General features: G+C 43.5%; 4 protein-coding genes across 10 annotated transcripts; 3 read left to right on the top strand and 1 right to left on the bottom strand.

The window, feature by feature from the left end:
• Positions 1-28,049: 28,049 nt before the first annotated feature.
• TSN (translin) lies at positions 28,050-35,740 on the bottom strand. Its single transcript, XM_082285370.1, has 6 exons — positions 35,659-35,740; positions 35,492-35,585; positions 31,648-31,744; positions 30,701-30,816; positions 29,974-30,053; positions 28,050-29,632 (listed from the first exon to the last, which is right to left on the bottom strand). Exons 1-6 carry the CDS (start codon positions 35,722-35,724, stop codon positions 29,396-29,398), a joined length of 690 nt encoding a protein of 229 aa, XP_082141496.1. The 5' UTR covers positions 35,725-35,740; the 3' UTR covers positions 28,050-29,395.
• Positions 35,741-36,092: 352 nt separating this feature from the next.
• On the top strand, positions 36,093-40,716 carry NIFK (nucleolar protein interacting with the FHA domain of MKI67). Its single transcript, XM_082285098.1, has 6 exons — positions 36,093-36,242; positions 36,314-36,439; positions 37,170-37,278; positions 37,967-38,178; positions 38,863-38,943; positions 40,143-40,716. The coding sequence occupies exons 1-6, from the start codon at positions 36,099-36,101 to the stop codon at positions 40,323-40,325; spliced, it is 855 nt and encodes a 284-aa protein (XP_082141224.1). The 5' UTR covers positions 36,093-36,098; the 3' UTR covers positions 40,326-40,716.
• Positions 40,717-51,565: 10,849 nt separating this feature from the next.
• On the top strand, positions 51,566-224,816 carry CLASP1 (cytoplasmic linker associated protein 1). 7 transcript variants are annotated; one of them, XM_082285311.1, is made up of 38 exons: positions 51,566-51,673; positions 63,880-64,354; positions 98,286-98,364; positions 98,604-98,707; positions 99,180-99,271; positions 99,358-99,433; positions 102,080-102,177; positions 103,433-103,500; positions 133,795-133,947; positions 134,904-134,974; positions 135,641-135,733; positions 137,094-137,239; positions 137,997-138,132; positions 138,842-138,912; positions 139,876-139,935; positions 140,637-140,714; positions 142,560-142,727; positions 143,532-143,581; positions 144,751-144,921; positions 153,763-153,870; positions 157,074-157,241; positions 169,951-170,054; positions 172,534-172,557; positions 173,470-173,714; positions 177,294-177,357; positions 178,933-179,096; positions 180,002-180,080; positions 180,358-180,501; positions 188,035-188,130; positions 192,555-192,698; positions 193,956-194,062; positions 202,712-202,862; positions 203,529-203,775; positions 204,539-204,732; positions 206,374-206,502; positions 216,436-216,642; positions 218,811-218,927; positions 220,699-224,816. In XM_082285311.1, exons 2-38 carry the CDS (start codon positions 64,160-64,162, stop codon positions 220,783-220,785), a joined length of 4,488 nt encoding a protein of 1,495 aa, XP_082141437.1. In that variant the 5' UTR covers positions 51,566-51,673; positions 63,880-64,159; the 3' UTR covers positions 220,786-224,816. The 7 variants fall into 7 exon arrangements, with proteins under 7 accessions (XP_082141437.1, XP_082141436.1, XP_082141435.1 ...); XM_082285310.1 differs by having other exon boundaries at positions 134,901-134,974; positions 204,542-204,732; XM_082285309.1 differs by having other exon boundaries at positions 134,901-134,974.
• A 22,006-nt stretch (positions 224,817-246,822) lies between these two features.
• On the top strand, positions 246,823-278,675 carry TFCP2L1 (transcription factor CP2 like 1; the record flags this gene model as incomplete). Its single annotated transcript, XM_082284619.1, has 15 exons — positions 246,823-246,884; positions 251,071-251,222; positions 264,367-264,443; positions 266,012-266,117; positions 266,367-266,473; positions 267,067-267,219; positions 268,095-268,205; positions 269,917-270,008; positions 271,344-271,392; positions 271,489-271,582; positions 272,425-272,515; positions 273,174-273,274; positions 274,246-274,388; positions 276,798-276,849; positions 277,276-278,675. 15 exons carry the CDS (start codon positions 246,823-246,825, stop codon positions 277,311-277,313), a joined length of 1,428 nt encoding a protein of 475 aa, XP_082140745.1. The 3' UTR covers positions 277,314-278,675.
• Positions 278,676-286,556: the final 7,881 nt, after the last annotated feature.

Here is a 286,556-nt window from a genome sequence, read left to right as displayed (position 1 = left end):
GAGGCAGAGCACTGGGCTGGCAGTACTGGGCTGCCTCACAAAGGCATGCGAGTCATTGACTGAGCATAGCAGGGCTGGGCTGGGGCACACCTCTGGCAGCTGGGAGCCAGAGGAGAACAGTCTGGAGCTGGCACTGGGAAGTCACAACTGATGCTGGACCCTTTGCTGGGACTGAGCTTCAAGTCACAACCCTAACCTTTTCTTCTCCCAGCCTCCCAAGAAATAACAAATTCACTTGTAGCCATATTGCAACCATTTTCTGCAGTTAGTGCTGGTGTTATACCTATGAAGAGTGGGAATTTGAAGGAGAAGTGGAGGTGCCAGATTGTAAAGTGAGCTGACATATGGCTTTATAACTCCCAGATATCTCACAGGGGGATGGGTAGGTTTTCCTGGCTCAGGTTTGCCTCTGAGAACTGCCTGTGTCTTTGCCAGGTATGGAGCAAGGTCAGAGCCTGTGCTCAGACCATGTCTACTCCTTGTAAGGCCAATAGTGAGTGCTGTGTGTGTATGCCAGGATCAAGGTGGGTGATGGTCAAGATCTGCTCTGCATGACCCAAAGGCCTGGGAATGCTTGGTTCATGGTGTCTGCACAGGTCAGGGGAAACCACCTGGGTCCTGAACATCAGCTAACTCAAGCCTGAGCATTGTCTCTGCTTGGTTATAACCCTGTGGACTCCTTCTCCAGCCATAGGAGGGGAGCAGAGTGGCTCACAGTGTTACAGACAAGGGCAGCATCTGTCAGTCAGATGTACCCTGCAGGTTCATGGGTGCTGTGAGTGATCTGTCCCACGAGAGGACTTTATTGCAAATGAGACTTGCTTCCTCCTGAGAGGGAGTCATCCAAAGGAGCTTTGTGGTCAACCAGGGTGTTGAATCACTGAAAGCTTGGCAGATGGTGGGTGTTGCCATCTCTTGGGATGCTTCACAGCTGATGATGACAAGCAGCTCCAGCTGGGACACTTGATGGGGGTGTCACACTGGTGACAGGAGCATTTGTTACAGAATCAATCTACTCAGCCTTCCTTTGCTGCAATATGAATGTTAATCCTCTCAAGCTCCAATCCCTCTGCTGCATCATCAGCAGGACCGTTGGAGCAATATCGTCCAAGAGATTGAGTGGTGCATTGGTGAGACAAAAGGGTGTACCCTTTCCCAAAGCAAGGAATCAAAAGGGAACACAGGACACCTTGCAAGAATGATACCTGAAATCAGTGTGCTGGAATGCCTGTCCTTGGAGGTAGGCTGGAAGCATCGTGTCATCACAGCCTTTTTGAAGGAGGAGCACAAGGAGAAGGAAGCTGCTGAGACTAAGAGAGCAGCCAGAAAAATTCGTCAAAGGCACTGCTGCCAAGTGCACAGGTGTGTGGAGCAGTAGGGCTTCTCAGGTGAAACCTTTTATGTCAATAAAAATAGTTCCCAAACAGCTTAAAAATCCCACAGAACAGAAGCCAAGAATACTTAAGTGAGTCGATAAAATGTTGAGAGTGGCTTTTTCACTGCCTTGAGACTATTTCAGAGCCAATCTGACCCAAATAGAAGCTCACATGAAGTTATGGTGATTCCTACACTCTCCCTGTTGGAACTGAGCTGATCCATACCAGGATGTTCATATGGTGATCAACAGATACTGTGGACAGATTGTTCTGTGATACATCTGGCTGGCACATGTGTACCCTGTGGGCTGCTCTGACCAGCCAGCCCTGACCGTGGCCAAGACCAGTTTTTCTGGACAAGTTGTTAACAACAAGTTGTTGTGTGGAGTGCAGTGAGATGGAGGAAGACTTGGAGAAGCAAGAAAAAAATCCCAAAAAGGATTAGGAAAAGAGATGTGAAAGGAGGAGAATGGCTAGACAATATCACATGGCAAAGCAAGCAGCTCATAACACAGCAGAATTTAATGCCATTGCCTGTGCTCTCAGCAACCTCTTGATCCTGGGCTGCACTGGGTCTTCAGGGGTTTCCCAAGCCAAGCTGTCTCTGAGACTTTGTGGTTCCTGCTTATGTTTAAGGTGAGAACACAGGGACTATAAATACAGTGAGCAGACTATGAAGGTTATTGTTTTCCCTTTATTACCTGGCCTTGAAATCAATCTGGCAGTCGTTCCTCTTGTTAGCAATCCTGATTTATGCCATGCAGTGGACAATGAAAGCAGTGATAATACTGTAAACTCAGGGAAAGTTATGGTTAGCTGTTTACCCTAGGAAGGAGAAGAAACCCAGGAAATTGTACTAGTTTAGGCAACTACTGTGGCTGTACTTCTCCTGCTGCAATGAACAGACACTATATAAGCCGTGTTCCTGTTTCAGCTGCTACAACAGACAAAAAACCCCCCAAGAAATTTAACTACAATCACCTTATCTTCATCAACCAGTTTCTGCAGCACAGCTCTGGTTAAGAGGACAGGTAAGAAAGCAAATACAGCCAAGGCACCTTTCTTTTTCTTGTTAATCTTTAATATGAAAAAAATAAAACATCTGGCATTCTTTCTCTTGATACTGTTGGTGTTCTGCTAAGCAGCTGAAGTGATGTGCATGACATGGCAGTAGGCAGATCATGCTGTGACCATGAGGTTAGCTGTATCAGATAGCACAAAACCCACAGCAGTATCATAGCTTGCTAAAATCCTTTGTATAGCTCTTTGAAATGTGCTGTTCGCATCCCTCTATCTGGCTGGATCTCTGAAATAAAAGGGAGATTGTAGTCCAGAATAAACCACCCTCTGTTCAGTGCTGCAATTTGCAAAACCTAATTCAGAACAAATAGAATAAAACACGAAGGTTAGTGTAATCTCTTATTTCAAGATGGAGTAAGGATCTGCAGTTCTTCCCCTCCCTTGGAAGTAGGAGTTTGGTGTGATGGCCATGACTCGGAAGCTCATTTGCTTCTGACTGAGATATTGTAAATGTGAAAAGTGGAAAATGTACCAGTCTCACTTGATGTCTCTGATCAAGCAGGAGAGGCCAGAAAATAGCAAGCTGCTCTCTGCCATTTCATGGAACAGAGGTCCATGTTTGGTAAGTCTATAGAGCAAATCTTGCTGCAGTGAACTCTGCAAAGCAGCACCAGCAAACCTACTCAGCCCTGCCAGATTTGGTGGCCTCTTTTCCTGAGGCCTTGTGATGCTCTGTGATCCCTTGTCCTGATATTCCTGGAGTCCTTGAACAAGGTCTTCTCCACAGTGCTTTTCATCACCAATGAGCTACTTATCCTATGCCTGCCTGCTTCATCCTCCTGACACTTCGTCTGGTGCTTTGCTGGGAAGGTCAGCCAGGCAGAACGGTTCTGATGTGTTTGGGAAGAAATAATTTATCCTTCAAACTTTAATCCTTGAGAAATAAGTTCTTGGGGGGGATTTTACAGGAAAATTAAGGTTAGTGGCAAGTCTCCAAGCAGGCACTTATCAGAGTAGTGAAGAAGTTGATTAAACACAATCACGGGGTAGGAAATAAGCTGAGCACACATTGCCCTTAGTCTTATGCTCACTTAAGGCATGAGGCTCATAACCACTAGAAGCTTTTCAGTCCCTGAGCAAGGGAACAGGGAAATGTTTCACGGACAGTGTAATTGAGGAGCAATGATGTGCTGCAGCAGCAGCCAACACTGATCTCTGCTTTGCTATTTGGCCAGGAATAAGTCAGAATTGGCCTGGAGGATTGCTGGTCTAGAATAAAGCCTGAGCTTTGGGTAATATGGACAGGACTGCCTGGAAATACCCAGGTGCGTAAACAAAGGACCGTGGCATCAATCCACAGTGCTCACATATACTGGGGAGTGATAAAGACCTGGCAGCTCAGTTCTTGGTCTAACTGGAGGAGAGCAGAGGATACATTAGGGCTGCTAACCCTTTAGGAGAGGGTTAATTAGGACCCAGAGTTGGGTGACCATGTAAGAAATCCGCATTTCCTTCCTTCCATTGCCTCACACTTCTGTGACCATTGCAATTCAATACCTGGAATCACCTGCTGTAGCTATAGCATGTACTTACAGCTCTGAGGTGGTGGGAGGACAAACTTTCATGTTGCTGTGGTTCCCAGTGTTTCTTTGTTGGTGATCATATAAGACTGCAGCTAAATACTCTGTATGTACTGTGGGCCTGCAAGTACATGCTCAAAGGTCATCTCTAGCATATCAACCAAAAGCATATTAACTTGTTTTGGGTTTTTTTCTGTCTCCATCTTGTGCTCTCCTCCAGCAGACTGCCTACAACAGGCTTGTGGCCGTGTTACTTGGGAGCTGAGTGTGCAGGCACATGTTTTGTATCATGGGTGTCAGTGGCCTGACAAATGCAGGCATCTGAGCTGAAGCAACGATGCTGTTGCTGTGTGCCATGGAGCACAAGAACAGGGGAAGGAGGGAGAAACACTCAGTGTTTCCTGGTTACAGGCCAGGTACAAATTACCTGGTGTTTTAGAGAGACTGCTGCTTTTCTCCTGCTCCAAGCATCCCTGAGCAATGGGGAATGGAGGCTGTGCCTCAGCCAGTCCCCTGTCCAGGTCATGACTCAGGCAGCAGCTGCCCAGGGTGCTCAGGGAAATTAGGTTTAGCTGCCTGACATGCTGTGCACAGCCCTCAGGGCAGTGACATGGGGGAACAGGCAAGATCACAAGAGTTCAGTAGGAAAGAGATGGTCCTTCCGAGAGTGAAGTGACAGGGAAGAAAGGTGCTGCTGCCTGAGCTGGCTGTTACAGGATCTCCACAGCTGCCCTGCAGGCATTTGGGGGAACAGAACTCACTGATTTCTGAGGCTCCCTCTCACTCCAGCCAGGGCACCAGACCCCCTTGCACACCCACCTGTGAGCTACATCTATGTGCACCTTTGCTCTGAGCTCTTCTGGAAGTATCAAAGGGACTTCCTGTGTCTGAAGTGTTCTCTTAAATCGAAAAAATCACTTTACAGAGAAAGAAAATTCACCCCTGATGGGTGACAAATATTAAAATAAACTATTTGGAAGCAAAATTCCCATCTTCCTGTACTTAATCCAGTAAATTTTGGTGCTTGCCTATGTTTCCGTAAACTCTGCTCAACCTCCTCTGTAAAGTCTCTGTCTCCTGCTGTCTCACAGCCAGCTGTGGCTGTTCTCTGTCTTCTCTGGTTCCTCCACTCTGCAAACCTGCCTCTGGCTCCTGCTCTCTGTCCCTCACTCTGCCTGCCCTACTGAAGTGACTTTTGCCATCCCACAGACATTTTCTGGAAAATCCTGCCCTGACAAAGCAGCAGCAGGTCCCTGCTGCCTGGCAGTGCTTGAGAGCACTGGCACCTTCCACAGCTGCTGGAGGAATGGGCCTGTGCTGTTCTGCAGGGCAGAGGGGTACCCTCACCTGCTGGAGGGTTTGAGGCATTCCCCTGAGAAATGGAGGGATGCAACCTCTCCTCCATGGCTTGTGCTGTGCACTTGAGCAGGCAGGGGCAGAGTGGCCCCCAACCACCCACGCCTGGCATCACTGTAGCTGACCTGCAGCCCATAGAGGGGTCAGCTCTACAAGCCCTGGCAGTGGACTTCCAGCTGAAGAGAATCATGAGGACAAAAGTCAATTGTCTTCTCAGTGCTGCCCATCTCTTGATGAATGGAGCAGCCACAGACAGATCCCATCCTGTTGTTTCTGTGCCTGCTTCCTTACTCTTCTCCTGACTGCTTCTACCCCTGCCTGTGCTCTTTCTTCTCTGGCCCCCTTGCTACACATGCACACATGCAGAGCCTGCCGAGCCAGTGTCCAGCCCAGGATCCTGCCTCACATGGGCCTTGCTTTCTCTTCAGGCCTTACTCTGTGTAAGTCCCTGCCTGGGACAGGGGCAGCTTTATTCTCTGCTCTCACTGCAGCAAGGGCTGTTTTCTCTTTCTTCTTGTTCTGCAAGCAGAGTGCCAAATGTACATGGTGGCTTTTAGTCCTGTGGCTGCGACTGATCACAGACCAACCTGACAGGACATGGCATCTTTTATTAACAGCACTTTCTCACAGGAGCCTCTCGGCACTACCAGGAGCCCTGCTCTCTGCTCAGTGACTGGCTCTCACATCATATAATTCTCTCTTTCTTGACAGATTATGTTATAACCTATGATCACAGAAAGTCCTGATCCTCACGTTTCTCTGCTGTCACCTGTGGGCTCCTCCAGAGCCATGAAGAAGGGGGAACTCCAGCCCCATCATGAGAAGACTGGGTGAGAAGTGTCTGTGACATCTTGGGGAACAGCCACACTTTGAGAGCTAGTTTTAATTTTTATTTTTAGCAGTTAAGAAGGATGGAAATTATGTTCTTCATTCAGTGGTGAACCACAGGAGCAGTTCTGCCTTCCCTCTCTGGGATTAGATTAGACATAATTTCATTAATGTGGGGAAAGTACGCTAATTTGAGCCACTAAGCAAGGGATGAGTCAAGCTCCCAGTGTGTTAGCAGGATTGGCTTCCAGGCAATATAGTAATTCAGACTTCCTCTCAGATAGAAAATGTCTGTTGGTGCATCACATGGTTAGGTGCCTGTGGTGTCTTAGCCTTCGGGGACTAACAAACCTCTTCAATTCCCCTCCTGGTCAAAGTGGCTGTGCTCCTTGAATAGTTGGCCATGTGTGGGGAATCCAGCTGCCCTACAGAACAAACAGGCTGGGCTGTAACTGGTTCTGTCTTGCTTTACCAAGACCTCTTCCTGTGTGTTAAACCTGGTTGGTTCTTGCCTGGCTTATTATTAAAGACTCATGCCGCACCATCCCAGCTCTATCTTGCCCTTGTGAATCTCAGGCTAATTCCATATCCCCTGCCCAATCTTACTCTCCTTTACTTACGGTACTCACTCATTCCCTTTGCCTCTGATTGCCAAGGAAGGGAGTGGACTGGGCTGTAGCAGACACTGATGTCTTGTGTGACTGCTGGCAAGTCCATGAGGCCTAAATCCTTACAAAAAATCTAGAGTCTCTCAATTCAGTGTAAGGAGGCTCCATCCACTTCCAGCAAGGATGTAGCCACTTAGCCTTCATCCTGCTGGTCCAAACTGGAGTTTGGGGATTTAACTCTCTACTCTGAACATGTGATTTAGTCACTTAGATTCCCTGGGCCTTACAGTGCAGAACACAGCTCACAGGAGGATCCTTGAAAAGCACACCTTTCTCTTTTGGGGCCTCTGCTGAGCTGTCATGGGGGAAATGATCATTTGAGCCCATGGCTAAGGAGTCAGGAGGATGCATTTGTGAAAGTCTGTAAAGTACCTTTATCTCTGCACTGGAAAGGCCTTGGCAATGCTTGGCTACCATATGCAGTCAATAAACCATATGTATCTTCCTTGTGAAGGGTGAATCAGAGCAATAAGGGGCTGCAGTGTGACTGTCAGGCACAAAACCACCACCTGCCAGCCTTCTTCTTCCTCCTTGCTACTTGAATCTTCCAGGAGATCACACTGTTACATCATCCTTTCCCACCCCCAGCATCCCCCTTAACCCACACACTCTTTTCTGCACTCCATTTGAGGGAAAGAACCTTGCTATCTTTTGTAAACCTGCCATCTCCTTAGTGCTGCTGTGTGAATAAGCTGAACCTGCAGCAAGCACTTCTGAGCATTTGTCTCTAGAGCAGAGCAATGTTACTGTGAGGGAATTGCTGAGGGTAGGTGGGATAAACTTCTCCAAATTCAGATGGGTAGTGTAAGGCCACTGTTGGCTTGGCTAGAGAAGAAAAAGCTTCCCTGCCCCAAGCCCCACGGCTCATCGCCCCATTACGCTGCTCTGCTCCTACACAAGCTGTTGCTGTTGGATTCTGCATACCCTGGAAGCAGACCTGCTTTTGCATCCTGCGAGTCAGCACCAGGCTGCTTCAGTAACTCATCTTTCCTTCCATTCACAGGTCTACTACGCATGGCGACTCCACCCATGTGAGAGCTCTCTTATCTGAGTGCCCAGCAGCACACTTTGCTGTCTGTGGTCTGTGGACATTGACTGGCATCTAAGCGACACCCCAGCTCCCTCCTCTCCCCCTAGACGCCACTGTCCTAGAGCCTCCATGTGCATTTGCTATGACATACATCAGTGTTGATGAGAGACAGGAACACTGCCGGGTGATCTCGAGCTGCCAAAATAATCAGCTCTGTGCACAACATGCCTTAAAGGATTTTTCGGTTAGCAGAATGCATCCACTAAAGAACCTAGACACTCATGTTTTTTCTGGGGACTTCCACACTCTTGCCTGCCACACGGGCAAGGCACCTTTGGCCAATCCTGTGGAAAACCGGATGTATCGGAGTGTGGAGAACCTTCACTGGGCAACAGTTGCTGACTGTGGGGTGTATTCTCACTGCCGGAGCCTGGATAACGAGATCATCTTCCGCTATAGAGGCACCAGTCAGTGGACAGAAGGCTGTGTGGACGTGGCCCCAGTACAGAGCGCATCAGATTCACTGAGGAACCTCTCTCTCCGTGCTAAACAGACATCTCGATCTGCACAGAATGTGCTCCTCCCTCCCTTTGCCAAAGTGCCTCAGTGGCTCTTCCCTTCTGCAGAGGAAAGAGCCCTACACGGGGATGCCAAAAAAGAGCTGAAGGAGAAGCTGAGGCTGCACAGCAGCAAGGCGGCAGAACCCTGTAAGCCAGTGCGCCCACAGGTGGCCCTGCCTGAGCTGATGGCCCAGGAGTTCTTGGAATGCCAGGTGTGCCGGCAGTGCAAGAACAGCTGTGCTGTGAACTGCTGCACGGTTCTGGTGGAACACAGTGCTCTCAGGCACAGCCACACAGCAGGGCAGGGACTGTGCTTTGCACACAGGATCATCAGTCCAGAAGACATCAAGCAGGAGGCTCAGAGGAGGCTTCAGCTCCGAAGGCAGAATAGCTCCCCTAGTTTGCCCCTTCAGCATGCTGGGGAAAGCCATGAGATGAGCAAATCCAGAACACCAGAGACCCTAGAACAGTACAGTGGGGAAACAGATGGCAAAGTCACTTTGGGACAGAGCAAGAAAGGCCGCTGCAAAGGGAGGCTCTACATACCCACCTTTGAGGAGTTCAAGCAAATGAGAAGTAAGGAGGGAAATTCATCTGACAGCAGCAGTGGGCCAGCAGATTGCTTGAAAAAGGGTCTGCCTGCAAACCAGACACTGGAGGAGGAAAACAGTAAGAATGTCTGTCCAGAAGCTTTAGGGACCAAAGCTGTGAATGAAGCTGCTGTCACAGCAGAGGAGGATGATGATGTATTCCATGAAAACCACACCTCTGCTGGCTTTTCCCAAAACCCAGCCACATGGGATGGTTTCAAGATGAGCAGTCCTGAGGTGAAGGACAGAACCTTCCAGACTTCCATCCCAGATTCATCACCAGTCCCTATTTGTTCCAGCCCTGTTCCACGATCACCTCTACAGTCAGGAGCAATACACAGTGCTGGGCAGGAGATCTTCAGTGATGAGCAGCAGAAAGGAGAGACAAGAGAATTAAATGATGTCCTCCACCTTGCAGGGCAGTCGCTGGCTTCTGAAGCCCAGTCCTCTTGCTGTTCATCGCTGCTGTTAGAAGCCACAGACTTATCCAGCTATGGAGCTAAGCTACAAAAAATGAAGGATGAATTCATAGGTTCAGCCTTGGAACTTATTAAGAAAAGGTAACATGCTCCGTGGGGTCACCTGAAAGCAGTTCCCTTGTTAATGATCTAGTCTTTCTCCTGATATGTACATTTAATTCCTGTAGCATAAATGCGCTGTTGGCAGAGCCTTTCATCTTGGAGTCTCTGATAGCCACATGGACGTGTCTTTAAGCTGTTTGGCTTAAACTCCACCTTGCGTGGGATTAAACATCAAAAAGCATTTTCATCTAGACTTCGCTTTTTTGTGCACCTTAATCCTGTAAAGACAACAGCCATTAGTAGTTCTGACACCCAGTTTCCCACCCATTTTATTTCTGTATTAAATTACCAAAATGTCTTTTTTTTTTTAGCATCTGTTAAAAGTAGAAGACAGCCAAAGGATACAAAGTACTAATATGATTCCTTTGAAGAAAGATGTAGAGTCTGTCCCACCACTGCAGGACATGAATTTAGACAGCGTGACATGCAGCAGCAAGTACTTTCACTTGCTGCCTGTATGTAGTGAACAGGCACACAAGGGCAAGATGGCTGCTACGAGTCTTTAACCCCTTCTTGGTAACCTGCACAGGCAGTGAGTCAAAGTACTTGTAAATACTGACTTTCTGCCATCTCTGTGTAAGCAGCCAGAGAAAATACTTGTGTAAAGCCTTCTTCCATCTTCTCCATCCAGGGTTTTTTCCCTTCTCTGGGTAAGATGCACAGCTACTGCTTTCTCTATCCTGGTTTTGGACACTGCAGTCCTGTTACCTCCCTCCTGCCAAAGAAATGGGGATCCCTTTCTATGCAGGGTGGCTCAGTAGGAATCAGCAAAGTTTTAGAAGCTAAGAATTTGGAGCGGTTATCACTGTCTTATCGTGAGATAAGGCTGATGGGAAAAGGAGGAATAAGTGTTGGTGGAGTGGTTTGTTTCCATGCACTTGGCTTTCATGGTTGGGTTTGCCAAGAACTGCATTAGACTTAGTTCTAGCTGCTTCTGCAACCCACAGATGGGTGTGTGAAATGCCAGGGCATCAACCTTGTATGCTGTCTTGTTATTTCTGGAATGCATGGGCTGAGAATGGACTCGGGTTTTAGAGGAGGTGCTAGTGACTTCTGCATAGGAATGAGAGTCGTCTGAAAGAACTTCTGTGGAGTTGTAGCCAGAGTGACAGCAGAAATACTTCTGCAACTTTATAATCCAAAGGGAAGTAGGTGGTGTCAGAGCCCTCAGTGCTTCCCTCGGCTGTCCAGCCCAGCCTTTGTGCTTTTCTTCTACAGTATGAAAACCCAGGGAAGAGGTAGAGAAGGAAGTTATGGTATGCATCCATTTTAATGGATTAGGTTATTTTTGTCATCAACGTGAAATGAAATAAACAGAACGGCACAAGCAGTAAGGGTGTAAGAACAGCTGTCTCTGTGCAGATCAATGAATCCACCGGAGCCTGAGCTGCGTGCACAGCAAAGTACAGAAAATGGGGAGTGTGTTTGAACTTCCTTCCCCCTACTCTCCCGGCCTCCAAACACTTCCTGCCCAGGGCCTTTATGGTTTCAGTGTGGTTTCTGCACTTTTAATATCCACAGTGGTTTTTGTTTCTGTGAATGTGTTCAGTCTCCCTAGTTAGATTTGTTAAAATCTATGAAGCAATTTTATTAACATCAAAATGGCAGCTGATCTAAAAATGTGGATGACAATGGTTTCAGTATTAGAGAGGTGTTTTTATATGTGAAGGAACCACCCTGGCCTTGTTATTTTCCAGATTAATAACAAGTAATGGCAATTGTTATTGCCAAAGCACTGGTCATTGGGAAACTCCAGTTTCCTTTCTTTTAGAAATTTCTCATTTTTCCATCATTTTCACCTGAGACTGTAATGTCCCTGAATATTCACAACTCCAGCTGATTTTCACTGCAGAGGTGGGAGATTTTTGTCTGCATTTTGGGTGCTAAATTATGATCGCTGGCATCCAGGCCACATTTTTTCTAAGTCTTGAGTGAAGTGAGCTGAAAGCTGGGGATTTGGTCCCATTTCCACAGATACTGAGCTCAGCAAGCCTTTGATAGAGATGTTGTGATGGAGCATCACAGAATAAAATAGCTAAAACTGTCTTCTCTTTCTAGTGCTTCTGTGTGTCACTTTTACAAAGAAGTTTTGTCTGTAAGTTAACAGTCTCCCTAGTAATTCATAGTTAATTACTTAAGATTCATTCAATTGACTTAATATTTTGTCAGTGAAGATTTGATTTTCAGTCTCATTATTATGGTGGCTTTAGCCCCCTCATGGGTCACTGGATACCCTTAACTTAGGTGGTAGTCCTGGCTGACAAGGGATGTTGACATCTCGTGGAAATCCTGTGAGCTTTTCAGTATAGAGTCCACTTTCTGAAATTGCTTTAGTGGCGAATCGTTCAGGATAAGGACATGCAAGGACCATGGCTTTGTGTCTCTGAAATGGGAGACATGGTGACAACAGAAACCTGCACAATTTAGCCAAGAGCATGACTAAGAAGGCTTCCTGAAAAGAGTGATGGGCTGTATTTGGGGTGACACCAGGATAGTGGCTACAATACCAACTTCACCTAGCAGAGGACTCCCAAGTCAGGAAGGCAGGTGACAGCAGGGAAGACGTGCACAAAAATGTTTCCATTAGTCAGAAAGACTCAGGAACATATGGAAAGGGCTGAGAACTGCTGGCCTGGACAATGATAAAACCATGAAGAAGCTCAGAGAGACCGTGAAGGAAAGCAGGTGCATTTCCAGTTGTACACCATCCCCAGACCCTCCACTTCCATGCAATTCAGAGATGATGACGAGAGGTTTAAAAACACGTTCAAAGACAACCTGTCCTCCCTGTGCTGGCCCAAGTGCGTCACCTTTCTTGGGGAGAACAGAAAAAACTGACACCAACCCCAGGCACAAACTCCTGTCCCAATAAGTGATTTGATCCAACAGATGGAAACTTGCCAGAGTCCCCCCTTCTACAGTTCTGTGTGAGGACAGAGGGGACTTGACTTGCTTGAGCAGGCAGTGGTGTGAACCTGTTGGCAGCACAGACCTCTGCCAGGAGGAGAGGACTAGAGAAAGAAGCAATATCCTGTTTTCTTGGCAATGTCCCCTCTTCCTCCTAAGCCAAAGGTTAAAGGACCAGCCCTAGGATGTGGTTCTACAAAACTGCTTGTATCCTCCCTGTTTTGCCTACATCCTTCTGATCACACTAGTGCATGGAGCAGCACTTGCCCCAAGACCACACAGCCAGTACATCAAGCAGGAGGGATCATAACAGGAAGTAGAACAGTCAAACCAGGGATGAAGAAATCTCCTCTCATACAATGTGGGCTCTGCATCATTGCCTTTCTTACCTCCAACTGACCAGCCATGGGGTGGGTTGAATTTCTCAATATTCAGTCGTGTTTTCTTAGCTCAGCTCTCTGGGTAGTATTGGCTCTTATTCCCACTGCAGATCACATCTGGAGATTTTTTTTAAATATCCCTTTTGGGCTATGGAAACCACAATAAGTGGTGGCATCTGGTCTGTAGACCCTATCAGCAGAGAGCTGCTGTCAACTTCATTTAGAGGAGCAGTAATACTCTGGAGTGATTCCCATATTTAAGTGGATGATCTTGAAGCACTGTGAAAATGACAAATGAAAGCTCAGCATCTCTCTTGAGAATATGTTCTGTATGGTGGGAGGTGGTGTGATCAAGAAGATAATATTCCAATTGTGAGCTCTGCTACTAACTTTGGACACATCCCATTGCCTCTCTGTGCCCCAGCATGGTCCCTTTTCCGTGTTACTCAACCAGGAACAGTTTGAGCAGGAGCAGCTTTTGGAAAGGGTGGTTTTCAGCAGTGTCACATCATCTTCAAGAGTTTTCTTGCTCATTAACCTGTGCCTTCCCTCCCATGGGTTTGCCCAGCTGAACTGTTCATACTTTACCCAACTCAATGAAATATAGATGAAATTATCTGTCTGAGAATACATGAGGGAGGGTTTTTAAACCCATATAATTTCAAGACTGATTTTAGATCATGGCCACACAGACAGTTACAGAAACATAAGGAGTGGTACCCCAAGCATGGCTGGGGACAGGAGGGAGGAAGGAGACAGGAACCTCTCAAGCCAGGCCAGGCCAGGCCAGTACCATGGTGGGACCGCAGCCTTGCTGTGTGCCTGTGCTGCTCTTACTGCTACCTTGTAAAGTGCTACAGACTGCTCTGTGACAGCAGTGGTGTTGGTATCCCCTTTCTATAGGCTGGGGAGCAGAGAACTGGAGGGGGACAACAAAAAGCAAATGCCAGGAGCCTGCTGTTGGCACTGTTGCCATTGCTGCACAGCCACAAGTAAACTCCTTTTAACTGGTTGTGTCAGCAGGGGCCTGGAAACATAAATGGAAGAAGATGAAAAAGCATCATCTGGAGAGATGCAAACCAACTTTTTTGGCCTGACAACAGAGCCAGTTTGTGTTCTGGGAGATTTGTTCCCTCTTCAGCAATTTCAGTATTGGCTGATGGTTTGTTATTGGAGCCAACTGTCATTCACTGCAAGGAGAATGCCCATCTGTCTCATGTGTTTGCTTGTAGTTGACACTGTTGGAATTGCACATTAGCAGTATGACCTATCAGCTTAAGTTCACAAGTGAAGCCTTTAAGAAGCAGGTTTTTCTCATAGGAGATTTTTGTTAAGCATAAAATACATGCATAACCTGAAATATGTTCCAGACACTGGCTTCCTGTATATACAAGCATCCATATCCAGTCCTCACAACCTTTCTTTTCAAAGGAATCCAAGTCCATAAAAACTAAGTAAACCCAAAATAAAAAAAAAATATTCTTCCCAACAGGCTTCATTATGCATGGCAATAAGATGTCTTAGAGAGCCTGTTAAAAAAATGTATCACAAATAGTATCACAAACGACAGCCTGTCAACTACTCTGTCAAGTCAGTGGTTTTGCACCAGACTGTGTCTGTCTGGAGAGTGGTGTTGTCTACAGAGGGGGGGACGTGGGGTTGGACAGGCTGCCTGTATCAGCCAGGCCAGGCCCTTGTTAGCACTAGACAGCCATGAATGAGGGCATCCCAGAACTGCCAAGTGAGAGCAATAGACACTGCCAATCTTTTCAGGTCTCTTAAGTGCACCCAAAGGCCTGATCCTGAGTTCACTGAAAGTAGTTAGTATCTTTCCAGTGATTTTAATGGGCTTGGGATCATATGAGATGAAAAACAGAGGGAATGCTCCTTTAATCCTCTAATCCCTTCAAAGTATTATGGTTTATAGCAGGTGATTTTCTTCCAGATGAGCAATATGGTTTCTGTGTTGGCAGCATCTCCTTAAATAGCAGCAAATATGGATGTGGCCTACTTAGAAAGGAGTGTTTCTGGTCCCTATGGAGAACCTCATGTTTTATGGACACAAAAATGCCCTGTGAACAGCCGAGACTTGATAACCCAGAATGATGCTGGCACAAGTACAGTTACCCAATTTGTGCTGTCTTAACTGAGCTGTGCTTAGAGCCCCTGAAACACAGGCACAGCCATCCATGCTGACCAGTCACAATCCCTGCCTGCACTTTCCCTGAACTGTTGCAGGTTGTTGTTTGAACCTGGGCTTGCTGCTCAGTCTCATCTGTGTCAGGAACGGCAGGAGAACTGCATCCGTGATGTTCAATGGAGTCTGCTTCTTCCCTTGCAGCTGCAATGCTGAGACTGCTGCCAAATCCCCCTCCAAGGGGCAGTGTGATCTGAGGGAAGCTGATCTCCCACCTCTGGAGGACAGCCAGCAGCCCACAGCGATGTCCATGGCAACAGAGACCTGGGAGGACAAGCCAAGCAATGAGACATCCAGTGACACTCCACCTGCAGGGAATGTAAGAGAGAGGAATTCCCCTCTCACACATGGGTTTAGGATTTTTTCTTTGTTAGAAGCTCTGAAGGATCCCTTCATTGTAGGAACCGGGCAGGCTGGGAGACAACAATCTGATACCAACTCCCATGAGTGATTAAACTTAGAAGCATTAGAAGGTTTTTTTTATTACACTTAATGAAACAGGAGTGAGATTTTTGCCCCTGCCTATGTACCACTGCATTTCATGCAGGGAGTTCAGCAATAAACCCTTCATGGCTTCCAGTGTGTCTGGGGGTTCAGACAGATTCCCTCCTAGTGCTCCCTTGGGCAAGCTGCTGGTGCAGGTGGGGCACGGAGGCTGGAGTTCCTGACCCTGCAGTGCTGAAACCTTCACAGAGCAGCTGCAAGTGAGCTCAGGTTGCTGAGCACAGACCCATAGCCAGAGCTGTGCTTTTGACTTGTTCATGGTTATTTGACAACCACCTCGGAGCCACTGTACTCAGAGCTACAAAACAGCAAAGGGAGAGGGGTTCTTGCTTGTTAGGGCTGAACAAGACAGAGGGACTTGGGGGAACAGATTTTTTAATGCTCATGTAGCAGAGCTACATTTACAATCCCACTGCTGAGGAGTTTCCTTTTCTCTCCTTTGGCAGCTGAAGTCCAGTGTCTGCAAAAACAGGTGCTGCTTTCACCACAGCCTTGCTCCAAACCCTTTCTTGCCTTTCTTGCAGACCCCCAGTCCTGGCTGTCGCCGATCCAGCTCCGACATCGTCCATGAGAGCACGGATGGTGCCAAGGCCCAGCGGGAGTGCCGGCTGCGGCCGCACTTCAGTGACCCGATGCCGACAGACTCGGTGAAGAGGAAGCAGCTGGAGCTGAAGATCGCGGCTGCAGCGCGGCAGCACGCGCAGAAGCGCCGGCAGGAGCGAGACTACGGTACACACACTGCACGCTCGGGGGCTCGTGGGCCACATGCTGAGCCCTGCTGTGCTGCTGTAAATGTGGAGTAACTCTACAAACTGGGGGGGGGGGAAGCATCCTGAGTTGTACCCAGGTGTGCAGGAAATCAGGATCTACTCTGCTCTGTCCCTTTCTGGTAGATGGCAGGGGAAGGGGCAGCCCAAATGAGTTCACAGGTATGGGCAGTGCAGAGATGACAGATCCCAGACTTCACCTGGGAGCCATTTACTTCTGACTCTCACCAGTCTCAGCAGCAAAACAGGGTGGGGAGACAGCTCACAGCCCTGCTTCACCAGATCCAGCCTGTCGCCCCAGGGTTCCTGCCATTCATGGCTGTGCCAGCACAAGTTCCTCAGGTGAGCTCTGTGCAGCTGGCAGTGCCTGTAACCATTTGTGTCTGTTCTCAGGTCCAGTGGTAGCAAAAGCCAACCTTGGCCATGGTGGCAGCTTTGATGAGACCCGACGCACTCCACGGGGCTCCCTCCGCTCCAGACATCACTGGAGCAATGTCAGCAGTCTGAGCACGGACAGTGGGATCGTTGGTGTGAACGATGCCCGGGATGACCTGGATCCCACTGAGACCACCCGGACCAAGTCAGCAGATGTGGAGAGGGCAGATAGTGGCATTGGCCAGATGCCAGCCAGGAAGTGGAGGAACAGGGCATCTGAAACGCTGAGCTCCCTGCAGGCCTGGGAAGCGCACCGTCCCTGCACCGACTGTGGAGAAAGGGACCTCTCAGTGGAGACAGATGTTCAGAACTGCAACCAGAGGCGGGCTGACCTCTGCGAGAAGTGCCACAAGCGCAGGACGGAGCGCAAGGAGTCTGTGCTGGAGTTTGTCAACACAGAGGCCAGCTATGGAGAGGACCTGCGCATCATCAAAGAGGAGTTCTACCTCCCAATGCAGGCGGCTGGGCTGCTGAGCCAGGAGCAGCTCCAGGGCATCTTCAGCAACATCCAGGAGCTCATTGACCTCAATGAGAACTTTCTGGAGATACTTCAAGAAGAGATTGATCAGGCCTTTGACCAGGTATGATGCTGCATCTGCCCTCTAAAGGGGCCGGACCAGGCAGAGTGGAATAGGTTTTGTATTAGTGGGGCAGCATAGGTGGAGGAGAGGAACAGGAGGTAGGACTCCTGGGTTATGGTCTGCTATCAGCTATCTAGTCCCTTGCTCCCTCAGCTATTCTGATTTCAGTAGCCCTGTGCCAGGTCACAGCTGCTGGACTCACTGTGCTGTGATGATGCCACTGCCATCAGCAGTCTTGCTCATTTATCCCATTATCGGGTCTTAATGGCCCCATTATCAAAGTTAATTTTAGGCCAGTTAGCCTGGATGCTGGTAAGAATGTGACCATGGGGACACAGAGCTCAGCTTGCTCTGTCTCTCAGGCTGTGCTCTTGCAGCCCTGAGCTGACTGGCTTCGTGCTGGCTTGGCTGTGTTTGCCTTGGCTTGCAGTTTACTGCAGCTTGGCTCTAGGCTGGCAGTGGGGTCAGGCAGTGCAGGCTGCTCCCTGCTCTGTAGCTCTGTGTATGGCTGCTTCTGCTGATGCACCCTGCCTTGCACAAGGAGCTTTCCTGCCCCACCAGCATGGTGGTTAGAGGGCAGAGAAATAGAAATAAGGCTGTGGGGCCACAAAGCACCCTCTTGACTAGAAGGCTCACTCTGGCCTTTGAGCCCTTGCTCTGATGAGCTGGCTGAGCCCACAAGAGGAGAGAAGACAGCTCTCTGTGTGTGGAAGAGCAAGTAGTTAGACCAGCTTTCCTTCCCCTCTCCAGGCACTGATTCCCCCTAGAACTGCAGGAACTGCCTTTTGACTGGGAAGGGTGAGCCCAGCTCCACCTTAGGTCTGGTGCTCAGCAGATCCTGCGGCAGGTTCATGCTGATAGGACTGAAGGTGGGCCCCGTGGCTATGCCTCTCCTGAGCTAACTGAGCAGGGCTCTATTGCATACTTGCAGGGGGACGATGACCTGATGACCGTGTGCATCGGAGAAATATTCCTGGAATTCGTAAACATGCTGCCAGCCTTCCAGACCTACTGTCTTCAGCAGTCCTCTTCTGTGAATATGCTCAATGCACTGGAGAAGGAGAAGGAGTTGCTCAGGTGAGAAGGGGGATGAGCATATTCATCCAGGCTCTGGGGACAGAAAGGCAGCAGGCTGAGGGTGAAGCCTTTGCCAGCCCATCCAGGTCAAAGTTTGATGCTAATGTTCTTTAGTTATCACTGCTCCCTCTTGGGGTGAGGACAGTAATTTATTCTCAAAAAAATACTCAGTCCTTGGTATCTCCACTAAGGCAACCAGTTGGTCCCCAGCTGTACTTTGTGTTTTGTGGTAGCAGTGTCTGCCCACTGCCCACTGCACTGAACTGTCACCAAATAATACTCAGCTGAGAACAGCTCTCAGTCCCTGTTCTGGAGCCCAGGCTGAATTTCCACTGCAGAAAGCCACTTTGTGGCACACATGACTTGAATTTGGTTCCCATTCCTAGCCTTGGTCTAATGGGCAATGTCAGGCGAGTCATTTCTCTTTCCACTGCTCAGCCAAATTCTTATTTAATATGCTTTGTAATCTAATGATGAAAGACATTACAAATTAATGCAATCTGATATAAACTGATGTATCTGCCTCATGTTTACATCAGTGGGTACCAGAGAAAGATCACACCCTTGCTATTTTATTATTTAATAGAAGACTGTTAGGATATTATGTGCAAGTGTCCCAGGCACCTCATCAGGATTCTGCAGCTGAGCACAGCTGCAGAAATGGTTGTTAGTCTTTGAGAAGACAGAATTCACAAGGTTGCTGAAAATGAGAGGGCTGCAGTGCCCAGCAGCTGTCAGCATCACACTGTTCATTGGCATTTGAGATTGCAGGATTCATCCTGTCTTCTTAAATCCCTGCAGAATATTCCTCGATGTCTCCCAGAATGACAACACAGCACTGCGGCGGATGAACTTGAGGTCCTTCCTGATGGCCCCTCTGCAAAGGGTCACCAAGTACCCGCTGCTGCTCAGCAGAATCATCAAGGCCACCACCGAGTACCACCCAGACCACAGCAGCCTGCGGGAGGCCAAGAGCCGCATCGAGTCCCACCTGGAGCACATCAACATGAAAACCAAGCAGGAGGGGAACACGTGGACCCTCCGATCCTTTCGCCAGGACAGCAAGAAGAAGAGGGAAGTCATCAACATCGAGATGAGAGAAACTGCCCTCAAAACTGTCGGCTGGCTGCGGGAAGAAACGCGATTTGTGATGGAGGGGTCTCTGCAGCTGGCCCAGCCCCCCGACGGCCAGTGGGTGAAGAAAGGCAGCAAGACCCTGAAGTTCCAGAACATGCAGGTCCTCCTCCTGGTGAATATGAAGCGTGTGTCTGAGTCCAGCCTGGAATCAGCCGAGCCAGGGCCTGTGAAGGATGCAGTGCTGGTACTCATCAGGGACAAAAATAACGGGAAGTTCCATTTGCTCAGGGAGCCCTTGAGACTGAGTAATTGCATCGTCTCCACTGATCCCGACTGCGACGACACCTTTGAACTCATTGAGATCAGGCGGGAGGCGTTTGTGTTCCGGGACAGCGACCGGGCACGGACTCACCACTGGTTCAGGCAGATCAGGCGCTACTCCAGGGAGCTGGGCTCCTGGAAGAAGCGGCGGAACGCGCTGCCCAACATCATGATCAGCACTCCTCACACCAGGCCCTGAGCCTGCAGGGGCTTTGCCACATGCAAAGACCATCAAGAGCCCCAGTGGCCTCAACTTGCTCCATGGACAACACGGGGAGGAGCCTGGTCCCCAAAGACTCTTAATAGCACTGGAAGCAAACACCACAGGTGCTGGTCTCCAGCCTCTGGACTCACAATAATTTGTGGCTCATGTACATACAGAGATGGGTTCTCCTCGAGGAGATCTCTGAAGGATAATAGTTTAACTTGTTAATATTGCACTGCAGGAGAATGATGTATGATGCTTGCCATTGCATGGATCGTGTTGAAAGCCAGTCTTGACAATAAGAGAGGTTTCCACTATTGACTGTATTTCATCAGCATTAGGTAAAGTCAGGGTACTCAGCAAAATTAGGTGCAGTATTATGCAACAGAGGGTGAAACCTGGAAAAAATTGTTTTCCACCACTACTCCTAAGGACTGTGTTTCATTATTCACCTCTGTATATTCAGTCAAAATGCTTGTTTAAAAAGAAAGGCCTTTCATCTTTAATCCAAATCAAGTAGGTATCAATTTGCTCAAATTCAGCTGCATGCACACAGCAAAAAAAAAAAAAAAAAAGAAAAAGAAAAAAAAGAGCAAACATGAGTAAAAGGAGTTCTTGCTCTCTGACATATATGCCCCACATATGTGTAGAACCTGTGGAAGAGCAGCACACCCCCCAGTGAGAGTCTGTTATTTAACTGACTTAGGGACTGGAACATAATGCTGCATCTGAAATATCTCAGAAGTATATGTAAATACAGTGCTGCTACCACTGATAGTGAATTTAAGAGTTTGCAATTATTTAAATGATGTAATCTAGTGTATTTCAAAATGTAATTGAAAGGAACAATTTACATTGTACTGTAGAGTAACATAAAAAGTTTTAATAATTATGTTTCAATTACTTTAGGTGGGTATTTTTAAAAATATTTGTATTCTAGAGTCTTTTTTTCACTTAGTATGGGTTGCATTCAGATGAGCAATGTGCCTACGGCTGCTCTGTGATCCCCTGAACAGAATTCAGGGCTACTCCAGATGAGACTGGGAGAATGGTACAAACCTGCTACTCAGATTCTCACTAGACAACAACAGAGGGGCACAAACCCTTTTGCTCTGGAGCCAAAACTGAGGCCACAGAGAACTCTCCCATAAGGTCCAGCCTCTCTCAGTTCCTCAGCAGGGAAATGACTCGAAGCTGAACAATGGTAAAAAGGCAAACAGGGTTTAACCTTTTCAGCCTGACATTACCACTGACCACTGCTTTGCAAAATGTCACGCTGTGACTTACACAGCAAAGGCCAGATTTCAGCCTGGAGGCTAAATTAAAGGAGCCTAAATTTTGGTCCACAGATCTGAAAGGACAGCCTATAAATGTTCTTTCAGGCCCACAGGGTAAAGACAAAGCCAATCCATATTATTCACTACCAACAAAATATTTTTGTTACGGGCTTTTATTTCACAGGAGGATTCACACAAGTACATTTGTGTATTTCTCCAGAGATCAACCAGCATCAAAGGACACCAATGAAGGCAGACAGAAGCCATCTTTACAAAGGTAGTTCTAGTCTTGTAAAGGCACCACTGACCCAGCACCTGAGCAAGCCTCAAACTGTGCCCAGTGCTTTGTCCTCTGGCCACAGCTGCCAGGGCTTGTTGCACTGCTCTGGGCACTGCGGCAGACACCAGTGACACGTGCCTACTGGCTGTATTTTCTCTTGTTCTGCACCACCCAGCATTTTAGTGCTTCATCTTGTCCTTGAGGAAATGGGAAGATTTGCATCAACTGAAGGGTACCCAAGACATGAGCGTGGCCGCACACAGCTGAGCTCTGTAGCGAACAATAGCTGTCTAAATGATTGTCAGGGCAGCAGCCTGGCTCCCTCAGGTGAGCTGGAATTCCCTCAAGTGCTTTCTTATCACTAGACAATAAACTGTTTGTTCCCCCAAAATATGCATTGAGCAGCCAGTGAAGAGCACGAGACATTGCTTTTAGTTTGTCATTTGTTTTTCACAGAGACAGATGCCTGAGCAGAGCAGCTGCTGGAGGAAGATTTCTCTTATGCTGTCGTGACAGATCTCATCTAAGAGCTTTCAAGCCCCATTCACCTCACATGCAAAAAGCAACAGCTTGTAGCACCTTTGTCTTCTCTCCCAAGACGACAATGGCACAGCCACCTTCTCTTCATTTCTCTGAGGCACCTCTGACAAGGGAAGGTGTAGGTACCCTAACAGCCTAATTTATCCAAACAGCAAGTGGCTTTCACAGCCACACAAAGCTGCTGCTTGCTGGAAAGTTTTCAATTACTTTCCAGCACAGTGATTTTCTCCACATCAATTCATGCTCAAAACCACCAGTGGACCGTTTGTACAGTCATATCTTTAAATCAAGATACCTTCAGCCAGCCTGGCTGTTCAAAAAGGTTAGAGAACAATAAGCGTACGTAAAAGGTCTGATATTTAGCATCAATCTTATGTTTGGCTGATTGTTCACTTTGTCAGATGCAGGATTTTCTAGGTATCACAGGAAGCACCTGCCTGCCAGGCTCCTGTAATCATGGCCTATTTCCTCTGAACCAGACAAACTCTCCCCAGAAGAAGGTCCATGAATAATCACCAGGTACTGAGTTATGAGCAGGCCATCTACTTGGTGCTGCAGCCCTGTTTTAAAAATCCTGTGTCCAGGGAACAGTAAGTACAAGCTTACTGTTGATCTGGGACAGCTATGGGAAGCAACAGTGGGATTGCTGAACCTGTCAGACTGGACAGAGGTTGTGCTTCCAACACACGCTGCTTTCATGTACCCGGTGTGTGCAGCTGCTCACCTGCCTGTAAATTACGGGTGTTGAAAGGGGACACAAGCAGGGAACAATCCCTGTGGCCGTGTGAGTGCCTGTGGTGTGGGGTGAGGCAGCACAGGAAAGGAGTGTCAGCACACTGACAAGGCAGTAGATTTCCATAATCCTCAGGCACTTTTCTGAACTAGATGATCCATCTCCTGGGAAGTTCCAGGTCTTTCAGTATCACGTGTACACATCTTACTTGGCAGCCATGGAGATTAGTTGTGCTGTATTTTTCCATTTCTGATTAACAAACTGACAAAATGCTATTATAACCCAGGGTACTTGGGAACAGGGTTGTCTGCAAGCCAAGAAAGCAATTATTTGTTCCAAGCTGGCCATCCTAGGTCTCTGTAATATTTTTATGCCTCTCATTGTCATGACTGACAATACTAAGATTACTTTTCAAGACTCCTGCCCACTGAACTTTCCCAGCTAGTACAAGCAGGCCTTTCTGGAAGTACCCCTTGTCAGGGGAAAAAAGAGAAATTTGGTTACTCCCTTGATTTATCAGAACTCATAAATGACCTTTAAAAATAATTTAGTATAAGCCTTACTGGTCATTTACCAGGAAAACAACAAAAGACAGTCTTTATTTTTAGAGTCCGTGTAGTTTTAAGCTCTAAAGGCAGACACACAAGACAACAAAACACTGGATTAGGAGCCCCCTATGAGCTTAGCCAAGGAAAGACAGAATAGCTCCTTTATGAGTCACAAGGCTGGGTGGGAAAGCCTGAAAAAAACACTTGGAGATGAAGAGCAAAAACTTCAGAGGGCAGACACTTCTGCTTTAATGAATAGAGATCCTCTGCTTTATGGTGTCCTTGTACTTTCCTGGCTGTCCTTAACAGAAGTGCAGATGGGGAAGGGGCACTCGGTGTGAGTCTCCACTATTTGATCAAGAACACATCAGAAAGGGAGAACCAGCTTTGGTCTGGCAGCAGGTGGTTGTCATTGGAGACTGAGAGATTGACCTCAGCATACCCCAAGTCCTGAAGAAAGCTCTGAGATCATCTCAGATCTCCTCACTTTGCTGCATGTGAATTTATAATGCAGCAGAAGTCCCAGAATTTTTTTTTCCCCCAGCAGGAGATTTTGGTGAATCTTGCACTGTCTTGCTTGTCCCTGACATGTTCAAAGGTAAAATAGTTTAAATCTTCTAGCACCATGCCAAAGATCCCTTCAGAGCTCATAGAAGAGGCAGTTGTAATGACTCTCATTTTGTGATGTCAGCTGTGTCTCCTCTTACATGTGTGCTGGGGAACTGGGTAAGATTTAGCTGGAGCTAGGCTGACATTCTCTGACTTGAAAAACCTGGAACCAAAACCAATGGAGGAAACTGTCCTCCCAGAAATCAGATAAATATTCAAAGTTCTCTGTCACTGTTGAGTGACCTGTCACTACAGTGGAGTATGAAGGAGCAAAATGTCTTACTGATCAGGCAGATGGAGGAACTGCCTTATTTCTCACATGCTGCTGCAAAGGACAAATCTGACCAGACATAGGTACAAGCAATGAAGAAATAAGGAAGTTTTTACAGTAACACTGTACAGTCGAAAAACTCCAGGCAAGCCCTAAGAGCACTCATTAGAAAAGAATATACCTCCCTTGGGAAGCTGAAGGTGATTCCCTAAGGGAAACCTTTCTACAACATGGTGGAAAATTTGAGTGATAGGAACAGAGTTCCTGTTCTTCAGCAGAGATGGAAGAACACTTTGGGGCAATCAGAACATAGGCAGAGCATCCATCCAGCACTGGTCTCTGCCCAGGCTTGACTGGGAGCAGTTACACAGCTGGAAAAGAGTTGGAAAGCTGGCATTAGGCTCTAGATCCATTAGAAAGGATTAACATAATAATAATAATTTGCAAATTTCCAGCTCAAATCCTGCCCCAGTGTGATCTCCATCAGTGCAGGCTTTGCATCCCTGAGAAATTATCTCAGCTGCAATTGAGAAGACCCAGTCTGCAAACAGCCCTCTCAGGGAAGGTCCTCTGCATGGAATCAGGCAAAGGATTTGTTGGCAGTGGAGGCCCAGGTGGTTTGAACTATTCCCTCCTAGGGCAGGAACTTCCCTTGCAGTGCCAGAGTCACATCCCTGGGAGGACCTCCATCAAGCATCTCTCTGGGTGCTGTGGGCAGGGCAGATGGGAGCAGCATGCCTGGAGATCACAATAAGGTCACAGAACAGATCTCATGACTGGTGCTGGGAGTAACCAAACCATGCAAAGAGCACAAGGCCTTTATAGCCCTGACTGTTTCACAAGGGCTGAAATCTCTTTTTCTTCCCTTAAGGCTTTCTGCGGTCCCTGCTGAAGTCTCCAACAGGCTGTGGTGATTGTCAGACTTGACAGCAGCCTGTGAGAGCTGCACAGGGCCCTGGAAGCAGCCAGCTGGCTCTCCCTGTGGGGCTGGGAGCCAGCAGACTTCCAGGAGAGCAGAGCACCTTGCAGAGCTCAGGCTCTTACATTTTCCCCAGGTTAGATGTTTGTATACCCAGAGTGGGAATGTGCAGGTGGACAAGAACTCAGACAAGGAGTGTATTCCTCCTTTCAAGAAAGGGCTGGTTCTCCTAGGGCAGGGCAAGCCCCCAGTGCTGACCAACCAATGCAAACCAGAAGTGCCAGTTTGAAGGGACAATAAACAGGCAGTGAAGCCTGCAAGGAGATACCTGTTTTACCTAATTCATGCCTGACCCACAACATGCAGACAGGAGATACAAACCAGACAGGACTCTTCCTTTTGAAATCAAAACACTCATTTCACAGCACTCCATGAATTCAGCAGGGAGGAGGCTCTGAACAACCCCTACACACTCTTTAGCAGAGCTGCACCACAGCATCCAGTAACAGTACTTGAACAAGAGAAGATGGACTGTGGATGGGTGATGGGTCAGCATCCACAGACAGACCTCCAGAGTTATCTGCATTCACTTTCTGCTCCCCTTAATTGCCTTGATGTGTAATGACCTTGCAGGCTGAAAAATCTGGGTGAGGCTCTGTAGCTCACTCACTTTGCAGTGAGATGAAGTCAAATTATTTACCCAGAGAGAAAATCCTTGGCAATCCTGTCAAAACAGGAAGCAGTTAAATTACTGCAAGAAAAATCAAACCATTTACCACGTAGTGTTACAGCTCAGAGAATACTGAAAGCTGGTGCCGCAGGGAGAGGAAGAAGCCTCCCTCCACACACTGGCACAGCATGGAGCGGGGACTGTGTGATGCACCAGGTCAGGAGCAAACACTGCTGAAAAATAAAGATTGTTTCTAACAAGTGCCACTTTAAAGAGGTGGCTGGACTGGCTCCAGTTAATCAATTCCAGCAGGCAGAGCCCAGTTCAAGAGCCAGCCCCAGGGTCTATTGTGCATCCTGCTCACCCCAGCTTCCCAAACTGTTTCAGGTCAGCACTTTCATTGATCTGCTGGGCTTGAACAGGCAGGGCTATAAATAAAGAGCCATTAATCAACTATTTAAGTACCCTTTTTACTGAAATAAAGAAAACCCACAAAAATGACCTCAAGATGGGAAAAATCCAAATAAACAAGTTAGTGAATACAAAGATGATCCAAGAGAGCGCTCCCGGGAACACACTTGAGGAGGCTGAAGTGGCTCAGGGAACAGCCGTGCTGGGTGTTGAGTCAGACTCTCCAGTGCTCCTGCGCTGACTCATTCCCCTCCCAGCTGCCAGCACACGCTGCTCAGTCCATTCGGCACCAACAGGAGTCACTTGTTCAGAGTTCAAGTGCATCTGATTCACCACGAGCCATCCAGCTTCTGCAGTCCATTGCCATTCCCTGCTCCTATTTCCCCTGGGAAAGGGAAACGTCAGAGACAGCCCCTTCCCTACTCAAGTCCTTCTGAGTTTTCCCTTCTTACCTCTGCTCCCAGCTCTGGGACAGGAACACAACTTACCGTTTAGGATCAGAGTAATGTGCAGAGGAAGCTACAAAAGCATCCCCATCTTCCCCTGCTGCTGCCTAGGGAGAAAGTTAGTGGTTTTCTTTTCCCTTCTCCAGACCCAGGCTGAGAATGAGCTGTGTAGCCTGGCTCTTGTAAAAAATGCTTTTCCAGAGGATGATGCTAGGCTCTCCCAAGAACTAGAACAGGAAAGAATTAGGTGTTTGTTACACACCCTCTAAGAACACAACACTGTCTCTTTCTTGGGCACTTACTTTTCACAGAGCCTTAGACAGAAGGATCCCACACCTTGCACCTCTGTCAGCCCTAAGTAAGAGCCTTGCTCTTGCAGTTGTCCCTCCCATGGTACCTGCCCCTGTGGCACAGCACTGCTCCATCTGGGATCTAGTGAAAAGCTGTGTTAGGCATACAGGATCCCGTGTCAGGAAGCAGACTTGCTGCATGACCAAGTGCAACTGGGGCACCTGGGACACAAGTCAGTGCAAAGCCTTAACCAGCAGCTGTGCTGCCACATGGCCTCACATCCCAGTCCCACATGCCAGGAGTCCTCTAACCTAAGACACACCACACTGATGCTCAGGAAACCCTTTTCTATTCCCCTTTTTTATTCCCCTTCTCTATTCTGCTCCCACGAATTTCCTGTGTGGCATTGAACTGCAAGCTGTGTCTGCACAGCCTTAGGGTGTTGGTTTATCCCTCATCTCTGCTTTTGGCAGTAAAACTGGCTTAAGCTCCTTCCTTCCTCCCATGTCCACAGTGCTGAGAAATGAGCAAACACTGGCACAGGGCAAGAACAAAGAAATACTTTAAAAGCTGTTACATTGCCATGGGGCTCAGGAAGTTACACCCTCATTTTCTTCAGCTGTGAAAGGGGAATATTACAATCTCCTCATGTTAAGTGACATAAGATACGAAGGATGAGGACAAACAGGAAAGATTATGAGATGCTCTGAAGATAATCTTGCCACCTCTTGGATTGGTAAGGATACACTCCATAGCTCTCCTATTTTACTTGGTGAAATTGCTCAAAATTAAAAAAAAATTTTTAAAAAGCCTATGAAATGTGTTGCAGCTTGACTTTGCACTTGGCAGTGTTAGGAGTGCGCCAGTGAACAGCTACAGCCAAGGGGAGGAACTCCATTATTGCCCAAAGACAGCTGAAGGATGAACTGCAATGCTGGTATTTCAGAACAGGCTCCCAGCAAGGGAAGCAAACAACAGCAGATGATCAGACAACAGGCAGAGGTACCAAGCGGCCAAAATCAAAGAACAGCTTTTATTGGCCATAATAACCAAGAAACCATTTTCTTCCAATAAACAAAACAACCCCCTAATTCAAACAGTGGTAAATCTTCACTAAGAAACTGAAACACCAACAAACCCCACATAAACTTAACTGTTCCTGTTCATCCTCTGAAGTATTCCTCCTCCTCTTAAAGAAGTTAGCTGTTCTCCTTAACCCTCCTGCACCACCAGAAGTAGGAGGATGGCAAAACTCAGTCATTTAGGACAAGAGAACAAGCACATGGGGAGGCATGAGTCTGTCCACTTGAACACATTAAAGAGGCTGTTGGTGTTTGCAAACATCTTACATACAATTACTGGAAGTAATAAGTTCTGTGTTTCTTGAGATACAAGCATTTTACTACACAAACTATAGTTTTATGTTTGGTTTTTTTTTAATCCTAGGATAACAGGTACAGTTGTGGCCGGTACAGCTTGTTACAACTCAGACACCACTGCAGTTTATCAGTTTACACTTCTCTTTTCAGAAAACTTGGAAGCTAAAAAAACATAAAAATTGGTTACACTGAGTTCTCAAGGCGAATCATCATTTAAAACTCTGCATTTACTCATGCCAGTAAAACAAATGCCAGTAAAACAAACACCAGAGAAAGCAGGTGTCTAAAAAAACCCTGCTCTCCCTGGTAACTGAAATCTTTGTGGAAAGAAAATAAAAAAAAGAGAGAGGGGATGGGAGATATGGCAGGGTACAAGACACCAGTTCCAATGGAGGAATTCTCAGGAGTATTTTCACTAATTTCTCAAATAAAGGAGATACATTAACAGAAACCATTAAAAAAGAGATCTGGTTCATAAACAGTTATGCAAATTTTTTCAACTTACGTAAGTGAAAATTTAAGAAACAAAAAGGCAAAAAAAAATCAGTGTCTTAAAAAAATCTGATATTTACACACTGTTTCTTAAAAGATTCCACGTGTCTGCACTGAGCTGTGTGCTGTGCACACATCTCTGAGGGCGTGTGAGCAGAGACAGCCACAGCACTTCCCAGCCAGAGCAGGCAAGAACACTACAGAACTAATGGGAATCTCAGCTCATGGGAGTTACTAACTACTATTGTTGCTGTGCAGAGAACGGCACCGTGTGTTTGACAGAGGAATTCCACTGGAAACAGAGTCTCCTGTCCTAACCTAGACATGATTTTACAAAACATCTAATGCCTGTACTACACCTTTTGTAAGAAAATAGAGGGCAGCTTTGAGCTGCAGTTCTTCTAAACTACTGTAGGAAGGCTTCTCTAGGTACTTCCTAAATTGGCAACCATCTGAGGTAATCGATGATGCTGTTCAAACAAGCATCCTTCACTTCTCTCCGCCTCCACCAACTGTTGCCTCCTTATTGAGTCCTCTGATCGACAAGTCATAAACCACTTCCTCAATTTTCTTGACATCGTATTTGAGGCCATCGTAGCGTTTCCTCAGGGAGTCATTCTTCAGGTTGAGGAGGCGGAAGCCAGAATCCAGCTCGTTGATAAAGGCTGAGATGCGGAGAGGGCGGGAATAGTCCCCAGCTGTGACACTGTTCACTGCCAGCCTGGCCTGCGAGAGGAAACACCGGAGAACATCAGCACAGCACCCCCCCACGTCACATCACTGTCCCCATCAGTTACTGTACCAAATGAACCCCTTGTGTTCCAGGCAGATTATCTGTACTTAGATCTACCTCTTTGCTGACCATAGTTCTGCATTTTCAATCAAATGACTAGTGTAAATCTTAAAAGTATCGCTGAGGAACATGCAGAGAAGCATCTTGCTACAAGTCCAGATCAAAGTGTTGTGTATCATAACTTCCACGAACAACCCAGGAAAGCTAAAAAAAACATTACTTTTGTTTGTAAGGTCAGTTTCAAACCAAATACGTGCACAAGTATCTTTCTTACCAGCTCACTGGCCAGAGTTAATATGCCAGAAAGATAATCTTCAATGTCCAGGTGAAAGCCCCGTTCTCGATCAGCTTCAACTGAGACAAAAACAGAGCACTGATGAGGTGGTGCTGAGCACGAGCAAACCCAGCCACCTTAAATTGCATTTGTTTACTGGAGCTAATTTGAAATATCAAATTTATGAAATATTATTACAAAATAAAAGTCAGCCTTTTCCTGTATGTGATGTAATTACAGCCTCTCCTCAGTTCTCGATTCAGCATCTTGTACATCCTCAACTGTACCTCCAACAGGGTAACTCGATTTACATCTATATACAAGATGTATTTTCCTTACTTTTTTTCAAATCTTTTGCTCTGTGAAGATACAATTCTTTTATGACAAAGAACTTAATCTGTTTTATGCACTTTTTAAATACCAAAAGCAGGAATTCAGAGAAACAAGCTCTCATCTTTGTGTTATTCTTTTGGTGCATTTACACACTTTGAATGAATGACCTTCACTGATGAAGAACTTATTAACAAATAAATACTTTGTTAACGTTAGGTTTGCCAATTTCCGTCTTCTGAGAATTCATTGTTTATATAATGAAATCAAATACCAGATAAACTCTGGAACTGATTTCCCGGGAAGAAATGAAGTTCTGCCATTTCCTTGTACCTCTGAAAACTACAATGTCTAAAAGGTCACAAGCTTTTTCTCTTCAGTTACAACATTAACTTACTCCCAAGTATTTCTGCAACAGCTTCTCGGGTCACCAATGTCTCTGACTCCAGGTAGACTACGAATGCTGCCAGGAACACCAGCCGCTGCAGCACAAACCTCCAGTGCTCATGAAACCTGCAGAAGAAACACCAGATCAGGGTATAAATAATTAATGTTTATTAATGGAACGTTAGACAACAAGTACATGTTATGTGTGTGTTTTCTGCCTTTCTGCAGTGCATTTTGCAGTATTTTTGGTTTATCAAAATGACACCAGCCAAAAGGCTTTTGTACTTTTGTACAAAAGGCCTTGGTACTCCAGAACTCCACACCCAGGTTACCATGCCGGATGCTGACATCTGCTCGCCCCTCTCACACGCCTCCTCAGCTCCCACAGTTTTCCAGGTTGTGTTGCCCACAGACAGCCAGGGCTTTCCCTCCCACCCTCCCTCGGCAGATCTGAGCTGACAAGATTCTTATTCTTTGAAATGTTCTTGCCAGGCACTGTCCCCTTCTGGCAGCAGCAGAACACAAAGGTGACAACTTCATTTAGTGTCTGCAGAACCAAAGAGCCATTTCATGACAGATTCAGAGCTCTGCTTGCAGAAACGCCCCAAACCGAACAACTTAACTGAAATTAATGGAGCAGCAAATGCCCTGCTCCCAGATACAAGGGCAGCTCCAGCAGAACACCAACTTCTTAAGTTTCCCTTTTTATTTTTAAAGAAAGTTTCTAGAAAAATAGTTCAATATTGAGTATTTTTAGTGAAAAGGTATAGCGTTTGAGCAAAAGCATTTTTTATCTATCCTGATAAAAACCTTACACTTGTCTACCACAATGTACTTTTCAAAGAGAAAGGAGCATTCAGCCCATAAACCTTTACATTGTTATTCCAAAGCAATGATGACAAATGCCCAAGCAATTCCCATATATATCTGTGTCTGGCTGTGTGTGATCCTGCACACCTGTAATACTGATCAGCAGGAAACTTGGTCTTCAAAGACTCCATCTGTGTCCTCACTGTACCAAAGTGCTCACGAGCCTTCTGACACTTCTTTGGGACTGAAAAAGAAACAGCACAGCATTCAGGGAATGAATACATTCAGGAAATGTAAATTTGACAGGCAACAGCAGTTTGTAAAGAGTTTTCCAGTGCAGACAACACTATTTATGCTTCTTTCTTGTCCAAGATAGGTTACTGACACTTGGAATCAATCTGAGAAGTATTCCTGGTCATGGTCACACCATGAGCCACAGAGGTAAAGCAGAAAGACTCCAGAATTCCAGGCTGTCTGACCTGCTCTGGGCATTTGTTTTGAACTTGAGCCAAGATGTCCCAGCAACGGCCAGATCCCAAGCAATGGAACAGCGCTGCACACAGCAGCTGGCCCCAAAGGAAACGCACACACCCCCCAAGCACTGCTGCCAGACAACTCTCACAGTCAAAGGAAAAGCAACTTTTCTTTCTCCACATTAAAATCTTATCCTGTTTTTTTCTAATGCATCTGAGTTTGGTTACATGAGGTGCAACATCCCTTCAGGAAACTGCATTTCCTGCTTTTTACGATGTATTTGAAGAGCCTGGGTTTCAGCCTGTCCAGAGTTACAGCTCTGCAGAGGAACGATCTCTTGTTCCTGTAGTAGCCACTGCCACCTCCCGTTTGCCGACAGAGTTACAGCCCCGCTGCACCTGCAGTGCCAGCGACAGACCAAAGGGCTCAAACCACAGCTTCACTGCAGCCCTTTCACAGATCCTGGTCATGAGCTAAAAAAGGCCAAAGATCAACCTGATAGGCCCTCCTGCATCTTCATGTACAGAAGCCAGGATTATTCACAGAACCTAGATCTAAAAGCTGTGATGGTTTTTACCAAATAAGACACTTAAGTGTGATTATAAAACTTCTTTCACTTAACAAAACATAATTTCTGTTTAAAAAAACAAAGGGAGGGAGAATGAATGCAAAAAAATAAAGAGCTTCAGGAGGCAGAATGTGGATGTGCTCCATGAGGCGGCCAGGATGAAAGAGCTGTGTGAGGCTCACTGAGAGCTACAGGGTTGCCTCAGTCATGTGAGCCATCACATGGCTGTGGGGACAGAGTAAGGAACACGTTCACATTTGGCTTCTGCCAAGGGAACCTGTGACAAAAATAAACAATCCTTACTGTAAAGGCTCAGAAAATGCCCAGTGACACACACGACCCCCAAATTCAAACTGTCCTCACACGTCCTCAGGTATCGCCTCTGATGTTCTGCTGTTGTGAGAGCAAAGACACTGAGTTGGCTCTCAGGCTCCGGAGGCCCTGCCTGTCACCCTGACTGGTATCAACAGCAGGATGCAGCACACGCTGCCCTGCCCAGCCTTCTCAGCAGTTCTCCAACTCCATTTGGGACAAGGAGCCAAGGAAGCCTGTGCAAGATGACATTTTCAAAGCCACTGCCTGGTATGAAAAGCTGTCCTCCATCAAACTTCCAAGTATCCCGTGGTTCTGCTAACAGAGCTCAGCCCACACCCCTTACCCTTCTCTCTGGTAGGACATATTCGTCAGCCCAGAGCAAACCCTCTCCCTGTTCCCACTGGCTCTCTGTTGTCTCCTTGAGTTTTCATCACTCCCTCTATTGAGGATGCAGGAATAAACAAAGGATCAACCAGGAGGCTGCAGGAAGAAGTAAATCATCTCCCACTTACAGTGGCACAAGGAGTGAGGAACGACTGGGAAAACAGCTCTAGCTGCAATTCAGGGCAACACAGCTACAGCTGTTACTCTGTCACCTGTGAACTTCAAGTAATTAACAGTATTCTTAGCTTTTAATTATTAGTTTATATGGTTTATTCTCATTTGAGATTTTTCTAGTTCAATATAGTTTATTAATAGTGTTAATAATTTTCCTTACATCTTGAAATAAGTAGGTATAAGGCCAAAGAAATCTTTATGTCATAAAGTACAGCCAGAACTCTGTTGCAATAAGAAAAATCTTCTTTCATAGTTCCAGGAATCATTGTTTATCCCCTTTTACTCTACTAAGGAAGAATCATTCTAGTTTCTTAGTAAAAATGCTGTACAGCATCAAACAATGAGATGCTGTAGGAAGCCAAAGATACATTTAAGGTACTACAGTGCAGAACTAAAACCATTATCAATCAAAGTGTAGTCTGAATATGTGACAACTGACAGGTGCTATTTATCCCCCAACAATGCTTCTGTTTATTTGCACTACATTATTATGCTTTAAACCTTTATTAATCTAAACATTTCTTAACTTTCTTTACTATGCTTGTAAATATAACTTAATGACAAATTCACAGGTCTGTTATCACAAGTTAACTCCTGACCTATTAAGCATGAACTCATTATTTTTGCAAGAATTATAAGATGAGGCTTTGGGGGTTTTGCTTGGGGATTTTTTTTGGTTGGTTGGTTTGTTTTGCATTTTTAGCTGGTTTTGTTCTTTGTTTTTTTCCTTTAACTATTCCAAATCTCTTCTCAGATTCCTCAAGTTACAGCACCAGCTCTCTCCAGGAATTAAAAATCAAGTGAAAATACACCAAGTTGAACATGGGCCTCTACTATCAAATGCTTGAAAACGACTCTGAAGTTGTTACCCACACAATGACCAGGGATTTTCCCAGGTTAGAAAACTGAATGTCTGCTTGTGTAAATAACCCCTCAGCAGCTCTCATTTCCAGCACTGCCAGGTTTCCCAAGCAGATGGAACTTGCACTTGCCTGCACTGTTGCTCATGGCTAAACACAGACCCTCTCCGAGGCCAGAGGAGCCCCAGGCCTCCAGCTCCAGCCCCACTGTGCCGGGGAACCTCTTCAGGCTGAAAACAACCAGTCAGCTCTACACGTGAGCAGAACAGCATCTGGGGAGGCTTGTTCTGTTCCCCTTCACAGGGTGGCGTGCATAAATTCCTTTCAAGAGTTTCCAGCAAAGTCAGAATGGTTGCTTCTTCTCACAAGATATTGACTGGAAAAAACCCAGCTCTTAAATGACATATTTAAGTTTATTCCAGTAGTTTTATCAGTAGGCTGAGAAATGAGGGAGCAGAAAGAGCACATCTGACACCTGGGCCTGCAGAGCTGCTCTCCTGGTCTGGAGGAAACGGGCTGGCCCAGAAACATTCTGTCCAGCATTCAAAAGCCTGGAACCAGGCTGGTGACAACCCAAACCTCCAAAGATGTAGAACAATTCCTGCTGTCACTCAGACATCAAGGGCAGGTCCTGCTTTTTTGGCCTTTGCAAATTCCTTTCACATTTTGCTGCATTAAGCAGATTTTATACATGCACACAGAATCTGTTTGGCAAAAACCAGATTAATGTGTGTTCCCCCCCATCCCAGTCCATCCTGAATACCCCCGAGTGCTCAGGACCACAGCTTTTTGGGGTGTGGGGTGAAGAGATGGAACAGGGACATTGATACAAAGGCCCGACAAGTAAAGATAAAACAGTCTATGTGCAAGCCACTTACAGGGAAACCTAAGAGCCAACTCAGCAGCCCAGGACGTGAACACCTGGAAAAGAACACACTGCTCTGCACCGAGACAGAAAAGCACCAGGCTAGGGAGGGGAGAAAGGGATAGAACGGTGTTCCCTAAGACTGAACAACAGCTTTACTACTTGTGTGGCTTGAAACCTCCCAGCTGCGCCCTCCTCTTCCCAGCAGCCTCTGGGAAGCCCACGCTGGACTCCTCGGGAGAGCCTGGAAGCTGGAAAAGAGTTCCCAGTACAGGGGACCTCCGTGCTCCGAGGGGCACTCCCGCCCCCCGGCTGTTCCCCGCTGCCCGGGGGCGGCGGCGCGGGACTCACTGTGCTGGAAGCCGGGCCCCTGGTGCACGCCCTGCAGCAGCGTCAGGATCTCCCGCGCCGTCTGCTCCAGCGCCTGCACCACCTTCCGGATCTCCTGCGGGCACAGCGCGCCGTCAGCCGAGGCACAGCCCCGTCCCCTCCCGCGCCCGTCCCGCCCGCCCTGGCACCTCTCGGATATCCTGGTCCTGGCCGAGCGCTCCCTGCAGCGCCGCGAACATCTCGCTCACCGACATGATGCCGCCGCTTCCCGCCCACCGGGCCTTCGGTGCCGCTGGCGCGCGGCTGCCCCACGCACCGCCTGACCGCGCCGCGCCGGGCTGCCCCGAGCACCGCCTGAGCGGCCGGAGCAGCCAGGAATGGGCGAAGGGGCGGCTCCGGAGGGTGCCCAGAGAGGGCTGATGGCCCCGGGGGGGCAGTTGGTCGCCCCCAGGGCGGGAGTTTGTCGCCCCGGCGGCGTCTGTGTTTCAGGCCGCCCTCCCGTGCGAGGAGGCCGGCCCTCGTGGGGCTGCGCGAGGGCCCCTCCGCCCCGTTGCTGGGAGACGGCGTCTGGCCGCGCGGCGCCGGCGCGAGGGCAGTGACGCACTTCCGGCGGCCGCGCGGAGGCAGCATGGCGGCAGAGGCGGCCATGGCGGCGGAGGCGCCTGCGTCCGCCACGGCCGTGAGGGCGGCGCCGCTCCTGGCGCTGGAGCCGCGGCTGCAGCGCCAGTTCCAGCAGAAGGTGCAGCGGACCCGCACCAAGCGAGCGACCAAGGTGAGCGGGGCGGCGCGGCGGCGGTGCGGTGAGTCCCGGCCCGGGCTGACGCGGTCGCTCTGTGCCTGCAGGAGGAGCTGACGCCGGGCGTGGTGTTTGTGGGGCATCTCCCGCGGGGCCTCTGCGAGCCGCAACTCCGCGAGTACTTCGGGCAGTTCGGGACGGTGACGCGGCTGCGGCTCTCCAGGAGTAAGAAGGTGAGGAGCGGCCCCGCGGCTGCCCCGGGGCTGCGGCCCGTGCAGTGCCGGAATGCGGCGGAGCGCTCGCAGCCGGCTGCCTGAGGCTGGGCCGGGCAGTCTCCGTGACCTCTGGGGCTTCCCCCTTGCCGAGCATGGGCCCTGGGAACGCGCAGAGGCCACAGCGCCCCGAGGCCCTCGGGAGCCCCACGTGGGACGCGGCGGAGCCGTGCCCGGTCGGACCGGCAGGGCCGGGGGCTGTCTCCGACTTGGAAGCGGCTGGGCCGCGGCTCTTGTGGTCCTTTCTTCCGAAAAGAAATTCACTCCAGTGAATTTACAGTGCCTGAGTGCACCAGTTCAACGTACAACGTGAAGCGAGTGCCTCTGTTCTAACTTACTTGTTGTTTTGTATTCGATAAATCTAATTTCTTCTCACTTCTGGGTTTGCTGTCACATTATAAGACTGCTGTATAAGCATGGAACAGCCAAACAGCAGCCAAGCAGGGCAGCTTTGTTTTTTTAACAAGTATAGATACTGGTGAGCAGTTTGTTTTGTGTGCAAATACGTATTTTACGAATAATGTCATACCAATTTAGGACTAAATCTGATGCTTTTCGCAATTTCAGTGAGCTTCTGAAACTATGTGTGGTTAGCTGAGAATGGGCTATGACTTTGGAAGAATAAGATAATTTTAATAGAGCTCTCCAGGTAGCAAAGCATTGTTTCAGGTTTTTGTCTCGTCACTCACAGACTGGAGCCAGCAAAGGCTATGCATTTATGGAGTTTGAGTCTGATGATGTGGCCAAGATTGTTGCAGACACAATGAACAACTACCTGTTTTCTGAGAGACTGCTGAAGTGTAAGTATAAGCTGAATTTTAAGTCCTCAAGCATGCAAAGGAAACTTGTAGTTATTTCAGTTGTCTTTTTCAACTGTGCATAGAATCTTAGGGTTTTTTAATGAAGTTTTGTCCCAAAAATCTCTTCTGCGGGGCTGAGCTTTTCATCACGTGTAAAGAGCATGCTCAGCAGCCTTTTGGTCACGACTGCTGTTTTTTTCTCAGGGCTGATACTGCTCTTAGTGTGATTGTGTAGCATGAAATCTCAGGGTATGGTTGGGTTTGGTGTAGAGGCAAACCCAGAGTTCCTTTCATGTGGAAACTCCTTGGCATTTGTACCTGCTGCAGCTGTTGTCTGTGAGGTTTCACATGAGGGGCTTTTTTGATTAAAAGATTGATTAAATCACTGAGTTTCTCAGACATGGTGACAGTAAAACTTGCTTTGTAAGGGGTTATGAATTACGTGTTGTTGTAAAACAATTTTCTCTGCTCTTTCTGGGTGAAAGTGTTTCATCCATCCATCCATCCATCCATCCATCCATCCATCCATCCATCCATCCATCTCTCTTACTAGCTGAGGATGCAGTGCCCAGTTCAGTGTTCCTAAATCGCTGCACCAGCACGGTGTTGTAGCCATGAATGGTGTTGCGTGAGCGCCCTTGGCGGGAAGGGGAGCTCTGTTGTAATCCCATGTCTGTCTTTGGTACAGGTCAGTTCATACCTCCCGAAAAGGTCCATGAAAACCTCTTCAAGGACTGTGACAAGATCTTCCGGAAGCCTTCTCAGCCGGCTGTCCGGCGCTACAACAGGATCCGCTCCCTCGTGGAGAAAGCCAGGATGACCAAGCGCCTGCTGCGGAAGGAGAGGCTTCTACGGAAGAAGCTGGCTGAAAAGGGCCTCGAGTATGACTTCCCAGGATTTGTAAGTTTGGTGTTGTTTCGATGAGTGTGTTAAGCAAGGTGTGTTTCTAGGGTAGTGCTGAATACATGGAAGTCATGTGTTTTGTGTGGAACTGGCAAAAGCACTGCAGCCCCAGGGAGGCTCATGTGTGTTAGGAACTCCATAGAAGCTCCAGGAATTCAGTGGGCTGCTGTGGCTGGGCTGCACTCCATGTGCCTGTAGAGAAGTAAATAAGTAACAACAGAGGAGAGATGTTCCTCTTCTTCTGTTGGTGCAAGCAGTTGGATATTCTGTGGTTTAATACTGGAGTGCAGATCACCAAAGAACAGAGGGGCTTTGCCCGAGCCCTGTGGGAGGCTTTGGCAGGGTAGCGGGTCTGAAAGCAGGTCCCAAGACCAGAACTTCCATCCACAGCCCCTGCATGTTCCTCCTCTGCAGAGTGCTTGGGTCATGTACTTGAGTTGTAAGCAGTTAATGCTGTTTAATGTGGAGTGTTTTTAAAATGCACAGTAGCACCTTTTCTTGTGTTGCTTTGGGTGTTTTTGTTCGAACCAGACCACCTCTGTGTCAGTCAGTTTATTACTTTAAACCTATTTGCTGTAGCAAAGACTTCGTAGCTCTGAAACAAAGGAACCTGTGAGCTGTTAAGTGTTCGCATCTTCACATAAGCATGTAGTGATCCACCTGATCTGTCTTGCTTCCTAGGCTGCACAGGCACTTTCCAAAAAGAGAAAAAAAGTTAAAACAGCCAAGAAAGCAAAACTGAATGTTTCTTTGAGCAGCCAGGTAAGATGGACCAGTCCTGGTGGTGTCCAGTACCACCACTCACACTGGGGCGGATGTTTAAAGTCTTCAGCTGGCACCTTCATACTGATTCCAACACACCAAAACCTTGACATTGTTTGCTTGAGAGATGTTTGTGCTAGAAGTAGCTCCTTTGAGATGTATTAACACTCTTGAACCGGAGAGGGTGATTGAATCCTTGCGCTTCTTTCTCCCGTGGGAGCATTCAGCAGCAAAGGCTTCTGCTCAGCACACTGTAACCAGTGCCAGTCCCTCGGTGTGTCAGCCTCTACTCCCTTGAGGCTGGGGGAATGCAGGGTTCTGGGGACAGGCACCTGTACACCCCCTGCACCTGTGCTTTGAACTGACATGATGTGATCTCCTTGACGGAATCCTTCTGTTGGACCACGTTACAGTGCCAGCCTGTTTAGATCAAAAGGAAGTTGAATTGTTAATATAGTCTAGTGCTGTCTGTCCCCATTTTCATACTCTACTGTCCCTCCTACCCCATGCTCTCCATGCATGGTATTTGGTGTTTTGGAAACAAATGCCAGGGAAAAGTAGCAGTAGAATGAAAGGGAAGTTCAGATCATCAGGACTGAGATTTGGGATACTGACTGTCTAAAAACGCTGTAAGGCTTTAACCTTTCTGTTCTGTTTCATCACTGTTGTGAGTTTGGGGGGGCGGGGGTGTTTGGGGATTTTTATTATTACTGGATTTGCTTGTGATAATTGGGACGTGGCTGGTTGTGAGGAAGACAGGATAACTAACACATTCTGTTATCTGAGTTCTGAGGACTTACTGAGGTAATGAAGCTGGGATGTTTCAGCTCTGCTGTGAACTTGAATGTGGCATTTCTGAATGCCAGGCTCAAGTATACTTTCCCCCCATCCCTTGCCCTGATTCTCTTCCACTTGACTTTCTTGATGCTTTGAGTCAGGAAATAGAAAGTTTAGAAAGCAAATGTGCATTACAACATGTTAGAAAATGTGAATTAATTTCCATTTGCCGTTCACATACACTTCTTTGAAGGTGACATTTCTGTCCACAGAAATAATGTCTACAAAAGTAGCTAGTTATAAAACTAAAAGAATTTCCTGAAGGAGAGCTGGGCTGAGTTGTCTTGTGGTAATACAGGGCCAGTGACAACTTTCTCTGGCAGATGGCTTTGCAGTGAACCCTGTTTTTCTGATCTCTTCAGGATCCTACTCCAGTCTGTACTCCAGCAGTGCTTGAGCGCCGGAAAGCTGCTCAGGTGGATGATGACACGGAGGATGATGAAGTAACTCTCAGGCTTCCCTCTGCCAGTGTTAAGAATGCTGTGCAGAGACCAAAGAAGCAGCCAAGGCAAAGACCAAGCCTGAAGAAACAGAAACAGACTTAAAATTTTTGCGGCTGTAGCCACGTTTTTCTCAACTTAAAAATTATTGAGGTGGAGCTTCTACAGGGTCTGCTGCCCTGGTTTGGTTCATCCTGCCTAGACTGGTTCAGTTTTTCTTAGGCAAGGACTCTGTTCACAAATCCTCTCTCTCTGGTTTAGCCATGAAGGGACCTATGGTCTTCTCTGACTATGAAGATTTTCTTGACTTTGTGCTCACAAGTGCCCATGCTGTGACACAGCTACAGATGTGCCAAAACCTTCAGTTAATTTTGTAACTCGTGTCTAGCGCTCATTTTTTGAAAAGAAAATGTGAGGGTGTCCATTCAGAGCTTGCTAATGCAAGCAACTGTATCTTAAATTTATAATTAATGACAAGTTATTAAAAAATTTACCATTTTCCAACTTTCTTGGCTCTTGGTAATGGTTGTTCTGTTTAACTGAATGTCTGTGTTTTGTGTGAGTTCTCATATATTCACAGCAATTGAGGCTCTCGAGAAGATGCACCAATAATCAGAGCAGTTTGGGTTCTTCTGCTGGCAGTTCTGTTGTCCTTTGTCACTGCATTTTAGTTTCACTGCCTGCATGAAACAAGGTTATCTTCTGCTCCAGGGAGTGATAAGCACATTGAAATATTGTAATAACCAGGAGTGCAAAGGCAGGTTTTTGTCAGTAGTAGTATGAGTTCAGAGAACTGAGCGTAGCTTTTTGTGATGCATTAAGATTCATTCTTGTTCCAACTGGCTTGTCATTGCAGATGGCAGATATCCAGTCCTGTTTGAACAGGCAGTTTGACTGTGCAGTTAGAATTTGGATTTTAATGCAAGTCTGAGATCTGTAGAAATCCCAGTTTGGGTTCTGTGCACATACTTAGCCTTCATCTTTTGTTGTCTGAGATTAAACACTAATGCTGTTGGCTGCTGGTCAGGCTTGGCAGAAGATTTCAGAGGAAAGCCCAGGTGACAATAACCAGCTAGGTAGGTGGCTGGCACTAACTCCTTGGCTATTTTAAGACTTGAAGTCCTGGCAGAGAAAAATTAATCTAAACCATTGTCCTTGCTGATTCTGATCTGTCTGGCCTGATCACTGGAATAATCGTGGGGTCATAATGACATTGTCTTGGTGACTCATTAGATCATTCTCCTTTGTTGAGGAAGCCACTTGGATGAGTGCATCTCTATGCCAAATGCTTGTCACCTTGGGCAGGCCAGGGAAATCTCTTCACCAGCCTTGCCTTTTAATGGAAGTGTTGCTGTGTACATCTGCAGGCTTCCTTCCTTGTGCGTTGTTTCATGAGAAGCAGTGCTTCTCATGAAAGGCAGTGCTTGCACCCCAAACCCGTGGGAAATACATGCTCAGCCAAGGTTTGAGATATGCATGATCACAATGGTTGGCAGAAATTGCTTATCTGTTTGTATCTGATGTGTAGCTCTGGAAAAACTTCTTCCTTGATGTCATACAGCAGAGAGCAGCAGAAAAGAAGCAAAATGCATCTGCCCAGAATAGGCAGTTTTCTTTTGGAGTCCGTGTTCCTGACTTTGTGTTGGGCACATAAAGATGGCTGTTGGGTCAGGATGAACCAGAAATGTGGCTGCATTTCTCCTGGTGGAAGCTGCATCTCCTGACACACGACTCAGCTGTGTGGACATGCCGCAGCACAAGGGTTCCTGGGCTTGTAAGGCAACCCGTCCTCTCCAGGCAGAGTGGAGCGAACGGCTGCACTGGTGTGACTCATGAGTCTCTAACACAGCTTGAGAACACACGAGAAACCTGATACTGATCTTAACCAAAAATGCCCATTTCTGTGCCACAAGTGCTCCTTCCTAGGCTGCCAAATTAAAGCTGCTCTTAAGGAAACTTAGTTTATCTAGAGTAACTTCTCTGGTGCAGTTCCACATTCCCCAAAGCCTGAGCATCTCCATTCCTGTGCTTTCCATTGCAATGCCTTGGCCTGCATTTTGAACCTGTAGTTGCTTTCTTCCCACTCTGCTTCTGTTGCTGTGCTCCTCTCTGTGCCCAGTGTTCTGCCCCTGCCTGTGTCCACTCACTGCTTTCTTCCATGTTTGACTCAGTGGCTTCTCATGCTGCTTGCAGTGCCAGGGCCGTCCTGTCTGGCTGCATGAGCTCCTGTGTGTCCTGCGTGAGGGACTTTGGCTTCTGCAGGTCTCTTGGAAAGGTTTGTGCCTTTAAGCTGAAACCCTGGCTGCTGCCTGCTTTCCAGAGTCACATAGCAGTGCGAGCCTTGATGGGAAGACATTCAAGAAAACTGTGCTTAACAATAAGGTTGCTTCCTGCTGTAATTTTTCTTTCCTTTCCTTTTGTTTGTTCATCTTCCTTCAATTGAGATCAGCTTAGATGGCAATTCTGAAAAGCAAGGAAGCAAAAGTCTGTTGTTGGAGGAAAGCACAGCAATACCTAGGCTACAGCAAGGAACTCTCGGCAGAAGGGCAGCTTTTCTTGGTGATAGTTTCTGTTTTTAGGCTGCCTGTGTTATTAATATACTGCTGTCCAGGGAGATGTACGTAAGCAGAAATTCAGACACCTGATATTTGCCAAACATAGTTTCCATAGCAAGTGGACAGATGTGCTGTGTCATGAGTTATGCCTCAGTCCCTGCACTGATTTTTCTCATCTCTCCAGTCATTTGTTTGTACATCTTGGACAAACACAAACCTCCTGGCCGTTGATTTTAGGGCAGGCTCTGAGTTGTTTTTACTGGGATGCTAGGAGTGTTGAGGCTGTGGTTTCAAGGCATGACTTGCAAGTGCTCTGCCTTTCAGTTATGAATGACTTTGTGGAGCTGTTTTGCTGAACACTCATGTATGTGCTACTGCTTTCAAGCTTGAGAAACTTAGGTGCTAGCCAAGCCTGTTAATTTGCACTCATTTATTACAATTTCTCTGTTTTGCAGGAGGGAGCAGGGTTTAAGAGCGTTCACCATTTCCTGGCACATGAAGTACTGGAAGTAAAAGAAGAATGGGGGGGTAGGGAGGGTGGGGGAGAAAAGCAGAATTGGCTGCAAGATAGAGGGGAAAAAGGAATGATGAAACCAATGCTCACCTCTCAAGAAAAAGATACTGGTGAACATGGCAGGGTTAGACTGCTCAAAATTAAATATGCAGTTTTATGTTTTCCTACTTGTTTTGCCTGTTAGATGTGCTGTGGGATGCCCAGGCTGCACAGAGCATGAGGAGTGTGTTGCCATCACAGTCCAAGTGCTGCTGCTTGCTCATGAGCCAAGTGAAGGAGGAGAGCAGGCTGGGCAAGTGACACTTGCTCTTGCCAGTACCAAGCCTGTTTGTTTGCATATCTTTTTGGAAATGGCTGCAGCCCTGGGGGACAAGGTTAAAACCTGTCTGCAAATGGCTCATGGTGCAAGGCAGGACTTGGGCATGGCTCTGAGGGGTGACATGCTCTCCTCTCGAAGTAATGCACCAGCGAGGCAGAGGGGAGCTCCAGCAAATTCCCCCTCTCGCAGCTTTCCCTTCAGAGTGCTGGCGTGTTTGGCTTTCACTTTGCTGTGTGATGCAGCTGGCTGGGGTGGGCTGTGCTTTGTGAGGTGCTGAGCACATCCCTGCCCTGGGCAGGGTGCTGCAGGTGAAAGCTGGGCAAGCAGATAACAGGAGTACAGTGAATGCGATCTCCATTATGTGTTTTCCAGGAATATCCACAAATCCTCTTGGACCAGACTCCTTCATTGTCCAAGGTGTTCAAACACATCCTCTTTTCCTGAGTTTTCAATCTAAACTCCAAATTCTTGAAATGTCTAACTCTAGGCACCAATAATGTGCACTTCTTAACCAGAGATATGCTTGGGACCACCCCAGGGTGCTGCTGGAACAGTGGGGAGGCCATTCTGTGTGTCAGGCTGCTGGTGGCACTGCTAATGCAGGCACATCCCTTCCTGCCCAAGGGCAGCAGCTGTCAGAGCAAGCTGAGGAAATGGTTAACTGTATGAGTGAGAATTCCTAAAGTGAAACACTTTATTCCATGCAGGGTGCAGCAAGGCCTCTCATCACTTCTGCCACCCAGCATTAATTAAGCATATGGCAGGAACAGAGATCCTGGCTGTCCTGGGAGGCCTGGAGTAGTTGCACAGCTGTGTGTTTGCGGGCAGTAACCATGTGGCTCTCCTGTGCTGGGAAAGGAAAAGCTACAGAGAAGCTCCTCCACAAGTTTTGGCTCCAATCAGGGAAGAAGATGCTGGTTTATAATTGTCTTCACACATGTTGTTGAAGAGAGGCAGAACTGTGAGGGCTTTGACACAGCGAGGTAAGTGTCTGCAGTGAGCCACAGGCACTGGGGTCGCTTCCTTTCCCTGTCTGCCCGTTTGATCCATCATGTGGAGTCTGGGGCTTGGCCTGGATTTGAAACTTGTTGTTCTAAAGAACAGGAAGGAAAGAAACTACTAAATCCCATTTTTATGATAGTGACTTTGGAAAGCCCTGTTCTTTTCTGTGTGTTTTTCCAGTGCTGACTGAGAGGAGCCATGGTGAGCAGGTGCAGACCTGGAAACTGGGCTGCTTGCTCTGCAGTGAGGCATTGCTGCCAGTTTCCTACAAGGGCTTGCACAAACTCCCAGTTTGCTTGTGTACTGGTTTTTTTAAAACAAGCAGGGAAGTGGAGTTACTGCTGTCAGGGTGGCTTCACGAGGCTGAGAGCATTGCAGCATTTTGAGGGTGAAGGCAGGACTTGCCTCTCTGCTGTGCTTGCTCAGTTACTGTTTCTCACACAAGGCAGCTGTGCAGTGGGGAGTGAGCAGGGTCTGTGCCAGCTGTGCAGCAGCAGCAAAGCTGCTTTATCACCTGCAGTATTTTTATTTCTGTTGATGTGAGAGCTGGAAGGGCTTTGGTGTGGTTTTCAGGTGCTGAGCTGCATTTTCAGGTCTGCCTGTTAGAAGAGGGCTGTGTTCATCTGCCCAGAAGTGATGGCAGAGGAAATGTAAGACAAATCTATAAAGTTTTCCTTCAGCTGTCCCACACAAAGACTGATGTTTGTAGTTTATTAACTGGACAATGCTTAAGGTGTGTTCTGTTGAACTATATCCTTAAAAACAAATTCCAGGTTTGGAGCTGCTGGAGCTTTGTGACTGGTCTGGCAGGAGCTATGCAAGTGCAAGGGACTAATTTCAGAGGCAGTATGGATTCCTTCAAGGCAAACCTGTCTGTTGGTGTAATGTCAGTGCAGCCACATCAGATGAATCACAGCCTAAGTTTTTATCCTGAGAACTCCTACCTCAGCTTTTCTCCCCCATCAGCTCATAATTTTACAAGATGAAATCCTGCCGTGTTAATATGTAGTACAGAATCAACCAGTTGGTTGTTAAGACTCATTTGGAGTTGGTGATTTGGACAGTTGGGTTTGGGTGGGCTGTTTGCTGTGTTGCCATTAAATGTCAGCCCTCTCATTGCACTCTGTAAGAGCTTCCTTTAATTTCAGTAGAAATCTGCATTTGGGGTGAAGGGTGACCTAATCTTTAAAAGGATCTTAATCCATTTAGCCTCTCTTGCAAAGCTCAGCATTTTTTCCTTGTCAGGAGCAGACTGCATTCCTAACCTTGATGTGTCACTTTCCAGTTGGCTTAATATTTGGGAGAGGATAAAAAGGAAATGTTTTCAAAGATTGAAAGAACCCGTGCTGGTAAGGTATGCACACGTGTGATGTGCAAGTATAAAAAAAGAAAGGAGATATGAACATAATTGTGTTTGGATGGTGGAAAAAAGATAAAATAGTATCATGGATGACTATAGAGAACAAGCACAGGAAGAGGTAAATCCATTTGAAACGGTGTAAATGGGAAACTAGGAGGGAAGCGGAAATGGGGATGAACTGTTGCTTAATGTAAATTTAAGTGCAAGACAAAAATAGGACTCTTGTAAGTTTGAGGTGTAAATGTGTCTTTCCAGAGGCCTGACAGCAGCCAGGAAAAATACAGTCTCTGATGCAAATGTAAGACCTGGTGCCCATGCCTTGGTAAGACCAGAGGTGATCTTCCAAGGCTAAATCTAGCACAGCTCAGAAAGCATGGAAAACTGTTGCTAGTAGCCTGTATTTGGTTTTGGGGGGTTTCAGCTTAGGCTCTGGTCACAAAGCAAAGAATGCCAAAATTAACACTAATTGGTACCTTCCCTGATATTTGGTCAGGGAGAATGAACCATTGCCTGCCTCCCTGGAGGCAGTCACTCCGTGTCAGGGGAAGAAGCCTGTGGGGATGTTGCGTGGCTCACAGGACCTTCCTGCCGACGGGAAAGCTCGAATCCAACCCAATTCACACTGCCTGAGGACTATCTGCTTTGTACAGGATGTTTCTCCTTGGGTGGCCAAATGTCTGCAAGGAGTGAACACATGCAGACGTGCCCGTGTGCACACGATGAGCCTTGAAGCCATTTGCTCATTTCCCTTTAATCAAAACCTTCTGCTCCTGTGTTTTCTTTTCTGTTTGGTGACTGAAGCGAAGCTTCATGTGCCTTCACGTGGGAGTTAAGTGGGTCAGTGGGATGCTTTGTTCGTGGCAGCTCTCACGTGGAAAAAGTCCGATGCAAAACGCTGAGGCTTGGCAGGAAAGTGCCAATTAAAGATAGCGGTGCGGGAGCACATTGTGTGAGCTGAAAGTGCTCAAATCTGGGGCTGTGACAACTGTCATGTGCAAAGGAAAGAAAGAGGAATTATTAAATTTCACGTTGATCTGAAGTACTTGTGCTTTCCCTGTTTCAAGTGTTTGTTCTCACACAGTATGGACAAGGAGTTTATTCCCTGTTTCCCAGGTAAGTGAGGGGTAGAAGAGGTGAGTCACATAGGGGGGCCTGTGCCAGAGTGGGATCAGCAGCACTCAGAAGTTGGGTACTTGGACTTCACCTCATGTTGGCCCATGGTATTTGTGCCAGCAGCAGTCCAGCCTTCTCCTCAGCACAGCACAAGGCTGTGCAGGTGATGTGGCAGGAGATGTGCCAGGAGATGGCAAAGGGAGAGATGCACTGCTGCATCAAGTCAAGTGAAGCTGTTCTCCCCCTTAGTCATGCAAGTATTCAAGCTGGGACAGCACATAAAGAAACTGTGGCTTTCTAAGTCTGCATAGCAGAGTACTCAACTCTAGGGGAGCAACCCAGGGACAGACAAGCTTTGACACTGCTGTCCTCTCTTGTTATGGGCAGCTGCCATCATCATACTGTCATTCATAAATAAAAACATTTCTCCTTGAAGCACCAGGCTCTCAGATTCCTGAGCAGATGTTGTGCAAAAGGGCTCTGAAGGAAAGGGGAAGAGCAGGTCATTCAGGTATAGTCAGTGTTTCTGCTGAAATAGAGCCATTCCATCCATCTGCTTCCCACTAGTTTTATTGATGTGTTTTTATTTGAAAGAGCAGTGTCGGTAACTGAAAGCTAGACTATCCCTACATTTCTTTATTTTAAAAAGCTTCCTGACTTTGCTTTGCCCTTACTTAGATGTCCATAGTTAAAGTTCATCTCTTTTTTCACCTTGCAGATGGGCTGTGCATTGTTGTGCACGTGTATAAGCACACAGCTCCTTGTGTCCAAGCAGAGCTTTCTCAACAAGCAGGGAACAGTGTGCTTTGCAGGTGGACTGATAGAGAGATACGTGCAGCTTCACTGGGAACAGTATCCTCTCAGGAGACTTTTCCGCTGCACTGGTCTCTTTGTTTTGGAGACAGGTAAGTAAATGGAGATCTTTCAGAAATCAGAGCATAGTAAAAAGTTCCTTTTTTTCGGTATGTTATGGATAAGGGTACTGCCAAATGCCTGCTGTTGAGCCACTGGTAGTGAAGGCCTGGTCAAGCAGTCTCTTATGATGGTAGCAGCTCCTCCAGTGGTTACTTCAATTTCCTTCATTTAGAGAGTCCTCCCTGCACTCCAGGATGAATCCCCAAGGACTGCTTAGCAATAGCACAGTTGTTACCTGACAATAACTTTGGAGAAGCTGAGTTATCCCTGCAGACTGGATTCCATCCAGAAGCTTAGATCTGGTTGCCCTTGGGGTATCCTGCTGTGCCTTCACGGTGGGTCTCCATTGGGAGCTGTCGCAGGCGATGGATGTGCAGGTCTGTCACAGGTGTGCCAGAGCTAATGCAGAGTGATGGCCCTGGGAAAGCTGAAAGGCTGCGCCGAGGAATCGAGAGCAGGATTAAAGAATCCTGAGATTAATGTCAAGAAACCTAAAGGGCAAGAATCAGAACAATGCTTTCACCTCCTACTTTTAAAATATTGGAAGAAAACCTGCAGGTTACAATGTATTTTGTACTTATTTTCCTGATGAAAACGAGGCTTATGTGACCAGTCTATCTGTCCGCTTCTATTCAGCTGCTAGGCTAACTCCCTCCTTTTTCCTTCTCGGTGTTTAGGGGGGAGGAAACAATCTCAAGTTTCATGAGCAATGGAAGAGAGAAATAATCATTGCCAGCCTCAGGGGAAGGCAGGAGGGAGCTCGGGCGTGGTGTGATCCCTTGTGATGGAAGGCTGCCCTTCCATCTGCACGCGGATACAGCCCTGGACTAACCCGCCCGTGTCCCCTTGGAGGGGAGTGGCACAGGACACACAAAGGAAGGTAGGGCTGCTGAGAGAGCAGGGCGGATTAGAGGGACAAAGAACAGAGACCTGTGAGAAGCCAGGCATCATTAGTGCTGCTGCTCATGGAGCAATTTGGTTGTCTTAAATATAGGCATAAACTGTTCTAAAAGTCTCTGGAGGGAGCAAGGAAACAGTCATGTAGTAACAGGCAAAAAAATCCAAACATTAGAGCTGATTAGGTGACAAATTTATTTCTGTGTAGAGACTTTACCTGCTTTAAAGAAAAATGTGAAGAAAACACATAGAGAAAGACCATGTCCACAATCTGTCAGTTGCACAATGATGAAACTTCTAAGTTTCCTGCAGTTGTTGTCTCCCGAAGTCTTGTAACCAAAGGGAGAATAAAAGCCACATTTTCTGTGCAAGTTTCATCTAGGAGGGGAAAAAAATACTTTAACCTATGCCAGCTTCATTTCTCAGCATTCCTTTACAAAGCTTTAGGCTGCCAAACAGTGACTGTAGAATCACCAGAAGTAAGAATCTGTGAAAAAAGGACAAACATGCAATCATAACAGAAGGCAGTTTGGGGAGATTTCCAAAGCAAATGCCTCTTTATTGTAATACTGAAGAGAATAAAGTCACAGCTAAAGTGCGATACACAATAAATAATAAATGTGTGATGCAAAGTTATTGATTTCTTACTGAACTAAACTAAATATTGCTTATCATAATTCACCTAACTTAGAACTATTCAGGTTTTATCTCATTTTCTTGTTCAAAATGAAATGTGAAGGTATTTGGGAACAGAGAGGGAACTGTCTAGACTCTGAGAGAACTCTGCCTGTAGTTCTAGCAGATCCAGATGAAGTGGAATGATTGGTCCTTTATTAATGTACCCATGATCTCTGTCCTCAGAGATCATGTTGCCCTCCAGTTGGGAGAGTGCAAAACAGGAGAAGGGCAAACCACTGGAGGAGTCCTGTTTGCAGAACTGCCCAACCAGGGAGGGAAAACACTCGGCACATGGGTTGTGCTTCCTCTGGGAGCAGATAGAGAGTGAAATGGGGACTGGGTAGCCACAATAGTTGAAGCAGAGCTGTTGTGTCTCTACTGTGGGTAGTAGTGCTTAGCCAGTTAGGGCTCTCAGGAGATTAGCTACTGCCTGGGGGTAAGAACCATGGTAATTTCTAAAGCTGGTTTGTAATCACCTGCTTTCAGTTTACTGAGAGCTGGCATCCTTTTAAGCACTAATATCCCCAGCTTTCTCTTGACATCTGTGCAGCCTGTTCCAGACTTTACACTCAGCCTGTGCCGATGGCTTTACCCAAAGCAGCAGTTAGGTATTGCTGTGGAACCTGATGGCAAGAAAGAACAAACTGGCAAATCTAGGATTATTTGGAGGGGGCTTGCCAAGAGTCATTGCTGTGCCAGAGGCACGAGCCAAGGAGAAGGGCATTATTATTTCACGAAGTTATTAATGAAAGTCAATCACTTGTTCCGCATACAGCTCTCCCATGTTTTGATGGCTCAGACTCTGTGCTCGTTGGGAGCTGCAGTGTTATGGAGGTCAGCTGCCTTCTGCAGCACAGAGGACGAGGACAGTGGTAGTTTGAGGGGATATGGAGATTCATTCCCCAACCAACAGGAGAAAAGCAGTCATGAGCCCAGGCAACAAGATGGTCAAATACATCTTGGTAAAGAGCTTCTGCACAGGGCATTTGTTTCCCAATATCACCTCAGTTTTATAGTGGAAGCGCTGGAAATCTTTCCATGAAGGAGAAATAATTAGTTACTTTTAAATGCAGCTTTTTAACTAAGGCTGTACAAAACAGAGAGACATGGAGCACGTCCAGTGGAGGGCAACAAAGATGATTAAGAGATTGGAGCATCTCTGATATGAGAAAAAGCTGAGAGAATTGGGGCTCTTCAGCCTTGAAAAGAGACGACAGAGTGGACCTCATCCATGTGTATAAGTATCTAAAGGGGGATGCCAAGAGGATGGATCCAGGCTCTGCTCAGTGGTGCCCAGCAACAGAAGAAGCAACGGGCAGAAACTGATGCACAGGCATTTCCACCTGAACAGGAGGAAGAACTTCTTTACTGTGCAGTGACCGCGCACTGGAACAGCTTGTCCAGAGACAGGGTGGAGTTCCCCCCACTCCAGAGCTGTGTGGGCACAGTGCTGTGCCATGTGCTCTCGGATGGCCCTGCTGGAGCAGGGAGGTTGCACCAGGTGACCCGCTGTGGTCCCTTCCAGCCTGACGCACTCTGTGGTTCTGTGGAACAGTTTCCCTCCCCGGGGGCTCCCTAAAGGAGGGCAGTGCGCGGCCACGGCCTCACGGCAGCACCGAGCCCTCGCGCTCTCCGCGCGCAGTGCGGGGAATTCCTCTCAAAGCGTTTCGGCCTGGCCGAAGCAGCAGCCGGGGGCGCCGCAGTGCCTGGAGGCCGGTCAGCGGGGACGGGGCCGTGGCATTCCCGGGAACACGCGTGGCATTCCCAGGAACGCGCGTGTCCGCGCTCCCCGGCCCGGCTCCCGGCGGGCGGAGTCGCCATGGCGACCGGGCGCGCGGTAACGGTCCCCGCGCATGCGCACGGCGCGCGCTGACCTCACCGCGGTACCAGCGGCCGCAGGGCGGCGCCGCGCCGGCGCGCGGGGCGGGGCGGGGCGGGGCGGGCGCGGGCGGCGCGTGCGCTCTGGGTCCCCCATTCTTCCCGTGGTCAGCGGGGCGCGCGCGCGGCCATGGAGCGGAGCGGGCGCCGCCGCCGCCGGCACTGAGGGAAGGAGACGCGAGAGGGAGAAGGGAGCGCATCCGCCCGGCCCCCGCCCCGCAGGTACCGCCCGCGCCCGCACCGCGCGGGGGCCGCGGGGAGAAGCGCGGCCGGGGGGGCTTTGTGTGCGCTGCCGCCGCCGCCGGGTGACCGCGGGGAGCGCGGTTCGGGGCGGGGCCGACCCGCCCGCGGCACCGGCCGGGAGGAGCGCGGTGCCGGCTCTTCCAGCGGCGCGGTTCGGGAAGGGCAGGGGAGGGCGGTCCGGCGGGACCCGGGGTGCGGGGGCTGCCGGGGCCTGGCGCGGGGCCGCCCCTCGGCCCCCCGCCCTGGGGCCGCCGAGCACCGGCCGTGCGGGAGCGGCGGTGCCGGGGCCGTGTCAGAGCGGGGGGTCCCGGTGAGGGTTCCCGCTGGAACGAACAGCTCCGTGAAGGGAGGGAGGTGCGGCCGTGCTGCGCTCAGCGAGCAGCGCGGGGCTTCGCTAACGCTTGAGGCTGCTGTGCTCCCGAAAGCATCGTGTGGTTTGGGTGGGTTCAGCCCTTGCGCTTGGCCCCTTTGTGCATGTGCCGAGCTCTGCTTCGTTTATATCTGGCTGCATTTTTAATGGAAGTTGGGTCGGAACTATGACTTTGTCCGGAGAGGTGGATTGGTCATTAGACAAATCGTGCAGAAATGCTTCAGAGGTACTGGATCTGAGTACATAAAATGTAGTTGTGTGTGTTACAGGCCTGTGTGGGATCTGCTTAAGATATTTTTAATGCTATATGTCTAAAGATACTGGTGAGGAAGGGGAAGGCTGCCTCCTTCCCCAACACCCTGCACAGCCGCTTGACAAGGTTGTGGGAAACTGAGGTAGGATAACAGGCTCAGGGTTGTCTGGGAAGCCTGTGGTGGAGTAGCACAGAGGCTCCCCAGGTGTGTGGGTTGTTCTGACCAATAGATCTCTCTGCCCCATGTGGACTTATTTCATAAGTCAGTGTTTAGTAAAGGAGACTAGGGTTAAGTAAAGTAGCATGTGCCAAGTCAGTGTTAATAGAGCAGGGATGTGGTTTCCAGCCCAGCACTTGTGCCAGCATCAGAGACAAATAAGTCTTAGTCCAGTCTGCTGCTGAGCAGTGCAGCCTATTTCTCTGCATCTTTTGGGTAGTTGCATCTCTGTTCTGTACTCCTCTTGATGCTGCCTGGGCACTGTTGAAGACAAAGTATTGTTGCTTGATACCTGGAGACACAGATCCACCATTTAGAGCTTAGGTTAGTTCTTGGAAAGGTTTTGGAAGTGCAGGTATTTGCTTCCATGTGGGATTCTGAATTGGATTTAAGAGGTTTGCAGCTGGAGAGGGGATACATTTGAGAACTTGCAATCGGAGTGAGCTTTCCCTTGAGAAAAGGGCTACACCCAAGTGCAGGATGGAACTGCAGTACTGTCATATTCAGGGTCTTCCTTGTCGTGGCAACACAGCTTGATGTGTGGAATAAGCCTTTGTGCTGTAGTCCTGGGCTTGGCAAAGTTGAGCCTTTGCTTGTTTTCTCTGTTGAACTCTGTCAGTGGGACTGAAGCCTGGAAGTTACGAGAGGGACAGAGGAATGGCATGTCACCATGGGCAATTCTCTGTGTATTTCATAGTCTCCCTTGCTTAAGTTTGTTTTTAAATTGTTGCCAACATAAATAGATTTTTTTCATACTGATGCCTGCAACATTCCTGTGAAGTCCTTAGAATTTGTCAAGCAGCTTCAGAAGTTTCTGTTTCGAGAAGAAAAATGCCATGGAGTTATACACTTCGGCCTTGCTGCACTTAGCTGATAACAAGCGGTGTTAAAAGTGATAGAGCAGCAAGTTTTGGAAGTGGAAATGTTTCTCTGGTTCACATGATATTCCCCAGAAGTACAGCTGGAGAGAGTGCCTGTGATTGAATGAGTTGGTCCTCCATGCATCTTTGAAGTTCTATAGGAATCTTAAATCTATGCTGCAACTTAGGTATTAAGAAAACCATATATTTAAACAGCAAAAGTCAAACTGAAATGATTTATCTGTTTCTCCCATGTTAATCCTTCTCTATCCATCAGGCAATTTGGTCAGAGCTGTTGGATGTTAGAGGATGAGAGTTGACAGCAAGTCTGGCCACTTCTGTAGTGATTTACAACATCACAGAGGAGGATGAGGGCGAGATGTCCTCTACAGAGGAGCCCTCAACTACCTTTGTGTCAGGGGCAGGTCAGAAGAAGTTTCAAGAGGCTGGACACAAAATGCTCAGATGGATAAAGTAGTGACCATCCCTGCATGTACCTTACCATTTCAACATCCGTGTGGATTTTTGTGAGAGTAAAGCTTGTGGACTGCCATTACAGGTCCCTTCTGGCCTCAGATGACTTTGGATCAGGCTCATGTGTCACCCTGAGCATCTCATTATCTCAGGCCTTGCCTAGACTAGGGCTGGAAATCTTGCTGGCGTGCCTGGATGGGGCTTACTGCTGTTCATGCCTCCTTGGCTGGCAGTTGTAATTGAAGCTTCTCCTGGATTCTGACAGCGCCTGCTCACCTTGGAGCAGTGATCGCTAGTGCAGTGGAGAAAATGCTGGCAAGTATGGAAAGGTCTGTCACCCGAGTTAATAAAATAGACTGTCCTTGTCTATTAATTTCTTCAGACTGTGACTTAAGTAAATTCTAATCAGTCTGACTGTGAGGGAAGGGGTTTGTTTCTTTCCTTGATGGAGGTTGATGTGACAGTGATGTGCAGCTTTAGCTTTACCTTTACCTTGCTGTTTGATGGTGTCCACTTCATGTTGGACTTTGCTCAGTTGCTCCATTTCCATCCCACTGTACAGTGTTGAAGTTTGCATTATGTGTTTCTTCAGAGCTCGTTCAGTGGTTTGGATCTTGTCCATTGGACCAACCTGTTACCAGTTCTCAAAGCTGTGTGAAAGCCTGACGTGAGCTGGTTATGAGCTTTGCACAGTGGGATACTGAGGAGCTGAGCACATGCGTGTTCCTTGGCATTCTGCACTGCACTGGTGTCTGGCTCTGTCATACATGGGAGAGTTCACTTTCTCCTCTATTTGGCAGCATTAGCACTCTTACACCTGAAAAAAACCACAAGACAAAACCTAAATGAACTAGGTGGAGTTGTAACTGCTCAAGTTATAGAAGGGCAACAAATGGGTTTTGTCCAAGAGGCTGCAGGTGCTCCCCAAGAGATTTGATCTCAATTCATGGTTAGTGTTTGAGTTCATCTCACTTCCTGTTCTGGCCTTTAATCAAATCTCTGCATGTTTGGCTCTACAAGGAGGGAGATGTCTATTCTGCATCCAGAAACAAGCATGCCAAGTAGGAGCCACAAAATTAATAATTAGACAAGCGTCATCATCGTTAGTTTATTGTGAGTGGGAAGATTTAAAAATCTCTAATTTGTTTCCACTGACAGCAAGATAACAGACTAAACAGCCTGACCAGGCCAGTCCCTGATGCAGTGTTTCAGTATTTCAGGATTAATCTGTGGCCCTTTCTTTACATTTTGCTTGTAGATGTTTTAGATTCCAAGATATTTCAGAGAGCCAGATTTAACCAACAGTAATTTGCTGAGGCAGAGATCTGATCAAAATAAAGTCAAATTTTTGACAGGTGTTTCAAAGTGCTGCTGAGCAGAAGGAAGGAATTGCAGGTGTGTCTCTGCCTGTTACATGCAGGTGGTTTTGTAGGGCAGAAGTTCTCTTAATTCTTACTAAGGTTCAGCCCAATTCATGGTAGTGTCAAATAAAACCTCTTTCTGCTCCTCCCTGTCCTGTGCTTCCTCCACCCACTGTTTTATGTACCTTGAAGTGTCATGGTGGCTTTCTGCACTCCCCTGCAGCCTGTGTTGAGGGATTTCTTTGGCCATCCACTTTGATGCAGTTGCAAGTGCCAGGCTGAGTAGAATCTGCTTAAGCCTTAATGTAAAGGGTAACCCTCCTTCCCCTCTCTGGAGCTGAACTGATTATAGGTGCTGGCTTCTACTCCCCTGTCAGCAGCTGAAATCCTGCTGCTGCTGAGTTCTCTCCTTGGCCAAGAATTTCCATGGCAGCCCTGGAGAACAGAGGTAGGCAAAGACCCCTGTTTTGCCATGCAGAAAAGTTGTGCTTAGAGTCACAGAAGAGAGATGGGCGTTAGCTGGGGAGCCTGAAGACAGACCAAGAAAATAACCTTTTTCTAAAACTGTTGACGTGCAAACTGCTGCTGTTGCATTCCACAGCCAGTGTCCCTTGAGGGCTTGCACCCAAGGTTTGATCTTGTGTATTATTTTTGCGTTCCAACCTGTCATTTTACTATTAGCACTTGTCTCTCAAGTACTTCCTTCCAGGGTAGTTCTGGCTTGGACTTCTACACAAAAACTTACTACTGTGTCACTAGCCAGTTAATTATCAGTAAGAATAGCAAGGTCCTGGAGGACTGGAGTAAGAAATTTACGTCAGACACACTGCTCTCTTTAAAATTCAGTTATTCATATCTTATACCAACGTGTGATGGTGTCAGTTTTTTCTTTTCCCGAGGTGTTCTCTCACCCTCAGTTACCACTGCCACTGGAGACTTGTTTTGCAGTGACTCTGGGGAAGGCGCTGAATTCCTACCTTATACCTGCCTGTAAAATAGGAAGGTGGTATCATACTACTTTTTTCTTCAAGTGATGTACACAAAGGAGATGCTTTCCATCTTCAGGACTGCCTGAATTAGTAGTCTTAGCCCAAGGGACTTCATCAGTCACAATGCAGAGAGAGATTATACGATTCAGATGTTCTGTGAAGCCACTTGTCCTGCCAGCAAACTGCAAGTGATGATGGGTCACTGCTCTTATTCTCAGTGGTGTTCTACTTCAAACCTTGCTAAGCATTTTACCCACAAAAGTCTATTCTTTTTCTTTTCTTCCCTTGTTGTTTTCCAGATGATCCAGTATTGCTGCTGGATTGTGGAGGAGAGGGTTAGGATGTGACTGAAAGATTTTGGCCTGCACTCCTAGTTGCTGTAGAAAGTGGTCTGATGCCACTTCCATTCTTCTGGATGCCCCCACAGCCCCTTGGGGGGAACCTTGCGCACCAAGCTGGAAGGTTGTAGTGGTTTGGTCCAAAATACTCATTACTGTTTAATGACTCTTTAGGCATGTAAGAGTTGAAGAATGGGTGTGTCATGGATCTTAGGCAGCTGCTTTGTCAGCTTGTATGCTGTTCAGCTCCACCATGGGGCTCTTCTGGGGTGACGGGGGGGTGGTCGCTCCTTGTCCTTCAAAGCCCCTCGAAATGTCTTCAAAAGTCCTGCCCTTGGTCTCTGGCTCTTTGAAGAATGTGAAGACAAAGAAGATGACCAGGAAAACAAGGAAGATGAAGAAGACGTAGGAGCCACATAGTTTCTCTGCATAGGGGAAGAGCATTCCCACCAAGAAATTGGAGGTCCAGTTGGAACAACCGGCCACTGCCATGGCTGCAGGTCGTGGGCCCTGGCAGAAGAGTTCTGCCACAATGAACCAGGGGATAGGGCCAGGGCCAATCTCAAAAAGAGCCACAAAGCCAAAAGTGGCAGCAATGCTGATGTACCTGATCCAGTCCACGACGTCCTTTAGAGCTAAAGCTATAGTCATAACAGCAGCACGCACAGCCATGCCAGCCAGACCAGCTAAATGGAGGGTCCAGCACCCTGCACAATCCACCAGGAACAGTGACACCACAATATAGAGCCAGTGCTGTATAGTTTGTGTGCCAGGGTCCCACAGTGTCAGAGCTGCAGTCTGCAGGCTCTGAGATAAAGTTAGATCTCTAGAATGAGGGACAGGGAGGATATTTTTATATACATAAACCGAAAACTTGGGTACTATTTACAGAATTAAGTGTCATGATGATAGTCATGTGTCTCCGCTGCCACTGGTCCCATAGGCCCTTAATAAGTTGCTTGTAGTACATTACCTTGGAACCATGAACTGAGATGTCTACAAGAGGGAGTCTGCACAGAGCAGCTCCTGACATTGTAGGATTTTGAGCTGCATCTTGGCACTTGAACTGTTAAAAAGAAAGGAGACCTTGAAAGCTCATTCTAGACTCGTCCTTGGTCTCAGACAAAGTTAAAACCAAACTAATTTCAGAGAGGGGTTGTATTAGGGAAACAAAAGATGTTAAAGCTCATCTCATTTTCTACTGTACTCTGGAAGGGTTACTCCCCATTCTGCAAAGTGGTTTCGTTAGTGTAGGGTATTGGAGTCACATTGAGTGACCTGCGAGTTGTCTTGATTTGCTTCAGCTTCATTACTGAAGAGATTTTTTTTGAAGATTGTTGCATTGCTTAAATTGGTAGGTCTATGTGAGGTGTTCAGCTACCCAGGCAGCAGTATAAACCTTTAGTAGAGGCATAAGAATTTCTATTATCTGAAGCTTATCTCTCGTCTTACCCAGGCTAGGTCATGCAACTTTCACAGGCAGCATCTGGCCTAGAAGGACTGTGTATGGGGGAGAAGGCCACAGTTAGCTTAAGCCCTGGAAATCTTTCAGCTGTCTTCATTCTAGACATCTGCCTAGTTTTCCTGATGGCAGTGGAGTTGTGCCCTGCTGGAAGTTGCTTACTGTCTGTGCTTGTGAATATGAACCCCTTAAGAGACTCTAGGCAAGTTTGAAGACCAGCCAGTATTTAGCAGAGTCCTAGCAAGCCTTAAGACCTGGCTCTTCTGAGGATGAACTGCTCGCAGCAGTAGAGTTTTACAAACACTGCTTTAGTATGGCCAGTGCTGTGGGAGGAGAAAGAAACCCTCATTTGAAGACCTTCCCGAAAAGAAGCTGCATCCACCTAGGCAGTGCTTTGCTTATCAGCAAGGTTGGACTGAGAAGTGGTGGCACGGGCACTGTCTGAGGACAGTTAAAGTTACTGGATGGGCGTGGAAGAAGTGCATCAAGTGCCTCCAGAGGCACTTGGTACAGGGAGATAAGCACCGGGCTGTCCCTCCAGCTAATTAGACAAGCATGAGTTGTCAGTCTGGAAATCTAAGATACCATCTTTGGATTAGGGGGAGGCTTAAGTACAGGGCAACACTAATTACTGATTTAAAACAATCACAGTGATTGTGTAATATTCCCCTGGCACTAGAGAAGCATTATTGCCTACTTATGGATACAGGTGAACAGTGGGGAGAGCCCATCTGTCAGTTGCTGGGTGTTTCCTACAAACTCCCTTTGGCTCCAGAAAAATGTTGCTTTCCTCTTCAAGTAGGACACTTGATGTTATACTTGCCACCTCCTTCTCTCAGAGTTTGAAGAGTATGAACACTTTGAGCTGCTTTGTTCACGGCTGCTTGCACACCCGAGGGAAGAGTAGGTTTGATTGAGTGCATGGTGACTGTAATGCTTTGTAGAGGCCTGACCTCTGGGGAGGGTATAGCTGTACTGGTAGAAGCAAAAATAGAGAAGTGGACAGAGGGCTGAGAACTTCCACCCACCCTTCCTGCAGAGCTGCAGTTTGGTACTGCCTTGCTGATGAGATCTCCACTTAGTCTTTGCAGCATATGGGTTCCAGGTGCTGTTCTCTGAACCCCTTGCCCAAGGGGCTTGGCTGGCAAAGCAAGTTATGTTGTTTACACTGCCCACCTTGCAGAAGTGGTGAACTACTGCAGGTTGGATGCCTGGTTGCTTTTATACTTGAAAAAATTGCTCCATTTGGCTAGGGTGGAGATCTCCTGAAGGATCAGAGTTCTTTGTTGTGGAAAGTCAAGGTCTGTCGAATATACCTTGAACTAATTTTAAACTGAAGTGACTACGCAGTTAGGTCCTACGCAGTGAAGAAGGAGACTTGTTGGTACAGTTGTGTTGCTGTGTTGTTTCCACAGCTGTTGGGCTACAGCTAACCACATACACAAAAAAAAAAAGGCACCAAAGGAGCGTGGTCATATTTACAGGTTGGTTATAAATTAAGCTTACTGGCTGGAAGCTGAGAGATACCTTCAGGAAGATGACTGGAAAGAGCTGGTTATTGAATGGTGCTGGCTCTTGCCTCCAGTGATTGTGAGTGGCAGCAAGAGGCTTGTCTCTGCATGCTTGTGTCTGGAGCGGTTGTGTTTTGAGCAGTTGTCTGGGGAAGTTATGGACTGCATTGACTTTTTGGCAAATGAAGATGACAGTGAAACATGACAAAGATGATAATCTGATGTCTAGAGCAGAAGAGAGTGGAACATCATTTTTAAGGTCAAATAGCAATATTGGAAGAACTGCCAAGGATAGGCAGGACCCTAAGAGAGTAGTAGTGCATTTTTGATGTGCTTCAAGTTTCCTTCCTTGAAAGAAGGAAGGAAATCTTGAAGAAGATTCAAAATTTCCTGTGATGTTATCCTAAGATAAAGTCTTACTTGAGAATTGCAAATCATGCACTTTCACTTAGTCTGAGGTCAGTGGTGTTTTCCTAAGTGCTGGAAAAAAATCATTGACTTAGGTACCTGGTTTAATATTGCCACAGCATCTTAGGTAACAAGTCTTTCCTTGTTACTGTTTGGATTAATTTATTCTATGTGTTGAGCCAGTTGCTTTACTGTGAATTCTATCGGTTTTTATGCTGTTATGATGGTAGTATCTAAGCTGAGTAACTTTGGGCTGTTTGGTCTTTGTCAGGTTTCCCCTTTAAATTCATAATTTTGAACTCCAAGGTGGCATTAAACATAAACCTCTTTATAGTGGCTTTCTGCTGGATCGCTGTTGATGGAAAATTTGGGTGTTACAAAGCACATTGTTTTGATGGCTCATTAGTGAAACAGAACTTCTTTTCAGTGACAGAATTGGGGTAGTTTTTTCTCTTGGATTATTTTGTCTACATGTTGAGCCTAGCCTGTCTCTTCAAGGGCAGACTGTAAGGCTTGGAGGAGGATTGGAGAAAACCCTTGCTCTGGAACTTACACTGGCAACCCATCTCAAAACTTGGAGGAGCTCCAAACACAGGACCTGTGCCACTGAGTTATTAATTTTGAGTTCTGCATGGCTGTTCTTCTGTGGGAAGAGGTTGTACTCAACATCCCAGTCCAACCAAAGCTCTTTATATCTTGTAACATTGGCTACCTGGAAAGTCCAGGAACAGAAGTAGACCACTGGGGCTGCGATTGTGGCTTAGTGTTTTTCAAAGATTGTTATGTGGGGAGCATCTGCCCAGATGATTGCAGACTTGATGGGATGCAGCAGCCGTATGCTTCATTGTCTGAGAAGTTAATTTTTTTGTCAGCTTGGGTCTTGTCTTGTTTTTCTCAGGTGTTATTTTTTCCACTTCCTCCTGTGGGGAAGAGTGGAGTCAACAAACTTCCTAACATTGTAGAAAACTTTATTTTTGAGATGTGCTACTTAAACACCTGTTAGCTGGTAGTTGCAAGCTACATTGAGCTTTTCCTCTTGGCTTCCTATTACTGTTTTCCTCAGGACTGAAAGATGTTTCTGGCTCTTCTTCCCTCTATGCATTTGATAGCGGTGCCATAATGTATAGTGGATTTTCTTTAGACTCCTCAAGGTTGTGGACAAATTTGTTCTTCTGTAGTGCACTGTGATTTTTATCCTATGCCTTCCTTCATGTGTTTAAAAAGCGAGGAGTGTGGAGAGAAATTTGTTTACAATAGTTTGCGTTAAAGATTGCTTCTGTGCTTGTAGGCAGAGACTTCTTCAATGAAAACCACATAGAAGACAGACCTGAAACTTTGAATGCTCCTTTCTCATGGCAGTGTGGCCAGCTAATGGTTTCTGGACTTGTTGGGACTTGCCTCTGTGTGATGTTAATAAAAAATGGCTATTTGGTGGTAACTAGCACTCCTTCACACCCTTCTGTAATCTGAATTTTCAAGTTTAAGCAAGTTCTACATTTCCATTTTAAAAGCAGTTAAGACTTTTTTCACCATATTCTATCCAGTTTAACAGAAGAGTCCCTTTCTGAACATGTGTGCAGCTTCTGGAGTCCAGAAACAAACCCCTCAGCTAACTTGAAGGGTTTCAGCTAGAATGTGGTAGCAGTTTAATACCAGTTCCCTGTCCCTTCTCCAGTAGCTCCATGCTAGCGAGGTGTCCAGTGAAATGCTTCCCTACTATGTGAAAATCTTTCCACTGAATATTTAGACACTGCTGTGTGTAAGACTGTCTCCCATAACTGGAGTGTCTGCAGCAAAGAGCAAGACCAGCCTGTGCTGGAGGGCAGGGCAGGGGCCAGTATTCAAAGCTGCAGACAGGGAGACCTGGATGAAAACATCTGCTGTGCTTGTACAATTGTGGAAGTGGCTCTGGTTTTGTGCCTGTACTGCCATGGGAGTGAGTGCCATGTCATGAACATTTTGGTTGAGGATGGGAAAGCTCAGAGTGCTTCTTTCAGGTTTGGTGCTAAACTGACCCAAGTGAGAAAGTGTAGCATCAGTAGAAACTGCAATAAAAAGGGCAATGCTTCCTTCTAGTTTGGAGTTTTCATTTAGAAAGAAAAAAGGTGTTAAGAGTAGTGATTGGAGGAAGTGTTGACAATTTTAGAATTTAAAATCAAATCCCTCTTGAGGTGACTTGAAACAAAATGGTGGGAGTTTTGAGTGTCCTTGAGATGGTTCAGGTTGGGGTAGGGGTCACAAGCAGTAATCTGTCACAGCACTAACTTAAAGCTTGAGGTGCTGTGTGTGCAGTTGCAGCCAAAGCTTCCTTGCTGCTCTGGAGGTGAGTTTTTGCTGGCAAGGAGGGAGCTTAGTGTACAGACAAGAGCAATCCCTTCTGGCTGAGGGTAGGATTTTCCCAGCAGTTGGTTGAGGTGAGTCCATGGGTGTACAGAACCAGTTTTGATCCCAATCAGCCAGCGGGAATTTGAACTGGTTGCCTTGAATGGAGTGACCTGCACTCTGGTGACTCCTGCGCAACCAGTGTGGGAAGCTGGAACACGTGTGGCAATGCTTGTAGGGTTAGGGAAATGCTTGGAGGTTAAGCCCTCAGAGTTGGATCTAGATGTTGTGCTTGGTGGTGGTAAGATGTGGCCAAAGAGGATGGGGGTGACATAATGAACTGAACAGTCTGCTGTGCAAAGGGTGCTTTTGTTTCCAGGCTGGGGTTCTTACGTGCATCTCGTCTGCGTCAGGTCTACTTTGTTTTATTAAGACTTTTGTGAAGGCTTTATTTGCTCAAACAGAAGGTATTTAGATTTGCTGCCCCAGTGCTTCCAATTAGTGAACTTGTGCCTCCAGCTTCCTTCCAGTTGTTTATTGAACCAGGTGTCTGCTGCACAGTCTCTTCCCTTACTCTGAGCTTGACCTGCTTTCCTCATGTTGGCAGAAGAAGTAGGGCAGATTTCTAGCTTTGAGTATTATTAGCCAGGAAACAAAAAGATGCCCTGGGTTTTTATCACCTCCTTCCTAAAAGAGCTAACCTGTGTTGAGGGAGTGCTTCAGGAAGCACTATGGTGATGCCAGGAGCCCTGGTCTGTGGGCAGGTGGAGGACAAACCCCTAGTCTGTTCCCTGGCCATCTTGTGGGATTCATTTGGCTGCAGATGGAGGGACAAAAAAAGTCCCTGATGAAGTCCATGGACAAGAGAGTTTATAGGGTTCAGTTTAACCAGAGCCCAAACACACGGTAATTTCTTTTTTTTTTTTTTTTTTTTTTTTTTTTTTTTGCATAAGCCAGAAGCTTCTGAGGTGATACTGTGCCTCTGAGTGGCAGCAAAGTCTGGCCTGACCTTTCTTGTTGTGGCCTTGGTTGTCAGAACTGTGTTTAGAGTGTGCCAGTGAATGCTCTTTTCTGGACATGTGTAGTTGGGATGTAACAGAATTCAGCCTGGAAACAGCTTGAGCACCTAGTTTTTGAAAGCTGATCATTTTACATTCCTGGAGCCCTGTGTTAGTGCTTTATCTTGCTGACCAGCTGATGACATTGATTGCTGAAGGCCAACAGTCAAAACAGCATCCAGACCTCTTCCTGCTTTCACTTAAAGTAGATAGGTTTTCCTGGTGACCTGTTTAAGGATTTTGTCCCCACCTTTTTGGGTGGATGGTGGCAGTTGCAATAATACTGATTATTAATCAGTAGTTACTTTAAGCTACAATTTTATTGTCTGTCACTAAAACTTCCAGGGACCTGATGGGTAACTGCTATTGTAAAGAATAACCAAAGGTTTTTGTCCTGACCTACCTTGTTTGATTCCTTAAAATAGACCAATGCTGCTTGTATCTGACTTACCACAGCTTCACAGCTGTATATGAATAACCTATTTTGTGACATGCTTTCAGTCTTTTTTTTCCCTCCAGTCTTAATTTAACCTATAATACTGTTCTTTTTCATTTCTTTCAGAATGGACTGCTGAATTGGGATTTATTGCAGACTCAACTGTACAGTGCTGCTCGTTGCTTCATCTATTACCAGTTATTTAAATTGGACTTTTAATATCCTGCCAGCTGCTGTGCACACACACATGCTGCATTGTTGCCATTCTCAGAATTGCATCTTTGAAACCCAGGCCCTCAGTAACCTTCATCGAAGAAAGAGGCGACCTCCTGCGTACATTTGTAGAGGGAGATTTTGGCCCTGCTGCCCTCTGGCTTTCTGGCTGGTGCTGTATTTCTGAGACACCATGGAGCCTAGTATGGAGTACTGCCTAGCGCAGGTGCTGCAGAAGGATGTTGGAAAGAGACTTCAGGTTGGCCAGGAATTGATAGATTATTTCTCAGATAAACAGAAGTCAGCTGATCTTGAACATGATCAGACTATGCTGGATAAAATGGTTGATGGACTGGCCACTTCTTGGGTAAATTCCAGCAATTATAAGGTAAGACTTTGTCATGTGGAATGTGATTACTGTCAGATGTTTCGATGTCAAGTGCTACTTGATCTAAATGAAAGCTGTATAGTAGACATTCTATTATACTGTTCTGTAAGCTGGTAATTACACTGAATCAGTGATTGTTATTCCAAATCTTGGCAGCTGATAGCTGCTATGATATTGAGGACTCAAGGCAGTAAGAATTCAGTAAATGGTGTTTTAAGCACTAGAGGATTTACATTTGGTGTTCATAGTTTGTGGTATCTTGGTTTCTTTGTGTACCTTGTTAGCTGGTGGCACTCTTTAATCATGCCAGTAGTTAGCAATGTTGTTGATTTCCTGCCATACTAAAAGATTTATAAAACTGAAAAAAGCATATATAAACTGCACTTGTTTTCACTGTCATTAAACCTTGCTAGACTTCTTTTCCTATTTTCTGTGGGCAACACAGTAGATCAATTGTACTTGGCTCAAGAAAGGTAATGTCTGTATGAGTCTTCTGTTGAGTTTGATAGTGTTGAGATGAGCTGGTAGGACACGGAACTCCACTGCCTTGTTATCCCTGTCATGTTACTTCATCTCCCCACAGGTTTAGAGAGAAAGTCCTACCACAGCCATGTACTGTGGGAGTGGGGAGGGATTCTCAGCTGTGACTTGAAAAACTCCTGTCCTGGTCTGTTCATGAGGCTCTCTGTAATAGAGTACTGAAGCTATTATATGGGATGTAGCAGTGTTCCTTTTTGATGAGTCCAGAAGAATCTCAGAGTGAAAGTTCCTACAGAGCTGAGCCTGAAGATATTTCACTGAGGGTTGTACTGGAGTTCACACCTGTAGAAGTGAAGGAGAGACTGGCTGTGTAGGTTGTAAGTGCTCTGGAGCTCAACATACTCAAATTAATTAAAATTATTTTTGACAGAAGTTATGATTGGGAAGTGGTTGTGAGATTGCAGTGTTCTGCACAACTGCATTTCTTTCTCTTTGTTTTTGTCAACAAGCAGCTGCTGCAGAAGCTGTTTGGCATGTAGGGGAAAAAAGCCCCAAACACTAAAAACACGATCACCAAACCACCAAAGCTGATATGGTCTCAATAGAGGATCCGTTCTGGTGGAGCACAGGAAGAAATTCTTAGTTTGCTGTTGTGAACAAGCAGTATACATATAATTTTCTGAGAGTATTGCATATTCTTATTGCCCCTTTTTTGCTAGTTGGTTTTCTCTTACAAACTTCCATGATTCTGGGTGGAAGAGTAACCCAAGCACAGTGAAATTGAAATTGTTACCAAATGTGCTATTTGCATGGATTTCATGAAGTGATGTGAATCACAGAGCTGTGCAGTGCTTTGCAATCCCTGTATCCCACTTAGTTTGCAGAATTTCTATTCAGATAACTTGCTTGTCTTCCCAATCTTTAGTCTGTTGAACTACACACTTATGATGATCTCTGTGGTATTCATTTTCCAGTAACAAACTGGTGGCACTTCTGTACTGCAGGGACTCTGTTCCAGAACTCATGCTGCTGAGCTGGCTGTTCATTAATGTGTGTGTTCTATAGATAGCATTTGCTGTAATTAATAAGTTCTAGTAAGCATAACAGAGACATGTCTCAGATGTCTGGAGGGTGTTTTCTCAGTGAATGAGTATAATAGGAGATGTGAAGCTTTTGAGTGGGGCAAGCTGACTGTTTGGAGGTCAGTGATGTGGTGAAGTCTACTTCAAGATCCAGCCAAGGCTTAGTGCACCCTCTTATGCCAATCTCTTCCTTTTGTTTTAATGCCTGCATCATCATTGCCTTTTTTCCTGACTGCTTGTGGGGTGGGGTTTGGAAGCTCTGCTTTTTCTGGTGTCACGGAGCACAGGGGAGCTGGTATCATTTGATCCAGTTCATGGATTAGTGTGTCAACTTTAGGAGTGAAAGGCCAAGCATCACTGCTCTAGGATAGCCATCTGGAGAGCTAAACTGCAATGGTCTGGTCACAATGGAAGAAGCTGAAATATTTGTAGTCTGTTCTCACCTCAGTCTCTTAATTTGAAAAAGTATCAGCTTAAAACAAAGATTGAGATCTGCATGATTTGAATTTGAATTTGATTTGATTTGAATTTGAATCTGATTTGAATTTTCCTAATACGTGAGTGATAAAGTGTGTGTTCTCAGAATAAGACTGAGTGTGGATAACAGATCCATTATCTTGGGACAGCATGCAGTTGATTCATGGCTCCTGCCTGTCTAGGACTCCTTTATCTGAACCCTTGTGCTTATATGTCATCACTGAGGAAACATCAGCAAACCAGAGAAGTGACATCTCTAAGGCAAACTAGTTCAGTTTGGATTAAAAGGAGCTTGAACTGATGATGAAATTGCACCTTTACAGGAAGGGCTCGAGCAGTGTCCCTCATTGGCATACAAGTTTGATATGTGTATGTCATGGCAGTCACTGACCTTTGTAGGCTTTGCTGTTTTTCTGTACATTGTTTTTGTTTTTTCATGACACTATTTTATGCAGCCCTTGACCTCAACACAATGACTGTAGACAATGGAGTTGTCTTTTTCAAGAGATTCAGGAAGAAATAGAATGAAGGAGGGCAGGGATGCTTTTCTTTGCTTGGTGCTGTCCAAGTCTGTTAAAAACATCATGTGTAAAACATAGTGGGGCTTAACATGCTTCTGATAGCGCTCAGTACTCTGAAACTCCTCTAACAAATGGTCTTGTGACCTGATCACTGGTTCCTCCTTTATACCAGGCAGCTGCCTTATGTGCAGAAGGCACTTGGATAGTTCAGGATAGTTCAGCTTTTCAAGTCAAGGAAACATAAAGGTGATTATATGAAACAAGGCACTGAGGTCCAGTGCAAAGCCATTTGCATGTTTGTGCTTGCCAGCAGTGTGCTTGAACTGCACCTAACAGCCATTGCAGGCTTGAGTTTTCCCAGCAGTACTTACTGGTGGGTAGAAGACAGACGAATGGGGCAGAGTAAAAAGATTAATTCCTTTGAGAGCTCTTACTCCTCTTTGGAGCGCAGTTGCTTAGAGCAGACAGCCTGTGTGTGGGCACTAGGAGTTGTGGATTACACCAGTGAGGTTGGGCTGGGGAAAGTATAGCAGGATGCTGCAGACCAAAGAGGAATTCTGCCTCTGGTCTGTTTCTTCATTTTGTGCTTTGTTTGCTTTGTCGGTGGTGTTTCAGGATGGTGGTTCTGCTTGACTTATTTCCTTCCCTGATAAGGATACAAGAGAATTATTTTGGTGGGCTTTGAATCTGTGAACAATAACTAAGGCCTGCACAGAGCTGTCTGTCTTGAGACATGAGGCAAAACAGCACAGCAGTGTCAGAGGCTTCAGCGTGCCCTCTCAGGTTCACAATCCTATGGCAAGGGGAGAGAGCTGGAATCGTCGGTAATCCCTTGGTGAGCCATCTCGCTTTGAGCTGCTTCTGCAGTATTTAGTAATGCTGATGTTAAGTGTGCAGCATCTCCTGGCTCATCTGTGGCTGATGAGCCTTTCTCAGTACCCAAACCATGGTGTTTCATATTAAGGTGTAATGTAAAGTAATACGTACAGGATCTTAAAGTAGTTTTCAACCAGCCTGATACTCCGAGAGGTGAACTGAGAGTGTTCAGCAGTGACCTTCTCTCGCCTGCTTCTCCTCAACAGTATTGGGAAATGAGGTTTCTTGCACGTTTCTTTTCCCTGGGATGTGTTGCCTGTGCTGTTTGAGTTGAGGTTTCCAGTGGAAACAGCCCTTGTTACTGCAGGGTTTTTTTTAGACAAACATCCAAGATTGAACTCGGAGATTGATGGTGACAGAGCCTTCAAGCAGGTCAGGGTCCAACATACTGAAGACAGATTCTATTCAGTGTTTTCACATGTTGCGGAGTGGTAGGAGAGGCCAGTTTGAAGTGAAACTGGATGGAGGTTTGCGGTAAGGAATTGGATGAAGCTTTGTATTTTTTTTCATGTACTTTGGCAAGTAGTGAATTTTGGTTCTGCCCTGCTCTCACTGGACAGGGTTTGCTTTCCAAGGAGAGTATCTCACCTCGCATAGGATGGTCCTTTTGTCCCAGTGCTGCTGTGTCTGTGCAAGGCTCTGTGCCCAGCAGCCTGCAGGACTGGGTTTTGCCTCCGAGAGGCAAGTTAGGAACTGACATGGTTAACAGACCCCCAGGTCTGAGGGCACATCCACAGCCTCCTGCTGTGCTGGTAGACTCAGTCTGTCAGGGCAGGGCTGTGTCCTGAGCTTTGTTTTTGTTCATGTATGCGGCACTTCAGATTTGATTTGTTTAGCTCCCAGCTCATTTTGTTACTGAGAGAGACATCATGGTCTTTAAAGTAAAATGTGAGATGTTAATGAGAATTTTTTTGATATGGTGAAATATTGCATGGATATTTTATTTCCCCTGACAAAATTCCTAATAGCATTTGAGAAAGCAACCTTCCATTCTGATCTGTTTCTGAATATCAAGCATTACAAGAGCACGTTTCACTGAGCTAAAGAGAAATAAAACTTGCATACATAAATTAGCTGGCTTTCTTAAACTGTGTATTGAATAATTTTTTTTTGCTTGCTAATTGAGGGGTAGAACAGATGGTGCAGGCTTAGTTTAAAGCGACGTCCATTAGAGTTACTTAAGCTGATGAATGGTTGTTCACTATAAGCATACATTTGTTCTCTATACCATGTTTATTTTGGTTGAAATTCGGTAGAAGAAATCCAGATTTAAGAAATAATTATCATGCATGGTTATGGGCTGATATGATAATTTGGTGAGTGTGTTTTGTTGAGTGTTTAATGCACGGAGGAAAAGGGCTTTACCATCTGGGGAAGAAAAAGAGACTTGTAAAGGGTTTCCAAGCAGCTGCTGTTAGCTGCTGAGTTTTGAGCTGCTGGGGGTGCATGGAGATCAGTAATGTATACATTCATCTAGCACTTTCATCCCTTAAAACCTTTTTACCATGAAGCTGAAATTGCTAATAAAAATGAATTAAATTAGTTTAGAGGCACAAAAGATATGAGAAAGGGATTGTGAAGGAAAAGTGATCTTGAGATCTGGACTTGAGAGTAGAGCCTATTCCTTGCATATGCCCATATTGCAAAAGGTATCTTGGCAGAAACTGCTTTTGATGACTTTCCCTGTGGGGAGAAGAGTTACCTTAGGAAGGGCTAAGGACTCATTTGGTTTGAACTGCATTTGTGGAGTGTGCCCAGTCCTTATTTTTAGGCTTCTATGCTGGCATGCTCCTAATAGGTAGGTTTTCCTGCCTTAAACTTGTGGAAGAGCGGTGTTTTGGCTTCAGGATATCCAGTTTCCTGTAGGCATTGATGTTAATTCCCAGTCCAGCTGATGAGTTGTTTTCCCTCTGGCTCTAATAGCTGGACCTGCCTTCCCAACACTTTAACTGCTCCGTGTGGTAATTCGATTGGATTATGGTGCAGCTCTTACCTCTGGTACCAACAGTGTGGGCACTGCCACAGAGGGTGCAGTGGAAAATAGAAGGTTGTAGCGGCTGGAGTAGATCAAATTCAGTACTAGCTTCAGACTTTTGTATTCAGGGAAGGGGAAGAACTATGTGCTCTAGCAAGTCAGCATTTAGAATTTCCCTGTGGATTTTTCTTCATACTTAAAAGGCAATAATGACTGGTGTAGCAGGATGGATTGTCCTTTTCTGTCTGCAGTGGGAAGAACTGGAGTGGAGCAGTAATGCTTTCTTGTTTTATGCATAAATGTGGATGTGCTACTGATGGCATAAAACAAAAGGTTTGTGAGCCTGAGCGTACCAAATAACTGCGTCTTTCAGTTGTTGACCAAGGTATTACCAAATAAAATATAAATAATGAGAACCTACAGGATCTCAAGGGAGTGTGAAGAGTGAAAACACAGTGTTGAAATAATGAGGACAGAAGTTTGTTTCCATAGTGGCACACTTATGCCTAACCTCTTTTCCACTGGCTTTAGAGCTCAATATCCAGAACTCATTCATGAAATGGAGGGGAAAATAGCCCCATCCCTGAGAAGAAATGTAGCTTTTGCAAACCAAAGTGTATTTTCTTTGGGTCAGCTGTTTCAGAAGTAGTTGAAGCCTGGAACAGAGTCCTCAGGCGTCCCAGAAGTGTCTGCAACACAGCAACGTTACAAACCCTAATGAGATGCTTTAGACCAACCAAGAGTTTCATATACAGTAAAACCCCTCCAACCGTTTCACTTCTCTTGTTTCCACCAAAGCAACCTAATTGCAACACTTACATGGTGTTTAATTAAAGACATCTTGATATCCTGTCTTTTGGTAGCTCATAGTGGATGGTGAGAAATAAATGGAAAAGCGGGATACAAAGTAAAAGTCTCCCGTACCTATCACTCTGGGCTTGTAGGGTTTTGAGTCCCTCATTTTGTTTGCTGACCAAATTAAGTTCCCATAGGATATGAGTGCTGGGACTAACAAATGTTGTCTGTGACTGGTTTTTTTTCTTCTTTGTTTAGTGTATCAGTGTGGGGGTTTTTTTGTTTGTTTGTTTTGCATTTTTGTGTGTGTAGTTTTGGTTTTTTTGGTGTATGTTCTTTTAGGGGGTGGGGTTTTTTTGTTGTTTTTTTGTTTGTTTTGTTTTTGTTTGTTTGGGTGTTTTTATTTTATTTTTGTTTTGTTAGGTATGTTTTCTCTTGGGTGTTTGGTAGAGTGACTCCCTGAGCATTGGCAAGGGCAACAGGCTCTAGTTTGGGACTGGGAGTCTGGGTCAACACACAACAGACTGAAGCATTGTGGTTACTAAATTGAGAGGATAAAGCTATTCCTTTAATGCTGGTGTAGTGTTTCATTTGCAGCACTTCAGTGCTTGTCACCAGGGTTTATTAGAGATCTAGCACAGTTAGCCAGCGCTCAGAAAACCTTGGTGTGTATTGCTTCACTGCAGGCTAAGGGTCACAGCTGATGCATTTGTGGAAAAGGCAGATTATTGGGGATTTATTTTCATGGGATAAGGGTGTACTAATGCTATTGTAGAGTGCCTTATTGGGCCCTTCTGTGGCATGTGTTGTACAGTTCTAGTTGCCTGTCTGTAAGGAAGGAATTCAAGCTGGAACAGGTGCAGGGAAGGGCTAGTGGGGTGTGCAGGGTATTGGAGAGCCTGCCTAACCAGAGGAGACTAGAGGTTTGGCTTGTTTAGTTTACAGTATGAAGACTGACAGGGAGTATGACTGCTGTCTATAAATACATCAGAGGGGTGACCATCAGGGAGGGGAAAGAACTCTTAGATTTAAAGGGCAGGGTTAGCACAAGAACGAATGGGTATAAACTGGCTGTGAGTAAATTTAGGCTGCATGTCAGATGAAAGTTGCCTGCAGAAAGATCATTGTAAAATTTGTGGAGCTAAATAGATAAGGACAAGACATTTGGTTTTAGGATAGATCTTGGGATGATTTTGAATAGTTTATGTGCAGTGTAGAGTAACAGGATTATGCACAGTGATAAGGAAGTTTCATTTCAGTCATTTGTGTGAGAACACGTATGATACTGTACCTGAAACTGCTTGAAGACTTTAAGTAAAATATTTTAGAGTGTACTGGTTTTGGTCCTCAGAAATCCCAGAGTGACTTACAGAGACTGTTCATGTTGTGCCTGTTACCTATGGAGTAAAATTAGCGGTCATTTATATGCATGTGTGACCCACCTCCCTTCTTGTTTAGTAGGTAGCAGGGTGAGTAGGAGTGAATCCTCACTTTCCCTGACGTGACCTGAATGGAAGGTTAGTGTCAGTGCTGGATTTACTGGCACGTTGATTTCTTTGCTAGGCTCTAACTTGTTCAGTGGGGTTTTGTTGTTCTCTTGATGCTGAAAGAAATATTCATCAACCCCCAGGGTCCTCCCACCAGCACCAACCTGTTAGCTTTTCCATTAAAAAGTATGCACATTCTTCCATGTCTTCTTTGTGGGATATTCCTTGAAGTTGTCTTAAAAGCTGTTCTTGTCTCACCCTTTGAACTTCCACATGAAAAAATTGTCTACTGAAAAGTCCCACTGTCAGTGGGCTTTAGTTGCCTCTGACTTGGTCTAGTTTTAATTGAGTCATTTTGTAAGCAGGGAAGATGTATGAAGCCTCATTTCCTTTGACTTTTTCTATGTAGATTTGCTGGTATCTCTTGCATTGGTTTTCCTCATGCTGAAGTCTGTGTTTTAGTGGAATCTCTTTTGGTTACTGTATTTGTAAGAGCATATCATCTTTGGTATCTCTGTTTTCCCTACCATGTTAGGTTGAAGTTTGGTAAACTTGGCTAAAACTTTGAGAAGCTGGGGAGAAAAAAAGAGTATACGAATGTTAGATCAGCAATTTAATGATCTCTCCTTTAAAAATAGGACAGAAAAATACCCAATAATACTCTTTTTTTTTTAACATTCCAGTGTGTTCTTAGCATTAAGTGCACCTATGTGATTTTTTGGAGGACCAGCTCATGGGACCAGGTAGTCTGCTGCAGGGTTACCTTTGTGTTTCAGATATGCATTTCTGGCTCTGGCAGCCCTTCTTTTTCAGCAGGTGCCTTTTGGAACTGAAAGGTAATGTTACCTATATGGCAGTTAGATCAGCTCTTAGGATCACAGGGTAATTCAGGTTGTAAGGGTCTTTGGACTCACCATCTAGTTCCATCCACCATATCAGTGTATACTGTCAAGGCCCTAAAACTTGTTTCTTACTTGTTTTTTAGAAGAATTTATCAGTAGGTAAGTGTCCCAGTGTCAGAGGTGCTTACATGAATTGACTCCTGTGTAAATGTTTTTGGGATGCCAGTGATGCCAGCAGTTTTGTGTGCTGAGTCACCCAGGGTACCAGTAACAGTTTAACTGAGACTGAGCACAGTCAGATTTGCCCTCCTGCTTGCCTTGCTCAGAGCTGATGGTTGGAACTGTGCTTTGTGTGAGTCTGTATGAAGCTGCCTTGTGTAATTGTATCCTGTGTGTCGTCTGGTCTGTGGCCATATCATTAAATGCAGGAGGGAACAAAGTGGAGACATGTAGTCTCTGAATTTCTCCAAATGAATGTTGCCTTCCACAAATCATTCATTACTTTCTTTCTAGATGAGATCTCTTTTTTTTTTTTAACTAGGCAAAACCTACTGAGTTCCTCATTTGTGCTAAACATGGAACTTTAAAACAAAGCAATATTTGACTATTCAAGAATCGGAGCAAAGACTCCCAGTTATCACACAGTGGAGAGCCTGGTAATTTTTTATGGCGTAGCTGGGATTTTAGCCAGAGGAGAAAATGTGTAGGGCTGAATCTGCATTAAGTGTGAGAAGAAAAAGCATTAGTAGCCACAAAAATTTTCTATCCCCAAAAGTAACTCCTGGAGAGAAGTTTGTGGAAATGATGAAAAATTGCACAGTAGAGCCCCATTCTGATCTAGAACCATAGCATGGCTCTAAGGGACCTTAAACATCATCTGGTTCCAGCCCCCCTGCCACTGGATGGGACACCTTCTGCTAGACCAGGGTGCTCAAAGCCTCATCCAGCCCGTCCGTGCCCTTTGTGTGGCAGCTCTGCTCCTACAGGCAGGATGTGTGCACACAAGCACAAAGGCTGGCAAGATTTCTTTGGGGTGTGGAAGCATTGTGAGGTGAACTGTGGTGGTACCGCTTTGCCAATGTTAAGAGTGTTTGTGCCAGTCGGCTGATAGTTGAGAACCTGGTAGCAGCAAATGGGAAACCTAAAGTTGCTTTGATTCAGCATGTTACGAAATTATATTATCTGAGTAATATCTGCATTTACTGTGAAATGTGTATTAGGAATCAGCTCTTTGTGCTAATTTTCTTTGTCTGTTAGAACTGTATTCCATTAAAAGACAGCGAGTTTGCCTTGTATTGCCATGACTTTCCATTTGACTAATATCAAGTGACATAGTTGTGTTTGGTCTAATTGGAAATCCTGCTGCAAATGGAGGCATCAGCGCTTGTGCAGTGACATGGAACAAACGTCTGCTTTTAACAGTTTGGGAGGACCTCGTGTCTCCCTGTTGGGAGCTTAGATAAAGGGTCGCCGCTCGTTCAGTGCGGTGCAGAGCTGGGCATTAGACTTTTACTGACGTATGCCCATCACCAAAGTTGTCTGATGGAGCCAAACCTGTTAATACTCCAATTTCTGTAATAGCTCTGTAAAGATAGACAGCTCTAGCTTTCACATTGGAATAAAAACTGTACCTGAGTTTTGGAAGGAATTCTGTTTGCTCATAGCTGATGGAGTCCATCCTGATGCACCAAACTGTTTAACCCAATACTCCCTAATAAACTATGTATTTTTGTGTGCTCTCATCTGTTTGGAGTGCTGTGGACAGAATGATCCTTGTGCAGATACTGCAGTACACTCCTAGTTTGGTAAATTAACTCCTTGGAGAAGGCAGTAGTGTACTTTGATTAACTCTGAGATGCTCGGAGGGGCACTGCAGTGTTGTATCCTGAGGCATGAAGGGTGCCATTGCTGTGCTGCTGTTGTGTGCAGGGCTGAACTGCTTGACCTCCAAAAGGAATTTCTCACGCAATGATTGGATGTGGTATGGAAAGCTGAAACTGTACACAGGTTTTAGGAGGTACATGCTCTTGCAGATTGGAATACTTTGTCTGTCTGGCTAGAGCTTTTCTTCCAGGTCTGTATGGGTAGCTTTCCTGGTTTTCCTGTCTGCCTCTTCTACCTTCTTTCCCTTAGGTCTTTGGAAAGTTGTTACCTGCATAATTTTGCTGGAATGTGAATAAGTTATGTGAGTACGTCTGCTTGTGAAAGACTACTAGCTTCAATCCCCATCAAGACCTGAACTTTCTTGTTGCCTTCAAAGAGCTCTGCTTCTTTCTTCATGTTGGTCAGGTCTCATTCTCTCCTTGCAGTTTCATCTGTTTCCTTCTGGAATTTCCTGTTCTGTAAGCCTGCTAAAAGTTAATGAGAACGTTTCCTAAGAGCAGGAGGGCAAGTGTGGAGAAAAGTGCTGTGGTTCTTGTTTGAAAAGTTGCACCTAGAGGTGATGTGTGATGGGAATTGGTATTACAGATGGGTGGGAAGGCAGGATCTTGGACCAAATGACAGTGCTTTGAAGGTGAAGATATGAAACATCAATTTGCAGAACAGCTAGAGAGGGATGGTGGTGTGAAAAGAAGGATCATCCATGAAAAAAGGTATCACTGTAAGATAATTCCCTTACAGCAGTAGTGATATAAATGGGGCATATATTTGGGAAAGGGAGGGAAAGGATGTGTAACAGCAGAAAGGTGAGCTGCTGAGAACCATGTGAGAACTTCAAGCTGTTTTATGCAGATGGGATAGGCTGGATTTTAGGTCTGCATGTAATACTGCAAGTTTAAACACTTAATAAATTTAAGAAGTACGTTTCAGATTTCTATCAGGGAGACATCTTAGTTGAGTACTAGGTACTAACATGGTCTTTTCTCAGCTGTTGATCCTTCATTGTGCTATCACTGAGGTATCTGGGGCTGATGCTAATTGATGGCTCTCTGATTGGCATTTCTGAGTTTTCTGATGACCATTTTCAGGAGGAAGTAGTGCATGAGAATTATAGCAGAGTGTGCTGAAGCTGGACAAACACTTAAGAACAAGGTGGTAGCTCTGTTACAAAACTAAGTCATGTGAGAGCTGGTGTGAGGGTGGCTTGCTGGCTCTTTGGTCTGTGGAAAGCAGGTTTCTTGTGATGTAGTAGTGAAGCTGTGTAGGTCACATTGGTCCCATGGGCTCCCCAGTTCTTTCAGCTAACGTAAAGGAGGGAAATAAGGTGAAGGGAAAGTTGATCTAGACAGGAGAGCCAGGATAAATTGCTGGAATATGTACTTTATACTCTTTGTGGGTACTCCAGACTTTCATGTGGTGTTTTCTGTGTTTTAACTAGAATCCAAATTTATCACAGTTGTTTTGCAGGAGTGTGTTTTATGATGATTCCAAGATGATAGGTCAAACATCAATATAAGCATATTGGACTAGGCACAAAGGGTGGCTTTGGTGGTTCTGCTGTTTTCAGGTTCCCAGTCAAAGGGGCTCATTTGGTGTAGCTACAGCCCTCAAACACTGCTGAGCAAAGGCTGTGCTTTGGATGGGTGAGACATGGAGTGAGAAAGCATGGGGAGCTGTGCGAGTGTCCATGTCTCAAAGAACCAGTTGTGCAGACAGGTTAATGCTGGCAGTTCAAAAGGCCTGGATAAAGCCCTCTGGGAAATCTGAGCAGAGGGCTCCTGCATGAGCCAGGAGCTTGGAGAAGAAAGGAGCTGCTAATCGGGGAAAAGATGGAGCTGTGGGGAAGGATGAGGTTGGGATAGACTCTGCTTTCCCTGTGGGAAGATAACCAGTGGTGACTCTCGGGTGGTAGTCTGAGAGGAAGAGAGCAGGAGACATTCTGGTGTGTCTTTTTACATTGGGGTAAGGAAAGCACAGGCAAAGAGAAGAGGCCAAGGGCAGGACTTTTAGATGGTGTTCATCAGGGTGGGAGTTGAGCCAGGAAAAACTTCTGGGACGTCAAGTAGATGCCCTGAGCCTGTTTATCTTCCTTCTGTTTACTTCATGGCTGTCACCATTGAAGTCTGCCATCTTCAGACTCGGAGGATGGAAATGAAATGTGTTACTGGGGAGTTGTGTTCCAGGGATCAGAGGGGCACTTGTGATAAATGAGAGCAGCAGTTCTGGTAAGTGAATGTGTGTATGAAATGGCTCTACAGCCAAACTTGGCTGAGGAACAACTGAAACAAAAATGCTCTAAAAGCTGCATTTTTTAATCAGGAAAGGTGTGGTAATGTTGGGACAATGGGAAGTCTGGAACTTAATTAAGAGCCAGATCCTGCTGCCACTGAAGTTGGAGAAACTCAAATTGACCCCAACTGCTGCAATGTGCCATGTGTAGACTCTCTGGAGATGGGACATAATTTTGGATGAGCACCACAGCTAATGTGGGGAAGAAGGGGTCTGTTTATTTTTAGTTTTAGCTCTTCAAATGCTGTTGATAACATGCCTGTGTTACTTGTGTGTATGTTAATAAGGATTAATTTACATTTGGATTTTGTTTCTTATGGAGATTTTTTTTCTGGGAGACATTCCTTTGAGGCATACCTTCAATAATGGGTAATTGGGGGATAACTAATCTTGTTTAGTCTTTTGTTATGGAAGTCAGAGTTAGTGATTGAAATGTATGATTTGCCACTCCTGCTATTTGAAGCTTTTGAATCTGTATTTCCATGTGATAGTTTCAGTGATTTCTAAGTAAAAACACATTGGTAATTCTTTTTATAGTCAATTATATGTGAATTTATATCAGAAATTTTGGCTTCTGTGCTAGTTACTTTGGTATTGTGTGACTGTGGCATCTTCTAAACCTGCTGTTTTGTATAAAGCTTTTACACTATAGAAGATGGGGGAAAAAATCTTGGGCTATTAGTGTTTTTTTGTACTGCCCTAGGAATGGATATGGGAACAACTCCAGCCCTCTCTGCTTCTTTGCACTCTGGCTGGGGTGCACCACTGTTGAACCTGTGAGCTCTCAGCCATTTGGAACTTGGGTTATTGTTTAGGGAGCTATAAAAGATAACTCGAAGAAAGTGAGGCTGTTGTCTGTGGGCTTGCATTTGGACTGTAGAGATCCACATCCTTATTAGAAAGTATGTAGATCACTGTATGTTTCAGAAGGCTGAAAACTATTGCTTGTGAATTGGGGGTGGGGAATCCTTTTTTGGCAGATGACAAAAATGCTTATGTTTTTCTGCATTTTACAGTGGTGTATGCAAGGTCTGTATCTATAACAAAAAAAAAATTGTTGGTCAGAATTCTTAGTTCTGATTTTCTTCCTTTATTTGATTTAAAGATCTTAAATCAGGTTAAACCCTAACGCTGTTCCAGAAGAAATACTTTATTCATAGAAAATAATTGGTTTCAGTGCAGAGGGAACTGCTTGGGATTTCACAAACTGTATTACATAGGATATCAGATTAACTGATCTAATGAGGCCCTCTGCCTCTAAAAATCTGTTAGTGGTGCAAATAATGTAGGATAAAGAGATCATAGTTTCTGCTGCCTGTATTCTTTAAAATTATGTAGCTTGATGATAGACAGATATTGCTGTTTTCAATAATTTTTTTGTTCTCTTGTCCTTGCTGTTTCCTTGCACTTCCTAGATCAGTGGTGTGAGGAGGATGGTTCCCTCTGCTTCCAGACAATGCTTGTTTTGACATCCTAAAATCCGCTCTTGGTTATTTTGGGGGAAATGTGCAATCTCCTTTGACTTGAATAGAATCATTCTAGGTATAAGCGTCTGAGGAGAGCAGCTGATTAACCAACATTACAAGCTGGATTGTGATTTGGAATTAAGGTTTCAGTCACGAGAGCTGTCATTGTCCAGAACATTGGTTGCTTGGGTTCCTGCTGTGTAATCAGTTGGGGGTTGTGTCTTTGTATGGAAAGGGTTACTGTTCTGTAGCAAATACAAGAGCTGAGAGTGAGGTATTTGGAAAAGCTGATCAGCAGATACTTGGTTGTCCCAGGACCTGTGGTGGTGTCCACATTCTTGCAAGAACTTGAGGGTGCATCCTGCTCCTCTGAGGCTTGGCAGGGAGGAAGATAAGGATTGAACCCACATAGGGCTGAAAGAGGTTCTTTGCCACAAGCATTCTCTTTCTCACTGACAGGTTCAGTGTTTGTGGATGACATGCTTAACCTGCATATGGATATTGTTTTCATCTTTGTGCCTGTTTTGAATCTCTGCTGTTCAGTGCTCATTTTTGGAACAGTTGCATACCTGTGAGATGAATCTTCTTTTTTCCTTTTATCTGGCATGAAAAGATTAAAAGGAAACTTGAAAAGAAGCATGTGTGCTTTTATTTGACTTGCACAGCTAATTTTCTCCTTAATGCAGTGAGCTTCAACTTGCTGCTGAAAGCAAGTTTGTGCACATGCACCAGGAGTCTGCAAGGGGAGAATCACAGGGAGATAAATGTGCAGTTCCTGGGGAGCTGTAGATCCCCTGTTTCCTTATGCTCTTTTGTTAGTGATGAGCTGTAGGTGGTCTGTCTGCACTGTGGACAGTTGAGCCTCATGTCAGTCTTTGTCGTTTTCAAGGCTTGGTGGGTCTCAGGCTGTGGTGGTGGCCCATGCCTTGCATAGTGCCATCTTTCAGCAGGGGCTGTGTTTGTCCAGAGTATTTGGTTTGGAGCATGGACTCCTTCAATAGAGATAATGCTATTTGGTGGCTGATGTCTAAAGCTTTCACTAAACTAATCTGTATAAAACTTCCTGAAAGTCCTACTTATTAGGAGGAACCTCCCTGCTTCTCCCCTGATCTTGCAAGATCTGATTTAGAAATATTTAGTGCATGTTTTTGCTACATATACTGTAAGTAGTTGGTTTGGAGGTTCACTGCTCTTCTGATTGGCAGAGTTAATGATATACATATCCTGAAAGTCTTTGATGCTGGATCAAAAGAAAATAAAATGATTTTGGAAGAATGAGATTAATATAAATTTTTAAATTCTGTAGTGCATTTCATCTGAAAGTATCTGGAATTACTTTTCAGACCAACAAAATGGCTAAACCCATCATCGAAGCCTGCTGCTCCTACCTGCCTGAACAATAGACATGGCATAAATGTGTTGCTTTCTGTCAAGAGAATTTGACTGGTTTAAATATTTGTGCTATGTTCTTTAGTCACCAGCCGTTCAGGCAGAGATTGTATTTAGTTCCTAGTTCACACATAAAGTAGCAAGGCAATACTACAGGGAAAATTTGGCAATGGTCTTGCAGTGTACTCTGCCTCCATTCTGCCCTCTGAATGGGAATGAAACTGCTCTGAAGATTTAAGTGTATTTACTGCAACATTGGGTTCATGTGGAGCTGTTCCCCCTCCCCTGACTGCTGCACCAGTAGGTGTGTTAGGTAGCTTGGCTCTGGGGGCACGTTGGTGCTCTGCCCACCACAGCTCTGGCAGTCTAAAGGCTTTTGCTTACCAGACTGTTCTGGAGCTTCCTTGGCCTGCGCTGGTGTGACTGAGCACAGAGCCTGGTGTGCAGCACTGTCACTGGGAGAGATACAGAACCAGTGTTAGGAATAGGTTTGTACCAGCCATGGTGGGAGGGAAACCTCCTCTGTCTGCAGGACTGAAATAGGCTGGCAGGCAAGGTGACTCCATAGGGAAGAGGAAATCCTTGGATATTTTTCACACTCTTCATTTTCTGCCTTATGTTTCTATGGAGCTGTAAGTCACTCCCCAAAGTATGAAGGCTGCTCCACAAATTCCTGGTGAGAAGGATTCCTCACTGTGTGGAAGAGAGGCTGGGTGAGTTGCTTGCCAGCCTTGGCCCCTTCCATGTAAAAACACAATTAAACTACTGCAGGTGGGTTTTGTGTGTGTGTGAGAAGATCACAATTACGAGTTAATCTGTCTGTGTTGCTGAATTGTGAGCAGATAAGTGGGAACTGGGTTTCTGCTGGTGTAAAGGTTTGCTGGGAAAGCAGGTGCCTTTGCAGGGATTAGCTCCAGGGGAAAAGGTGTTTTCTCTCTTGCTGGATATGCAGGTGTTCTAGCTAATGCCACATGCAGATGCTTCTTGTTCCAGATTAATGATGCCTTGTTCCCTCAGGTCTCAAGGAGGCTGTTTAAAGGAGGGAGAAGTGTATTGACAGGATTCAGTTGCTGAGTCTGGTCTGTTTGGTCAGTTCCTTAAACCATCAGAGTGAATTCACTTGGGAGCCATGGGAAGGGCTTAGTTGCTGCTGAGCTGGCAGCCCTGGCTGCAGGTAATTGCAATTGTGCCTTCAGTAATTTGGGCTCTTGGGAAATGACTGGAGGGCAGAATCTTGCCATTCTCCCCAACCATATTGTATAGTCCAGGTTTGAAAGAAGAAAACTTCTCTTGCAGATCCTTGTCAACCAACCAGTACCGCTCCCAATCTGACCAGTGAAGGAGCTGTGTGGGTTTTGTTTGGTGTCAGTAAGAGGAGAGTGATAGTGGAGAGTGGTTAATAGTGAAGAGCCTGCTACTGACTCAGCTTGCAGCAAACCCTTCTCCCTCCACTGGGTGCTGAGGCTGTAAAAGAGAGGTGGTAGTGATAAAATCCAGGTTTGCACACCACAGGTCTGCACCACAACCAAGCTCTTCTGTGCAGGGAGTCAGAATAGTAGTCCGGTGTATTTGCAGGTGGCTCATGGGATGAGGCTTTAGATACCCTGCAGACAGCAGCAGAGGTTTTGGGCTTGTTTCTGTCCTGCTTGTGGTGTTTGCGGCCAGCAAGGAGATGCAGCCCCTGCCTGTAGGAGGTCATGCTCTGCTTAAAGGCTGCAAGAGAAGACACAGTTGCAGCAGCGGTGCAGAATGCCTCACTTGGAAGTTGGTTGCCCATTTTGTTCAGCTGTGTTCAGGAGAAAGCTCTGGAGAAAATATGTTGAAGAGTTTCAGAGGTTGCATATGAATTTTTAGGAGACCCTAACCACAAGCTAGGCCATATTTTTCCCTGTGGTTTTAGGATTGATAAGCATTGTGATAATGCGATACGAGTTCTACACATTACTGTGTAAGACTAGCCTGTAGTAACTAATGTATTTTGGTGGTCTCTGCCTTTATGATATTCAGGCTACCCATAGAAGAAAAAAAAATCTCCTGAGATAGGGTTTTAAAATAAAGTTTCTATTTCCAGGTAGTCTGGGCTGTTTAATATCCTCTCTTGTATGAAGAGCAGTGAGTCTGTTTCCAAAGCCTGGGAGCACAAGTTGTGAACCTCACATCTGGGGTCAGTGGAGGGGCGGGGCTTGTGCTTCATACCGGAACTGGGCTGTTCTGGACTTGGATTCAGTATACAGTGTCCAAGTTTATAAAGTCTTCCCTTCTTCTTGAGTCTCTTACCTGTTACTTTGGGAAAATGTTTGTGCTTATTAAATTGAGGATACTGGCCCGTTGTAGTGATTTGAAAATGGGGGTGATGTCAAGACCTCTGAAGTTGGGGGAGCATTTCTAACTTAAGATCAGCTTGTTTCTTGTCCCTTCCAGAGCCAACAGCTAAGGAAGATGTGGTGGTTTTTAACTACCTGGTGGTAAGACACTTTCTGTATGGTCTGGGAAATGGTGCAAATTTCTTTTTTAACACAGTTTCATGCAATTTAGTTTGAACTTCTCCCTAATGAGTAAAACATTGCAAGCCTGAAGTAAATTTTCTATTGCTTTGAGTAGCCTAGAGACTTTTTTACAAGGTTTAGCTCACTTAATGTGGCATAAATGGGTTCGATTTAATTGGGAAAGGGCTGGTCTGTGTGTTATTCTGGCTTTGGTAGCAGGTCTTGCAAAGCAGCACAACTGAGTCATACTGATATGGAACCCAAGACAGAGCATGCTGAATATGCTAAGGTTGTTTCTTTTTCATGCAGAGTCCTGTGTGTTTTGTGGAGTTAGGTGTATGGGTGGTTAGAAAGTTGTTCTGAAGAGCCAAAAGTTTGTTAAGACCTATTGATTGCTGTTGAATAATGAATGTCACAAATATGAGGAGTTTTACTGGGTCTTGGAGCAGCTCAGCATGATAGGATCCAAATGTCTCCTTGCATCTTACTTGCAGTGAGGAGAAAGCTCTTTCATGTTCCCTGAGTGAGCACTTCTCTAATACGTTATTCCAGGAAATCTCATGATGTACATGCTCCGTATTTCTCAAAGCTTGGCTCAAAGTAAGTTTTGTCAAGAAGAAAATTGTATTTCTCTGTGTGTGTTTAAGTTGGGGTCATTGGTGTAGAATTTGCTAAGGATCCTCCAGGGGAAGAAAGGATGGATATGGTCTGAGTTTCAGACATAGGAGAGGGAGTCTAAGGTTCACGGTAATGGTTATACACTTCATGGTTGTACATTAATCTTGATTTAAGCCAATATTGGAGAGTTTATTTACCAGGGTGTCAACCTTACCTTGGGGAGTAACTTGGATTAGGCAGCGTAGTGTATTTCTACAGAGGATTGCTAATAAGAGTCTATCACTCTGCCTTTCATTGTTCATAAAGGATGTGCACTAACTAATAACTTATAATGCTGATAATGTGTTTCTAATGGCAAGGAGGAAATTTGGAGGCTTTGTAGGTATTGTAATATAAGGGACTTCAGGAAATAGTCAAATCCAGTTTATTGTTCGCAGAAGACAAATGAATGTACCCGGATGTCTTCTGTCAGATATTTATCCAACCTATGCTTAAAATACATCCTTTGACAATTTCACACTCTCCCAAATTAGTCTGCTCCAGTGCCCCTCTGCTCTGAATATTTAATTTTCTTTCTAGCTAATCTAAGAGGATTTCTCTTTATCCTTCTCCTGGAGGATATGGGAAAAGATGATCACCACCTTTGTTCAAGTCCATGCTAGCAAAATCTCTTCAATGTGGTTTTCACTACAACTGTTAACATGTGCCAAATGGGGCTGGTAGTTTGTGCCTTGTTCTGCAGTGTGTTGGCAGAGCTTTATCTGTGCTGCTGGATCTGGTGGGATTCTGGGAGGGAGGGCACACCACTCTTTTCATCCCAGAAAGGTGCTAAGTAATTGAAGGGTAGAGAAGAACAAAACTTCTCTGCCTATAGGTAGGTGTGTGTGCTCAGAGGCCTTGCTTATGCCTTCTTTTCATTGAGGGGTCATGTGCCCTTGGAGGTGTAACATCGTCATTATTTAATGACAGTCTAAGGGAATCTTTAGCCATTTTACAGTAGCTGCTCTGGTTTCCAGTTCCAGTTCTATAGCAGTGTCATTAACAAAGAGCTGGGGGGAGATGTGGGATGAAGCTTTAAAGGCATTGTCGTGGGCAGAGATAGTTTTTTGTAATCTCTAGAAAGGCACAGCATGTGGCAGGGAAAAGAGCACGCTGGCAGATGGGGTGAGTACAGCTACAGTCATACCAAGGAAACACTGTTGTGAGGCTTTCATGCTGTGGCAGACAAGTGGGTCACAATGTTGATATGTCACTCTGGGAACTTCTGCTGTGATCAAGAATGTGATTATATGAATTAAGGGCATTTTTGGGAAGGGGACCTGTAGAAGAGGTAGTATTGCTGTGTGCATGGAGAATTTTGCCCTTGGAGACAGAGGGTTCAAGCCAGTCTCCTGTGGATGAACTTGCATGTACAGCCTGAAAAGCAACAGTGGAGAAGAGAAACAGTCTTGGAGGCTGCAGCAGAAACGTCCTGTACAAGTCAGCTGGGCTGTAGTTTCCCTTGGTGATCACCATGCTTACAGAGTATCCTACAGTCATCTGATGTACATGGCAGAAGTGATGAGTGGTGTTAATGGTGCTTTGGTTTGTGACTGTGTCTAATGCTCATAGTCTTTCCTGTCCATTCCTTGGTGGAGCTCCGTTTTTTGGTATTCTGGTTAGCTTTGCAGCCTCAGGAAAAGTGTGCCTTTCACGTGCACTGTGGCTGCACTGCAGTGTGCTGCTGTAGTGAGGGCTTGCAAGAAGCAAGCAATGGCTTTTGGGCTTGCCTCGGAAGAAGTTCTTGAGCTGGTGAGCAGAAAGCTGTTTGACTTGTGCTGCTCTTTTCTAACTTGATGAGGAGAGAGGGCTGTGTCTGTCAGCTCCCTGCTGAGCATGGCTGGTGTTGGGATTGCTCTTTGCTCAGTGTGGCTGTGAGGCAGCTGTGGCCCGATCCACATCTCTTGTGTGGGGGAAGAGGTCCTGACCAAAGGCTTTGGAGGGCAGACTTGGGAGACTGATCCTACCTAGATGTAACTCCTCTGTTTTGTGGTGCTCAGAGTCAACTGGGAGCGCACCGGTTCCTTCCTGTAAAGTCAGAGAATTTCTTCAAGTTCTTGCAGAGACAGTGTAGGCTGGAAGGGTGCTGTTTGCATGCATGCTGCTTTATACAGGTGAAAGGAACAATAAAACCAGTGCTGGTGTTGATTACTGTTATATGCCTTCTCAAGCCCTCCTAAGGAGGGATTTGGGGTTGCTTTCCATTGCTGTTTTTCCTGGGACCTTGTATTTCTTGCTGGGGAGAAGTGATAAAAGGGAGGTGTTAATGATGCTGTATCTTGACTCCTAGTCCTAATTATCTAGTGATCAAAAAGAATTTTATGGAAAAATTCTGTAACTGCATTAACCTGTCCTGCAAAATAAAGTTTTCACTATCTTGTATTATTTAATGAGTCACTTAAACCGTCAAAGCCCATGTAAGGCCAGCACATAATTGGGCAACTCTTTAAAGAGCATGGGATCTCCCTGGTAGACTGAAGTAGCTTAGTGGCTAAAAATCTGGAATTGTTTTTTCCCTATCTGATAGAATTTAGGTGACTTTTTAAGGTCTGAATTAAATCATCAAAAGGAGAGAAACATGCAGTGACTGCTGATTTCTCTGTCCTGTTTCTGGAGAGAATGTGAATGCAGACAGCTGGCTCAAGGTTCTGGTTTTGTGCTAGTCTCATGGGTCAGAATCTGGCCTGTAGCAGCTAATCCAAATTCCTTACCTTTGGCTGATGAAAATGTCAAGATATAGCAGAAACCACTGCAGGGCCTGCATATCTCTTGAAGTTCTTTTTTTAAAAGAAAGAGTTAATGAAGACTCTGTGCTTTGTTTCCTTGTTGCTTTGTGGTTGTGGCATCTTCTTTGATGTATGAATTTGGAGACAAGGAACAGAATGTATATGTGCACACTCAAATTCCCAGTCCTTTGAAAGATGGAGGTGAAATCTCTTTAAATGGTGATGTGTATGTATGAGTATGTCTATGTGAATATTTTTTTTTTCCTCCATGTATAAATTTTAGACTGAACTACATTTGTTACTGGACTGCATGCTGGCACAGTCCCAACACTGCAGGCAGATGTATACAGAGAAGCCAAGTAATACTTCTTTCCAACATACAGTCCTGCTAGACCTCAGTGTGACAAGTTTATGATAGTAATAATGCTCTGTAGTTCCAGATGAGGATATGAAAACCCATGAAAAACACCACCTTGTATTTCCTGTCTTGCTATGGTGCAGGAAAGTGCTATTAACCTACAGGAGGAAAAGGATGAAGGGCAAGAAGAGGCATAACTGTAGCTGCATCTGCTTCTGAATCAGTTTGTGGTGTTGATTTTGTGGAAGATTTAGCAACTTACTTGCTTGACTTCTCTTACAATGTCTGTTCTTAAGAAAAAGCAGCCACTTGATCTCTAACCTGTACTACAAGCAGTGTTATCTGGAAAGCATATTATGTTTCTTTGTGTTATCCTTGGGCACTGTCATATTTTAAATCCTCTAAATGATATTTTCTAGCCTGACATAGTTACTATCTGTGAAACTCAATCTCCAATTCAGCTGAAATAGCCTCTGTGCTGTAGACTTCAAGAGACTTGCCAGCAGCAATCCCTCCTCCTTCCTGAATCACATTGCCACTGACAGACTGATAGAGAAATAGTAATTGAAGCCTATCGCTGTGTGACTTTGAAGTTTTTACTTTTATCAGATGATGTCAAGTTAAAACCTCCTAGATAAATGAACCAAAAGCCCAATACCATTTCTTAGCTGAAAAGAATGTATCAATTCCTGCTATGACTGGCAGTATTTCACCTCTATGTGTGTGCGTATCTTGCTCCCTTCTTTGTGTTGCATATCCTTTATTAACTTCATGAAAAATTGTTGAAGCCCAGGATTGTCATGGGTCAGATCTTGTAGCTGGAGTCTTTGGGGGCTACAAATTGTTGCCTGACTTATATTACTGTACCTAGAGAAGGATTAAAAAAGTAAAATAAATTTTTCTGTTTCACAGTCTGTCAGCAGGTTCTTACAGGTGGTGACACACAAGCTCATTAAACCTGGTTTTGAATTGACAGAGCCGCTTCTAACTAGAATATATAAAACTATTGCAGTTTTTAATGACAAGGTGAAGTCAGTTACAGCTGAAGACCTTTATGTTAAGAATCAAATAAAACAAAACACTTTCTCTAGAAATGTGGCCTGATTGATCTAATTTGAGCAGTGGGGGAGGCATGGTGTTGAACTAATTGGCCTTTGGAGACAACTTCCCACCTGCATTTATTGGTGAGCCCCATTCTTATGCTAAAAGTAAAGTCACTGTTTCATTTAACTCAGTTTGGAGTGTGCCGTAAAGCTGGCTGGGATGGGAGGAAGCAGTCTGGCATCCTTTTCATGCCAGCTTAACAATGGCACACTACCACATCCAGCATTCTGTCTGTCTTCTTTCAGAATTCACAAGACATCTGGTTTTAGAGTTCTGAGAGTGACCAGTCTTTACCATCTGTGTGAAAGTTGTTGCTTTATTTAAAGCAAGAAAATAATACTAATGGGACACTTCAGTTTGGAATAAGTGTCTCAAAGGAAATAATCCACTTCTGAAGTTACAGGAGCAGGGAGGCTTCCATAACTTCCAACCTGTATGAATAAAAAGATACGGGATGGTGTAGAATGAAGAGCTTTCAAAGGTATGGAGGGCACGCTTTTAGAGGTATAGTTCCCTCTGGGTGATGTGTATTTCAGTTAGGGCTGGCATCTAATTTGTGCTTTAGAAATCTCCACCAAGCCTCCCTTAAAATCCCTTGGAGACAAAAATAAGTAAATCCATCTTTGAATGTATGTGTGATGACCACAGGGAACAGCTGAGTCTCAAGTAGTCTGTTCTGTAGCAAATTACAAATATTTCTATGTTTCTTTCATAAAAGCTGTTGATTTTAATTAGAAGGAAACATCTGGAAAATTGTTGTTCCTTTTCTTCTCTGAGGTGAAATGTGACTCAAATTCTGCAGGTTGCAGTTACTCTTCTTCAAAATTGCTTTTCAGTGTTGCTTCAAGGTTTTGCAGTGTTGGGGCACAAAACCTCCTCCCTCCCCCTGAAACGTGACACAATGCCTTTTACTGAGTTATATTAAATTAAGTTTCTGTATTTTATAAAGATATGCTGTGCTATTAACTGCTTGCATGAATATACAGCATATCCTGTTCAGCAGAAAGCAAGAAGGTTGATCTTGTTAGCAAGTGTCCAGTGAGAACAAACTTGGGAGAAAAAATAACAGAACTACAAAACAAGGCATCAATCTTCTAAAATAATGAAAAGGTTATTTAAACATTTGATTCAGTTCAGGTGTTGTTGAAAATGACGGTAAGAGTTGTGAAGGAGAGCAAAATGCAGTGAAAGCATTGTGAAAGGTGAGTAGAGCCTGTCCAGGAGGTACCCGCTTGGTCTGGCTGAGCTCCCCTGGGGTGTCAGCTCTTTGTTTACCTGTGCCGAACCCTGAGTGGCTTCTTTTGTTACACTTACAGCTTCTGTTCCTCTGATCTGTTTCAGTTCTAAAGAGTTCCATTTAAGATAATTAATCCAAGAACTAATGATTTAGTTGAACATTTAATAAATACCTTTCTTGTATTAATCCACAAGAATTTGTGGCAACCTCTTAATGTGAGGGATGCTTGTTTGTGTAGCTGTGGCACTAGAGCATTGATAGGAGCTATTTGCCTGACTTGTTTAAATGTGTTTCTAGAGCTGGATATAGAAGCCAAAATGTATGTGGTTTGTCCCTATAATTTTCCAATTGGTTTTCCACTTGTGCTGTCAGCTGCTCAGATGGCTTGTTCTTTTCCCTTAGGAAAATGCTGGCTCCTTCAGGCAGTGCAGGATTTAGAATTCCCTTCCCTTCAACTGTTTGTAGTTGGGTTTGTTGGGTTGGTTTGGCTTCCCCCCCCCCCCCCCCATTTTTTTTTTCTGTTTTTGATTTTCGGGGGAATGGAGGATTTGGTTGGTTGTTTCTTTGGGGTTTGTTTTTGTCTGTAAAATGCCTGCAGTTGAATAGGTCTGGAGACTGGATTGCTTCAGCCACAGGAACAGACATGTAACAGGCACTGCTTGATCTGTCTTACCAGTGTCAGCCCATCCATGTGTCCCAAGCTGAACCTTGAACCAGGATTGCCAGGCTGTTCACCTCGCTCTGCTGTGGCTTCCCAGGTGCCATTTGCAGGAGTTTTTCATAGGTGAGAGTTTCCAATGTGACTACAGTAGCCAATAAAATCTCTCCAGGCAGATTTGGTTGAAAAATTGTCCCATGGTGACAAGTGTCACCTCTTTCAGATCTGGAATGTCAGGGGAGTTGGTTAATGAGGCGTGTTTTTTGTATGGAATTGGGTTTTCCAGACAGTTTGTTAGAAAAGTCACAAGTACACAGCTGAGCTGCAGTGGGACTGCACAGCGCTTGGTGCACGTGGTGTTTGCTCCAGAGCTGTTCTGCAGACATTGCCAAGGCAGGAAAACTACCCTTGGTGTGTGCAGGTGTCCTGGATGCTGGATGCTTGTGGATGGGTAGCCTGCCTGAGATTGCAAAGCCTTTTTGGGTTCCTGACCACATGCCAGGCACCCATGTGGCCCAAGGGTGTACCCTGATTTTAGATGCATTGTGCTTCACTATGCTGTCATATAATTGAGTATCTGCTGGACACAACTAAAAAGGCGTCTGTTTTCAGTCTGAGGGAAGAAAACAGATGTTCTATTCTCTTGTGAGAGCTCACAGTGATGCATCAGCTGTTGCTCCAGATCTCAATGATGACAGCCAAAAAGGCAAAGGGAAAGACACACAGGTCAAAAGGAGTTGAGGAGAGCAGCATTAAATAATTTTTATTTCCTGTGTGTTAAGTGACATGTGGGGTTTGGTTCTGAAACATGTGGAAAGCATTACTCTCTAAGCTAGAATTAGCTTTTAAATGGGCAGGGACAGAATCTTTTTTCATTGGTTTCCTAGACCAGATAGATCAAAGTCTTGGAAGAGATCTAATTGCCAAAAGTTAAAAAATATTAAAAATGATGCCTGAATTGATCAAGAACTGTGGTAAGAGCTGGATGTAAGACATAGTTGCAAGAGGCATGCACAGGCTACAGAGTGGTTGGAGCTGCTGAGCCCAAAGCTGTGTAAGGAGGTCTGCAGGGTGGGTGCTAGGCCTGGGCCAGTGGTGTCACTTCAGTCAAATGTGCCTGTCACTTGCAGGATCAGACAGTGGCTCAAGCAGAGAGTGCACGCTGACAGCTGCCCAGCTTGCAGGTGAGCACTGGTACAGATCTGGTGATGTGAGGTCTGGTTCCACCTGTACAGGAAGGCTCAGGTGAGCAGGTCCGCACTGGGACTGTCTCCTGTGTTCTCGTGGTGCTGTTCTTTCTGGAGTCCTGGTTTTAGCTGGAGTATAGCACTGATGGCAAGCCTCTGGAAATTTTCCCTTTAAGTTGTTTGACATGAATTGAAAACCAGCAATTAACAGTACCTTGGAGAGGGAGTAAGAGGGAATGGCAAAAGAAGGAACTGGTGTAGTCAACAGCTTAAGTCAGTAGCTCTCAGTCTTCACTGACCTTATTGAACAGTAAGCTGTGGAAGCATCACACATGCTGTATGGACTGTGCTGGATCTTGTGGCTGCTGTCAGTGCTGGGTTAGATCTAGCTCACCTGCACCCCTCACTGGTGTAGGAGAGACTGGAAAGTGTTTTAACCCATGTCTTTAAGGGTCATCCTCTGGGCTTTTTCCTATATAGGTCAGAAAGAGTATGGGTAGGATTCTGGCTGAGGTGGTGCCTTCCTTTGTGGAGGCAGCATTCCTTCTTCCCACCTCTTGCCCCTTTTTCTACCTGGCACCCATCTCTTCACTTTCCTGGGCTATTGTGTCTTTCTGTGGCTGACAAAGGCATCTCGAACCCTTCTTCTTAGTGGAGTTCTTCATTGTTGTACCATTAGGCTGTTGCTGATTGTGTCTGGAGACACTTCAAAGGCATAGGACTGCGTGGTACATGCTGAGCAGGCAGTCTGTGCAGGGTGGGAGGTGATGTGAAAGCTTTAGGTCTTAGGGTGTCACCAGAGTTTTACAAAGACTGTGGCTACTGAAAATGCTATTGCATTCTTAATTGCATGTGTTCCTTTCTTCCCAAACAAGGCAAGAACAAAGCTTCATTAACTACAACCTAGCAAGAGCTGTCAGCATCTAGCAAGTATCCTACTCAAGTTGGCTGCTGCCTATTCCTCACCACAGTGGCTGCTCTGCCTCCCTGATTGATCCCCAGCTATTTTCATGTTGCCAGCAGCTGGTGGGACTTGGCTGTGTCTGCACCTCTTTGGTGCCTTCCTCATGAGGCTGTCCATGTGTCCTGTCATCGTTGCATTCCAGTACTGCTGTTCCTCATAAAAGCTGGTGTTGAATGGTGTAATCTGGAAGTGCAGATGTTCAGAAGCTTGGGAACTAGTGATCAAGGAGAGTATCTGGATATTTGAACATCCTCACAGTTCATACTAGACTTTGTGAGCCCTAAGAGAGCAGAAGATTGTTGGTGATTATCTGCTAGGTTGTGTGCTTGCCTTGTTTTTTTTCCAGATGCTGTCTAAACCCTCAGAAACACTCCTGTTCCAATTTTAAAATATGCTGAGCCTTTCTATTCCTGTAGTGTTAGAGATGGAGTTGGGGTCAGCGCTTCTGTGCTAGGAGCTTTTGAGGTGCTCCAGCTAATATGGTTCTGCCTCCAGGCAGATTCCCAGTGTGATTTCTCACTTGCTCTGTGCACTGTAGCAGCCTTTTGCTGCTAATGGAGGGGAAGGCAAGGTTATTAGCTAAAGCAGCCTGGTCTGTTAATAAGGCACATCACCGTGCTGGCAGTTGACTAGTTGCCATAATAAAGGCTTTCCATTTTCCTATGAAAAATGAAACAGAGCAATGCAATGGCCTTTTTCTTTTCCTTGTCATATTTTTTTTGCTTTTCTTTAATAGCACTCATTGTATGAGGCTTCATTATGCCTTGAGCTCTGAGATGCAACTAGTCATTAAAGCTACAAGGATGTAGTGGTCCTGATCCCGGGGCAAGTGCTCACAGAGCTATATTCATTTTTCCTTCCTGGCTAAGGACCTGGCTGTAAGTGTAAGTGCTCAGCTGGGGGCAATGGAAATGTACAGAATAGTGGCAATGTTTGTGACTAAGACATTTAACTGCTTTGTGGTGAGGAACCAGAGGCAATAGCAGTTGGTAGTGCAGGTGTTTTGTTTTGATGTTGTTTCATGTGAAGACACTAAGCATAGAGTGCTGCCATGCAGGTATCCATAGCTGTAAGGTGCTGCCTAAGCAGGACCACCTTTCTGAAATAATGCTGCTGCTGCTGTTTTTCCAGCAGTGTTTGGGGTAATTGAGATGTGAAAGTGTGAAGTAAGTTGTAACTCTGCTTTCAACTGCCAAGTCTCCTGTTGTATTACCATGAGTGCTCCTTCCCTGGAGACTGGGCAGACTGTAGTTTGTGTCAGTGGTGATTTACCTGCTGTGCTGTCTGGAGCTTTGACCTTGCTCATGGCAGAAAAGCCTCCTGTACTCCACAGCAGTGACTCTGCAACTTGTGCTTCCCTCCATGTCCTTTGGAGAGAGCCCAGTGGCTGTTGCTCTTCTCATCATATACAACCACTCAAGGACCAGTTCAGAATCTCTGCAAAACAGGGTGAACTACTATTCTTTGGAACTCTCCCCTTCAATTTCCCTGAGCAGAGGCAGAGTAGGGAGCAGTGTGGCTGAGGGCTGACTTGGTCCAGCTCTTTCACCTGGGACATACTTGTCAGCTCTTCTGCAAGCAGATGACCGCATTTTAGGGTGATTGTGTTCTTTTAAGCATCATCCTGTTAGTCTTTGTGGAATTTTTGTAGTGATAACTTTTTGCTCTGTGGTGCATTTCCTTAAATTGCTTTGAATTTCTCATGGGTTCTACCAAATCTCTAGCTTTTAGTTTAAGAGACAACGGAGGGGCTTTTGTTGGTGTTTTTCTGGATCCAGAAGATAGTTATTGGAATGTTTTGCTTTTGCACAGGAAAGGTGCCCTTGTGTCCTTACAGTAGCAGTAAAAATACAGCCCTGTAGTGATCATTTCTGACAACCTTTTCTTAATACCTTCCAACATTTAAATGACCTTAGTTTTCCTGGAATTTATTTCATTGTAGAACTATGCATTTTTTACTGAGTTGCTCATCTGTTACCAGGCTTGTAAATGAAGAAGACCTTTCAATAACCAGGTTTTTGCTTATTTTACAAGTGCTAGTGGTTTCATCAGGTGTTTTGGTTCACCTAATTCCATCAGGGAATTTGAGGATTTTAAAGGTGGTGCTTGTGACAGAATGGGAGGCATCTCATCAATCTAGAGAAAGAACCCAAGAATATATATTTAAAGTTTTCCCCCATTCAGCTCTTTCACCACAGCTTGTAGTCATGCCAGTAAAACCAGTTGTGCTACTGTTGCTGCCTTTTTGTTTGCTGGTGTTGGTTTTGCAAATTGTGTTGTATAAAAAAAACTTACCATCTGTGTAAGGATTGTTGGGCTGGGGAAATGGACTCATGCTTCCAGTGCAGATGTGATCCTGCCTTGGAACATGGAATGTTAACTCTTGGAATGGCAGAAGGAGATTGTCTCTTCCAGGGTGGGTGTGGTTATAGTAGTGTACAGGGGGGATACAGCAGTCAGCATTTCAGAAGCTGACTCCATGTTTCTCTCTCTGCCAGGACTTTGGTTACTGCTTGCTGACCCAAAATACTTGACTTCAAAACTAAATTTGCCAGTATCATCTAACTTCAGCTTGGTCTTGAGTGCCCAGTTCAGTTGTGGTGGATGTTTCATGTCACAAGGAATTAGAACTGATCCCTCTTTGACTGATCAGCACTGATCAGACCAGCAGTGATGTGAGCCATCAGTGCTTGCCTCGAGCTTCTCAGTGTGTAATCTGAAGTGTTCTCCTTTTTTCAAAGGTATATTAAATTTACTCAAAGTATGCAAGCACTTCTCCATGTTTTTGCTTATGAATCCAAAAGATTAAGCAAGTGTTCAAAAAAAACCTGGTTGAATACTCCTACAATTATTTTTATTCATGTTGAAGTCTTGTCTTCCATTTCCCATCCCTTCTCCAAGAAAAACCTCTCAGACAGACTTCAAAGTGAAATAGCTAAGCTGTGTCACCAGTGGTAGTGAGCATGTTGAAACAGCATGAAGCAAGCTGGTGTCACAGCTGGTGTAGAAGCGCTCTCCAGCATTCCCGTTTAGGTCCCAAGCTGCCAGGTGTGGAAGGTTCAGCAGGCCAGCAGAGTGCAGTGACTCTGTGGGGATGTACTGCTCACTGCTGTTTCCCTGCAAGATGGGGGATGAGGGTTCATGCAGCAGCCACCGCATCCCTGCTGTGTCATGGTGTGGTGAGTGCAGGGAAGGGCTCGTCTCTCCCCCACCCTGTTTGTCCAGGCTGTCAGGGTAGCCTGAGGCTGTGATTCACTTGTGGTCACTTTGTGCTGAATCAGCTGCTGCTGGATTGTGCAGCTTCTTTACCCTTTTTATGGGAGTGTGTTTAGGTGTGTCTTGTTTTAAAATGGATGGACTTATTTGTCTGCCATGCTTGGTGACCAAATACTGCCGGAGCAGATGATGGTGGGCTGTCTGCTCTATGATATGGGAAGCTGCCTGCAGGTCTTTCAACTCCACCCAGATATTAAAGGACAGATGCTTTGAGTTGTTTTTGTTGACCTCTGAAAAAAGTACTGTCTGTATTGGGAAAGGCTGTGTTGCATCCTGGGAACTAACAAGAGGCTTCTTTACTGGGCGTGATGACCTGGTAGTTGGAGAGAGGCAGGAGAAGGGTTTGCTGACAGCCCTTGTCACCTACAGAAAGTACTCTGAGACAAGACAAAGCAGCAGCAGATGCCAAATGAGCTGAATAGTGGGTGGCCCAACTTGCTTTATTGACTGTCTTGGGGAGCCTCAGGAGTCAAATGAGCAAAGAGGCAGAGCCTCAGGCTGAGGGCTGTCATTCTCTTTCTCATTCTGAGATCCCTCTTTTGGGGGCCTGTGTAAATAGGAGGCTAAAAGATCTGTGGTGATGTAAGGCCTGGAATAGCTCTGTAGTTATCAGCACTGCAGCATTATCTGGAATTTTGGATGGAGAGCTGCCCTTCCTGTGCCTTGGTGTGGAGCTGTGCCCACCAGCTGGCTTCCCTGGGGGGAGAGGCCTGCTTCAGGATCACAGCAGAGGGGTGGGCTGCTGACAGGGCCCATCACTGCTCCCTGTGTGGCAGTCTCCCTGTTCCTGAGGTTCCTCGCGGACCTTGGTGTGTGTTAATTCAGGCAGAGCTTCAGTAACTGTTTCAGCAGTGAACGGGTGGGCTCTTCAGTACAGGCAGTCCAATGCAGCCAGGGCTGGAATTCAATTAATTCTTTGTTTGCCAGCCATGCCCTCGTTTATCTGTTATCTGTCTGTAGCGGATCTGTTGACTCTGTCAATCCATACATGATTTCTGCTTTCTACCTCTGACCTTCTGAGGCACGTGTCACATTGGGGTTATAAATGAATCCAGCATAGTTGGGAATAAATGAATGAATCCAGCATAGTTGCTCACCCCAGCTGCTGTTCCCTCAATAGCTGTCCAAGCACCACTGTAATCATTGTGCTAATTAACTCTCCATTTTTATAAGGACAACAGCAAAAAGTCGTGCAAGGCTTAGCTCATCCTCCTGGCTTTAATCCTAAGAGTGAACTGCAGGGTATGTTTGCATTGTGCATGTGTTTCCTTTCATGTTTGAGCGATGAGTTCCCCTCACTCTTCCTGGCTTGCGGGCAGTTTGAAGAAGAGATGGATTCCTTCCTCTCCCGGGATCGAATTTATCCCCGGGGCACATCTCTGTAATTGCAGGCAGCACACTTATCTCTGTGCAGGATGCTGCCGTGATGGGACTCTGATCAGACAGCTGTGAATGGTGACTGGCACTCAGAGTCCCATTGACTTTCCCTAAAAGCATCTCCCAACTGATGAGGATCTGGCACCCACCCTCTTGCTGGGGCTCTGCTGCCGGACCCCAGCCGGGAGGCTCCCAGTGAGCTGGCAGACACAGGCAGCGATAGGGCTTAGGGCAGCTGGCTGAGCATTTGTCAATGGTAGATTAAATCCAGTGTGCAAGATGAATGTGAAAATGAAACACGGCTTAATAAAAGCACGAGGAAAATTCTCCTTTGGTGTATGAATAAATGACGTTGAATAAAAAATTGACAGTGTTGAAGGGTCTGTTACTGTGAGGGGAGAAGAATGCAGGAGCTCTTTGGAGCACGTGAAGTTGTATGTTGGGAGAAGTTAGGATCCAGGGGCATTTATTTAGGAAGGTTTTTTTCACAGGAGACTTGACGTGGAGTAGCAGGCCGTTTTCCCTGTACACCACGTGTAGTTCCCTGGGTGCTATGGAGCCGAATTTGGAGTGAATCTATGTGACAAGCTGAAGGTTGTTGGACTGACCGCTAGTCCGCGAGTAACGTGAGAGGTTAAGCCGAGGGCGGCACAGCGGGTGCCCCGGACGGGCTGTGTTGGATCCAGCGTTCGTTGAAGGAGGGGGAAGTGGGAACGGGAGCTGTGTCGGCCGGCGGTGCCGGGAGGCCGGGGGAGCGGTGCCGAGAGATAGCAGCACCGCACGGGTCCCGGAAAGAGCCGTCAGAGTGCCCGGTTGGGCTCAGGGCGAGCGTTGTTGAAGACGCGCCGCGCACACGCCGCGGTGCGAGGTTCCAAAAATTGCGCCGCGCACAGAGCGGGCGCTGCTGTGTTGTTCAAGGCGTCAGCAGGGCTGCTCTCGCCACACGCTCATTGAGCAGCCGCGCAACCCCCAGATAAGGACGGTTAGCGGCCACTGGGGCGCGCCGCCCGTAGGGGAACGCGAACCGCGCCCGAGGTCCCGGCGAGGGGCGGCGCGCCCCCGGCCCGCCCGCGGCCCGACGCCCGGCTCGGGGGCGCGCACCGCGCTGGGCCCGGCGCGTCCGGGCGGCTCCGGCCCCGCTTTGAGCCCTTTTGGCGGCGGCGGCGGCGCTACCCAGAGTGCTCCGCGCCAACCGGCGCTGATTTGCATAGGGGGCCGGGCCGCCGCGTGGCGGCCGCCGCGACGGAGCGCGCCCTCTGCCGAGCGGCCGCGGCACTGCGGGGCACGGCCCCGGCGGCGCTCCGGGCAGCGCGCAGATAACGCGCGTGTGCGGTGTCTGCACACAGCTCTGTGTGTGCAACGAATATAGAGAGATATATATACACGTGTGTGCGTACACACTTGCGTGTACGTACAGGGAGTATAAATACATGTATGTATGACAGTATTATAGAATATCCTGGGTTGGAAGTGACTCAGAAGGACCATCAACTGCAATTCCTGGCTCTTGCACAGAGCAGCCCCAACAATCCCATATGTTCCTGAGAGCCTTGTCCAAACACTCCTTGAGCTCTGGCAGGCTTGGGGCCAGGACCACTGCTGTGGTTGTACGTGTATGTACAGGGAATATATGTCTCTATGTGTGTATATATGTACACTCGTGTGGATGTACAGGGAGTATTGATATATCTCTATGTACGCTTGTGTGGATGTACAGGGAGTATTGATATATCTCTATGTACGCTTGTGTGGATGTACAGGGAGTATTGATATATCTCTATGTACGCTTGTGTGGATGTACAAGGAACTGGTCTGTGTTGGAACAGCCCCAGTAGCACTGCCTCAGAAGCCTGGCTGTCCCTAATGCTTCTGAGTGTGATTAACCTTGGTGCTTATCCAAAAACTTAGGGAGAAATGTCTCATACCAGCACGATCATGGTCTGTAGAGTCTTGCCAAGTGTTTCATATACAGGTTACACAGTACATTCAGTATGTGATGTATCTTTTTCCAGTAAATAAGCATAGTTAATCAGAGTGGGTTTTCTGATCTGCAGCCTGTCATGAAGCTTCTCTCAAACCAGGTGTCTTTGAATTCCAGTTATGGCATAAAAGTGCTTGGTTTAATTTCTGCCAGTAAATAATTAAGCAATGCTTAGTGCATACCATTTTCTAATTGTAAGTGTAATAATTGCAATTAATTAGAATTGCTAGTTGCAGCAAACACTGAAATGGTTTATGCACATCGTTTGTGTACCTTGCACATCTATGCATATGAATGTAGCACTGAGCAGCAATTACAGTTGCAGTGCACTCTAATTCATTGTCTGTCTTGTGCTTGCAGGTGGTTCTCCTGGGCATTGACATCATCTCTGCACTGGTGTCCCGCTTGCAAGATCGCTTCAAGGCCCAGATTGGCACAGGTGAGGGGTCTCTGTGTGAATGTCACCGTCACTCTGCCAGCACCTGCACTGGCTGCTGGACACAAAGCTGTCTTCTCCCCAGGAGACCACTTGGGAGGCTCTTGGTGGTTTTCAGGCTCTGCTGAAGGGCAGCAGGGCCGGTGCCTCCATTGGCAGGGGGGAAGGGGGAGAGCAGAGGGGCTCTGCCACTGTTACAGTTTTTTCTGAGGGATTTGAATGTTCCTGTTTTCTTTCCTTAGTGCTGCCAAGTTTGCTTGATAGGCTGGGAGATTCTAAGGACTCAGTGAGGGAGCAGGATCAGACCTTGCTGCTGAAAATCATGGAACAAGCTGCTAACCCTCAGGTATGTTCAACAGCCCTCCACAGCGTGAATGACTGGCTGTGTAAAAAAAGGAAACCTTTTTCTGTCAGGTTTTGTCTGCCATTTTTCTGTCTGAAATGGCTTCATCTCCCTACACCTTGTTATAAGATATTTGCTTCACTTGGCAAGGCTGTTGCCTGACAGGATAACATGGGAGTATGTCAGTGAATTTCCCAAGGATGGGATGGGTACATGTCAGAGTTATTGTCCCAGGTCTTTGGAAGGTACTTGCTTTCTGTAAGTATGAGTATTGTTTTAGGCAATGGGGAATTACTGTGAAGTCAGCACAAAACAAAGAATTTGATCTAGAAGTATCTTGCTACTTCTTGTCCTGTTCTGCTTGGATGGGTGTAAAGCTTATATTTGAGCTCAGGGGTGGTGTTGTGTATGTCTGCTGGAAGACAAAATCTGCTTCTTACCCCATCTCCTTTTTTCTGTTTTCTGTCTTCCACAGTATGTGTGGGACAGGATGCTAGGAGGATTCAAACACAAGAATTTTCGGACAAGAGAAGGGATTTGCCTCTGCCTTATTGCAACACTCAATGCGTAAGTCAAAACTTTCTGCGAACCTGTGTTGTGTACGTGAGCCTGGTCTGTGATTCATAATGGTGCTTTTTGTTCTTTATTCCCAGATCTGGAGCTCAGAGTTTAACACTGAGTAAGATAGTGCCACATATATGTAACTTACTTGGAGATCCAAACAGCCAGGTGAGCTTTTGCTGTGAGTCATGTCTAAAGGTGGTGCTGGTTGCCTTGTTGGTGAATGAGGTAATTGTGCTGCTGGTCGTGAGCTCTGAACAATGCTGTGCACGCAGAACCCTTGGTTGGTTTTGGAGAGGTATAATTTGAAGTATGTCCAAACCAGCATATCAGTTACTCCAAGGGTTCAGCAGAACAACATGAATCTTCAGGTGAGATGAACAGAAGAGGGAAACCATCGAGGGAAGGGATCTCCTGTGCCTTGGAGCCTGAATACAGGGAGGCTGCAGGGATCTCTCTGGGCTCAGTGCAGCACCCCTCACCTTCAGAGGAAAACCAGTCTGGGCAGGGAGGGAAAATGGAACCAGTCAGACAGCCAGGCCATGTGCACTGCCAGAAGATGTACAAGGAGGTTTTGAATAGGGGGTGAAGACAATCTGTACCAGGACCTTCAATCAGTGATTCAATGCAAATGAAAATACAAGTGGAATAAAAGGTGTTGCTCCTAAGTGCTTTTTGTCCTGTTTGAATTTAGATGCAAGTATGTGGGGTTAGCGAGAAGAGGGAGGTGGGAAATAGGGTTCAAACTCATGTGTAATGTGTGGTAGCAGTTTTTGAATAATGCTGTGACACGTATGTGATCCAAGTCTGGAGAGGGTATTCAGCTGGAAGGAGGTGTGGGGCGTCCAGCTGGAGAATGGGTTTACGTTGGCTCTGGGGAGTTGGCCATATTTCCATGGCTGTCAGGGTCTCCCCTTGCTAAGAGGACTGAGAGTGAAGCAGCCTTCCCTTGCTGCTTCGGCCAGTGCAGGATGGTAAACCCATTACTCCAAGAAGTGTCTCAGGAAGTTTAATGTTTAGGGTCCCCTGTAGTTCTGAGCTGGGACTAAGCAAGCTGTTACTTTCCAAGGAAATCCTGGGTTTACAGCTTGGACTTTGTCTGACAGGTGCCTTGGTCCTGCCATAGGTGAGCTGTTGAATGAATTGGAAAGTCGGGGAGGGCACTGAGACAGTTTCCCTGAGCGCTGCCTCTTCCTTGTGCGTGGCACAGCTCATTCTCCTGTATCCAACTGCAGAGGGAAACAAGGCTGTTCTCTTTCCCTTTCTCCTGGGTCTGCTCCCTCGTCCCCAGAAAGCCTGTACCTGAATTGGTCAGATACAAATCCCTGTGACAGTGGCTCTGGGTAAAACAGTGCCTGCCCCGGGGCAGGAGCTGGTCCTGGGCTCCCGTGGAGCTGCTGCTGTGCTGCTGGTGCCTCCTGAGCACTGGGGAGGCTTGCTGGGCTCGGTCACTGCTGCCCTCTCTTGGAGAGAGAATCGAGGAACAGTTCCAGGTCAAGTCTAGTTTTTTTTCTTTTGTTGTGGATGTAGAAGCTGTGGCATTAGAGCCTTTTCAGAAATAGTGCTTTTGTTGCTTTCAGCTGATGCGATTGAGTAACCTGCTGTGCATCTTGTGTGACAACAGTACTTAAACTCTGGTCATTTTCTCAAAAATAAAATTACTAAAGCTTTGTTACTGCTGTGGTAGACTAAACCAAGTATGATGGTAGGGGCTCCTTGCCTTGCCCAGTATGGGATTTACACAGTCCTGTAGATGTGCCTGTGCTTAACTGTACACACAGAGGCAATCCTTGCTCTGCACAGTCTGGGTTGGCATCCATGTACTCAGAAATTTGGGGCACCAGAGTCCCCATAGACTGCAGTGTTGGTAGCAAATGGGGCTGATGGGCAGGGAGAGGAGAGGCAGGAGCGCCGGGGAAGGGCTGGCGTGAGGGGAGGAGGGTTTGGAGGCTGGCAGTGGCCTGCTGAGTGGGAAGGCTGCGGAGCAGAAGAACAGGGTGACATGGGTGTGAGTCAAGTGTTGGGGTTTTCTTTGGCTAGGAGGCAGGGGATGTGTGCCTGCCCTTTGACTCCCACCTACAGGCAGTTCTAGCTTGTGTCCTCAGGATATTCCATGTCTAGTCCTGGGGGCTGTTTGGGGGTAGCTGCTGGGCCATCTTCTGAGAAGCTGTAGTGCACAGCTCTGTAGGTGTTTCTGTAGGCAGAGCAGATAGTTTGTTTACCTTCCCTGCCTGCTGTTTCTAGTAGAGGAGGGGTTTAAGTACAGAGAGGTGACACTTTAATCAGATTTATGTCTCTTGTGTGGTCCGGAGGGAAGGATGTGCTCAGCAATTTCTCGCAAATCAGTTTGGAAAACATGCAAAATTCATGGTGACTCAGGTGATTGATTACTCCTCCCTTCCTCCGTTTTGCTATCAACACAGAAATATAAGTTTTTAAAGACAGCATTAAAAATCAGTTAATTTTATACTATCCCAGTAATATAAGGTCTCTTTGCATCTCTATCCTTTTTTCATCCAGTAAATGTACCTGTTGTACACAATGGGAGGAGTTTGGCAAAGGCAGCCAAGCTCCTTCTGTATGAAACCTTTTATCTTACACCTTCACTGCCTTTTCAATTCAATTAACCTGCTGATACTGTTAACATGTGAAGGCCAGGGTTGGAAGCTCCTTCATGAAGTGTGTGGTAATGTGTATAGGGGCAACTGTTGTTGCTGAGAAATATGCAAATTTAGTTGTCTAAGGTAGGACTCATTAGGGATTGATTAATTTAAATTGTAAAGATGTTTGATTTCTCTCATCTCTCACATCCAGGTTCGAGATGCAGCAATAAACAGCCTTGTGGAAATTTACAGACATGTTGGTGAACGTGTAAGGGCTGATCTCAGTAAAAAAGGATTACCCCAGTCTCGGTAAGTTGAGAATGTCCTTAGGTCTTCACTATTTTTGGGCTGCTCTTTATTCCCTTCCTTCCTTCAGAAGACTTCAGGAACTGCATGATTGAACCTTTTCCTGGGATTGTTGTTTGATTTTTTATTTTTTAATCAGATAAACACTCAGTTTTACTTAATGCAGATGCTGTATCTTTGCCCAAGTATTCCACAGCATCTTGGAAAACCACTAAAATTACTTCAGATGTTTAGTTAACTGATTTAAGATTAAGTGAATTAATATTTTTCTTGTATGCTCTGCATATATAGAGAGGAGACACTTCAGAGTAGCCTCTGTTTATGCAATTTAGGCTGTCATAAAGAACAAAAACCCACAGAAAAAATAATCAGTTTTAAGATTTTATGTTAAAAAGGCAGGCACCCCCCCAAAAAAAGACCCAAAAAACAAACAAACAAAAAAATCCCACAAAAGCAACAAAAAACCCCCCAAACCTCAAACTAAAAGCAACAAAACCTGTGTCAAAACCAAAGCCATGTCCCTTTGCTTCTGCCATTTTAGGTGTGTTAAGAAAGATGCTCTGCATCTTGCCTCCAGTGTTCAGGGCAGAGCATGGTTAGACCTGAGGATGGAGTAGATGGCAGCTTGTCAGTGCTCAGAGGGAAGAGGTGGTTTTGGAGGTGGGCTGCATGCAGGTGGAGGCAGCACTGTTGCATCCTGTTCTCCAGTGAAAAATAGGAAGGTGTCAGGGCCACAGACAAATGCTGTGTCAGGTTGGTTTTTAGGGCTGTGTTTTGTGGTATTTCTGCAAATAGTTAAGATAGGCAGAGTGGTGATGAACTGGAAATGCATCTACAATTAGCCATATCACATCTTCAGTAGTGTAGTAGTTTCAATTATATCTCAGGTTTTCCTATCAGCTGTTGTGTGTTGATGTTGGGGGTTTTTAATTTTAAAATAACTTCCATGCATTGACACTTTCTGCTGACATTTTTGACAGTGCTCCAAATGACCTGAGCGAAGCCAAATTTGTTCTGTAACATCATGAGATGTTAGAAGATGGCTGCCCAGGGAAGTGGTGGAATCACCATCCCTGGAAGTGTTCAAAAGCTGTGTGGATGTGGCACTTGAGGACATGGTTTCATAGTGAACGTGGTGGTGCTGGGTTAAAGGTTGGACTCAATGGTCTTAGAGGTCTTTTCCAACCATAGTGATTTTAGGATTCTAATATTTCTTAAATTCAGTTGTTCATTGCATATTTCTTTAACTTTCAAACAGGTTGAATGTAATTTTTACAAAATTCGATGAGGTCCAAAAATCTGGAAACATGGTCCAGACATCAGTTGGTGAGTAGAAGTACTTATATTCTCTTTTTGGTGCTTTTTAGCAATTTTCAATTGGTGAGGCATTCAAATGGATATATAGCAAGCGTTCTGTTAGGCAAAACAAGTACGGTGACTGTTCAGAAAGATGCACAGTGCTTTTGCAACAAATAAAATGGGACATTGAATTTATCTCCTGTATTTTTGTAGTATCAGAAGGAGAAGGAAGCATATGTTTTGAGAAGAGAAGGTGGTGCTATAGCCGTCTTCTTTTCCTCTTGAGTTACATTAGGGAAATGCATCTCCTGTTCTCGAGTCCATGTGCATGTAAATTGTTCGTAAGGTAAATAGAATAGTAATTTCAGAGAAGAATTGCCTTTTCAGCTTAATGCCCTAAAAGGCACAGATTGTACACAATAATGCAGCAGTGCTCTGTTTAAGGCTCACATTGTTTGTATTTTGCAGTTCCTAAGTTTGCATATTTTGCATGTTTAGGACTGATAGCTAAAGACCCTTATCAGAGCCTTAATTCTGTCTGTCTTGTCTGAGACTAGTATTTTGCTTACTGTAATAACAAGTGTTTATTCCTGTGTTTACAGATAAGCTTATGGGCTAGAAAGTAATTTTAATAGTTATCACTCCTTGTTTAATAATAGATTTTTGAGACAATTCTTGGTGAGGAAATGCATCTTTCTGCCAACAGTTGAGTAGAGCAGATGAAGAACCTGGGTTCACTACTGTGGGTTCGTATGAAGCTCACACCCTCTGCAAGGCCAGGAGCAGAGGAAGTGACGTTCCCAGTCATTCCCACTATGCTCTTGGAAATCAAGAGAGCGGAGATGTCTTTGCTCTTTTAAATTGGAAAAAAATACCTTTTTCACTTCTGGGCACTATTCTCCTTGCCATAACCATCTTACAACACAGTAAACTTCATCCCTGCAGAAACATTAAAATTAACTGATTTGAAAATCCTGAAGTTATAGTTTTAATTATTCAGAAATGCGATGTATTCTCTTGTATGTTTGGGAATGATGAAGACCTAGTACAGGCTCCTCTGTGGTGGAATGGGTTAAAATTACGCCTTTGCATAATATGGGGGTATTTTGTCTCTACAGGTGGATGAGGCTTACAGGGGTAAAAAAAGTACAGCTGAGAAACAAATGTCCTTGTTCTTTTTTAACAGGTGGGAGGGGAAGTAAATATTTAATCCCTTAGCACACTTGTTTAGGTTCCCAACTTCCAGGTGATTTCTCTGAAACCCTTACTCAAACTGAAAGAGATTTATTGCTGATTCAACTTCTTTGCTTTCCACTTGGCTAGGCTAAGGTGGAATTTTTGTCTTACTAGCAGTGGAATAGAATGGGCTTTCAAAAAAAGATAAAGCAATTTGATGCATCATTGTACTGTGTAGATTGCTGTTATTTGGTGTTTTGAGGAGGCAGACTTGTGATCTGAGATTTATTGCTACATCTAAAGCATCGGTCTGTATCAAATCTACTTTTAGGCTTTATTGAAAATTATTTTTTCTTTTATACCCCTTTGTCACTTTCAATGGAAAATGTATCCTTTTTGTGCATCAAGGTCCTGAGACCCTATGATCCCCGTCTCCTGTCTTTGACTCCATGGACAGGCTTTCAGTACTTCCCAACACAAGTACTCCTGTATTCTTCACTCTGCTTAACCTGATCTTCCGATGTCTCGCTGTTCTCGCTCGTGCTGGGGCAGGATGCAGTCCCTGGAGTCTGTGTGTGTGCTAGGATTTCTGCGTGGTAGAATCTGCTGTACGGACATTGAGACAAAAAAAGTAGCCTGGGGGAAAGGGAGAGCGGAGGAGTGCTAAGGGTCAAAGAGAGCAAAGGGTAGGATTTCTTTTTGTTCTGCCAGAACCTTTTCATCTTCCCTAGAAATGAAAAAGTCTATAGTTGCAGAATTAAATCAGTTCTCATTTGTGAAGATAGTAATGATAACATGACTTACTAGCATCTTTTGTGTGTGTTTGAAGGGAGAGGGTTTGGTTTCCCTTAGCGCCACAGGCTGGTTTGTTGCTTCTTCCTTGCCCTCCAAGGACAGCACAAATACAGTGTTACATGCTCATCCTATCTCGTGTGTCAACAGCTCTGTGCAACTTTCAGTTTATCTTTTTGAGGTTGTGCAAGCCAGCAAAAGGAGGCTTATCTTTACCCATGGTCACAAGTTTATTATGGCCTAAAGACAAGCTAAATTTGTCGGGTTTCTTGTGTCCCTGACACTTTCTGAACAAAGGTGACACTTTCAGCGGTTGTCAGAGTCACCAGGGAGGATGGTGATAGATATTGCACATGCAAAAGATTTGCCTTTCTCAGGAAATAGTGGAAATAGCTCAATCTTGTTAACGCTTTGAATCTGACAGAGTGGTTGGATGGGTGAATATGTGAATGTGCTTCTCTTGTGGGTAACCAAAAGGAGGCTGTTGGCTGAAGGGTCACTCATAACTGAGCACAGACTTAAGCTAATGACAATGAGACTTGAAAGTGGTTGTCAAACCTGTCTTATCACAGAACACAGGAGTACTGGGCAGTTGGGACAGCAGCTGTGGCTTCTGCAATGTTGGAACACAGTAAAATCTGGTCTCTTGGCTCTGAGACTACTCTTTGGGATAACAGTTTCCTCTACCAATTCATTGAGTATTCAAGTAAAAAGAAGGAATTGCAGCAATGCTATTTGTATATCAGGAGTACTTTGGAGATTAGTAAGTTGCTCTAAGATGTTAAAGGTTTCATATCTAGTGGTTCCCAAGACACAGATAAACAGAAATCTTACAGAGACTACTAGAAAAGTTGCTTAAAATAATAAGACATTTTCTTAACCCGAAGAAGAAATCTAATGAATCAACTTTAATCAGACTGCGAATTTCAAGTCTCTGAAAATAATTCATCTTTTGTATTTGCTTATCTTTCTCTACCGTGGTCCATTAGTGTTTGAGTTTATCTTAAATTGTTTGATTTTTTTTTTGGCTAGGCTTTGTTTTTATCATTTAATAACACAAGAATCAAATGCATAATGGGGTGGGGGAGGTTTGCATAGTAATCTGAAGTGTTTCATTAAGTCAGAGGAGGTTTTGGCATGCCCAAGTATGCTGCTTGTTGCTAGGCTACCAGCAGCCCTTATAGCTAGAATATGAAGTTAAAATCCATGCTGGATTTCTCGATGATTCTCAGTGCATCTCTGTTTTGTTATTTGGCATATAATTAGTCAGCTTCTTGAAGCAAAAATTATAGTTTTTCCCCCTTTGGGTTTTCAGCAAGCTAATTATTTTCTGTGTAACTGCTTTTGCTAATTATGCAGATGCCTTATTCCCCTGGGACAAATACATTTTCAGCATGAAAGAGCCAGTAATTGCCAGCTAGTCTGCTGCTGTCTTATATTGGCATTGTGTGATGATCTTTAGTTGGATGTGATACAGAGAGAGGCTATTGGACAGACGCTCCAAGAAATTCATGCTGCATGGGTTTCCTTGGTATTATCTGGAAGCACCTTAACATAAACTGTACAGATTTTCCATGGATTTGAGTTCCAGAAGAGTTTATAATCAAGTTTCAGTACAGATTAAGAATAAAATAAATTATCTACTGAAAAATACAGGCTGATAGGAATCGATGACCCAAACCAACGCTATAAGCGACCAAAATGTTCCAGTGGGTTTTTTTAGCTTTTGATCATTGTGATATCCTAATATGATATTCTTTGATGTAAACCTTCATTTTTTTATGTAAGTCACACAATTTTTGGGAGATGTGTTTATATTTGTGCATGAAGGGATAGTGGTGGTGTTACTATGGACAGGGAGGGCATTGAACTTCGTTGTTGATGCTGAATTTTGACTCAGAAGAAAAAGATTAGGGACAGTGGAGGTGGTAGTGGTCTTGGGCTGGAAGGAAATCAAAGCAGGAGATCTTAAAGCCAGAATTCTGGAGCTGAGATCTCTCCCCCACGGATACTTGCACAGAGTAAGGTGAGGGGAGGATGCAATTTTGGTAGTTGACTGCATGGGTGTGTGCTCTAAGAGTAAGCAAGTTAATTAAAACAGTGCTAAAATAAAAGATGCGATAATTTCAATTACTGAAAATCTATGAAGAAGGAGAATGCTACTTTTCAGTAGATCTACTTCTATATTTGGGAGGGTGTATAAGACAAATATGCTATTTACTAAATAAATTCTGTTTGTGAAGTTGAGAACTTGGATGCTATTGGATGAAAACTGGAGCTATTTTAGATTCCTGTGTTTTGCTGGTAATAAAGCTGAGTCATTGGAAGCTATTTTGATATTTATTATACAGAGGAAAATCACCCACATTTGCCAAGTAATACCATGCATCTGAGGGTGGAATATTGTTTGTTTGTCAACACACATCCAAGCAGCATAATTGCAGACGGGAAGGAGGGACAACTGTCTGGGATAACAGAAATATTTTGAACCAGTAAATGCTGCACTGTGCTTTTTTGCATTTATACCTCCTTGTATAATTTAATTTCCATTATGGCTTGCTCTCTATTAATACAGTTTTCAAGTTGAAATAGGAAGTGAAGTAGAAAATTGATTTCATTGGCTCAGCATTTTTAGGGCATGAAAAAAGCAAGTAAATGCCTCTTCACCTGTGTGGGAGCTGTGAGAGCAGTAATGTCTGAGTGATATTTGAATGAACACCATTAACCGATAGTACATCCTTGTGGAAGGTGGAAATGGACAAGAGGAGCTCTACTCCCTTTCTAACAGCTTTGTAAATAAGCATATTGCTGAAATTCTCAAGTGTAGAAGGGGAGGGGTGTGAGCAAACAGGCACAGGGGGGCACATAGAGCTCAGATGAATGCTGAACAGGCTTTTATTTTGGAGGAGACGTGGCAGTCGCCTGCTAGGTCACACAGCAAAGTGGTGTAGGAGGGTGGCGAGTTTGCTGGTGGTTAAGTTGCTGAGAGACATGTACTGAGAGACATGTACTGTGGGGCTGCTCCCGAGCACAGTGCCCTTCCCCAGCAGCTCCCCAGCACTGCAGAGAATGACTACAGGGAAAGGTAGGTGCTAATGAATGTGCCACAGGGATGGATGTGTTTATTTGTTAGTGTCTGAGTATTGACTGCTCCGTTTCTTTCTAACGGTGTGAAGAGACTGAAGCAATCTTGCAGTAAAAGTGGAACTTCAAAAAAATAGTCTGCAAGCATCTGTAGCCTGGTGTCATCAAGCTCAGTTTAAGATTCTATAAAATATGATAAATGATCTGTTCGATGGGATGAGGGAAGAGGATATGTGCATATATAAGAGACCGGAACAGGCTGAGGGAGGTGAAGGACATGAATTTTCAGAAACCCTTGCTGGTCTGTGTTGTTTTTGAGTGATCATTAAGACTTCCATTTCCTAACTGCTTCCTTTTGCAGCATCACTTGGGAAGATTATTTAAATTGGTTGTGAGTACTTTTGAATTAGCATGAAATCACAGTTCCAAGAATGTGCCAGATAGAGACATCACTTTTTTTTTAACTTGTATTTTTGTGTTGTAACTGCGTTTCTGTAACAGAAAGGATATCTGTGGTAGTCGGTGATGCTGGGGGGGACTAGGTGAAATGGAAAGGCAGAGGAGCTCTGTATCCCTTCACCTGTGAAGAATTAATTTACAGGAGAGAAGCATATATTGTATTTATTTTTGCTACATAAGAAGCCTGTGCTTTTCATCTGAGCTTTCAGAGATGATTTCTGTTACCCATCTTCGCAAAAACTGCATTTACTTTCTTCCCCGTTTTCTCTCGATTCAGTGTACCTGTTGTCTTTCTGAAATCCTTACTATACTGTGGATGTAGTAGACTAATTTTAGGAGGTCTGAGTAGGTCAGTATCTGAACTTTATAGACCTTGATTTTGTATTGGTATTTACTGTCTGAAGGTGTGAGTTAATTGGCAGCTCTTTTTGTAGGAGAACATGGAAGTCTCCTGAGCAAATTGAATGCTGTGTAATGAATACTGCATGCTACAGTGTGTGCCATTTCTATGGACAGATCTTTATTTTAACCTTTTAGAACATTGTTTTCCAAGGGAATTACTGCATGTATTTTCAGAGGAAGCATGTGTGTGGTGTTCCTTGTTCACCATCAGTAAATGCCTCCCAATGCCAGGAAATAAATACAGAAGCCTGTCTGGGCTGGTTCTCCTCCTTCTCATGAACTGCATCACCTGTCAGTGGATAGTGTCACCGTGTACAGCTGAGAGACCTTTGCACTCTGGCTCCTCCTGTCCAGGTCAAAAGAGGACTTGAGAATAATCCATGATTTTTCTAAAGCTGGAATTGTGTTGAATAATTAATGTACTTCATTGCTTATTAAAGAAAACAAGCATGTATTTGTTGTTGTCAATGAAGCATGATGATTTCATCATGCTGGGAACTTCTCAGCTTTAAAAGATCAGCTGGTGGAATGAAGAGCCTGGGGCAGTAGTCCAGCTGGTCTTATCAGCTGAGAAATGTCTGACCTCCAGGCCGCTGTTGGTTGTCTGAACTGTCACAGCAGCAAATGTCAGAAGAAAAGTAAGTGTGTAATTTGTTAGTGTATTGTGAATTCAGGATTGAATCCAAAGTACCTTGACCCAGGATTTCCTTGCAAAGAAGACCAGAGTTACTCTGGTTGTGTTTCATCATCTGCCCTAAGCCTGATGGTTTTATATGAACACACAAACGCTCTTTTGCCCAAGCTTTGGTGTATGTAAGCAGAACCACTTTACTACCAGCACCACTAACAGACGTGTAAAATACAGGCTGAAGGAGTGGGCAGCTAAAGGATGAAATGCTGCTGTTTAGTGTGGGCTTCATGAGTAGAAGATGAACATGCACCATTCCATTACTACTGATGGAAGTTAAATGCATGAATGTCCTGCACTTCTGGAGATGAATTTCTTCGTGCAGGGCCTCTTCTCTTCTTCCCCATTGGTAAAGTATCATGTAGATGTGAGCGACCCCAGTGGTTGCCTCAGAGAACACATGCACCTTAGAACACATTGCAAGGATTAATTTACAGTCCAGTGTTCATAAAGAATTAGAATGAAAAATCCTACACCCTTCCCTCCCATGGAAACTGCAGTAACATCTGGTACAGCTGCGGAGGTGGTCACAGTTCAGGAATGCTTAGTAGTTGCTGTTTTCTCTGCTATGGTCTTTTCCTTCAAATTTTTTCATGTGTTTTTGTGTCAGGCTGGTTTCACCTCTAAAACAAAGCCTTAAATCTGCAGTGGTCATTGTCTTTAAAACCTCTGCACCAGTTTCCTGGTATCTTCTGTGCTGTATTTCCCAGCTGGCTGGCTCTCCTTTGTACATGTTCTGTTAGAAGCAGCTTGGGACTAAAGCTGGAGCAGTATTAACTCCATTTCTACATTGACATTTCTACATGGAAGGACTAACTAAATCTTACGGTTTTGATTGCTTAGCTTTGTCATTTATGGTACCCAGAATCTTCCAGGGGCAAGTTTATTAGTAGGATGGTTCATACACATGCCCATGCACACACATACTGATCACTGTGAATATAGCAGTGATTTTAAGTCAGCCTTTTAACTCTCAGCAATTCTCTGAGAGATGGTACTACAAGTTATTCAAATATCCTAGAGGAAGACTGAGGGCAATCTGGTGTGAGTAGAAACTATTCCATAGTTGTATACTGTGCAGATTCATGAAGTTTATTTGGGTTGTGTTTGTGTTTCACATACACTGATTTCAACACTTGTTGGGGGTGCACAGTAGAGTACTTCAGTGAGCACAAGTGAATGTATCACAAGCTTTCTGCTGCTATGAAAATAATCACAAAATTGTTCTTGACATAGAAGTCCTTGCCTGAGGCTTGCAAATAGTTCAGTTTCCAAGAAAGTGGTAGAGGAGTAGGTGTCTTTCTTTCTCCTTTCTCTATGCTGGCTGGGTGCTGGGTTCTGGAGAGTAGTCTCCTAATAACTACTTTTAAATGAATGAATGCTCTGGGCTGTTATTATATAGAAACACTGTCCCAGTTAGAATTCAATTGCTGTCCTTAATCAGCAGCCTCAGTGGTGCCCAAAGACTGCTTGGGGAAGAGATTAAATTTCTTGCACCTCTTGTGGAGCACTTTGATGAATTCCTGTGGTGCTGCTCTTGTTTACTTGATGAGATTTGTTTTCAGGGTGAGCGTGTAACAAGTGGACTGCGTTTAGCGGCTGTAATTAGCAGCCTCTGAGGACAGCAGTCACTCTGTGGTAATTGGTGAAATACAGGATAGGATTTTATGGGCAATAGAAGTACATGAAATGTGTGTTTCTCCTACCAGCAACAAAGAACATCCCTGTCCTTGTATATTGTAACCACAGTAGCTGCAGCTTCCATAACCGTGAGGTTTTATTAAAGTGTCTAGACTGAAGAGCCCCTGGTTGATTTCTAAAGATCCTGAGACCAAATGCTTGGAGGCTTGAACATCTTCTTGTACCTAGTTACTTTTCATTTTCAGATCATTGACCTTAGGCTGGATGAGATCAGACTGCTGAGTCCATTTCTGAGGAAGACTTATAGAGGAGGAAGACACAGATAGTATATCCAGTTTTAACATGCAGTGATAGAACAAAACCTGCCATTACAGCTATGTGAGTTGGGGGCACGAAGAGGAGCTTTTTCAAAATGCAGGAGTGGACAAGTGTGGGTCTGTTACTCCAGTGGGAAGTACAGTGAAGGCATTGTCTGTACTTGGCCCTGGTCTGGCATTACACTGCCTTCCTCCTCCGTTATGTTTGGCTGAAGTAGTTTGTTTGTAGCTCAGATACAGTGATGTGAAATAGAATAAAACAGAGCTATAATAAGTAAATGCATCCTATTTTTGTAGTATTAAGACAGCAAATGCTGCATAATGGCTGCGTTTCTTCTGCCTGCTGAAGGAATTAATTCTGCCCTGCTGCTCTGTCAAAAGAATCCTTTTGTTGCATTGTGCAAAGCAGTTTGAGTCTCTTTTTTTGTTTATTCCCCTGAAGCCCCAAAGCTGCAGACAGCCCTGAATAATCCTGGCTAGGTTTACACCCCACATGTAGCCTGGAGGGATCTCACTGCAGACAAATCTTCATGAGGAAAGCTGCTAATGGCTGCTGCTTTGCAGTTGGCCTTCAGAGTCAAGCTAGGTGAATTTTATCACAAAGAACGCACTACAGAGGAAGAGAGAAATACCTTTGTTCACTGTAAAGTGTCACCTGCTTTTTTCAAGCATGACAAAACCTATAGCAACCACATTTCCAGAGTTGCTCCCTTTACTGTCACAGACCTAACTTGCCTTCCCTCAGAGCTTGTCAGTGCCCCACAAAATCCTTTAGATGCTTGACATGGATGTTTCTGGTATTAGATGCAGATGCTGATGTCTAAGGAATATGAAGCGTATTTGGGCTTCATTGCAGACGAATGCTTGAATGCAGAGGTAGAAGAGCGAAATTTACACTTACTTTTTTTATGCTCCATTTGATACTAATGAATTCTTTATAATGATTTCAATGGGAAATGAACAGGCCCCTATGAAAATTGCTGGTAGACTATGTTGTAAACAGCCTTGTTATGAGTATTTTAGGCATGACTGCTCCTGGCCTTCCAGAGGGAAGAGGGAGATAGAAGTTTTAGGTATGAAACAGTGTTGGCACTGCTTCTGCTAGTGTTTATGCAGTTGGCAGCATTGGTGCTGCCTTCACCCCCATGTAATGAGACTGTTCCCTTTGGCTGTGGTGTGGGTAGAGGAAAGATGTATACATCTTTAAGAAATGCATGTCTTCCACATACATCTCTCCTGAGTAATGGGACTCCTGTCTAGTGGAGCGCTGGCTCATAATAAGACCTGACATTTCTAATTAGGGCTGCTTTATGAAGAATGGGTACTAACTCTGTTCTCCATCATTTATGGTTCTTCCCCTGAGCTCCCCCAGCTCCTGCTGGGATCAGGGGCAGACCTGGAGGCAGACCTGGGGAGACAGGGCTGGGCATGCCTCTTCCTGCTGCAGCTCTGCCAGTGCACTTCAACTCCGATTTATGCTCCTGCTGTTTGAGCTCTGTGCTGGGCAGGAGCTGAATCTGCAGAGGGTTCTAATCACATGGAGCTTCTGTGATGTGGAGGGACAATCATCCTCCTTTTCATTGGAGAAATAAGATCTGATCCCAAGCTTCCACAGGCAAAATACTTATGCACCAGCATAGTGAAGCTTATTCTCTGCTCCCTCCCCCTTAAGAAGCTCCATACTTGTCGCTAGTGCTTTCCTTAGATGTCTTTTTTTTTTTTTCTTTTTTTTTTTTTCCTTTCCTTTTTTTCTTTGTGATGTATGCACTGGATTTTGTCTCACTGCAGTGGGATTTCTCCAAAGACTCTGTATTGGGTCTTTGTATGCACATTGTGCTCCTTGCTTGCTGCTTCCCTTCATGTTGCTCCCTGAAGCCTATTTATTATCATGGGCTCTAAAGCAGTCTTGTCCCTATTTTTATCCTAACTGTTTCTTGTTTGTAGCAGCATAGTATGAGGAGCTCTCTTCACTCTGCCTGAAAGTGTGGGAGGTGTGGCAGGATACTGGGGCCCTGGGAGCTTTGTGCCAGAGGTGGACTGTGCCAGGTCCTGTGTCTTTTGTATAAACCAGGCCAGGCACTTCATCAACTGCAGCAGGATGTTCCCTTTAGGGCCACCAGTGTGAGCACATGAGGTTTGGTCCTTTCCACAGCTTCTTCCCAGGAAAGCTGGATCACAGAGCCATCTGAAACAGCATGTTTTACATGCCCTAAAAATGGTAAATAGCTCCAGGTAGAGATGAGAATGTACCTGAACTGTGTTTGATGGCACTCTCCACCCTTGGCCAGCAATAGTCTGACCCAGTGTTTGAAAGCAGGTGATCTCTGCTCCCTAATGGCATGGGAAGGGGTTTCTGTGAAACTACACACAGGGCAAATGCCAGTAAAAAGCTGTGATGAGCAGCTCATCTTTTAAATTTTGGGCTTGAATCTTGACTTTCCTGTACCTATAGTGCATAGACCACTAATTCCAGAAAACCTCTGAATTAGAAGTAAGATTTTTTTCATTGAGGGATTTTCAGTTGGTCTTAATGCAGGTTCCAGTAATCCACGAGCTAGAGGGACTGAGAGGACAACCCTATGCTTGGGGGTTTTTCCCATGAGTTGGTATTTTTCTGCACTTTGAAGATAGTAAGTGAAGCACTGGAAGAGGTTGCCTAGAGGATCTTCATCCGTGGAGATTTTTAAAATTAATCTGGATGCGGCCTCGAGCAATACAACTTTGTCAGCCCTGCTTTTGGTAGGAGATTGGGTCACTTGACCTTCAGAGGTCCCTTTTTACCTAAATTATGCCATTATTTCATTTTCCTCCTATAGGAGGCAGTAGTTACGGAAGATCTTCAAATTGGTTCAGTGTTTTTTTTACTGAGTACTTTCTAGCTGTGTGTTTGTCAGTAAGCTGAAGGCAAGGCTTGCCAGTGTCATTAGAGATTGTGTCTGTCATCCAGCACTTCAGTTTATCAAGGGTGGTAACAGGGCTAAAGGCAGAAGAGAATGTGACCTCAGCTAACAGCACAACCTGATGTCAGCATGAAAAGGCTGCAAGCCACAACAGAGGCACTTCTATAAATGGCAGCCTGTATCATTTAATGCACATCCTCTGCTGATTTGGTGTTATGCTAGAATGGGTGATAAAGCTTCACTTTAGTTTTATTGGTCTGTCATCAGTGTGACTGTCAAGTTGCACATGGGCATTTTCAGTGAAGCATTAAGATGCAGATGGATCTTTGATTTTAATATTAAGAATTTAAAGCTTGATATTTAAATGTGGATATATCCTAATTGTTTATCAGAAGAGCAGTTTGCTACAAACTAGTAGTTGAGCTGTAATTTGTTCCATTTAATCTTCATGCTGTTCTTCAAAGTACTATTATTAGGAGTCTTTTGAACCTTTACTTGTAATGATAAACTTTATTTTGCAGATAGAGCTCTGTATTCCTCTTTCCTATGTAGACAACCTAAATACTTCTTGTAACTCAGGATGTTTTAATGCATTTTCTTCATCTCAGTAAAGTTTTTTCTTTCTTTCCTTATGATATTTGGAAAAGGAAGCTAAGTAAGCCTGGTTCAAATGCAATCTAGATGACTAAGAACCAACTCCCACCTCAACAAACCCACCCCTGTTCCAGGCAGGAATTATGTGTCAGTGGGAGGGGGTTTTCAGATGAATTAGAAGGACCCTGTTCCAAATATTTAAAAACTAAACACAAAATTACTATAAAAAAAGAGGAACTGGAAGTTCTCCAGCCCATTTTCTTGGTTCTGCTTTTCAGTGAAGACTTCATCAATTCAGTCTCCAGGTTGTAAAGAGGAGGGAGTGCATAGTGGGGACCCTTGAAGCTTTGCATGGAAAAAGAGGCAAGGCAAAGAGTTTGAATTTATGCTAATTGAAGCATTGACTTCTTATGGAGGTGCTTATGTAAAGGTGTTATTGAAATTCATGCCTCCCAGTTAAAAAAACCTGATCTTACTTGCTTTCAATCTCTGAGCAAAACTAAAAGTGAATCTATAGTTGTCTGCTACGTGCTGTACTTCACGTGTGCCAGTTCCTCTGTTTGCTAATTCTTCTTTAAGTGAAGGCAAGCACAGATGGTTGTTAAAGAGAACCAGATGATTTGCCAGCATGGTGGTGTGTTTGCAGGAGTGGGACTTGGACAGGCCTAAGGCTGATTTGTTATCATTGCTTTGAGTTTGAAATTTTAATTTAGAAAGTTGAAACTCCTAAGTTTTGCCACCATCTTTAGTTTGTGATGTGGTTCATTTATGGGTTTTTTAATTCTAGCAAGATGCTTGTTGACCTTTCAGTCATTTTTGCTAAGCCATGCTTGTTACCTGTTGAGCCTAAACGACAATGGGATATGAATCAGACATGAACAGACAAGTTCTTGTAGGACATGCATTAATTCCGTAAGAGACTTAGGGGTTCCTTTCTCCCTAGTGCCAGGAGGCAAAGTTTTTCTCATCCCTTCTCAGACTGTTCAGACTAAGTCATGCCAGGAGACTTTCACCAGAGGAGCAGCATGAGTGTAATTTCATCTTTTTAGCTCAACTGACATAGTTTAGCTGGACTGAAAGCCCCTTGGGTGCTTGTTAATATGCAGGCTAATGGTTCAAAGCTTGCTTCCCTGGCTGGCTTGTGGCTTCTAAGCATGGATTCAGTGTTTGATAGCATCCAGGGAGCTGATAGGATGTACACTATATCCAATGAATCAGGATGCTGCTGGTCACTGATTGCTGCAGGCTGCCACAGCAGTACAAATAGTAAATAGCTGTTGTATAACTGAGACATTTAATTCCAGTCTGGGCAAAATAATAATTCTTGCTACTTGAAATTAAGGTAAGTGATCTGTAATGGAGGTGAGCAGTTCAGGTGGCTCAAGCTGGTTAACCGTGTGAACTTCAGATGAACCAGGCTGATCCTCTCTCATGTTTTGGGATGCCTCAAATCTTTTTTCTCTCTGAATAAACTGATACCTGGTAAAGCAGTTGGCCACATATGAAGAATAATCATGCCTAGACAGAAATCTCTTACTTCTATAGTACCTGCAAGTTTCCAGGACCTTCAGCACTCCTGCTTGTGAAAAGAATGAAGTGGTCAAGCTGTGACTGGTACTTGCCTTCTCTGGAAATGTTGAAGGTTTATGTACATTTGAGCATAGAATTTGGGTTTGGGGATTTGATAAGACATTATTTTCCCCTACACTTTATTCCTATTTCTTCTGAATTTTGTTTGCATCTGGAGGCAGGGTGCTGTGAGCTGCTCGCTTGCCCCTTGTGTTTGGTTTTCAGTAACAGCTGCTGACAGATGGCAGTGCCCTGTGAGCATTCCCTGTTATTTGTGTTAAACAAGTCAGCAGCAGCCTATATTGCCTGCTAAAAATTACTGAATTGGGTGGAGAAAGATTTATGTGGCTTTTTCTTCTTCAACTTGGTCTGCTTGACATTTTCTCATGTGCTACTCCTGATACACTTCTTTGTTTTCTTTATGTTATAGTCAACTGTTCATGCAAATTTTTTTAACATTCATACTGGTTCTTCAGATAGTCTAAGCAATGCCTGGAAACACCTGCTAATAAAAAAAACTTGCTAATTTGGTGCTCATATCTGCCTCTGCTTTCACACCTCCTCTGTGTGCTATTACCACTTCCATACCTGATAGTGTTTAAGTCAGGGAGTTTGGGAGCATTTTTCAATGTGTCAACAGATAGTAATACTGCCTGTCAAAGCAAGTATCAACACTTAGTCACACAGAGCATAACACATGGTCACTCCTGCTTCTGATTTGTGAAAATGTAAAGCAAATGCATAAGAGGGAGTCTGACTATTGATCTTTAGCAGTATTATAATTTTAAAAGAAATTTATTTGTGCACCAAGATCCTTTTACTTGGTGAATGAATAAATAGAAATAGTGAGTCTTAGCTCTCAAAGAGTTTTTACAACTGGTTTGAGTGTGCGTTGGGACAGGTGTATTTGCAGGCCTGTGAGTCACTGTAAAAGCCCCAGAGTTGAAGGTTGAGAAATGAAACTCTCAGATTAAGCCTGTAACCAGTTGTTATCATTTGAAGATGGGTTTCAGTGTCTCTTCCAGCTCGTGGAAGGAAGGTGTTGGTGTCACCTGGAATCCTGATGTTGCTACATAATTAATAAACACAAACCACCAGATATTAGTTACTTGTATATAATACAAGTGCATAGCTTTGCACATATGAGTGGGAAGCTGTTGTGAAACGAATGATGTAGAGGAACCATTAGATTTTACTCTAACACACATTTCATTTTTAACAGCTTAGTCCTGTTTTTAAAATTCTCTCCATTCATGTGTCTGAAATGAAATGTATTTAAAATAAAACATTTTAATTCTTTGCCGTGTGTTATTTTCTTTAGTTCCTGCTCTGGAATGTAAATTCCGGGTGTGTCTGGATACCTTACAGCCCATGAGAGACAAAGTACCTTTAATAACCTTGAACTTAGCCTTTTTTTGCTACGCAGTACACAGATGTATTACAGAGCGTTGTCATTTGAGTGAGGACTGGCAGGAGGGGGTTCACTGGATGAGCTCGCCCTTACAAAGAAAAATCATCCATTTTGCCTCTTGTGAAAGAGTAATGGGGCTCTTCTGCACCTCCTCTGAGTCATGCCTTTTCTCCTGTACAAGAATGTGAAGTGAGTGGAAGATGACAACAAAATGATCTAAAAATGAAGACTTAGTAAAATGGGGATATAAGAAATCATGCAAATGTGAGGAACCATCATACTCTGATTTCAAAGATCCTTCAAAGAGCTTTCCTTCCCTCAGCTCTTGCCACCTCTATGACCTGATAGCAGCTACTTGTGTTGGGCTCATGATCTTCATAGCAAACTTAGAAAACAGATTTCTTCTTCCCTGTCATCACTTAGAGTAAACCTGGGTTCAGGGAAAGATTTCATCAGCACTACTGCACTGTAAAAGGCCCAGTAAGTACTTGAAGATCATTATCTCAACCTGGGTACCTGTTGCAGAGTTTCCAAAATAGAATGTCTCAGACTTCATCCCTATTTTAATTTGTTGAATTACCTTGAAAGAAGCCTGTTTAGGGTTAAAGCAGTCTATTAATTTCTGGTTTTACTCCCGATTAAGATTTTTGCTCAAATGTTGTGCTACTTGCTTTTGCAGTTGGTTGCCCATGTGCTCTCTTCTATTCCTAACTGGTAGGATATTACAATAATGTGGATCCATTTTATCTTTATTTCTGTCTGTTCTCCCACACCCCCTGAATACAGAGGTCTGTGTCCTGTAAGTCCTAGAGAGCAGGTGGACCTAAAAGTCTTCCTGCATTACGGTACATGCCATAACTGAACAGGAGGAAAGTCCAAGTTGGTCATCCTTGAATCACCCTAGATAGTTATGCTAGGCTTTGAACTTGTGTCTAGCAACTTACAAAATACCACCCAAGAAGCCATTGTTAGTGGGAATATTAGGCATTTAAATTAGCTCTTGGGTTGATACTGTTTTAGTAATATTTTATTTTGACATCAAGCTGTGGGGAGTGACTTTATAGTAATGCGAAATAAGGAATCATGACTTCAGTCACTAGGAAGTATTTAATTGAATTACTGGACTGAAAGGGATGCCTGACTCTTGCTTTTTGAGCGTGATATGAGTTGCTCTGACAAGTAAGAAGATGCATATGCACCAGTTCCTGGGATGGCTCACAAAGCACACAGTGTGTGAACTCCTGTAATATGTGTTTTATGAGGATTCCTGTATTCCCTTCTCTGCTCACTATCCCTCCTTCTCTGTGTGTTGTAGAAATTTAATCTCTACCTCTCCTCTGTACTTTCCAGAGCTATTTCCATCTCCCCAAACTGTAACTCAGGCAATGTGCATCAAGTATCATAATAAGCTCTGGTTACTTAGATTTTGTCTGTGTTGGGTAATGCGTGTTTCAGGGAAGTAGTGAAAATCCTTGTAAGTTTTAAGGTTAATGAGTTTAAGCTTTAGAGTGAATTGTATATCCTAGAACTGAAATAAGAGTAGGAACTGTTCATCTCAACATGTATTTATACTCATCTTTGCAATTTAACTAAGCAGAAACACGGTGTAGTGGAGTCTGTGGTTCTCCTGGTGACTTCTATGTTTATATCATAGGCAGCCTGCTGAAAAGGGGACAGCTTGCTTCTAGGAGCTGAGCCTTTACAAGGACTGCACTTTACAGCTTGCAGTTTAGGAATAAAGTGTAAATGTTATATATGAAGGGACGTGGCTCTCTACAGCATAGACAAATCAGTGCAAGGGGGAGAAGCTGCTATGTAATTTGTCCATTTGAATTATCATTGCAGTCATCTTTCAGGGTCACAGATGTACAAAGTCACTGTGCCAGCCAGACTTGCCTTAGGGAAAAGGAAGATCTCAAGCTCTTAGAAAATGGTTCCTTGTATTAATAAAGTGTTGTCTTCTTTTTACTTTTGACTTGTTGACTTCTTTAAGTCTTGCATGGAGGCAGCAAGTGTGCCTGTCTGAAACCAGAAATCTATATAGATGGAAATCAGTTGGGTTTAGGTATCCTGTGATGATAATTATTTCAGTAACTTTTCCGAATAAGGAGGGACTTATACCAGCAGTGCTCACTACTGTGTCTCAATCTTGTTCCACATCAGCTTCTCTAAGTTGGCAGAATCACCTGTGAGAAGGTGTCAGTGCTAAGGAGAGATGAGTGATTTTGACTTTTTTTTTCCCCAGTAGTTGTGAAAATGGCCGTGCCAGGCTTTTTATGCAATCAGCATTCCCAGCTTTTTGATGGGAACCTCCTTGGTTTTTAAGGTCTCCAATTCCATTTAGGTCAGCATTTGTTTTGTAAAGTCTTTAATGAGTAGATCTAGAGTAAGATGTTTAGCTGGGTTGTGATTAATGTTTGTATTCTTTGTGGTAAATGTGAATGATTCTGCTTGGCTTAATTTTCTTTCTTTAGGGCTAAGTTAAATTATATTACCTTACACTTGGCATAGCTTAATAGCATCTCAAGGGCTGTTACTTTGGCTCAGCTGGTGTCTTATAACTTGTTAAGCAGCAATAATTTGATCATGCGTCTGAGTCCTGAGGCGAAGTTGTCCTTCGTTTTCACTTGACAGACTTTGCCCTTGAACCAGGGGAGACCTTCTGCTTGCTTGTAAATGTTTATTCAGAGCTTCCACCACCTCTTACCAAGTTTTGAACTTGATTAAAACTTAAGAGAATGAGGTCAAAACTAGTCTGCCCTTAGTCCCCGTGTTTAGTTCTTCTTATGGGTAAGTTAGAGTCAAGTGGTACAGGAGATACAGCAGAGAAACTGGTAAAGTTCAGGTCAAATTCATTGAGATTTTACTGGTCTGCCACAACACATCTTTTCAATATGAATTTCCTATTTGATCCTGACATACTGTTATTTGATGCAGAAAGTAGCTTTATGTGGGAAAACTGATTTCTTTCATCGTTCTTTCTTGGATAGAACAGCTGTGGAAGTCTTCTACTGTGCGTACAGTATGTGGGAAGAACACAGGATGGTTACTAAAGAAGTCAACCAACTGTGGTATCAGAATCAATTATTAAGTCCAACTTTCAGCCATGGCACAGATGGTTTTGGATGGCTGGACAACAGGCTTAAGTTTTACCTAGATGCAGGGGACCTGAGGATGGTTGAAAAAGGGTGCTGAGCTATGGGGAGAAAGTGAACAGCAGCACTGACTGAGGCCAGATAAAAATGGGTTGGGCAGGATTATGTTAGACAGATAAGGACATAACTACTTGTTTCTTTAACTACCCTTTTTCTTTAAAAAGAAAAGGAGGAGGATATTAGTGCTTTTTTAAAATAAAGTCTAAATAATAGTAATTATTTTTATCCGTGCTATGACTGCATTATTTATATTGCAAGCACTTTGAGAAAGATGCTTTCTTCTTTGTAGCACATTAGAGTTCCCCTGTTTGCTTGGGGTTTCATGTTGCCTGTGAAATATGAATATCAAATTTTATAGGCTGAAGTAATTAATGACAAAAGGCAGGAACATTTCAGCAATGCCTTGACTCTACCTTTTTATCTGCTTTTCTCCCTCTGAGTATGACTGCTCTATTTGCTGTACCTAATGGTGATTCTTTATGGGGAAGAACGTGGATAAAGGAGCATAGGTCTACCTTTTGTTTTAAAGGTGTTGGGGAGTGGAGGAAACAAGCTTCAGGAAAACAGAAGCTGTGCTCAGTGTTAGTATCTTATAAGCTGTGACATGTTTTTGGCGTTGGTGCATTTTTCCCATGACTTTTTTCCTTGAGCCCATGGTTTTCTTAAATTGAGGCTCTGAAGGAGGGGTGAAGAAGGCCCAAGAAACAGATGTATCTCAGGAATTTGAGTCTTCCACTTGTAAATCAGGCATTCAGACTGTGCTTATATTTGAAGCTCTATTAAATATCAGTCTGGTTTTTTTAGGTTTTGTTAGCCAACCACATGGAAACCGTGTCCTGTACTGAAGTATCTATCAAATAGTCAATTTAGTACATCAAATTGATGTACTAAAACCTCTCCATGCTCATTTGAAAACCATACAGAAGAAAATCTGAGATAATAGCAACTTAAAAAAAAAAAAAAAAAAAAAAAATCCTGCAAAGTTCTGCATGCTCTTGGATTCAGCTCCATCCCAAATGTATAGAGCTGGAAGCAGTATTTAGCCTAATGTGATGGTGAGTAAATAAAGGAAATCTTATACTCTGATACATCATGTGCTCTAATTCTGATTTTTCTGCATGACCTGGAATCATCTTCCTCATGTGTACTTGGCCTTTGTTTCCGTCGCATCAAAAAACTGGAACTAATCCTATCTAGATAATACACAGATCTGTGCAGAGTAGTATTGTAAGTTATTGCCAGTGAACACCCATTCTAAAAATTACTGAAAAAGCATTTTTTCACTAAAAGTAAAACCTGTCCTATATTATCTACTGTTTTCTGGTTTTGCATCTTAAAACCATTTTCTATGCTACCTTTGAAGTCACTGGTCTTGAATGATCATAATAAATACAATAAGATTTTTCTACAATGATCCTGAGAAAAGTGAGATGCTAGCTTTTCATTTACTGTGTTTATTCTCTTTTGAGACACTGGGGATAAAAACCAAATGAGCTTGATTGTCAGGAAACCATTGCTTCCCTCTGCTAGTGTCTGCCAAAAGGAGCGTGGTGTGAGTGGGGAATAGGTATTTCTCACCAGCTCTAAGGGGTTGCTGCTCTAAGATCTGGCTGTGGTCAAATGTCCTCGTGTAGACACTGCAGAAGCTGGCATGGGCTGCAAACATCTGCACTGGTGTACTGGTGCTGAAGCATGGTTTGTAAGATCCTGTGTGCATGCGGCTTATCAACGGCTCTGCTTGCTCTCCGGGAGCTGAATTGAAGTGGTGGCGAGGCTAGAATCTTCCTGAGTCCTACTTTTATTAGTTAGGAGTAGGCAGAAACTCGTGCTTTTTAGTGCATCAGGAGAGTGCTGCAGCAGCCAGACGGTGCTGCTGAATACTCCAGAGAAGCGTCAGCATCAATCTGGTTCCCCATCCCTTTCCTTTGCTAACAACTGCAGTGGATGCTCTGGATATCACAGAGCCAACTCCTTAACTTAGTAGCCATTGTGACAAGAGCCCAGAGGCATGTCAGACCACTGTTTGGTAACTATTTCTGGCTATAGAGCATATCCTGGATCATAAAATTCAACTTTAAATTATTCTTAAATGAACAAAACTTGTCTGTACATTTTTCTTGTATATGTGTCTTCACAGTCTGTAGTAATATGCATCTTTATAAAGATGAAGCATTTATTTATGGTAGAAATTCCTGGTCATCATGCTGGTCATGCCTGCTTTACTAGTTGATAATCTTTCTCAAAAGGCATGTGAGCTGGGGAAGTGTTGCTCCCTAGTTTCCCTTCTGTGGTTTTCCTTTTGTCTCAACCTCCTGCAGTCTTGGACATTCTTATCTCACGATTATTGCCCACTGAGCATCTGACAGTATTTTAAATGGTCATCTGATTAAAGTATATTAATTATGCATCAGGCTGGGCATGCTGGGTTGGAGTTGCTGATGTGTGATGTGTGTAACACCGTACAGTTTTTGCCAATGTAGTACCTGTGTTCTTGCATTAGCCCTTAACCAAGCAGAGAGCCTTGGGACGGAAGGTTCCTCTTCTCTGTGGCTGTACAGGCTGTAGGTTGACAGTCTCATTTTTCCCTTCATTGTTCAGGGATAACTGCACCTATTTTGTTTCTTGGCTCAGAGGTGGCTGCTTGGAGAGTTTAGGATGCCCCACCATCTCATAGGAGGAGCTATAAGAGGTGCTGGGCGACATGTCTCTGTTAATGATTGTAAATAAACCTAAATGAAGGTACTGGAAAGGGTGGGTTCTGCAGCTTCCCCAGGTCCCTCCAGCACATCTTACTGTCTTAACTTCACCGACCCAGCCATCCTCTGAGACTTAACCTGAAAGGAAACAAGGCTGCAGCGTGGCGTTTTTATCTCCTTGTAGATATTTCTAGAAAGCTTTCTGCTGAAGGACTTATGTGCAGTAGCAGGCTTTGCAGGATGTTCTGTGGTGGCTGGAAGTGGGATCTGCAGCATTTCTCCCCCCCCCCAAATGTGCTCTGTGTAACTGGAGGCAATAAGATGCCTTTGCCTTTTTTTGTAACAGCTCTTTGTCCTAAAAATGTCAGGATGCTCTTTCCTTCTGGACGCAGCTCTGCATGCTCCTTGTCAGTATTTACACCTCAGTGTGCTGTGTGTGTAGAGAATGAGCATCCCTTCAAGAAGTGATAAGTGATAACAGTAGAAACTGTAATTTCCTTGTGTTGACAATGATGAGTGTTGGGGCAGTCAGAATCGAGGTGAGCTACACTGGTCATAATTGCCCGATGAGGCAGAAGGATCTGTGCAGGGAATGCCATTTGGGGAGTGCAGGCTGGAGAAGTGCCTCACCCTATGATGTCATGGCAGCAGATGGTGCAAATAGCTGGAAATCTGGACCTGGGCTGTGGGGCTGGAGTCACCTGCCCTGCCTGCACATGGGGCTCCTGCCTTTCGCTGGTGAAAATCACTGTCCATTTGAAGGCTTCACATCGTTGGTATGCCTGATAATTAACTTACATAGGGTATAGGCAGTCCAGGTAAGACAAAATACCACCTCTCGATTCCACAGGTATCTCCTTGATCCTTCGGGTTTTGGCAAATAAGCCCCAGGCCACCGCCAGCAGGTGTCTCCCTGGGAGCTTGGTTTAGTCTTGGTTGCTGTTTTCCTGTAGCAGTGCTGGGCACCAACCCTGGGAAATACAGAGAACTCAATTTCAGGTGTGGCTAAGCTTCAAGCAACCTGTCAATAACAACTAAATTAAAGAGTATTTTTTGCTAATATGTTGTGATGTGATTTCTACTTTTCCCAAGCCATTTGCAAATATCCTTTTTTGAATATGCATAAAGCAGTTTTGAAGATAATACTGGGAAAATAAAAAAACGTTTGTGGCACTGCTTGCATCTTTAGTAGGAGGAAGAGAAAGGGATCTGTACAAAAAACTGGTCAGGAATTAGAGCTTAATCTAGGCCCTGGCAATGCCCTGAAGTCTTCACACCCTTGAGAATGTCCCTCAGCTGTGTTTCAGTTTACTCACACATTAAAATAACAAAAAATACTTCTTGCTCTTGTTGAATGGCTCTGCCTTTTAGTCACATTTACATAATTTTTAGAGCAAATACTGTGCAAAGCTGATCACAGACCTGGTAAAGGAGGCTGTTGCCTCGGGTGCTTGTAGTATGGATGGCCAGCAGCTGGGTGATGCTGATGCCCACTTTGCATGCTACCTGCATCCTGACATTTGCTTGCTGCAAACACAGGGAGTCCAGGCTGTTGCCATAAGTTTTCCAGCAAATGCAGAGATGGAGGTGAGAGCAGGGAGGGGAAAGGTTCATTGATTGCTCTGTAACCTGACACATCCCTGCCATGTGTGCATATAGTAGTGGCACCTGAGGGAGCTCCTGTGCCTCTGCAGAATGGAATTTTCTGTCTTGTGAATGAAGGCAGAAGAATTCACTATATTTTATATAATTATTTGCATAAATAATTAAACTTCAGTAAGGATGAGGCAAAATCTTAACATTGGCACTGCAGTGCAGCACAGAGGACTAATATTGAAGTGGAAAACAGTGTGGTTTATTGGCAGTTCAGGTATGAACAGAATGCTGTGACTACGGGCTAATTCCCGCAGCTCTGTAAAAAGGTGTTTTCTGACTCTGAAAGATCTCCATGAGCCATCCTGCATCAACAGCCTTTCTCCTTGATTGGTATCTCTAGGGCTCAGGGACCCACTTTGTGTCTTTTATCTCTGCAGCTTATGCTAATGAGAGCGCTGTCAGGAGGGATTAATAATGCCTTGCAATTTAAAGGGTATTTTCAAGGGTCCTGAGCAAAACTGGGGTAGCACCCCCAAGGACAGTCAGCAGGGAAAGCCACGGCAGTGAAACACAAAAACAATACCTTGGTGTGGAGTGTGTTACAGGCTCTGAAATAGCTGGGATGTTTGTGAAGGCTGCGGAGATGTATGGACAGCCTGGCAGGGAATGGAGGGTAGGTGTCCCGCAGGGCAAAATGACGAACCTCAGGGCAACCACAGGGGTAAGTGCAGGGCAGGGAAAACCTGGTTTTGCTCTTTAAATTGAAATTTTATGTAAATCTGTGGGCTTTCGGGGTGGGTGTGTTTTTCCAAGGTATGCACTGTGGATTTCCTGATGCTCTTGAGGTCTGGGGGAAGGCAGTGTGGCTGGCTGGAAAAAGCACTGTGGGAATATTGTATTTCCAAGGATTACTTTGAGGAAAGCAAATCCTTATCTCTATCTCTTCTCCACTTTGATTTTGCCCTATGTACATGTCTGCGTCTGTCTCTCAATTATTGAATTTTTTAAAATCAGTATGGGGTAAAGGCTGTGTCTGTGCAGCTCCTAGCACACGGGAACCATGGTAAAGTAATTGGTAAAACTTACAAGTCCTAGCTCTTAATGAATTTCAGTTTTTGTTGCTTTTGTGAATTCTTTTGGCTGTTTGAGTTGGTGCTCTTTCACTCAGTATCGTAGCTATTACATTGTCTCCTCTTGATCTTTAATTTAATAAAGCTTGTAGGAGTGTAACATTTGTACTACCACTTTTCTAAATGTACTTAAAGCTAATGGAAACTTTCATATGGCTGAAAACTAAGTGACAGTTTCCCTAACTCTTACAAACTCCCATTTCCAGGCATGTTAGCTTCATGAACAGGAGTTTCTAAAAACTTAGTGTGCTGTGTTCTTAGCTGTGCTAATGCTCATATGCTATTAGGGAAGGCATGCTATGGCTTGTTGATGTGATGGCATTACTACTGTCAACATTACGGTTTAAAAAGTTGTATTTTGAAGTAAACAGGTTCATTAAATCCTTTTTATTTGTCTCTTGTTTTCAAGTCTTGAAAACTCCTGTTCTCAGTCATCCCCACAGCCATGTGTCATGGCTACATCTTGTAGCCATCTGATTCCAGGATTGAAAATGTTAATGTCCCTCAGAAAAGTAACTAAAATCATCATGAGTTGCATGATTTCAGATCAGTCTTCTGCAGGACGATTTTGTTTGACTTACCAGGCCAGTCCCTGAGAGCAGATTTTGAATGTTGCCAGGGCTATTACTACTTCTTGCAGATTGAAGTTGGAATTTACTTTCCATATGCTTATTGTGTCTGCCTAGTCTGGTGTTGGATGTGGTCAGGTCGAAGTGTACAACAATTTCCTCATACCAGTTTGGTAAAGTTAATTTTATCATACTGGTATGGGTTTAATAAATACAGGATTATTCTTCACTAACAGAAATGTGCTTTTTAATGATTTCTACTGCCTAAAAGTTGTTGTGCTTACAGAGGGATGGCAGGCATGAATACTGTGAAATTGTTGTAGTTGGGTGCTTGGGACTAAGCAGAACAACTGCCTATGTAAATACAAAGTATTTTAAGCAGAAGACAATTCCAAGTGCTACTTCTTCAAGGATTTGTGATAGGAAAGTTGAAGACCTATTACTTCATTAGCTTGTGATTAGACAGAATGAGGCAGCAGCCAAGATGATGAGTGTCTCTTTTCCTGGCTAAGGAGGGAAAACTGAAGCATTTGGGATTAAGGAAAAGCACGAGGTGTTACAAGAATTATTAAAGCAAAAAGCATTTTGCACTTACCTGGCCTGACATTCTTGGCCTGGGTCTCTAAGGACCCCCTTACCTGTGGCTGATGTACATTGACTAGATTTGCATTGTTGAAACCTTATTCAGAAAAACTCCCACCCATAACGATGCAGATTCTAGTTTAAATAGTGTGGTATATAGGGTTAGATAAGAGAAAAAAGCCAAGGTACTGGGTGATATTCATGCCCTTGTTGTTGCTCAGCCCTTGAAGCAGTTCCTGCTGAAGTCAGGTTTTCAGGACTCCACTTCAAAGCCAGTTGTGAAGGATGCTGAGACGGTTCAGTAAATAGTGCCAGAAGGCAGCAGCTGGGATGGGCTGGGACTGGAGCTGGTGACTGGGTTGACCTGGGATAACTGGATATGATGGGAGAGAGGGGGGCAGGTGGCATTGGGTGGGCTGACCAGGGTCACTGAGCCCAAGTGGGCAGCATTTAAAGGCTCAAAACACTGCCTGGTGTGGAGGGTGGGAAGGAGGAGCTGTGTCTGGGGCCAGGGGAGAGCAGCTGGGACATTGGGAGATGGCCAAGCAAGAAACCTTAATGACGTGCTGTGCCCGTGTACTTCTGCTGGTAGCTGCGACTCCTTTGTTTTTAAACATTTAATCCTGCTGAGGAGCATATGCACAGTCCTTTATCTCTAGTGGGTTATAGATTCATTTTCTTGGAGAAACCTCTACAATGCTTATGTGGGAGTTGGACAGGCTTGCAGGTAAGCCGTGCATGGGTTTCATGTGTGCTAATGGGAAGAGGCATTTAACCTCAGCTGAAGCTGTCTCCCTTGGACACCCACAGAGGGTGACAACAGAACTCACAGCTGGAAATGGGGGTGCCAGATGCTGCCCTGGGGGGAGGGCATGAACTGAGATGTTAAAGGGGTGTCTGTCTCAAAAATATGGTCCAGTGCTCATGGACTTGTGCCTGGCAGAAAGGAGTAAAGAGGAACACACCCTGTTTTCTTTGCATTGGTAGTTTTGCTGGTGTGTGTTCTGGGCTTTTAAAGGGCTCTCAGAGCTTCAGGGAGCTGGGCTTTGCCCACCTAGTAGGGGTTGAGCGTGGAATTTGGAAGTGCTGTAACGTATGTCAGCTTTAGCAGCTACCTGCCTGCTCCTGGTGGAGCATGCCATAGGAAGGGTGAGGAGGCAGGTTCCTCTGGTGTCATCCACTTTCATCTGCACCCAAAAGGGGGATTCTTCTGAGATTGATGCAGGTGATATATGCAAGAAGTACCCATCTGCACTGATGCTTGGAAATGGAACAGATGAGGAGTGGGCACAGTGGGCCCAGGACAAGTTTAGGCCTTTGCACAGTCTAATCTGAAGACCATAGCAGGGCATTTTTGTTAGGAACAGATATGATGGAAAGCTCTTTTCCCAGTCTGTCGTCACTGTGGAATAGCTGTCTTCTCTAAAGCTTACAGACAAATAACTAAAAGATTTGGATCTGACATCCTAAAGTTTTTAAAAGCCAGAAAGCATCTTTTTTCATTGGAAAGGACATTTGAGACTCTGTTTTAAAAGGTCCCAGGCTGGTGGTGCAGGCAAGGGAAGTGCTGGCCCTTGTTTACCATGGTTTCTGAATAGCTAGTGCAGCCTCTTCTCCCCACTTTCACCTTGCCCAGACCTGAAGGGGTTACGTTTTAAAATGAATAATGACTGAATTTATTCGTCATGGACAAATGATGACAGCTGTTGAGATGCTCCTGTTAGCGCTTCCCAGGGGATAAAGTCAGGCTGGTTCCTAGTGCAAGCCAGCCGAGCCAGGCAGACTCAGCTCATCTTCATCCTGGATTATTTGTCCTGGGTTCCCCTCACTAATAGGGAATTTCCTCCCTAGAAGTGAACCAAAGTTTCCTGGGCTGAAATGGGTGTTGATAAGAATCATGCAGATCTGCAGCCATAGAGAGAGGACAGAGGCCATGGCTGTTTAAATCCACGTGTGAAGACAGCATGCTTAATGAATCCGAGGGGCAATGATTGATTATGTTCTGGACTGAAAGCCGCGGCGCTCCGTGAAGCACTCTTACATCTGGGCACGCTATGGAAAATATGAAGGAATGTTGAGGAAGCTTATTTGCAGAAGGATATGTACTTGTAAGCAATTTTTTTTTTCTTCTTAAATAATGTAAAGGAATTGAAAAATGTAAAGCAGATTGTCTTCTCTCTTTCTCTGAGACAACAGAGTGGCGAGCAGACAAAGGCCTCTTTTATAAGGGCATGTCTTTGACAGAGAGTACTCTAAGGTCCTTATAAATGAGCACTGGGGGTGTCTTGGGGTGGGAGAACATCAATGGTTGTTTAATGTTAGAACAGGGCACCGATTCCGCTTCAGTGCACCTCAGCTGGTGTCCTGAGAGTTACACCCATGCTGAATTTGGCATTTGCAGATACGCTGAAAAATACGATCCCAGTTCAAATGATTATTATGAGCAGGAATCAATGGGTGGCAAAAAAAAAAAGGGCGGGGGCTTTTAACAATAATGTATAATAGCTTGGTTTTCTGTTCTTTTCTGTACTCCCATGTTCAGGTTCCTTTCTGTTCTTTGTTTCTCTTTCTGTTCTGCACACGTGCTGCTGGCAGACTTGATGTGCAGTTCTGGTGTTGTCATTCTGCACTGCTCAGATGAGAAAATGCTGTTGGGTTATTGAAGGGATATTCTGGTTTGATAAATATATAGTGCTTAGTTTGCAGACTTAATGAACAGGAAGATGTGATTATAATCCAGTCATCCCCAGAACTGTGGGTGGACTGGTTGGATTTTTGGAGTGTTGTATTTTTGCTAATGCTCAGAAAAGCCTGTTTTAGAAAGAAATTATAGTCTGTTTAGTTGCTAAAATGCTACAGGAGTGCAATGCTTTTAATATCTGGATTTTTTTAGTTTCGATTTATTTGTTATATGAAATAGCAAACCACACCCTCTTCTCCTTTCAGAGGGCTGAGGCTTTAAAAATGCATATAGAAGAGGAAGTGAGTTAACTAAGGCTGCATGTAGATAGCCTGAAATGCAGCTGATGGAGGATTTTATTACCTGATGAGAAAGGTTATGAGCTAGTAAAAGTATCTTTTGTTTCAAATATGACTGACTTTCTCCTGGCTGTTAAGACACATATGGCAAATAATAGTTTGCTAAATACTTACATAGGAGCTTTTAAAATAAGTGCAACTGGGACAAGTTTGGCTTAGAAGTTTTTGAATTGAATGGCTGTGGAAGTCTTTCTGAATCACTTAAGCCTCTTCCTAGAGGCTTCAGAGATTACACATTTTAAAGTCTATTTTATCTGCCCTGACCTTGGTGCAACTCACACAAAATAGTGGTTTTTGAAATAATTCGTGTTTGAACTAGACTGTGTCTTTTGGGAAAAAAGAAATTCAATTTTGATTTTTAAGAACTGCCTGTGGTAGAATTCACTGGGTGACACACCTTGTAACTCAACAGTGTCAGCCCTGTGATTATCGCAAAAAATGGGGGGGGGGGGAGCAGGGGGGTAGAGAGGAAAAAAAAAAGGCAACTCAGAATTTAATTTGTTTTTAACCTCCAGCCAGTTGCCTTGCTGTATATTCTTCTGTTAGGTGAGAAACAGTATTAATAAATCATGTTGGAAAACTGCGTTAATAAATCTTCAGTAGCTTTGTTAACACAGGATATAATCAAACAACTTATTAGGAGTCTGGCTAGACTAAACAATCTCTTGCAGAGAAATTTCATTTAATTGAATTAAAAACGTATTTTCTAATCCTTTAATCATTCTCTTGATTGTTCCCTGAGCTCTTTTCAAATTATTTTTGAATTACATATGTCGGAGCAAGACTGGTGTCAATAGGGAGGCAGCACGGTCTCCATGGCTGCCTTCAGGCACTGTGTTAAAGAGACAGCCCACATCCTAATTGTGGCTTATATTCTCTTTAGCTGTGTGACCTGAAATTTATCTAAGTTAAAGTTCTTGTGTTCATTTTTGCCTTGTTCACTTTTGCCTGAGCAACAGCACAAGTACCAGTTATTATTTTACATCTTTCCTTTAGAGCTGCTTTTTTTTTCCTAGCCCTTTCCCATACCCCAAGACATCTTGAACATCAGAATCAAGGGGAAAGATGTCCTTTTCCACCTTTTTAAACTTTTTGATGCTTCTGTGTACCTGCCGTGTCAGTGTTGTGCTGTCATTGGAGTATGGCATCATGTGCAGAGCTGCATACTAAAAATGGGGTGTGTAGGTTTTTAGATGATCTGTGAAAAGTTCTCCTGGGTCCAGCTGCTAATAAGCCAGTGCCACTTAGGGCAGAGAAAAATGAAGGTGGTTGGACTGAGAACAAAACAGGCTTTTCCTTCTGTTCTTTTGCCTCCCCTAGAATATGCCTATACTGTTACAAGTTATTTTTTTACTTTCAGAAAACGCAGTCTGTATTGAATTTCACTCATTAGTGTCTAGCTAGGAGCTTGTATTTGTTAGTAGATGTTCCAGGATGCTTTCCTGAGCAGGGATGGATTAAACCACCTGCTTGACTTTTTGCCAAGTGAAAATTGTGAAGGAAATGTTCCTAATCGGGTGGAGAGTAGGTGTGTACCTGAGGCTGTTGGAGAGGGATGGACATGAAGCAGCTCTCAAATCTTGAATGGAATGTTTGTGTTGAGAGGCCGAGTGATGGGGGCTGAACTGGCTTTCTGGCCTCAATAATTACGTGTTCCATCTATATCAACTGCCCAACTGCTTTGTCACCTTTCAGCCTAAGGCTGTTTTTTGAAGTGAATTAGCTAATCTGTGTAAAACTGCAACATAAGCAGTCCTTTGGAATTGAAGTGACCTTGACTGAGAATAAAAGTGGCAGTAATTCATTTTAAGTTAATTTGTGTTTGCGTTTGGTGGTAGAGGCTAAAGTTGGATGTACACAGAAGGTTCTATAAGGCTTAATGCACCTTATATTTACGTTTTTATGAATTTGAGGAAACTTCTTGTATTTCCTTATAAGGAATCTCTGGTGTTAATTAAAGAGTTTAAGGGGATTTGTAGCTCCAGATGAGTCTGTGATTAATGGTCTGTGATTTATCAACATCATGGGTGTTGCCTTGTGAATTTTTCTGGGTTATCCTGTTTATCCTTGGTCTGGTGCAGGCAGTTGGCCAGATGTGTGACGGGGCAGCCTCTCCTGCCTGGTCCCCTCCACATTTGGATCTTGGATTTGCTTGTGGTCTTACTTTCACTACAGTCCATGTCAAAAGAGCTCTTGGAGACATGAACATGAGAGTCTGTCAACACCCCAAGTGTTATCTGGGGCTTGCATCTTTCTGCTGTAGATTTGAAGTTCGTTTCTTTCATCTGAATGCATTAATTGAAAGAGTTTATAACACAGTGGCTGCAATAGTGAATTCAGGCGTGGGTTCAGTGAGCTGGTGGTGTTCCATGACTAACTGGATTTCCAGCATGAGGACACTGCTGAGATGAGGGCTGGCAGAGCAGGCTGGAAAATGTAGCATGTTTGTCGTAATACGGGCGTGTTCCTTGGGACATCCCTTTGCTTCATTGGACTTACAGCTGAGTGTGGTTTTTGGCAGATAAAATTTTTGATGATGAAGACTCCGTGGATGGGAACAGACCTTCCTCAGCCAGCTCCTCTACATCTTCAAAGGCTCCTGCAAATTCACGCAGAGTTGGGATGGGCACTACCCGCAGACTTGGCTCTGCAGCTCTGGGCTCCAAGTCTTCAAGTAAGCCAATAGCCTGTATGAATTGATGTGTCTGTGAAGTATGTACAGTGTTTATATTGAGCTTGTTGCAAGCACTTCCAGACTGGCCCCCAGAATCCAGTAACAAATTTTTCCCTATGCAATCATTGTGTTTGTGTTGTCTGCATGCCACAACCAAAGTCTGGTAGGATGAATCTCTAAACAATCCCCACATACCTGTAATTTATTTTGCATTTTGTGAGAGGTTGCACCTGTGTGGTTGTGCACTGAGGGCTATGAGTAAATCATGTTGGTGCTCCCGTGTGTAGATTTTTGCCTTTGTAGTTGCAGCTCTATCTGAACTGAAGCTGCTTATAGCTACACGCCAAACTTCAGCCCTTGCAGTCTAAACCTAGCACATTGGCTTTCTTCTGAGACCTTTGGGCATTGCTGGTAATGAAGGTGCAGAAAGAAAACAGAACAGTCATTCTGAATGTGAGCAATAATTCTACATGTAGTTCTAATTCTATATGTGTCCTTGGGAAATGGAGAAAGTTCCCTATATCAGATAGTCTCTAATCTGATTAGTATTCCAGAGACTATTTATCTTCCTTATCATTCGTCTGTTTGTGCACCTGTCAGATCTCCACCTTCATCTATTATAGATGGGATTAAATCCTTTAAAATAAAATCTCCCATATAATTAAAGTAAGTATTTCCTTTCATCTTTCAGACTGTGTCCCCTAACTGTTGAGTGACTACTGCAATGACTTCCCTAATGTGCCCTCTGTGCCTATGAGTTGAAGGAAGCCATGAATGTCTAGCCAGTGCCTAGCATTGAATTTCCCTGCCTCTGCTTTCATTACATCTGCAGCACTCAGAGGCTGCATGGGTAGTGAACTTTCTCCTGATTAAGTGCCTTGATAGCTGGTGGTTTCTTAATTGATTCTGTTGTTGATAACAAGATTGAAATGACTTTTTCATTTGTGTGTCAGCAGCCAAAGAGGGAGCAGGTGCTGTGGATGAAGAAGACTTCATTAAGGCATTTGAAGATGTCCCAACAGTTCAGGTAAGTAGAATTACATGTTAAACCACACTGTACTAAAAATCAGAAGGTGGATACAGGATCTCATGCTAATCACTGGCAAATTGTGCTTCATTGTAATGTTAGCAAATCTTTAAGGGGAAAGCAGGTTAGAAGTTGAAGGGAGGCAAGTTTTAAACGGTGGTGTGTGCCAGTAGTTTGTGTGAAACCCTCTGGGAACTGAAAGCAGTAAAGGTGACTTGTGTCTCAGGGATTGCTGCTGTTTGTGAGTGTGACAACTGGACTATGCATGTTTGCTGATTTAGCTGGATAGCTGAGATGCATCCCATATCCCCTTTCCTTCACTGGAGCTTTATAGCTGGGACAGCTGAACAGCACATGTGTCCACTCATGATCTTCTGTAGGTTTTGACTAATATAGCCAGCAGTAACTGCAGGAATGCTGCTCAAAAACTGTGAAACTATAGAAAAATAATGAAAGATGATCCTTTGATCGTTTTGTGATAATTTTTAAATTTTTGGTTGCAGGCAGTGGGTGTAAATTCTGTGCATTATGCAAAACCAGTTGTGTCCAAGGCTAGCACATGATGTTTAAGCATTGAGGAGCAAAGGACAGAATGTAGTTGGGAAGTGATCTGATTTTATGGAGTAAATCCTGCATTACAGTGCTACTCTGTATTTCAATCTGTAGATTTATTCCAGCCGGGATCTTGAGGAATCCATAAACAAGATCAGAGAGATCCTATCAGATGATAAACATGACTGGGAACAGAGAGTTTCTGCGGTAAGTAATGAATTTAGATAGGATCTCTATTAATATAAGCTTTTTCTACGCTGAGCTTAACCCCACTGAGGGTACTGAGAGAACCTCAGACTAAGGCTGGAATGTAGTTTTAGTGGTGAGCACCTGTTATGTTCCCCCAAACTTGAGGGAAATTTATGAGAGTGAATTTAAGCCACATTTGTGAGGGAAATTACTATTTAATATACAAAAGTCTGTTGAGACAGCATCAGGTTGAACTAGAAGTCATGCAGCAAATCCAGATGCAAAGCTAGAAATTTGCTAGCAGGTGCTAAAATCAAATGTCAAGTCTTATTCAGAATATCTTAAAACTTACCTGAAAAGGCAGAAAATTACTTTGCTTACAGAGAACTTACTTATACTTCTGCAAAAGGAGGTATAAAATAATTCAGCAAGAATTTACACACTTAAGTTTTGAATAAATAAATGACTGTGGGAAGTGTGAAAGTGGAAAATTGGATGTTATATGCATGTCAAGACCGAGTTTTATTTACTGAGGTGAGCTGTGTTTTCCTGATATAAATAGATGCATGGTCTTGTCTACACAGTAGACTTTCATCACTGGTGTTGTAGCTTTGCCATGTCTGTCAAACCCTGTATTACAGATCTGAGTGGCAGACTGGGCTAATTCAGCTTGCTTCTGTTTAATTTTATTTCGGTACTGAGTACCAGGGGGCTGAAATTGAGGCCATGTGCAGATACATTGGTGCATGGGAGGGCCTGTGAAGGTGTCAGAGGATTTTCTGTAGGATGAGATGGTGGTTCCTGTAATATGAATAGGAAATTTCCCATTTTGTTGGGGTCAAGGTTCCACTTCTGTTAGAGCCAGATAACTGTTTTAATGAAGTCAATGGACACATTCTGGATATAAGTCGGTATTACTCAGGCCTGAATGTGAACCATGCCCTTTAAGTCTAGGTATCTTTTAAACACAAGAGTCAGCTGTGAGATTGCCTAAACATTACAAGCTGTAATAAAGATTACTAAATATTTACAAGCTGTTGTAAATAGGGGAACGAAGGGAAATGTTTAAGGTACCTTTTGGTTTAAAAAATAATGTTTGGGTTATTAACGATAGTTTGAGTAGCTGTATGCAACACTTCTGGATTTCTGTAAGTTAGAAAAGGGTGTTTAGCTTATTGTACTCAGTATGCTAACTAACTATGGGTTGAATATAAGATAGGAAATAATAAAATTGTTTGGACATCAAGAATCAAGTTCCTCAATGTGTATTGAGGAATAATTGCACAAGTAACCTGGAACCAGGTATTGGTCCTGAACATAACTGTCCATATATTTACTACTCATTAACAGTCACTGATTTCTTTTATGCTCTTAACAGTTGAAAAAGATCCGCTCCTTACTTTTGGCTGGAGCTGCAGAATATGATAACTTCTTCCAACACTTAAGACTCTTGGATGGAGCATTTAAATTATCTGCTAAAGACCTGCGGTCTCAAGTCGTACGAGAGGCTTGTATCACATTGGGGTAAGTTTATTTTCTACTTGTGCTTGAAATGTGGTACAGAAGAAAAGGAACGGCCACTGGTTAAAACACAATTGGGATGCAGCTTGTGCTGCTAGTGCTATATAGGTAAAGATAGAAGATGATTTTTCTGCATCTCTTTCAAACCCCATCCATGTAGGCCACTAATTGTAATTCTGCCAAGCTGTGTCCTGAGAACTAAACATTGCTGGTGTGGGATACACAGAATGAATGAGCAAGCCATGCCTTCATGCACAAGTAGGGCAACATTGAACAATAAAGCTGAAAATGTTTATGTTTTGTTGTAGTTTGGATTGAGCTAGTTTTTATTTCTGATGATCTATCCTTTGTGAAATACCTCAAGAAAAAGGGTGCTACAGTGTTTGACTTTTTTTTTTTAAGTTTGTGCATATTTAGGCAAAATAGGGAGTTTCAGAGAAGTTGAAATATAAACTAACAAAAAAATACTCTATCAACTTGATCCCATTTGTGTGATAATAAATTTTTAGCTGTGGTAGTTACTTTATTTTATGCTGACCTTACTGTTTCTCAGGGTTTAGATGAGTATAGAACAAAAGTTTGAAATGAAAGGAAAGGAACTGTTTTTTGAAACATGGTGTTATCTGTCCTTTGGAGTTGGAGAGGAGGAGACAGTTGCAAAGATTGAAATGTCAGATGTGCTTATGTCAGATGTTCTGTACAAGTCTGACTTGCTTAATCTTCAGCTCACTTACCGGCATGACTTCATTCTGTTTTTCAGACATCTGTCATCAGTTCTGGGAAACAAGTTTGACCATGGGGCAGAAGCCATCATGCCAACAATTTTTAATCTAATTCCAAATAGTGCCAAAGTCATGGCCACTTCTGGTGTTGTAGCAGTTAGATTAATCATTCGAGTAAGTATACATCAAAAGAGAACAGTGTTATAATTTCCAAATACTGCAGTGTTTCTGATGAAAAATGAGTGCTGCTGCAATGAAAATTAGATTAAGTGCCTAATCTACTTTTCTGATAGTGCTGGGCTTGGCTGTCTCAGATGTTGTGCAGCCTTGTGCAGATGATGCTCGTTAAGTTCTGCCAAAATAGTAGGAGAAATGTTTCTTTTTGCAGGGCAAGATATTTCCATCTGTCTAAGAGCTGAGCAAACGTTTTTCTTTGAAAGGGTTTTAGACCAGCCTTGCAGCACAGACTCATCTTCTTAATTATGCTTTAAAATACCTCACAGACTGTCCATGTTTCCCAAAACTATTAGTTCCTGGTGGTGACATCTGCCTAGTGATTCATTGGGTAAGCTGTAGGTAGCCTGATGTCTCTCAGGGTGTCTCCACTGGCAGTTTAGATCCTCCTGCAGTGACTTCAGCTCCTTGACTCACTAGAAAGTGTCATTATAGAAGAAAATCAAGTATCTGTTAAGTATTTTAGCTGATAAATCGTAAAATACTGTCTATCTGTTAGTGTTCCTTTATCTAGCAGTTCCGTTTTTAAGAATTGAGCAACAGTAAGGATCTGCATACTGAGCTCAGGTGGCTGAAGGAGATGGTCTTTCATTCTATGGAATTGTTGTGTAAAGATTTCTTCCTGTTCTTGTTGTTTGTTTCCTTCCAGCACACGCACATCCCTCGGTTAATACCCATCATAACCAGTAATTGTACCTCCAAGTCTGTTGCAGTTAGAAGGTGAGAATTCAGTTTGTCTTTACTGGTTTTTACTAGTAAATAGGTTCATGTGTGCTTTCTGAAAATGTGAATGTATTTTTTCTTATTCGTGAGAAGGGTTGAAACACACACTTATTATAACATGAATCTCATTCTCCTCCATGATTTGAGTTCAAATTCAAAGTCAGCTATTCTGTATAAACTGCATTAGTGCAAAGAGGAAAAGGCATTTTTCCACAAAGGCTTTTAAATTAATAATCCTCGTCCTTACATATTGTTATAACAACATATTGGCATTTTTGCAGACACGTTCCTATTCCCCACTGCTTCCTGTTATAGTGACTTGTTTTCTTAGAGCCAGTAAATCAGTCTTATGTGAAAGCATCATCTGGAAGGGAAGTTGGACTGCATGGTCTAATGGTCCTGTCTGCACTTAAAATCTAAGTGCTTCAGCCCACTACCTCACTGGGAGACACTTGCCTCCTCCATATACATTAACTGGTTCTCTTTGAGTTAGACAAAAGGAAGGGCTTTGTGGCTGCTGCATTTGGTGACAAACCTTAAACACATTTCAGCACACTTGTGCCTTAAGATTCTTGAAGTGAGGAAGGGAGATTAAAGTTGGAAAGGTAAAGGTCTGTCCCCACATGAAGCTAACTGTGAGGTTTCTGTGTGAAGCCTGGACTAACAGGGACAGAGTATCGGTGTGAATCTTCTGGGCCTATATCTTGTTTGATAAAAAAGGAAGCTTCTGGGATTGTTTCCTATCAATCCATCTCTTCAGGCTTCTGTATAGTGAGCTACCTCCAGTTAATACTTCAGGCTGTTTATTAATGGTGTTGTTAGAGCATTTTTATTGGGGTCAACACTGAATTTTGATGTCCCAAAAAGCTTCCTAACCAAAGATGGCTGTTGTTCACGAGTCAGGTATGGCAAAGCCAGTGTGCCCCTATTAACTTAAACCTAGCATTTCTCTCTTCTCAGGCGCTGCTTTGAGTTTTTAGACTTGCTATTGCAGGAGTGGCAAACACACTCCTTAGAAAGGTAAGTTCTGAATACAGGTGAGTTTGTTCTCTCCTACTTATCTGGGCAGGTTAATTCTGGAGAAAGGATCATTTAGGACACAAGATTATATTATGTAGCTGTAGCAGAGGTATTTTTGCCACCAAAAAAAGCGTGTGTGCACATACGCCATTTGTTCTGTAGTTCTGTCAGAGTTCAGTGGGTGTGTCTCCTATGCTAGCCTTGGAAAACGTGGCTGAGTAAATCCCTGAACTCAATCATTTTTGTTTAACAATTTTTTTTTTCCTTTTGCATCCTGAAGTGAGATGATGAGGTGAAGTCTGCTGTGTCTTATCAGGAGCTTCTGAGGCTTCAACATTACTTCACACTAATGTCCAGTTAAAGTAATTGTGCGAGGAGAGACTGGGACACAATTTCTGTAGCCCTAGACTGCACCATATTATTTAATGCTTAGGAGAGTGTTCTTGAATCCAGGCAGTTTGGATAGCTAAGTACAGACCTATGAAGAATGCTGCTTGCTGTTTCCTAGACAGCAGTGTGGGTGAAATAAAACTGATTTGTAAGAATAAATAAATAAAGGTCATAAAGGATCCTTGATGATAATGAAAGGATGTGGTGAACTGTTTGTTCTCAGACACCAAGGCAAAATCAAATTAGTCATTTGTTTACAAGCATGGCACGTCTTTCTGAACTGCTGGATAATATTTTCTTTCTTTTTTCAGACACATATCAGTGTTAGCTGAAACAATAAAGAAGGGAATTCATGATGCAGACTCTGAAGCCAGGATAGAGGCAAGAAAGTAAGTGGAAGCTGTTGTTGGTGTCTCTTCTTCCTCCCCTTCTTTTTCCCTGTTTTGTGAGTCAGTACTATTGTATGGTGTCATAGGTTGAGACAAAAATCCAGACAAGATACATTCTCCTAACTTCTCCGTTGGTGGAAAAAAGATGGCCCAAGGGCTGACCATTCTCTACAGTTTCCTGAGGAGGGGAAACAGAGAGGGAGGTGCTGATCCTTTCTTTCTGCGATGCAGTGGTAGACATATGGGAATGCTTTAAAACTCTGTCAGGGAAGTTCTGACTGGATGTCAGGAAGCATTTCTCTACCAAGAGGGCGGTCAAACACCAGAACAGGATTCCTGGAAAGGTGGTCAATGCCCTGAACCTGTCAGTGTTTCAGGGGAATTTGAACAATGGCCTTAACAACAGGCTTTGACTTGTGATCAGCTCTGGATTGGTCAGGCAGCTGGACTAGATGTTCCTTGCAGGTCCTATCCAGCTGAAAGAGTCTGTTCTATTGTTATTTGCTACTCTTGAAATAAAAGTCCTTGTGCTAGTACACTGCTAAATGGTATCCTAAATTAAGGCAGTATTTTATGACATTGAAAATTTTTTTGTGTTTATCTATAAGAAATTTTAATATTTGCAGTAGATTTTATTCATTTGAAGGTCTTACGCATTTCCATTAATATGATCATACTTATGGTAGTATGCTGGTATACCAGGATCATGCTCTTCTGAACAGAACACTACAGGAACATTTTTCTGCAGAAAGAGAATGATGTAAAACATGAAAACAATGAACAATAAATTTTATTAATCTAAATGCTGTGTTATAAGCAATGGTGTTTCACAGTAGGACTGCTTAAATCCTTTTGAAAGGCAGCATGTCCATCACTGAAAATTACAGTAGTCACTGAGACTTCACAGTAGGTGACTTGTTAAGCTGAATAGACAGCAAGGAGAATGGCATGGGACTTCAGAGAGCATGCTTAATTCTCTCTTCCCATATTTATTAAATAGCAGTGTGGCTGATTATGAGACAGAAATTTGTTTTCTTCTTGTGAAGTGAGAATGCATGTGGCTTCTCTGAGGACTGGCTGTCACACACAAACAGCTCTTGACTCATTTGAGCTAATGATCTTGCTCTTAAACTGCCCATTAGTTGCCCCCTGAAAAGTACTGAGAGTCTTCATCTCCTTTGTGCTGAGAGTGAATGGTGTTTAGCCATCAGCCAGGAGGTTTGGACCATAGAGGAATTCTTCCCTCATCTTAAAATAGTCTTTTATTTTCAACATGGCACTGATTTAAAGTCCATGTGAGCATCTCTTTCCCTTTCCTTGTTTCTTTCCAAAAAGACAGTCACAAGCCTCAGCTCAGTACAGAGGCTTGTCTCTAACAAGCAGCTCTCCAAGAATGCTGCAAACTTAAGGAAGAAAACAGCAGCTGGTGCTTTCCTGAATCAGGCCCATGCATTCTGCCTTTGGCATGTTTTTGAAGTAGCTACTGCACACCCCATCCCAAACTAGTGTCAGTCTGGTGGGCCTGCAGTCTCCTGTCTACAGTAGACAGCTGGAGGGATGAGGGTTTCTTCCCTAATAAAGCTTTGTTAGCTACTTGTGCTTTTACAATAAATGCACCAAATCGTTCTTTCATTTGGTTTGTCTTTTTGTGCAGCTGTTTGAGCAATACAATGGTTGAAGAAGTGGTTTGTCTTAAATGGTGCAGGGCAGTAGGTGGCTGAAATGACTGGTCTGACAAGCCCACTAATGGTGGGTGATAGTGAGAAGGGCTCTGGCTGTGCCTTTGTGCCACAGCCCCCTAAAACACGACAAGGGCGTGTTCACAGTGCTGTGCCTTGTTTCCAGGTGTTACTGGGGTTTCCACAGTCACTTCAGCCGAGAGGCAGAGCATTTGTACCACACCTTGGAGTCTTCCTACCAGAAGGCCCTGCAGTCACATTTGAAGAACTCTGACAGCATCGTGTCCTTGCCACAGTCAGATCGCTCCTCCTCCAGCTCCCAGGAGAGTCTCAAGTAAGGCTTTCTGTGTCACTACCTCTCCATTTAAACAACTGCTGACAGACAGCCCCATTGAATTGAAGGGAGCCATCACACTGCTTTGTCTCATCTGGTCATTACTTGGACTCTACACTTGGTTACTCCAAAATATATATATGTTTTGTTCTTTTTACCTAGCACTGCATGAAAATAAATGCCAGCAAAACCCTGTACTGGCTTTAAAATACAGTCGTTATCTTGACTCCATAAATAATTTTCTAGGAAGCTATTTGTGCTCAGCAGATACTGTTAGTTATGCTTTTCAGGTGCTTAAAACAGTGCTTAGATTGAAGTTCTGCGTTTAGCATTAATCCTAGAGGTATAAGTCTGTCTCTTTCCAGACAAAAGAAAAAAAAATGACAAAATTAAACTTGAGTTGTGAGTGCAAAGTCAGTATGTAACTCTTCTGCTGAATGTATGTATTTTAGCTACTCTCAGATACACAGTCAACTTAGACTCCAAATGTCTGTGATTTATGTGTAAGACCTATATGAAAAATATCCATAACTTACTGGTATAACTTTTTAAATCCACAAAAAGTGTTCTTAAAAATCTCTTTTTGCACAAATAATGAAAATACTAATTTATTTCTTAATACTTTTATAAATAATTTCATGGTGGTGCTGTATTTATCCTTAAACAACAAGCTTTGGTAGTTTATTCCTGCATATAAATAATTTCCTATTAACTTAATTGTGTACTGAGGGAACAGAATTGTACTGCTCTTGATGACTGTGGAATATAACTTTTGTTCTAATAAATGTTTGTATTGACTTCCAGCCGTCCACTGTCTGCCAAAAGAAGTCCTACTGGAAGTACAACATCTAGAGGTGAGAACAGGAGCTGAAAAATGTGCTCAGGTGTTGCCAAGGAAGTGTGGCATTGTGATATGCAAAAACCAACTTTGATCACAGTTTACTGCTCCCTAAAATGGCAGCTCAGGATGTAGAAATTTTAATTACCTTTGGGTTTTACACCGTATTCTGTGCATCAGCTGCTGATAAAATAATGCTTTTAAAAGAAATTAGTAAATCAGTAATTTCTTACACCTGAAGGGAAGCAAAAAAAGCCTTGAAAATTGTCGCCAAGGTATGTGTAGGTTTGTAATAGTTTGAATAAACTGCTGCTGATGCTAAGACATGCAGCTACATAGTCTAATAGTGCCTTCAGTTTTACAGTTTTTTGTTATTTATACTCCATGGTTTCAGCACTTACTGGAGGTGTCTGCATGCAAGTCCTACAGTGTTAAATTCCATCTCATTGCTAATCTGGTTTTTTTTGTCAGATGGAATATTTAGCTTTTCTGTCCTAAGTAAATGCATAAAATAATCTAAATAATACATTTTAATATAGAATGTAATAGACAAAACTTTATTAGTAGAAGATAAGCTGCCTTTTACACCTGACCAAGGTTGGGTTCTGGCTGGTTTGTCTGTAACTACCACCTGTTGAGACCTTTGATTCAAGGAGATGTTGCTGTGTAACCTACTTGACTGTGCACACAAATGCATGTTTGCTTGCAGCCGAGTAGCCAAGCTTCATGCTTAAGAGGGTGAGCATCAACAAGTGATGGGAACAACGATCCTCATGAGAAGATGAGGTGTTGGGAAGGAAGTTATTAGAACCTGGACTGAAGGACCTGCAGGTCTGTTTTGACCAGCAAATCTCACAAGCCAGTGATGGCTACTGTGGTTGAACTTTCCCATCTAGATTCTGTTAGAAATTTCTTTTTACTGGCCCGACAGCCTTTTTGATCTTATCATTTGGGCTTGTGTCTGATAAAGTTCTTAGAAGTAGCATCAGGGCAACATTGATGAAATATCTTTGCAGGCAGTGTGGGGAAGCCCACATTGCCCTGATAAAGCATTCTTAGTTGAGGTATTTCAGTGCCAGCAGTGAGTGTTAAAAATAGTACTTTAAACTGCTTGTCAGGCTCTTTGAAGCACACAGCTCAAAAAATTAATCTTCTTTATTCTGGATCTCCCACTCCCATCTGCAGCATCTACAGTAAGTACAAAATCTGTGTCAACACCAGGATCTCTGCAGCGATCCCGCAGTGACGTCGATGTGAATGCAGCAGCTAGTGCCAAGTCAAAAGTGACGTCTTCTGGAGCATCCACCCCCTTCAGTTCTGCTGCAGCCTTGCCCCCAGGGTCATACGCATCACTAGGTAAATCTACATGTTCTACTCTTGCAGTTAGAGTTCTTTAGTAGCAGAAAGTGCCTCCCAGTTTTATTGGAATAATAAACTCTGCCTACAAGAATGTACCTCTGAGATAGTTACCAGCTCTCCAGGATCAGTGTGTGATCTCTTGCCCTTTGGGATTAAGGAAAAAAAAATACAACAGAACTGACTTGAAGCAACATTTTTGAATTGTGTAATAATCTGCGTCTCACTCGTCTTTCTGGGGAAGAGCAGAACACACTGTGGTTCTGGGACATTGCTGAGGACAATGCTATTCAATTCCTTTTGACATGTTTCCCTGTCTCTTTTCCTTCTTTTCCTTCCCTCCTTTCCTGAAACGGGTTTTCCATTAAGTGTTTTATGCTTTGAATAGTACATCTTAGTTGAGTTTGCTCCCTTTCTGTTTCACAAAAGAGAAGGATATAGAAGCAAAAAGGAGGTTGGCTTTGCCATGTCACCAGGCAGGATATAAGTATCTGTTCCTTATGCTGACTCTTTGGATTGTAGCCACATGTCACATTATTCCCTCAGAGCATTGTATATCACCTTCAGATGTCTCAGGGTTTCTTAAAACAGACTTTGCATTGCATCTTTCTCTCCTGGAGTTGCCATCAAAGGAGGAGTCACAGAGGAGGAAATGCAAGACAGTGATTGACACCGTATTTGCTGAGCTTCATCTTGGTTGTGAGCAGAGCTGATCATCTGAGCTCATTTCTCATTCTGCTGGTTTCACACTAATCTAATTCCAGACTTGTCATCGATTTACCCTTACAACAGGGAAGAAACTCAAGGGTCTGTGGTCTTGATTTAATCTGTGTATATGGTCTTCACTGAGTCACTTGAGGAGTTTCTTCTTCTTAATGTAGGGCATTTGCTCTTTAATCTGTTAAAATGTAAGTGGTGAATTACGTAGGGATGGTTTTTATGGATTCCTTTTTTGGACAGGTTTCTTTCATATCTGAAATATTTTACCTTGACTTAGATATGTTGGTTGTATTCAGTGCAGAAGTTGAATTCTTATCCTAATTTAAATTGTTCATACTTGGTTCAAGATGTAGGTACATTGCAGTGGAAGTGTAATTATGGAATGTGAAGTTGATAGTGGGCTTACAGATGCAGCCAGTTTTGAGTTGTGCTACACTCTGGCTTCAGTGGCTAAACTGGCTTCAAACAGTCTTATGTCACAAGGAAGAATGAAGAGGGAGGAAGTATCTGCTGAAAACTTACTTGGTCCTTGAAGCTGAGAGACTGGATCCAGTGTCAGTCGTGTTCTTAAGCCAGGCTGTAGGAAAAAAGCAGCAAATTTGTGCTCAGTGATGCAAACATGGCTGCTCCTGAAGGATCCTGCTTCCTTTTTAGCTAGTAGGGACATTTATCACCTGCACGTTCCCATGAGAGAAGTGGTGAGGCAAACAACGAAAATGGAGTTGGGCAAAGGTTGGTTGTTGCAGGAGAGAAATCCTGCAAGTGTTTCTTCTGATACATCAAGGTTTGATTTGCTGCTTGGTCAAACTTCTTTCATTTCTTTAATTGTATTAATTTTTTTTGCATATTTATGTAGCTAATATATAGTGCCCACTTCTGTTGATGTTACTGATTTTTCCCTATTAACCCTTTCCTTATTTTTCTTTAATTTGCCTAAAGATGGTACTACCAGTAAAACCGAGGGTAAGCAGTCTCTCTGTGTAACTGAGGTGTGTCCACAGTCGTACTACCCTACCTGGTCTCTGTTCTCAAAGTGTTACCTGGTTCTCATCCATGTTCACTGGTGACCTGCATGAAGTGTTGCATGGTTGTCCTGCTCATTTTGATGCCATGGGGTATTCTTCACTTTCTCTTTGAGCTCCTCCCTGCTAATAATCATTAGTCTGCTTTTATGACTCTGGTCACTAAGTTGTTATGTGGGTTTTCTTTATTTAAAGCACTGTTCTGGTTGAGGGTGACCCATGTACAGACTAAAAAAAACCCCAACAATAACCAAAAAACTCCCAAACAACGCAAGGCTTGTGATTTCTTTTCTCCTTGATGTGTAAAGGTTTTCTGTGTTTTTCCATCCAAAGCTCAGGCCACAACTGCCAAATGCTTTCGGGAAGAGACTGGGCAGCGTGAGAATTGAATGAGATGATCACATGGCAGAAAAATGAGGACAGTAAACAATGATCTCTAGGGAAGGAATATTTAGTCAACCTCTTTAAACCTGAGCTCTCTCTTTTTGTTGTTAACTGTCTGAGTGAGAAGGCTTACACCAAAGACAGTTGGAGGGAAGACTTTTTTTACTAGAACACTGAGCCTACTAGTTTGGGAAGGATCTCAGTCTGTTTTTCTGGCTCATTGTCAAAACTTGTTCTTTATTTCTTATTTCTTCAGCAAAAAAAAGATCACTGGGAAGTCACTTTTTCTGAGGTAGACAGGAGTTGAAAACAAGAATGTTTTCTACACGGAATGAAGATACCACACTCTCCAGCAAAGCCTTTTTTTTCCCACTGCAAGTCTCTTTTCAAGGGATCTATTACTGTCTTGTGGGACTGTGCTCATATCTTTGATAGCTGCTTGTATTTGGCTGTGGTGGTCTGAGAAGTGCCACTGTGCTGTTGTGACATCTGTGTTATTTTCCTTACTATTAGTGATGCATTGATTTATTATTTAGGGGGAAAGGTCTCTACCATTTTTGGAAATGGTACTTAAGTGTTAAGAGATGAACTGACCTCTGCATCTTGAGAAGGAAGTATTTGTGCTTTGTGATCTGTCAGTGATAAGGAGTATGAAGTTGGCCTGAAACCTGTATTTCTGAATCAGTACTGAGTTAGATGAAAATTCCAAGTTATTGTAATAACAGAGTTTTTGTTTGTTTGTTTTAATGGTTGACCTTTTCTCTTCTTTCTTTCTTTCTTCTTAGTTCTCAAACCTATCTATTTTGGCCTACATTTGAAATGTTGAAGGTTTAGAGTTTTATATGAAATACCATATGCAGCTTTCAATCCTCTCCTTGGCTATAATAATGTTTGGAGAGGCCTGTGACAACAGCTGCCCTGTGGAATACCTCTATTTTTAGTTTACTAAATACTTTATTGTCATGATGCAAAAGGGTGGGTGTTTTATTTGGTTATTGTTTTCGATTCAGTTACATTAGGAGCAGATTGGATTTGGTAAAAATCTGTGATGAGAACCAGCAAGTTGCTTGGGGCAGGGAAGATTAAGATGAACTTTCAGAAAGTGAGTTTGCTATCCCCTAAGTCTTAAATACCAAGTCTTATATCTTCTTTTTGCCATATGATTCTCTCTTTTTTGAGAAGGAAGATCAGGGAGAATTAAAACTACACAGTACACTATAGCCAGAGTACTTCAAGAATGAGTTTAATCACTGTTTGAAACTCTTCATCTTTGTTTTCCTTTGAGATAGGTCAGGGGAAAAAACCCTTTATTCAGGGTTCACTGTGTCCTACACTGAATGATGAAGCTGAGTAAGGTCTTCTGCCAACTCTGTGATCTTGCAGGTTGAGTCAGGAGCTACAGGGAAGACAAAACTTTGTATTCTTGACATCAGTGTAAAAATTAAGAGGGTGGGGGAAGAGAAAAACATCCTCTTGCTCTGGAAACAGAAGGAAACATAACATAGAGCAGAAATGTCATCTACGCTTTTGCCCCTGTGGTTTGTTTTGGTTTTTTGCAGGTCACCAGTAAGTAATTTAAGAGAAAATTCCTGTGTCTTTTTGTGTGGTTCAGCTTGACATTAAATCTGCAGTCTGGTTCCCATCATGGCTTTCTGTATCTACATTGTAAAATTCTGCTCATTCCCCTCAGCTGGGAGCCAGCATTGTGTGGACTTGGCAGTTCCCATCTGCTTTGCCCTTGGTTCTCCTCAGTGGTTTGGTTTGGAGTCAGGCAGCTCAAACAAAGGAGCAAGATGGAGTAGGTGATGCCAGTGGCAAGAATGCCAACTAAGAGTTGAGTATCAGCCCTTTGGTTTTAAGTGTGACATCCCAGTTGGCAAATGCTGTTGAAATGCACTTCCTTATGGAAGGGTAGGTGAGTCTGTATGCCAGTGAGGTTTGTGCAGGTCTTCATGCAGTGCACAGGTGTGCCTTGATTGCTCAGACCCTTCATGTATGGGGATCTCTTGAACTGCATTAAGGGCTTTATGCACAGAAAGCTCAAAAGAGAGAAACCTTTATAGTCTTGATGTTCACAGCTAGTGCTAGGGAGGTGGCACTTGTGCCATGTTTGTTATACCTGATTAAAGGGAAACCTTAGAAAAGTTTCTGATTATTTTATCATGAAATGGCTTTTCAAGGAATATTTAAAAAGGGTGCATAATGCTGACTTTCAGTCAAGAAGAATGGTTCAAAGCATTTCTGCTACCTTTTTTCAAAGCAAGCATAAAGTCAAGCCCTTCAGACAAGCCTTTCTCCAAAGGGGCGAGCACAAATGCTAGTTTGACCTGAAACTGGCAGGTTTAAAACAAAATCAGCAGTTTGCAGTCATTGGCACAATTTTTAATATTCACCAGAAAGGCAATAAAATGGGGTTTGTTACAGTTTTCAGATGACTTAGGCTCAGGTAGACACCTTGAGTGCATTATCAAAGGCTTTGGGAGCAACACAAGTTTAAAGAAATCGCCATTCCTGTTTTCTTCTCTGCCTTAAAGCTCTCCCCTGTCCTTAAGGGCAAGACTTGATTCAAAGTGATGACTGACAGTGGAACCTTACATGGAACTGCTCAGGTAGTAGGTTTCTTACTCTTCTTGGTCCATCCCTTTGCAAGTGCTGAGTTGATTTGGCTGTGTGTGTTTGTGTAGGGCAAAGTGGACTGTTGTTCACTGAGCCCTCTGCCTTGGAGGGAGATCTCGTGTAAAACCCAGAGGCAACCACAGCCTGATGGTTTCCAGTAGGGATCAAGTGCTTCTCATGGAAAATCATGGTGCAGAGTCAGGTCTTTCTAACATTGGAGAAGTGCTAGATATGCATGGAAGCCATTCTGATGGTAGTTATAAAAAGTTTTTTAAAGATTATCTGTAAAGCATGTTTTTAATTGATCACTGTGTGTCTTCCATGTCCATTTGTCAATTAGCAGTGGTACAGCTAGGGCTAGAGGCTCTTTCAGGAATGTTTTTCTCCAAATGGGATGAAAACCCCAGTGCTGGGTAACCTAAATGCATTAACCTGGTTCCTGGAGAGACCATCATCATCCCAGTGCATCTATGTATAACTTTCGTGGTTGTAGGTGTCCCTATTCACAGCATGGAACTGATTAAACTGAGTTGTGGAGCTGTTATATAATGTTTCTAGACTCTTTGAAAACCATTTTCTTCAGTGTAATACACAGAGTGTCATAAAGCCTATGACTGTTCTGAGTGCTGGGGATGGGGATGCTGCAGTATCCACCCAGAGAGCTCAGAACAACCTGCCAGGTGAAGCCTCTTGTAAAGCCAAATGTTACCACAGAATCTTCCTTTGTTTGTTCCTTTTCTAAAAAAAAAAAACCAAAATAACCTTTCTAGGTTTAGGCATTTGTTAGACATTTCAGGGTTGATTCTGAACCATTGTTGTGAAAATGACAATAACTTTAAAAAATACAACTAAAACCTCCTAAAAAATACAGAAGTGGTTTCTTAATACAAAGCATTTATGTGGAGTCTTTGAAAGTCTTTTCTGTACCAACAGCAATGTGTCACATGTCAAATTTAGATCAAGGGCTTTTTTATGGAAATACTTTTATGGTTTTTGGAAACTAGTTGGGGCAGTCTTTATCTGTTCATTTGCTGTGCTGTTGTTGTTAGGATGCAGTAATGCTTTTAGAAGCAGCAGAAAAATAATTGTTATGAAATATGGATTGCTACATCTGTAGTTTGAGCTAGATATGGAGACAAACCCACTTGAAAACAAGGAAGTTTTGGGAGGGGAGGTGTTTGCTTGAATTTAATAACAGCAAAAAAGTCTAAATAACTTCCTTGATATGCTATTTCCAGTTCTGCTTGAAATTAGTTTTTCTGTCTGGGTTAGAGTGATAGAGATAAAGCCACACACATAGTCCTATGTGCAAATAACTCTTGGATGTGAGTGCAGACTCTTGTTTGCAAACAAAATTCCTGGGGGAATGTAGAAGACACGTTTTGGTTGTATGGATTAGCTACTATATATGCATGCTGTACTTGGTATAATATATATTAAAAATCCATTTGCACAATGCAAATCCAGTGCAGTGTTAGTTCAAATGCTCGTCAGCATTTTTAAAAGGATGAGAAAACCAGTGTCAGTTTTGGGACTCTGAACAGCTTCTCCTCTCACATTGTTCTCTCTGACACCCAACAGGCCTAAATCAGTGTGCAGATGTACCAGTCCAAAAGGAAGCAGAATTTTGTTCCTGGTCATTCATTCATTCATTCAGAAACTGCTGAAGTTGGTAGGAATCTGTCCACCAGCCCTCAGGGGTTTCAAAATAGGGCTGAGTTCTCAGTTTCCAATCTTGCTGATAATCACATGTCAATTAAGTTTGACGTGTTAGTTCAGTTTTATTTTTTTAAAGCCTCTAGAATTGGTTTCAGAAGCTAATCTCAGTTTCACTTTATATATTCTTTTAGGCTTTGTATTTCTTAAGGTGGAGGAGTGACACATGCCAGTTTTCCCTTTCTTAGTCACCTACTGATGAAGATGCAAGAAAAAATAAAAAAAGCTTTTTGTAGATGCAGAAAAATCCAGGAAATTTTGAGGATGTTAAGGGGCCTTTGTATAAGAGGAGTAGACATCAGTCCCTTCTCACCCATTTGTGGCCCACGCACATCACTAAATGTGTCTTCCAGTACTGCCTGTTACTGTGTGTAGTGTTGAATTTCAGTTTGATTTCCCCCTAGCACTGCCTGCAATGCCAAGGCCTCCCATTGGCCTTCTGGAAGGATGTAAAGGAATTGCATTACTGGTTTCCAAGACTGGTCAGGTTTAACTTCTTGTCCTACTATGATGCCCTCCTGATAGAAGTGAAGGGAAGCCTTGAGGCTTGTGAGAGGAGAGCGATGTCTGTCTGCCTCCTTCCCCATGCCCGCCTGCCTTGGAGCCAGCCTGTGTCAGGCTTTGGGTCCATTCCTTGTTAGCAAGTGGCAGAGTGGCTCTGCTCATCTGTGTGTAGCTGTGCCAGGCTTGCATGGGGTGGGATCAGGCTGGCAGAGAGCTCTAGAGCTGCCTCTGGTGGTGCATCAGACTGACCCTTTGTAAGGGGCAAGAATGCCCTAGAGGAGAGGAATCTGCAGCCTTGCTCGTGGTAAAGGAGACATCAGCAGCCAGTTTTATGGCTGTTGGACCCACTTGGGTGTGCTCAGAGCTTGTTCAGCTGAGCCAGTGGCTAAAAAGCTTTGTTTGTGTTTTCCCAGTTTTATGTTGATGGTTCCTTCTGTGTCTTGTCTATAAACAATCGTTTGAAGGTACATACCTGTACTTTGCCTACTGAGCTGTTTTAAAACTAGGTGCTGGTGGAGGGTTTGAAGTAGGACTGTCTTGTAGGCTTTTCCCCTTGCAAACAAATTTACCCTTTCTTGTCAAAGTTAGGCATCTCCTTGTCACTGTGTCTAGCAGAAGCTTGCAGAACATGTTATGAATATTTTGAGAGCTCAGAGAAGGAACACAGCTCCCAATCACTCCGTCTGGGCTACTTGCCATTGTCTTGTCCTGCGTGTGTGCCTTCTGTGAAGTGGGTTTTTTTGGGTCAGAAGTGTGTGTCTCCCTGTTCATATTTCTCTGTATGCTTATGGAGGAGACAGAGGGCAGGAGATGAGTATCTGTAACCAGTGGGTGCAGTTGTCTAGACTCTTCTCTTACCTGTGGTGGATTTTTTCCCTTCGTTATTGTGCCTGAAACTTGAAGTCATCCTCTGAATGCAGGATAGCACTGGCATGGGTCCTGAGAAAAAAACTTCAGATTTGGCTAAGAACTGACGTGTTGAAAAGTGTTGGTGGAGGCTTTCTTTGTGTTACTCTTAATTACCATTTCTTTCCCGTTAACTAGAGACAGATAATTGAAGCTTAGCACTGGAAAGAACATTCTGTAGGCAACAGCCCTGCCCCAGGAAGGTGATGAACCGATGACCCCGTAAGCTTTCCTAGCTCAAATTTCTGTGGCTTTTTCATGAGGAAAGGACAGAATAAGGACCAAGAACACTTTGAGACTTTATATACATTCTCTGCTTAAATAAAGAGAAGGCAAACAGAATCTGTTTTCCTCTTCACTGATTGTGTTAAATAGGGCTCTCCATTACAAGTAAAGTTACACTGATCTCTGGATAAATGTGAGGGATCTGTAAACAGCAGGAAAAATTCAATGAGCCTGAAATAAAAGTGTGATCAGACTACGTTGACAGACTGTCCCATGAGTGCATGCCAGCCTGCGCAGGTGGAGCAGGATATAAAGCACCAGACAGCTAGCTGGAAATCCCAGCGATGGAATTTGGGAGGGCATCTGTTACACCTGTCTCTGAAAGGGTGATCACCTTGTCAGAAAGTAATAATTTGATACAGGAAGCTGCATTTAGGAGAGCTGAAATTTTTTGTTGTTGATCCTCTGTAAAGAAGCTACTATAGAACAAGGAGCAAAGGCTATAGAGAGGTAATATTTTTAAATTAAACTGGCTGATAGCATTACAGAAAGCAAAGACGTTTTTGGACTCATGGACCGTGGCTGTTTCTACTCCCTCCCCTGCATCTCAGCCAGCCTCATGAAAGGTGTTGCCTCTCCCAGTAAATTTCTTTTGTACACTGGGTAATTGTGTGTATAGTGTGTTAGATGCTGCTGCTGCCTTTGTAAGAAACTTGTTAACAGTCTTTTTGTCTTTGCATTCCTGCAGGTCGGATTCGTACCAGGAGACAGAGCTCTGGCAGTGCCACAAGTGTCACCTCAACCCCTGCTGATACTCGAGGCCGCAGCCGGGCTAAAGTAGTTTCCCAGTCCCAGCGTAAGAACTGCTTTATTCCTGGGGGAGCAGAACAAAGAGTTATTAATATGTTTCTCTTGAATTACAGTAGCATCAGCAGAGAATTGGGCTCACTTTGGACACGTAATAAAACGGATCCCCACCTAGCCAGTGTGTGCTCCTGCTGAGAAACAGGGCCCCAAATCTGAGTGCTTAGTTGCTGCCTTTTTTTACCAGTCGTGCAGCAGAATTTCATGTCGCTGTGATGTGTAGCTCTAAATAACTGGCACTGGGTCCTGCTGAGACACCCCCTGTGCCTGTAGCTGACTGCTTGCCCTGCCAAGCTTCTCCTGCTTATGTGACTCTATTTCTGTATGTGTGAACACGTGAGCTGTCTAAAATTAATGGGGTTTGGCATAGTTGAAAATAGGACATTACCTATTTTTTTAGATATGGGAAAAAGGTTTCTGTTTTGATTCACATGACACATCTGCGCTCTCTGGCTTCCTGGCAAGGCATGGTTTTCTCCTAGGAGCCATACATATGGTGCTGGTGCATATTTGTCATGTGTATCTGGGGAGAATTTTGTCACTCAGATTTTAAAAAAGAACCAGAGGGAGGGAGAAACTCCCTGTTATGAGGACCTTCAGCCTTGTGAATAGAAGATTGGGTTTGTGGAAGGACCTGTCTGTTCTGAGGACTTGTCTTGCTATGTACCCCTATTTGAGAGCCCTTCTCTGTTCATTCTTTCATTGCTTTGCTCTGTCATGCTGGAGGGATGAAAAAGCAGTTTATAGCCTTGTGTTAGGCTGGGAGAACTGCAGAAAGACATAGTGTATTGAGCATGGGGCCAAATGGAAATCTTTACATTGAGGTCATAAGGATATATTTGGGCTTTGGGATGCTAATGTAAATTGATTTCTTCAGTGTTGAACGTAAAACTGATCCAAGGCCAGAAGTGTCCTTTTTTCCCTAAACTTAGTTTGGGGAAAAATGGTCAGACCAGATGAGACAAGTCTCAGAAGTATTTAAAGAATAGTTAAACATTCTTTAAAGGTTTCAAAGATTATGGATCTAATATTACTATAGAATGCCTTATGAAGATTTAGGATGGTCATATCTGGACCTGCTGCCTTGGTCTAGTTTGCTGAGTTTCCAGCCTAGCCCAACCAGATGTGATCTTTGTTCTTACACCAAATGTCGCATGGAATAATTTATGAAATCAAATATAATGAGTTGGTCACAGAACCAAATTCTCCATGCCCACACAGTGAATAACCATGTTGTAATTTCGTAGACTGGGTTGGGGTGCAATTTAGAGCAGAATTTGGGTCTTGGTGTCTTGGTTGACATTTTGCTGAGAAGCTGGTCAACCTTGGGAAGTTTAGTTGCATCTGCACATTAACTCACTGCATTCTGCAGAGGCTTTAGGAGTGACATGTTTGTAAATAAATCTGTCTGTATTGTGTATAGCACAAACCGCATGCTGAACGCTGTATTGTCTTGCTGTCTTTTAATCCACTTTTTGCCTGTCCCTTGGTCTGCCCTCATAATCAAGGATCCAGATCAGCTAATCCTGCTGGTGGTAAGAAACGTTTTCCCTTTCTTGCTTTTTCACGTTATTTCCTTCACATTTTTTAACTGCTAAGCTTTTAGCTTCCCTCATTCTCTCCTAACTGTAAGACTTAAAAAGCATTTTCTTGAAGTCATAAATAAAAATGTGTATGGCAGGTGATTTTGCTTTCTCCCAGTAGTCAGACATGGTGAGTGTACACTCTGATGTTGAAGCTGGCTCACTGCTGCAGCTCAAACCCCGGGGCTGAATTCTTCTCTCAGTTACTTCAGTATGTCCCTGCTGACATCAGTGAGGTGACTTTTAGATCGTGGTGCTGTGTGGAAGACTGGCACCTGTCACTTTGGGGTGGGGAGAATGGAGCCAGTACCACATACAATATTGGAGTATATTTGATTGGTTCAGAATGGCTCTGGCCAAGAAATTGGAGGGGGCAAGTAGGTTAAAATAATACATGTGCTATGGTATTGTTTATGAGACTAACAGAGTTGCATATCTTCTTAAATTAAGACAGAAGAACAGTCTTGAACTCCTACTAGTTGTAATAGTATCTGGAAATGAAATTTTTGTGAGATGTGTAGATGCATTTCAGAAAGAAATCAGCACAAATATTGGTTCAAAATGTGAGCTTGCCTGAGTATGTTCTTGCAATGTTTTCAAATATACTTTTCTTGGCTGTTTCAGCAAGTAAATTGAATGTCAGAAATTGCAACAGCAGATTTTCAGGGACTGACATACCTGAAGAAAAAAAAAAGTCACCAATCTATTACTCTTACAGTTATTTATGATTGCCTTTAATCTAGCATTACTTAATTTTCAAATGACTTACCAAATGAAGACTCACAGCAATAAAAAAAAGTGTTAGTCATCTCATTGAGTTAGCCAGCAAGAGTGTTTCAGATAGAAATATCTACTGCAGCTGGCATGTAAATATGCAGATAAATCTTGGTTAGTAGACTGTCTTGCAAACAAATGGCTTAGAAGAAATGCGAAGTTGCCATGGACTATTCAAACAGACAAGGAAAAATAAAACAGGCCAACTATTCAACTTGCTAAAAATTTTCATCATCTGAAAAATAGCTTAGGTTTAACCAGCCAGACCTAAGTAAGCCAGCATCTCTACAAATGTGAGAGGCTCATGTGATTTACCCATTATTGTGCTGATCTGTTCAGATGTGGTGGATTTTTTTATTTTCCTTCACTGAATTATTGCAGAAAAGCAATGCCACCACTGCAGTGTATCACAAAGCTGCCTGAGCTGCTTTGCAGCACGTGACCTGTGCCAGAAGCACTGCAGCACAGCTCTGCACACAGCCTGGTCGGTGTTGCTTTGTGAGGAGGTGAGGCAGGCTGGGAATCCCTTGCAGCTGCAGCAAGGCTGCCCCAGCACCTCCACAAGCTCTGCTAAAGCCAGCTGGGGTGTTCATACGCTGCAGTGTCTGCTTTGGGCTTGATCTCCATGGGCAGCACAGGGTTGCTGATGTCAGTGTTCATTGTCCACAGGCTTCCCTCAGTCTTGTTGAAGGCTTGTAGGGAACACTCCCATTAGTTTTCTGAGTGATTTGGATTAAATTCTTACATAGAGCTGATTGTGTTCCAGTTTTGCTGTCAGCGTGTTTAAAATCTTGGGGGGGGGTTAATTTTTTTTTCCTTATTTCTGGTTCTCTTCTAGCTGGTAGCCGGTCTAGTTCTCCGGGTAAGCTCTTAGGAAGCTCCTATGGTGGCCTGAGCAGTGGAACATCCAGAGTCCAGGCAGTGCCATCATCCTCAGAGAAGCGCAGCAAGATTCCTCGGAGCCAGGGATGCAGTCGGGAGACGAGTCCCAACAGAATAGGCCTAGGTAAGGACAGTCACTGCAGTGACAGGCTGGCCAGCCTGCTTGAAGGAGGGGCTTTCCTGCTGATGAGGAAACTGTTCATATTACTGTTATTCTGCCGAGTTTTTCAGCTGACAAGTTAATGTGATTGTGGTTTATAGGAGAGTAATTTTAATTTTCCAGGTTGAGCTCATGGTTTCAAAGTAAGCCTAAAGATGTCATGATGTGTTTTCTGTTTGAAATTCAACATGAGCAATGTTATTAGATCAGGAAGCAGGAACAATTGTTGGGAATAACCATCACAGCAAAAAGACCTCATGTAAGCTTAGTCCTAAAATGAGTTGAGCAGTCTTCACAGTCACTTGGAATTAAGGGCAAAAAGCACCTTCTTGGATTATTTTAGAAAATTTGCATCTTAAATGGTTTGCTTCTCTCATCCTTAATATCCTGGAGCCATGTTCTTAGACCATGTTTTAGAGGTATACATTAACTGTTCTGCTTTTGATACTCTTCTCTCAGTGACTGTTATGTAAATATTCTGTAATAGTTTCTATTTTCAAATTTTTCAGCAGACTTTTTTTTAAAGTCAGGTGAGTAAATATCATATATATAAAATTCTGTGTATCTGAGTTGAAGTGAAAAGGTATTCAATGTGCTGTCTGAACACTTTCATTTTTTAGTAGAAATTATTTTACGGGTTTGAAGCTAATGTAGAAGAACATTTTAAATGATATTAATACTAAATTGTTTTTTATCTCCAAAGGCTTCACTAGTAGATTGAAATTTATTGAAATTATAGCCTTACTGTTGGCAATTAAATTTATACCTATTGCCTTAGCAATAGTTTTATGTTTTACATTTGAGCTGCATTTTTATTTAGAGGAGGTTGTAATAAAGAAGTATTTTATTCATTCTTTCCAGTATACTGAAATGAATTTAAAGCACCTGAGTGTATATGCCATTATGATTCATAAAAAATACTGCATATTCATTGTGACTGCTTTTCCAGATTGTGTTCTTCTCATGTCTGATCTATTTTATGGCCTCTATATGAATACATTGTGCTTTTCTGTTCGTTGCTTTTAAAATGTAAAGCCTCCCAAATACTAGAGAGAATCGTTCTGCTATCACTGTGTAGAAGGGCATTGATTTTTAGGAGGAAGCAAAGAATGGTGGATGGTACCATGAAACATGCTTAAACTGATCATCATGTTGTGTGGTCTGACTTGAAACATTCTTGTGCACCTGAAGGGAAATTGTCTCGTGTGAAATCCTCACTCTTGGGTTGCCTGCTTTCAGGTACATTACAGGAGCCTTGAATTCTTTTGAAAGAGTAATTTGTATCTCATTTCTCTGATGTGCTCCCTGAGAACACAATCAGTGCTTGTTCTTTGAGAGTGGGAGAGAGCTCTGACATGTATCAGATGTGTGGCTTTCACCCATTTCTGCCAGGTTGATGGATTCAGCCGGGGTTGAGCTGTTATGGGAACAGGAGTGTCTGACACTTTCCTGTTCAGCTGCAGAAATTCTGTCTATTTATTGGATCCTGAAAGTTGTCATACTGACCCAGATGGAGATAGCTTTTGAGCTGTCAGCTGTATACCATTATTCCATTGTATTTATTCCTTTATAACATAGTAGCTAACAGTATTTTATGCTTTCTTATTGTGTTGCTTCAGTCTCTGTATTTCTTTGATATTTTGTTTGTTCATTTCATTAAATAGACTCCCACTCACCTTGATTCCAAATACAGAAACCATCCACTGGAGTTTTTCAGGCTCTCCTGGGGCAGTAGCAATAATAGAGTCCCTTGCATGTGGATGCCTGTTAGGATCAGTAGCTTGCTGCTAGCTTTGATTTCCATGATGACATGACTACAGGTATCCATAAAGCAGATTCCTTCTGTGTGCTGGGAACCTTGATAAGTATGTTGTTTTCCCAGAGGCAGCACAACAAAGCACATTCAGCCTGCTGAGGTCTTGTGGGGTCACCTATATGGCTCTGCTTGTGACACTTCAGTATTAAGCTTGCCTCTGCTGTCTGCTCAGTGAGATTGGCTAGTGATGATACCCTGTTGGGAAGGAGGAGTACAGTGCACTTAATTTTGAGCTTTTCTTTGGGCCCTTTGAAGGAGATCATCTGCTCAAACGGGTGATGTCCATTTTCCATGTATTGAAAATTATCAGCCTGAAGTTAATGCTGTTGAATGCTCTGCAGATTGTGTGGCACAGCTGGATCTGAAAGAAGTGACAGATTCAAGGTAGCCATTCTCCAGAAAGTGGTGAAGGCACAGCTGTCAGTTTCATGCAGCAGCACTCTTTCTGGTTGGGATTATGCTGTGCATGTTTATTGGAAATCTGAAGGCAGTTCTTGACTTGCCTTGACTGGGTGTTCCCCACTGCAGAGCTTTCCTTTGGCTGTTTGGCAGAATTTCAAACTCTTTAAAATGCTGGTATTGATGTAAGAAAGTCTCTGCTGATTTTTAGTCTCCACTTAAGAATCATTAGAATTCACACCCTAATGAAATACAAGTTTCTTCCAAGTGGTAGACTGGTAAACAGGGGCACTTTCATGTTCCGCTGGTGATATTTGCATCTGTTGAGTTCCACTGGCGTAAGCTTAATAGTGTGTTTTAATAATGGTGTGAGCCATGTCCAAGTGCTCTGACTTTCCAGATGAAATTGGTAAAACTTAGTTGTACAGTACACATTAGAAAGTTGGAATGTTACTGAAAACAACCCGTCCTTATCCTGTCCTAGACTTTCTCACAGCAGAGCTGGCTGTGGACACACTGTCTACTTTCATGCTGCCTACTCCTCTTAATCCATTTTGCTACTCATTCACTTGACTTCTGTCCAGCTTTTGGGGGTTTAGAATTCTCAAATTGAGACTTGTGTCTGTTCTCTCTGCTTTTGCTCCCTGTGCTGCAGAGACAGGCTGTCACAGTGTGAGACACTTACTTAAATGACAACACTGCTGGCCTTTACTGCTGGCAGTGTCTAAAGGAAATAGTCTGAGTAGCTGATACAAAATCTTCTCTACACAGCACAGTGGTGAAAGTGTGAGGCAGGTGCCTGGGAGTCCACAACAGACTCATCCTTCAGTTCCTTTCAATCAATTTTTTTCTCTTGATTTTCTTTTGTATCCAGTAACATGCAACCCTTTTATTTGACCATTAATACTGAAGTACCCAGTGTTTGGTTTGTGCAGTCAGTATTATGCTTCATGTGTAGCATTGTCCTACTGCTGTGTCCTCATGCAGTTAAAGTGCATTTTCTTCATCCTTCATGCTGCTGCTGTTAGCTGGTATGGAAGGAGAATCTATTGTGTGCATCCATTAATTTTTTTAATCATTCACATCTCTCCCTCTCTAAAGAGCCTTTACTGTTTTTAGTAGGGTTCTATTATAGAAAAGATGGGCAGATCATTTCTGCGTAAGAGAAATGACTGCTTGTGCAAACCTGATGTTAAGGCTGCCATTATTTACATCTAAGCATGAGACCCAAGAATGAGAAGTTTGCTTCTAGACAGTCTGCAATTTCAAGCCAAGTATTTGTGTGAAGAACTTTAGTGTTACTTTTACCTGTAGTTCACCTGTAAGCTTTTTCCCTTGTACATCTGAGATGCGATTATTGTACTCATGGACCCTAATTTCATCCAGTTCTTATAATTTAGTCTGTCTTATTTATTGTAAGACCATCTAACCCCGTACCATGAGACATTATGGTGATCTAATCAGCTTGGTTAATAGCTCATCTTGCATTGTCTGACATCAGAGGTCAACCATCAGAACCATTAATTCTTCTGAGAGATGCGAACTGGGTTTTGCAAAACTGGGAGGGATTTGACAAAGCAAAAATCTGGCAGAAGTCTTTATTTGAATTTTAAAGTCTAAATATGAAGGTTTCTATTTTGTTCTGTACTGTTTTGCTTGAAGGATGCTAATATATCCAGTGTATGTGAGAGCACTGAAGCACTGTAGAGGAATTTAATCTTGAGTCTAGGCTTTTAAGTTCTGTATACAAACCAATAGAGATTTATAAGAATATATATATATATTCTGAAGCATGCAAATTACATTATTTTTATAAATATGAGGATACAGTCAGAGTGTTAGCACGTTCATGTTATGCATATGTACCTCTGCTGTGTTGTCATCAAAGCTGGTAGATTAGGTTTTACTCTGTGCCTGAGAAAATTCCTTAACAGCGATTCCTGAACACTTGAAATATGCTACTGCTTTTTCAAAACAGCAAGGGAAATGCCTCTTGTCATTAAATTCTCCTGACAATTAACTGCTGGTTTTTGCCCTGAGAAAATACTGTATTCTTTACCAGGCATAAAGCTTGCTAAATAGCTTTCTGCAAACATTTTAAAAGCACATAGGGTCTCAAACGTCTGCAAGTGTGTGGGGTTTTGTCAAACTAAAGAATATAGTTTAAAGCTCCCCTGAAGTGTGCATATATCTCAATCAGTATGCATATAAAACCATAAAGATAAGTTTTTAGAAATGTTTGAAGAGCAGGAGTTAGCTTCTGTTAAATACCTGAAGCTACTGTTCTATTAAAATTCAAATCCCTTTTTAACCTGTCTTTCAGGTATTCAGGTTCTTAATGTTTTTCCCAGTATCTTTCATTGGAGAAAGATATCTCTGCAAGTCTATGCATACACCTTCTTTTTTCCGTAGGATATTTGCTCAAAAAACTATGTTGTGAAAGGCAAATCTATGTAAAGATAGATTTTGGTATTATGATTACTTTAAAAAAATTTTCATCTGCTATTTTGTTCCAGAAGGGTGTTTATTTTATAATTAAGGAAGAAATATTCCGGAAGGGTTTCTTTCAACCTCATCTGTTTTGCAACAGTAGAGCTTCCCTAAATGATTGAAGATTCCTGCTCTACTTGAATAACAAAACTTGGATTGCTTACGAAAAAAGCAGACTGTCAGCCAGACATTAATGCTGCTGAAATTTCACATCACAAACACAGCTCAGCATGTAAGGTAGTTGGTTTGTAAAGAGCCTGAGCAAGCTGCTGCAAATTGTAATTACTAATGTAATAATTACCATAACTAACAGAAATGTGACTTGACTTTGAGCTTTCTGTCCTCATTAAACTTGTTCACCTTCTCTGAAACTCTCCATGCTGCATGCTAGCACGGAGCAGTCGTATCCCCCGACCCAGCATGAGTCAGGGGTGCAGTCGTGATACCAGCCGTGAGAGCAGTCGAGATACAAGCCCTGCTCGGGGCTTCCCTCCACTTGGTGAGTACATGTAGGTGTTGGAGCTTTAAGGGTCAATTTTTTTTTCCTTTTTCCCTTGTGATTGCCCTTTCAAGACACTGCTAGGTGGAATGAGCTCTTTTCTGTCCTCTGGATTCCTGACACTCCCCGTTTCCAACCCCATTTTTTTTCCCCCCTCTGTTTTCTTCTGCATGCTTCAATTCTGGTTTTCAGCATTTCACTGTTAGCAGGGAAGTAGCTTAGTTTCAACTTTAGCAATTTTTAGTTTCATTTGAATCAGCTTGTATGGGGCTGCTGTGCTTCGCTTAATAACACTGATGGAAATCTATGGGAGGGCAAGCCTGGATTTTCTAGGTCACAGTGAAGTAGTTTTGTAGCATCATAGCCTGTTGTTGAGTGACTCTCAATTGTTTATGATTCAGTTTTCTTACAGCTAAGTATAGTTACAGTATATAATTTCTATCCTAAATGCTCCAGTGGAGATAGCAGCTCTCTTTTTGTAGAGGTTTTACAGGACAGTCAATCATCAATTAAGTTGCATATGCTGTTTTGTAGGCAACTTTGTCAGGCAGCCTAAAACCATGGAAAGACTGAGATTTTAAAGGAGCATCATTAAAGTGCAGCTTAAGTGTACAGTACAAATAGAAAATCTCATTACACTTACCATATGCAGAAGTTTTTCTGCACAATGCTGAATACAGCAAGATAGTTAATGTTTCTGATCAAATACCATATCATATATTCAACCAAATACATTATTTGTTGTATCAAAACTTGTCATCTCAGACATGAAATACAGTTGATCTCCAGGCCCTTTTCATTTATGTAGTAGTTTAATGAAGAATGCTGTTACAGGATCTCTTTTGCACGTAGTGACAAAATACAGTTATATGATGTAGTGTGTAAATGGAACGTAGCATTAATTAATATTGGAGAAACTTTTGGGTTCAAAGACTACATTATATTGAGCTATAAAATAATCTGTTTACATTAATATCTCAACTTTTGGTGAAAAGTGGAAGGAGTTCACCCTCACATTCATAACTTGGTTCATAGCTCTTTAAGATAAATAGATTAACTTTTTATTGATTAAATGAAGCTGATTTCATACCAGAGCTAGAAAAAGACAGTAGATCCACAACTGTATCTTATTTTTATGGTTAACCTGCCTAGCTTCAATTTTGGATGAAGCTTTTTTCCTCCAGCCAGAGTATATAAGCAGGCTGGATTTCAGTGTTAACTCATCAGTGTTTTATGTCACTGTGCTGTGTTTTGTTTATTTTATTGAAAATACAGTAGTTGAAGTCTTGAGCCCTTATTCTGAAAAGCAAATGCAGTGTATTAGAACCATGGATGCTGTGAGCTTTGTAGACTCCCACCAGTGCTGAGTACAACTCTTACACTGACTGTAAAATCTTAGTTGCAGATGTGTTTTAACAAACTGTGAGGAGAATGTCTTCTCATTTTAGTTCATGATATTTATTTACCTGAAGAGTAATGCATTTCTAGAAATACATTATTATTAGGTCATAAAGGTTATGTGGGGAGGAAATATCAATGTAACAACAGTAACCCAATGTAGTTGTTATCCTATTACCTTTTTCTTGTGTTTTCATTGAAATACTTTAAGCTCAAATACATTCATGAACTTGTTAATTATGTAGTGTGTAATTCATATCAAAGAAATTTATATATGTCAATTTAAGCCAAAACAATGTGGTTCTCTTACAGTATTTTTAGAACCCAGTTAATCTTGCAATAGTGCAAAGGTAATTTAATCCTGCTGTGCATGGGCTGGTTTTGCTTATAAAGATTAATTTGTATATTTGTGAATTGTACTCAGAGTAGCTGTATGTCAATGACAAGGTTCTTGCATTTAAGGGTATTATGGTCAGAGTCAGCACTGACATCCTTACCTTGTAAATGTTGTTTTGCAGCTTGTTTTGGGGCTGCTGTGCAGGTATGCATGTCTGTGTATCAAGAGTCCTGCTTCCTAAGTTAGTAAAAACACTCAAGAGGGAGTCTATACTCAGCCTCTTTGCAGAGATGTGGGGTTTTTTTTATTTTTTAGTTATTCTTTTTTCTCCCTGGGCCTTGGTCTTGCCCAGTGGTGTCCACAGGGGCACAGTCGATGGCTTGGGAGAAAGCAGTTGTGACCCACGAACCTTAATCGTGAGATTCAGTCCATAATCCTGCACTGATCATGCAAATCTTTCATGAGTTTACTTACGATGTCAGTGGGATTGTTCTCTTGAATAAGTGCATGTGTTCTCCATGGTCAAAGATCACATTGCATATTCTGTATAGCTTTTACTGAAGTTCTCCAAGTTAAAAAGACCACAAAATTTTATTTTTCTCACTTTGCTGATTTATAGTTCATTATATTAGTATTTGTGTTTATGAATGCTTTGCCTTAAACAGAAGACTTTCTGCTGCACACTTATGTGCATAATTGACAAAGCCTATTTGTATTGTAAGGTGATTCTGCTTTATTTTTTCAGTTTCTTGACAGTACTAGTTATGATGCTAAAGCAACAAGGCCTTCAGTGAGTCTGTGGTGATGAATTGCTTAAATGAACAGTCGGTTTCTTGGGTCAGTTGCTTTGAGCTGGTGAGCATGTCATTGCTAGACATAGGGAAAACTTCTTTAGAAAAACAAAATTTCTGTAATTTGGAAATGACTGGACCCATTTTTCATTTACTTTTGTAAAGAACTCACTCGTATGCTGAATCCAAGAACTGAAAACCTCTCCAAAGGCATTTTGTGATTGATGTGCTGCTAACAACTGGGAATTGGGAGCTATATTTGGCTTAGGCTCCTCTGCTACTGTGTGTGCTCCGTTGCTTTTAACAATTTGTATACATGTGTCCTTCTAGATAGGTGTGTGATGTGCATATTCTCGTTAGCTGTGCATGTACATACTGAGGTTCAAGAAACATGTATGCAAAATTTGTTAAAAGCAAGAGACCTTTGGAAGTAGCAACACCTGTAATATGTGTGTACGTGTGTTTACTTGGAAAAGAAACCAACCCGAGGACCTCTGCAGTGGTTGGTGACCTCCCTGTATGACTCTTTCTACTTATGTGGTTACGCATTCTCTTTGTTAACATTGGTTTTATTATACATAGGCTAGAATGTTGTGGAAAAATACCTGCAAGCACAATCCGTAACCATTCCTCATGGCTTCACTTTGGGGTTTAGATCAGACACATCTAAACCCTTCTCTGTAGTTACGTGCTCCACGTTCTCGTGACGGCTGCCTGCCAGACCTGCGGGTCTGGAACGTGGCTGATGTGCATCAGGGTGTTTTTGCTGAGCTGCACCCGGTGTGGGACTGCTCCAAATGAGTTTTGTCATGCATCGTGTTTATGCTCACGAGGGGAAGGGGGAAGCTACAGGTGGAGGCGTCGCTGTGGGGCTTGCACTGTACCTGTTAACGCATCCTCATACAACGCCATTCCCTGTCACTATGAAACACCCTTGCCGGTAGCGGTCACACGCATCCCCTTTGGATTGTGGCATTTTCTGTCTCAGGTTCAGTGTGTGTTAATCCTGTGGGTGTTGCCATTCCTTCTACTTGCAGCTTCTCGACGTCATTCCAGGTCCACTAGTGCTCTCTCCACTGCTGATTCTGTTGGGCAGTCAGGTGAACAAGCGCTAACTGCATGAATCCGCTTCTTACACGTAGTCTTGTTTTACACCATCTTAACATTTGCCATCGTGTGCATCAGCCAGCACTCGGCATGTGCTTCTCACCGCTGCGGGGCTTTCTGTTCTGGTTTTGTTCAACGTGGCTTTTTGTTTTGAGTTTCATTTATTGGATGTTTTTAATTTTATGTATTTTAGGAACATTGTGAACAGTGTTTAAACAAAGGGTGATCCAGGGCTTTCTCAATTCTCCTGTAAATTGGATCAGTTGTGCAGCATGGGCTAAATCCTGACTGATGCAGAGTACTTGCAAATTCTGTTTCCTCTTTAGCAATGTAGCACTTTCCAGTGCCTAGGAGTCCCAATGGGTTTCATCCCATTTATTACTAAATATTTTGGACTCCTGTCTCTTTTAATGAAAGTTCTTTGTGGGATCCCCTCTAAAATACACAAGAGCAGCAAAAATTAAGCACCTGATGAGCTTTCAAGATGAACTTTGGAGCATAACACATGCTGATCCATCGTTCATGTTATTCTGAAGGCCTTGTCCAAAGTACATGGAAGTTTCTGAAAAAAAAAAAAAAAAACAACATCCCTTAATTTCACTGGGCTTTGCATGAGGTGACTGAGGGTTACATGTAATGAGAATGCAGATTCCAGTTGCTTCTGTCCCACCACTGTACTGGATTTGCAGTTATAGAGAACCCATAATTCCTTTTGAAATAAGGATGTTTTACTGGGAATCTTAAAAAGAATTGAATGAGGGCTGTTAGCTTTGGGACAACAGAGACTTAATTGTGGGGACAAAGATAATGTAGAAGATGAGGGCTTCAGTGTTTCCTTGGAGGCTAAAATTGTGCAAGGAATTTACTGAAAATTATTTAGTTAACACCCTTCAAATAGGGAGTGAGAAATACTCTGTTTCTCATGAGTCTACTTAAATGGCTACTACTTAGCTAAAACACAAAACATTTCTCGACAGAAATTATGCAAGCTGATTTGACTGGTATTTTTCAAATAACGATTTGAATTTGTATTTAACCAAAATAATTAAAAATACCTAAAATAGCTCAGTTGTAATACAGATTTAAGCTTTGTTTGCTTTTGGCTTCCTGAGATAGTCACTTCATGTGTGGCTCCTGTGGTTTGGTACAAAGCATAATCAAATTTTGTATGGTTACCTGTGTACTACAGAAGGCCAAAATCTTCTGAAAAATGGCAAAATAGGATTAATAATGGTGTTTGCAAATTTTCACCAAGTTTGTAGCAAGTATAATGAATCTAGCCAGGGAGACAAGGGAATGTGGCCAGAGCATAATCCACAGATTTCTTGCCCAGTAAGATTGGGCTTGGCTGTACTGGTTATTCCTGGAGCCAGATGTGTTCCCAGCCCCACATCAGAGGTACATTGAGGTCTCTCCTATGGTCTTATTTCTGCACCTAAGTATGGCAGCAGTGTCTTGGGGAGAAGCCTAGACTAACCTGGGTGTTGTGAATTTAAAAATCACTGGACAAAGTGGTTTAGAAGATTCCTGATAGCCATTGAGATAGAAGCCAGCATGCCACACTGTACTTAATGTGTTGAAAAAGCTCAGTTTTGTTTCTTTATGCTGGGCATTTAAACTGATCTACAATTGAATTACTTTGTCATTTTGTTCTTCATTAAAAAAAAAAACCCAAAACAACTATCTTCCCTTTTTTAATGTTCTAAATTTATTTGAAAACAAATGACAGTGGTATTTTTCATGCTATGTAGTTTCAAAAGTTAAAGCCAAATTCTCATCTCAGTAACACTTGAGTAATGTAATTGAGTTGGATTTAAATATAAAACCAAGACCAGAATTTACCGCGACATTTACAGCCCTTGTACTGTACCAGATCTCATTTACACTTAGGAAAATGCTTGTCTTCTGTACAGCTTTATAGTGTATATATTTCTGTAGTGGTGACTTTAGTTTCAATCAGACCTAATGCATTATCACCTCTGTGCTTCTGTTAAGGGTGCACAGATTTTTCCATTTTAGGAATAAAGCACTATTCCATCTTCATATTTGAAGTGATTCTTCAACCCAAGTGCATTAAAAAAGGGGATAGTAATAACACATACAACTTTTATTTCTTTGTGAAATGTCATGATTTGATTACTTTTTGGCAGTAGTTCTAAGAAGTTTGTTTAATTTTTTTTTCCTTTGTAATGTGTTTTGTAGAAAATGTGCTTTTGTTGTAAATCAGAAATGTCTTGTCTGGGTATGTAACTCTAAGAAACAGTAAATTTTGACAGATATCACTTCTGTTTGAAATAAATATTAGTCTGCAGGGGTTTTTTTCTTTTCAAAATACTTCAGATTTAAAAAATCTTCCCTGTTTCCCCACAGTAGTTTAATCTCGAATAAAGCTTTGTAATTAGGACAGTAGAACTGGCCGACTTCAATCTCTGATTTAAATTATGCATGTCAGTGTGAGCTAATCCCTAAAAGATTTTTCAGTGCAGTAGGTTCATAAAGAAGAAAGCAATGAAATTTTGTGATATGCAGTATTTTCCCCAAAAACACATTAAGCTGCTGAATACCATGTTTGGCCTCAGTTTTGAGCAAATCTGTGATACAGTTCAGCAGTATTTTTCCACTGTTAAATTAAAATTAAAAGACCTGTGTGACTTGACCTCTTTCTCCTGCTGCTTGATGTGGATCAGCTGAAGGTCTCTTAGATGGGTTCATGCAGCTTGATCCATGCTCCACTGAATTTGCTGGCAAAACTCCTGTTGGCATGTGTGGGTACAGGGACAGAGGTGTAACCATATGTTCCAGGAGGGATATTCTAAGTCCTTCATGAGCAAACACAAGCCCACAATGAAAGAAAAACTTGGAATGTCATACCCAATCTTTCTGCTTGTGGACCAGAGCCAGGATCCCAGTATCTGGTGTCTGATCTGCCCCCCTCTGGAGGGAGGGCTGCAAGAACCTGGCCTATGATACTTAAGTTACTGATTCTGTCATATCTCTGCTAGTAGACCTTTCTGCATTTGGCTTTGCTAAAGAAACTAATTTCAGTAACTTTTTTGGTAGACTGGGCAAATGATAAAGTAAACTAATTGATGTTAGGAGTGTAAGTGGCATTTTAGACTCAATGCCATTGCTTTGGATGCTACTGAGAGCTTTGCCATCAAATTCAAAGGGAAAAAATTGATATTGTCTATTCAAAACCAGTTTTGATATAGAGCTCTGGAATTTAAACTGCTTCTCAAGAGCAGTACTAAACAGAAATTGGAGTCACTTCACAAGTGAGTTATAAACTTTATTTTTATACTGTAAAGGTGTAGGAATATATTTCACTGGTTAATCAAGCCTTGAGACATAAAATAGGCTAATCTGGTGCTGCTAGTCTCACATCCCTGCCTGAGAGAAAAGGCTGCAGGACAGATGAGTGCTCGGGTACTTACATGTTCTGACACTGGGCATGGTGCTGTCTCTCTGAAGTTAATGAGAGGCTTTCTCTTGATTTCTCAGACTGCCAGATTGGGATGGGCATGTCTGTCTCTGATATTAAAATAAAATTTTCAGACAACTGAGTAAAAAGAAAATAGATACCCTGATTCCCAGCTTAAAATAAATAAATGCAAAGTTGCCCTAAGGATCCAAAATTGCCTCTTAACGCCCAACAAACAGTAGTTTATTTCTCAGCCTTATGGCAGACTCTCTGGAGCTCTGGGTAAAAGGGTGTTTAATGGAAAAGCACTGTAAGTTCCCAGAGTCCGTGGGGAGAACTGCTCGGGCACCTGATCAGGATTCCTAATGAATGTGAATTCATTTAACAATCCCTTTCACTGTTGTCTTTTGTGCAGACCGGTTTGGACTCGGACAGCCAGGCAGGATGCCTGCTTCCGTGAATGCCATGCGAGTCCTGAGCACCAGCACAGATCTGGAGGCTGCGGTGGCCGATGCACTGGTAAGAGGAAAAATACAAAATGCTTCCAACACCGGAAAGTGGCTTAAAGTTACCTGTACGTATGTTCTCCTCTTTCTAAATAGCTTTGTTCTGATGGTACCGGTGGCTGATGCTGTAGAGTTAGCTTCTGCTGTTTTCACCTTGGGTATACTGGCAGCAGTATGTTTTTCCTGATTCATGTCAGTTCTCTGCAGCTGTTGTCAGACAGACTGCCGTGGCTTGGTGCTACAGCTGCAGGGTGGGTTGAATCAGCTGTTTGCCTTTCACTTGGCTGGCAGAGGATGTGCACAGCACTGTGACGGTGCTCGGCACTCACAGGGTTGGAGATTTCCATCAGTCCTATTACCTGCATGAAGGTTTTGTCAGAAAAACGGTGTTCTGTGTTAGTGTCAATTTCTGATCAGGTTTCAGCAAGAAATGAGAACTTCACAAGTTTCTGCCCTGTGTTATTTGCACCTGGGTAGTTACTCAGAGAGCTCATAACTTGGCTTGCATGGAATCTGTGCAATCTCATGCACTTAAGTTGTAAGTTGAAGTGTATTTGTCTAGTTTGTTGCTAATACTTTCATTCACTGCTTTTCCTAGTAAATTTTATGTCACTTTAAAAAAATGTTATTGTCCTGTATAATCTTATTGTACTATGGTGTCTCTTGGCTAGAACCCAGAAAGTGTCTTCTGCTCTTCAGAACACACATATTAAGCCTTTGTATGTACCTCAAATATTTGGGGGAGAGAGGATGTGTAGAGGCAGGAGAAATTATTTTAGCGTGTTAGCTGGGTACCCATGGGTCTTCTCCAGCTCTAGACCTGAACGAGGGAAGGATTTCCTGATGTATCTTGAGACAGATCTCTCAGAATCTGTCTCAGGTGCATTTTAAGGAGGATGCACTATGTCACCAGTGTTTGTGGTAGATGACCTTTCTCCATTTCATAGCTCACTTTCCCCAAGGATGGCTAATATTTTCCTTTTTATGTCTGATTATCACCCAGCTCATGGCACTTATTGGAGTACTTCTGGAAAAATTGCCCCTTTTACAAAATTTACCTTTCAAAACAAAGAGAGTATTTGTGAACAAAGAAAGGAAGAGCAGTATATAATGGATGCCACTATTGCATTTAGTGGGCTGAATCACTAGTGAGCATTTTTATTACCAAATGTAACAGCTTGTGAGCCAATTTCTGCTCTCAGCACCTCAAATTTGCTACCAGAGCAGTTCAGGACATAATTACAGACAATGGTTTGCCTGTGTAAATGAAATCAGGCTTCATCCCTGCATGTGAGCAGCTGCTAAATGCAGGTTTCTTAAGGGAGGAGAGTGTCACAGTGTTTCAATTGACTGCTGAGCCCTAAGATTTCTTTGGGTGTGACTTAATCTTCAGCTAGATTTACGCAGTGCTCTTTTAAATATTCTGTCTTTGAAGTTAAATAACACTAAATTGAAATGTTAAAATTTTGAAGGATTGAACACTTAAAAGGGAAATACTTAAGCCTAGCTGCAAACTAGCTGGTGCTGCTGACTTGGTTGATCAATCTGACTTTGTACGGCTTCAGGAGATGCAACGCAGTCTTGTTGGTCCCTTCTTTCCCATCACCCCAGTTTTCTCTTTCTTCATTGCCTTCTGACAACAGGCAATTTGCAGGCTGCTTTTGGGAGAGTGTTGTGATGCCAGCTTTTACCCAGTAGCCTTGTTTTCAGAGAGTTGTCTTTTCCATGTAGTAAGAAAAAAGAACTTCTCCAAAGAGGGTTTCAGCCAAATTCTCAATTGAAACAAAACATGGTGGGTCATTCTGTGACCTCTACTCCCTCTGTACAATTCCAGTTGCATCCACTTCTTCTGTTTGAGCTGGACTTGGCCTAAACCCACGGTGTCTATACTGGGAATCAGTGCTCGGATCTGTCAGAAGAGCTCAAAGGGTGATGGAAACTTTGCTGTTAAGTAAGGCCTTTAAGCCAGTGGTGCCAACCAGGGGGTCTTAAAAGAAGCTAATCTTCAAAACAGTGTGGTGTAAGAACTGTGGGTTGAAAGAGAACTTGGCAAGTGAAGTTGATTAAATGTGCTGTACTGTAGATAGCGGCTTCCTCGTATCAGAATTTCTTTGCAATACTCTAAAATGAAACGCTGCTAGTAATATGTGGGGAAAGAAATCATTACCAAAATCTCTGGTACCTTTCATTGCAGATTTCTGAAAAGTAAACAAAGAGGTGCTGAATATAGATCTGTTCCTAAAAAAGTTTTCAACTGATATCCTCACTTCCAAGCTTCCTAAGGGAAATCATGGGCAGTATGAGTAGTGCAGCAGTTAGGAGATAAAGTCAGGCATTATTATACCCACTTTTATTTTGCAAAAACTGTATTTTTTTTTTAATTTGCTAAGACACATTTGCTATACGTTTTTGTTGCAAAAACAAACCCTACATAAGCTTCTGACATAATTCTCTATGCTTTTTCCCACCCTTCAATATTTTCCTGCCTACAGCTGTTAGGAGACTCCAGGAGCAAGGTACTAGTGCTTTCTTGACTTTTTATTTCTACTTTCCAACTCTCCCCACCCTGTTGCTAACGCCCATGATACTGCACGTGAGTTAATTTCTATGCTTCAATCCTCCAGTCCTAGTGGAAGCAAAACTCTGCTGGCTTCACAAGTCCAAGACCTGCAGGACTGGATACTGGAAGGAATTCTATAGAAAACACTTCAGAATATAGATGATCTTTTTTTGATGCATTATCTTGTCAACCCTGTTCGGTTAAGGTTTATTTAAGAGTTTGTTTTGCTGCCATAATTATGCTACTATTCTTTCTGTAAGGATCAAGGCTGTCAAAGATGTACCTAAGGGAATTAGGTCCTCTAATGCCATGCTATGGAAATGACTCCCTTAGTAGCCTCTGGAAAGAATCCTAGCCCAAACTAAAAGTGAAATTGCCATCTCCTATACCCAGTGCATTTCTAGAGTCACTTCAGTACCAATATTAAAGTGACTGGGCATGCCAGCACAGATTCTTTCAGCTATTTCTTCCTTATCTTTGTTTTTTTTTTTTTTAAAGTAGAGGTTGTATCATCATAGAATCTGTAACAATGGAACTGACCATTATTGCCAATAGAACATTTCTTGTATTTAATTTAATTTAATTTAATTAGCAGTAACTTAATTCTCCTGGGCATGAATATCTTGCTTTCATGCTGGGCAAGGCAGGCCCTCTTCCCCTTAGTCACTCAGTCTCATTGAAATCAGTGAGGTCTGTCTTGCTCTACTGTGAGAGGTAAGCAGGCAGTGCATGGTGACATCTTTAAAACACTTCAGTCACTGTAACAGTAGCACTAATCTTCCTTTTAGTGATTGCAAATAGAATGTTTTTCTGTTGGCATCGATGTAACTATATATAACTTGGTAAGTCCGAGTTTCCCCTTTTCCAGAAAAAGCCAGTGAGAAGAAGATACGAGCCCTATGGGATGTACTCGGATGACGATGCCAACAGTGATGCATCCAGCGCTTGCTCGGAGCGCTCCTATGGCTCCAGGAACGGGGGCATTCCACACTACCTGCGGCAGACTGAAGATGTGGCTGAGGTTCTGAACCACTGCGCCAGCTCCAACTGGTCTGAAAGGAAAGAAGGGCTCATAGGTCTTCAGAATTTACTGAAAAGCCAACGGACACTGAGGTGACTTCATAGGTTTCTGGTGTCAGTAATTCATGAGGGGTGGTTACAGCCAGAAGCCAGTATTATTTAACTGCCTTATGGAGACAGGTAGTGTCTTCATGGCTGTGAAGGCTTTGTCTCCACAATGTGGGATTGCAGTTAACTTTTGGAAAGGTTTCTGCTGTGTCGTCAGGGTAATTTGTGGCAGTAATGTAGAAAGGGCTCAGGTAAGCATGCTGTCTTCTCTTAGCCTTCATCCATCTCATGAAGACCTCCAATGGTAGGTGCTTGTTGCAGCACAGTGAGATTTCCCACAGTGGTGCTATTGTAAACATGCTCAAGGGGTGGTGCCATTTTTACATTAGTCTGTTTGAACCTTCAATATTTTTTTCCCATGGCAATTTAGTTGATGAAGCAAACATTGTACTTACTCTAAAATGACTTGGGGTGTGGGTTTCAAAGCTGAGATCAGACGATGCTGGCATTGGCTGTACTTTGATTCTTTATGAAGGCTGTGTTAGGTGCAATTATATATCTTGTTTAGAACTCTTGAAAAATTTTATATCAGAAACCTGTGTCCTATAAATGGTGTAGTGTATAATGTAGAGGGAAGTTTCTTAGGGCAGTGAAACTTTGCATGTGGTAGGAGAGGAAGACCTTTTTCCCTTATAGGGAACCGTAAAACCCCTTCAAACACCTTTGGCACATCACACATTAAAAGAGATCTTAGAATTATCCAGTAGATCCCAGAATTATCCAATAGTCATGTGGAAATTCCCTGTGGCCACAGGTCATGTTAACTAGACAACTGGCTCGGACATTTCACCCTTAGTTTATGGAGAAAAATGTTTGAAACAAGGTGTTTATCTCTTGGCTCCTTTGAAGATAACATTCACAAATAGCTGTGACAATTTTATTTTCCTGTTATGAATAGTATGTATTTAAATTATAGCCAAGTTTGTAAGTGTTTGTTGCATGGTTTAGAGCCTCCCTGCTTGGGTTTGTGCAATTGTTTCCGTTTTAAAAGGGCTTCACACTGGCTGAAAATGTTGGATGGTTCATGCTAACAGTCTGAATGAAAATGTACTGAGAGCAGGCCTGAAACAGTTGCTTTCTTGCCATCATAAAAATATTCTAGCACTTCACATGATGTGATACAGGCCTTAAATGGGAAGTGCTCCAGGTTTTTAAAATGGGTAGTTAGAGTCTCTAGATCAGAGATGCTTTTTGATGTAGTCTATTTCTGAGTCTCTTAAAAGACACTTCCACCATGTGTGCTGTCTTTTTTCTTTCTCTTTAACGAACTGTCTGGAAAAACTGTGGCACCTCATTACTTGTATGAAAAACTTAGGTGAGATTTTGATTTTGCCACAAAAGTGTGTGAGGATTATAAACAAGGTTTGGAGTGCTGCTGGGGATAGTTGCAAGGGAGGAAGTGCTGAGAAGTTTTGGTGATGGGCTGTTTATCCAGGTCAGTAGCTCATAGCAAAAATGCTGGTGGAATTAAACTCTTGATTTCAATCCTGCTGGTTGTAGTGCTTGAACTCTGCTGTCACCAGTCCCTCAAACTAGCAAGTTGTCTTAGCTTTGATCCTGAATAATTCTTAAACCTGTCCCAGAAACTACACCTCTGCACAGTTATTTTTTTAATTTGATACTGGGTTTAGTTCTCTATATTTCATTTTGGTTTTCTTTTGATCTGCTTCCTCCTTGGTTCAGAGTTGATTTGGTGCCTGTTCTGATGATTAGATTTTATCATCCTGTTTGTTCCCACGGCATCTTAAGAACATCATCAAGGTCATCAGTCCAAGGGGCAAGTCTTGTCTTCTAATTAAACCTGATACCTTCTGTTGTGGTATAACACATTAATAAAAGGCAGTGATGTGGCTAGGTTTTCTTTAGTATTCCGAACTGAAAGATGGCTGATCCTGTATTAGCTGGGATTTGCATATCCAGAGATGTGCATGCAAAGTGGAGTGGCACTTACCCATCCTCTTTGTTTCCTACAGCTTCATGTGGCCCTACTTTTTTAAGGGCTCTTCCCATAAGGTCTTCTAAATAAAACAAGGCAAATGAGTCCCTTAAGGAAATGTTCTTCTACTGCCTGTTGCAGTTTAGTACTTGCATTGTTACCTTAGGTCTGAGAGCTTTTAGAAACAGACATGCTTATACTTGCTGACTTTATATAACCTTTGTCCAGAAAGAAAATTCATTAGCGCAATAAATAGGGTTTCATTCAGAGAGCTGCAATCTACATGATATCAGGAGAGTATTGTAGTCATTTTGAGCCTGTGCAGCCTCTCCCTGAATTAAGCTGGCAGTTTTCTGTGATGTTTTTACAAAGACTTTTCCCTTCCTACCAGACTCTTAAACCCATTGGTTTTGTGCCCTTTTAAAATTTAATCAGCCTTTCATGCATAGATTTATTGGGAAAAAAAAAAAAGTCCTGTGTTACTTAGAAGCAATAAAACATAAAATATCTGTAGACTACTGCCATATTCTGGCCTGTTTGAAGATTATCTTTAGAAAGAGAGAAGCTGGTGGATTGTAGAATTAGTGCTGGTCTGGAGATACATTACCTATAGTCAAAATCTTCAGTAACTCTTCTCTGAGCAGTCAGTACTCATTTCACTAGTTGCTCTGGTTTCATTGTAATTGTGAAAAATGCATAGTTGCATCTGTAGTATGCAGGAAATGTAACTTGACTGCCTTGCTCTGTTTTTGTTTGCACCATAAACAAGAAGAGCTTTTGTATTTTTTGCCAGTTTGCCTTGCAGGAAAGCTAAGACTTTTATTTTCAATACATTGCAGATAAGAACTTTGGCACCAAATGGTTCTGCATTTGACTCTAACTCAGTATCTCATGCATCATTCTTTTTTCCCCACTGCCATAAAAAGAGCACTACTGAGCACCTAATAATCTTTTGCTAATAGGAACTTAGATTGTTCCCTGATGTAATTATCTTCTGATTTCAGAGATTGCCATTTGTTAATCTGTCTTCCATTTCTATATATTTGTCTCCTCAATGTGCCTTCTGTCAGACTTTGGAGTCAGTTCTGATCTGTTAATAGTCTGTGATTGTAGACTGATACTACTGAAGCAACTGGGAATTTAAACCAAAATATTTAATTAGTATATAACCAGAAACTTCTGATTTTACTTGAAAATTTGAAATCCTTGACACAAAGGAGACTTGAAAAATCTATTCTTAAACTGAAAAAGATGCATAATTCAGTGATTCAGTGACCTTGACCCAGGCAGAAACTTAGTGCCTCCCAAACATGCACATTTTCAAGTTGTCTTCTGTGGTACAGAATATAGAAGAAAATAAAAGCAGCAGGAAATACAAGTGTCTGGCTTAAGATTTAAAAAAATAAATGTTTATTAGATTCTTAATGTAAAACTGGTGATCCCAGCAGTTAAACTGGAGTGCCAGTAAAGGCTTTGCCTAGATATACAAAGTGTTCAGAAGTGTGACTGAAGTAACATTTAAATAAAGAAGGTTAGCTCTTTCAGCTGTTAATATTTATTAGCTGCTTTTTTTTCTTGCTGCAGTGAAAACTTTGGCATTAATGTCGTGTTTTATTTATGTATTTTAGCCGAGTCGAGTTAAAAAGGCTGTGTGAAATATTTACTCGCATGTTTGCTGACCCTCACAGCAAGGTAAGATCACAAAAGCCTTGGCTCACTCTCCTACATTACCATGTGTACACATTTGACCCTGTTCCAAGATGAGTGGTTTGTATTTCTACCCCTGCCATCTGCCAGGGAAAACTGGCATTTATAAATCTCCCTGGCTTTCATTTGTTCTACAAGGAGGGGATGTGTTTCGGTCTCTCTTATGTTGGTAGGAACTGGTTACTCCATGCTTCCTGAGGAGCAGCCTAATGCCTTTCAGAGGTTACCTCCTGGAGTGAAAAGTTCAGTTTGATTTGCACTTCTCTGGGGTGTATTTTTGGTGATACACAGGGAAGAGTGGTCCATGATGGGTCATGAGCATCCCAGCCACTGGGGTTTGTGTGTTGTATACACCTGGGACCAGATGTCTTGCCAAGATACTATTCTGAATCTCATAATTATGATCTTAAATATAGCTACTTTGCCTTCTTTATAACACTGACCTTTGAAGTTAAAGGCTGTGGCATGAATTTACAGACATTTCTTAAGGAGAAGTGGGCCACAGAATGGGGAGGTAGGGCTCATAGGCATGTTCAGAACTAGTGGCTTTCTATTAACAGCTAAGGGGCAGCAGGGAGAAAGGAATAGGGAATTTCATGCCCTTTTCTGAGTTTTGCTAGTTCAGGAAAACCAGTTTAAAAGATTTGCAGTTGGGTTAAATGCAGGTTGAGAAAGAATAAGTTGTATAAATCTTTGTACTTCAAGACCTCTTGGTAAAACAGTTTTAATAAATGGTTGTCAGGTGGAAATTCCATGGGCAGGCAGAGTAGCCTGTCACAGGTCTTGCTCAAAATGTGCATTTTTGGCCTTAATTATACTGTAGACCAGCTGTCCTGTAGGTCTCACCAAACGTGTAGTACCTACCTGTAAGTTCTTAATGTTTTGGTTCCCCAAGGTATGTGTAGTGGAAAGGATGGAGGTGTAATTATTTGCTTGCAAAATATCTCCAATTTTTTGAGTAAGGTGGGAGTTTATTGCACACTGGGCTCAAATATGTCCTTTGTGGCAGCAGTGATCTGTCATCTGCACTGCTTTTATAGAATTACTGATACAAACTCATTAGCTGTGGTGTTAAACACATGTAGCTTTGTTCATATAAATGTATATAAACATATGTTACTTTCTTGACTGAGGAGACTGAATCTGATCCAAGGTATACAATGTTTTAAGTAACTCTGCTGAGAAGAGATTGTGTTTTAAGAAAATGTAAACTTTCAATGAATGTGTCTTTTATCTGTTGAGAAACTGCATCCTTGATCACTCTGTGTGCTAACGAGTGGTTTGTTTTGTTGCATGGCCTGCTTTGCCGTGGAATTCACAACAGAGAGTAAGTGTTTCCTACCCCCTTCCTTCATTCGTTACATGTGGTATTTTAATACAACACATTTTAGATGTCTTGTGTGATCTTTTTTTCCAGAGCAATGTAGTCACTAAAATCATTCATTCATGAAACTTTTATAACAAAATCATCCTGAAACTCAGACCGTAAACCCCCCTCCCCTTTGAATATTTTTATTTTAAGAACTGTATTTCTTTTTCTGACACTTGTTTTGTTTATAGGTCTTCAGCATGTTTCTGGAAACCCTGGTTGATTTCATCATCATTCATAAAGATGACTTGCAAGATTGGCTTTTTGTTCTCCTGACCCAGTTGCTGAAGAAAATGGGAGCAGATTTGTTGGGGTCTGTGCAGGCAAAAGTTCAAAAAGCTCTGGATGTCACCAGGTAGAGTACTCAGATGGCAAGTGTTGTGGAGATTTTTTCAGGATTACAGGAGGGCATAAACATTTTAGAAATCCAGCAGTGCTGTGTATTTTGAGGGTTCAACCTTGATGAATATAAGAATAAAGGTGAACAAAGTTATGTCACAGTATTTCAAGTATTGAATTAAAACGGCCTGTCTCTTCTAAATAAGTAACTTCAAAAATAAATGTAAAAATGTATAACTGATTAATGTTAGGGTTTTGTGGGGTGTTTGCTCAGAAATCAGGTTTTTTTGATAGACAGGTACCAAAAAAATTGCAGTATTCAGGATATGAAAGGTACTTTACCACAAAGTTCAGCACCTCTTTCATGTTCAAACACAAATAACAGGATCAGGATAAGATCTTGAATGCTACTGCAGTGCTCACACCAGTTCTGCACTCCATGTCCTTTTCAAAGGATATCCTGCATAGGACACTATTACAATAATGTTCAGCTCGTTCTAGAAATAGGTTAATTAAAAAAGAGAAGAAAAAGTAATAATAATCTAGGAGAAAATAGAATAAAGTAGGAAAAAAGAGGAGAGAGTTCAAAACCAGGTATGAACCCTAAGGACAAGATAAACCAAGCTGCTTCTAGAGATAAGGAAACAAAGCAGAGTCTGAAATGTAAAGGAATGGACTGGTGTGCCAAAAGCTGAAGAAGTATACAGAGAGTAAAGTAACAGTGTGTAAAGATACTGATTTAGCAGTTTTCTCCAGTATTGTGTCAGTAATTAGCTAATCCTTAAGTTTAGAGTTCCTCTTATTGATAGTAAAGTTACCAAGGAGAAAAAAGCATGTTGAAATCTGTTTTGTAAGCTTTAAGGTATTGAGTTAATTTAGCTTATGTTGCATTATGTTTTTGCCTTTGTTTTCTTTGGACAGGGATTCTTTTCCATTTGATCAGCAATTTAACATTTTGATGAGGTTTATTGTAGATCAGACCCAGACACCAAACCTGAAGGTCAGTATCAAAAGCCATTTCACTGGAGCATCAACATGCTTGTCTTAGCTTGTCATGTCAGGCATACCATAAGGCACAGAACTCATGAGAAGGTAATTATTTGCAATATGTGCATGATAGAGAAATTATATTGGCAACTTTGAGACATGCATGTCACAGGAATACTTCTCCCCCACCATGTGACAAATTCTTGCCAATCTGTAGTGGTATCTGTTCCTATGGGAAAAATGCATCTTTGCCAGCTCCTGAGCTTCACAAATCCCTTTTCATTTCTCAGGTGAAAGTTGCTATCCTGAAGTATATTGAGTCCTTGGCAAGACAGATGGATCCAACAGACTTTGTGAACTCCAGTGAGACAAGACTTGCTGTATCTAGAATTATAACTTGGACAACAGAACCAAAGAGCTCAGATGTGAGAAAGGTAAGACAGGACAATGAAGTATTTGCAGTAATTATCACTGTTCAGAAAGGAGAAAAGAAGCAACAAATCTGTCATAAAGGTAATGAGAAGTTCAGTGATTAGACTCTAACTTAAAAAAACCCTGATTTTGCATACCTCACTGTCCAAACAAAACTGTCAATTCAGTCCACACACAGTTCTGAAGCGTGTTTTCATAATTTTTTTCCTTTCATAATTTTTGTGTGCCTTTTAACTATTATTACCATACATAAAGAGATCATAGTTTGAAAATGTGCTTTTTCTTGAGCATTCTGGAAATATCTCTAGGTCTGTTTGTTGTTTAGGTGAAGGGTTTGTGCTTTGTAGACTGAAAGCTAGCAAAATTCAGTGTTATAATGTTGTTAAAAGAAAGTAAACAAATCAGTAAGCTGCCAGGGGCTCTCAACCCTTCTCTTTTAAGTGCTGTGTGTTTATCTCTGCCTGGAAAAACTGACACAATTAGGTCAGGCCTGGGTAATAGTTACCTTGTTCTTTATCTTGCTCTAGATGCAAGTTTCAGGCAAGCTAAAATAGGACAGTTAGTGATATTCATCTCTGCCAAGAGACAAGCAAGGCTTAGTTTTATGTAGCTGGCATCTGTAACACAATTTAAAGTTACCTTCTATTTCCAGTAGGAGTTAAAGGCTTTGAGATGTACTTGGATTTAAAAAAAACCCAACCAAATTTTAATAATTCCAGAATGTAAAAATTCTATGAGAACTTAACACTATATGCACATAAAATGTTGACTTAATACTAGAATAACATACCATTTTATAACTTCGGAAATACTAAAATTACTTTTATTTGATTCTGATAAAAAGATTGCTGGGTATCAAATATGCTGCCACACACATGTGCAGCATTACCCAGCAGCTTGAAGGAAGGCTTCAAAGAAGCTGTTTGGGTGTGTGCTGTTTGCTTGCTCGCATACAGATGATTGGTTCTGGGGCAAAAAGGAACATCCTGTTTTCTGAAGACTTTCTACAGGGATTATTGACAGCACTGTAACTGAAACTTGCTTCTGTGAGATAGTCTGCCTCAGGAATAAAGGGGTACTTTAAATTCTGGACTTGGATCTGGAATATGGATTTGCATTTTAATGTTTCTGTGTCCAAAGTCAGAAAGAATTGATCAGGCAAAGCAGCTGCTTCTGTGTTACAGTTCAGGTGGATCTCAAGCAGTTTACTCTGCTGCTGGGCTGTGAGGGGAAGTTCTGATTATTTTAAGTAGAAATATGCATTGAAAAGCAAAATCTCTGCACATTGCTCAGCAGGAGAAACATTCCACCATTAGAGGTCATCATTGCTGCGTGCAAAGGGAGCAGAGCAAAGTATGCTGCAGCTGAAAAATTGGACGTTTGCTGTTCCGTGTGGGCTGTGGGGAGCAGGTGCTCACTGTGGTGTCCGTCCTTCTGTCTGTTCCAATGGCTTGCACTGCTCTGGCAAAAACTTCCAGCAAGCTCTGCCTGGGCAGTACTTGGGCAAGTGCCTTGGGGCTGACAAGAGATTACTGAATCAAAATGTCTTTTTATTAAACCTGCATGTGACTTGGATTTGCCTTCACTGCCTGTAGTTTTCAAATAAATTATTACACAGTTCAGCTAAGTTAGGCTACTAAAAACGAATGCACAGGTGATCTTTATTTCATCATACCGTTGCTGTACTCTGATTTTATTAAGAACATAGTACAAACCAGAGGCTTTAGAAGAAACAGTGCAGCAAAGGATTTATAAGCAATCATTGGCTATTATCTCTGTCAGGACTGTAGTTAACAGACTAATAAATTCATTATGCAATAGTGAATTGGATTATCAAGAGCCAATCCAGGCAGGTGAAATGTTCTGAAGAACACAATTGAGTATTGCTGTGCTTTTTTTGAGAATATAACTTGGGAAAAAAAAAAGCAGTACCTTTTGAATATCAAGATGATTCATTTAAGCATCAGAAGATTCCACCCTTGTGGAATGTACTATGGCGGCCTTCAAGATCTGAGGTTTTCTAAATGCAAAGCAGACCATGCTTTGTAAACACTGTGACAACCTGAAAATGGAGATGGCAGTGGAGATTACTGGGAAGGAGAAGAATTCAGTTTTGTCTTCAGGTGATTGAAGTACCACAAGAGGCCTGTAAAAAGTGTAAAAATAGGTAGTTTTTCAGTAGAATCTGGGCTTAAGACTACCACTGTAATCAGCTCGCTCCTGCAAGCTGTCAAGAGTGCACATCATTCTTGGTACTGAGGGCTCCTGGGTGGTGTAGTCCAGTCCACAGGTATGACTGTGGCTGACTTGGTGGAACAGTGATGCTGCTGATCAGCTACTCGTGGAGGCGGGGACTCTTTCCCTCAAGAAATGTAGTCCCACAGCCAATATCCTCCTCACCCAAGTCTGAGTTACTGAATTCCACCACAATGCAGGTAGCATCTGTGTGTGGTGGCCATGCTGTTCTGTCTGGGGTTTGAGCAGAGGCAGATAAAGCAAAGTTCCTCACACTGGTGATCTCTCTCAGCAGTGGGGAAGGCATGTGGCTGTTGTGTGCACGTGGTAATTAGTCATGCAGATCTGATCCTGTGATAGCAATCAAGGTGTCTGTTCAAGAAATTGATTATATTTTCAGTCTATACTGAGGTTATCCTTTTGTTAGTGATCATCTGTTCATTACTGCTATTTACTGTGTGATGGTTGTAGAGGTCCCAGCCACATAGTGTTAAGGCACTGTGGAAAAATAGAACAAAAAATGTCATTTAGCCCAAAAACCTTTTCAAACCGAATGCTACAGCTTTATTAATTACTTTATGTTTTCTTGTGACAACACTTAAGTACACTTAATGGGCACACTTAACCAATCTGACATGACTTGGAACTACAGCTCAAGTTTTGTAGCCAGTGAAATCAGAAAAAGTCAAAGGAAATGCTGTTTTGCATAGAACAATTTATGGTCCTGTATGGAATGACACCTGTAGTTAAACATAAGCTCTGTTATCACAAGGAAAATGTGATGTACTATGAAAAACATGCAGTTGATACTAAAGAGTGTGTCATTGACAAAATGTCGTGATTCCCTCTCAGGGCAGAAACCATTTAAACTGCTGATAGTAGCCATGAGCTGTGTACAGTTAAACTTATTGTCAAGCTTTAGGTTTAAAATAAGGTGATCTGCAGTGTGTTATGGGTAAATATTTGTCTTGTTTTAAAGACTGTTAGTACTTGTGGGTGTTTACCCTGCATTCGGCTTAAGGTTTACTTCCTGCAAGCAGTGCTGGAAGAAAGGGGAGGGCATTTGCCCTCCATGCTGAACAAAAGCCACAGGGTAGGAGCAGCTCCTGCAGTGCTGCCTGGAGACCTGGATGGGATGTGTTTCCAGTGTGAGGAGAGCACCTGTTGGTGATGCTTGCACATGCAGCCAGCTCATGGCTTTTTCCCCAAGCAGAGCTTATCAGTGGGCAGGGCACAGATCAGGCTTTCAGATAACTGAGCTGTGATTTCAACTGCAGTAGTATCTAGCCTTGTATGAGGTACTTGACTTTCCTCTGCACTGATTTATTCCCCTCTGTAGCAGGGTGTTAATTCTGACTTTCCTCTGGAAATTGTTTGATTTGATGAAATAATTATACAAAAGCCAGTTAATTGCCACAGAGAAAAGTAACACAATAGCAATGCTAATACTGTGATGACTGGTCTGTGAGGACATTATAAGTCAGTAACTTCACCATTTTATTAGTAATACTGCCAGCAAAGTTGTTGTGTAATCTTTACGTAGGTAAAATGCTTATTGAATTTGGATGACAGGTATGGGCTCTGTGTGGGAAAATACTTTGATCTTGGAAAAGAGCCATCAGTTTGAGAATGGAAATTAGAGTAAGGCTTCTCATTTGACTCTGGCCAAAGCCTACAGAAGCCTCCTGTCCAAGGCTTGTCTGAATGGAAACTTTTATTTAACATAAGTGCCCAGAATTTGTGGGTATGGAATCAGCTGTGAGGGCACACAGGATCTTAATGTTTAGGAGGACCTTGTACTGAGGCTGAAGGGGAATGAGGCCGCCTGAGGTGAAGGCCAGTGACAATTCTTACCATCTTGTCAATCAGCCTAGGTCTGGTCTTAATGATAAATAACAAGATCTGTATTGCCTGATTGGTATTTGAAGTACTAATCTTGGAGCAGAAGAACTTTTTTCCTTTTTTTCAAGTATCCTGACTGGCTTCTCTATTGATGAGACATTCCTACAGTGGTTTTATTTTACAAGCCTGAAGGCATTTTTACATGTTATGGGCAGCCTTATGTCACATGTACATCATGTTCTACCTTCCACTTATGTAACTGGGAAAACTTTTTCTTTCAACTGCCCCACTTGTCACTGCAAGCTGCCCTTGAATACAGACGGTTGGATGGGTTTTGGTGAGAAACTAGGATCACTGCAATGAATCAAAAAGCCCAGGAGGGTGCTTGTGTTGCTCTAATTTTCATGAAGATGAAGCCCCCCTGGGAGTACCTTGGGGAAGGCCCTCCTTGGATTGGTACCACTGGTTTTCAGGTGATGTGTAGGGATAGCCAAAGAAAATGACTTTGGGATCTTTTTTTTTTTTCACGAAAACTGATTGAGAAACAGTTTCTGAGTTATGCAGAAGGTAAAGATTTCAGAGAGAAAGCTGCAGGCCAGCAGACTCTTCATAAGCTGAAGCAGGCAATGAAAACGTAATTAATTCTTTAACTAGTAATCCTCAAGGTAATTTCTTGAGAAATATTGATATGTCACTTTGATAAGGAAATCCTGTCTATCAGTAAAGCCTAGATAGAGCAACTTTGGATAAAATATTGCTGTGATATCTGTAGGAGGAGGACTAGTGAGAGGAAAGCAAACACTTTTAAGGAAAGGAAATTAAGCTCCTTTGCATGGTGATGCCATGTAACCTCTAAAATCTCTTCAAAGTTTTAATTTTCCATCTAGCATCAGGCTGATTTCTGCAACTCTAGGACAGATGTGTCACTGTAAGAGCACTCCCAAAGCCTCTTAGTGAGCTGAAATGGCATTTTGCTGATCTTTGCTGGTGTTGAGCAATAAACGCTGTTGGTCATGGCCTGTTGCAGTAGCAGTGGCAAAGAGAACATTTGCAGAAATGCTTTTGAATGGCAAATTGTTTTAGCCAAAAAATATTCCTAAAGAAGTCAAACTCAGTCTAAATGCCCAGAGGAACTTCTGTCTGGCACTTAAAACATAGTATTAGGAAAAATAGTGTAATACATCAAAAATGGCACCTGGTGGACTGTAGTACTTACTTGGTTTAAAGCTATTACAACAAAAAGGATCTCTGTGTCCTAGCTGTGTTTCCAAAATAGTATCCCTCATTTTCTGTTTGTTTTGAATTTGATGCTACAGAGCTATGAGAGCCCAAATGTTTTTAGTGTACTCAGTGTAAGAAAATGGCTTTCACACAATGTTAGTGGCCAGAAAATCATGGTGTGCTTGCTGGAAGCATGGTGCTGGGGTAGATTTCCTTAAAACAAGTCCCTCCACTTTATACAGCCCTCTAGTATGCTTTGAGCTGAAAGCAGTTTGAATATAAGCACATACTCTGTTTGCTAGAGGAGCTAGTGCATGGTAATATGAGGGAAGAAATAGCTTCACAGGGTGTGTGTACTCACACGTATATTATATGTCTGTGCGCAATATGTTTGTGTGTACGTGCCATTGTATAAACACACACACACACCCCCCTACACAGGTATAGGTGATATATCTGCTTTGAAAATCAGGTCTAGAGGTGATGTTTATGTGATGCATTGCAGAGCTGTTTGGAGTGTGACAGATAATCCTGCCATACTTCCTCTAGCATTTTGAAACTCCACGCAGATTAAAGTTCGTGTTTTCATTACAAACCGTATGACTTCAGTAGCTCTTCTTTCTTAGTTTATATGTGGGAACTTTTGCCTGAGAATTCAGACTTCTGTCATGCCAGGTGTACAAGAAAAATTTCTCAGTTGTTAATGAAGTGTAACCTTTGTTTCTAGTCCTGAAACCTGCTTTTGCAACAACTGTAACTTCATAATGAGCAAAGTTACTCATGGCAGCCTTCATCAGCTTCATTTCTGGGGTAATGTCTGGTTTTCAAGAAATAATGTACATTTTGCCATGGTCTTTTCTGTGCCTAGGTCATGAATCAGCAGCACACATGAATCGTAATCTGCTATAGAAAAGTAATCCAAACGTGGTGATTTGGTGCTGCATCTTTTTTGCTGTCACTTTTCTGAGATGCCTTTGACACTTATAATGCAACCATCTCTGACTTGCAAAAGGCTTTCATGATGTATTAAGTGTGTACTGTGTAAAACACAATATTAACATGGATTTAATCTGTTTCTGTATTTAAATCTGTTAAACAAATTCTTTCTTTTCAGGATGTGGATGTGAACAGCATATTCTAATACAAGTGTTTTGGGAAAACTGTGTGTTTTAAAACTAGTACTCAAGCTAACGTGCTTGGATTATGTATAAACTGCTAAAGCCATTGTGCTTCATATTGCCATCTGTGTCTGTATTGTGGATGTCCTTGCTCATCTGATTCTAGGCCTGAAAAAGGAACAAGCAGGAGGTTTGGTTCACTAGATAGTTTGTTAGTTCAGTGGCAGCTAATACTTAATTGTCTGCTGGAAAGTACACTGAAGTAACACTTGTTTAGAGCTTCCAGACTCAGTAGATGTGAATAACTCACTTAACATCAGCTACTCACTGGAGAATTGAAGCCGTGTGCCAGTGTGTGCTAATGCAAGCTGCCTAATGTGCAAGTGCCGCCTCTTGATCTCAGTGGATCTCTATTTGATCTGCAGTTTAGTATCATTCAAAGTGACATAGGAGAGAGCTTCTCTGCCCCATTGTGTCCTAAGTTATTAAAAACCACATTTGCCTTAGACTGGATGGTGAAGTGTGTGTTGCATTCAGAATATGATTGTGTTTGTCAAAAGTGAGTAGATGTTACTGAGGTTCTTCCCCAGACTGATCACGTGATAAAAGGCATTTATAGGCAGTGTTGGTCCATCAGACTGATGTCCAGACTGGGGACAGGAGTTTGCAAGTTCTTAACTGTAACTTACTCTGAACTTAGAGATATCTGTGAGGGCAGGTGCCAGGAGATGCACCTATTCCTCCATTCCTGGCTGGCCAGATGCAAGTGCCACCTCAGTTCAGCAAGGCCTAGGCTCTGCACCTCAGCAGATGTTTTCAAGTGATTGTGGAGGCCACCAGGAGGTTGCCACAGCAATGCCTTGTAGAAGAACTAAGGGATGATCTGTGAGCCTGAGAGCTGTGGCTGAATTTAATATTTAATTTTAATTTAATTTCCGCTGCCCTCTGCTGAAAGAAGTGCTCTTCTGATGACATCAAATAATGCTTTTTGTTACTTGAAGTGAAGCAAGAAATTGATCAGAATTCTTCTGCAAAAAGATAGCATCTGTACTGTTTAGATGATTGAGTTGAAATCTGTTTTCTTTGAATAATATCAACTTTCCTGTTTGTCAAACCCAGACGATGCATAGTTGGGTGGGTGAGGATTTGCCAGCTAGGACAACTACAGCCTCCTCAGGGCCTGGTGAAGGAAACTTGGAAGAGAAATGTAAACAGGTAGACTGAAAGCCTTGTGCACTAATCACACTAATTGTGTTTGCAGTCTCAACTCAACTGTCTAGCTGTGCAAAGAGACCTGGACTGGGAGCCTGAAAAAAGTGTGTCTGTCTGAAGTGATTTTTGGCTTTGATGTGTTTTTCTGTTAACTGTCTTGTTGTAGTTCCTCATAAAGGATCAGGGTACAAAGTCCCCTCCATTTATGGGGTTGCCTGTGTTGGCAGCCCATCACCAATAAATGTTTGAGTAAATTGGGAACTGCCTTCATGTAGGCAGGCAACTAGCTGCTTATTCTGCTTGGTCCACTGGACCAGCAGTAGCAGCAGCAATCATAAGGCACTTTTATTAACCTTAGGTCACTGACCACATTTCCTTTCTAAAATCAATGGATTTTTCCACTTAGCCTTGATCTTTTTGCTTAATAAGCCCAAACAATTTCAAAGAGACTTTCTTGTAATTCAGCCAAGTTGAAAAGGTTACAGCTTTTGATAAATCTGACTATCATCCACCATCTAGGTAAAAACAAAAAACAGATATTGCTAAAGCATTTGTGTCCCTTTAGCAGCTGACACTGTTGGACAGCAGGAATTGCAGTGACCTAAGTGTGCAGCTTTGGGAGCTGCCACTGGCTGGTGGAACCTGATCCCTCACTGCATTGTGATAAGGAAAATAATGAAGTTACATAAGCAATCCTTTGCAAATGATTCAAGAATCTGACACTGAGCCAGACCCCCTCTCTAGCACAGTCAGGCTCTGAAGTGACTGGAGTTTCCCCAGCTCAAGCCAGCAGAGAATGGCTTCATTAAGGTTAGATAATCTGTAGGGTCTACGTTATATGTCACTGAAGGAGATGGATTAGTGTTCTGTACTAATGGTACAGGGACACAAAGGCAAGGGAAAATTCAGATATTACTTTCTTCAGACTATATATCATCAAGCATGAGTGTTGCATGGAGAATGTTTGTGCATTGTGTACAAAAATAAGTTTTTTTTATTGCTTGTTAAATTTATTTACTCTGACAGTAATCTAGTGAAACAAGATTTTCAGAAGATGTCGAGAAATTCAGAGATTATGAAAATGTCTCTGATTTGTCACAAGCTGAAAATCCACAGATTCAAAATTCTTTTTAACATTATCTGTAGAAGATGTCCTTCGATTAGGTAAAAATATGCTAGGTAAGTGAAACTCAGAGGGTTATCAAGTGTGTCCAGATCTAACTATTAAGACAGATGTGGAAATGCTGCTCCTGATGCTCTTCATTACTGAAACAAAATTACTGGTACTAGAAATGGGAAGTATTGCAGGAGTGAGACTTGGAGCATGTTACAAATGTGATTTCAAGCTAGCATGGATCTTCCAACTTTTGAAGCCAGTAAGTAACAGTGTTCATCTTATGGTAGTAGGGACCAAGACCTTTGTGTGTTAAATACTGGGTAGGAAATTATGGGTGCACTTCCAAATAATGGCTTTTGCCTGAAATAAACTTGGAAGTGAAGTTGGATGGCTGAGGATGATTTAGAAAGAGCACAGACAGGGTTTTACCCATGTAACTCCAGTGTTGCCTTTGAGACTTTTACTGGAGCACCATTCTCAGGATGTAGTAGTCCTTGACTTTATTTCAAAAGGCATAAACTATAGGTCTGTTTTCTTTGAGGCCACAAAAGATTGTGAGCACTGGGAGCTACTGTTCAGCACTTCATTCAAAGCCCAATGACTATTTACAGGCGATAGTGAAGCTGCTGAAGAGCACTGGGTACACAGAATACTGGCAGCCACTCCTAAAGACAAGCTGTATTTTGTGCAAAGAGGGAGGGCAGACCTAGTTCTGTTTTTATTAAAGTCAAAGTGCAAAAGTGGAACAAAACTGTAGTGACCTCTGAGACCTGAAACTTCTCTCAGCTACTCCTGAAGGACAGTGTCTGTGGTATTAGTGTTTGTGGTAGAGCTTTGATGAAGGTTTTGCTCAGATTTGTGAGATGCATCTGGAACATCTCTGTCATACAAGAAAGGTCCCTCCAGAATGTCCCATTGTAAAGTGTGTGTGTGCTCTTGCACCTTGTTGCCCTACTTACTTAGGAGGTCTCCAAGGATGGACTTGCTTTCTAAGCCATCAGTGGGAGATTTGTGGGACAAAGGTATCTGAAGTCCTTTCACACCTTGGGCAGCTCCTAATTTAGCAGTTGATAACTCCAGATATTCTAATCTCTAAGCAATCTCTCAATCTGGGAACCTTGTTGATCAATTTTCATGGGGTTTGGTTTGGGGTTTTTTTTGCGGTTTTGGGGTTTTTGGGTTCCTTTGTTTGTTTTTAATCTCGATGAATGTGAGATCTGCTTGTTCTGACATGGAGGATCTGCATGTCCACTCCTAACCATCGAGGATGCGCATGCTGTTCACCAGCGGGAATGTACTCTGGCATGACTTGTCACTTTGCATTCACTGAAACTTGCTGTTCCTTGTTCTGAGATCTCTTGTGTGCAGTAATATTTTTATTACAGAAAATACTGTGCTGGTGAAAACTTAAAAGTTCTTGGATCAAAATGGACAGAAATACACTTCCTTGTTGGATACCAGGCAGGCTTCATGGCAGAGTTGCCCAAAACTTCAGGTCAGAGGAGAGTAGACTATGGAATTGAGAAAGCTACAGGGAAAATTATCTCCCCACTTCTTTCATCCTTAGATCTTTATAATAGAGTGAATAATGACATACTGTGTTTCTGTTCAAGTCAGTGAGAGTTTTGGCAGGAGAGGCAGCATGATCCATCTGGAATGAAGTCTGAAGACCTTGTTTGCTGCAGTCCTTGGAAGCTCATTGAGTGCTGTGGGCCTTGGTTCCTTTGTTGGCCAAATGAAAAGGATGACACTGACCAAACTTTCATAGATGGAAAATGTTTTTCTATACAAAGCTGTGCTAGTTGCTGCTGATGGCAGAAGAAAACAGTATAGCTTGAATTGCAGTTTGCACACTGAAACAATGAGGTACTGTGATTCCCCTCCATTATGAAAGGTTCTTGTGTACTCAAGTTCATCATCTGTGAAGAATTCCACTCCACAGGGAATTGCAGATACACTTAATTATGGCACAGTATGTTTGTGAACACATTATTTACTAAAAAATCCTTCTTTAAATTGATGAGAACAATGAATGTACATTTATCCCCACAGCAGGGAATTACATTTACACCCTTTTCAAAGTTGTTTTTCATTTTTAGGAGATTTTAGAAAGTTCCTGAAAGGGTCAAACACGAGCATCTGCTCTTCCTAAGCATGTGTGTATGCTTTTCCAAAATAAGAGTGTGTGTAGCTTTGCTGCTTAACTTTGTGAGCCCAAGCCACTGCTTTGTGTCCAGATACATATTCTGGAAGTTGATGTGTCAATGGCTACACGCCCCTTGGAGAAGGTGCTGCTGCAGACCATCAGCGGTCATTCATCAGTGCTTCATTTTTATTGTTCTATTTATCAATGTTTGTATGTTTGTATACTTTCAAAGTAAAGTCCGGGAAAAACCCCATAGAATTGGTGCATCCATGAAGGTTGGATGCTGCTGGGGAAGTCTAGTTAGGAACATGTGATGTTAATTACTTTTTCAGGTTTGCACACTGTGATTTATTCTGCTTCCATTCCCATTTGATTCCATTGTCTTAGTTCAGGATATGCAGAGCTGTATGTTTGCTAATGGATATGGGGAGATCCTGTTCTGGCAGCAGTTCTCTGAGGCAGATAAAGCAAACCCTGTCCACTAAAATTAATGGTAGAATTCTCAATTGTTTCAGTGGCACCTCAGTTTCACTTACTAAATTTAGGAAATCTGGTGCAGTGTAGCCTGTCCATGGATGAGAGAATGGTGGTTCTCACCATCCTCATAGATCATCTACTTCAGATGGAGTCTTGAATTGCTGAAACAGCCTCAGTGGGGTTAAGATTTACAAGGAGAGGTGGATTATCTATTTGATGAAACAAACTTAGGATCCCTAGGAGGAGGAGAGGTTGGGTGGGAAGAGAACTAGTCCCACTCACGCATAAAAAGCACAGGAATGACAAATTGCAGTCCTAGAGTCTTCATACTTATTTGAACTTCTAGTTTTATTTGTTCTCAGTAAATCTTTGCAGTAACCTGTTCAATTGAAATGTGTGCTGGACAGGCCAATGGTAAAAGTTGCTCACTAGTTGTGAATAGCTGTACACTTCACATCTGGGCAAATAATTATATAAATGCAAAAATATATTTAAGCTTTAAGAACTAAAAAAATTAACTGTTGCTATTATAATACATTACAAAGAACACTTCAAAGATTTGTCTGGTAGAGGAGTCTTCTTTTTGAGTGAAACACACATCATTTACTGTAAGGTTCACTAATATGAGAATGCATGCTCTTTTCAAAGAATAAAAACTGATGGTCTCTTCTTTCTTCTTCTTTTCAGGCAGCACAAATAGTCCTGATTTCTCTCTTTGAACTGAACACCCCTGAGTTTACCATGTTACTTGGTGCCTTGCCAAAAACATTCCAGGATGGTGCTACCAAGCTCCTGCACAACCACCTCAAGAATTCCAGTAACACCAGTGTGGTGAGAGGCCCTTGTCCTTGCAAACAGCAGAGCCCCAAAGACAGCAGCTCATTGATAAGCTGTTGCAGATGTTCAGTTTGAATTATCTGTAACTGTTGTCTTGAAGCAATGTGGCAACAGAGGCTTTTGTTTGATGTTGCTTTTAATAGGGACCATTAAAATAAAAAACTGAGTTATTTTAAAATTTAATACAGTTCTAACCAGAAGAGATTAAAAAATTACTGAAAAGTGCATTAAAATTGGTGGGGTTTGTGCTTTCAAGTTGGTGGTGCTTTTGAAAGTCCTGCCAGTAATGACTTTTTTGGCTAAAACAGATCCTGATACCACAGATTTTCTGGGTTTATGACTATTATTGAGATCAGTTTAATAACAGATATATTGTCTTTTAAGGAGTTTGCAGGATCTTTAATGTGACCTACAAGGTCACCTCAGTCTATGCCTATTACCTGATGTTCTGCTTTTCTATGAAGCTCTTACATATTTTTATTTCACTGAAGGAATATGTTAGTAGAAGATTTAAATAGGAAATTTCTTTCCCTTCCCAGAGCAGCAAGGATTAGTGAACTTTTATTCTTTTTAATGTGGAAATCTTGTGAACTTGCTGGAATTTGAACCCCCCTATCTTTGCACTTTAACAGGGCCGAGTAGAATTTAGGCTAAGCTAGAACTGCAGTGTTAGGCTTCCAGGCAAATGGTCTGGAATCTCTAATACTTTTGACTCTATGTGAAAAGTGTCAGAATTGAGAGCAATTTCTACTCATTTTGCTGTGGTATAAAAAATTGTGCAGACCAGTGGAAAAATGATAAGTTAGACTGCTTACTTATGCTCCTAACAAGCATAATCAGAATGCTTTAGACAATGTGGAAAATAGCTGTGTAATTAGAATGCTAAATTGCCAGGGTAATGGTGAGCATATTTTGGAGCCTTGCAAATCTTGTTTGAGAAGCTGGATAGCTGGATTGATGAACCATTTCTCTGGCAATATTTGCAGGCTGTACATGCTGTGTATTGAAATTTGGCAGGTACTGTGGTTGTACAGAAGTGCACATACACTTGCTTTATCCTCAGAATTGTATCTTCAGGAGCACATTAAAGAGTAGATGAACCATGGCTGCAGATTTTTAGGTCAAGAGGCATAATCAAAACTGCACTAAGCTTGTCTAGAGCAAACAGAGGCAATGTTTGGACCTGTTGTTGTACTCCTGTCTGTGCATTGCAACACATTGCTAATCCCTGTCTTCCTGCTTCTATGTTAGGGTTCTCCCAGCAATACCCTTGGTCGGACTCCTTCCCGGCACTCCAGCAGCAGAACCAGCCCCTTAACTTCACCTACCAACTGTTCCCATGGTGGACTGTCTCCAAGGTAATGTGGCAGGCTAATTAAACCCCTTGCAAAATACTAAAGGATTTCAACACCGAGTGTGCGTTTGCAGAATATGACTCACTTTGAAAGCAAAAACAAGACAAAAAGTTTACAGTAGATTTCTGCAAAGAAGCAGTGTTTGAACATGATAATATGTGGTTGGTGATTGACTTCAGTGTTCCAGTCCTCATGCTATCTGTGTAATCTTTAATGTCTTTTCTTATCATGTTAGTTTTCTTTCATGGCCTTCTTCAGAATTACATTTATGGGTAATAAATAAAGGTAATATTAATTGGCAGCATAAGAAATAAGGTCTTGTTGAGATTGCATATGTCACAAAGTCTGTGATCACTGTCAGAACAGGAGTTTCAGGTTGTGCCTATTTTTTAGGTGTGGACTTGAGATCAGTAATTCCTCTGACTGTAGTACAGTGCTTGTGCTGCTGAGAGAAGTGCTGCATCTCCTGTTCCCCTCTTATTCTTTGTGAGGATGCAGGACAAGCAGAGGTGGTGACTGTGTTTCAGTGCTGAATACCTCCCAAATTGCTCACTTGGCTGCTCACCAGCAGAGTAGTGGCCTGGTCTTTTGGGCAGCAGGTCTGTTGCAACCAGGTGTTTTGCTGAAGCTGCAGGTGCTACCCTAGAATGTATTGGTCCACTCCAAAATCTTGTATTCAGCCAGCATGGACTCTTGGATGCTGGGAATGTGGATGTTTTGCACCATTAAAACTTAGAGCAGGAGAGATGACATTGTAAACAGTATCTTCTGGGACCGCAGAAATATTGGAGGAAAGTGTCAAGCTCTTACCTGGACGAGATCTGATTCATGCTGGGAAAGCTTATATTTGCTGCCCTTGTCTGCCTGTCCTCTTCATGACATTTGTTGTGGAAGAAATGGTAAGGAAGGAACCATGTTGGGTGAGGACTGCAGTTCGTTGTGCAGTGTAGCAGTTTACACTGAAATCTGTGATCTGCGTTTGTTGCTTGCAAATCTCTCTCTGAAGGGGTGCTTAGACACATGAGTTCCAGTGTGTCAGGGAAAGTACAGGCCTTTAGCATTTAATGAAGAATTGTACTAATTCCAGCAGCATAAGAACCATTGGGGTTTCCTGAGAAAATTTTGGATATCTAGATACATTTTTGCAACTTCTAAATCTGCTGTAATTCCAAACTAAACGACGAGTTTGCAAGCCAAGGTCGAGTTGCCTATTACGAGTTTTTTCCACAAAGGTTTCATTAAGAAATTAAGTGGTAGAGTTTCAGGGGAATGGTTCCAACTATGTTGCTTCCTTTTTGACTAACTTGAGCATTGTTGCCCTGCTGATTTCTGTCATGGGAAATTATTAACTGTGTCTCCTTGTGGTTACGTTGTGGTTTTGTTGGCCGTGTTTGCATGTGGCACTTATTTTATAATTCCACAACCTTTTACCATGCTTTTTGGGTTTTGCCATTGGGACACGACTGTTTATTGCCACTTCACTCACTGTTTTCTATTTGTCTTTGCTTTCTTCTCACCTCTTGATGTCAGGAGGCAAATATCAAAGTATTGATTAATCCAGTGTACGTTGTTGCTGTTGTTTTCTAGAATTTTGGGTTTAGAAACTGAAGGGGTTTTTTCCCCATGTGATTTATTCTCAAGCATTAGTTAGAGAGGGCATGTAATTCCAGAGCATTCTGCCGTGGATGCAGTCGGCCAGGAATTGCCTTTAGAAAACAATCGTTCCTTCCATTTTCTATAGAGTTCTTGGGGGTGTTTATTCAAAAATTTAGGTGTCTTCGAGAAGTATGTCCTGCTTCCTTGATGGATTTAGTTATTCAGGAGTGATGTTTAAAAGTTACTCTTCATGATAGGTAAAGGTGGAAGCTGCTATGAAAGCCCTTTAAAATATTTGGAGGGGAGAAGTTGTACTTTTTTGTGGTGAGTGACCTCTGAGCAGTTACAGTATCTGCAGATTTTTGCCATTTGTAGAAAAGGCAGTGGCAAATACTGCAAATTAGAGGCAGTAGTTTCTGATGCTCTGCTGGGCTGCATCCTCCTTGAAAATGTCTTGTGCAGCACAGTTTGGGCATGGTCCTGATTTAAAGGGAGAATGTAGCTCTGGTTTTCCTTCTTTCAGAGAAAAGGCTTTGAAAGATGTGCTAACAGATTGTGGTAAGTAGGGTAGGTTGCAGTATTACATTTTTTGGTATAGGTGCTTCAGTGTCATGTTTCCATTTCAAATGCTTGTTGTTTGCTATTCAGCATTGGTGTGAAATACCACTTTTCTCTCTACAAACTTGGAACATAAGCACAGCCAGGTCATTCTGATAGCAGTGCATTCTTTGTGTACCTCTCCTCCAAAAGTAGGCTTGGCTTTACATTTTCATGGGGCCTACCGTCAAAGGTTTGTAGTCAGGTTGTGTATTCCCATTGCCTCCTGGGGTGCTCCATGTCCAGGCCCTGCTTACCTTGTGCCTGCCTGTGTCTTGTGCAGGCAGTCTGAGTGCAGTCAGTGGAAGGGTTATCTCCAGTTCTTAATGCCAGCTTTGGTTTTGAAGAATATGCTTTCCTTTTATTTTTTTTCTTGATGCATGGATTGGAGTGAAAACCAGAGGCATACATGTCTTTGGAGCTGGGATATGTGTGGAAAGGATGTTTGGGTCCTGTAGGAATATGAAAATGCTGCTAAGCTGCTCTCCCATATTATTAATGGTTTGTGGACAATAGCCTCAACATTAATCAGCAAGGTTTCATTGATACAGATTTACTGTATTATGTATGTATTCCAGATGACTGATCTTTTGGGGGGTGTGTATATGTATGTATTTATGTGTACATGTATTTGGGTTCTCTGGATAGATTTTGAATGTTTTGGTTGAACTGGACTCTGCAAGCAGCTGCTTTGCCTATCCAGATGATAACATCTACTTAAGTATCCCCTGAAGTCGTCTGCAGGACCTTCAGGATGGTAGCATGCTTTCAGGGTCTTGGACAGAGTCTTTTCTCCTGCTTTCATTACTCCCTGTGGTTCTGCTGCATGGTCACTATAACATATCCACTACATCTGTGAGTTACTTCTGCATTTGTATCTGCTTTTTTTTTTTCCCCCTTAGCAGTTTTAGTTTTTGGTGAGAGGAGTTATGGAAGAAAGATGTTCCTTCTGAAAAAGAAAAGCAGGGAAGGGCACTTGGGAAGACTGAAAATAATAGGAAAAAAAACCCCAGACTTAAGACTGAAAGAGAGGAATGTTTCCTAGGCAAAGCACAGATGAATGGCTTGAGTTTGTGCTGGACAGAGAAAATCTTCTGAGATTTAATAAATTACGTTGTAGTACAGAAAGGAAAACACTAAGTTGTAAAGTCCTTTGGTGTTAGTATACTGTTCTGAATGGTAAACTTAAATGTTACATTCAGGTTGGAAACTTTCACCTAGAATTTTGTAGAAGTACTTGAAGGAATAGTGAATGAATGCATTTGGGATGGGTTTCTGCAATTATTAGTAACCCAGAAGCCTGTGTGTAGTTTCAATTATTAAAAACAAATAAACAAAAATCACCTAAAAATTCTAAAAAAAATTTAGTCCTTCAAAGCTCTTTAGAGGAAATACATCAGAATAAAAGGCTAACAATTCTATCTGGCTATGTAAGTTTACATGCTTGCTATTTCACTGATAATAGAAAATACCATTAGAAACAAAATTTGACACTTTCAGTATTAAGTTGAGAAAGCAAAGGCATGGAAACAGAATTAAAATAAGCCACGCACTTTATGCAATAAGGACAAGCCTGTATTGTTTGGTGGCCCGTGTTCAGGTAGGTGAGACCTGAGCTGTGAGACTTCTGATCAGCAGTCTGGGAGTCTGGGGTATTTACATGATTATAGTGACATGTAATAGCTGTGGGATTTGATTGATGGTTAATGAGTGAAATTCTTGATACTGCTCTTCAGAGGAGTTTTTTAACTGGCTTTGCTGCTGTTTGCACTGGAGCAATTCTTGACTTGTTTGTCACTTCTGATCTTAAAGTATCTTTCACCTGCATATATACAAATACAACTATCCAAGACAAAGTGCTGAAATGTAATAGAAACAAAGTGGTGTTGTGAATACTCCATCAGCTCAAGCATTTATTCTCATTTAGAAGGTGATTTTTAAAATCCATGTACCATAATGGGAAAAGGACGAAAGCAGAGGTTAGACAAATTGACAAAGGGATGGATGTCTCAACCCAAAGGCACAGGGTGAAACAGTAACTCAAAGGGGCTGTGAAAGTTTAAGGAGAGATCTGGATTAACTCGGAGGCTGGTTTTACCCAGTCGTTCCAGCTTTGTCTGCTGAGACCTGGGCCAAGTCCCCATGATGCATTTACACTCTAGACTGACTTTCACTTGCTGCATATTTGGGTTCCGTTTGAATCTGGTGAAACAGGATCAGATCCTAAGCCTTGCAAAGGTTTTCTGGTTGTGTAGGGCCTGATTGCAGGCTTTTATAGAGGCACCAGGAGACAAACTTTACAAGCTGCCTTCAGGTGTCTGATAAAAAAATAAACTCCAATTTTCCTTTCTTCCAGGGAAATCCTGTTGCTTAGAAATACCTGCTTAGAGTTTGAATACACATGCAGCCAGGGATTGTTTGCGTAGAACATTATAAATAGAGTCGTTTATAGAGGCTATATCCATTTGTAAAATCTGCTGGTTAGTACAAGCAGGGGCTGGATTTTTTGTTAATCATATTATGTTAGGAATAAAAATGGAAATGAATACTAAAGGCCAAAACAATGACTTGTGAGGCTCAACGGAGTATTCTTGTTTAATTTTGTTTCTATTAATTTTTTTCTCTCTCCAAGGCAGCATGACAGCACTAAGCCACTCAGATTATAGTTTTTTTTTTTTCCTCCCTCTCCTTTCTCTGTTTTTTCTCTCTTTTGTTTCTCCTCTGGTCACGGCAGTCGGCTCTGGGGTTGGAGTGCAGACGGGCTGTCGAAGCACCCCCCTCCCCTTTCTCAGCCTAACTCCATCCCCACTGCTCCTTCCCACAAGACTTTCAGACGCTCTTACTCTCCCAGGTAACAAGCTACCTGTTAAACCAACTTGTCTGAGGTGTCACAGTATTATTTCCCTTTCACACTGTGGGATTTGTTCAAATGTGGGATTTGCAGAGGCTTTGGTTGGAAAAGGAGAAGAGATGATGATAGCTTTCAGAGAGCAGGAGTGTTGGGCAGCCACTTGCTCGCTGCTTGGGGAAGATGCAGCATGCAAGGGGGGACAAAAAAAAGTGGATTTTTCCAGACTCTTGCACCCATTCAAGAAGATGGCAGGGAAGATGTTTCACAGTTGGTTTCCAACGCAGAACACAGTTGCTGAGCACTTTTGGCAGGTGCTGGTTGCATTATGATACCAGGGGCAGGATCTTTCAATTTGGCTGCACTGTGCATGTGGCACTTGAGTACCTCCAGATGGACACATACAGCTCAGGAGTGACTTCACATAGAGCTTTGCTTGTATAATGTGATTGTGGAACATCTTGGAAATTTGTAGTATTGAAATTAAAATTGTCCTTACCACAAGATTTTATCAGTCACAGTTTCGACACCTATTCCTTGTCCTGTGCCCTCACATTTTGTTCCAGTCTGCATACAGATCTTGGATCAATATACTGGACTAAAGCTGTATGCTGGTTTTAATAAAAAACCCAACCTGAATACAAATTTAATTTGTCAGATCTCTGTTAAATTCCTTAGATTTTTTTAAGTTTAAACCCTGAGAAGAGACTATCTGTAAATGTGGTTTCTCGTGACTTAGACTTAGTCCTTCCTACCTGAGGAAGGACTATGTATAGCCTTTCCTTAAAGCAAAAAGTTCCTAATGAAAAACTATTGAAAGAAAAGCAAAGAATTTTTTCTTTGGGGGCTCAAAATTTGAGAAGCTGTGACATCTGAGAGAGAAAATAGAATACAATAGTAGTTACCTCTGTGAATACCTGCAGAATTAAAAACTTTAGATTAATGTTCTGACTCTGCCAGGACACTGTGGAGATATCTATGGAGGAGATCCATGTTGATTTTTTTGGAATAAAACTAGTTGAGTGTGTTTTTTCTGTCCTTTTTTTTTTTTTTTTTTTTTTTTTAATCTGAAACCAGATAATAAGGTTTGGAATAATGTAATGTATATTCCAGCCCAGAGCCTGAAAGTGCAAGGATGTGAGTTACTGTGTACTGCTTGAAGACACTAAACTGTGGATTACTTACACATAGTTTGGATTGGAAACTGAGTAACAATTTATGGAAGTAAAATGTATTTTATGCCAGACTGGAAAACTGCCAAATTGTATCTCGGTAAACTTACAGACAGCTGCATTGGTTTTGTGCAGCAGATGGAAAATAATGTTGTGACATCCCTAAACACTGCTCATCTCTACTCACTTCTTACTCATCCTGTGCCTTTCCTCTAGTTTTCTGCATGGGTCATAATTATTTTTTTTCCCTTTTGTGCCTTTTTTTTTTTCCCCTGAAAGGTGAGTGTAGTTCCATTTTACTTTTATTCCTCCCCATTGTGTTGTCTGTGAAGTATTCCAGTGCACATACTGTCAGTAGAGACGTGTGTTCACATTGTAGAATTTTCATTCATGTAGAGCACAGCCATAATGTGACCTCCTACACAGGCTTACTCCTGACATATGAAATCACTGGATTCTTTAGATTTTTATTAAAATGTGGGTTTGTGCTTTGACAAATGCATCAGATTGGTGGCACTGAGAAATTACTTTAGTCCTTTAGCATTGAAGAGTCTATATTCTGATTGTTCTTTGGTAACAGTGTAGAGCAAAATTCATCCCTGAGGAAAGAAGTGATGATTTCAGCAGAAGGTTTATTGTCAGTATTATATTTGTGATTATTTCTTGGGTTTTTTGCCATGGATTTAATTGTGTGACCTTTGGTAAGTCATGTCATCTCTTGGTGTGAGTACACAGGTAGTGTCACAAGTATACACCTTTTCAAATGGTGATTCCATTGCCCACTTCAATGTTGCGTGCAAAACCCTTTAAGATCTATGAATTAAATGTGCTTGAGCTCCAAACGTAGATTTTTGAGGTCGTATGAAACAAAGATTTTTCTATTCCTGGGTGGTACTTCTGAAGAACCTAAAAACTGCCTTCCCATCTGCCTGGAAAGCCAACACAGTGCAGTAGTGTTGTTCAGCTGTCTCAAAAGCCCTGAATACTTCGACATCTGTAGGTTCATGAACAGCTTTTGTTTCCTGATCTTGGTCCGTTCTTTAAGTGGTTTCTTGCTCTCCCTGACCTGCCAGACACTGTTTGGGGAGTTGTTCTTTGGTTTCTTTGCCAAAATACACGGTGCTGATGCTTGTGTGAGTGTAGTGCGAGCGCGTTGCTTGGGAGCCAGGGATTATGGCTATTTTCAGTGTTTTAGTCCCAAAGGAATTGGGCAGCGCCAATCTTATCCTCTGTCTGAAGTTCCCAAGTTTCTTCCAGATAAAAAGCTGTGGTTCTAGATATTTAATAGATATTTAATATCCTACTTTTAGTTCCATTGAAAATAACAGCTGTGTACCCAGAATTCAGAAGGGATTTTCTTGCTTGTTTGTTTGGGTTTTTCCCCCACCCACCTCATAGGGAATCTTTCTTTTGTGGAAAAGGAACACAACTCTGTCCAGCCATCTGCCTCCAAGCCCAGCCTGTCATCCTTCCCAAAGTGTTATGAAATAGTAATTCACCACTGTAGGGAGCCACTTCTTGCCATTTATTGACAAACAACTTGATGTAAATGTCTGATTCAGTCTATTTGCTTCTGGCTCTGCTGAGATCCGAGACTCTGCCAGAAATTGTTCTCTGGTGCTGGATCTATTAATTTAGTGATTGTCATGCAAACTCAACTTCTCCTAGATAGAGCAAAACCCTGCCAATAATGCCTCTTTATTTTCTCCAAGCTTGTAGGAACTTCTCTTTAGCCAGATCTTTTAATATCATCTGCCCTTGTATGCAAGGCATTTTATCATGGGACTTAATTTTGGATAACTCCTCAAGGAATCCCAAAACTTCTGAGGATTTATGTTGCTGAGAAATTTCTGAGGAACAAATAGATTGCAGGAAAGTGTCAGATTTGAGTGAGAGAATTCCCAAACTTAGGGCCAAACTGAAATGCTTTTTTTATCAAGGCACTGTGTCAGTGAGTTAGGTTTTACTACTTTATAAATTAAAATGGGCCATGTTAGACTAAGGTTTATGTCAAGATACATTTTCCTTTCCATTTAAATCTGTCACAGTTTAATATATTATTAAACTTAAATTTCACTGATTTCATTTCCATCAGCTGTCACAACCCTTTGAGTTCTCATAGTGATTGATATTATTTTCCTTTTTAAATACACTGCCACGCTGTGGATAGGGTTTTTTTGTTTACAGAAGGTAGCGCACTTACTGAATGTAAGAAACAATGGACCTGTTTTCCCTTCACTTACAGCAATGTTTCTCCTTGTTTTAGCCCTGTTTGAGGGGAAACTCAGACCCCAACTCTGCTTTGATTCCATCCATGTTGTGTTACCAGTCACTGTTAGTGAGGGTACTCCGAACCATCTGTCTCCAGCTTGTTTTTGTTAACAGTCAGAAGCGGATTCCAATTTCATTTGTAACATTTCATATACGTTTGGTCTTTAGTATGCTGGATTATGACACGGAGAACCTAAACTCTGATGAAATCTACAGCTCTCTTCGTGGAGTCACAGAAGCGATTGAGAAATTTAGCTTTCGTAGTCAAGAGGACCTGAATGAGCCAATCAAACGTGATGGAAAGAAAGACTGTGACATTGTAAGTATTCCATTGATTAGTGTTCCCACATAGATGAAATTTTAAAACGTTTTGATCCATTTAAAACATTGTGATCAAACCTGTCTGTGGATTGCTAGTGTACAAAATCTAGTTTTTCCTGCTGTATTCTTATAGGCGTCTTCTGCGTATTGGTTGTTAGCTTCTTATACCTTAATTATGGGGTTTCACTGACTGTTTCCCTTGGCTCTCTTTGAACTCTGGCCTCCCGTGGAATGTGCTCACTGGGCTTCTGTGGGATTCCCATGTAGGATGGAAACAGTCTAGTGTTCCTCCGGTTCAGCATGGCTCAGTGGTGGCTTTTGCATGGAGTGTGCGTAGTCAGGTCTGTAGTGGGAAGTGTTAGTTCTTAAAATGCATGAATGGTTTCCTTCACAGGCTTAGGACCTGTGATCACTGCCAAGTGCACGGCTCATATGGTATCTTATGCTGCAAGAGTGGTTACAGAAACTGTGATCATGAGATTTTTTTGAGCAGGTATAGTCGTGTGAAAGAAAGAGGTAGTAATCGAAGTTTTACTTAAGTGGTATGTATAAATAATACATGTAAATAATTCTGTACCTCTTCCTGTTGGTGGGTGAACTCCAGAAATGCTACAGTTTGCATAGAATTTTGAGCATACCTTTTTTTCTCTGCTTGATCCCCCAGGTATCTCGAGATGGTGGCCTTGCTCTCCCTACCGGTGATGTCCGTGGAAGCAGTGACATTGTGGAAGGTGGAAGGATGGCTCTGGATAACAAAACCTCCCTCCTGAACACCCAGCCTCCCCGCGCCTTTTCAGGGCCCCGTGCTCGGGAATACAACCCCTATCCTTACGCTGACACAATCAACACTTACGACAAGACTGCACTGAAGGAAGCAGTGTTCGATGACGACATGGATCAGCTTCGGGATGGTTTGTGTCAGCTCACCTCGTAGCACTGCAGCAGCTTGCTGCCTTTCTGGTGTATTTGTGTACGGGTAGTGCTCTCAGATACGTGCCTGCCTGTGCATGTGTTGTGTATTACTTTGCATCTGAGCCAAGGCTTGGTATGAAATACCCTTTGTTCTCGTGTCCCAGCAGAACCTCATCTGTGGCTATTGAGAAAAAATATTATACTGTGGTTTTGATTCTTGTTTGCCTGGGGTTTCCTGCAAACTAGTCCCTTAAGCACCACATGCATCTGTAGGGACACTGCTTTGGGACCTTCCCCTCTTCATGGCTGAAACGCCTCACTCAACAGCTTGTTGTTATTGAGTGTTTGACTTCATTTAAGTGCTGCTACACATCAGCTTTATTCTTTTGCAGTACACTGATGAGTCACTGTACTTTAATCTAAAGGTCATACATGTGACCACTGGTTTTGGGTGTGTGTGTCTGGGAAAAACCATGGCAGTTCTCATCTTGTAGAAGTAATTGTTGGAACTGGAAGAAGTCCAATTGTCATCTCTTCCTGGTTCATTAGAAGCCATGTGCAGATGCCTGAGCCATGCTATGAACTCAGGTTAAATTATGGGCTAGTCCAATTCTGTTGCTTGCTTGACTGAGGCCACCTGGAATTCGATGCATTTTTGGGGGGCCCCTTGTTACATGCACCTTATTTTGTAGAGGGTTAGCAATCTTGGCACCTTTGATCTTTTCCCCATTTCTCCAAATGATTTGCTGCCATTTGTCCTAGAAGTACCCATTGACCATTCGGATTTGGTGGCTGATCTTCTGAAAGAGCTCTCCAACCACAACGAGCGGGTGGAGGAGCGGAAAGGAGCTCTCCTGGAATTGCTAAAGATCACAAGGGAAGATAATCTTGGCGTTTGGGAGGAGCATTTCAAAACCATTCTGCTCTTGCTGCTGGAAACGCTTGGAGACAAAGATGTGAGATGTAGATTTTGTCTTAACTCTCCTGTACATTGCTTCATCTTGGGTAATATTTCCTACACACCAGTTTAAATGAAACCTGCCACTCATTAGTGATACTGCACTGCTCATTTTTTCTTTTAAAGGTTGGCAACTCTAGTTTTCACTCAGTTCAGTGATGAGTTTTAAGTTACTCCAAAGTGTTCAAGTTTTTTTCCTGCCCTCCAGAGTGTTACTAATAAATAGCTAGGAAATTAAACTAGAAGTAGAAAAGAAGTTCTAGTCTTCTAAAAAACTATCAAGACTTCAGTAGTTGTTCTCTTCTGAGTTAGGATAAAGTTACAAGCTCTTACCTGTATTATACCCATTCCCAACAAGGAGAATAAAGGCATTCTAGAATAAATTAATTTTCTTTTTCTCTGCGTGGTTTAAAGACCCCAGGGTATTAGATCTTATGGGGTGGGTCTCTGTCTCTTACAAAATGTCATCAAGAACAAGCTGCTTTTATAGGAAATCTTGTTTTGAAATGTTAAAAAAAGCTGTTATTATCACAGCTTTATGTTTGGTAGTTGATCAAAGTGGTAATTTACAGGCTAGGCTTTTTCCCATTTGGGGATATTTGTTCAGCTTGCAGCACAATGATATTTGGTAAGGGCTCAACACCCTGCTGCACCTTCACATCAGAGCCATGCTCCATCTGAACAGTACAATATTGAGGCTTCAAAGCACTCACAGTTCTTTTTTTTTGTTTCATCTGATTCAAAAATCTATTGTATTTCTTACACTCCTTGTAAAATATATGGCACACTCTCAGAAATGTTAATTCTGAAGCAGGGTAGGTGGCTGACATTTTCTCAGTCATTGTTCTTAGTTTAAGCATGAACTGCTCTAGTTCTACATGTTTAATCATAGCACCATCAGACAAGTATCAGAAGATCTGGTGACTTTGTCTTAAATACATGTGATTTGTGCTACTGTATGAATTTTGCAGATGAATAGCAAAGCACATATTTTAAAGGCAGAGTATGAAGTAGAGTAAGTATTCCTCTGCTGAAACAATGAAATCTATTTGGAGTGGCCACAGGTCAAAAATTTAATGTAAATTATGAAATTGAAACAGGTGTTATAAACCCCTTCTGCTCATGATCTTTTGATATGAAGAATGAAGACACAGGTCAGTGTTTACTACAGTAACTTAAATCCTTGAAAGTAATTTCCATAGGAGTTACAAGAAGGGTCAGTCTTATTGCATCAGTATATGAGAAACAGCTTTGTGACATGGATGGAGCCCAGTTTGATACCTTCCAAGCTGAGCAAAAGAGGAAGGGCAAAACATAAATGATCTGACCTTCTTTGTAGGTTCATGTAATGCAGATGTCCTCCTGTGAGTACAAATTTGTACTTCATTGCCGAAAGTACGGAATTTAACAAAGTAGTTATTCTGATTCTTGTATATGTGAGAACAGTCATTTTATGTGGCTTTTTGTGCACGAGCAAGCAAGGAGCCCAATTCTGAATTTGTTACATTGATTCCACTGCTCACTCCACTGGGGCTGGTGGTGTAGGGAGCTGTGAGAATTCCTGGTGAGCCACAAGAATTCACTTCAAACTACAATTTTGAGAAGCAACTTTTTCTAATGTCTATTTTTCTTGACACAGCATTCGATAAGAGCCCTGGCACTGCGAGTCCTGAGGGAGATCCTACGGAACCAGCCGGCGAGGTTTAAGAATTACGCGGAGTTGACTATCATGAAAACACTGGAAGCACATAAGGATTCCCACAAGGAGGTGAGTGAGTGTTTCATCATTGCTGCTGGGAAAGCAATATGGACCTGCTGAAGAAATGTAGCACCTGTGAGTCTTAACAGGCAAACATGTTGTGCCATCTTGGCAGTAGAACAAATTGGTATTAAGTCTCCTGAGTATGAAGAGACAGGATTTTTACATGCTGAAACAGTGAGGAAGAAAGTTGAGACTGTCAGAGCTGTTTATGCGGACTTAGAGCTGTCTGGAGTGGCACACCATTTTTTGTTAATTTCCCAGGATTTCCCTGCTCTTTCTGGGAGAGACTGAGACACTGTAGGAAAAAAGTGCATGTTTAATTATTTTTTAGAGCATGCTGGGGGCACTGTGCTGCCTCTGTCTGTACAGGTAAGAATACAAAATGTACTGGAGAACACAAAGGCCATGTTCAAGCAGAATTGTGTGTGAAAACTGAATGGTGAAATTGGGCCATGCTGGAGAGCTGGGGACTGGTGAGTAACAGAAGAAAACGGACAAAGAGGCCATGCTGCAGCAGCAGAGAAAGAAGCACAGGGAAGGGTGAATTGCATTTTTCTTTTTATGAGAGAATTTGTATACAAAACTGAAAGTATTCTGAAGTAAAGCAAGATAAAGAGGCATGATAACATTTTAGGTAGATTAATTCAAATTACATTTAAAGTTAATCTTTGTAGCTTGATTTCTAAGTTGGGTCTTTTAAGCTACCTTGTGCATGTCACAAGTTAGAACTAAACCTTCTGGAAAGTGCTACCAGAATTTATCTATCAGTCTGTGATGGCTTTGTTACCAAAGTCCTTCATTTGAAACCTAAGGCATTTATTCTTCTCTGCAACAGGGCTGTCCTAAATTCACAGTTTTCAGCGTCTCTGTCTGAAGAGATTTGGCCATGAAAAGGGTGATTATAATAGACCAGACTGCTCCAGAGCATTGGGTGACTGACACAAGGTTATTTTAGCTGTGAGTAGCAGAAGCTGTACTGTTTGAAAATGAAAACAGCAAGCCAAAAAACGCTCTCAGGGAAAGAAACTAACAGTCTGGATTTCTCTGAAATACAAAAGTAGAAGATGTTTAATGCTTTAGTGAATGAGGGCCGCCCTACTCTGCCTACCTTCCTCTTGATATAGAGCCATTGCACCCCTGTCATTTTCAGTTCAAAGTAGTAAGAAGCAGTTGTAAATTGATTTTCTGATAAAGCAGTTAGACAAAACATTATGTTCAGAAGGAGTGCCTTTTATTGGCAAATTTTCCTGCTTGCATGCTTCTCAGCTCACGTTGACTCAGTGCCCTTTGTATTTTTTGTCTAAAAATCCTCCAAAACTAATTTTTCTAGCAAGACTTTTCCCGATTGTCCCTGGCATTGTTTTTAATGCCCGTCAGAATTCACTGTACTTGTGGGACTGCTAAGAACAATGTTGAAAACACCATGCTTTATGCCTCTCTGTTCTTGTGGTGTGGAAAGGTTCTTCAGGCTTTGCATGAGGTGCCTCCCAAGGAAAAGCAGAAAAAGATAAACCAGGAATGAGAGGTGGGGGTTCTGGCACTTCTTTATAGAATAATTGAGCTGTATTGCTCTCACCAAGTAGCTGCTGTGCTGCACATTTGATTTGCCACAGTTTTATACAGCATCTCCATAATGAGACATCAGTAGGGGATCTTCGGGTGACAGCTGTCACAGCAGGACACTGCAGGTATGTTCCTGTTTTGCCATCTGTTGTGTGTGCACAGCTGTATTAAGTGGGGGCACTGGTTCTGGATTTTTCATTCTGTGTATGAGTATTTTCTGATCCCTGTGTAAATGAGGCTTTCAGAACCATGATGCAGCCCAGGAGAGGCATCATCTGTCTATCATTAGTTTTAGAATATCAGCATTCCTGAAGTTAAGAAAGGTACCTGCACCTGAGTATCCACATGAGCTAGGCTAAATATATACCTGGGAATATGCTCAAAGTATTTTTACCTGTAGTTGGGACTTGCTGATTCAGTTAAGCCTGTGAAAAATTAACTGAGAATGCATTTGGGCAAGGCCTGGTTGGTCAAACTCATAGCCTAGAGCCAGAAGGTCACAAATTCCCTTCCCGTGGTGGCCCTCCAGCTCACTCCCACTGCTGACTTCACAGCACTGCTCTATCCAGGAGGGGAGGAGGAGCTGCCCTTTGACTGGATCCCACTGAGCAGATTAAGTGAGGATTCACTAGTTTGTGCACGAAGGGCACTTTCAAAGGACAGCTGAAGAGGGAAAGGAAGTTCTGAGCACTCTTCTACAGTTTTCTTTACACTGTATCAGAGCAATATTAGTGGGAGTGGTGCACTGTCCCTAAACTGCATAAAATCACATCTTCCTTTACACTCTAAGAACTATTTCAAGAATAGCTGGTATATAATTTAGTTGGGAAAGGGTTAATCTTTGTGTCAGTGGTGTCCTGATAAGATCTCACTCCAGTTCGTTATGTTTCTGGGCTGCTTCTGCCTTGTAGCAGAAGACAGCAGTGATCCTTGGTTATGGTTTGATAATTTGGTGTCCAACAGGCTGTATAAGTTAGAAGAAAATGTCTGTTTTGAGCAAGCTGGATCTGTTTCAGTCTGTCCTACCTGAGTTTCCCCTTCAGCACAGGGACTGCTAATTGCTCCAAGCTGTTGCTGACATTTTCAATTATATGTGACTCACCGAGACTCAATCTTAAAGTGACCAAGCAAAGGAAATTTGAAGAGGAGGACAGTGCAGAACTGTTAAGGTTGGGTACAGTGTCCAGGAAGTCATAGTAAGAGGCAGTTCTTTGGAAATCGGGAAGGTTTGTTTGTCTACCCAAATTCCAATATTGCTGTTGTTCAGCATGGCCCGGAGACATCAAATGACGAAACATGTTCACTAACCAGCAGATGTCACCCCCTCCCCCAACTGAGTGCTGATATCTTAGTTAAAGTTGATTTGTTTTTAAACAAGAAAAGGTCTGTGATTTTATTCCAGATTACATAGTTGGGACTATGAAACCAGTGTTAGCACAGTTAGGTATTTTGGGAAGCCTGGGTAATTGGCTGTTTTTCCAAGTCCAAGCAAGTGTCTTGAGACAGTTGGATCTTTGCCATGGCTAAAAATCTTCTGCCTTCTTCTGCTGGAGGCAAGGTCTGGGATCAGCAGAGCAGCGCAACTGAGCACCACATTTCCCCCCAGGGAAACAGGAGAGGAAAAGTTGGTACATGGAGCTGGAGACTGAGTCACACCTTGTTGTGAGTGCAAATGCAGGAGATTGGCAAAGCACAGACCTCAGTGGCAGGTTGAAATTAACATAACCCTAGGCTACAGACTAGAAGACACTGGGTTGGATTCATGTTTAGTTTGCATTTTCTAACTTTGTTCTGTTTTTATACTGTTTGTAGTACAACAGTCTGTTCAGTGCTGTCGGTGTAATGGGGTGATGTGAGGAGTCAAGCCTGCTTCAGTCATAACTGGAAACGTTTAGGGGGGTTGACATGTAAATGCCTTTCACTTACTTTTGGAGCATTAGAACGTAATTGAAGTTGTGGATGATATTAAATCTTGTTGATTTTTATCAGTCTTTGTTTGGAGTTATTTGGAAGAGAACCATCTTTCTGTTGCCAATTAGTTAATATTAACTCATTTGTTCCAGTGAACTTACTCACCCATAACTAAGGAGAGATGCTGCTTGCTGACCCAACATCAGTGATAAGATGTTGCTTCAGATTCATGCCAGCAAAATGAGGATAATTTCTTATTATTGAGTATTTTAAACCAGAAAATATCTTGGGAATCAGCTGCAGAGTGAGAAATCATAGGACAGCTGATTCCCTGCTTCTGTTTCTGGCACAAAGGCTATAGACTCAACTGATGTGTGTTTTCTATGTGTAAGGAAAGGAGCCTGTGCCATATCTTAGATATCTAATTTCTGTATTTTATGATCTAGAAGGTCCATAAGCATAATTGAGATGCTTATTGTACATTATTGTGCACTCTTTTTCATAAGCCTCTAAAAGAGGGAGAAGAAGAACAAGAAATCAGTTATCCATTAGCTGTAGATAATTTTTATTATCTTGCTGAGGTGCTTTTAGATTGGCCTCTGACATTTACATATTTTAACTGTCGTCTGATGATGGCATGATCTGTGTGGGTTTCTACAAAAAGAAAAGCACTAAAAGATCATAGTCTTGAAGATTGATTGTTACCTAGTCCATGCTGGAAGCTACCAAGTGTTCCAACTGGGCAGTCATTGATGTTTCATAATACACATTTATGTGCTTCTTCTATTTCCCAACACATTTCAAATATTTAGTGCCCAGGAGAAGCACTCTAATCTACTTAATCTCTGAATCCCTTATAAAAATCACACTGCTTTTTCATCTGCTGAGCACTCCCCATTGCTGAATCCACTTCCTGCTTTGAAACCAAGTCCATAATTGTTTGTTCCTGTCTGGATCAGACTGTAAAGCCTTCAGGGATAGCAGTTTGCCTGACTAGGTACTGGTAAACCACCATCCCCTCCAACTTAGATTATACAGGCTTTAAGTAACCACCTCTAGATGGCAAAAATTGGCTCAAAAGCATAGCCACATGCCTTGTAAGCCTGAAAGCAAAACCTTGTTCTTCTGCCTCATAACCTTCTCTGGTGCTCTGCGTGTTTCACAATGATGTACAAAGCCTCTGGGCTTTCAGTGGGGCTTTGCCTGCACTGCCTCATCCTCTACAACCTTCTAGAGAGACAGTGTTAACTAGCAATCGTGGCAAAGTACTCCAGCTTAAGCTCCTGTGGGAAGCTCTCACCCAGGAGTGCAGGTGCTGCTTTGCTGAGATCCCTGCATGTTACACTGATGGCCTGTGTAGCCTATGAACCTGGCATGTTCTGCCTTAGGTGAGTCAGGACATATTTTTCTTTCCTTATTTGCCAGTACTTTGTGTCTCTTTAAAGCAGAAATGAAACTGTCAAAACTCGTAAGCTGGTTGCTGCAGCCATCAGGCAGCAAGCAACATCTTAATGCATGGAGTGTAATAGCTGAGCAGAAGAAATTGAGTGGAAGAGATGGAGTCTGAGTTCTGGCTGTCATTAAGTGAACAGGATCCTGTGGCTGCAGTGCACTGTGAACCAGGTAAACCAATGGGAATTGTCATCCAAAGTTTGTCCAGAAAATTTTGTAGAACTTTTATGATTCCAATGTGCTTTTCTGTTAAAAGACAAGGATGTGTGACCAGTCACTGTCTTGATCTTGACACTGTTCCTAATACTGCATGTCAGCATATCCCCTCCCACTGAAATCAGGAAGCAATTCCCATGCATATTCCTGGGACTACCTAACCTGTTACTTTGAAGTTTACTCCTTGGTAGCATTAAGGAAGACACTGCTAGAGGTGATCAGCTTTCTGTGTGCTACACTTCTCTGGCTTTGTGCATGTGAATATGGCTCCTTCCCTGAAGCAAACTGGGTGGAAGTATAAAAACTTGCCTTTTGTGAGACTCACTAGAAAGATCTTAATGCATCACAAATGTCTTTCAAGGAACCCACCAGCACCCACAACTTATGTTATGCCAGCAGAAGTCAGGCTGAATCTAGTCTCCAGTGTGTAGACATAAGGTAAGCCTTTGGAAAGGAGAAAAACCTGCTGCTTTAAGGACAAGAGTTATCTCTTAGATCTGCATTCCTGGGCTGCCTGCCCTGTGTTGAATGATGTCAAACTATCCAGTTCAAGCCATGGTTTGCTCTAAGCTTTTACTGGGAGGTAAAATCATATTTGTGACATACCTTACACACAACTTAGTGTCTGTGCTTTTAAAGAACTGCAGGCTTTCTGTAGTCTTGCACATCTTGCTTCATAGCCGCCCTTTTGAACCTGCTGCATCCAGCAGCCATCATTGTTTGATGGCTTTTCTAGATTTCTTTTGTATCTCTGAGATTCCTGAGAATAATTGTATTAGGTCAGACAAAAATCTTGCTTCACTTGATACCCTACCTGACTGACTAGCAAGAAGCAAGCATACAATGGTGCTTTCCTGTGAATATTCTCCCTCCTTCCAGCTGTCTTAAAGCCTTTCCATGTGAATGGTTCTGCCTGCTTCCCTCTGTGTGTTGGCTTTTTTTTTCCCCTGGTTAACTTGTCTAACTTTTAATCCTCTTGTGACAGCAAGCTCCCCAGTCTGAGCACGTAGCAAACAGCACCCTTTCATTTTCTTGGGCTTAAAGGATAGATTACATTGACACTACTTATTGTGGTGTCACTGCTAGTACGAGCCATTCCTGTCACTTCCCAATGTGTGTCTGCTGATCTTGCCTTCAGAGGTAGGAGGAAGACCTGTTCCTTGATCCTGTTCATTTCTCCCACTCCTTTTAAGGTTGTTTCACTCTGCTGGTCAGGTTAAAGCCCTGATTAAAAAAGATACTTGATTTTTTGGTATTGTAAGCTACATACAATTTGCAAGGTACTAGCTTTGTGCCTCATGGCAAAATGTCTTTGCTAAACTCTATTACAGTTGCATGTTCTTGTTGCCAAATGACCTGGCAGGTTCTATCTTTTGATAATGCTCTTCCTTCCATTTGGGAATGCTGCTGATTTCTCTGGCAGTGCCAGGTGAGAGGGACTCTGAGCCAGTTGGGTAAATACTGAGAGCCCCTCATGGGATGCAGAGTCTGTCTGGGTGGCTGAATGGTTTTTTTCGCCAAAGCTAGGAGGAAGGACAGGGCTGGTACTTGCATTGCAGAGTGTTGGCATTTGGCTTCCTGGGCCAGCAGGGATGAGTTTGTTTCTTTGGCTCACTGTCAGCTGGTATTGCCCTACCCCTTCCTACACCCTGTCAGCTGCCGGTGCTTCCCCGGGGAGCCAGGAGCTGTTACCTGCAGAGGCTCTCATCCAAGCAAGCATGTAAGCACATGCTGGAATGCCATGGATGTCAGTGAGACTGGAGCATGTTATTAATCACACACTCAGGGGGTTTGCTGAAGTGTGGCTGAGATGCAGGCCTTGTCCACCAGATGTGCTCGTGGGAGGCTTGGAAGTCTCCCCCGTGTTGCCACATTTACAAGCTCTATCGTGCTGGACATGTGTAATATACATCCTTCTGTGTTCAGGGGGAAGGCACTGCAGGGAGAAGGGATGTGAAATAGCCAGCCACTGCCTAAATGTAGCCACATCTGTGCTAGAACTAGGCAGCAGTGCTGAAAGCAGGACTGTCAGGGGCATAAATAGTTCCTGTTCCTACAAAACTTCCCTTGCTTACCTTTTGATGGGCAAAATATGTGTGACCTTTGTTGCTGTTGAACCCTTGCTTATTTTTGTGAAAAATTATTACTGTGTTTTAATGCTCCTTGTGCTTGGAATTGGTTTATGGGCTTTTTGTCTTGTGCACTTGCTTCATATCTTCAACTTTATAGGCATAGTAAACGGTGTGCAAACAGGATATGGAGCTGAAACCCAGACAGAATATTCATTGAATTTTTCACCTACTGCTTTTTTTTTTTTTTATGGTAGTGTGTTTGAGATCAGAGTCTAGCCATAGGTTTATACTAAAATATTGTTGCTTTTTTATCAAGTAGGATAGCAAGAGGATCTAAGGTTTAATTTTTTTTTTCAATTTTCTTTTAGTGTGTTGTGATATGTGCAGGCTTTTCTTTCTGAGAGTGTCTGAAAACACTTCCCAACAGTGTTTGGCATTGCTGCAGAACAAAATCCCAAGTGGCCTGTGTCCAAATAGTAATATTTGGGGTTTTTTAGCTAGTGGCTTGCTAGTGAATAGTTAAATTGATGGTAAAGTATCAGGGCCCTCTGTAAGTTCATGCTTTCCATCCTTTGTGGAAAGCAGATGTCAGAAACTGCAGTGCCAGGAAGTGGATTCCTTTAAAGACCTTCTGGGAGCTCCCAACTTGATCCACTCCAGCAATTCCACTCTGTGCTATCAAAGCCTGGCATTAGGCTTACCTTAAGTACTCGGGTGTTTCTTCCTTTCCTAGCAAAATCACACAGTGCTGGCTCCTAAGTTAGTTATGTGGAAAAATATTAACTTTCATGCTTCTCATGTGTGAAATTGAAGAGAAATTAGCAAAAAAATAGCTAGAAGAGGAAAAACTTGCTGTAAGTGGGAAAGCAAGCATTCTGTTTTGCATGGCTACTCATTCACAGATTTTTCAGGAAGAATTTTTTTTTTTAATATTGACCACATTGTGGATTGCCATTCATTTTGGAATATGTTTTAATGTTATAATTAAATGCTGAGAAAGGCTTGAAATAAATGGAGCACTTGGACAGCTTTTCTTCTGTAAATAGGGCACTGGTACAGAAGCAGTCCAAAATCTCAGATTGCTTCATCATCCTGCCCATATCTTGCCTGCATGCAATATTTGTGCTGTGTGAAGTGTCTGAGATCACATTCACTGTTGGATCTGCTGTAGAGAATGCCAGAAGCCAAGTGGATGAGTTCTGCTATTTCCTGGGTATACAAGTGTCTCGTGCCATTCCTGTTTCAGGGAGGTAGCTGTCAGCATGAGCAGAAGATTAATGTTAGCAGCATGGCTGTGATGCTAAGACTGTGGGTGAAGCAGGCTTTGTAGGTGAAGATGATCCCTTCTGGTCACTATTAATTGCTGTTATCTTAAAAGTCAGTTCAACCCTGAGTTTGATACCATCACAGTATGTGGGAGAGGAGAACAAGGCAAATTCAGCAGCCATGGCTTCAGTCTTAAGTGACAGGAGACCTATGGTTTGATTTATTTGCTGTTTTGCAGATTGCCTGGGACAGATTTCCTAGTGCTGGTTTCAAAGTATTGACTTCAGACAACGCCAGGCAGTTCAGTTTAGGAGGAGGTAGAGAACTGGTGCTGGACACCTGAGCCTCCCACACAACCAGGAAAGAGGGGGTGCTTTAATGCTCCTGGACTCAGTTAGGGACTGCCTGGGACTAGCTGGAAGATCCAAATGTGAGGATGTGAGAATGGTTCTTTCTCCATAAGGCTGAGGTGTTGGATTTAAGTCTGCCTATGGGGGCATCTCTGTCTACTCAGGATTTACCCTCCCTTTAAAGTAAGCCCTGAGAAGAGGGGAGTGAGAGAAGATGGGGAAAAGTATCCTCCATCTTTTGTGTTTTAGCAAGAACATGAGGAGCAAAAAGTGTGTTATTTGTGGCCAGGAAGAGTGCAGCCAAGAGGAAGCTTCATTTTGTTGCCTGGCAATTAGCACAGACACTTGAAAAAAGAAAACCTGCCTTCCCATCCTGTTCTTTTTTTATCCAATTACTGCAGAATGTAAAATTAATAAATTCTCTTGGGAGGAGAGACCAGATTTGGGTCTTTCTTCTTTGAACTAGCTGTCCTACCTGCTGGGGAAGAGTGAAAGTTGTGAATCTGCCTTCCCTCAGGGTAGGAGTTGAATTTAGCATCATCCTTGCTTTGTGTGATTGCTTTAGAGTGTGGGCTTGCTGCAGAGGGTGGGCGCTACTGCTGTTTCCACTTGTTCTTCCTCCCATTTTGTATGATGATCCCAGTGCTGCCTTGATGGGTTAGACGTGTTGAGAGCACAGCTGCCTGGTCAGGGACAGCCTAAAGCTGCAACTGGGCCATTCGTGGTAATGGTTAAGGAGATACATTTTATAAGTCTAAGCTGGTGGGTTTGGGTTCTTTGACAGTGGCTGGAGAGATGTCATCCTCTCGCTCCTCTGGGATGGGAGTGGCTGGCTGTCTTGGGTGACAGGTGATTTTTTCAAACTAGCCACAGCTCTGACACAGTTATGTTAGGCAGGATGGACTTCTTGCCACTGGCTGGAACAAAGATGTCACTGGAGGCAGAGGATGTGAATTCTCAGAGTCAATTGCCCCTTGACAGAGCCTCCTGCAGATCTGTTAATGAACATCCCCAAGCATTTCCTGGCAGTCATTCCTAGCACACACCAGTGGTGTTGGCTGTCAGGTTTGACCTCATTAACATAAGGGTTTGCTCTACTTTCATTTCAGGTCGTCAGAGCTGCTGAAGAAGCTGCTTCCACCCTGGCGAGTTCCATCCACCCCGAGCAGTGCATCAAGGTGCTTTGCCCCATCATTCAGACTGCAGATTATCCAATTAACTTAGCTGCCATCAAAATGCAAACGAAAGTCATTGAGAGGATTTCCAAGGAATCGTTGCATCAGCTCCTACCCGATATCATTCCTGGGTTGTTACAGGTACAGAATCCCATGTCACTGCTCCTGAGCACAAGGCACCATTCATTTGTGAGATCTGTGCCCTAAAGGGAGAATGATGGATCCTCTGGGGCCAGATTTTGGTATATGAAACAATTTAATTTTTGGTAAAATAAAATTTTTATATATGAGTTTTTGATCCTTTTAGTGTTAAGGAAAGGAAGACTCAGGTTCTTATGTGTATGTTCCACAACTGGATGCCTTTTTCTGACTCCTAAATAAGCCAGTAGCAGCCATGTAATAAGCTTGAGGGTAGGAGTTAGCCACATTTTATACTGTCTCTATACATCTTGTAGTCTCCTTTAATTCTGCTGAGCTGTTCTGTGCTTTGATGGTACTTTGCATTTGAATTTGAATCCCAGCAGGCAGGTTGCTCCTTTCCTTTTTTCTCTCTGAAATTAGAACCAAACTACTTGCTGACTTCATTCAGCCTCTTTCATAACCCTCTCGGGCTGGGTGAGGAGCTGTGTTTTTGCCAGTGCTAAGGCTTGGTTGTACACTGTGGATTTAGCTTTGAGCACTGGCTGTAGCAGTCTTGTCTTTTGGTCCCCTGCACAAGCAGCTGGCTGTGCTGGGATGGAGCTGCAAACAAGAAGGAAATACATGAAGTAGCAGTGAGAGAGGAGAAAAAATGTATGTGTTTACTGGGGAGAGACTGTGACAGGAACAGATCAGTCAGAGTGAAAGGGGGAGATGTGTTTGGGTGGGTAAGACTTCCATGGAGAACTGGGATAAAGAGGCCTCCTCACTTGTGAGCATAAAACATTGGAAGGACAAGAGCAAAGTCAGAAACTCCCTTTATGCATCCTAGCATTCATCCCAACTTTGTAGTGTCAGTTCTTGCAATTCTTAAATCTCAACTTCTGGGAGTTGGACAATTCTGTATTGATCTAAGCTTTTGTTGTAAAATGGTTTTAGCCATTGCTGTTGGAGACAACAATCTGAACAGTGAAGCTTCAATGCACTGGAAAAGTCTGGGAGCAGCATGCCTTTAAAAAGGCAGTTTTATTTGTCTTCTTTAATTACTTCCATGTCTTTAAATGGTTCTTGTTTCAGAGCCTAGTTTGCCTGAGATATTTCCTTACCTTAGAAACTCAGTAACTGAAGGAATCTGCTCCTTACATTTGGGAAGTGTTTTGGGATCCTGGCTGAAGGAGTGTGTGTGGAGACAATCACCTTTGTGCTTGTTTACCACACTGAGGGCCCTGGCAGAGTGGTGAGGAGGCGAGGAGTGTCAGCAGCAGTGTGAGCACAAGTGTGCAGCTCAACAGCCTGGAGCAGGCTCTCCATGAACAGATGGGCATCTCCATGGAAGAACAGGGCTTCGCAGGGGAGAGTTGTGGTGCTTGCCCTGGTCCTGATGAGGAGGCTCAGCCTTTTCTCCACCTTGATCCTCAACAGCTTGGTGTTTCTCAGAGCTCACCGAGGTCTTGTGCCCTCCTAGCTCAGTGCTTTGTGGAATTGCAGACTGTCATTTTGGGCTGTATTCAGCCCTGCAGCTGGAACAGCCCCAGCTGTGCTGCATCCCTCCTCTGGCTTTCCCGGCAGAGGTCATTCTGCATCCAGAGGAGCAGCATCCCACAGGCTGAAGTGATGTCTGCCTTTCTCATGGGGTGGGATGGCTGCTGAGTGATAAATCTCTGCCTGAGTTTGGGACTGGTGTCACCAGCTGCTAAGTGACCTGGTGGCTAGTTTGAGCTCTGCCCAAGCTGCCAGAGATCAGCATACATACAGGGGTCTTTCAGTATGTTCTTTCCTGTGGTATTTCCTACTTGGTAGGCAAGCTGCCCTCCGAGGAGTCCTGACCGTTCAGCATAGTTCATGGTCATCTGAACTGGACACAGAAGTGTGTGTACCTGATAGAATCCCGAGCTTGTGTTAGGAAACTGTGTGTTGTTATCTAATGCTATAAATAACTAGATATTAATAACTTGTAACATGGCAGTAATAACAGAAGGAACAGATAGGGTGATTGTATTCTCTTGCTCTTTGAGTAGTCAGGTTGCAAACTGTTATGTTAAGCACAGGGTTTTTTATTGATCTCTTAGGTCAGCCTCATTTGCAAAATGTACTTCAGCTCTGTAGTGTATTGCTGAGGAAGGGTGTTGGGGAGTGCTGTTTGTCTTCTGACCTTTTCCTCTCATTTCCAGGGCTATGATAACACGGAGAGCAGTGTCCGAAAAGCCAGTGTATTTTGCCTAGTGGCTATTTATTCAGTAATTGGAGAAGAACTGAAACCTCATCTCGCACAACTCACAGGAAGCAAGGTACAAGAATAATGTGTCTCAGGTGTTTTGGTGTAGTGCAAGCCATTCTGCTGGCTTTTACTAGCAGCAAGAGCAGTGTCTTCACTGTAGCTCTGGGTCAAGTTCCCTGAACTCTATTAAATCCTGTCTCACCCTGACAAATACCACTGGAACAGCACAGCACTTGCTCAGCAGTGTGAGCATTTGAAATATCACTAAGAAAATTTTGATGGTGTTCAGAGATTGGTTTCGTGATGCATTTTATCCTGTGTAACTGCAAGCTGCTTCTGAGCAGGTCCTTCCCGCTCCAGCCATGTTTGCTTTGCTCCTTTGGCATTAGATCCAGAGGTGATTGTGCAGTGAGCTGGATCAGCTGGCTGCTCTGGCTGAAAACCAGATCTGCAATACAAATTAAATAGCTTTCAGTCTGCTCTGTGGCTGCACAGGCACTCTCGTGCAGAGAGTGATGGGAATGCATGGCGATGGTGGGAGAGCAGGTCCTCTCATCAGCAAGTTCTGATTAGGGCTGGTAGAAATGCAGGTAGAGCTTCACCCTTAATGGCAGGGCACACATGTCCCTTCTGGGACAACAGCAAGCTCAAGTGCCCCTTCAATGGACTTTGTACTCTGGAGTCACACTAGCTGCAAAACTCAAATTCTGACCTGATGCTGCAAGTGAATCCAAGCCCTTAGTTCAGCTCTGTCCTTCAGACGAGAATTTTGTGTTGGTTTTTGATGGCTTTTCAGAGCTGCTCAATAAGCCACCACAAATTTTTTTTCTGCTGTTTTAAGTCTTCATACCCAAGATTTCTATGCAATTTTAAGATTAATTCTGAATTTTTTGTTTCTGAAACAGATCTGTGCATGTGAATAGCTACTTAGTTCAGAGGGCTTCATGCTGTCATTTTGAAGCAATAATTTCTGTCATGGTTAAGGAAGTGTGGTATAGGCCAAAACAATTTAAGACTGAAGGCACTTGGATTTTATTTCTGTGTTGTCCTGTCAATAAACAAATTACAATTGTGCCTCCAAATTGCTCTGCTAAGAGGACAGCTAAGTGTGCTGAGGTTTACCTCTTTATATTTGGGATGTCAGGAAATCCCCATATAAAATGTTGTAGAGGCTTTATTATCCCAGTATCCTTGGTGCCACAAACATACTCCACCACATCACTAACTATTAACATGTAAGTCATTCTTCTGGGTTTACGCAGAGTGCGTGCATTTTTAAAGTTAAATGTAAACATGAGTCATGACAGGATCTGGAGTTAAGGTGGCAAGGAGGAAAAAGAGAACAAACCCATGCAAGGGAAGTATATAGTCATAACAACTGCACTTGCACTAGATGTACCACGTTAGTGAAGATATAATGTCACTGAAAAAGAACATTCTATAAAGAAGGGAAAGTTCAGGGTGTTTCCTACGACAGGGACCCATGGCTCTTGGATCACCAGTGTGCCTGCAGCCCTACTGACCTCTGTGGGAATCCTGCTTGACCTGGTCCGGCTGCAGGATTGAGGTCTGGGAACTGATGGCTGCTGAAGTGAAATGCAAGAGGCTTTTCTAAATCCCATTAAGTCTGCCTGTGACTTCAGTGGGACTGGGCACAGCCTCTTGTCTCTGTTCTGAAATATGGTCAGTTTTGCTTTTGCTTTTCCTCCAGAGTGCCCAGTGTCCGCTCACCCCAAAATTAGCTCACCACAGAATCCGAGTTTTTACACTGGCAGTCAACTTTTGCCCACCTGTTTTTTTCTGGCATCTTCTCCTGATGTTTCTTTCTTTCTTTCTTTCAGATGAAGCTACTAAACTTGTATATAAAGAGGGCCCAGACCACCAACAGCAACAGCAGCTCCTCTTCAGATGTTTCAACGCACAGTTAATGGAGATCCGTGGACATGTGTAGACTTAGAAGCAATCAACGGTGCCTCTCAGAGACCTTTCTGCTACTCTTCACTGGCACGCTCCATCAGTTTAAGGAGGCCATGCAGATATTTATTGCAATCAGTATTTTAGTCCCTTAAAAGCTTTTACGTAGAATCTTACTGGTATTGAATGTAAAGGAAGCAAGGTCTGTGTCGCAGTCTTCATTAAAAGTGAACATCAGAAAGCCGTACTTAAACATATTTGTATAGCCTGCTGAAATCTCAGAAATATGTTTAGGTTAGCATTCTAACCCTGAGTCCAAGAACCTGGACACATGTAAAAGTCAAACAAATCTTGTTGGTTTAGTTCATACCCAGTTTTGGTTTCTGTGTGCTAGTTATCTGCTCTCTCCCCCCACTCATTCTGACTGGGTCCTCCTCTTCTTTCAAGTCTTGTGTTCCTGTTTCGTACTCCCTGTTGCAGCTTGCCTAACTTGCAGGGCTCTCCATGAGGAGATCTTTGCAGAAGTGGCTGTGATTCCAGCCTCAGATGCTTTAATACTGAGAGATACCAAGTGAGTAATGAAAGCGTAGGTTCTTTTTAAACATCTGAGTTTTGTACATAGTTCTGACAGACCCCAGATGGGCTGATCTCTCTGTAACTGCTCTTCAGACAGCTGTGGTATGCATAACAGCTGGGCTCTTGCTCTTTTCATTGACTTTGTAAATACTTCTCCCCTCTCAACCCATTTGGCTCTTTCATATGTTCAAAAGACTCTCTTGGTTACCTGTTACTCCCCAAAGGGAACCTGAAACCCATTTCTGGGACCGATGTCTGCAAAAGGATGGTGGAGTTGGGTGCGTGGGGTTGGGTTTGGCTCTCAGTGTGTCAGTGGCTGGGCAGTGGGAGCTGGCAGAGCTGTACCTCAGTGCCAGCTGTTTTCCTTGAAATCTGTAGCATCAAAGGGCTGATCTTCTGCTCTGACTGACCCACTGATGCTGGATGGCTTTGTCCCCACAACTCCTTTGCACTTTGGGCAAAATGTTCATCCCAGAGGACAGAAAGGGTGTCTGAATCTGAACAGAAATACCACATGGAAGCACCTCTGAGCCAGGTGGGATGGTGCTGGTTGCCTGCCACAGGCCCTCCTGTTCCTGAAGACCCTGCAGTGCTGTTAACTGCCTTTAGAAACCTTCTTTGTGGCCATCTCCACACCCAGGCCTGCTGAGTGCTCTGCATTTCAGAAGAGTGGGGGTCCCTCACTGGGCACTGCTGGCAGCAGGGTGCTTCAGGTGGGGGTGCAGCAGGGAAAACCCTTTTGCAGCCTAATAACACAGACCAGGTCAGAGGCAAACCAGCAGCAATCAAATACCCCACAGCACCGCCCTTCCCTGAACAGAGACCCTCTGTTTGCAAAGGGGGAGCTCCCCCTGGCTCTGCCTGTAACCAGGGAAGGCAGGACCTCACTAATTAACATGCTGTGTTTGGCCCTGGGCTGGATCCTGGCTGATGGGCATGCCCACCCCAAACCTTGCCATGGATCACAGCTGGGGTTTTGCTCCCAGTGCCAGTGACGCAAGAGGACCGCAGGCCTGCAGCTTATGGCTGCAGCTGTGCTGATGCATGTGTGTTCCCTGGCTGCTCTCAATGCCTTGGAGTCTCTCCAGCTTCCTCCATCTCCCCTTTGGGGAGCTGAAGGGACACCTTGGGAACATACTGAGAACATGAGACTCCCTTACTGCAGCAGGGGAGGGTAAAGCCCCTTCCATCAGTTATCCCTGTGTGTTTCAGCCCCACCCCTGAGGAGCTAAGCTGGGAGCTGATGCTAGGTGCCAGCTTTTCTCCCAGTCCTCATCTCAGGAGAGATTGGGGCTGGTGGGGGACTGTGTGGCACTGGGCTGCAAAGCTTGTTGGTCCCTTTCCCTGCTCACATGAGAGCAGAGGAGGTGATTTGCTCCTGGTATGTGTGCAGGCTTTTGCTGGCTGCAGGGCTAGTTCCCTCATCTTTCCCAGCTAGTAATACTAGGGCAGGAGAAACTCTGTGCTTTCCTGGGTGTTGTGGGATTCCCCCAGGGTCTTTCCACGGGCTCAGAAAAGCCATCCTCACTACAGGGGATATTGGCTGCTCCATGGTTCGTGTCTGCCTTTCTGTGGACCATTTCTTTTCCACATCTTTTGGTATGCTTATTAGAATGCTCTTTTTAAATTTTTTTGAATGATTCAAATTTGATTTTAGCACAAATTTATTTTTCCTTTTGAGGAAATACTCAGCTGACTTGTTGGCAGCAGTTAAGCTGTCTTGTTTGAATTTTTAATAGCGGGCTAGGGTTTTTTTGGGGTGTTGGGGTTTTTTTTTTGTTTGTTTGGGGTTTTTTTTTGGTTTTTTTTTTTAATTGTACTCTTTAACTGCTTAGTATTTATGCCTGTCTTTCTCCCCATCTCAGTTCAGCATCTTCTGTTCCAGTTCTAGGGTTCAGAAGGTCAGCATAGCTGACCAGGTGGTATTAGTCCCTCCCAGCTGTGATGGAGCTTGGTCCATCATCATTTGCTGTTGGTTGGTTTTGATTTTGTTTTTTTCCATTGAATGGCACACTGTAGCAAATCTCCAGGAATTGAATTCCTTCTCAAATGATTTTATATGTTTTATAAAATCCTGTTGGTATGCACTGAGAGTGAACACACTGTAATGTCCCTGACACCTCAGTCGGGGTCAAAGCTCGTCCTTGAAAAGGCGCCTGTGGCCAGCCTGCGCTTCCCGAGGCCACTGGCACACCCGGGGCTGCAAAGGGTAGAATCAGGCCTTACTTTCTGAATCAGATTCAGTTCTGTTTGTCAACAGATGCTCATTAATGTGCTACTTAATTCCACTGCATGAGTCGAGGACTGTCCATCCTTTGAGTACTCTAGGATATGTTCTACCTGTACACAGTAGGAGCATTCTGCTTAGGTATTTATAAATCATCGCGGATAATGTACATAGTAGGGTTGTTTAGTATGTTGAACATGACCCAGTTTTTATTTTGTGTTTCCTTTGAAGTACTCAAAGGGCTAGCTCTGAATGTCACCTCTCTGATCTCCAGTTTTGACTTCAACAAGCTGTACAATCATCTTGTTTTCCCTTCAGCGAGCATAAAGGTCTCTCTGGCTACAAATCAGTGTCCACACACGCTTGCAGAGGAAGGTCTGCGTGCTGCAGTGCCTCACTGCACCGGTGAAGCTTGTGTTCACCTTCTCCTGGCAGTAGCCACCTACTGCAGCTGCCTTTTCTTTTCTTGCTGCCCATTATGCAGGGCTTCAATTTTTCGTACTTTAAAAAAAAAAAAAAGGGAAAAAGAAAAAAAGAAAAAGAAAAAAAAGTGTATTTTCTTTGCCCACCATGCTTTAAAAATCTGAATGAGAGAAAACTCTCAGCAGACAGCAGCTCTTGGCTGCAAGGTTGCCGAAATCTCAGATGTGGATGTTTTTTCTGCCATTGGCTGCACCAGTGCTCCATGGGCATGGGCAAATCCCAGCCCCATCTGCCCCACAGGTCTACGTACTGTAGTTCTCATGTAGTTCAGAAATACCGAGGCATGTGGCTTTCTTAAGGTACACTATGTGTGCTTGCCTGGATTACAATACAATACGAGACTGTCTTTTTAATTGCTTATTACTAGCTTACCAATAACCTGTATAAGTAATGTAACTTGCATCTTTGTCATCAGAACCTTTTCTCCCCACCCCTTTATTTATCAAGCATAATATTACATATTAAGGGACAGGAAAATAGACCTTTGTAGTATACAGCAGGACGTTGCTAACAATGTTTTAGATGGGAAGTGAAAAACGCTCTGAAAAATGCCAGCCATGAGAAATGACTTTGTTGGCACCGTGTTCATGCGCATGTATTTTTTTCTATTTTTTCCGCTTTTGTCATGTTACATCCATATCTGTATTTATATCTTATTTGTTTCACTTTTGAGTGTATCATGGCAATTGTACAGATGTTTTTTGTTAACATTTACGTGATAGAATTTGCTAAAAAAAATTAAAATAAAACCTTTTGAGTTTGCCCTAGAGTAAGTGGAAGTTGGGTTTCTTCCTGGGGGAGAAACATCCAAGTAACTAATTGTCCAACACAGTTCCTTACCCCAACCTGTGCTTGTAAATGATTTGGTCTTACTTGACTCAGTTGTGTTGATGGTCATGCAAAGTCATGTAACTCAAGGAGGAAGGGCTGCAAGGATATCTGTGGTGTTAAGAGAAGGGTGATGAAGTGTTTGGGGAATTGAAGGAGTGCGGGGAACTGCACAGGTCTCTGTGCCTGGTACCAAATGACAACTTGAATTTGAATTGTCTGAGCAGCCTGAGCACTCAAGCATTTGTGTGTTTTCCTGTGGGAATAATAGCTCATCACAATTTAAAAACCTGTAGTGAAGCTGTGCTCTACACTCAGGAAGTGAGTCCCCTAAGGTACAATTTTTACCTCAAATACCTTGTGGTGGGAGCAAGGAAGCCAGGAGTGCACGAGAAGTTCAGGTTTTGTAGGGGAAGCTTTTGGTGTGACTATTCCTAGGCAGAAGAATATATGGAGAGTGTCACAGAGCATTAACAGCAGCCCTGGCACTCCTGGCTGTCACCAAGCCCTGCCCATGCCAGCCCAGGGACCCTTCTGCATCGAGATTCGGGGGCTGGGCTGGGAGCAAGGGGCAGTAATGGCTCTCCCTGCTGCAGATGGACCGTCTTGCCCCTGTGATGACAGGGTCTTTTTTGACTCTGCTGTGTGTCAGAACAGTAGGAGGGAAGGTCCACCCTTGCCCAGTGACCCTGGCTTCTTACCAGAGCACTTTCCATGTATATTCTCAAGCAGTGCCAGGTATCTGGGGTTATAAGAAAGGGAAGAGAGAAGGAATAGAGTAGTACCTCATCTGGGCCTTGTAGAACTCCAGGTGCTGGCCTAAATTACCCTTAGAGTCCTGAGGGGGTTGGTAAAGCTCTGAAGGCTGAGGCATTGCAAATGTCGTATTAGAAAGCCCAAGCTGCAAAGCTGGATTTTACTGACGTGCTTGAAATGGTCAGTCCTTGCAAAAACACATTGTGGGAGCTGAGGAGAGGGACATCCCACAGATGCAGAAATTGGTCATTCTGGCAGTTTGTGCAAGACTCATGCAGGGGAGAGTGCATGGCTGGAGGTCTCCCTGCCCTCTGGAGCACCAGGCAGCTTGGGCTGGATTGGAGGAGGCTGGGCACATGCCTACTCCATCTCCAGAGTGGCTCTCCATAACCTGTAACTGGGTTTTTCCAAGTCCTCATGCTGTTGCTCAGGTTATAAGGGAGAAGGCCATGATGGAGCTGTGTCTGGCTCCTCACCAAGCACAGCCAGATGCAGAGCTCCTCTTGGAGAAGTTGTCTTCTCCCAGCACTGGCTCATGCCTCCAGGCACTCCCTGCCCAGATCTGACTATGGCTGTTCTCTGTGGAAGACACACAAATAAAGGCCTTGGTGCCAAGACTTGCACATTTGGGGGTGCCAGCATGGGCCACCCCACTTTGCTACAGGAGGAGCATGGCAGAAGGTGAAAGTTTTATGGGATGCAATTGAAGGAAAAGGAGCAGAAGGAAATAGTCTCCTGGCTCCTTCTGCAACAAGGGACTTGTGGGTGATGTGATGGTTGTCTTGGCCACAGCAATCACAAAATGATGGAGCTTCAGAGGAGTAAGGAGGGGAGTCAGCAGAACAAGTGCCTTGGGCTTCCAGAGGGCAGATTTGGCTTCTTTAGGAGACCAACTGACAGAGTCCCTTGGGAGGCAGTTCTGAAGGGCAAAGGAGTCCAGGAAGGCTGGACATTCTTCAAGAAGGAAAATCTTACAGGCACAGGAGCAGGCTGTCCCCATGTGCCAAGAAAAGAGCCAGTGGGGATATTGCCTGGCCTGGCTTGGTGGAACTTTGGGCTGGAGCTCAGGAAAAAGAGGAGAGTTTGTGACCTTTGAAAGAAGGAGCAGCAACTCAGGAGGACTACAGGACTACAGGGATGTCATGAGGTTATGCAGGGAGAAAATTAGAGGGGCTGAATCCCAGCTAGAACTTAATCTAGCTACTGCTGTAAAGGGAAAAAAGCAATTAACAGCCAGAGGGAGAATCCCCATCCTTTACTGGATGCATGGGAAATAAAGTGACAAAGGCTGAGATACTTAATGCATGAAGCAGATCCTCCTGAGTGCCATCATGAGGCATGTGCAGGACAATCAGGGGACCAGTCCCAGCCATCACTAGTTTGTGAAAGGCAGGTCCTGCTTGACTGACCTGATCTTCTATGACAAGGTGACCTGCTGAGTGCATGAGGGGAGCGCTGTGGATGTTTTCTACCTGGACTTCAGTAAAGCCTTTGGTACCATTTCCCACAGCATCTCCTGAGGATACTGGCTGCTCATGGCTTGGACATGCTCACTCTTTGCTGGGTTAAAAACTGGCTGGATGGCCGGGCCCAGAGAGGTGGTGAATGGAGTCAAATCCAATTGGCAGCTGGTCACCAGTGGTGTTCTTCAGGACTCAGTGCTGGGGTCAGTTCTGTTTAATGTCTTTATCAATGATCTGGATGAGGGGATCAAGTGCACCTTCAGTTCACAGATGATGCCATGTTGGGCAGTAGTGTTGCTACTGGATGGCAGGAAGGCTCTGCACGTGGATCTGGACAGACTTGATCCATGGGCTGAGTACAGTTGTATGAGGTTCAATAAGGTGAAGTGTCAGATCCTGCCCTTGGGTCACAACAATCCCAGGCTGGGGCAGAGTGGCTGGAAAGGTGCCCATTGGAAAAGGACCTGGGTGCTGGCTGACAGCTGCTGAACATGAGCCAGCTGTGCCCAGGTGTCCAGGAAGGCCAGGGGCACCTGGCCTGTATCAGCAATAGTGTGGCCAGCAGGACTGGGGCAGGGATTGCCCCTCTGTACTCAGCACTGGTGAGGCTGCACCTCAAATGCTGTGTTTTGGGCCCCTCCCTACAGGAGGGACATTGAGGTGCTGGAGCGTGTCCAGAGAAGGGAAACGGAGCTGTGGAAGGGTGTGGAACATAAATACTACAGGGAGTGGCTGAGGGAGCTGGGGGTGTTCACTCTGGAGAAAAAGTCTCAGGGGACGCCTTATCACTCTCTACAACCATCTGAAAGAGGTTGTAGTGAGGTTTTCTCTCCTCCCAAGTAACAAATGATAGGAAAAGGGCCTCAGGTTTCACTAGGGGAGGTTTAGATTAGATATGAGGAAAAAAATTCATGGAAAGATTTGTCAGGCTTTGGAACAGACTGTCCAGGGAAGTGGCTGAGTCACCATCTGTAGAGGTATTTAAAAGATGTAGATGTGTCACTTATGGACACGATTTTGTGGTGAACTTGGCAGTGCTGGGTTAGCAGCTGGACTTGGTGACCTTAGGGGTCTTTTCCAACCTAAACCATTCTATGGATTTTCATGTGTTCTTTAGGATGAGACAGCAGCACAGGAGAGTGTTTATTGATCCACTTGAAAGTATCTGTCCCTTTTATCCCCTTTGTGGTTAAGTCCCCGTCCTCAGCCACATGACTGCTTCACAGATGGAGAATGAGGAATGGCTGTAATCCGTGCTTTAGAGGGTTTTGCTGAGCACACCCCTGTGGACAGGACTGGAGTTGCTACAGCCATTAAAGGTAGCTAGCAGATTCCTGGCAAGTCTGAAGACTTGCTGGAAGCACTTGCAGCCCATTCTCAATTCATTTCTCTGTCCTGAAGAGTCTGAGCTGCTGCTGCTTCTTCCCTCTGCAATCCCCCTCAAATGATCTTGTGATCCCTTCCCTCCCACTAAGGGGTGTGCCAAGGAGTGGGTCAGGACATGTCAGCAGAGTTGTACTCCTGCACCAGGTAGGTGTCTTACCTCAATTTTCTCCACTTAAAGAATTTAAATACCCTGAGAAAGTCCAGCTCAGTTGATCAGTGGTAACTTAGGTTAAATAATTCCACCGCCTCTGATTGTGCAACCCAACTTCTTGCTTGTGCAACCCTCATTTACCCTCTCCGAGCAAATATTGCACACCCCTCTCTTCCCTTCACCAACCCAACACATTTTTCCTGCTTTGCCTTTTCATGCACTTCCATGAAGTATGGAAAGGGCCCACCCCAGCGAGTGCACTCCAGCCCTGGCAGGAGCCTGCTGGGAGAAGGCTCAGGGAAATGGATGTAACACTGACTTCAGGGAGGAGAAGGCAGACCATAAACCACCATCCCCTGCTCTGGGGGGGAAAAAAAGAGTCCTACAAAGCTTTAGGGAGGCTGCTGGGGCAGCAGGGGCATTGAAATCAACCGAAGCATGAGACTGGAATGGAGAGGGTCTCTCAGAGATTGGATGGCTGTGTGCTTGTATAAGTCCAGAGAAAGGCCACCTCTCATTGTGAGCCCCAGTCATGGATCCATTTGTGGACAACACGGGATTACAGCTGGTATGTGCATGTAAAACGGGCTGCAGAAGGTTGGTTCAGAGCGGGGTCAGCATTTGAGTGCCCAGCTGTGCATGGCTTTCCTCTGCCGGGAGGATGGGAGGACAGTGACACCCACTGCAGCCATTGTGTCCCCTGGACCACTGCAGCACAGGAGATGCTCACGTTTCAGGTTCTCCCTGGGGATCTGACTGCAGCCAAAGGCTTGGGAAGTATTGGCCTGTTAGTCCCAGGGCCCTTACACAACATTACTCCATTCTCCATGCTGCTTTGTCATAACTTGGCATGTACTGCAACAGGCCCAGCAGAGCCACCACTTCCCAAACCCCAGCTATTTACATCCAGACTCGAGTGCCAGCCCATTAACCAGGAGCCAGGGACTCCTCTCGCTGCACAGCTCAGGGACAGTGGGAGTGGGCGCTTGTCCCTTGGGGCAGGCGGGATGCACGGGATGACGCTCATGGGGTTCAACCCACTGAGGGATCCGGGGCCACAGGGCTCAGCAGAGACGGTGCTGGGGCACAAGGAAAGGCAGGAGCTTGTTTGGGAGTGGAGGAGACTGACTGGGAGCAGCCGTGCGGGCAGTGGAGGGACGGCGAAGGCAGTGTAAACCAGACCGAGCTAGCGGGGCTGGGGGATTACAGGGTGCCAGGGAAGCTGCTCACAAACACATCGGGGACAAAGCAGCCCTCCAGAGCTGAGGAGTAATGAGTACTTAATGAAGAGAGGGATGAAATTCATAATGACTCAAAAATGTCCGAGATAATGAACTCCTTTCCTTTAAATCCACCTTTAACAAGAAAGCTAAGGGAAAGGATTTAGATCAATTAAGAAGTAAAGAAAGGCAATCTTGTAAAAATAGCTATTGACACAAGCAAGTGGGGGAACGGCTGGAAAGTCTTGCCATGGCAGTGTATATAACAATGATGTATGGCATAAAGACACCCATAAGTGACACCAGGTAGAGTAACAGCCAAGAGGGAGCTTCAGAATACATTTAACAAATCCCTGCAAATGTGGAGGGGGCTGTGAAGTATCTGAGCTCTGGGGAGACCATGGTGGGGAGCAGCAGGGGGCAGGGGCCGTGTGCACTCCTGCGGGATGCAGCAGCCCTGTGGGAGCATCAGCAACCACTCCTGGGCAAGGGATACACAGTGGCCTTCGAAGGGATGGCTGCAATTACCTTCAAATTTACCGAAGCCTAGGGGGCTGGAAACATTGGAGCTGCCCCTAAAACATATTCATTACCGCCCTCTTAGAGGAAATATTTTTGTCTCTCTCTGTCTGCCATGCAGCAGGATACTTTTTTCCTTGTCTGGTGACCCAACTTCATAACACCCATAACCCCACCTCTCTCCCCACTGCCTTGCTGTAAGCTCCATTGTGCCTGGACCTGTCTCCTGTCCCCTCTACAGGTGCCCTGGCTCAAGGTCCCGCTTCCCCTGTTCCAGAATGCTCCCTCCCGGCACAGGCTGGGCTGGCTCAGCATCTCTGGATGGGCTGGTGCTTGGGACCAGAAGGGTTAAACGGATGTCCCTGTCACAGGGGCAGTTTCTTGACTGCCGCTCTATAAATAGGAGCTGGGTTTCTAATCTGCTTGCCACTCGTTTCCACTCCCTGCCAGTTTTTTCCTGCTTTTTCCTGCAAGGAGGTACCTGCAACTGCTACAGTCTGCAGCCCTGCAGCCACTGCTGCCAGAGGAAGAGGAGCAGCCGAGTCCTGCCCGATGAGATTCATGTGTCAGTCCTGCTCTAGGCCATCCTCTGTAGCAGACACATAACAAAAAAAAAAAAAAAAAGAAAGGAGGGAAAACAAGTCCCGCCCTGGCAGGGACTCAGGATCCTGGTCTGTCCTGGGAGTCTCCAGCCCAGTTTGACTTCCTGCCTTGCCCCTCCAGAGCTGCCTCGGAGCCATCCCCTTTTAGGACAGGTGAAGCCCTGGTTCAAGCACTGCAAGCTGATGTGGAAGACACAGTTCAGCTCCCCGGGTAAAAATCCCTCTTGGAGAGGGAGCAGGGAGTGGGAGCTGACAGCATTTTTGGTCTCTTTGCAAGTCTCCAACCTGCTGGCTACCCCCAAGCCTGCATCCCCTGCCCTATCTCCTCCATCTCTCCAACAACAACTCCATCCCTGCTGAGCAACAGGCTGTAAATCCTTGCCAGGACTTGTTGGAACAAGGGACTGGGGGTTTGCAGAGAAGGTCTGTGAAGAAAAGCTGGCTTCCCACTGGGGAAGACATGGGCAGGTTGGAGTGAGGCCAGAGATTAGCAAGGACATGATGACTCCCAGCAAGCTTGACCTGGGCTGGATAACAGGCAACAGAAGGGGCTCAGGGAGACATGAGAGCAGCCCTCAAATATGCAAGAGGCAAAAGCACGGGGGGGTTAATCTCTTCTCTGGATAGGGCAAGATATTTTGGGCTTAGCAAGAAAACTTTAGATGAGGAAAACATAACAGTCAGAGTAATAAAGTTAACTTGTTTCCAGGCCTAATTTTGACAAAGGGATGATGTGATCAAGCATGTGAAGGAACAGAATCCTTCTGTTACCTTGACCTGTTGCACGTCAGCCCACTTAATCTGAAAACTCAGCTTGGACAAGCTTCTCTGTTGATGGACAAGGAATAGACTGGAGGGGAAGTGGCCAAAAAGTGGGGCAGTTCATTGCATGTCTCCTCCCGAGCAGTGTCCACGCAGCCAGGTCAGGTGTGTGTCCCAGGGGCCTTTCCCTGTGTGCCCCCTCGAGCTTCATTGCTGCTGACAGACAGACAGACTCTTTCCAAGGCTGCTGACTCACTGAAATGGAAATGTTCTACCAGAAAATGCTGAGTTTGATAAAATTGCTAAGGAATCCTGCTGGCTTCCCTGACAGCTTGGCTCCATGCCCTGCATTTGGAGTAGCTGCTGGGAGGGAGGTTGGTCTTTGCAGCCAAAGAAATGTGATGCTCAGGGCTCCCAGGGTGATGGCTCTGCTGAGGCTCTGGACAGGCTGTGCCAAGCCAGGGCACCCTGGTGGCATCTTCAGCTTCATGTCCTGCAGCACTCTGCCTTGCAGCTGCCCCTGGTGCTTCTTGTGCCATGGGGTGTCTTCCATGGAACGTGTCTGGTTTCAAACCCCAAACTAAGCTTTTTTTTCTCAAACATCTTGCCCCCACTTGCACCCCAGCACCTCTTGCCCTGGGAGGACAGAGAACACCCACCCAAAGTGACAGTGGTTTTAATTTAGTCCCTGTCTTGCAAAAGACCAGCTCTTCTGGCCAACAGTAAGAAATAAATGGAGGTGGTTATTTGCCTTGTAGAGCCAATCCAGGTAAGCAAAAAGCTCCACTTGCTTTTGCATTCCATTGATGATGGAGAAGCACCTCCAGTCTGACCCAGTTTGGCTCCCAGCAGCCTCAGCCCTCACAGCCTCCCCAGAGCTGGGGCTGAAGTTTTGGCCACCCTCTGCCTCGCTCAGCTGTGCCCTCTCAGCACTGTCATGGGTGTTCCTGGAACTGTAAAGGGCTCCTTTTGCTGCTCACCACTTCCCACCACTTCTTGTTGCAGCTCCCTGTTTTATACTTGGCTGCAGATGGTCCCTGCTAAAGGACCATGGTGGGATCTGTCTCTGAAAGTTTAATGCAGCTTTTTTAAGAAGTCCCTGCAGGTTTTCCTTTCCAATGAGCTTCTTCATCATGCTGGTAAGCCAAAACTGCTCTTGCCCACTGGGGGCTGAGAGCCAGGAGATGTCATCCTTCACCTCTGCTGTGGAGAGGAGCCTGTGCTCTAACCTCGGCTGCTCCTGCGTGGTCAACTATAGGTGACGGATCCAGGCTTTCCTCTGGGACAAACCCTTGCTAGTGGGAGGTGGGGACAGGACAATCCTTTTTGTTCTGAGCCAGAAGCTGAAATCCAGCCTGTGCCAGAGGTAAACCAATGCTTGGAGCAACTGGGAGTGCTGCAAAGGGATCCTTGAAAGGGATCTTGGTTTAATCCATGATACCTCTGCAATCAGGACAGAGGGCCTCGACTCTCCAGGAAGTCCCCTGCGAGCTGTCAGGGTCACTGTGGGGAAGGGATGAAAGCTTCACTGCAATGGGCTCCAAAAAGCCAAATCCCTGTGAGCTGCCCTGCTCCTGCCATACAGCATGGGAGCCAGAGGCCCTTCTCATCGCCCTGGGACCTGTCTGCAGCTTGGAGCACTCCCTGGAGGGCATCCCGAGGATGTGGGAATGTCCTTGCAGTAGCATTTTGCCCTGCAATCATTACCAGCGTGTGGCTTCCCACTCTGTTTTGGCTTTTGGCAATCACCGTGTTTTGGGCAAGAGCTAAACATTAACTTAGATTTGTACTTAATAACTTGGTGGTGTGTTTGGAACTCAGTGCAGAGGGAGGAGACATGCTCAACCCCCTTCCCCTGGCCTTGCTGAAGGTTTAGGGATGCCAAAGCAAGAGAGTCACTGAGTGCACACCATCAGTCACTGAGCACACACCTATGCTTGGCTGAAGGCATAGTCAGGTATCCACCAAGTCTTGTTTTCATCCACCAAAAACCTTTGATTTCCACGATTACCATAACTAGGAAGACCTTACTGATTTGAAAGCAGAGTGAATAACCTTCTCAGCAGAAATCAAAGCCCTGGAGGGGACCGGTATGTACAGGAATGGCATTAACAACTAATCCCCTCTAATCCAAGATGACATCCTTATCACATGAGGGCATAAAATGTAATTAGACTTATATAGTGCTATCTCCAGAGCACTAAGCAAATATTAACCAATCCATCTTCCCAGTGCTCCTGTAGGGACAGCCCAGTTGCCCTGGATGTGGGTGGGGAAACAGAGGCATGGGATGGTGCACTAACAGGGCCCCTTTCAGGAAAAGGCCCTGCAAACAGAAAAAAAACGTTAGCAAAGCAATTTACAGTCACTGGGAGATCTTTTGGGGACATGGGGCACATCTTCCTTCAAGGCTCCTGTTATCAAGGGGATGGTGAGTTTTTTCTCTTCTGCTGTTTCTCTGCACTTCCAGGATCCCGCCACAGCTATTACATATCTGCAGGGAGTTAAAACACATGCTCAGACATGGGCTGCCTCTATTGTTGAAACAGTTAAATTATATCCAACCATTCCTTCAGCTCTGTTTGTGTTAGGGTTTGTTTTCTGACCTTATGTCCCAGCTTCTCCCCACCTCATGGATGCTGCAGAAAGCACCTTTGCCAGGGGGAGCCTCCCCTTCCCTTGGCTCTCCGAAGTTAACTGGCCCCAAGATGGGAAATGCAACTGATGGTCCCTGCCGGTGTGGGATGACGCCACTTCCCTTGGGACTAAAGCCAGCGTGCAGGCTGTGCAATCTGAACTGAGCACTGCCATCCCTTGGTGCCAAGGGTACCTGGCAGTGGGCAGGGAGCTCTGCCTCAGCCCTGCCTGCACAAGGCCTTCCAATGGGCTGTGGTGTTTTTTGCTTTAGAGCCTGATTCCGTTGGAGCAGTGGGACCATTTGCAGCAGCAGGGGATGTGATCCTCTTATCAGTGTGTTGGTTAGCCTTGGGTGCGCTTGACAAAGAGCTGCTTGTGATGGAGGAAGACACTTAAAAACAGCCACTGCATTTCTCAAGGCCTTGGGATAAGATTATTTTTCTTGGGCTGGCAATGGTCTCTGCTTTAAAAGCAGTTGGATGCAATTGAGAGTGAAGTACAAATTCCTCGACCAGTCTCTAAAATCAAAGACACCCACAAAAAGGCCACTGGCATTTGAAGGACAGAAAAGTGAATAGGCCCCTCTTTGGTGATGGTGTTTCCTTGACTTGAAGACATCACCCTTGAAGCTCTGTCCCAACACACACGTATCAGAAGGCCTGGGAAAGCTGTGCAGTGCAGGGTGAGGGAAGACAGTTGCTGTGTCCTCTGGGTGCTCCCCCACTCTGGGTCACCTCTCCCCACTGAGAGCTGCTCCCATACCCTTCAGGAACCAGTCAGTGAAGTTTTGTTTTATTTTCCCTTAGGATACTGGGAGTAAATGAAACAAAACTGTTTCATGTGTTTGTTTGCTTTATTAATAAGGTTCCAGATTTTCTGGACTAGAAAAGAAGATGCTGTATGCAGAAAATGTCAGCAAACTTTGACAGGCACAAGGAGGGAAGGATTGCCATCGAGGCAGGAAGATATAGAAGTGGTTCATGGAAAGCTGTTTAGACACTGGTCTCTTTGGAGTTAAGACCATGCTATACAATCAGTGGTATTCATACCTCACTAGGCTGAGAGCAGAATCCATCCCCAGCCCTCCCTTGGCTTCTTCCCTCCCTGCTCCCCACACTGTGCTGGCACCACCACTCCACACTGGGATTCAGATCCTGGGACTGATCCATCTGAGAGGCAAACTGAAGACCAAAAAAAAGCCATTTCTTCTCTCTTGAAGAAAGAACAATTCCCAGAGGGAGCTGCTCGCCTCCTGGCACAGGTGAGAGGAGAGGTGCAGCACTCCTGCAGTGGGTGGGTGGAAGTGCATGGGGAGGCAGTGCAGCTCTCAGGGCAGGACTATGTCACCCCAGAACCCACTAGGGACACCTCAGTTGCTGAGAAGTGGGTGCCACAGCAGGTTTCTGCCCGCTGAGGATCTGCTGCTAACTCTGTGTTTAGGGTGGCCAAAAATCCCTGTGCTAAGAGGTTGCCTTCCAGCCATGAGGGAGTTAAAACCCACAAATGCCCAAAAAATGTTAGCATGCTGCAGAGTAGGGAGCAATCTGTGCCCTTTTAGAAAGCTCACCTGACACTTCTTTTCTAGCTTTATTGTGCTGCCAGTGCATGTGCTGCTGGAACATGTGTGACTTGGCCAATGTGTCCTCTAAAAGCCATTGAAATTGTTCCCTTTCCTTGCCCGAGGGCCCCTGGCTCCAGAGTCGAAGGGTTTCCTCCCTCTGCTTCTGGAGCTCAGGCTGCCCAGATTAAATAATGTATTGAAAAATTCCATAGCAGCTTCCGACCTCAATGAATAGCATATTCAAGGCCACTGGAAGGCTCTTGCCTTTATGTAGTTCAATGGTTTTCAACCATTATTTTTATGTCCAGTAGAGATGGGAATCCCCCAAAAGTCACATCTATAGCCAGCTGGCCTGTGAAGTGCAATCACTCTCCACTGGAGAGGAAATAACACCAGGAGCAATCTGGGCCCTTGCAGGGTCTCCAGGTCACTGTTTGAAGCCTGCTGCAGCATGACCCCCTCATCAGGAGGAGCCACGGGACTGCATCTGCAGTTTCTGGCATCTAAATCCCCACAGGTGAGGGGCTGCAGAGCAAAAGTCCTCTGGTCACATTTACCCATGCCCAGCTGGGTTGGGCTGGACCTAGCAGAGATACACTGTCAGGCTGGATCCAGCAAACAAGGACAGCCCACAGGCTGGAACAAAGCCTCAGACCATTAGAGGCGTGATAGCAGGAGAAGAAGTTACCCTTACTAAAAGCACATTTCTTTTCACTGAAAGCTCATAGTCTGATTGCTCCCAACTCCCTGAGTTGGGATAACACCTGGTGTGCTGCCCACAGCCTTCACCAAGAGACATCTCCCCACATCATTGTGTTACTTACTGTTTGATTCCTAGATTTGGGCAGTTAGCAAGCTGCTCAAGGAGGCCATCCCTCCCCTTTTGTAAATATTATCACAATGTGGCTTTTTCTCTGGAATTCCCCATGGATTCCAAGTCACGCTGTACACTGGCACCAATGGTAGGGACAGTTCTTCAATGCAGTTCATGCTTGGATTGCTGGATTATAACCTTGTAATTTTACTCACTGCTAAGGTTAGGACAGTCCAAACAAGAAACCTGCAGGAAGAAGAACTCTAGAATAATTTATTTTATGCTTTTGAAGAAAAAAAGCAGAGAAGGCAGGTATAATGATAAAATCAAAATACTAGCCACTTCAAATAAATGGAAACTATTGAAAAGCAGCTATGATGAAAAATCTGACTGCTTGACACTACTAAGTAGATGATGTCACTTTGGTTTTATTCTATTTATTTATCAAAAAAAAATGGCGCTGTCTCACCATTAATAATCTCCATGACTGCTACTGCTCACACCAGGTGTTATGAGCTGGGCATTGCTGGATGCACTCAGCTTCCCCTTCAGTGTTACCACCTTGCTTCTGTTTGTGTCAAGAAAAGACCCTTCCCAAGAGATGTTTATAAATTGTGACCAAGTTTCTTAACCTTGTTTTGATAAATGAAAGCAGGTGTTTGGCAGGATTCATCTGATTCATCTCCAGTGTTTATAGCACTGGGATCTCACTGGCACAATCCAGGGAATTCAGGTGCCTTGCACCCTATCCTAAACAAATATTAAGTCAAATAAGAAAGGCAGAGCTACACTAAAACTACTATCAACCTTATCCTATTGCACACTAGTATTCATAATTTTTACATCTTTAGTCTATATACAATAGCTTGTCTTCAAGACCACAAATTTCTTTTACGATGGGCAACATGTATCTATAGCACAAAGCTCTTGATTGAATCATTCTGTGGTAAGACAGTTGTTTAGCTGATGCCTTATAAACAGACGTGTCAGGAGTGGTTATCCCATTCCCTGCTCAGGGTCAGCTAAGAGCAAATCCGCAATGTATTTCAGTGTCAGATGAACCCATATCCTGGGATGAACCAGAAAAACTGTTTTATGGACAGAGTAAAGTTGTATTTATATGAATATGTGCAGAGGTTGGGTAGTAATTTTGTGTCATCCTGGTTCTAGAGAGGGGAATTAAGATGGTTTGTGTGTTAGACGTTTTAATCTCAGTTAATTGATTGCCAATTCATCTGAGGCAGTTAATGATGTGGAGAAGCTGATGGGATGTCTGTCTCAGGACATAATAATTTCTGTCATTCCTTCCTTGAGCTGAAACTAAATGTTCATTAATTGGCACTGATTGATTAAAGTAGAACAAGAGAAAAACTTCCTCTGAAAGTCTGTGCTTGTCTTTGCTGTGAAATAATGGAGTGCTTCTAGGCTGAGACAAAATCCTGCTGAAGACAACAGTTTCTGCTTGCTACAGTGAGCTTTGATTATATCCTTGGTATCTGTTGTCTCTTTAGTCCAACAGCTGTTTGACAGTCAGACCTAGAGGAGGCAAGAAAGAAAGGGCTTGCTTTTGCCATGCTGTAGCCAGCAGTACTGAATACTGTGCATCTGAACTGTCGCTGACCTCCCCCAACTACATCATGGGAAAAGCCAAAATAATGGCCCCCCAGGAGGGCTGTGCACTGAGGTTAGTTACTGCACTATGAAAACAAACCCACAAAAGTCTTCTTTTTGCAAGTGAAGATGTGCTTTGGTCACTGGGATTGTCCTGTTTGAGGGTATTCATCACTGTTTGTGCCCTCAGATGCTATCCCATTCCTCTCTGGGAAGTCTTTATCCACAATACAAGGGTACCTCAGTGGGCAGATGATTTGTATCTTAAAGAGACTTGAAATTGGTGATTTATCTTAAAAGATTTGGAAACAACAGTGTCTTAAACCACTGCCCTGTGTTGTGTGGGAATGTGCCAAAATTGTCACATTTCTATTGGTCTCACTAAGTTATTGTAAAGTCATATCAATGTACCCACTGTTATGTGGAAAATAAAGTCTCTAGTTCAGATATTAGGATATTAGGAAAAGTTTCTTCACCCAGAGGGTGGTTGGGCACTGGAACAGGCTTCCCAGGGAAGTGGTCACAGCACCAAGACTGGCAGAGTTCAAGAAGTGTTTGGACAATGTCCTCAGGCACATGCTGTGACTCTTGGGGTGTCCTGTGCAGGAACAGGAGTTGGACTCGATGATCCTTGTGGGTCCCTTCCAACACAGGATATTCTGTGATTCTTCTTCCACCTGCACATTTTTGACATTTCTGTAACTCCACTACTTTTTGTAAAAAATTCTTAAATTTATCCCTGGATGTGTAAGAAGAAAGTGAAATCACAGACTTCAGCATTGCATATCCTACGTGGAAAGAGATGGCTTCTCCCTGGTCCTACTGTATGGCTGCTAAGGAGAGCTAGACTGGGACTTATCACCCTGGCATTCATTCACACATCCATCACGTTGTGGTGATGTCAGTTTGCCCTTAAGTTTCCTGCAATGTAAGATGACTTTTTCGTTACCTAATGGTGATGGGATATTTGCACGTGGAAGGTGCATCCACACTGTGCCATCCTATGAAGTTAATACAAATGTATTAACTCGTCAATACAAATGTGTTAACTTGCCCCACAGGACTTGCAGAGACAAGAGATGACACTTTGTATAAGCAGGAAATCCAGGATATCCTGAGGGAGAAAGGAATACTGAGGAAATAAATGCATTTGTAACCAGAAGTAGAGATCACTCTCCACTCACCTCACCTTACCCTACCTTGAAGGGAACTTGGGAGGCTTCATTATTTGACTTGAGTATTGCTGTGCAAACACAATAAAAAAGAGTCTTAGAATTTGTTTATAAAAATTAAGGGAATAACATGTTATTAGAATAATTGTACAAATTACTGTCATTGCAAAATTGCTTTTATGTACAAATATTCCAGTTGGGAATAATTACAGTCAGACTACATGTAGCTAATAAAAGAAAACCACAGTCCCTTTTCCAGTCTATCTTCTTCTTAGTTATGAATTTGTTGTGTGAATCATCTAACTAGAGCATTTCTATAAGAAAAACCTCATTTGATGGAAGCTTTACTTTGAAGCAAAGAACAAATATAGTAATAATAATAATAATAATAATGGCCAATGTTTTCTTGTATTTTGTATTTTCTTGTATGTTTTGTATTTTTAAGCATAGTGTTTGTGAAGGACTAGTGATCTTGTAGCTGTAAGCTGTGATTCTGGTGAGATACTAAGCATTCTCTGAGGGACTATTGAAAGGTGTTTTGAGTACATGAAGAATCTTAAATTGTTTTCCTCTCCAGGAATTTAAAATGTCTCTAAAATCTTTCAGGGGAAATGAAAGACTGTATTTCATGCTTCATGCTGTCCTACAACAGATAAATGCCCTGGGGTGGAGCATTTGAGTTCTTTCTACATGCTCAACTGTGTCTAATAATTATCCTGGAATTATTTCATGGCTGAGGAGTTTACATTGGAGAGGATGTGTCTACTTGACACTGTTACTTTGCCAGCTCCAGATTATAATAAAGCCTTTCCTCTAGAGTTAAAAATAACCACTTTTCAGCTGGCTTTTGCACAGAAGTCTCACTGAGGCAGGACAGCCAATGCAGTAGAACATCACACAGACCTTTTACCATGAGTCTCTTCAGGAAGTGCGAAGCTGTGGACATCACACATGTGCTAGGGCATTACATGTGAGGTAAAGACCTGGACATTGCCTTGAGCAGGAAGGGGACTGTGCAGCATGTACACTAAAACCTGTGTCAGGACCACAGTACCCCTTGCAGGATTTCATAGACTTGTTGAAATGTTGGTGGGAAGTGACCTCTGAATGTCTCTAATCTAAACTCCTCCTCAAAACAGGGCTGGAGCCTACACTGGATTGCATCAACCATGGCTCTGCTGCTGCCATCTTGAACACCTCCAAGTGTGGAGACACCACAGCCTGTCTGGTAGCCTGTCCCAGTCCTCTGGTACAGAAGTTTTTGTTAATGCTCAGTTTAATCTCCAAGTGACAGCTTGTGGATGTTACCTTGATCACTGCTGCTAATGAGAAGTGCTTGACTTCATCATCTTTTTTAATGCCTATGCATAGTGGGTTGCTATTAGGACCTGTCTTGACCTCATCATCCTCAGATCCAGCAAGCGTAATGCCTCCAAGCTCTCCTCACAGGAGAAGTGCTCTGTGCCCCGAGTGTTTCAGCAGTTCACCTGCTGGATCCTGTCCAAATTCCCTACCTTGAACAGGAGGCTCAAACAGGTGCAGTTCCACCAGCACCAAGGAGAAGGGGTGATAGCTTTCCTTGATCTCATGCATTACGAGGAATGGTTTGCCTCGTTTGTGGCAAGGGGGAACTGTTGTTTCATATTTAATCTTTCAAGGTAACACATGGGTCCCCCTCAGTAGGGCTGCTCTGCAGGCAGTTGGTTCCCAGCCTGAACTGACGCATGGGGTTATTCCAGCTTGGTGCTGTGCTTTGCATGGCTCTGCAAAACTCAGGGAGGTTTCTCTTGGCCTCAAGTTTCCCAAGGTCCCACTGATCAAAGCACTGGTGCTCAGTCTGTCAACCACCCCACCCAGTTTGGTGGTGCCTGCAAATCTCCAGAGGGAGTCTTCTGCCTCTTGTTCAGACTTTTAGGACTCCCTTTCCATGAGTAGAGAGGACCACAACCTTGGTCTGTGGGATCTATGGACTGACTAGACATCTTCTGGCACCTCTTCTGCTTTCCCACACCCACCCCTGGCAAAGCTGGCTAACGCAGCCAGTTCCTGCTGCAGCCCGGCTCCTGGCCTCTCCTTTCCCTGCTCTCCTCTCCCTGCATGTGCTGACACCAGTGCTTGGGGCAGGGTGGCAGACCAGGCCGGTGGGCGGATGTGGGATACATGCAGCCATCACAGATATTTTTGTCCCAGCTACAATTTTTCAGCTGTGAAGCAAAGCTTCCTCAGGCAGTGGAGCTGTGAGCAGAGCTGGGCTGTTGTCAGCTCTGGGTGATGATGCTTCACCTCCTGCCACTGCTCCCCACAAAGCACCAGGCAGTGACGGTCCCCCCTGCTCTGCCACCCCGGTGTGTGTGAGGCTGTGATGTATTCACACCTCTCCAGCCAGGACAGGAGCACAACACAGACGGTGACCTTGGGCAGAGGGACTGTAACTAACCTCCAGATGGGTTCTGGGCACAGCTGTTTGCAGAGTCAGTGTCTGCTGCTGGCCAGAAAGAACATTACTTTTTTTTCTGCTGTTGCTCTTTCCTGTATTTTTTTTTCTTTTTTAAAGTCATGTGCTGCTTTCCTACTTGTGCTGTTGGCTCCGGAGGTCTCTCTTGCAGCAATGTAAACACGGCTACTGTGTGTCCCCATGATTGCAGCCTGTAGCTCACAATGAGACAGCCAATGCCAATAGATGTATAATGAGCATTTAAAAAGCACTTATTTTGTCATCCAATCATCCATCTTCCTCATTGTGTAAATATTTTTTGTTTCCACAACAAAATTACTTTAAAAGGAATGTTCACCAGGAAGAAAGAAAATTTTGATTCTGGTGATAAAATCAGGACAGTCAAAATGATGAATATGACATTGGGGAGAGCTCACAAATGAGGCTTAATTTCTGTGGCAAAAAGACCTCGTGGATACACCAGGTCTATGTTGTGCCTGGAAATTTAGTGGCAGCTGGAAATTTGATGGTGACCTCTGATAAGTGAGAAAATGGTGAGGGTTTTAATGAATGACTTGAATAAGAAAATAATCCAGTTTGTGTGGTATTCTTCCTGATATTTGCTTTGCTATTAAGTTCAGTTAATGTGGTTCTCATTGTGTCATGATGATTGTGTTGACAGCACATCACGACATATGAGCATCGGGGCAGTTTGACTGTCAGGGAAGGGGATACATTGCTTCACACTCACGAGGTAGAGCAGGGAGGTGACTGTAATAAGATGGCATTTGGAAGCCTTTGGCAGGAGACGTCAGAGATCGTAAAGATAGAAAGAGTCCTGGTGAGCTTCTTTGCCCTCCTCTGTCACACTAGCCACAGGACCTAAATGAATTCCTTTCTATACAACTTTTTTTCTTTTTTTTTTTTCCCTTTTTTTTTTCTTTTTTCTTTTTTTTTTTTTGGTGAGAAAAAATCAGTCTGTAATTATATCTAGAAAATGGGGATGGTGGAAGGTGGCTTTAACCAAGAAGTTTGGGAAAGTTACACTCATGGTTGATTACATTCATTGCAGTCTGTTCTTAGTCTCGCTTTATTAACTTGCAGTGTTTATTCTGTGGCTCTTGTATCTTTGCTGTGAGGTTTAGGAGCATTGCTTATGAAATGTTGATTTTCCATGTGAGTATTTATAGACTATGTTTGAGTCACCTGTTAATCTTCCTCTTGTAAAACCAAAATAAGCTCTGTGTTTCTGTCAGTATAATGCACAGTTTCAAGACCTTGTTCATTCTCAGTTTTTCCAGTTCACTGTCCTCCTTCTTGGCTGTAACACCATGACTACATTCATACTCCAGCTGGTAGCCACTGCCCAGAGCTTCAGTAGAGGGCAATGGGAACCCATCTAGGATGGTTTCCATCTGAAAAGTGGACCAGCATGGAATAGATCAGGAAACCTTGAGGATCAGTGGGCTACCTGTGAGAGCCTGTACTTTCCATTGGAAGAAGTCCCAAACCCTGTTAAAGGCAAAGCAATGCTTTTTTATTTAGAGCAATAAGGGCTGTATAAAAGCTGCTCCTTTCTTCATTCATAATATTGCAGTTGATTAAAACCTCAGGTTTCCAGTCCTTTCTAGTTTCTGTTACCTTCATTGTTTTCCAGGGAAAGTTGAGCAAATTAGCCAGTCACAGCCCAGTCAGTTTTCTTGGTTATCTTGCAGAGCCTCCTTCAATACAACTCCCCCAAGGATCCCCAAGTCAAAGGCTGGAAACCTGTGAGCTAAAATACACAGGAAGGCAACGCAAAAGGCACATGCTGACTATTTTTCCTAAGAGCATATTCAGTGCTTGGGTGACCATCTCAGTAAGTCTCTGAAGATCATTTCAGACCCCTGCAGTTCGTCCAGGTTCTATGGTCTGTGCATCAAGAGGGAGGTGGAGTAATCCCTGAATAACCTTGACTAATGCCATAATGAACTAATGGCAGTTTTTGGAAGCTCTTCAATACAGTATAATCACCCTTGATCCTTTAAGTTTATCTGGGGCTTTGTAAACACAAAATTGCTTAACTGATACAGAACATCCTGCTAGACTTTCCAGAAGCAACTCAGATATTTGTGATGGAAGTCATAAAGGTATAGAGATGCTTTGTTTCTTTTCAGTTTTGTGGGAGTTAAGTGTTTCACTTCTTTTACAGATCGGTAGCCATCTCTACAGTGTTATCATGCTCACATCCTTTTAGCCCCTTGGCTAATGGGAACACTGCTCTTCCAGAGCAGAAAGGGAACTGAATATGTGACTGTATCTCAGTCACTTCACTGCAAATTCTACTAGTTTGGCTCCAGGTGCCAAAAAGCTGATCAAAACCTCTCGACTCTCCAGTGAAGCAGATGAAAGATGTTTCCCACTCAGTGCTTAGCTAAAGGGATTGCAACGAACAGTGAAGCAGCAGAATGAACTTTTGGACTGAACTCACAGGCACAATACTTGGGTTTCCAGGTACAAACATCCACAGGAAAAGATACTTATTTTTAAAATACCTTTTTTCAACACAAAAAGTATCCCAAGGTCCCTTCACAGCATTACCTCAAGTAGAAAAATCCATCAAACAAAATATTCATCAATCCCTTTTAATCATATGATCAAAGTATTTTACCACAGCAATTGAACAAGTATCTAAAATGAGAGATGAAGAGCAATCAGCACAACAAAGAAATTACTTTTATCTGGGAGGGAATAGGGAGGTTTGGGTGAGAAAGCTGTGGTGGAGAAGTCTTCTTCACTGAGGGGCTGTGTTCAGGTAAGAGGAAGAACAGGTGCTGGGAGCCCTAGAGGGGGGCAGAGGATGATTTGGCCTATGTGATGTGGTGGGTTCTGAAGGTCAGGAGAAGGTATTTGATGCTGTGGTACAAACTTCTGCACTGGGGAAGGAGCAGCAGTTAGACCAGGAGACGGCTGAGATTTCTTTTAGGAGATGTAGACAAGGAACAAAGAAGTATTTTTCTTCATCAGATTTGGCTTAGAAAGGAATGGGAAGGACAGGAACATTTAGAAGACAGAGCTGCTGCCAGAGGTTCTGTAAAATTAATAAGTAGATCTCACCTTATTTTCTACATTCATCAACAGGCCAGAGAGGAAACGTGTGGAATTATTTTAAAGTAATTTTCACTCCAACATATGTACTTTCTAGAAAGATAGTAAAGAAAATATATCATGCCAGCCTTGATGGGATCCTTTGTTTCGTGAAATGTGGCCATTTACTTTTACATTGGACTTCATATTTCCCCAGTAGGTGCAGCAAACTACTCAAACTGTGGAAGGATATTTACTGTTTAGAGAAGTCCTTGCACAGCTCAGCAAACTTTGCTTTGTTTCTCTGTCCAAGAGCTATATATAGTCTTTGCTTAATCAAGGTCTCAGATGTTGTGTGAGCAGAGCTAAATATTTTCAAGAGTACAAAAAAGATAACTCCAGCCATTTTGCTTTGCTAGAAACAGTGTTTGTCTAACTGTGTAGTAACCAAGGAAAGAGAAATTACCGTAAAGGCACATTGATTTGTGCTGTTTCTTAGTCTGAAACTAACTGAGACAAGCAGATATAAACTATGCATCTTAAAAACTTTTAGACTCATAACATCTCTGTAAAGCTGCTTAATTACTTTTCAGGCTACCTTGTTCTTTACCTCAAGATATGGAAAACCAATGCCTATAGTTATACTGCATATGACTCTATCGGGCTTGACTTATGATCTATAAATGCTATGACAATAGCAATATTCTATAGTCATGGGAGGAGAATAGAAAATTCATCTGTCTGAAAAAACTCATCTGACAGTGAATGCCAACAACTACCCTGAGTAAAGTGCCTTTTTCTCAGCTGAAATTTGACCAGGAACCTCAGGGATAGGAAGCCCTCTCCTGAAAAACTGATTGAAAGGTGTTTAGTGACTCAGAGTAATTAAGAGTCTGTTTCCATTTCTGCTGGTGCATAGACAATAGGAAATGACCAAACGGGGAGCCCCTCTACCCTTTGTTCCCCCTCTCCGAACTATCAGACCAGAGGAGGATTGGTGGGACAGGAAGGTGCCCTGAGAGCAAGGGGTTAGGAAAATGACAGCTATGGGCAGCTTTGTGGGTGAGGATCAGGATCTGCAATTTGAAATGGAAAAGAAACAGATTTCTCCGTACTATGTGGGGGAGTTGAGACAGAAAAGACAGGAGGGTTTTGAATGGGTTAGTGGCGAGTTTAGACTCTGATGCTGTTCTCTCGTTCATGCACCTCCTCTGGCAAACTTTGCCTCTTGCCCTCTCACTTGGAAAATACCTCCTGACACAAAGCTTGCATTAACATGAGGCGCAGGGCAGTGTAAGAGACAGCACTGAGCCAAAGCCATCAGCTGTCGTTCAGTTAAAGAAAACAGGGAACCTGAGAAACCTGAGCAGGGCTTTCACACTGGTATCGGATTGAGTGGCTCGGTTTAAAACACAGACAGCTCAGACGCCACGCAGCAGCTCCAGCACAGCCAAGGGTCGCCCGGAGCCGCCCCGGCATTGCCCACGGCCCCTCACGGCCCGCTCCGGGCCAGGCCCTTCCCTCGGGGCCGGCGCTCCGCCCCGGGGACGCGCGGCCCGTGCCCGCCGGGGGCCGGGGCTGGCGCTGGGGCGGGCTGGGGGAGGTCTCGCCCGGCTGCGGCGCCCCGGCCCGGCCAACCCGCGCCCGCCGGGGCTGAGCCATAAAAGCGCCGGGAGCCGCCGGGGCCGCGAGTCCAGCTGGCGGTAGCCGTGCCCGGCACCTCCGCGGTGGGCAGCGCGGCCGCCGCTCCGCAGCGCAGGGACCGCCGCCGGCCGCCCCCAAGATGCTGTTTTGGCACACGCAGCCGGAGCACTACAACCAGCACTCGACCGGCAGCTACCTGCGGTGAGTCCCGGGCGGCGACAGCCCTGACACGGAGTGGGTGTTTGGTCGGGTGCCCCCGTCCCGCGGCCGCCCGCCCGCTAGGTTCCCCGGCGGCACTGCCGGTGCCCCGCCGCGCCGCCCGGGGTTAGTGCCGCTCCCTCTGTCTGAGAGACCTCTTTCCTTTTTTCCTTTCTCTTTTCCCTTCTTTATTTTTTTAGCGCCTCGTTAGATAGCTCTCTGCAGAGTTGCTTTATTGCTTCTGCCGGGTTTCCTCTTCTCCGAGCAAGGGAGGAGGTGCGGCAGCGGCGGAGCGCTGTCAAAAGTCTGCGGAAAACTCCTGTTGGCAAATTATGAAGGCACCCAGTTTTCTGGGGATGGGATTTCTTTCTCTGCTTTTTTGGGACGATGTGTGAAAAGCGCAGAATTTAACTTTCTGAACTTGCCTAAACCAGCTTTTTCCTGCCTCCGCACAGTTGCGTTTAATTAAATGTGCCTAATTTAAGTACAAGGGCTTCTAAACAATAGTCTGTGACATGTGTAGCACAAACCCGTGTTTCCTCCCTCCAAACGATGTCAAAGCAGGCAACTTTGGGAGTTCCCTTTTTGCTGGGTGCTTGTGAATTATTTGCTTTCTGAAGATGTAAAGGCCAGCTGTCGATTGCTGGAGTGGGATTTTGCTGAATTGTGGCAGTGGAGAACCTGGCTGTGGCCCAAGAACCCTGACTTTCAAATGTACCCCCAAATAACCACTCTTGAGAGAACATTGAGTTTGTCTGGGGAAGCACTTCGAATGCAGATAATGCTTCCCTTTCAAGGAGACATGCTATCTTGAGTATTCCTGCTGCCTATCAGTGTACTTGCAAAGGAATTTTATTTTGGACTAAATAATAATCTCCCATTATCAAATGATACAATACTGGGAGATTCTTGACTTCTGACAGCTTTTCCACTTCTTCATATAAGATTCTTCATCTCCTCCCTCTATGTCAATAACTCAGTTTCACAACATGTATGTGGCAAAAGTCTTGTCCCCCTCTTGCTTTGCGCTTGCAAATCTGATTAGTTTAGGACAGTGAAAATGGTAGTAAGCAGAGGAGCATCAGCATTGGTTCTTGTGCATATTTTCCATTAGAGAGTGTTTATGGTGCTCAAGCTGCTTCCTTAACTCCATGGATTTGTAGCAGGAGTCCTACAAGATTATCAGGTCTGGGTGAGGCTTGACTCCGCAATTTAAATTCTGTTTAATGGGCCGGAAAACACATTAGCTTATTTTTGCTGGCTTGATGCTAGCTGGGGGATAAAGGATACCTGTTCTGTCAGGAAGGCTGCTGGTATGGAGTTGACCTGTTGGTGTTTAAGGAACAAACTTCTGCTTTAGTGAGCATCTGCCTCTGTGACCATGGTGGGTTTGATCTGGGATTAAAATCCCTACATCACTTTTATGGCAACAATGCCCTCAGGTGTTTCAGGGAAGGTTGGTTGAACAAAACCTTTGGTTTATGTAGAGATGGCTATTTCTGGCTGATTCATTTTCCATGAGAATGTGTCAAGACATGCATTTCTAACGGGCATTTTTCTGCTGAGCAGTGGCTTTCTGAAGTCTTTCCATGCCCCTTGTACTGACTGCACAAGAAATTGAAATAGTACAATACTTGAAGTTGCTGTAAGAAAAGTTTGTATAAGTTATATTTTGCAGAGATCAAGAGCTTTCTGTGTATCCGAGACATCTGTATAAGTTCTGCTGTACCTCAGTGGTATTTGTAGCTAGAGCAAGATGATACTACAGAAGAATTCTTGTAAATCTTCATTCATTTTTTATGAAAACCCAGTACGTGTTTTACTCTCTGTTCTGTCAGCTGACTGAACTCTCAAATAGCTTTCTCTTTCCCAGGTATGCAAACTAACTGTTATTTAAGACCAGAACTGTAAATCTTTAGCATAAGGGTGAAACTTGGGGGAGTTTTCAGGAGTTAAGCTTTTTTTTTTTTTAAAGGATAGTAGCTGTTGTAAAACCCTGTTTTCCCCTAAACTTGATTTGCAACTCTTGAGTGAAGAGTTGAATAAATATTGTGATGGCTTATATACTTAAAAATTCTTTTGACCTCATTCTGAGTTCCAAACACTTGTAATAGGGCCGAATGTTTAAGAAGGTCTTGACCCAAAGCAACAATACCACAGGCCAATAGTTCAAATGCTCTAGGAATAAAAATGCGATTGACTTGTGTGGCTTCGTTGGAGCTTTAATATGGTGAAGCTTTCCAGAAACCGGGTCATGGATTCCTCCATGCTTACAGCCTTCAGCGATCAGACAGCTGTGCTGGCAGGTGTAGGGGTGCAAAGAGCCTGATGTGAAATATGGTATTTAAATTTTGACTTCCCCTTGCCCAAATTTCCTCAGCTGTTTCAGGTGAGTAGGTGTACAAATTCCTCACCCCTAATTGTTAAATCCAGGCCGGATTTTGTGCACTGTTTCTGCCGAACTGCAGAAGTTTTTGGGTGCCGGAGTTTTTGACCTGTTTCATCGGTAAAGTCACAGGCATCCCAAGAGCATTGTGCAGATGAGCGGGTTAGGAGCAAATGTTGGCATCCGAGCTGAGTGAGATGACTCCGGAGCAGGATCAGATCCTGCATGTGTGTGGAGCAATGCTGTCTATTTCAGAAATCTACTGCAGGCATTTCTGTCACTTCATTACTGTAGTAAATCATCCCTAAGGAAAAAAACCCTCTCTGTGGCAGCAGTTAGGCAAGAGCTGTGATTATGTCAGTAATGCCAGGAAGCAAATGGGGCTGGATGCCTTCGAGTGGGTGATAATATGGAGGGCGTGGGGTTGGAAGAGAGATTGGAAACAGAGATGGGTGTTTCTTTTCTCCTGCCTGCATCTGAAATGGCACAGTTTGCTGTCTGGCATTGTTTCCCCATAAATAGGAGTACCTGTGTTTGAACCCGGCACTTGAGCAGTTTACTCTAAACTGCTGCACTGTTTCACTGATGACGTGGGTAGCCTTCAAGGTTTTGGGTGCTATGAGTGGATCATTAACTGAACAGGCAAGGAAAAAATTCTTAATGCCCTTTTCAGGGTGCATGCCTGTACATGCTGGATGGCTTTTCTTAAAGCATTTTGTATATAGGATTGTCAAAAGGAGCAGAACTGCAGCCTGTGTAAAGGGAATCTCGAGTCTTCACACATCTGGAAGAAATAGAGGAGAAAAAGAATCACTTACTGTGAATTGTCACCGTGTTCAACATAACCCTCCTAATTCGGAAGGGTATTAATGTTTTAAGTAGGTGGACACAATAATCAGCAATGCTAGTGGCATAGGAAAGGCTAATGTGGTTCTTCAGTATCAGACAGGCTGAGATAAGGATGCTTATTCCTGACATCTCATTTTGTACTGATCAACTGATCATTTGTTGAGCTCTCAGCCTTGCTAATACCAGTTCTGCTTGGGGATTAGTGTGGGTTGGGATCAGCCTGGGACTAAATCAGCAGGCAGGTCAGTATCAACATTTTGTAAAGAAGTGGGAACTGGGGCTGTGTGCAGGTCCTGGTGAAGCTGCTGCCACACACCTGTGTGTGCGTTTACAAAGGTAGTCCAGTTCTGACTTAAGAGCTGTGTGATTCCTTGGGTCGAGGTTTATTAGAATTCAGGGAAGTATTATGAGTAAATTAATCCAGCAGTTCATGCCATCATTTACCTAAACATCTCCTTTTTACACCAGAGCTGTGTCTGCTTCTCACCCGTGGCTGCTACTTGAAGACATTTTATTAATCTGACATTCAGCTGTCAAAGTGCCCTTTCTTGCATTTTTTTTTTTCCTGAAAGGCTTTCATCTGGGAACCTGAGAATTCTTAATCAAATGTACATCCACAAGGATGAAGAATCTATTTTTGATGTTTTTTTTCCTCATCAAGAAGACTGCTTAACTGAAAAGTAAATCTGATTTATTTCTTAGAAACTTACCATAATTCTCAGACGTACTCTGTTTTGCCAGTGCTATGTTCTTTTGTGTGCAGTGCTGATATCTTAGAGGCAGAAGTTGCCTGGTTACATTAAACAGACCAAATTCTTCCTCTTTTAGCCATTTTAACCCAGTGTTTCTCCAGAGACCACCCCCATTATCTCAGATCATGAGAACCAAATGCAGATTGAAGCTGGGGCAGTCTTTGCTCTTTGCAACTGACTGTGTATGAACTGTATGTTGCAGAGATGTCCTTGCGCTGCCGATCTTCAAGCAGGAAGAACCGCAGCTGTCTCCTGAGAACGATGCCAAACTGCCACCCTTTCAGTATGTCCTCTGCACAGCCACCTCACCTGCCGTGAAACTGCATGAGGAAACCCTGACCTACCTCAACCAAGGTAGGGTTTGCAGTACACTGAAGGAGAGGGTATTTCCTGGGAACATTTAATGAGATTTTATCCCATACTTTGCCTTATGGGGAGGGCAGCGGGATGGGAGAAGAGGGATAGAAGTGGGGAAGGGGGGTGGAGGAAAGGAGGAATATTTAATTTTCCGTATTTAGATACCAGATTATCAACTATTCTAAAATAATAAAGTATGACTGATTTAACTGTTGACTTAAAGCAGTGTTATAGCTTACACAGGTTCCTGTGGCAAAGTACTGGCTTGATCTCAGACAGCTTAAGGTGCAGCCTCCTGCCTTCATCTCACAAAGCCAGACTGATGAAGCAGATGGGCCAGCTTGGACTGGGGAGGGCTCTTACCGCTGCAAGTCCCCTGGCACTGCTGGAGGGCATAGCCAGAGGATGAATTAGCAGGTATCCAAGGGCTGCTCTGAGGGCTGGGCAGTGACATCTCTCCCACAGGCAGGCTGGTGTGGCTCTGCTCAGTGCCTAAATTGACAAGTTGCCAGAGTTCAGTGCAGCAAGGTCCTCTATCACTGACCTCACAGACTAGTTCATACTCCTGGATAAAGAAGCACTGTATTTCTCTATGTTCTCTTCTTTTTCCCCCTTTGGCAGCATTTATGCAGGCACATCTGTGGTTGGTGTTTGGCTGTCACTTTGCAGCACCTCCTGTGTGTGGGTCTTGAGGGGATCAGACCTCTCCATGTACAAATTATGCTAAAACACACTTAGGCTCATTTTCTGCCAGGCTGCAAAAAAGGGCCTAACAACAAGCTGAAGGCTGTCTGCCCCCTTACTGAGATCTTCTTCTGCCTCAGGATACTGCCCCAGCTCTTTGAGCTTCATGCACTGAGTAGGATGCTCACTTGGGTGGGTACCTCCCTGGGTAGATTTCTCTTAATGCTGGTAGGTGTTGGAGCCCTGACTTCCCTTGGACTCTGACCTCAGGTGCATCTGGCTGCTGGATCTGTGTTGGTAGCTGGTAGACCCATAGAACCCCCACAGAAAGATCAGTGAAGTACTGCAGGCTCTACCCAAGGAGCCAGGTATTTCCTGTCACATAAGCTGGCACTGTTGTGTCTCTCAGGATCGAAAGATGCTTGGGATATGCGACTGTGTCATCTCAGTTTATCCCTCGAAACACAGCAGATCCCAGGAGGTGGCAATAGGGTGTATCAATTGTGAGATTTAGATGAATCTTCCTATGAAACACAATTCTTTCCTGTATTGGAATAAAAGATTTTTTTAATGAAAATCTGTTGACGGCCAAATATTTTAGCATACATGAAGCAGTGCAAACTTTTTTACTTTGGCAGTGGAAAAAGTTAGACAACTCTTATCACAATACCATGAGTTTTTAAAAAAAAACCTGTGTGACCACATTTTCTTTTGCAAAATAAGATTTTTACTGCCTTTTAGATAGATGTCATGCTGTGTTAGGCTTTGTCCTGCTTTCTATTGCAAGGAGTTGTCTACTGCTACATCTTGACACTGCTTCCTGCTTCCTTGGCATTTCTTGGATATCATCCCTTTCATCCCTCAAGGTGGGGTGTGTCTTTGCAGAATACACCCTGAAGAGCGTGAAGCTGGGCCGGCCTGGAAGAGCAAAGTGGGGGTGAGGCTGGTGGGAGCTGTGCAGAGGGGCAGGCCTGGGAAGCTGGGGTGTCTAGTTTCTGTTAGTGGGTTATTGGTGAGAACATTGCCATGGGTTAAAAAGGGATGAGGACTGAAAGGCTCTGTCAGAAAATTCATCTCCTTAGTAGAGTTGTGTTCTATGGGCTTGAGGAGGTGTGTGAAGGGGACTTCGAGGCAGCTGAGGTTTCTGAAACCAATACTTGTGGCACAGCAGAGGAACTGGCTGACTCCAAAGCACTGGACCCAGCTGCAATGCCACAGCCATCTCATGAAGCAGTTTAAGACCATTCCCTACACCTTATCACCTTGTGCTGGCTGTAGGCAAAGGGACACCTCTTGCACCTTAACCTCTCTGTTTTATCATGGATTGGCCAAGAACTGTTACATAAAACTTCCCTTCTTGAGTGTTGTGATGGATTACTTTAGCAAATGGGTAACTTCATTAATGAATGTCCCTCTGGCTCTGCCTGTGTGTCTGTCATGGCTGGATTGTAGTAAGGGAGATACAAAGACACACTGGCTGTCCTAGCACCAACAAAGCAATTCACATCTGGCGTGGTTAATTTCCCAAATTGTGAGTAAAGGGTTTGGGTTTTCTGCTTGCTGGGTGATTCTTGCAGCTTGCTGTTCAAATGTTCCTTCTTGACTTTAGCTCTTTGCCACTCAGTAACTGACCTTTTGTCGCTGTGAAGCAGCTCTGCTTCCTGCCCTCCACACATTCTCCACACATGACTTGTTCAGTGGTGGTGAATGGCCCAGCTCAGGAATGTCCATATACAGAACTGCATGGAAGAAAGGTCAGGGCTGACAGAGCTGTGGGCTATGGAAACCTGGAAGTACTGGATAGCAAATTGAAGGCCAAGTTGCATAGCAGAGATAGAGGAGGAATCAGTGGAGAGTTTCATGTGATATCTGAAAGGATTTCACATGGGCTAGGAAGGAGGACTGGTCCAGTGGCTGTGTTTGTGTACAGCTGGAAGAGGGTTCTGGATTGTGGAGCATAGTGGCTTTTCTTGAGCCTTGCTTCTTGCAGGATAGACCTAGAGGGATGGTCAGTGGTGTTGGAGGAAGAGATCTTTGGTCTGGGGTCTCCGCAAGGCTGAGAGGACTCTGGAGCTGGAAACCAGAGACCAGTGTTTTCACTAAGGAGCAGGGGAAGTATTTGTGAGGGAGCATAATGGAGTGAGCTTAGCTGTAGTGTTAAGTTGACTTGGGGACATTCAGCAGTGGCAGAGTCCCAAATTTGTCTGCTCCAGTTTGAAACCATGAGTGCTCTCTGGCCACAGCTCTAGAACCAGTCTGTAAATGAGGTAACTAGAGTCAAATCTGTTGCTTGGATTCCAAAGACTGAGTCATTACACTTGTCTTTCCTGATCTCTTTCCCCCCTGCCTTCCCACATTCCTTGGGAAACTGGAGCCAAATTGAACACAGTCTTAGTTTGCTGATCCTTAGGGCAGTTCCTTCATTAAGAGTTCTTTACTGGAACTCAGAAGGATTACTCATCTGATGGGACAAAGTATAGGCTTATTAGTATGGTGTCTCAATACCACTCCACCTTCAGTCAGTGAAACTGGTAAAGGTGCTGTCCTTGCACTGGAAGCTGCTGCTGGCATTGCTCTTTTGGCCAGGGATCACATCTGTCAACAGAACTACACTGTCCAGAAATCTACAGCAGAAACATCCTAACGTTTCTGGAACTAGCCTGCCTTTTAGCACTATTTCAGTGTCTCTTGTGGATAGGGATTTTCAGACAAACAATTAACCAGCAACCATATTACAAACCAGTGCTTCAGCAAGACGGCTTGATGCAGTGCATATTCCATGGTCTGCAGTCATATGGGGTGTGGTTTGACCTTGGCTGGTTGAAACCAGTTCCAAACATGGACAGAAATGGAAGCAATGAAAGGTGGTTCCAGAAGTTGCAGCAGGAGGAATGTGGAGGAAACAAGCACTGTGTACAGTAGATCTGAATGCTAATAAATGTGAGGAAATAAAGTCATTCTGTTAAAAAACAAAATGCCAAAGATCACAAAAACCTGAAAGTCATTGCCCAAGGGAATTAGCTTGTAGTGCCAGAACCACATGTGGACTGTGAGCTGTTCAAGTCATGGTTTTGTTTCATGACCAGCATTGGGTTGGCTCAGAACCTCAGATGTTAATTACTTCACCTAGAGGGAGGTTAAGTTTGGTGGCAGAGGGTCACTGAGAGCAGGCTGTGTGAGAAATCCAGCCCAGTCCCCTAGTGGTACTTCAGAGTAATTTGCCGTCATCTGCCTGTAAAGTTTTCCTGGGCTCTGTTCAGCTCTCCCAGTCTGCAGTGTGTGACTTGTGGTTCTTGGCCATGCAGACATTTTAGTGTACAGCTGGTTGGGGTTTGGAAGGCTGGACACCTCTGCTTCATGGTGTCGTCCAGGAGTCAACCTTAGTGCCAGTCCTAGATGGTTCAGAAAACAAACAAGCCAAAAACCCAAACCATGAGGGAGAACCCCTAACATCTGAGAGAAGTTGTGATACTGAGAGTGTTGCTGTAGAGGTGCATTACCTCATAAACCTATAGATGGATTTAGTTTGAGTCTGGGTCACACCTAAACAAAAGCCCTGAATTTCAACCCCAGGGTGCCAAGGTGTATATCCAGGTTCAAGATACATATGCATAAACTGGTACATTTTAAATGGTGCTGCATTTAAAATCTGTTGGGTGTTGTCCTGCCTCAGCTCAACTGTAGATGTGCTCTGGTTGCGTCTCCAAAGAAAGGTGCAGGAAGCACTGGGCAAGGAACAGCTGAAGAGGACTCTTTGGAGTGGATTGCTAATTGTTTGGGTAGGAGATGGAATTGCTTACAGCAGAAGGCAAAAGAGAACCTTTGCCTCCCTTAAAAAGTCTAAAGTTCAAATTTGGTTGTCTAATCTTCTACAGCCAGAGAACCCAGTTTTAAACACTGAGATTTACAGTAAATGAAAAAAGCTGTTTTATATTGACGTTAACTCCTACGTAATTGAGTTTTTATGGGGTCACAACTGCCTGGATGTTTGTACTTTTCCTGGAACAATTCTTTATTTGCCTAAATGAAGTGTAGAGAAGGATGAGTGACCAGCTTTGGCTGGGTGTGCTTCTGGTTTAATTATAGCTCTGTTTATGAGGATATTTTTGCTTTGTCCTGTGCTATGAACTGCCTCTTTTCCTGACAGTAACTTCCATCACTGACCAGGCCCTGGGCATGTGTAGAAGCTCTGCTGCTGGTGGACATGTTGACAAATGCTCCACCCTTGCCTGAGATCACAGACACAGCAGTGCCTTTGTGTCATTGAGACTTTGAGTACCAGGTGCTCCCTGGTGCCTGCCTACCCAGCCATGCATCCTTGTTCCCTAATCGTTGTGGGGTGCCATACTGCTCCTTGACCCCTTTCCAGTCTGTTCTTGGGTTTGAATGGCTTAAAAAATGAAATGGCTAACAAAGCTAATTTGTCTTTCCCGTTTCTGAAAGTGGCTTTTGGTGTTTTTGGTTCTTGTGGTGCACTTCATCTTTGGAGAAGGAATTTGTCTCCTGCCTGACTTTGAAGACAGCTCTGAGTAGGTTCTGGTGTCTCAGCTGAAGCCATTAATTGTGCTAGAAGCAATTTCCCCATATGTTTGGCAGCTCTGTCTTCACTTGGCAGCCCAGGATAAACAACCCTCTCTCCAAACCACACCATCCCAAAGCTGACTATGAATCTTGCTTCAGATGACAGGGCACCTCTGCGTAAGTAGAGCATCTGACTTCTGTTGTCCCTAGGAAGCTAGAATCTCAGTTGTCTTTTAACCAAGAGGCTGTTTTCTATTCTTTTTGTAATCCTTTCTTCTGTTGCTAACATCTGGATGAAATTCAAGTGGGATTGTGAACTTGCTGGATTGTAGCCTGTGCACAACTCCTACTGGAAGCCCCTAGAATGCATTTTGTTCTCCCGTAAATCTTCCAATATCTGTGAAAAAAGGGAGTGCTCAGAAGTTCCTCAGAGTGTAGTAAGAAGTATGAAAATACCGGGAAGGCTTTTTCCTTCTAGTCCACATAATTTTTTTACTTTATCCCATTATCCATATCTATTTGAGATTCCTTTAATTATGACAGAGAATTTTTTGCCTGTGATTTTACAGGATTTGATGTTTGTGTGAATGTTACTGTCAATGTGTAGACATTTTCCAATTAGCTTCCTCTAATCTGTAGTCCTAAAAGATCACATTTTAGGTAGCAGTCAGAAGCTTGAGAAATACTGTAAGTTTGACATGATTAGCTGTTTTTGTAGGAGTAAGACACATTTTTTTAAGAGAATATGCTTTTTATTTTCCTAAAGAGGTATGGAAAAGAGCAATTTTTTTTCTCCCATTTGCTTCCTACCAAGGATTTATTATGTGTCCCTGATACTAGACAGCAAACACTGGAGCGTGAGATTCCTCCTGTCCCAGCTTGGTGCCATGTTTGTGACCAGTGTGGAAGGTACAGTCAGCTTTGATCCCATCTCCTTCCCTGCCCTGTGTAGGCACTGGTTGAGCAGCCACAGGTGGGAGTGGGACTTGCTTCTTCCAGTTTCCTATTGCAGAAATGTGAAGGAAGGGATTTAACCTGAGGGCATCTAAGGGAGCTGCTGTGTGGGGTCAGGAGTCATACTCAGCTCTTCTGCATCCCTCGTCAGCACCCTCACCCAGGACCATTCTTTTTAGTTATCTGAAACTCAAGTAAATATTACACACAAAGCTACTCTTACAGAGCTATAAAACCTGTTGTCCAAATTGACTTAAAACAGGTTGAAACCAGAAGAAGCCTGTATTTTTTACTTACACAGAGAGGGCTGAGATTTTCTGAGCTGGACAGATGTGACTAAGATAATTCTGAGTGTTTCGAGTACATGCTAGAGAAGTGGAAATACAGGAAGAAATTATCTTCACAGGGTATTTCTTTTTTCAGCTTTCCATTGGAGGTCCATAATTTCTTCACTGATTAATTTGTATTAAAAATCAAAGTTTATAACATGGTTTAGATTAGGTGAGATCAAGTGGATGAAGACTATGCAAAAGAAACCCAAGTGCACAGAGTGAAGTTAGCAACTAGAAGTGTTTGTGTCTGCTGGCTTGTTTTGTGTCCTTGATTCAAAGTGAGACTGTAGGCTTTGGGGATTTAAATGCATCTCCCTTTCTTTTGAGTGGAAACCATTGTAAATGAGGGATATTTCTGTTAGTGCCTGTTAGCAACAAAGTGTCACCACTGTAGCGCAGACCATCTTCAGAAGTCTGTGGAGAGTAGGACTCAGACAAATGTTCATATAGTAAATGAGCAGTGAAATTTTCCTGCAGTCAGCTTGGCTCTGAGGCAGCTCTTTGGCTTTCCCACAAGAAAGAGGTAGGGAAGGAGAAAAAGGGGGGGCAAAGAAATCCCCTTGAGTTGGGGGCACATTGTAAAAGGAGGAAAAACATAAAAACGACATGCTGACAGTGAAGCTCTGTGGTATGGTGGTAGAATTAGTACTTGAATTGGTGTGCTGTGTTCCTGTAGTAGTAGTAGTGTTCCTGTAGTAGTGTTGCTGCCCTGTTGGTAGGGGCAAGCAGGGCAGGAACCCTTGGTGTTGAACTCCTGGGTACCAAAACAAGTGGAGCTAAGGGGGCTTTGTGCAAGGGGAGAGGCAGGAGGCAGGCAAAGGGCCAGACTGTCAACGCTAAAGCAAGGCACGTGTAAATTGTGGTTCTGATTGCCACAATACAAGCAAATTCGGAAGGAGACCACACAAAAGCGTTAATGAGCATTGGTCATGACTGGGCAGCTCAGTGTAGATACAATCTGGACACTGAACACCAGAAACCAGGAAGATACTGCAAGGAAGAAAGGGCTGGCTGTATTAACCCTGCTCCATCTCTGGGTGCTGTGCTGAAGGTGGGATGTGGGGCTAGATGAGCCTGCAGTGTTAGAATGACTCTTATGTTCCTTTTGCATTTCCTGGCTCACAGCTTGTCCTCCTTTGCAGGATTTCCATGTTCCTAGCATAGAGGGAACTTCCAGGGTGGCCTATTGTGTAGCTGGTGAATTCATAATATCCACTGGATAAACATCTACAGCATCTTGTCAAATGAGACTGCAGCAAGCAACTGCAGAATATCCGCTGTCATTTGTGCTTCAGGGATTTAGGGTTCTGCTTTTGCTTCTTGTCCTGCAGAGTGTCCGTGCATGGGACGCTTGAGCAAGTCTTATGTTAGTTTTCATTTTTGCTTGCGACTGGCTAAAAAGGTGTGTGTCATCAAGCATGCAAGTTCACATGCCAGCTCTGCTACTCTTGTCTGTTTACCCTGAAGGTTCATTAATCTTTCTTGTCAGAAAAATCTTGTGTGTGCCTGATGCCCTGAATAGTTGTGCTTGGCTGTTTCAAAGGCGTTCCTCCTGCCTGCTGGATGTGCTTTGGTTTGGTATGATAAATGCTTGCTGCTTTTTTTTTTTCCCTCCCCCTCCTTCTGCATGGTGCATTTGACTGTCAGCATTCCTTTGCCTTTATCTGTGCACTCTTTAGGATGTCCATATAAAGTTGCTAAATGGTATTTTTATTGGCCAACTTGGCTTAATAATCAAACAGTTTCCAGGCTGGTTCTGTCTAGTGCTGTGTGGATCCATTCTGAGAAAGAGGACTATCTGTTGGGTGTTTTTTTTTCTTTTTCCCCTTTTCTACAGACTTTTGTTGGGGATATTGCTGATTCAAAGGTTAGAGTTTAATTAATTTCTGGAAAGGCTACTTTGTTAGATTAAGTAAGGCCTGAGTCATATCAGCCTGGAACATCAGCATCCTAATTGGAAATTAGTGTATCGTATCGGTATATTGTGCAGGAAACCACAAAATGCACAGTGCAAGTGGCCCTTGAAATGTAACACGAAAACAAAGAAAAGCAAGCAGGATATTGTGGTTGTGTAGTAAATAATATTTGAGCAAAATGTAACTTTGAGCTTGAAATGGTGATAATCTTTTGTAATCAGAAATTACCTAAAATTTCTGATGGCTGTCTAAATTTCATGGAAATCAGTGAGCTGTTAAACATGTACCTTTTGAGCAAGTAAAATCCTTCCTGTGTTGAACTAAATTATTCTTCCACTGTAGTAAGTGGTTGACTTTCAGTTCTTCTGTCTCCACCTTAAGTGGTCATGCCCACATTTAATGTGTGTTAATTACCAAAGACAATGAAGTTAAAAAAAGTAAGCAGCCTATAAATCCTCCCTCAGATAGGTGGAATTGCTTCATGAATTGCAAACCAGGAACTCTCTGGACCTGGGTGGTTGCTACTTTACTGGGTACTACTTTGTTTGTAAAGCAAGTTGCTCAGATTGTAGCCTAGGAGGAGATTACATAAATTTGCTGTTGCCCAGAGAATGTCTGTTTAAAATAGAAATTACAGTGTATCATCACTCGCCCGGGTTTTTATTGGTGCCCCTGAAGCTTTCAATGAAGTTGGGAGACAAACTGCATCTCAAGAATTTGCTGTGGTTTTCTGAATATTTATTACTGTCCTGCTCTCTGCCTGAGGTAGGGAAGAATGGTTGTGGTGACACAAACGTGCAGGAGGCTGCTGCAGCCTCAGCTGTGCTGGGGATGGCTTGCAAAGTGTCCCCTTCATTTCAGGTAATGACAGAGGTGCTTTAGGTGCCCCTGTGCATGTGTCCAGTACCACACCTGACCAGAGACCAGGCTGGTCATCGACTTTGAGGTGATCTCAATCCTGTGTTGCCTGTGATGGTGCAGCTGTGGCCAGTGTTGAGAGCATGGTAGGAAAAGGGTTTCAGCAAGTTGCTGGCCTTTAGCCTCATCATCCTGCTGAAGGGGACTGATCTAAAACAGCACTGCTGCTCTCCACTGCCACAATTGTTTTTTCAGGCTCTTTTTTCCATCTGAGCCCCATTCTTCCATTGTCAGCTGAGGACAAGATACTTGCCCTGGTCTTGGACCTGGGCTATTCAATCAAATAACTGCAGAGTCTAAGCATTGGTACCCTCTGCCCCTGTCTCCAGCTTCACCACCAAGTATTGACTTGAAAAGTTGCAGTCTGACCTGTATTAATCTGTATTTCCGTCTGAGACAAATGGAAAAACTCATTATGGGGGAGTATTTCAGCTCTGTGTTTTGGGCATAGCTAGTTGTAGTCTGTCTTGAGAACTGGAAATGCAGATTGTTTTAGTCTCACAGACATGTTTCTTTACAGTTTTGGGTACCTGACTAAGAATGATCTGTTACTGATTTAATTTTAGCAGAAAATTGTCAGCGTGTGCCTGCTAGTGCTGGTGAGTCAGTGATGCAGGATTCATAAATGATCTGTGGATCAGAGCCTTGTGTGACTTCTTTGCCCTCTTTAACGCCAGGGGGAGTTCAGCTTCCTTCAGGTTAGGTTGCTGTTATTTGCGTTATTTTACAGAGGGATTTCATTTTCCAACACCCAAGTGGTCATTCTTTAGGGCCTTTTTTCCCTGCAGTAATAATTGCAGGGTGGAGATTGTAATTCACCATTTCAGGAGTTTCGCTGGTAGCGATGGTGGAAAATATAGGGTGAACAAAGTTTGGAAGTTATTTTTCAAGGACAAAGTATAATCCAAGCAGTTTGGTGCTGTAAAAGTACAAGTATCTGAATGCTGTCCATGCTAATAAATTCTGGGTACCATAAGCCACAAAGCAATGAATTTGCTGGAAAGCTTTAAGGAGAATAAACTAAAAATCAATACCAGAAGATGGATATATAAGGGAACTTTGAGGAATTAGGACCAAATTCTCACTGACAAGAGTTTCACAGAGAGGGGAAAAAGCCTCATGTTTTCTGAAGCTTGGCTGGGAGCAGTCTTGTTGGATAATCGTGTAGCAACTCAAGTTAAACATTCAGAGTTCAAGGGGAAAGCAGTTAGCATAAAATACCATTTTGATTGAGGTTTTTCGTGGCATAAATTGCGTTCCAGGGCTTCCATCAGATGACCCATATATCTTTCATCAAAGCATTTTATTTCCTCTTTGGCTTTCTGTTTAATATTAACTCTGTCTGCACTGCAGTTTCTTTTTCACTGGTCTGCAGGATCTGTTTCTGACTCCCTCCAAGGTGAGTCACTCCTGTCAGAAGGAGATGTGAGGTGCCCACTACCTGCCAGGCTGCAGTTCTGTCCCTATCCCATGCAGGGGGTCGGAGATGGCACGCTGCAGAGTTTTTGAGTGCTTGATGCTAGTTTGAAAGGAACGTGGGTGATGTTTTTATGCCCATTATTTTCTTTTGTCTCATTGTAACTGCAGATAAGCAGATCAGGCTGACCAAAGAGCAAGAGTGTATCAGTGCACAAAGGTGTCCCAAAAATCTGCTCATTCCTGAGATATTTGCTGAGTGGCTGACAGTGCTTCTAGTTTGACCATTGCCTTCCTGCATAGCACAGCTTATACCACTACATTTCACTGTCCCTGTTACCTCCATCTGAGTAGTTACAGATGTGTTTTACTGTTTTTTGCTCTCAAAACCTAAATTAATTTTATGTAATGATTAATTAGCCTCATATTTGCATGGGAAAGAGCTGTAAGTTCAGAGATGCTTGGCTGTGTAAATGGGTTCAAGATTATGAACTGTATCACAGTATAGTGTGATAGGTGTGTAGTGTATAGGTGAAGTGTATCTTCAGACTGAATCACTGAGCAGCCAAGTGCTTTGTACAACATGGATAAACATGTACAGCACATACAAGTATGTAGTACAGCAGATGTGGCACTTAGGGACATGTTTTAATGGTGGACATGGTTAATGGTTGGATTTGATGATCTTAAGGGTCTTTTCTATAATTCTGAGAGAAAACCCAATTTGTTAACCTGACCCTGATCATTTTTATACTAATGTAGCAGTATTGATTATGTACATATCTCTAAAAATAGTCAGGTGAACAATAGTAACATGCGTCAGTGGGAACATTAGAAAGTCTTGTGAGTTAAAGAGTGGAAGACCTCAATTTCAGGACTGTGGTTTACAAAATCCAGTTTTGTTGTCCAGCAGTCTTCAAAGGCAGGTCACTGTTGTAATTTTGTTTTACTTACATGCCAAGAGATGGGTAAAGATCTGTGCATGTTTCCATGCTTATTTTGGTACTACATATGATTTATTCTCTGCTCTCCCCATGCCCTAAGTCACTTGCTGGATTCAAGGGTCATTTCCTGTTTGCAGAACTCCTACTAACATCAGTAGAACTGTTGTGCAAACATTTGGAGCTTCAATATGGCCTCTCTTGTCCTTCCTTTTTTTTTTTTCTTTTCTTATCTGCCAGCCAGCTGAATAAGCACAGATATCTCTGTGCTCTGTGGATATGGTCTGTACTAACATGGGTGGGATTCTCAAAAGGTGCTCTGCCTTTCTGACACATCTGCTGTCATAAGTCTTCCATTTCTAAATCCAGATCCAAAAATTTAGCATTTTTGTCTCTGCTGGTAGAAGCTGCTTAGAGGGAGATAGATCTGCTTTGTAGTTTTCTGTTGGGCCAGTTCTGCAGAGATGCTGGTTGAGCCAGAAAATCCAAGCTACTCTCCTCTTGGGTGCTTGCCTTGTCATACCCTGTGCATTTTTCAGAAAAAGGGGGGATAGCAAGATGAACAAGAAAAGCTAACTATAAGGTACACATATGATCCGTTAATCCTGATGATCTATCCTGCCTTGGTACTGGCTGCAGGTTTATTGTAAAGACTTGGTGTTGTACAATGAGCTTTTGTACTGTCTTAATCATTTCTGTGCATAAGATATTGAGACATCAGTCTCTTTTGTCTGCTGTCAGCCTCAGAGAGATGTTATTTTATAAACCAATTAGCTGAATTCTGTTGAATTGACTAAATTCCTTATGTGAGGGTGGTGGTGGGGTGGTGGAGTGTGAGTTCCCTTCCCAGAACTGGTCCTTGCACATGCTGTAATACCCGTTGCTCCCTCCACACGTCTGAAGAATATTTATGCCCTTGTCAGTGACTTTCCAGGCCTTATGGAACAAATTTTGGTTTTGTGGTTCACCAAAACACCTTACAGGCCTGACTGCTCTGTGAAGAAGGCAAGATTTTCCCCAGTTGCCATCCTCTGCAGGATCATTCCTGGACCTGTTGTGCCAGCACCTCTTCACACAACCATTGCTTTGGCAGGATTGCTTTAGCAGAAGTGACAGACAAAGGCAGTGCTGTTACAGCTGTGTGACATGGGGGGACAGCTGCTTTAAACACCCTGGTGACTTTCTGGAGGGTGACCAGAAAACCGTAGCAGCCCCAGGAGACAACTATAATTGGTGCCCTAATGGAGAGCTTTTAGCTTTTAGCATTAGAAAGGCAAACCTTCCCCTCAGATTTCTGCTGTGCTTTAGTGCCTATCAATTACTGGGGCAAATGCATTATGTTAGCAAAAATAAGCTTTCCCTGATCAAACGTATGCTTTATCAGCCACGTAAATGCCAGCATGACTCTCTCATTGCTACAACATATTAAACACCTTGGAAATGTTTCCTTAAACTCTAGGTCAGTCTTATGAAATCCGTCTACTTGAGAATAGGAAATTGGGAGAGTTTCAAGATTTAAACACAAAATATGTAAAGGTAAGGAGAAATATAGATTTCTTTTCTTCCTGCTACTACATACAGCCTTTAATGAAGGGCCTGACCTTGCTCCCACTGAGACAATGGAAAACACTTTGCCATTGTTTTTAGTGGGAGCAGGGGTGATGGAGTTGTTGAGTGACAGTTTCACGGGACTATGCAGCTTGGCTTTTCAGGGCTTCAGGGGAACCTTTATTCTGTTTGTGATCATGACCCCAGAGTTTCACTATGAATACTGGATTCAGGGGAATCCCAAAGTTCAGTGGTGAACATCGTCAAAGCTGTGGAGAGGCAGACTTGTCTCCCTACTCAATCCCAGCAACATGCCTGGGTTGTTGCGTGACAAATGGAGGGCCCAGGTGTTTACACTGTTCTGCCAGGCAGATTCTGCATAGCTCCAGTTTACTTTGGTAATGGGCTTAATCATGAACATATAGAACTTGATCATTTGGTTTGGGGGACTTCTTCTTGTTGTTTCCTCCACTGCCAAAACGGTTCAAATTCAAAAACTTTGGTCTGGACCCTGGTTCTGGATCCAACCTTCAATTCTTGGCTGTTCTGCCTCAGGATATCCTTTGACAAGTGGGAACTAGTTGCAAAATTTGGATCCCAATTTGGATTTCAAATGTTGTCCAAGTCTAGGCCATTCCCTATTTGTCTTCTGGCCCATTTCAGGTAGTATGTGGATTTGGATTCCAATTTTGCAGGTGTTCCCACTGTGGCTTGTTTGCATCTTGAAGCTAGGGTTTGATTTGGGCATTTCTCAGGTTCACTGGCAAAAATTGCTCACTCATTTGATACGGAAGTCCCCAGCAGGAGTGTGAGCTTGAGAAACCGGGATGTTAGGGGTCATTAGCTCATGTAAGCATAGCACTCTGAATATACAAAAGGCTCTATTAGTTAGGAGTACTTAGGACTTGTCTGCCCTGGGGATTGCCCTTATTCCAGCCTTTTCTCTCCAGTTTTTGGCATGGTTGCACCATTGCAGACCAGCCTGCTGTTACGGATGCTTTCCCACTCTACCCTTGTTTAACTGCTCTGGGGCAAATCCAGTGACTGGCTCTTAACGGCTGGAATCAAGTTTAATTCCCACTGACAAGGTGTCTGGACATGTCAGCTCCACTGGTGCAGGGACAGGTGAGCTGGCTTCCACATTTGCAAATCAGAATGGGATATACTGGGGTTGGGACATGGTACAGACACATTAAATTTTACCCCCATATGAGCCCTTTTGGGTGTTGAGGCAGTATATATGGTGATGTTTCCATGCCATGACACCTAAGATTAGGTGGACATTGCTATAGTGCTTCCAGAGTGAATTCCAGAAAGCTGTCCAGGGCTGTGTTTCTCCTCCAAGGTGAAGAGGGAAGTGTGTTTTTCTCTCTCAGGGGTCCCATAGGAATTTGATACACATGGTGATGGGTCTCTTAGGTGGACCCTTCTACTGTCCTAATGAATGGGGGTGAGAAACATAACAGATCAGCTTTTGCTTCTACTCTGGAAAACCAAAGTCATCTCGAGAGAGGATTCTGGATCACACTGTTCATATTGCTGTCTTTTTTTAACAGAGCATAATTCGTGTAGTTTTCCACGACCGCCGCCTGCAGTACACAGAGCATCAGCAGCTCGAGGGCTGGAGGTGGAGTCGCCCTGGGGACCGCATCCTTGATATAGGTGAGGCTATTTCATTGTGGCACCTCTGCAGTGTTGGGAAGATGAGTGGTGTATGGAGTGTTCGCATTTGTGTTTAGGTTTTTTATGAATCCTGTATGTATCTTCGGGAGGGAAGGAGATCTAGCGCTGTAGGTCCCAAGTAGAGATGTCTTTGGTGGCTTTGCTTTCACGTGCATCTTGTGATTGTATGGAAATGCTTTCTCTTCTTCAATTTAATATTTTTAAAATTTTAGGGGTTTTCTTCTACAGATATCCCGCTGTCAGTTGGTATCTTGGATCCCAGGGCTAGCCCAACCCAGTTGAACACTGTTGAATTTCTCTGGGATCCATCAAAGAGGGCTTCAGCATTCATTCAGGTAAGAGACAAGTCATATTTCTGTGGTAAATACAGTGGTTAGATAACTTCTAAAGACCTGGGGAGTCAAAATAGCCAGTACATGAAGAAGAGAGAAGGATGATAATGATAATTACTAACTCATGTGACAGTCATGTGTAATTAATTTGTAGGATACTCACTAAATCAATTTGCTAGCTACTTGTTAGTGCTGGAGTACTGCCTGCTACTGCCAGGATCTTCTTTAAAAAAATACTCAGACACTGGTATTGCTTTCTAAGCATAGGTTTTGTCTTGAGGAAACTGTTCATAACTTGTTAGTTTTGCTTGCTTTCCTCTTTCATGACTGTTTCACATTCTGAGCATCAGCTGTCTTTAATCTGAATGAGGAGTTTACCTAACTCAAAGGATGCTTTCCCTGATGCCCTGTTTCTTTCTGAGCTGGTTGTTCTCCTGATTATTTTGTCCAAAGGAACAGAAATGAAAACGTATGAACTCTTCTGCCTCTTAGTTTTTTGTGAGGAGGCAAAACCTCATGTTCAGTCAGTATCTGAAATTCAGATTTGCACAGGTTCCAACTGTCTCCAGAGATGAGCACAGCTTCTCTCTTGCCAGGTACATTGCATCAGCACAGAGTTTACTCCACGGAAACACGGAGGAGAGAAAGGGGTGCCCTTCCGGGTGCAAATCGACACCTTTAAGCAGAATGAAAATGGTGAATACACAGAACACCTGCATTCTGCAAGCTGCCAGATCAAAGTGTTCAAGGTATGAGGTAGTTTTGGCTCTGTCATCAACTAGGTTAAGGCACAGAAACATGCAGAGATTTCAGATTGTGTAGGAGTGATGCAAATACTGGAGTAAAAGAACAGGCTTTTGACTGGGTATGCTTAAGATCTTAAACAGGACTTCAGTGCCGAAGGTGGCATAAACACTGACCTACACAGCAATTCTAGTTGAAATACTGCACCAAGACTTGTGCCAGTCCGTTGTGCCTCAAACACTACAAAAATACTGAGATATATAGAGTATCCACTGCGTTTTGATGCTCCTAGGCAATCAAGATATTAGGGCATCTTCAGTTTCTTTGATTGAATTCTCCACAAACAATGAAATTTTATCGTGGAGATCTTAAATACCTTGTCGTTGTTGTTGTTGCAGCAGAGTTTGCCGCCATGATACCTGGAGGAGAAAAAGATTCAGACAGAAAGCATCTCAAAGCTCCTAATCTGGGCATAGAAGACCTATAGCTACTTAACAACAAGCTCTCCGTAGGCCTGTTTTCTCAAAGAATCTGCTGCTCCGGCTTTGTTCCTGGAGCAGTGTCTTTCCTGTTTCTGGAAAGATGGTGCAAATGCCAGTTGAAGTGCATAACTTATAGTCTGAAATAGTTGGAATCACATCTCAGGACTGTGGTCAGCCTATTTTAGAATTGCAGTAGGTGTTAGTGGTGGATGTACAGAAACAGTAGAGATGCTTGATTAATTCTTTTCTTGAGAAAATGCAGATCTGATCTTGTTTCATATGTAGAATTGCTGTAAATCTTGAGGAGACTTTTGTGAACAGATTAGATAAATCTGTTGGCCTCTGTCTCCAAATTTGTAATACTTGGCATAAGGCAGAGCCTGTGCTTGTACTTATAGCCTAAAGGAGCAGACAGAAAACAGAAGACTGACAGGGAAAAAATGGAAAAGAAGACCACCCAAGAGAAGGAGAAGTATCAGCCTTCCTATGAGACAACTATTCTGACAGAGGTAAAGTGTTTTAGACACATCCTACTACATCATGTTGGGAGATAAATTTAAAAGAAAACAGCGTCTGAACCATGGAGATTGTCTTGTGGAGACATGTATGCTCCGATCTGAGTGAAACAGAGTGGAGTGAAATTATAAAATGACTCTCACTGTTAAAATTTATGAAAGATGCCAAAGTTTCTTGTGTTTTGGGGTATAAAACAACCCTTAGCAGCCTTGCTTTAAAAAAAAAAAACAACTTCCTCCATTTTCACTGTGCTCCTGGGCACTTGTCATGGCCCTCAGGTGCCAGCTGTATGAAAATACAGTTGTCTGTATTTTTTTCAGAACTACTTGGCAAAAGCTCATGTTGGAGATGGGGCATTAAGCAGATGAATAGACTGTCTGATTAAATTAATAGTTTGTTTTTCTGTTATTGTGCCTATGAAGCTGCTGTTACATGCAAAATCTGAGAAGATTCTGGGTTATTCTCTGGGAATATCTTGTGTCTTATATTCTGATGCATCTGGTGTAGAGTTGTATGTGCTTCTGCCCCTCCCTGTCATTACTGAGGTATCTGTATAAACTCACCATAAACAGGACTCAAGAAAGGGATTTAGAAGTGTTGTTCAGTCTCCCTATGGGAATGTCCTGTTGTTTGATTTAGTTCTTAATTTTTTTTTGGACCAACTTGCTGGACTTCCAAAAATGATGTTAATTGTTCTTTATTTAAATCAACTTCCTGTTTGTGAGATCCAGTCTCTCCCACTCAATTTTCCTCATGTTGCCAGGAGCAACCGGCATGTTTTCTGATTGACAGACCTGATTCTACTGAGTTGGCAGATGCCAGACTCTCCCCATGAGCTCTGATGCACTTTGACACATTGCATGGGGAAATACAGGTTGCCAAAGAGTTAAATATTTGCCAGTGCTTGTGGAGATGATAAAATATTTGCTAGTGTTTGTGGAGATGATAAAGCTCCAAAGCTACACTTGCTGTCTTTTTATCGTTGCAAGCAAGGCCCCTACAGAGCATTTTCTTGAGCTCTTGGTGGTGGGGGATTCAACAGGGCTAGATTTCTTCTGCTGATTACTGTGGCTTAAATTCAGAACAGAGTCACCAATTCTAGCTGGGTTACTTTGGTTTTACACTACTGTCATGGAATGTGGAGTCTGACCTATATTTGTGAAGGCTTTTAGTATCTTTGTGTCTGTCTGTCCATCTTAAATTTTCTCCATTTAATACCCATTTATGACTTGAGCTGTTTGACTAATGGCCAGAGATTTCAGCAGGCTGGTTCACATTCTGCTCCTTCGCGGGTGTAAACCTGAAGCAATGCCACTGGAGCATTTTTGTCACTCTTGCCTGGATTTAATTAGGGATTTATAATTGAGACCAGGGGTATTTCTGTATCAATGCTGCCTTCAGTCTGAGTTGACTTACTGGCGTTGCTCTGACTTACAGCTGTGCACACTTTGGCCCAGTGTTATTTGGGGACAGGCTTTGTGAAATGGGAGAAAGAAATGTGGAATGCACAACTGGAATCAATCTGGCCCCCTGACAGCCCGCTTGGAGAGCAGTGTAGAAAATCCATGGCCCATCTCCTCCTCCCAGCAGGAATGATGAGCTGAAGCTAGTGGCGTGGCAACAGCATGAATGTGGTATTAGAGGAGAATCGAAGCCTTTATTTCCATCCTTATGAAAGTTTCCCTGCTGTCTTTCTTCCAACAGTGCTCTCCCTGGCCAGATGTGCCTTATCAAATGAACAATGCTCCATCTCCAAGCTACAACAGTTCTCCCAACAGCTTCAACCTCGGAGATGGGTATGTAAGAAATACATGCTTTATCTTTCCTGTTGGTATCGTAGCCTTTGTGTGTCCATGCATTTCATACCCTGGAAGAAGTAGTTAAGGACCACCACCCTTTCTAGGAAGGGGAAGGTATTTCCTAAGGTCTTTAAGACCTTCCATCCAGGAATTCCCTGTAATTCAGAGTACTGTTGGTATGTGCACTGTTTATGTGGTGGCTGGAAGGTGAGCATCAGAGGGCCTCCAGAGCAATTCCTCGTGAGAACACACCACACCCTGTACCTGCAATCCCCAGTATCTTCTCACAAGTGTGTTAGAGGCTTTCAGCACCTCTTCAGAGTTGATATTTCTTCCTTACGTTCTGTTTTGAGGGTAGTTTGGGGTACTGAATTCCCAGGTGAATGAGATGTAAAGAAATCCTGTTTGGGTCAAAACAGCCTGGGTTTTGAGAAGTCCTTTAAGAACAAAGGACTAATGAAGGCATGTTTAATTCATTAAATAGCCATCATTAAGAGACAGCTCTAGTCATCCTGAAATGCTCAAGATAACTGGTGTCAGAAAGGTACAGCAGTGTCCCTCAGTACTTCTGAGTCCTCCCTGCTACATACTTTCCCTTAGGAATTTGGTGAAGGCCTTTTTCTTTTATTAGGACTCTACCATCTTGTTTCCTTCCCACACAACTTAATTACCAATCCATGTTGTATCACTAATTTTCAGTGAGTCCCCTCAACCTGTGAAAAAGGGCAAACACTGAAATTACAAAATTGTGTTAGTAGAGAGATCTGCTGAGCATTTTCTTCCTTTGGTAAAATCCCTGACATGTTTAGGAGTCCTGTCTGTGTTTAGGAGAATTTAGTAGAAATGTGGTTTTGCATAATTTATGGCACTTGACTATGTTTAAGAGAACACCAGGGTTGAATTATAAGGTCCTTTTTTCAATTTTTGTAAAGAATTATTATTAGGTGGTGGATTTAGTTAGGATATTTCTGGCTCATAGAAGTTTTGAGTTCAGCCACCCTGTAGGTTACAATTTTCTTGCTTAGATGATGTCACATTAGTGAGTCAGCCATATGGAAAAGTTTGATTGAGGTCAGTAAACCTAAGTTTTTCTCTCAGTTGCTGAGGAGGACCTCAACTGACCAGCAAAAGACTCAGGCAGAGAGGGGTTTTTTTATTCTTGTTCCAGATTTTGGACACCTTTATAAAAATCTGATAGTGGAAAAAAAGCCAAGTTGGATGTAACTTGTGAAAGTTGAGTCAAGTAAGGAGGGGGAAGAGGACGGACACTGCAATGTAAAATTTAAAATAATGTATTTTTTTTCTCTTCCAACTTTATATAATTTCTTTTAGCAACAGTTCTCCAACCCACCAAATGGAGCTCCTGCCTCCCAGCAATGATGTAAGTACTTGAGATCATGTTAATGTGGTGCTTTTCTCTTTTAGGACACTGGTGAACAGTTCATTTCAAGACCTTCTTATTCTTTTTGCAATGTAGCATCTCCTTCCTTCTGCTTCTATTCAAGATGCCCAGCAGTGGCTTCATCGTAATAGGTTCTCTCCATTCTGTAGACTCTTCTCAAGTTTTTCGGGTGAGTTTAAACAGTCCAATTACTTTGGGTTTTTTTCTCTTCTCTAAGTGCAGCTCATGTAGCATCTGCTGCTGGCCGCTTTTGATGGGACACCTGGTCTGATCCAGTGTGGTTGTTCTTTTGTTCTTAGATTAGTTACCATCTGTCAAAACAGTTTGTAGACATATAGAGTAATTAAAAATGGAAGAGAATACATTAAGATGGAAAGGACTTCCCAAATTCATTAAGTGCAACCTTGAAGCAAGTCCAGGGCCTTATGCAGTTGCCTTTGAGTATCTCCAAGGCTGGAAATTCCACAGTCTCTCTAAAAAATCTCCTCAAATACTTAACTATTCTCTTTTCTTATATCTAATCAACATTTCATCTTCCGTCTGCTGCCTCTCACCCTGTCCCTGTGCACCTTTAAGAAGCATCTGGCAGCTTCACTGTACCCTCCCATTAAGTAGTTATACACACCAGTAAGATGGTGGAAGGGGCAGTTAGAGGTGTTGAAACCATGAGGAGGCTCTCTGACTTGCAATATGATGAAATAACCCAGTGAATGTGACAGTTACAGTAAACTGGGTCATTTAATGGCCAGAGTGAAATACCTAGCTTGTTCCTGTGTTGTCTGGAATATTTTCCAGTGAAGCACTGTTCTTTTGGCAGCTTCCAGGTTTGTTTCACAGTGATTGATTTGAGGTGCACACCTCTCTGAATTTGAAACTTCTCTGTGTAAATCTGTCTGGTTTAGCTTTGTGGATTCTCTACCCCCTCTACCCCTGCCCTTTTCTGCTGCCCATACATATTTGGAAGCTAAGATTTGCTTAACTTCTGAAGAAAAATTAATTTGAAATATGTAGGTGCCGACTTACTGAAGATGTCCAAAGAAGATTTTGTTCAAATCTGTGGGCCTGCTGATGGAATTCGGCTCTTTAATGCAATTAAAGGAAGGTTTGTACTATTTCCTTCCTGGTTTTTTGTTATGATAGCATCCCTTGATAAATTTCAGTGTTAACTGGAAGTTAATCCTGAAGCTGTAGCATTTAGACCTCCTTTTAATACTTCGAAGAGGTTCTCTCAGGGACTGGAGATCACAACGATATTCAAATCCAAGCACAGCTCAGAAATCTTGCCAAAACGAAGCAGCATAATGTGGGTCTCCAGTGGTTTATTTGCTACCAGCTGATAGCTTACATCCATTTCATGAGAGACACAGCCTACAATACCTTATGTTGCATCTCTATCAGAGGTAACAATAAAAAAAACAAACCCCTGGAGCCTCAAATGACTCATAAACTTACTTTCATTGCAATAACCTCATAAATTCTGAGCAGGATTTAAATCAGTAGAGGCAGGTATAATGAACTGCTTAGCAAGTGCTGTAAACTGTTTATGCTTATCTGATCTTGAAAGATTAAGGTACTCTGTATCACCTCCCAGGAGTCTCTTGCTGAACATCCTAAGCCATCTAGTCACCAGCATCAAGACTATCCCTTAGTTTGTTATTTTTGGACAGCCTGAATGGCTTCATCTCTTACTGTTTGATAGCTGACTTGGAACAATTTTAGATCTACTAAATAACTTACTACTGTTTTTGATTAATCCATAGAAACGTAAGGCCCAAGATGACAATTTATGTCTGTCAAGAACCAGAGCAAAACAGGTCTCATCTCCACCAAAAACGAGAAAATGGAGATGGAAGTCTTTGTGGTAAGTTCTTATGTATGGTCTTTGTGAAATACTTACCTGGTGAGAATGCTGCTTCCTGCCTGAGCTCCTGTGTGGGACAGCTTGGTGTCCTGAGTGTTTGAAGGGGTCCTGTTTATCCCAGTTCTGCCTCTTTGGTTATGGTTTCATGGCTACAGGTTACAGGTGGCACCATCTGCTTGCGGAGCAGACCCAGCTTACAAGTTAGCTGCAGAATGCCACAGCAAAATCTCTATTCAGTTCTTTGTAGGGACAGTAGCATTAAAAACTACCCTTCCATCCACAATTTTCTTTAGATTATGTCTTGTTTGAAAATATTCAGGGAAATGGAAGGTTGGTATGTCTTAAAGTGAGGTTCTAATTCTTGAAAGTTCAAAATTTTTGGGAACTTGTCATCCCTCACAACACAGTGTACAATCAGATGAGAATAGAGATTGTCCTTAAATCTTGCACTTAGTAATAAACAGGCACAGCTTTCCTACCTGGTAGGTATAATTTGGATTGTATTTCCAGAACAGTATTGTCATCTGTGTTGTTACCTTACACATTGTATGTTTTAGTTTGTGCCAGTGGATGGCGTCTAATAAAATACTGCTTCTGTGTGACATAGCGTGTGTTTTACTCTTTGACTGATTTTTTTTTTTTTTTAAACTTCAAAATCAGTAAAAGAAGGTTATCCAAAAATGTTAGCAGCTTTATGAGAAGGCCATTTTAGTGCCCCATGATGCAAGTTGTCATTAGTCCCCGTGTTTTCCTCTGGGTAAAAGCTGTGTGTGCTTTAATTGCCCGCTGCATAAAAATAGTGGGTATTTTTCTGCAAATCATCAAGCCAGATATGTGGGGGATGCTTTGAAATACTAAGCTTGTTAATTCCATTTGAACCTTCATCTTAAACCTGTTTGGTTGTTGATGCTGAGCCATGTCTTGGTGCCATCTGTATTTGCTGTCTTGTAACTGCACTCCAATTGTTGCAGTGTATCATGCAATCTTCTTAGAAGAACTGACCACGCTGGAATTAATGGAGAAGATTGCAAACTTGTACAGCATTTCTCCACAGCAGATAAATCGGATCTACCGGCAGGGACCCACAGGGATCCATGTATTAGTGAGCAATGAGGTGAGGGGGCTAAAGGGATTACATCTTTGTTATAGATGTAACACTTGTCTGACTTCTTGAAGTTAGAATGAGCTTTCAAATTATGGAATGCATCTTCAAGGGAGAATTTCAAAGCCATTAATCCCAACAAGTTAAGGTAAATACTTGGAGTGAATCAGCCATGTGCAGCATTGATTTCAGTGTGCTTTCAAGACCTTTGCTTTGTAAAAGATGCTGAGGTTCTTGATTTTTTTTTTTTTTAAACAAAACAAAACACAGCAAAATTGGTCATTTATTGCTCTCTCCAACTACCTGAAAAGAGGTTGTGGCAATGTGGGGCTCAGTCTCTTCTCCCAAGTAACAAATGTCAGGATGAGAGGAAATGGCCTCAAGTTGCACCAGGAAAAGTTTAGATTGGGTATTAGGAAAAATTTGTTTATTGAAAGGGTTATCAAGCATTGGAATGGACTGCTCACCATCCATGGGGGTGTTTAAAAGTCATGTAGTTGTGGCACTTGGGAACATGGTTTAGTGTGGGACTTGCTGGTGCTAGGTCAATGTTTGTGCATGACAGTCGTAGACATTTTTTCCAACCTAAATGATTCTATGAATTTCTTTTCATTTTGGCTACTTACACAAATTTTGAAGTGAGGATCTAAAGTAAGAGCTTTTAAAATTAAATAGGTAAGTTCCCAAAGAAGGTAAGTTTTAAAATCTGTAGGGCAGTTAGTTTTACATCTTGGCCCATGATTCCAGGCACTGGGTCTGTCACTATATACACTATATGCACACTATAATTTATGGACCTCTGCTACTGTTTGTGTCCCATTATATGATGCCTTAATTTAGTCCATTCCATTAACTTGCAGGTTAACAGTAAGTTGCCCTTCTTCCTCTTTTCCCCCTACTAAATTACTTACTCATTCATGCACCAGAATCACTTAAGGAGCCTCATTTATAAGAAGCACTGTTAAAACAAATGAAGCAGAGCATAGGTCTCAACTGGAGCCTAAATTCAAGGCTGTAATGCTTATTCCTGAAGTCTCCTTGCTATTCCAGCCTGATTAAATCTGAAACTTTGATGCTTTATGGATGCAAAATGCTTGAAGGCAACTCTTGTTAGAGGAATTGCATGAACCAGCTTGGGTATAAGGCTTTAAGTATTTGTTTAAGTCAATTATTAACAAGGTCTATTGCTTTTTAAATATTTTTTCTTGTTCTAGTACTATAGTGGCAAGAGTGTGGCACTCTGTGAATGTACTTCATGCATCATTAGGAAAAGACACACAAACTGGCCAGAGAAGTTTGATTTGAAGGAGTAGGGGCTGGATGTTAAGTCCAAAAGAGTATAGGGAGATAAGTCTAAGTTGAAAAGGGTATTTTAATGTGAGAACTTACAGCTGAAAAATGCCCTACTTCAGTGATATTCTGGAGCTAGGAGAAAGCTTTTTCTCAAAGCTGGATTTCATGAGCTGATCAGAGAGGTTCTGGTCACACTGCCCTTCTCTGAAGTTGTGTCCAGCATTTGCCTCAACTGTATGAGACACCTCCTGAAGGTAATTCACCTCCTCTGTCCCACATTGCTAGTCCAAGATGGGAGGAAGCATTGACTAAGGATGAACCTTAAATGGGCTTTTCTTATTGGATCTGAAGTAATTTCAATCTCTTTATTTAAAGGTGTCACTAGAACCTGCACCTGTTCTGAAAATCTAGTTGTTTCTCATGAATAACTGAAATGGCTTTAGGTTCTAGTCTTTCTTCCCATGATTGGCCTTGTGTCCAGTAACAATTTCACTGTGATTCCTGTTCCTTGACAAAATACAAGCAGGTAAATGATTCCTGCAAGCACAGCATCTGTATTAATGTCTGGTCAATAGCCAGGTGGATGCTGCTGAGGTGGCATTTCAGTAGCAACTCCTTTATTCAGCAGGGAGTCCATTCCTTGGGGTTTACCATCTCCAGGTATTCTTTAAATGCCAGTGTAAGTTCAACTGAGCTCCATCGTTTAGCTGAACATGTAATTATCACTGTTGGAATTTTAGGAAAGGGACAACCTTCATCCAGTCTAAACTAGTACAGCTTCACTGAAAGCAACAAAGAGCATGATGTTTAATAGAATAATTGGAGTGGTATAAGAACCTTCAGGATCAAGAGCTGTAAAGAGGCTGGTAAAGTGCTGAATAAGCTAGATCAGTTTCAGGCAAGCTTATTTAGTATGAGCTTCCCTTAAACACACTAGCAACTGCAAGGACCTTAATTAATCAGTGATGTATGTTAATAATCTCATGGCCAGGGTTACTCAGGACTGTGTAGGACTAGACACCAAATACTGTTTGATACCTCTCCTCTAAGTCTGTACTGGCATTGAAAGAAATGTGAATTTAATTGCTAAAAATATGTTGTGTTGGCTTTTTTCCTTCTGCTCTTCAGATGGTGCAGAACTTCCAAGATGAATCTTGTTTTGTTATCAGCACATTAAAAGGTGTGTATTGCTGCTGCTATTACCTGCTGCTCTAAAGATAATTCCTCCTTTCAATTGCACTAAACGTTATCACAAACTCAGTGCTGTTATCCTGAAAAGATAAGTAATCTAACCTAGTGCAAGTCAAGGTGTTGGCTAGACTATGATAGACTGATTGATCAGTGCTTTACTCTGTTACACTGTTACAAAAATTTCGTAAGTCCATTGACACCACTGACGTAAATGACCAGAAAACCTTGGAGTAAAATGATAAAATATGACAGTATGTAGGGTTCTTTATATAAATTATTTGACTTAGATGTTCAACATTGGTTTTCATGAGTGGGTTGTGAAACAAGCATACAAACTAGAAAGAAAATTCAAAGTTCTGTATTTCTGGTGTTTCCTAAAAGCAGTATAAATATGCTTTGCATTTCTTTGTTACAGCTGAAAGCAATGATGGCTACCACATCATTTTAAAATGACCGTGCTGCACACAGAGACTTTAACAGCCTAAAATTTAGTGCCTCACTGAGATTGCTACAACCTAGACTGGAAACATGAAGAACCTTCTGGATAAATGTTCCTGTGAACTAAGAATTACCAAACAGCTTAAGAAAAAACTTGCTTTTACAGATAGAAATTTTTGGTGGTGTGTGATTTTGGTGGGTTTGGTTTTTTGTTTGTTTGGTTTGGTTTTGTTTTGGTTCTTTTGTTTTTTTGAAGCTGGAGCTGAGAACATCCTCAAAGCTTGTACATGTTTCTTCCTCCCTCCCTTCCTCTTCAGTCTTAAAAGTTGTAGAGGTTTCTGCTTATTACTTAGAAACATCTGCCTTGTACTAAAGGGAAATGAAAGATAAACAAATCCCAATTCTCTTGACCCTCATGTTTGGGTGAATTGATTTACTTACAGTTCTGAGTGTTCTCTTGCTTTTAACACATTACCCTGATGCTGATGGACATGGACTCCCCAAGGCTCCTCTTGTATGCTTTGAGGTGGAAGGCTTGGGGCTACATCCCAAAACAGATTGGGCAATGCAGAGGATGGGTTTGGTGCCCAGCCTTCACTTGAAGTGTCAACTCTGGAATCCCACACTTAGCTGTTCTCCACCTGCAGATGTGCTCAAAGTCCAGAGACCTTGGTCCCTCCTGACAGACCTTCTGTAGTACCAATCCAACTGAACAGTTTTGGGGGGGTTCAAGGGAGGACAGATAACCTGAGGCAAGCAGTTCAGTACCATATTATTATCTTTAGCTTTAGAGTAGTCTCTGTGAATGGAGCATATGAAGGTTTTCTGAGGAAGTGTTTTGAACATTCAAAGCTCAAGTGCTCATGACAAATTCATACTATGGATTTATTCTACTCTACAAAGTAGTGAGTAGCTGCTATCTTTACTGTAACTGGGAATTAGATGTTTTAATCTTAATGGATTTTTATCCTGTAACTGAGGTAAAACTGAGTTTTGATAAAGACCAGGTAACAGATCATCTTAGTTGCTGCTTCTTACATTCTGGCTCTTTCATTTTTGACTCCTGTTTTCAATATCTGTAACTATGAGCATCTCCACCCTCCCGTGGTCTTCTGGGACTCCATGCAGGCTCCATTAAAGAAGTGGCTTCCATTGAAGTCAAAGGCAAACTGGATCACACCTTTCTTGCGTGGATGAAATCATTTCAGTTTTGACAGCTAAATAATAAGGCTGTTTCCCCAAACTGAGTGTCCATATACCATCAAAATCTGATTCTTGAACATTTCATTTCATCCTGAACTGACAGGGAAAGCTGAAATACCAAACATTTTCCTGGAATGGAAATTTTTCAAAAAATGAGAAATTGTTAGCTGGAAAACACTGAATAAAATGTTCCAGCCTTTTGAAATGGAAACATTTAATTAAATCCATTTGGTCCTTTAAAGCAGCATCAGTTTGGGCTACTGTTGCAGCCCTCAGAAACTGTCTTTCGAGTGCCCTGCGCGCTGTGTCTCCCTTGGGGCTGAGCTCTTTGGCTGAATTACAGATCCCATGATGCTCCTACCCTGGGTTAGTCAAACAGGGAATGCGTCATGAGGGCTGGAGAGGTGCCCAGGGAAAGAGGGGGCCATGGAGCTCTTAAATTACAGCTCCCAGCTGAGACTAGAGGAATTCGGATAGACACGGACTGATATTTCTCTGACAAAAGTTATGTGTTTCAAGTTTTCCCAACAGAAATAAACAGCAAAATATTGAGAAAAGCAACCTTTTTTTCATTAAAAGCATCAAGTTTTGCGCAAAAAACCCCACCCATCCCCACTGATTTTTTTTCTTTTTTTTTTTTTACACCGAAAATAATACTAGAATAGAAAAATTGTGTTACAATGGGAAAACCTTCAGCCAACTCTGCTAATTGAGCAGCAGTGCCTACTTAGGCACGATCTTGCTCAACTGGCTGTCCTGGATCCTCCATGAATTCTAGGCATCCAAAAAGAATACCTAGGCTTTGGGACATGGTTCCTCCCTCTGAAATGAAGGAATTGAGGCTTCTTGGTTGAGGAGCAGGCTCTGTAGGTGAGGAGGAGCTCCTGGCTGTGGAATCCTGGTTGTGGCCACACAGTTAGAGCTGCCTTCCAAGACAGTAATGAATTCCAGATGCCTTTGTGAGTAGGTGGGACCAGTGTGCCCGTGTACCAGGAGCTGCTTGATTTGTTTTGTAGAAGGTGCTTTGGAAGATGGATGTTGGCTGTGGTTTTTCATCGTGTTCTGTAATACTGTCCCAGTGCATGGTATGGCTGTTGTGGGCATGCAGCTCAGGTGAATCTGACCTCATGAGAAGGTTCAAAATGGACCTTGAAGTTGCCAGGAGTGTAGCCTGTATCATATCCACTTCGATGTGATAGGCCTGTAGCTGAGGAGACACAGCAATACTGATACACAGTAGAGTGAAGAAAGGATAGAGGTGGTTTTGTTGCCAGAGCTAGGGACTGAGAGCTGTTTGCTTATTTTAAAAAGTCTAACTTCTTGAGTCTTTAAAAAACAACTTTGCCCATGAGGAATTATATGTCAAAGTCCTCATAGTGTTTCAATAGCACTTGCTTGATCAATTTTGAACCAAAAGAAGTCTGTTAAAGCTTTGCTGTATTTAGATTTTTAAAAATAAAACAATTTTACTGATGTGAGGGTGAATTTGATAATATATCTTGCTTTCATGCTCTAAAATGGTATACCAGAGTAAACAATCCCAGAGACTATAAATAGTTTTCAATGGGTGGGTGCTACTGTTTTGTCTGTTTGAGCCTGTTGTAAAGCTGTACAGCTTTGGGGTGTGTAATACCTACACTTATTTGACAGAGTAGTTCTAGTCCTTGTTGAACCTCTGTAGTCCCAGCAGGAATTTGGAGGTTTGTGGTTAAGTAACACACACCCATGAAGACACAGCACAGCTGGTTTGGGGTCCAGGAGACTGTTGAGTTACTTCAGCTTAGAATCATGGACTATCTCGAGTTGAAAGGGACCCATAAGGATCACTGAGTCCAATGCCCTGGTCTTTATAGGAGTACCTAAAACTGATCCCTGTGACTAAGAGTGTCATGAGTGTCAGCCAGAGCATCCCAGGGGTGCCTGTCCCAGTGACCACCCTCCCAGTGAAGAACCCTTCTCCAGTGTCCAGTCTGAAATTGCCCTGATTCAGCTTTGTTCCATTCCCTCGCATCCTGTCACTGGTCACCAGAGAGAGATCAGCACTTCCCCTCTACTGCTGCCCTTGAGAAAGGGGCAAAGAGAAAGAAAGATTTGTCTCACCTGTGTGTCAGGTAATTCATGACTCTCCTTGGATCTGCCATCCCTGGAGGGACTTGTTTGACCTGTTTGTGGAAGTGGCAGCCTCCAGAAGGAAGCTTTTGTTTCCTCAAGACTGGAGGAAGCACAAGTGTTTAGTCTGGGATAGATACCTAAAATCTAGATAGACTAAAGGCAAGGGAGGTGAGTAGCTCCCACTCACCTAAATAGCATTTACTTTGTTCTTAAGTGCCTGTTAGACTTATTTTTACTTTGTTGTTGTTGTTGCTCTTGCCTCTTAAAAAGTAAGAAAACCTGCTCAAAGTGATTTAAATGAGACTTTTTTCAGCTATATGTGAAATTTGTACAGCAGAACTTTTATAAGGACTGGAGCTTAGGATTGTTGGGGAAGATGAAACAGGACAGCCTTATAAATATGATTGCTGTTGTTGCTCTTGCCTTTTAAAAGGTAAGAAAACCTGCTCAAAGTGATTTAAATGAGACTTTTTTCAGCTATATGTGAAATTTGTACAGCAGAACTTTTATAAGGACTGGAGCTTAGGATTGTTGGGGAAGATGAAACAGGAAAGCCTTATAAATATGATTGCTGTTGTTGCTCTTGCCTTTTAAAAGGTAAGAAAACCTGCTCAAAGTGATTTAAATGAGACTTTTTTCAGCTATATGTGAAATTTGTACAGCAGAACTTTATAAGGACTGGAGCTTAGGATAACAGTGAGTAACATGGTTTCCCAAACTGTCCAGCTTTTCAGTTGTATGTATGATGACAGCCACTATGAGTAAAAGTGGGCTTGCTGGGGATGAAAAGGCAGAATCATTGTGTGATTAATACCAATGTGACTCTAGCCAATACTGCAAAGTATAAACTTGACTTCTTGTCAGATCTGTACTGTCTGTTTGAAATTTGCTAAATTGTGGCATTTTCTCTATCAACTGAGTAAAATGATACAGATCAGTTAATACGACTTTGGTGATGTCCTGAAAACTCACAGTAATGCCCACGATACACAACTGCAGGGCAGGGAGAGGGCAAATGATCTGGTGATAAAAATTTGGCCATCTGACTGGGGTAGCAGGACCGGTGCTATTAAAATTAAAGCTCCTGTTCTTTCTACTGGCCCTGCATGGTTAACTGGCTAAAATAGAAATGATCCTTCAATATGGAAAATACTGGAGTTCTCATTGTCTTAGTGTGAAATTTAATGGGCTGAAGTTTCAAGAATTGGAGGTGGTAAAAGGATTCTTGCATTTGAGAAGCCCTGAATGGCACTCTCCTTATAATGTAACATAAACATATATATGCATATATATACATATATATCCACATACATACTGTACTGTATCAACACATATTTGTGCTGAGTACATGTGTTCTTTGGCTTTGACTGGTACTCTGCTTTGTTTAGTTGCAGTTCAATGTAAAAGACTCTGGTTGATCAAGCTTCAAAACCCAGCCATTCCTTGGGTAGAAATGTAAAAGTCCATAGTAGCAACTAGGTGATTTGGACACGGTACATTGGAATGATGTAGATTTGATGAATTTTTGATGAATTTGCGATATAAATCCCAGGCCTTGGTGAAGATGAGCATATTCTTTCACTGACACTGCAGTTCTACATTGCAGCTTCTGAAAATTAGTTAGAGTAACAGAGAATAGATTGCCCAATGCTTTGTGAACTAGTAAGGCTACTCCATAAGCAGAACAACCATATGATGACTTTTCCTAGCTCAGTGTTGTATTGCTTAAGCATTGGCTGTAATTCTAACAATCATCTGGTGGATGACTGAAACAGGTTTTTTTGTCTGTGTCTGTTGGGGTTTTTTGACTTCTCAAAGAAATGCTTGTATTCAGACTGTAGCTTCTCTTTCTCTTACAGTTATGAAATGGTTTAACTTTATGCTAGTCATAGAAATACTTCCTTAAGATTATAATGTTTGACAGCACAGGGTACTCAGATGGGGAGTGTTTGGCTTTCATCATCACTACTGTGGGTGAATAGAAGGCAGACTGGAGGTGTATCTAACATCCTTGGCTCTCTCTAACAAAAGGGTTAAGCTAGTGCCTAATTTTTTGTGCATTTTTGATTTGTACCTTTTTTTTTTTTTTGCCATTCCCTCAAAATTTTGCTCCCTGGCGGGGTATGCATTGGTGACCAGATGGTGTACCCAACTTTTTAAAGTAGCCTGCTGTTGTCCCGGTTTGCTTGGGGTGAGTGTTTATCTTTCAAAGGGGAGTTAGCTCTCTTCACTGACAGTGCAGCTGTTAGAGGCAGGCAGTGCTGGCCACAGAGTTGGCATGATGGGCAAGGGCGAGTGGAGGTGGGTCGATGGGAGGCTGAGGCGTACCAGTTGTGAGTAAATACTGCCACACTCTTCGTCTTTTCCTATGTTGGTTTTTGGGTTTTTTTGTACATGAATAAATAAAAAAAGCATATTTTGCACTGGCTCTTGTACTGTTGTGCAGAAGAAATCCGTATCTAGAATCTGTGCTCCAGTCAAAATGCAAATAAATCTGTTTGTAAGAAGCACGGGTTTGGTCTCTGTTTATTTGGTGCGGTTGGGCACAGGAGAGCCTTGGCATCAGCTGCTGCTCAGTGTGCAGCTGCAAGGGGCTGGGTGCCCACTCAGGGTGAGGGGAAGAGCAGAGTTTGCAAAGTGCTGGCCAGAGAATGTCAGCTGCATCCCAATGTCCTGCAGCATTTTCTTCGAGTTGGGACTGACTTCATTTCCCCACAGCACAATGCAGTGACCAGTTCGTGTTTAATCCAGGTCAAGGCACCAGGAGAAATGCCTCGTTCTTGGAGAGGCTGTGACAATGGGCATATGCGTTACTGCAGGCACCAGCTGTGTCAGATGGCAGCTGGCTTTGGTCTTGCAGTGCTCAGAAGGCACAGTGGTTCAGAGCCTGGTCCTCACATCAGAGATGAGCAGAGTCCCTCAGAGCAATGCTCTGTCCCATTAAGCAGCTGTGAGACACATGGTGGCAGTGAGGTTTGGATGTGAAGCATTCACAGTGGTTTGGCTGGAAGAACTCCAGTATCCTCTAAGGTTTAAACCATAGATCTAGTAACTTCCATAGTCAGGAAATGAGCAGATGTTCGTTCAGTGTCATTTTCCAGTTGGAGAAGGTGGAGCCCAGTTTGGAGATAGTATCTTCCAGCAGCCAAACTTCATCTCAAGGCAAAGTATGGATGGATGCACAACCAGGGTAAGGGTGCTCCTTAATCTGAATTCATCTCATAAGCAGTTTCAGCTCCTTTCTTGTGCTGAAGAAGTACTTTAATCACAAAATAAGAAAGTGCAGCTTGGGCCTGTATATATATCTGTTCATATGCAAAGTACAAGGGCACAGACACTGCTCCTAGATAAAGGTAGATGAGAATTTAGTATTTTTCCCTCCTAGTCACTCAGGCATCCCTGAGAAGAGGAAAGGGACCATCTACCCCGGTTTCTATTAGCTTAAAATTCCTCTGGAGGCAGAAATTCATGATACTGTAGTCAACTGCTCCGTGCATGGTCAGGCACCATCGTGCCCCACAGGGCTGCTGGGTTTAACATGGCTTCAGTGTAGGTTCAAATCCACTTCCAGGCTGCAGCCAGGCATCTGTGTGGGTTGTGCCATGAGGGCACATGCTGGTAGGCTCTTGAGGGTTCAAGGCTGGCATTTGAGTTCTCCAGGGCTGTCCGGAGGGTGCTAAGTTTGGGGCGGTTACTGGCAACAAGTGCTTGGTGACTTGGTGGCTCTATGAGCCCTGCCAGCTGCAGGGGCCATCCCTGGGGCTTTTGGGAGCAGAGGGTGAATCCCACTCAATGCGAAGTGGGAGTACCAGGGGAGTACCACGTGTATGGATAGTTCCCACCAAACTCTACACAACATTATCCCTCTTCTTCTGTAAGCTTGACCCATGTGCTGGCAGGGGTTGGTCAATGCAGAAAGGAACACTGGGAAGATTTTTACCTAATAAAGAGGGTTCAAGGACAGGGAAAGTGGTGATTCTGCACAATTTAATTTCTATGGGAGACACATGTAAACAACCTCAGAACAGACCCAGAAGTTAGCAGCAACTGTAGGACTGAACAGGAACTGTTAAGAGCTTTTAATGAGTGAGGAAAAACAAGACCTCGGACTGGAGCTGTTTAGTCAAAGCATTGGCGTACTCTCATCTAAATCCTCAACAGCAAGTAAACATTTTAAAATTAATTTTCTAATTCACAAAACAATGCAGTCTCTCAATTAATTAGATTAGTCACAACTATGGACCTGGCAAAGAAATAACACCTGTCATACTCTTTCTGTGAAGAAGCTAAATGCTTCCAGGCTTACCTGAGTAGGAAAGATTTGACACTGCAATAAATTAAATTGTTGAGGGGGTTTTTTAGTATATTACAGCAGAGGCTGGTTGTCCTGATAAAACTGGAGCTTCAGCCAAGTGTTGTCTCCCCTGCTCCCCAGAGATGTGTGGTCCAGGGAGGCAGGGCTGTCCCATCCTATCCCATCCTAAATCTTCTATTTTTGTCTGTTGCAAACAGTGCCACTATCCATTTTGCTGTCTAGAAAAGCCTCAGTTCTGATTTATCTGATATTAAGTAATAAGCAAGTATGATGCAGCTGGAAAAAAAGTTTGATTAGCAAGAATCCAAAATTAGCTGAGCACATTAGTGGACTGAGAAATAATTTTTCCAATGGTGAAAATTTAAATGCTGAAGACTATGCTTTAGAGAGGAGACATGCTACAAATATTATGTTGGATAGACTTAAAAAAAAAGTGCAATGCTGAGAGGAATTCCTCCTTGAAAATATTTTCAACGCCTAGTATCTCCCAGAAGAAAGAGTTCCTGGATGGGTTGGCACCGCTTTGGGGATTAAGATCTCCATGATCTTAATAGTGTAACCTGTGGTAGTAAAATAAGGGGAAAGTTAAGTAAGAAGATGAACACATGACTCAGGGCAGGTAGGAAATTGTGGCTGAGGGTGCATGGCCAGAGCATCCCAGAAAGGAAACCCAGCACAAAGGCATGGAGGCCACATACGCTGAGCCAAGTGCGTGCTGCTGCACAGCTGTCCTGAGGACAAAAACATTGTCCCAGACAAAATTATTCCAGAGCCGCCCACAGTTTCCCTTTCCCATCAGATTTACCTCGTTTCACAGCAGAGCCCATGAGGCCACAACTCTTGTTTCTCCAGCAGCCATAGTTATTCACTGTCACATGCATGGCTTGAAAGAAACAAAGAAAGACATGTATCCCCAAATGAAAACATGGGGATAAATTTGGTCATTACTGAAGTGATTACTGGGAAAAAAAAAGGAGACACATTCTTCTTTTTTTCTAAAGCTTTGGTTCCCTTTTGGTTCTTCCAGTCCCTGCCGATGGCTTTGCAGTTTTCAATTCTCAAACAGTTGCATTTTCAATCTAATTGTGGTGATGGTTGTGGTCACCTGCTGGCCAGCTACACGAGCAAAGTAATTGAGAAAATGACCCTGTGGATTCTTGGAGACTCCCACTTTAAAACAGTGAAACAGTTTTTTCTCTCTCATGAACATCACCAAGTGGTGTTAATCTGTTACCTTTCAGGCTCCCATGCCCACAGGTGGTGACTCTCTTAGTCTCTCTCTATGAAAATGTCCTTAAAGTTACATTTTAGAGCAAAGCACCTGGGCCGCAGTGGTGCAAACAGCAGTATGAGGAGCCTGAACTGAGAACCTGGGCCAAAGAAACTTATGTGTTTGTCAGGGCTTAGGGGCTATGGAGAAGAACTAGCCTGACACTTGCTTATAAGATGAAATCCTCGTGTCATTGCAGTATTGTGGAACCCAGAAAACCCCAAACCATCCCATTCCTGGTACATTCCTGATACATTCCTGACTGGTTGTCACCAATCTTGGTTAAACTAATTCGTGTGGAGGTGATTTCAGGTTGAATAAGGGAATAAATATAAGGCACCTAAATTTAGAAAAGAAA

Source organism: Coloeus monedula (assembly GCF_965178545.1).
Source record: "Coloeus monedula genome assembly, chromosome: 7".
NCBI lineage: Eukaryota > Metazoa > Chordata > Aves > Passeriformes > Corvidae > Coloeus > Coloeus monedula.
Note: the sequence above shows the minus strand (reverse complement) of the source record. Positions and strands in the feature narration are given on the sequence as shown.

What these genes read in the sequence shown, in the direction of transcription:
- TSN (XM_082285370.1), bottom strand. Translation starts at nt 35,724, where the DNA reads ATGTCGGTGAGCGAGATGTTCGCGGCGCTGCAGGGAGCGCTCGGCCAG. An exon ending in AGGACCAGGATATCCGAGAG is followed by an intron (nt 35,586 to 35,658) that starts GTGCCAGGGCGG and finishes CTGTGCCCGCAG; the next exon opens with GAGATCCGGAAGGTGGTGCA. An exon ending in CCTGCTGATCAGTATTACAG is followed by an intron (nt 30,817 to 31,647) that starts GTGTGCAGGATC and finishes TTTCTTCTGCAG; the next exon opens with GTTTCATGAGCACTGGAGGT.
- NIFK (XM_082285098.1), top strand. Translation starts at nt 36,099, where the DNA reads ATGGCGGCAGAGGCGGCCATGGCGGCGGAGGCGCCTGCGTCCGCCACG. An exon ending in GGCTCTCCAGGAGTAAGAAG is followed by an intron (nt 36,440 to 37,169) that starts GTGAGGAGCGGC and finishes CGTCACTCACAG; the next exon opens with ACTGGAGCCAGCAAAGGCTA. An exon ending in ATGTTTCTTTGAGCAGCCAG is followed by an intron (nt 38,944 to 40,142) that starts GTAAGATGGACC and finishes TGATCTCTTCAG; the next exon opens with GATCCTACTCCAGTCTGTAC.
- CLASP1 (XM_082285309.1), top strand. Translation starts at nt 64,160, where the DNA reads ATGGAGCCTAGTATGGAGTACTGCCTAGCGCAGGTGCTGCAGAAGGAT. An exon ending in CAAGGCCCAGATTGGCACAG is followed by an intron (nt 98,365 to 98,603) that starts GTGAGGGGTCTC and finishes TTCTTTCCTTAG; the next exon opens with TGCTGCCAAGTTTGCTTGAT. An exon ending in TAGGAGACTCCAGGAGCAAG is followed by an intron (nt 172,558 to 173,469) that starts GTACTAGTGCTT and finishes CCCCTTTTCCAG; the next exon opens with AAAAAGCCAGTGAGAAGAAG.